General features: G+C 45.1%; 3 protein-coding genes and 1 long non-coding RNA gene across 13 annotated transcripts in view; 3 read left to right on the forward strand and 1 right to left on the reverse strand.

Annotated features, from left to right (window-relative positions):
* The window catches only part of BCL11A (BCL11 transcription factor A), a 261,059-nt gene extending 155,745 nt beyond the window's left edge, over positions 1–105,314 (reverse strand). Inside the window, exon 1 of one of the 3 annotated variants that reach the window (XM_081188533.1) lies at positions 105,276–105,314. Coding sequence is in view for 1 of the 3 variants with exons in the window: in XM_081188532.1 (XP_081044658.1) it covers positions 6,202–6,256 (55 nt within the window). In the remaining 2 variants the exon portion in view is untranslated. Of the gene's footprint in view, positions 1–6,201; positions 6,849–105,275 lie in introns of those variants that run through there. The other 2 variants (XM_081188531.1, XM_081188532.1) reach the window with 2 other exon arrangements.
* On the forward strand, positions 4,857–19,613 carry LOC308584244. Its single transcript, XR_014006695.1, has 2 exons — positions 4,857–6,040; positions 17,242–19,613. It is a non-coding gene; the product is annotated as an uncharacterized lncRNA (long non-coding RNA).
* Positions 105,315–109,892: 4,578 nt separating the features above from the next.
* PAPOLG (poly(A) polymerase gamma) lies at positions 109,893–153,772 on the forward strand. 6 transcript variants are annotated; one of them, XM_081188560.1, is made up of 22 exons: positions 109,893–110,359; positions 120,536–120,691; positions 122,876–122,942; positions 125,272–125,353; positions 125,443–125,552; positions 126,479–126,532; positions 129,288–129,399; positions 130,606–130,695; positions 131,749–131,887; positions 134,493–134,565; positions 135,903–136,023; positions 137,845–137,929; positions 139,383–139,436; positions 140,104–140,223; positions 140,849–140,958; positions 146,962–147,083; positions 147,179–147,351; positions 148,095–148,177; positions 148,587–148,807; positions 150,691–150,744; positions 151,166–151,284; positions 152,532–153,772. In XM_081188560.1, the coding sequence occupies exons 1-21, from the start codon at positions 110,340–110,342 to the stop codon at positions 151,262–151,264; spliced, it is 2,145 nt and encodes a 714-aa protein (XP_081044686.1). In that variant the 5' UTR covers positions 109,893–110,339; the 3' UTR covers positions 151,265–151,284; positions 152,532–153,772. The 6 variants fall into 6 exon arrangements, with proteins under 6 accessions (XP_081044686.1, XP_081044685.1, XP_081044688.1 ...); XM_081188559.1 differs by lacking the exon at positions 152,532–153,772 and having other exon boundaries at positions 151,166–152,201; XM_081188562.1 differs by lacking the exon at positions 152,532–153,772 and having other exon boundaries at positions 148,587–148,798; positions 151,166–152,201.
* A 21,971-nt stretch (positions 153,773–175,743) lies between these two features.
* Positions 175,744–240,635, forward strand: REL (REL proto-oncogene, NF-kB subunit). Of its 3 annotated transcripts, XR_014006501.1 has the most exons (11): positions 175,745–175,948; positions 189,251–189,393; positions 192,179–192,327; positions 204,378–204,469; positions 224,932–225,072; positions 228,194–228,298; positions 230,973–231,185; positions 232,379–232,447; positions 233,856–233,924; positions 235,537–238,334; positions 238,366–240,635. XR_014006501.1 is itself a non-coding variant. In XM_081188618.1 (10 exons), exons 1-10 carry the CDS (start codon positions 175,942–175,944, stop codon positions 236,343–236,345), a joined length of 1,773 nt encoding a protein of 590 aa, XP_081044744.1. In that variant the 5' UTR covers positions 175,744–175,941; the 3' UTR covers positions 236,346–240,635. The 3 variants fall into 3 exon arrangements, 2 of the variants coding, with proteins under 2 accessions (XP_081044744.1, XP_081044743.1); XM_081188618.1 differs by having other exon boundaries at positions 175,744–175,948; positions 235,561–240,635; XM_081188617.1 differs by having other exon boundaries at positions 235,537–240,635.
* The last annotated feature ends 3,331 nt before the right edge of the window (positions 240,636–243,966 follow it).

The raw sequence follows: 243,966 nt of genomic DNA on the forward strand, positions 1-243,966 counted from the left end.
ATGCATGTACATGTATATTATAAGAAGGTATCATCACAAGATGATGAAAAAGGCTTGCTTGAGCGTCTGACAGGTGGCACACAGCACCCAAAGAGCCCTACATTTTCCGTAGGGACATTTCTGTGCCACATATATACAGGTACATGCAGGAATGCAGAGGATGGCCAAGAACAACCCTCTAAAATAATCCAACAAACAGAAAAATCAAAGGTAATCTGTAATGATTCTATAAATCGACCTACTGTATTATTATTGTCGTGTTTTCTAAAAGTGATTTTCAACCACACCACCCGTATTTTTATATCCAAATATATATCTATGAACAATTGCTCCTTACAATTTTGAGAAATAAGGCACTCTTGAAGATCTAAGAAAATAAGCCAATTAGCCTGAGGTAGGATTTACACACACACACAAACACACACCCCCCCAAGAAAGGAATGCCCCAATCCTTCAGAATGTATTAACACTGCTGGAGTTGATAAGGTAAAAATCTGTATAAAGACAACTAAATTCCAGCTTTCATAACCAGAGTGGTTAAGTCCTTTCTTTAGATTTGAACAACCTTTCCTAATGTTGTCAAGAGTTGATTAATTTCCTGAACGAGCTCCAGAAAGCTCCATTAAGAGCTTGTTTCTGCACACACTATTGCCAGTGGATAGTTTAACAAGGCAGATTCATATTAGTAAGCTCTCAATCTCAACTCCTTTTTCTTTCTTTTTTATTTTTGTTACTTTCTGCTGGCAAAAAGAGTCTTTCAGAGAGAAAGAGAAAAATCTAGTCCAGAGTGTATTTCTCTGGATCTACGAGGCAGGACTTACAACTACAAACATGAAATTGTGTCCTTACAAAATATCAAACGCAGCTAGTTAAGGAAAGTGTGGCAGGATGCAACACCTCAACAGTTAATCAGCCTGACCTTCTTTAGCATGCGGCCAATTTCACGTTTAATGAACTTAAAGCCACAGAGAATCAAAAAATAGATTTTTAATTTGATTGCACCATATTGGAACAGATTTTGATAAAGTGCATGAAAAAATTACAGCACACTCAGGTTAAATTTATTTCAGTCCTATCTAGGTAGAGTATTTGGAAGAAGGGGGAATCAAGAGTAATTCCCAACCATGCAGAATAGCGTAATATTTTAAGAGACTGCAGCCCTCGTATCTGGACTCCAAATAGTACCCTACAGATACAGTCTCTCTCTATATACATATTTTGCCTCAAGCTTTGCTCCTAATTTAAGATAAGGTCAATTACAGAAATATAGAGGTTAGGTTTTTACTTATACTGTAAATTCTCCTGTACAGAGGTTTCATATCAGATCCTTTGACCATAAATAGTACAGTGACATAAAAAGTACACTGACAGAATCATGTGTGTTAGTATTTAATAGTCCAAATGAGAGAAAATGGAGAATATGGGCGTTTCTACATCTGCGATTTTTATTTTATTTCAGGAGAAATATTATCAGGCTGCATTTTTACAAAGTGGCAAGCAACACAAGGCCATGTTCTCCCTTTGAAAGACACTTAAAACTTGAAATAATCACCATCACTACCAACCCAGTTGCAAACTTCAGAGCATAGTCTAAGCAGCAAAAATGTCAGAACAATTAAATATTTCTCAGCGACAGCAACTTCTCCCTAGCAATGAGAAAAAACTGCAATATTTTAGGCCTGAAGTGCTTGTGAAATTAGTAATATGGTTTAGCAAGGTGAGACAGAACCTTTTTTTTCCAGGCAGTTGAAAATCATGCTAAATAATGGGCATCAAAAGAGATTTCTTGTGAAGCCCATGAAACCGGTTGAATTCTCATCAAAACCAGTAAATGAAGAGGCAGCTGAAAAACGTTGTTGATTACACCTCCGCATTCAGCCAATTAATTTTATAGGAGGCAAAGTTCTTGAAAATAACAAGATATTCAAATGTACAGATATAAAACCCATACCCTGCACATATTTTCGGTGCTCTTAACATAAATGATTGCTAATTAAGAAGAATGATAGCGTAGTGTTTGAAACAGGATTGGCACAGAGCTTGCTCCAAAAGCTTTCCTAAAGCAGAGAAAGCATGGTATTGCTGTTATTTGAAACCAGGTGCAAAACACAAGCACCTAATTATTTATTATTAATTCTTATTATTATTATTACTGCTAATCCTGGTTTGCATGCTAGTTTTTTTTCCCCAGTGACCACCAGTTCCACTATATTTTGTGCATTTGATTTTTCTGCTCAAATCAATGGATCCTCAAGAAAAATAGGTATCTTAGCTGCTGTTTATAAGGAGTTATTATTATTATTATTATTATTATTATTATTATTATTATTATTATTATTATTATACCTCAGTATTTCACGGGGCCATGCTCTCCAAAGAGCAGAAGGGAGGATAAAAAAGAGGAAAGAAAAACAAGAAGGCATGTTCCTGATTTATTAATTTTTTTAAAATGTGCCTTTCATTTTCAAAAAATAGATCTACAAGGAACAAGCAATGAAACCTCAACCAGAAACAACAGAGAGAAACTGAACACATAGCACCCTCCAAAAAGATTTTTTTAACAAATATATATATAAAAAATAAAAATAGAATTCGGTCACCCAGATTCAAGTTTGCTTCCAAGGGAATGCTAGGATTAGTTTAGTGGTTTGAAGAAGCACATGAAAGCGGAGCTGGAGAAGTGGAAGGAGGATGAATTAAAACATGCACGAAAAAAGAAAAGGAGTGACCGTGTAGTATTGAGGTGAACAGAGATCTGGAAGCGAACTTGGGAAAGAGCGGAAAACACAATGGGGAGGGGGGAGAAGTGCTAGGCAGGGAAGCCTCATCTGCAAACACGTGCAAGACAAGCCAAGGTATTTCCTGGCCTCCTTGACTGGGGCCAGCCGTTCTCTTTTGGATCTACTTTAAAAACAAAAATCCAGCTCTATTTATTTTCAAAAGCAGCGATCAGCTTTCAAATAGGGTCCGGGGAAAGGGAGGGGGCGGATAACAGATCCCCACCAAGCCACCCAAACAAAAGCAGATGCTCTTGCAAGTCAGGCCAAAGAATCAAAAAGTCGCCGGGAAGAAAACATCCTGGCATCTTTGCAGAGTTTGCCTTCTTTAACAATCTAAGGTGCATCTGTGGGAAAGATTTTAACATATGTCTTGGGTAGGGTGGTCTCACACTGCTTGCTCTGTACTTAAGTGTTTTATATAGGACATGTTTAATAAGAGGGTATGAGAGGGCAAATCCAAGTGTCAAAGGATCAACTATTTCCCTCTTTTTAATTTCGCCTTTTTTGTTTTTTCTTAACGTGGGCAGGCGGCGGGAGGATTTCTCTGGAGTGGGAGTGGGTCTCAAAGGAAGAATGAAAGCTTTTAACTGATATATTCTGGAAGGAGGACTGCTTGTAAAGGTGCAATTTGGAAGCTTAAGCATTACCCTAAGATAAAAACTAAAGACAAAGAAGGAGGAGTGGAATTATTGGGTGCAGGAGGGAGAGAAGGGGGGGTCTCTACACACTCACACGCGCACCCCACCCACACCTTCTTCCTTTGCCAAACGAGAAATGTAGAAAATTAAAAGATGGGAGCAAAACGGATCAGGTTCAAGTTCGCTGGGGTTTCTTGATCTGACTCTGCCTCCTAGTGGCCAAAACTTGCATTTTTAAAATTAAAAAAGGCAAAGAATTGTTTTAACTCCACTCCCACACAGATCGCCCCCCCAACATCTCCTCCCTTTCCACCCTGTGCCCCAAGGCTCAGAATTGGGGGTGGGGACAGGAAAAGCAAAACTTGCATAGCAACTGTACTTAGTGCCCCTAAAACACTCTCACTCCCCTATATCATTTAAACAAACAAACAAACAGGTTGCATTTTTGTGTATGTGTCTATTCGTTTTTTTAAACTGTTAAGATCTCTAGGAATTTGGTGTGGGTGGGAAGCCAGGGGATTTAAGGTTGGGGGTTTAGTTTGCAAATCTTGAAGTGGGGGTGGCTCCACGGGGGGAAGACTTCCCCCCCCAAAAAGAACCGTTTTGCTCTTTCTTTCCAAACCCCCCCACTCCCACCATGGTATGTTGGAGATAAAGAGTCAAATTAGGTTATCAGTTTGGCTGAAGGAAGGGAGAATCTCGCAACGTGTTTGGGTGGCGATAGGACGTCCTAAAGTGTGACAGTTATGTTGCAACACACAACGCACCGTTCTGCATCTTAAAAAAATGTAAGAAATCAGCAGAAGAGGGGGTGTGAGATAGAAAAATAATCTGCAGAGAAGCTCTTAAAATACATCTTCTTTAACCCATGCAATTTGAGAGGGGGTGTTGCTTTTAAAATATATCGCTGGGTCACTTCAACTAAGCGTATGTGTTGCAAAAGCGATATTACTTTGCATTGCAATTCAGACAGAGGTTATGGATGGGGGGGGGGGAGGATACAATACAAACTTTTGCAAAAGCCCGGGAGGGGGCTTTAATCTTGCAAATTAGAAGAGGAAAGGGCAACAAAACATCTCCCCTGCCTTCAAAAAAAAAAAAACATGCAAATTTTTCTCTTTTGCAAACACTACTTGTACATTTCATCTCTTCCTCTCTTCGCTCCCCACCCCCCACACCTCGCCAGCCCGCCTTCAACCAACCATCTCAAGTCCAGACCAGACTTCCCTTTTGTGTTTGCTAGCAAGCACGGCTCAAGCTTTTGTGCACCGCTTGGCTGGGAGAAAGGAAGCCTGTGCGTTGCAAAAAAAACAACAACACACCATTAAATAAATATCAGCATTTAAATAAAAAATAGGAGGGCGGAAAAACCCTTTTGGTACTGAGTTGTCTAAGACTGGGTTGGTTGGTTGTTAATTATTATTATTACTATTTGGTAATCATTTTCCCATTGTGATCAGAGACAACAGGATCTAGCCTTCTGGGTTTTTTAAACAGAAAATCTATATAGCTTGCATTTGTGCGCCTCTCTCTCTCTCTCTGCGTATACGTTGTATTCATTTCCCCCCTTTTCCAAAGCCGTTTCTTCTCCTGCTCTGTTTTCCTGGCAGCGACTCCGCAGCACACGAGGCGCTTGTAAACATTCAGACACGAGATTTTTCCCAATCAAAATCCACTTCCACTTTTTTTTTCTTTTTTTCTTGAAAATCTTCCAAAAAATAGTACGAGGAAGGGAGAGGAAGGGAATTCCTCTCTCTCACACACACGCACACGCTGCGATCTTTCTCGCCTTCTTCGCTCCATGCATGCAGAAACCCAAGTTTCTGCAAAGCAGGAGTTTGGGTGCTGAGGAGGGAAGGGGGAGGGAGGGGTGAAAAAAGACTGTTGGTAAGAGCTTGGGGGGGCGGTGTTGTGGAGCAAGGAGAGCTTAATCGTGGCGGTAGAAGCAGAGAAAAGCAGCCGATCTCCGGCCCAAAACAGACACCACGTCTGCCCTCTTCGTTGCCCTTTCGCTGTGCGGAGCTTGGCGGTGGGGGGAGAGAGAAAGAGAGAGAAAGGAGCGGGACACGCAGCGAAGGGTGGGGGTGGGCGATCTCCCACCACCCCAGATCTCGCCAGTGGAGACAAAAGAAGCAGCGAGAAGGTCCCCCCTTTTGCACCTTTTAGTGTCTACAAAAAAGGGCTCCACCGAGGGAGCAAAGCGGATTTGAAAAAAGGGGAATGTCTCCTTCTATGACAAGGCGCCCCAAGAGTTCCTAATCTCGATCTCTTTGCCCGTGTGAAATGAGAGCATCGAGTCCCGATTCAAACCGTACACATCTCTTTTTCTCACTTTTTCCTCCTCCTTTTTCAAAAGCTCGCCTCCCCCCACCCCACCTCGCAAGCACACAAAAATGTGTCTTTGCTCGCTTGCTTTAAGTTGCAATTCATTTGTAAGCTGCAGGCGCGCGCGCACACACACACACACACTCGCGCTCTCTTCCGGCAAAATATAGCCGAATCAACTGGAGAAAGAAAGAAGAAAATAAACGGAACTTTGAGAGACAGCGTGCTTGCCAACATGAGCTTATTTGAAAAGTAATCTAGGTGGTAGCGATAAAAAGAGGGGGGCTGAGTTTTAAGGTGAGTTGCTTTTTGTGTTCCTTGCAAACTAAAAAAAAATATGCATGCACAAAAGGTTGGAATTTGCAAAATGCAAACCAAATGTAATTATTTTATATATATTCTATATCTTGCAAGGGAGAGGGAGGTAGAAAGGAAGGAGGCGAGAAGGTTTTACTTACGTGAAAATTCCCGTTTGCTTAAGTGCTGGGGTTTCCCTTGCTTGCGGCGAGACATCGTGGTGTTGGTGGCTCGGGCGGGCGCGCGCGGAGCTCTCTCGCTCGGATCACATCGGGAAGCGCCGGGTGAGCAAGGAAAGAGACTCCAGAGAAAATATCTTCATCAATGTCTTTTGACATCCAAAATAAATTAGAAATAATACAAAGATGGCGCGGGGAAGATGAATTGTGGGATAGCAGTCATGGCTTTGCTTTTTTCTTTTGCTTTTTTTTCCTTTCTGTGCAAGAGGGAGAGAGGGAGAAAAAAAAGGAGAGAGAGAAAGGAGAGAGAGAGAGAGAAAGAGAGATGAAAAAAATGGCAAAAAGCCCCCCTGAGCTGCAAGTTCAAGTGCGGACGTGACGTCCCTACGAACTTGAACGTCAAGCGACTGGATGGACACAGACATAGAAAACATGGGCAGGGCGAAACTGGAGGGAAGGGGAGGAGGGAAGGACTGCGCCACGCCAATGGACAGTCATCGGGGGCTGGACATGATCAAGCAAAAGAGTGAGGGGGGGAGCCCGGCGCAGGGCAAGCCAATGGCCAGGGAGGGGGGGGTTACCCTCCGAGGCATCAGGCACACGCGGCGGCGGCGGCTGCTCCTCCGGAGGGAGGAGTGGTAGAAGACGGGGGGGGGGGGTGGAGAGGCAGAGGGAAGGCGAGAGAGGCGTGCGTAAAGGCGCGCACCAGCCCAGGAGCAAGAGAGTGAGTGACCAAGAAGAAAAGGAGGCACGTTGGTTTCGGAAGAAAGGGAGGGGGGCCTCTTTCCTTTCTTTCTTTTTTAAATTAAGCCAGGAGGGAAATTTAAAAGCTAGAAAGGGAGAGGGGCGGGGAAAGCGCGTAAAGAGAACAAACATCTCTTAAGTCAAAAGCCACGGCAAGCCGGTCTCCCCTTTTTAAAATATTTTTCGCAGCGAGTTGCTGCTCGCAATTGACCGCGCAATTAAAAAGAAGGGGGTTTTTGGGGAAGTGGTGGCAATCGGGCGAAGTGCGTGCCTAGAATGTCAGGGTTGTCGCGCGGGTTGTCCCTGGGGAGTTCACACGGCAGAGCCGGTGTTTGTGGGCGCGCGCCTGCCTCGCTCCAGCGGGCAGGTACACTGCTCCTAACCAGGGAGGCTCCTCCTGGCTTGTCAGGATTCGCATCCATGGGCAGCGCTTCCTCCCTCGAATTGGTCTAAATCTAAGCAAGTGGCCGTGGCGTGAATTAATGCGAAATGAAGTGCCCCACGGGAGAGAGAAAAACTCCCTGGTCAGCAAGGGGTTCGAATCCTCGCCCTGCAACAGACAAAAGCGCGCACAGTTTAAAATGTCCACTTGGGAGGGAGAGGCCGTGTGATAGTACATACTTTCCTGAGAGCTAGTTCTACTGAATTCAGTGGTGTTTATGTCTGAGTAGACACTGTAACCCAGTGAATACTTAAAAGCCTGAGAAGAAGCCTTACTGACAACAGCCGACTTTGCTTCGATGAAAAGATGCATAGGATCGTAATATCTTCCAGCCTTCTTGACTCCTCCATCCTAACTCATATCTGCCCCACTCCGCAGGCCAGTGACAGCCATCTTTTGCCCGGGTTTATGCATTGAAATCTTACTGAGAAAAACAGCAGCAGCAGCAGCAATATCAGACAGGTTAGAACAGGTTGCAGAGTTAGAAGTTGACCTGTTGCAGCAGCAGCAGCAGCATTGAGGGTTCATTCTTTTGGGAAGACAATAGGATTACTCTGAAGTAAGTGGGTTGCAGATCCTGATTGTAAATGAGGAAGCAACCCTGGGGCTGGTCTTTCAGTCCCTGACAATGCACTGTACAAATATATACTGTATAAGGAAGAGAAAATGTTTTAAGTGTTGTTGTTTTTTAAAAAGCAAGGTGTCTACTATACGTATATATTTAAAAGAGGCAAAAGATTAGGAAAAAATGGAGAAGGAAATCACATTTGTGATTCTCCACCCACATTGCACTGAAGGGGGGAGACCTAATAAGTGAAGAAAAAGGGTGTAACGTTTTAAAGGTAAGAGGCAGACTAGATGAACCAGACAAGGGGGAGTGCATCTGTCTCCCAGCGATTAAGCCCGTATTCAAAATGTAGAACGGTGAAAGGGAAGCACTGCTGAAGGTCAGCAAAGGACCCCCACTCCATCAAAATATATTTTTTTTAAAAAAGCCTTTATTTGGTGGGGAAAGGGAAGAACGAGATCCACAAGTATAGGAAAGGATAAAGTTTAGGGAAAGTTTTCTTCATGAAAAGTATATAAATTATAGAAGGAGAGGGGTTGGGTGAGAAGGAGGAAGAGAAAGAAAAGGTGAACTCTGGGAAGTGGACTTTGGAAGAAGGCGTTGGTGATCCCCCCCCCCAATTATATTGTTTCAGGTTCAAAATGGGGCAGAGGGGGAGAACAGCAAGCAACCTTATTGAAGAACAGATAGGAAGCAGAAGATTTGGGGGGGGGGGAGCAGAAGGTGTTGCAGCTTTATGCGTTGCACGCACACCCAAAATGCATGGAAATTGCAAGGCTAAGGAATGGTCTTGCCGAAGTATGGGCTTGGTGGGTCGGATCTAAGTAATGGATGCCCAAAAAGAAAAAAAGCTGCAGGTCTGCAAGAATCAAAGGGCGAGAAGACTCCGCTCAGGGCTTGGACAAGTCTTGCTGAGCTAAGAAGAGGCATAAAACAGCGGCGGCGGCGGCGACGCGTGTTACTGGCCAGGCAAAGCGCGTTTCGCAAGCGCCACCCAAAGCGCTACGTACCGACTGGCCACGATCCAGCCAAAGTTAAGCAGTTGAAAGCCTCCTTGGGAAAAACGTGTAGGCTGTGCCTGTTTGTGGAGAAAGAAACCCACTTGATTCAAGGGGATTTACTCACTAGTAAAGGCATTTGGGAGCTGCAGTCTTCGGCACGTGCTGCTGCCAGGCCCATCAACGGGATTCAAAACTGCTTCAGGCTGCACGCTGACTTAGGAACGTGCCCTGAGAATTCAGTTCCGTGGATGCTTGTCTTTCGGGACTTTGGCTGGATCGTGCCCATCATGCAGCCCCCTGCATGTGGAGGCCTAATCGTACTGAAGACCCATAGAGTTCAAGGGAGACTGGGAGCAGTTCCCGCTACCGCCCCAGGCACCGACTAACTTTCTTAACACGAGGTCACCCAGGAGCTGCTGCCTCATTCACACGTTAGGCTCTCGCTCATAGGCAAGCTCATTGCTCTGCCCGCACAAACACGCACGCATCCAGTTTCACACACTTTGCAGCACGATGGGTTCAAAGGCACAGCAAAAATGGCTCCTTCTCCGTCCTCCCCTCCGGTAACTTAATGCAAACTCTCTGTATCCCTGGCTCAGACTCACACGCAAAGGACTTGCACAAGCTCCCGTTCGAGGATGGCAGCTCGCTGACACGCGGGCAGACTGAACTGACACACGCTGTCTCTGCTTACTCGAGAGAAGCCCCTTTGTACTCTGCATCTGAGACACCCGAGCTGTTACATCCAGAAGTGTTTTGTTTTCTCGCACAGCTTAATACTCAAGTGGCAAATTTTGCTCATTTAAATCGAGCTTAACTTCCAAGTAGTTTACAGTGCGATCCTAAGCGTGTCTACTCAGACCACTGAGTGGGACTTACACCCAGGCAAGGAGGTATAGGATTGCAGCTGTGGTTAGGATCAGAGTAATCACACACACACACACTTCTCTCCTTTGCAAAAGGCTTTTTTAAATTCCCTCTCACACACACTTGCGCCTCCCAGAACCAGAATCTGATCGGGTTAATACGAAGAGATGCAGCGAAGGGGGAAGAAATGGTTTGCCTTCCAAAGCGGGCAGGACTCGAAGTCAGAGGAAGGAAAAATCGACGCTCTTTTAGAGAACGCTCTAAAAGAAGACAGAAAAGCATCGGAAAGGACGTGGCTTCCAAGGAATCGATGTATCCCAGGGAAGGAAACAGAGCGGCTTGCCGGGGCTGTAAGCGGAGGTTTTATCACGCCAAATTGTCAATAATGACGTTAAGCTGTAGTCGAGGGGGGGTGCGGGCGGGGAGATGAAGGGGGCTGGAACCGTCTGGGACACCGAGTTGCGGATCCAATGTTCTGTATAAACTTCTAGTAATTTAGGGAACGAGATGGAGAGGGCTGTGGAATTTATATGTTGCAACTAGCACGCATGTGTTATATGTGAGATTTGATGATGACAGTCCGGTCCTATGCATCTGTACTCTGAAGGATGCCTCAGTGGGCTTACTCCCATGTAAGTGTGCATATGATGGCGGCTTCAGGCAACCTGAGTCTCTGCATGTTTACTCGGAAGCAAGTCCCATTGAGTTAAATGGGCCTCACAAAGTGCGCAGAGAGAGGAATGGATGCTGTAGTTCTGACCCAATGTTACTTGAGGTTATTATTATTATTGTTATTGTTATTATTATTATTGTCATCGTCATCATCACCGGCGTTCCCACTTACATCAGTGGGGCATTCTTTGCATGAACAAGGCGAATAAGACTACGCTCCTAACCCGACCTACCCAGGAGTGAGCCCCATGAGATTCAATAGGTCTTACTTCTGAGGAGGCACGGTTAGGATTGCAACCTAGGGGGATCATCTGCGTCCGTTTAAAAATCAGACAAACACCGATTTGTGGGGCGAGAAGAAACTCCCGGTGTAGCTCTCTCTTGGACTGGAAGCAGACCGGCCGATGGTCACTTTCAACCGCGGCTGCTTCCTTCCTTCCTTCCTTGCAGCGCGTCTGGCGGCAGCACAGCAACGGCTCCCCCCATAGAATCGACAGGCTGGATTCTCCCGGCGGCTGAGCTTGGGACGCAGGGGAGGGGGCCTTCCTTGATTTACCTTCTCCAGCCCTGCAGCCCTTCTTGAGAACAGGAAGACCAGGGGGCTCACTTAAGCAACAAACTGCTTTTTTAAAATAATAATAAAACATAACTATATTTTCAAAGGGCACACAGCAAAGAGAAGCTGGTCAGCATCCCCAGAGGAGCCTTTCCCACCCCCTCCCCGCTTCTCCCGTCTCTTCCTCCTCACTCTTCTGCGCTTCTCAGGCGAGAAGTGTTGGGAGTGAAAAATGACATCCGCTTGGAATGGCTCCGTGTGCGCGCGCGCCCAGGAACGCGCATAGATAAATTGATAGATGGATGGATGGATCGATGGATAGATAAGATGACAGGAAGAAAAAGAAGCTGCAAAGCAGGCCATGAGAGGCAGTGATACAAGATGAAGAGATGCTGGGATAGAACATCAGCGTCAGAACCAACACACACACACACACACACACACACAGAGAGAGAGAGAGAGAGAGAGAGAGAGAGAGAGAGAGAGAGAGAGAATTACACAGTATAAGGTGAAAAGGGAGGGATGTCTCGACCAAATGGGCAGGAAAGGTGTTGGGAACATGAGAGGACCCTGAAATTACAAATATATTATAGGACAGCGAAAGTGGTAAAGCACAGAGCGGAACCCCAATTGCTCACTTCATCGAGTTGTCAGTGGGATTTGCTTCCAAGTAAAACAGTGTCGCCTTAAGCATATTGCTCATTCGGACAGTTCACTGACATTTTCAGGTGCGACTTCCTTCCAAAGTACCCTGCATTCTTGGCAAGGAAAATCTGTTGGATTCTATAGGGCTTTACTCCGAAGAAAGTGTGCTCGGGATCTCCAGCAGAGAGCGAGCCACAAATCGAGGGGTTATGTACCAAGCTCTAAAAAATAAGCAGTGCACAAATAATGCACAAGCCAATAGCATAGGAAATTTAAAGTGCTCCTTCGCACTTGTCGCTCTGAAGGATGGAAGTAAATGCTGAAAAATATCTGAAGCAACATCGTCTCTGGTTTTGTGGGTGGGTCAGATTTCCTTCTGGACAGTTAGTGAGTAAAGCGCGCGCGCGCTTTGTCTGCCCAAAGGAAGAGGGTTCTTGGCGCTTCTCCAGCTGCTAAATCCGTTAGAAAAGAGACTTGCAAGCCCGAGACTACTGACGTTTATTCGGAAGTAAGCCTCGCGTTGTTCAGGAGGTTTGCCCTCGGGTAAGGATGCCATGGAGCGTAAACCGGGAGAGTCACCAGCCCTCCAAAAGCAGCGGAGATTGCGCGTCATACCCCCCTCCACTACCAGCCCCTTCCACGTGTAATCCACGCACCTAAACCCTGCTACAAGAAACGTGTCACACACACACACACACACACACACACACAGAGAGAGAGAGAGAGAGAGAGAGAGAGAGAGAGAGAGAGAGAGAGAGAGAGAGAGGATCCATGAATCTTGCCCTCAGCCTAACACCATGCTTGCTTTCACGCAGAACTACAGGTTAGCACAACTTCCATATTCCTCCCTCCTCTGTTTTCCAGTGTTTTGCTTCGGGTTTTAAATCCAGGAAGAAACAGCAAAACACGTTATTTTCCTGTTGTCGGAAGGAAAGGAGGAATTGGAACCCAAGGATTAAATGGCAAGCAAATGTTCTTTGCTAAACAGCTGGGTTCCCTGGGAAGCAAAATTCAAGAGGTGATGGAGGGTGATCGCAGTCCAACGGAAAGAAAAGCGCTCGGGGTATGGAAGTTGGGATCCTCTGAAGAGAGTGAGGCGCGCCCAGGAGACTGTTTCTAGTTTGGGACAGGAGACCCCCCCCCAAAAAAAAAAGTTATACGGAGCCACGCCCTGGGGACATGTGCGCAAGCGCAAGGAAACTTCCTCGGAAATTAACACCCAAAAGAATCCATTCGTAGGAACCCTTTGCAGTCAGAAGGGTCTATCGATAGATAAAACTGCTTGTGAATGAACCGAGAGCGAGGCGTATACATTGTATGTGGGCACATAACAGGTTATTTGTAAGCATGTGTGTGTGTACACACTGTATATACGCGTAAACAGTTATGTGGTCAGTGATGCGCGTGTGGGTATCATGGGAATTCCCTGAATTCTGTGGCTGTTACTTCTGAGTAAACATGCATCGGATCTGACTGTTTGAAGGTTTAAAAGTTCTGCTGTTTACAATATCTGCACACAACAGACGTGCTGTGGGTAGATGGGTGCGCGTAGTTTTTTAAAAAGCATGCACAGCGTGTGTTCAAGATGGCAGGAGGGAGGGAAACGGAAAGTTAAAGAGGGACCAGTCTGAATTCCAGAGCTCGTCGCACACCTTTCCTTCCAGGGCGTGTACAAAGCAGTGTGTGATGTATATTACACAGTGTCCAGTGTGCAGCCAAAGCTAAGCACTCTTAAATCCCACTGTTTTCATTGGGAAGCCTTGAAAAATTGTGCTTAACTCGCCCACTGAAGCTAATGGGCCTCATACCCCATCCTATGCTTGTTGCTTACCAGAAGCAAGCCCCACTGAGGCTCTGTGGGGTAAGTTGCCTAGGACTACAACATCTGTCTTCCTGTCTAACTATCCTGCCTGCCTTGACTAAGAGAGGTGGAAATTACACTTCCCTGGTATTCTAGATTTGTACAGAATACATATCCTCAAGGAAAGCATTTAGATGATTCTGTCTCTCTCAAGAGGTGGCTGGGCCGGTGTCTTCCTCGCCCGTGTGAACCTGGTGCCCAATTCTCCCGAGTTAGAATACACGGCCGGTTGAACCTTCCCTTTAAATGCCAGTCTTCACCAGCAACCCCCTGCATGTGTGGCTACATTTCAAGGGCTGCCTTGATGTTCTTTGCGTCTCCCCCCAAAAGGGCAGGCGCGTGGGTGAAAAAAGCCTGGACAATGATCACTTGCAAGCAGATAGGTCTGCCTATTCCTCTATACTGTACATTTTCTTTAAAAGAAAGGGGAGGGGAACAATTTTTCTCTGGAGCTTTCGGTGCTGGGGCGGGGCGGGGCAAAGGAAGGATAAGGATGCTGCACTATTAAAAGACATATGCCAAGCCTCCTCTAAAAGGCACCATTTGTTGCCGGGCCTGGCCGGCTCCGATCCGCCTCCCACAGCTGGCTCCAGGGCCCGGATCTCTTACTCACGCTTACCCCGGAGTAAGCCCCCTGGAACTCAAAGGGACTTACTTCCGAGTAAACAAAGTGAGGGAGTGAGCTGCATAGATTCTAGTTTCCTGGAGCGGCGGCGCTGTTGCTGGATGGTGGCGAAGACAAAAGAGCCGGTGATTTTTACACGGTGTGCCTCTATATATAGCACCACAGAGAAATCAGGGGTCGTCAATGTGGTGCCCTCCGGGTTCGGGGGAGGGGGTCCACTTCCACCATCCCTGAGCACTGGCTTTGCTTTCTGGGGCTTAAAGGAGTAGCAGCCCACCACGCACAGGGGCCAACTCTGGGTGCCCGAGCCGAGCACACACAACAAGGGGTCGGGCACCCACAGATGTCGGTGCCAGGGCCATGCACGCTACATGGCACCCACCGCCCCGGGCATCCACGGTCGCGGGGCCAAGCTGGCACTCCTGACATCACGTTAGCTCCCCCTGGTGTGGTTGTTTAGCTTCGCACAACTGCAAAGTTGTTGTTCAGCTTCGCACAACTCCCTTCTGCACCAAGGCTTCTGTAGCCCTCCAGATCTTGCTGTACTCCCGCTCCCATCAGCCCCAGACAGCAGGTCAATCGCCAGAGATGATGGGAGCTGGAGAACATCTGGAGGGCCACAGGTTCCCCACCTCTGGGCCTGCGCGGATTCTGTTACAGACCCTTTACTTCCGTCCCTCCCCACAACTGTCTCCTGGACACCCTGGGGCTTTCGTCCTGCTTAGATCTGGGGTGTGGCTATACCCTTAGAAAAAACCAAAACACCTTTCTTCTCCCACCTACTTTTTTAAAAAATAGAGGTTCTTTTTCTGAAACCGGCTAACCTGACGGGGGTGGGGATTGAATCAAAACTACACACACACCCCTCTGTCTAGAAAAACAGAAGACGTGTTCACACGCTGCACTGAACACAGATGGGTTTGGTGTTTGTGCGACGGAGTGTACACTTGATTTGAACAGTTCAGCTGCAGATTCCTGGAAAGTTAACATGTGAATACCGTCTGTACTGTTCACTCCACGAAGGTGGCATATGAATAACCGTGCACATGTGCACCTCGACCATTCGTGTACAGAGATTGTGTTCCTTCAATGTAACGTACAAACACCCTTGGTCAGACAGACAGGGGTGTGCGTGCAAGTTGTTCCTATTCGTTTTTAATGGCACAAGGTTATATACACAAACACACCAGGTACTCCCAGCTAGGACCTCGACTTTAAAGCGGACAAACTCTGGTTGAGTCTTCTTGCCACGATCCAGCCGAAGTGTAGCACGTTAAGGCTGCAATCCTAACCCTACCTTGCACGAGAGTAAGCGCCATTGGAACACAACAGGCCTCCGTTTGAGGTATTCGGACAGCAATCCCGTGCGCACTTATATATGGGGCTTAAGCACTCTTGGTCACCGCAGGGCTTACTTTCAAGTCATTACTGTACAGACAGTCTTGGTCTGCGCGTCTGGTGGATCGAGCTCACTAAATTCTGTGGGATCTTATTTCATCTTTATCCCAGGGAAGGTCTGCGCTTTCCAAAATGTCTAAGGCTGGAATCTTTTGTGGGCTTCCTTTGGTGAGTTCAGCGGGACTTAATCTCAACATAGCAACGTAAGCGCGTGGCAAGAAGCTGTCGTATTTATCCATATCAGACTATTGGTCAGTATTGTCTCCACTGACATGGCAGCGGTTTATCCAAAGTTTCAGCATGAACTCTCCGCCTTACCTGGAGATGCCGGGGGTTGGCCCTGGGACCACCTGCGTCCAATGCAAATTCTCTGCCGCTGAGCTACGACCCTTCCCGGCATCTCTTAAGCGGGCCCGGGCTGCAAATGTGCTCCCTATAATGATCCCTTTGCATATAATGGATTCTACGTCCATCATTGCTATTATTTTATTTATTTATTTTGAACACACGTTTCTCCATTCACGCGGCGCCTTATACATCAGTATTTAGAAAGTGGAAATAAATATATATATGGCAGATGCATAGAGTTTAAAAAACAAAAACAAAAAAACCGGCACAGGGCTGAGAGCGAACCTGTATCATGCAGGATTTCCCAATCTTTTCACTAAGAAGCACTTCCAGCGTGGCCTCCGGACCTAACCTTTCGGAGGCGGGTTGCAGAGTTTGGAGAGAGAGAGAATTGCTTTGTTTGATGGTGAGAAGTGCTTTCAGCTCCGGGTCTTAGGACGAGAAAACAAGCAGCTTCCAACTCGCCTCCCGAGCTGGGGGTTGCACGGTCGTTTCGGGGGGGCTCCCGCAGCAAACGGCGTCGAAGTGCTGCGGTGGGGCGAGGCTTGGATGCACTTCAAATAATTCAGGACTGGTCCATGGAGACATGCGTGGCCAATGTCACTTGGACGCTCTTCGCTAAGCCTTTGGGAGTGGTTCACACGTGCCAGTTTTGTCACTCGATCATCAAGCCAGTGCCTTGCACGTGTGAAGGAGACATTAAATCAAACATGATGGCAAAACATGCACATCACGCACACTCCAAAATTTCAATGGGCTCTGTTTACAATTCCCAAATTATAATTTTGTATTTCTGTGGTTTTTTACTCTTGTTGGTTTTTATGTCTTACTAGTGCGTAATAGTGCTTTTATGTTCTGTATTAGGTTTTATATTGTTTCTGCACTCCATTTTTAAGCTGGTTTATTGTTCAGCTGTGTCCTACTCTGTGTTTTCATATTTTATTGTTAAGTGGACTTGGGTTTTTGGTTTGTTTGTTTTTTGGAGATTGCAAACTGCTTTGAGAGAAAAAAGAGATATATAAATGTTTAAATAAATAAAATATAGGATGCTGCCTGAAATCACAATGACTATTTGTTCATCTAATCCAGCTGTTCTCAAACTTTTTTGTATGTAGGTGGGCCACTTGAAAATTACGGGGAGGGGGGTGTTGCAACATACCACTTAATAAACCTTTTTCCTACAAATCAAAGCACATACATTACTCATAATTTAATAACTGCAGTTTTCCCTTCCTAATTCAATGGATGTTTTTGAGATTCAGCATTCAACTTGTTTCTATATTTGGACTTGACAGGTGGCAAGTAATGAACATACCACATTACAGATAAAGGCTCTGGTCCAAACAGCCTTGATCTCCAACAGAAAAGAATATAATTGATTGCAAGGTAAAGTATGGATAGATATTCTGAACTGTCAAAAAACTTTTCTACAGCTGAATGGAGCTTGCAGACCACCAGCGGGCCATGGATTGCAGTTTGAGAACATCTAACTGGTAGCATCACTCTGGGGCAGAAAGAGGCATTATCAGCATCTGCTACCCAATTCCTTTTAACCAGAGATGCCAGGAGTTGAACCTCAGACATTCAGCATGCAAAGATGAACTTTGGTCCCTCTTTATTCAACAGTGAAGAGTCAGATCCCAGTGTATCCATCCATCACATTATTAATGTGAGCATCGATACTGTAAGCACAGTGGAAGGTAGAACACATCTTATGTCACTTTCCACATCCAGACTGTTGTATTGCTTGGTTTTAGCCAAAAGAGCAGATCCACCAGACAAACTGAAGGACAGTGAGATACAAATCTTCACTGAACCTATTCCAATGTTCTCAAGTCTACTAAAAATCCCAATTGATCTACTGAAGTAAATGCTGGTGAGATTGTCTTAAAATACCATCAAATGAGACAAATCTACTTATATTTGCCCTTACATAGAACCATAGAATTGTAGAGTGGAAGTGATTCTGAGGAACATCTACTCTACCCCCCCCCCTGCAATGCACAAATCTCAACAAGGGCACACATGGCAGGTGGCCATCCAACCTCTGCTTAAAAACCTCCAGGGAAGGAGAAGCACCTGCCAAACAGCTCTTACTGTCAGAAAGGTTTCCCTGGTGTTTAGTCAGAATCTCCTTTCTTGTAACTGGAATCTGTGGGTACAGGGTAAAGGTCCTAACCTCTTGAGCAGGAGAAAACAAGCTTGCTCCATCCTCCATGTGAAAGCTGTTTAGATATTTGAAGATGGCTATCATATCTCCTCCCAGTCTCCTCTTTACCAGGCTAAACATACCCAACTCCCTCAACCGTTCCTCATAAGGCTTGCTTTCCAAACCCTTGATAATCTTGGTTGTCCTCCTCTGTACATGTTCCAGCTTGTCAATATCCTTCTTAAATTGTGGTACCCAGAACTGGACACTCCAGGTGTACTCCAGGTCTGGTCTGATCAAAGAAGAGTAGAGTGGGACTATTACTTCCCTACATCAGGACACTATGCGTCTTTTAGTGCAGCACTCCTCCCATAAAGCAAAAATATAAACATCTGCTTTCATTGATGAAATACTGGACAATACTGAGTGTTGAGAGTATACACTCAATGGCTTTGAGGGACAAGGTCAAATTCTCTGAAGGGTTTCCAAATTACAATAATGTTGCTACAATCCACACACACCTACTAGCTGCCAAACCCCATAGTGCTGATGCCAAGAGGTTCATAAGTGCAAATGTTGTGCTTAAAAGTAAAAGCTAGGCCCAACTATCTGTGCTAGGGTTGCCATATTTCAAAAGTTTTTAAACCTATATTTTAGGAAAATCGCCAAAATAAAATCAACACTTCTGATATGGGCTGCTATATGCCTGGGTTTTCCTGGACATTTTAGCCGCTTTTTGAAAATTCCGCCCGGATGGCATTTTTGACAGACGAGTCTCGACTATGTCTGGGAAATTCTGGACATACGGCAGCCCTAACCTGTGCACATAGAAAACTTCTATCTTTACATCCATTATAATAAGCCAACATTGGCTGAGTGGGACCACAGACTGTTTGCAGAAGGAACACAAGATGCAAAACAGGCCTTAGGTGAAAAAAATAGATTAGTACTTTAAGGGTATTTACAAGGATGTGATGAAGCAAAGATGAAATAGATGAGGTTCTGGCTAAAAAAGATACGTATGAGCATATCTGATATGTAATAGCAACAGTGTATGGTATGTTCAAAGTTCTCAGAATTAATGACAATGTACAGTACTGTACAACTAAGCATGTGACTTATTAACCACACCACGCACAACCAACTGCTGTGTATATAGAACACTGCACTGCTTGTGAAATAATGCTGCACCTGTGCACCTGTGATAACGTGCAGTTCATGTAATCATCTGTGTATGATCTTCTCGCTTTTTGAACATAACACTGCATATTTTTTATTCTCAATTTTGTACATATCTTCTACATATTTATGCGAAATCCACACCCACCTAACATATTCATATGCTCCCTCTCGGGGGTGGGGTGGGGTATCCCCTGATTGAGAAACACTGAGCCTAGAAGCTTGATGTGCAAAGAAACTCTTTGCAGCATAACAGCATCAGCTTTGGGGTGAAACCTGATGTTTCAGAATAGCATGGCATGATAGTAAAGTTTATTAAACATTTTTAGATCCTCTTAATGGGTTGTATTTAACTTTCTCTGGCCACGTCTGATATACTCTCTACTATACCAGGGATAATGAACGTTTTTTAGGTTGAGGGCTTTCCTGGCACTGCCAAAAAATAAAAACCTATTGAAATTAATGAATATAAGTTAGCTGTGACCATTAATTTCAAAGTAAGAGTTAGTTAATAAAATCTAATGTGTGAAGCAGGACCAGTGAGGTGTGTGGCCGGGAAATAGTCCTGAGGGCCAGGTGCAGAGGTTTGGAGGGCCACATTTGGCCCACAGGCTAATCTTGTGCCCTCCCCCACACGGCTGATCGAACCACTGCTGGTGCTCAACTGTGTGCCAAACAGTTTTGTGCCTCATTGCTACTGCAGGATCTGGAGGGGCAGGCTTTCCTTACCCCCTCAGCATTGTGAAATAACAAGCCATACATGCCAAAATCCCCTGTTCTATCCTAAGGTTAAAGGGACAGGTGTCTCCTCCTCTGTGGCTGCTAGTCACCCTAGGCAACAGTGTGCATGCGGCCCCATAAACATGAGCTGTGTGGGCCATGCCCTGAATTTCCAACATAACTGCATTTTCTTGCTATTCATAGCACACATAGGGGGAATGAAGGAGGACGTTGGGAACTTGAGTGTCAGGGTAAATTATGAGATGCAGATAGCGCTCTGCTGAGGAAGCGACCTGCGCCACACAAGGTCTGCCCAAATGAGCTATTCATTCCTAGGCATTCATCAAGAGCCTCTGTACCCAACAATGCAGGCTCAGGACCCTCGCCGGTTCGGTCTTTCACAGAGATATACAGAGCCCTCAACCCAGGAAACAGCAGGTAAGAAAACAGAGAGAAGATAAACTGTGGGCTGCAGTTTCAATAGGCCTCACAGCCTGACACTCCTTACAGAGGGAGGGAGCCTTGGAGGTAATCGGGTTCACCCTCCAATGAGAGTATGCTCCCTGCATCATATGTAATTGGTTCCAGTGTCAAACTGTTCTTAGTGTTAACAAGCTTCTCCTAACGTTCAACCAAAATCTACCAACATTCCTGAAACTTACTTTCATTAGATTAGCCTTTGCTCCTCTGCACAGCAGAGAATAAATCTGAGTGTGATCCACTCAATAGCCCACCAGTGGCTCAAGAAATCTCTTTGAACGACTTGCCTAGAAATGCAGAAGTAGGAGGGTTATTAAGACACCCAATGGGCCACACATTGCTTTGTCAACAAATTAAGAGGGATGAATGACAGTGGGAGGGGGGAGGTGTATGAGTAGCTCCATACACACTTCCAGGTTTTGGAAAACTTGCATATTTCCCCAGTGGAGAGATGATGAGCCTGACTTCATACTACAAGGTGCCCTATTTGGGGGGAAATGTCTAAGTTCCTCCTTCAGAGAATATCTGGAATTCAGCAGGGGTGGGGAATCTCAGGCCAAAGGGCGAAATGTGGCTCTCCTGTCCTCTCTGAGTTTCTGAACTCTCCCTAGACCACACCACATCTCCCCATTTCACTGCCCCTTGCTTCACACCCCAAGTTTTTTTACCCAATTGGAAGGTGTCATTGAACTTGATTCTGCCTCTTGCTTATCAGGATGGAGAATGGTATGTGCGGAAACTAGCCAACTATACAATGGTAAAAATTAAATTTTGTTGCATCACCCATTCTTGCCTCTGGTCCCATCAACCACTGGCAGGTGATCCTCAAAATGTTGCCAAGGCTCTTGAGTAAGACTATAGAGGTTGCCTTTACACTTCTCCACACTCATTCTACCTTTCTGTAATGTTCAGAACAGTCTAGGGATCATGCCTAAAGGTAACAAGAAAATACACTACAGTAGTATTGCCATATTTCAAAAAGTAAAAAACCAGACAGATTTCTGCCCAGTCACTGATTGCCTGCAACGTCCGGGAAATTCCAGACATATGGCAACCCTTCCAGTGACACCTTCTTCTGCTCATCTGCCACCCCACCCCACCCCAATTCTCTCATGGCCCCCATGCTCTTAAAGCAATAGGAAGTATATGTGAGCAACATGCCTGCCTCACAAATAAGAGGTTGGCAGTAAAAGATCCTCAGTTCAAGTCAAGGGTACAACTTCCTGGCAGTCTCAAACACTAGCACCCTGCAGTTTGAAATGAGGGCCAGACTAAAAGTATGGTGGCAAACACAAAGCTAGCTTGCAGCTCTCTTGTGGCAAATGATTCCCCCTAGATCATGCTTAACCCTTACACCATTCCATTTTCTCCAGTTGGCCTGGCAAACACTTGTACATGAGCCAGAGCTGGGAGGAAATGGCTCAGTGGGAGAATTTGAAGGGGGAAAGAAGAGAAGCTTCAAACATCCTTCCATCTGCCACTCCCCCCACCCCTGCCAATCACATACTTCTATGGGGTGTTTGCTGTGGAAATGTTCAGGGAGGCAGGAGAGGATATATTGTTTAACTATATCCTTTCCAACTTGTGTTAACAAGTTCTACAATTTAGCAGAGTCACATTCCCCTTTTAAACTTGTACTGCGTATAACGTTTGCCAGGCTTGTATAAGCCTCTAAAATAAGTTTCCTGGTAATTTCCCCTTTAGTCCCTCATAAAAAGAATAGACACGACACAGTCTTGTATAAAGGTATATAAAATAGTTTACTCACATTGTGTTCACAAATGGATCCCAGAAGGCAGACTTAAGTTACAAAATATGTACACCTGGAATCTATCCCATAAGGAGATAGTCCCTTTGTCCTCTCTTGGCTGCCAAGAGAGCATCTTAGGCTAAGAAGATGTTGCTTCTTCGATGAATGGAGTGAGTGAGTGAGTGAGTGAGTGAGTGAGTGAGAGATGGCGGCCTCCGCTTAGGTATTTTGTTACCTGCACAGGTGAGGCCATGCCCACCTCTAGTCACATGCAGAGGAAATCTATCCCAGCCCAGGAGAAAACAGGAAGTTCCGACTGGCTGGTCCAGACCTCCCCTTTTATGTCCACTCTAGGAATGTTGTACTTGCCTGCTCTGTATTTCACATCCCACATTTGCAGCCCCATGTTCACGACCCAGCCCAGCCTGATACACTACTCAACGGTGAGGGAAGTATGCTGTGCAAATGCCCAGAGGCATTCTTCCCTCCTGCTTCATTCTTAATTTCACATGTCACAACTTACTAAGGTCTGAGCAGAATTTGGGGCTGATCTTTCCCTGCTCTATGCAATGCTCTGATAATTGCACATTGTGCCCACAAAGCTTGCTGACTGCTTTTCTTTTGAGGCATACTCTTTCCATCTGCATTTGTGAATGCAGGCTTGTGTATGTATTGCTGTAATGCTGGTGGCCAACAAAACAGGTTTAAAGACTGTCTCAAGGCAAATCTTTAAAAATGTAGTATAAACACTGACAACTGGGAAACTCTGGCCTGCAAGCACTCCAGTTGGAGAACAGCCTTTACCAAAGGTGTCATGGGCTTTGAAGACACTCAAACTCAGGACGCAAGGGAGAAATGTGCTAAGACTAAGAGGAAGGCATGCTTGGCAAATCCACACCGTGATCAACTCCCGCCCGGAAACCAATGTCCCCACTGTGGAAGGATGTGTGGATCCAGAATTGGCCTCCACAGTCTCTTACAGACTCATTGTTAAAACCATGTTTATGGAAGACAATCTTACTCGGTTACGAGTGATCGCCAAAGAGAAGAAAAGAAAGAGATGTATTGCTGCAAGATGGGAGAAACTGAGCAGCTGAAGGTTTATGGATCCAGAAGTACTGCTGGGGACTCCCTAATTCAGGTGGGGAAAACTTCAGAGCCACATTCCCTTCTGGGCCATATGCTACTTGTGGGCAGAGCAATCAATGTTTCTACACATACTCATACACCTCTCTCTATCCTCCAACCAGGACATGTTCCAGCCAGGAAAACACACTCAGAAGAAGATAAAAAGAGCCTGCTGTATCAAGCTAATGGCCCATCTAGTCCAGCATCCAGTTCTCACAGTGGCTGAACAGTTGCCTGTAGGAAACCACCAAGCTGGATTTGAGCACAAGACTGTAAAACAGAGCCAGCAAGGGATGTGGCCCGGGAAAAGTTCTAGTTAGACTTGGTGGGCATCATATGGTTCCTGGGTCTGAGGTTCCCGGCCCCCTAAATAATGCTGGCAAAATTGCTAGGTAATCTTTTGTTAGGCAGATTTCTGGCTGGTTTGCTCTTGATAAGCTGAAGCTTCCCTAAATCTTCTGGAGGAGGGCATATCCTTCCCTCCTGCCCCTTCTCCCATCTATCTGGGAAACTGAACAAAGGACAGGCAGTTTCAGAGAAAGACACAAAAGAGCTGAGTTTGGGTCTCAGCTGTGTCTCTGTGGCAGTGGCGTAGCGTGGGTTGTCAGCACCCGGGGCAAGGCAAGTAATTTGCGCCCCCTAACCAGTGGATTTGCGCCCCCTAACCCGTGGATTTGCGCCCCCTAACCCTAACCCCCAGGTGTTGCACCCCCCCTGCACCCCCCACGCTACGCCACTGCTCTGTGGAGATCTCATACAAGGGGGTGGGCTTGTTTGTCCATTGGGAGTGTGATCGGTCCAGTGCAAATCCACTCCAAACGCAGTTTGATTGTGTCAATGACATTTTGCAAACAAACAGCAGTCTGGAAGGACCAAGACAGACAGAGAGGGAGCTCATCACACCACTACAAATAAAATGACCAGATACTGTATAAAGAAGGTTGGTTTTCCTGTCACTTTAACAGTTGTGCATTTTCCACTTCTGTGTGCTACACTGAACTTCCCTCTTCTGTGCAGGTATTAAAGGAAACAGGAACCCTGTGGTTTCCCAGGACATCTTGTCACCTTATTGCCAGCAAGCCAGCAACCAGTTTTCCTTGAGGGCTACTTTGAAAATGCACTCCCAATTTCCATCCTAAAGAGATGGAAAACCTATCACTCTCCAGATTTTGTTGGACTATAACTTCCATCATTCCTGACTATAAATCATGCTGGGTGGTCCTGATCCCTTGATTTAAAAAAGTTCCCCCACCCATGTCTTTGGGACACACAGCTCTGCAAGGAATTGTAATCAAAAAGTGGAAGGCAGCAGAAGTTTAGGCACCTACCCTCCCACTTCCTGCTCACACAATTTAGAACCAGCAGCTATCCAGTAAGGGAGTCTAACTCAGTGGTAGAGCACATATTCTGAATGCCAAAGGTCGCAGGTTCAATCAATAAAAAAGGAACAGGTAGGAGATGATCTGAAAAACCTCTACCAGGTACCTTTAAGGTTATCTGCTAGACAGAAAAAATAACTATAAGCTAGACAAAACAGTATTGAAGTAGCACAGGGCAGCTTCCTAATTACTAAACCTTTTAATCTGCTGTTTAAGTAAGAGTGGCCCCAGGAGTAGGCAGCTCCGGAATATCAGCAAAAGAAACCAAAAGCCCTCTCAAAATACAAAATACAAAGGCTTAATCTGTGCATGCCAGAAAATCAAACTCTTCTTGATGTAGAATTCTAACTATGTTCATTTTATTTATGTCCTGCCTTTGGGGCAGGATTCTTTATGTACTAGTATTTATTATTATTGTAGTTATTTTTATTTTTTACCTGCCTTTCACTATAAGGTCCCAGGGCAGGTTACAACAATGTAAAAACACAATAGTAATAACATAACTAAAATACCATTTTAATGCACACACTCTGTAACACAATATACCAAACAGTGAAAGGATGTAACTCAAACCATAGCCTTAGTTTAAAAATGGCCATGTGGAACAAGAATGGTTTTTGCCCATCTCAAAATGGGAGACAAGTGTTAAGGCTAAGCAAGTCTTCAAAACACCAGGGCAACTTCTGAGAGGGACTTGCTCCTGGCTAAAACTATTCTTGGATCCACAAATAATGGTAGCCTGAGAATTGGCAGGTCTTAAAAGATGGTGGTGGGTGGGGTTCATACAGGAGAAAATGCATCCTAAAATGCTTTAGGTCCAGACTACAACATCTAATGGTTGCATAGAAGGGTTTCAGCTGATACAGCTGCTCATCTTTGCATGACATTTTGCATCTATCAAAGTGCCTTCTTCTACACAGCTGTTAAAAAAGGTGCAAAGGGCGTTGACACGAGAACAGGCCTTATCACTGGTGTCTCCCCACTTACGGATCACTCTCTGCAGAGGCACGCCAGGCACCTTCACTATTTTTAGGCATCAGGCGAAAATGCTTCCCTTCTGCCAGGCTTTTGGTCTTTAATTGTTTGTGGCCTCCTTCAGTGAGTCGGATATTAGTCCAACAATCAGTGTTTTTATCTTTTGCTCTGTTTTAGTTTTATGTTGGTTTAATGTATATGCTATTAATGTATTTGATTTATTTTGAGTTGCCTTTTGTTAAAAAAAGTGACTAATAGTACTACTACTAAAAATAATAATTTAAGGCAGCAAAGCCCTCTCCATCAGCCTGGTTAGTACCAACTGCCTTTGGTTCTACTCTCTCTCTTTCTACTTACCCTTTTGTATGGTGCCTGTTGAATCCTAAACCACAGTTCTAACTATGAATGATCTTGTGTGCCTTACCAAAATGCAGTAAGTAAACTTAAGTACATACAACTACTGAGGTTCTGTCATGCTTGCAGCTGGTCCTCCTTGACACAAAAGCATGAAGATGTAGGGTTAAAAAGTTGAATTTGAGTAATAGGCTATAATGAAAGCTGGGTCCTGGATTTCCAAAGTGTGAAAAGACGGATGGCCTAAGATATACTAAGAACAAGTAACATAGAAATTGTTCCCTCCTGAAGATGAATAATCCTCCTCACACATACTGCATGCCAGACTTTTGTACCATGCTTAAGGAATATCTGCCACGGTTCTGTCGGTTTAACGCCCATCAGACGCCATTTCTTTTCTTCTCAGACTGTGCCCTTTTTTAACAGCTACATGTTCAAGGGATGTAGCTTAGTGAATTATCTTCCTTCAGACACTCAGTATTTGTTGTGGTACACTTTTTTCTGGGGGGAAATCCTAAGATTTTGGTTGCTCAGGTCTTTCTATTGCAACTTTCAAAACAATGAAACACAAGATGTAACAGGGGGAGCAAAGCCATGATGTTTGGTAAATAAATTTCATGCCAGGGTTTTACAAAGATTAGCAATGTATTGGAGCAACTGTTCTTGTGTGATCCTCTTTCTTTCTTTCTTTCTTTCTTTCTTTCTTTCTTTCTTTCTTTCTTTTTAAAGAAAGGGATCTATATTTTTCTGTTACCTTTCCTGACTGTAAAGCAATCACAGGAAACGGCAGGAGGCCCCATAAATATGCAAATCGCAGAGAGATAACTGGTTTCAATGGTTCCGCCTTCAAGTAGAAGGGAAAAGAGTCTGGGCACCTCCAATTCTGAGTAATTTATATGTCAGGGGTGCCCCCTGCTGCAATTCACAAGCTGTCCATGGAAGAGACAGCAAAGCATCTACCCCCTGATAAACAGAGGCACCCTATGAAAATTCCCACTTGTATATTAAGGTCCATCAGTATTTCTGTTACAAGATGCTATTTTCAGAAGGTACAGAACATAAGTATTAAAAAAAAATTGCTCAGAGCTAAGCTCTGACTGAATGAAATGTAAGCACAAGGGAAATAATGGAAAGTTGTCTATATATATATAGATGAAGAAGGGTGAATGTGTATTAATTTTCAACCAAAACTCCACATTCAATCTGTCCTTATTGCATATATGATATAGACAATTTCTCATAACAAATCCTCATTTGTTTATTTTCTTTTTAAAAAGCCTCTTTTAGCATGATCCTTTTTATTTCATTGCCCAGAAAAGGCCAGCAGTGTGATATGGTATGATCGCTTTTAAATTACAGATCCAGCCACTATATTCACATCTTAACCTAATCACCTTTAAGGTTGTCCTAGCCATCCGTTCATACAAGAAATAGATCTCTCTCTCTCTCTGTCTCCCCCCCCCCCGCCGCCCCATTCCATCTCTCTCTCTCTCTCTCTCTCTCTCTCTCTCTCTCTCTCTCTCTCTCTTGATAATGTACCTGCTCGTAAAAATCTAGCTGTATTTGCCCATGGCACCATAATCTCATTACTGCTAAAACAAATTAAAGGCTATATCTTTTTATTTTTATAGCCCAGTGTTTGATTGGTTGATTTTGGTCATTTGCTCTTGTATTAGCGAGAAATTTAAATAATGCTTCTGTTTGTTGTCCTAATGAAGCACACATCAGAAAGTTAAAATATAAAACTGAGAGAAAAGGGGGGAATCTAAGCCATTTCCCTTCCTTGCTTTCCCCTGGCGTGCCATTAAAGAGAGGGTTTGTTTGTCAAAGTAAAATTTTTGCAGGTCATTAGTCCAAAAGATTTAAAGTGTGTGTTTGGAAGAGGGGGGGGGGGGGACAACATCACATAGCTGTATTATCTAAGAGTAAGGGCCATGCACATACGTGCAATAACTTTATTACTGGTGTTCCTCTGGATACTGCGGTGGTGCCTGCATATAACGGAATAGCATGATACAATTCCAACCCGTGACGGTCTATTGAAGACATAATATGCATTTTAAAAATTGCTTGGAAATGTATTCACATGATGGCATCTAATGGATCAGGAGTTGCTCCCCCTCTTTATCAAATAATAAAAATTGTTATAGGCCAGTCTATCATGTCATCTTACACTCTCATCTAGGGGAACTGTTTTATGGCTTTAAAAAATCAAAACACTACAGCAAAGAGCAAGGCTGGGGGGTGTTACAAGACAAAGACACTAAACTGCCTAAGTTATGTTTAAAACCAGTTATTTAATTTCCAAGCCATACATACACAAAGGGAGAAAATATTAGAAGGCTGGGTGTTTACTTTGTTCTCGTTGATTTTACCCTCTGAATGAATGAATCAACGCTTGCATTTGGGGGCGCTTTGTAGGTGTAGGTGTGTAGCGCAGGGAGAGACAATGACACCCCAGGATTCTGACCACAGCCCTAAATTCCCTGGACTCTCCTTGACATCTGGCTATTTACTTTTGTGCTTCTACCTAAAGAGATTTCTGTGTTGAAAATATGGTGGTATTGAAGGTGGAGTCCGCATCCAAATGGTAAGTAAGTCCACTGATAGAGATCATCATAGCTATTAAAATATGGACCTCTTGATTAGTCCAAACTTTAAGCATGTTTCCTGCACTTTGAAATATCTAGTTGGATATCAGTTAATGAAACTGCTAAGGATTTTTTAAAAACCTATTAATTAAATCTGCAGGAACATGCGTTAGAATAGAATAATAGTTCTGGGAGTGGGAAGTACTGTTGTTCAGAATAAAGAAGTCCCATTAAATTAGAATACCAAATAATAGGCAGCTATTCTATAGCAGCATATGTATATCTAGCATTTATTTGGAATTGCAGGCGAACCATTTTGTTGCTATGCCACTTTAGAAGGGGGGGGGGGTGTCTATGTGTGTAGGGTTATGCTCTTCTAAAGATGTCACCTGCCACCTGTAGTTTATGTAAATACACGCATTAAAAATAGTTGGCTTTGAAAAGATGATCCCATTAAGATTTGTCAATCAATTAATATAGCCAATGAATCAACTAAACACTGTAGCCCTCAGATAACACACAAGAGGAGAATCTCACCCTCATCCTTACGTGCTGACTCCAAATTAGATTGCTGGCAAAGGTTGATTGTTAGAGGAAGAGAAAAGGACATGAGAAGCCTAGATTCTCAAACTGTCTCTATCAGAACTCTATATCCTGTCACCTTCCAGACGTTCAGTCCAACCATTCAATCTACTGAATCAAGAGACTGTTTGATCTTATCTGCATCTGTGAGCTGACTGTCAGCCTCCGAATGCTGCATATTAAATCATCTATACTGGCTCTATCAAGCTGAGAAGATCGTTTAATTCCAAATTTATTAACCCTTGGAGTGCAGGCCTCATGCCTAGCCTAGTGTGGCCTGTGTTTGATTTCACAAGACTTTCAATCCCTACTGGTTTTAAATGTGTGCCTGGAATGGGTGTTAAAATGTCAGTGTTGTGAATTACATTCTTATTATAATTAGGAGGTCTCTCTTTTATATACAAAAGGTTTGTTCAGTGTATATTTGTGCTTATTTTGGATTTGATCCTATCTTTGAAACCTCGCTTTCATATGCTGTGGTTGGGGGCGCAGGCAGAAATGGGTTTCCTTGCAGAAAAATTAGAAGAGGCAGAGAAAGACATCATTACTTCCAAGTAAACATGAATAGGATCACACAGGGAAATCTGCATAAATTTGCATGAGTAAAGATCTATGACTTTTAACATGTTCCACAAATGCCTGCACACATACCAGTGGAAGAGTTTGCACAGTGATGTAATAAAGAGAGGTCCTATAGTAATTCTCATGCTGGCACCAAATTTTGTGCAAGCAGAACATCATTTCTGAATGTAGTTCCACTTTTACATTTTGTGTTAGACCAGGGTGTGAATGAACACAACTCTTCCATGAGCCAAAGGAGACATCTTTATGTAAAGCTGCCTCTTTGCGTGCAAAAGCTTTGTTTTTAGACAATAAAGGTAGACATCATAGCAGCAATCTTCCCAGAAGAGGTGCTCTCTCATGTGCAACAAGAATCAGGGGAATCCAAGGTATATAAAGCCCCCAGTAGCTTGGGATCAGTTGCCATGAATGATGGACTCACTCCATACGTGCCCACTTAACAGTTTCAATCTGCAGAATTGGCACTTTTACAAGTCCAGATAATGTTCATTTCACCAAGAAAGCAATCCTTCAGTCTGGCAGCACCTACACTTTGGAACTCCCTGCCCATTTATATAGTACCTTTGCTATATTGGTTTTGATGTCTGCTAAGGACTTTTCTATCTAGGCAAGCCTACACAAACATTTAATTTTAGCATGCATATTTACTTTTAAAATCCTGATTTTGTTTATATCTTTATAAATGTTATGTCAACTGATTTTTAACTTTTGCTTTTATCATTGTTTTAATGAATATTTTATATTGTATGTAAACCACTTAGATGGAGTTATTAAGTGCTCTCTCTCTCTATATATATATATCCTTTGTTACAGTGACTGTCACCATCAGTTCTGTTGTATTAAATACACTTGCATTAAAAACACAGTAGACAGCATTTAAAGAGAACAACTGCTGCCTAGTTAATTTAGGGTGTGTTTTAAATCAATCAAAAGGGCTGATCCAATTAATCAGCTAAACTTCGCAACCCAAAGCCTTAAGAAGGCCCACTGGGGGTTGGTATGGTAGTCCATGTACATGAATGTAGAGATTGTACCAGTGCAAAATCAGAACTATGAATTGTGTAGTCCCTTTCTAAATGTGCATTTCCTAGAGCAACTTAAATCTGATCCACATACACACTACATGCTCCTCTTTATCATTCTTGCAAGTTGCTGATGCTATCAACATATTCAGTGTGTGTGTGTATGTGTGTGTGTGCACGCACAAATGCATCCATATTTTTTCCCCTTTCCCAGATGCAAACTGTTAGAAATGTGACTGGTCTCTCCCTTTCTCTCTCCCCCACCCCTCCCTGGCTGTCTTTAATGTAGCCAAATAACAATTTTAGCATTCAGATGAAGCGATTTCATTCTGTGACTGCCTTTTCTATTAGATTTGATTTTGAGAAGCCCCAGTGGGTGCCTCCAAGGCAGAGAGCTATCTTTGAGCCTGCAACCGATTCAATAGCAGCCTGAGCTAACCTTGACCTTTGCATAGACCCTGTTCCATCTGGTGAAAGCATAGGGTTTCCTTCCCCCAGTCCCCCCTCCCCCTGGCTTCACAGTCAACATTGATCAAGGCAGAATCCAGTGTCTCTTCCCCCCACCAGCCCCCATCCCTTGCCTTACTCCTTCTCTCCTCCCTCCCTTTTTTTTTTCCAAGGGCTTGGGCGATGCGTGCAAAGGACACCACATTTCAATATATGGAAATGATCAAGCCTCTTATGGAACCATAAATCTAGACGGGGCTTCTGTGATATGTATGATCCCCCCCCCCCCACCATTCACCTCCAAGGAGTCCCTCATTCGCCACTGTCCCTGTCTCTCCTCCCCTCTCGCCCCCACCCCTAGTTTCTCAGCAGGGGTTTGATGCAAGCTGTACAGGAAACACTTCCTATCCACACCTCCTCCTTCTCCAACACCTGGGGGGGGGGCATAGCAGAAACCTCTTTGCAAACTGAACAATTCATGACTGCTCAGCAATAGAATTGCATTGCATTTTTATCAGCCCCTGCCCTCGTTGGAATCTTTGGTGTACTCCCCCACTCCAACCATTATTTATAAATGACCTACCTATTATTTACATACCAGCTTTATGGAGAGGAAAAAAGAAATAGTGGCACAGAAAACATTAGAAAAAACAGAGAAGATGAATATTTTTAAAGTTTTTTGCTTGGTTTTTAAAAGATATATGTGGCCCAAGCTGATGCATGCTTACTCAGAAGTAAAGCTGCAATCCTACACCCACTTACCTGGGAGCAAGCCCCATTGAATTCAGCAGGATTTATTTCCAAGTAAACACAGCTAGTCTTGCCACCTAAGTCTTTCTGAACACAATGAGGTTTACTCTAATTTAAGTGACATTTTTTGGGAAAGCTGTTTTATTTCAGCAGACATTTTAAATAAGTCTTTTCTGATTTTATGGTTCATTTTATCTCTAGTGCATCTCTTTTGTAACCTTATTGTACACCACTTAGAAACGATACAGTGTTAAGTGGCATCCAAATTGTCAAAATAAATAAATAAATGTGGGTGCACAGGACTGCAGCTGTTTACTCAAGAAGACTCATTAAGTTTAATGGGGCTAGTAAGTTCAATGGGGCTTGCTGTAAAGTAAGTGTGCAAAGGCCTGGGACCTTACAGTCAAGCGCTGGGCATGCTTACACTGAAGTAAGTCCCATTATGTCCAATGGGGCTTACTTACTCCTTAGTGCTTAGGCTTGCATCCCCATGAATGTCAACTCAGAAGCCTTTGGCTACAATCCAATACACACTTACTTGGGGTTAAGACCTACTGACCTTTGGTTCCAAGTAGACCTACATAGGATTATATTGTCAGGAGCTAAACTATGTTATTTTGTATTATTTATTGTTATTGTATATTGAGCCTCAGTGGCATAGCGTGGGTTGTCAGCACCCGGGGCAAGGCAAGTAATTTGCGCCCCCTAACCCGTGGATTTGCGCCCCCTAACCCTAACCCCCAGATGTTGCACCCGGTGCGGCCGGCCCCCCCTGCACCCCCCCACGCTACGCCACTGTTGAGCCTAAAACAAAAACTGTTATTTAAGTGAAAGGAAGGTGGCTTTTTAGGGACATGAAGAGTTGTACTTTCCACTGTCAGAATAATTCACAATAAATTTATATCACATCCACTCATTCATAAAGGCCCACAACATCCAACTATCAGGGAAGTGCGAGAGTGTAGATGTGTGTAGATGTGTTTAAGACCCAACCATGGAATGCGGTGGGGCTTCTCTAAGTAAAGGTGTAGAAGTTTGGGATTCAACTGATAAATTTCGCAAAGAAACGGCTCTCGATCCGTTTACACGCGGCTACGCCATAGCTGTCAACGTTTCCCTTTTTTTAAGGGAAATTCCCTTATTCCGAATAGGATTCCTTGCAAGAAAAGGGAAAAGTTGACAGCTATGGGCTACACCCCTGCGACTCAGCTTAGAACAGCCTGCAGCAGCCTTGGCATGTTTAAAGGTAAAGGTAAAGGGACCCCTGACCAGTCGTGGTCCAGTCGTGACCGACTCTGGGGTTGTGGCGCTCATTTCGCTTTATTGGCCGAGGGAGCCGGGGGACAGCTTCCGGGTCATGTGGCCAGCATGATTCAGCCGCTTCTGGCGAACCAGAGCAGTGCACGGAAACGCCGTTTACCTTCCCGCTGGAGCGGTACCTATTTATCTACTTGCACTTTGATGTGCTTTCGAACTGCTAGGTGGGCAGGAGCAGGGACTGAGCAACGGGAGCTCACCCCGTTGTGGGGATTCGAACCGTTTACTCGGGAGTAACTCCCAACGAGGCCAGTGAGGTTCTCCTCTCAACTAACCTCACGCTGGGTTGCAGCGCAGGCCGATTCTCAGCACATTTAACGAAGGGGAACCTTACTCAGCTAGCAGGGTAGGAAGCCCCACTGACCTCCTAGAAAAGCTGTATGCGCCCACTCACTCGGGGAGCAAATCCCCGGGACGTCGGTGGGGCTTCCTCCGGAAGAAACCAGCCTCGCCTGGAAAACACACCAGTCAATCGCTTGACTTGTTTGCGCAGCCCAGTGAAAGGCACAAAGACACCCGAGCAGGGGTAGATGGAGAAAAAAGGTGGAACAAGAAGACGGGTGGGTGGGTGAGCTGTTATTCACGAGCCCACCTGTCCCCGCCGCTCAGTCCTCTTCCTCCCAAAAGCCCAGAGCCTGCCTTTACAATACTGCTTCAATCACATATATAAGATGCGACTCGTCTTCCTCTGCCCACAAGTGCAAAGATGCTGGAAGAAAGGAGAAGGGGGGAGGTGTCACGTGGGAACAGCCTAGGCCAGGCACGGAGGCGGTTGTAGCGGCAGCGGCTCTTCAAAGGAAATTGCCTCGCTGGCCGCTTGGGCGCATTTCAATATATGGAAATGACCAGCGGCTTTCTGCAATAAATCAACACTCAACATTTTTGTCATTCCCTCCGCCTTCTCCTTCAGTTTCCTTATTTCTTTTTTATTCTCGCCTCCCCCCCCCCCCGCACGCTTTATACCTCCATTCTTTTGCACACGCGAACACACCGGCTAGCTTTTCCTTTTGCTCTGCACCAACTACTCCGCCCCCTCTTCTAAAATTCCCCTTTAATTCGTTGTTATTCCTTGCAATCACTAGCGACTCTGCAACGTCTCCTAAGCACACGTAGCTTATTCTTCTTAAGCAATCAGTAATTATTTCAGGAGGTAACAGATATTGCAATGTTAGATTTAAGCTCCCCGCCATTCCCCTTTTACTATTACTGCAAAACTTGTACTGGAAGGTAGCCCGGGCCAGGGAGGCAAGGGCAATTTTCTGGCAAACAAGGAACCATCAGCTGACTTCGGATACCACACGTCTACGTTTGCTTAGATGTACCTCCGGTATTCAGTGAGTTTTACTCCCAGGCCGGCGTGCATAGGATCGAGGCACCAGGTTTCTGGTTTGTTCGCAAAGTGCTGCATTCCTGTGCAGAGCAGGGACTTTTATTTACTGCACTTTGAGAGCTGTGTGTATCACAGTCTCCGACGAGGATGTGGGAGTCTCTATTCCTTATTGTTTTGCAGATCCTACAACGCAAATCGCCGCACTCTCAATAGAGCGACGACGGACACAGTCACGCTCGGTAACTTTTCCAAACGCAACAAACGCACCCGCCTCCTCGGCTTGGCTGCCTTTTGGCGTAAATGCGTTTCTTCCAAGCCCCGGCTGCCTTTGATTGGGGTGTCGGAGGAACGCCCCCACTCCTCCCCAGCATCACACCCATAATTTTAAATCGTTTTGCCTTTCCTCCCACCCCCACCCCCACTTTTTCTTTTTCTTTTACATTGCCGACATGCTTAGAATCATAGAATCATAGAATCATAAAGTTGGAAGAGACCACAAGGGCCATCGAGTCCAACCCCCTGCCAAGCAGGAAACACCATCAGAGCACTCCTGACATATGGTTGTCAAGCCTCTGCTTAAAGACCTCCAAAGTAGGAGACTCCACCACACTCCCTGGCAGCAAATTCCACTGTCAAACAGCTCTTACTGTCAGGAAGTTCTTCCTAATGTTTAGGTGGAAGCTTCTTTCTTGTAGTTTGGATCCATTGCTCCGTGTCCGCTTCTCTGGAGCAGCAGAAAATAACCTTTCTCCCTCCTCTATATGACATCCTTTTATATATTTGAACATGGCTATCATATCACCCCTTAACCTCCTCTTCTCCAGGCTAAACATGCCCAGCTCCCTTAGCCGTTCCTCATAAGGCATCGTTTCCAGGCCTTTGACCATTTTGGTTGCCCTCCTCTGGACACGTTCCAGTTTGTCAGTGTCCTTCTTGAATTGTGGTGCCCAGAACTGGACACAGTACTCTAGGTGAGGTCTGACCAGAGCAGAATACAGTGGCACTATTACTTCCCTTGATCTAGATGCTATACTCCTATTGATGCAGCCCAGAATTGCATTGGCTTTTTTAGCTGCCGCGTCACACTGTTGGCTCATGTCAAGTTTGTGGTCAACCAAGACTCCTAGATCCTCTTAAAGGGAAGACAGCTGTTGCCCGGCACAGGATGAGGGATGCTTACTTGGGAGTAAACCCAAAGTAGACGCAAGGTCATTTACTGCTGAGGAGATGGGGAACCTCAGGCACAGGGGCCGCAGGTGTCTCCCCACGCCAGACCTTGGTGTCTGGCCATTGGGCCTCTCTCCAGCCAACATCAGCTCACTGGTCCCACTTTGAAACAAAATTAAAAAAAATCCTTCCAGTAACACCTTAGAGACCAACTAAGTTTGTTATTGGTTTGAGCTTTCGTGTGCATTCACATTCTTCAGATACACTTCGCATGCACACAAAAGCTCATACCGATAACAAACTTAGTTGATCTCTAAGGTGCTGTTTGAAGACTAAGGACTTAGCTACACTACCTTTGCTCTGCTCTTTCCAGGCATTTTTCAAAGCTCTGTGTCCAAGCACCCTCATTTTTTGCTCCAGAGCTTTCCCCATGAAAACCCGTCCTTTAAAGCTCCATCGGAGAAAACAGCAATCTGCAGAAAATTTGAACTGATGTTTGCTCTGATTGAGCACTAAAGAGCTGGTTTTGGGGGACAAAGCTTGGGCAAAAAACAAAAATGCTTGGACACGGAGCTTGTAAGTGCAGACCTGTGCCTGGAAAGAGTGGGGCAAAAAGTGTGCATAAGTCCATAATTGTACTTTCTATAAGACCTACTCTATTCTTTTATGGGCATAGCCAGGATTTATTTATTTTATCGGGGGGGGGGGCGCAAAACTGTGTTATCTGCGATGCAATTGGTTAGATAGTTAAGTATTTTTATTTATTTACTTGATTTAGGAGGGGAAACTGCCCCCAATGCACCCCCTAGCTACTCCCATGACTTTTTCTATACTTCTAAGCTGGCCTCATGTGTAGTTGAGGATGCTGTCTTGTCATCAGCATTGAGGTAAAGATTAAATTGCCATCCAGGTTCAAAAGGCAGTTGTCCCTGTTCTTGTCCTTGCATTTCAGGCAGCAAATTCTGTTGGGCTAGCCCTGGCTGCATTCTCCCTGGGGCTAGGGTGGGAATCTATTTTCAGACCAAGGGCCACATTCCCTTGTGGACAACCTGGGGTGGGTGGGTGGGTGCTGCATGCCAAAGATGGGTCAAACAATATATTTGACTCTCATCTTTGTACAGTAGACTACATTTCTGTGCACACAAATGTATCTTCATCCAGGCAAGCAAGAAGTGTTATCTCAGTTCATAGACACATCCCAGACAGACAAAGAAGACATGGAATAGTGCCAGGAGGGCTTTGTGACCTAGGCACAGGGAGTCTCACCTGGAGAAGGGCCAAATAGATAAGCCTGGAGGGCCACATTTCCTGCCGTCCTTGAGTGTCTGGCTGGAATGTCTCCTTGGGCTGTAATAAGGCCTCTTACTTGTCTCTATTGGAGAGATGTGTGCATGCTGAAAGGTTCACCGAAACATTTGGGCTGTACATGGCTGGAATGAAGCCTACTGTGCAAAAGGTAAGAGTCACATCCATTGCTCCACCCACTTTTGCCTCTGGCCCTGCCCACCATTGGCATGCACTTTACCTACTAGTTTTCAAGCACAGAGAGATAAAGCAATGCATGCACCATGGTACATGAAATGGCTCCACCAAGAAGCATTGCATCTCAGGCAATGCGTAAGTTCTATCCTTAGATTTGAGATAGTTCATGTATGTGTACTGGAGTGTCAAATGTGGGATCCCTCCGTCACCGCTACAGCCACATGTAGAGGATCCTCTGTTCATGGCTGTAGCGGCGACAGAAGGATCCCGGCACCATCTGTACGGCGCTGGAGCACAGCTGCTGGCAAACCACTATGTACAGTGCATGTGCGGTGTCACTACGTACAGCGCATGCATTGTACATAGCGACGCCCAATCCCGGGTGTCACGACGCCTTCATTCGCCCCTGCTTGGCTGGAATTCTGATCATGTCCATTGCTTGTCTGCATTGGAGAACAGAGAGGGGTATGCATAGATAAGGCTGCCATACATTCTGATTTTCCCAGACATTACCGGGATTTCAAAGGCGGAAAAACATCCGGGGAGATTTCCGAAAGGCGGCACTTTGTCCTGGATCTTAGGCAAGTCAATTAAAAAATCATGGTTTCTGGTGTTTTTGTAATGGTAGCATAGAAACTAGTCTGCTGTACAAAGGTAACATTTACATTAATTGCACCATTCATTTTTGCCTCTGGCCCCACCTACCAGTGGCATGTGGCTCTCAGAAGGTTGCCCTTGGGGTGATAAAGTTCCCCTGCCCTTGATCTGGATGTCAGGGAACTGAACCTGGAACTTTTTGCCTGCAAAGCAGATGCTCTACCACAGAGCTGTAGCCCTTTCGCTTAAGCTGTGGCACTAGGGCTCCATCCAGAGGGCAGCTGTTGCCATGTCTGATGTAGCCCTCTAGGACTCAACCAGAAGCAAGAGGGAGAGGACTGAGTCAAGGAAGAATGACCAGCAAGCACAGGAACTGTGGGTTACAGCCGCTGTTAAGGGTAGTGTGTCATTTCCACTGGCTTTGCTAGCCCCTGGGCTAACAGTCCTCAGCAGGCTTCCTGTGTGGTTTGTGGGTGTAAAGCATCTGGTAAATAGAAAAATAAACCGCCTGGGAATAACCCCAAAGGGAAAGGGGAGGGGCCATCATTCTGTGGTAGAGCTTATTGCTCAGGAATGTCAACTTGTTCACAAAGTTTGCAGAACATACCAGATTCATTCAGGTATCAGTGCAGGTCAATTGCACATGAGAGGTGGATTTCTACAGTTAACGGCAGCTTGTCTAAGGAAAACCCTTTCCTCCTACAACTGTAATGGAAGCCTTGATCCTAGAGTTGAATTGAATAACATAATATTTTTTTGACACCTGTGGAAGAGTCTACACAATACAAGTAAAAAAAGGAACAAAGATAAGAAATAAAGCAAAAGTTGCTTTTCTGTTCTCTTCTCCTCCCACCCTTGCAAACAACCAGCAATGTACAGTGGTACCTTGGGTTAAGTACTTAGTTCGTTCCAGAGGTTCGTTCTTAACCTGAAACTGTTCTTAACCTGAAGCACCACTTTAGCTAATGGGGCCTCCTGCTGCTGCCGCGCCGCTGGAGCACGATTTCTGTTCTCATCCTAAAGCAAAGTTCTTAACCCGAGGTACTATTTCTGGGTTAGCAGAGTCTGTAACCTGAAGCGTATGTAACCTGAAGCGTATGTAACCTGAGGTACCACTGTACATTGCAAGTGGGGCTGTGGAATGTATGAGAAGCACCTGGACACACCCCCCCCCAAAGAATTACATGAGAGGATACAATGGGGAAGAGGACTTTGCCGCCTGCAGATTTGGCCCCCAATTTTCTGCAAGGAAGTGGAATCCTCCCCGGGTTTTGTGCTTTGATGTTCAACATACAAAGGAGCTGAAACATTTCCACTATCAATACTTATTAAAGTTTAAAAGGTAGGGCAATGAAAACAGAAAAAGAAACCTGTGACATATAAACTGAAAACAGATGAGTATAAAATTCAAAAGAAATATATGTGTTTTGCACATGTACCATAGAATCAAAAATTCTACATGAGTGCTAAACAGATTCCCCACCCCCGTAAGCACGCAGAACGTCAATGCAGATGCTCAGAAACAAGAGAGACAACTGAAAAATGATGCTTGAGGGGTAGACGGGGAAAGAAGAAGAGTGGGAGCAGACTACCCCAAACACCACTCCCCAGAAAGAACAAGGAAACCTGTTCAGGAGCTATTTTGGGAGCAATTTAGGAAGAGGAACAAAACTCCCTTTGGGTTTTCCATGGATTTCATAAGATTTGATTCAGCAGTAAACATTGGGTTTTCCTACCTGGGAAAAGCAGCAGAGCAAAAGAAGAAGAAACCTCTCAGACCTGTCATAATAGATGGAAACAAATACTAGAACACACAGGGAAAATAAAAGTGTGGATGGGCTCTGACATTCTTAGCTTGCATCCTCTCCAACTTCTACCTCTCTCACACACTGGACCTCAAGCCACAAGGTCAACTTGGAGCTATTCTCCTGAGAACAAAGGGTCAAGCATGGCTGCCTTTGTTTTCTCTAGCTTAAGTAAAGTAGCTTAGAACTAGAACCTCTATCCTATTCAAGTTATGTACTTCCTATAATAAACATCTTTGTATTTTTTCATCAACAATAATCTCTCTTTGTGTGAGAGAGATTGGTCTCTCACAAGCCACTAGTCTCCACATGTCACATATCAATTGCAAGCTTATGCATTAGGTGGGCCTGCAAGAAAACATTTTCTATACTTGCAATGTAGCTTTTATAACCAAATGTTTTATTCTTCAGCCTATTCTTCTGCACCCCCCCCCATTTTTCCAGCTCTGAATCTGAGCTGGAAAATTGTCCTGCCCCCTGCCCCCAAGGAAAGTAGCAGTGGAACACTTGGATGAAAACGTCAAAGGGTCCTTGCAGATTTTGTCTCACTCCAGCAATAATGAATATGGCTGAAATCTACAGCAAATGTAAGACTCTAGTGCAGATAATTCCAGTAATCAGTGCCTGGAATTCTGTGCACACCAAATTTTACCTTTCTAGGTGGTCTGGAAGATCCATAATATTTTTGATTTTCACTCAAGTGAGCAACTCAGTCAGTCCCAAACATCTTTATAAGTGAGTAAGTAAACCTATTACCATTTAAAGCCACAGATTATAATTATTAATGTCAAACAATTGAAGCAATCTTTGTCTATCGTATAAGACTTGATTACTGTAACATGCTTTATGTGGAGTTACTTTCCGCTTTGGAAGTTGTAGCTAGTGCAGAACACAGTGGCCAGACTGCTCACAGGACGAGGATCCTGGCAACACATTACTCCATTGCTGAGATAGACCTGCTAATTTGGTATCAGGCCAGGTTCAAGGTTCTTATGTAAATTCACAAAGCTGAAAACTACTTGGGCCCAAAGTGCCTTGAGGACCATCTGATCACCTAAGATCACTACTTGTTGTTCCTCATGACCCTGAGATTCAGTTGGTCTTTACAAAGGCCCAAGCCTTTCATATGGCAATCTCTGACCAGTGACCAGTAAAATTGGTCAGGAATCATTCCTTCTTTTAGATACCACCTAAAAACTTTGCAATGCGAATTTTCTTTGAACCAACCAGCATTTATGGATGTTCCTACAGTACTGGTGTTTTTACTACAATTGGAACTTATGGTGCTGGAGGAGACTCTTGAGAGTCCCATGGACCGCAAGAAGATCAAACCTATCCATTCTAAAGGAAATCAGCCCTGAGTACTCACTGGAAGGACAGATCGTGAAGCTGAGGCTCCAGTACTTTGGCCACCTCATGAGAAGAGAAGACTCCCTGGAAAAGACCTTGATGTTGGGAAAGATGGAGGGCACAAGGAGAAGGGGACAACAGAGGACGAGATGGTTGGACAGTGTTCTTGAAGCTATGAACATGAGTTTGACCAAACTGCAGGAGGCAGTGGAAGACAGGAGTGCCTGGCGTGCTCTGGTCCATGGGGTCACGAAGAGTCAGACACGACTAAACGACTAAACAACAACAATTTGTTGTTGATGTTGTTAGGAAAGTGCAGTTTATAAATATTTTTTAAAAATAAGTTTTGAACTGGTGAATGGATTAAGTGTGCGAAAGTTGCATATGACCTTGGAAAAGGGTCATGGCTCAGTGGCAGAGCATATGTTTTGCACACAGAAGGTTCCAGGTTCAATCCCCAGCCAGATAAGTTTGGGAGATAACCCTGTGTGAAATCATAGAGCTGCTGCCAGTCAGTGTAGGCAATACAGAGCAAGATGGACCAATAATCAGCTAGATCTGACTCAGTATAAGGCAGCTTTTTGTGTTCTTATGAAGAAAAAGGATAACATAAAAAGTGTTTTGTTTTTAGATTATGCACCTAACTGTGTGTGTATATGTTTGTTAAGCTGGTCAAAAAGTTTTTAATTGATTAATATAACTAATTAGTGACAGCCCTAAGCTGTCACTGAGAAAAAAACAACCAACAGTGTGGCAAATGTAAGCATTCAGAATATGTAATCCATTTTTTATTATTATCTCTCTCTGTCTATTGACTGTGAGACGTGGAAGACCCGCCCCCTGCCTTGCAGGCCTTTCGCCATCTGGCCTGAGAGGGCAGGACCCTAACTGACTCCAGCTACAAAAGCTGATGCTGCTGAAGAGGCCAGAGATCATCTTGGTTGTGAGTCCCAGAAGACCGGCTCCCTGCCTCGCAGGTCTTTTTCCATCTCGCTTGGGAGTGCAGGGCCCTGACTCCAGCTACAAAAGCTGAGACTGAACAGACTTTTGGGTTGGGGTGTTATTTAGGGTTTTTTGTTGGCACAGGGATTGTTGTTGCTGTTGCTGGTTTTGATATTAATTTTTGTATCTTTATTATGATATAATAATAATAATAATAATAATAATAATAATAATAATAATAAGCAATATTTGTAGCCCGCCCATCTAACTGGGTTGCCCCAGCCACTCTGGGCGGCTTCCAGCATATATATAAACATAACAGAAATTGTTTAATTTGGTTGTGTCCTTTTGGATGTTTTATTGTTTATGACTGCTTGTGTTACGTTTGTAATTATGTATTTTTTTCATGTTGTAAGCCACCTTGAGCATGGTTTTAACTATGGAAAGGTGGCATACAAATAACTTTATGTATGTATTTATGTATGTTTCTCTCTTTCTCTCTCATATGGTATTGTAAGTAAGCAGTAATGTGAGCATACCCTATCAGCCGTTGCAGAGCCACAGATAAGTGCACAAGCGCAAATGACAGTTTGGGGTGAGGGTATTTTGTTTGTTTGTTACTATGTTATGTATTTTTGTGTTTTTAGTGTAAGCTGCCCTGTAACCCTAGGATAATGCGCAGTATTAATAATAATAATAATAATAATAATAATAATAATAATAATAATAATATAACAAATAAGAGGTCCAGTGGGGTTCCAGGAGTGGAGAAAACCGAAAGCTCATGTATGTCAGGTGAAAAAAACCCTAACCCCTCTCTGAGGTGAACAAATGTGGCTTGAAATGCAGCAAGAGGTGGGTGGGTGACCTCACAGTGTTTCAAGCACCTAATTTGAACCAGTGGCGTAGCGTGGGTTGTCAGCACCCGGGGCAAGGCAAGTAATTTGCGCCCCCTAACCCGTGGATTTGCGCCCCCTAACCCGTGGATTTGCGCCCCCTAACCCTAACCCCCAGATGTTGTGCCCGGTGCGGCCGGCCCCCCCTGCACCCCCCACGCTACGCCACTGATTTGAACATATCCCCAGTCAGTCTTTCTAATGATTGTGCTTCCCTGGATCTCTGACCTGAGTCTAGTCCTGGCTAGTTCTTATAGGCAAAAAAAACAACACCCCAAAGCCATATTGCCCAGTGTGTCAGCACCAAATTCTACCGGCGAACAGCTTTTACAAGCAGTTTTAAGCAAGGTGTCTATGCAGGTGGGTAGCCATTCTGCTTGCCTGACATGACCCTTGCCACACTTTTCTTCATTTGCTGTATGTTGCACCAAGCACAGCCGTTAGTTGTGCATTAGCTAAATCATCCAAGTTCAGTTCCCTATTTCCAAAGGTGTTTCCTGCAAAGAGGCCTCAAGAGAATGGACGTTATGCTCTTGACCAGGTTAACCACAAATTAGCAAATTTATTCTTAACTTCAGTCCAGCATATAGACTATCTTACCACATAGACTGTTAAAAGTATTTCATTGCCAGGTTTCCTCTGACATGGCTTTTCCTGCTTAGATCCCTTTTATCAGATCCCGGGGGCTTGTTCCAAATCTAAACTTTGGGGGATTCCAGCATTTTTATAGATTTGATTCACCTTCTGTAACTCTAAAATACATATTATTTGAGAATTGTTAAGGTAGATGAAAGGGAGAGGATAAATTAATGGGGGTATGTCTGTCTATAGGGAAGGGCCATAGCTCAATGGTAGATTGTCTGCCTTGCAAGCAGAAGGTTACAGGTTCAATCCCTGGCATCTCCAGGTAAGGTTGGGAGATACACTTTCTTGAAACCCTGGAGACCTACAGAAGAAGTTAACTGAGGCCTTTTGAGCCCACCTCTTTATTTAATTTACTTTTTATCTCACTTTACCTTAATGTAGCTAACAACAAAACAGCAAAATAACCCTAGAATTGCAATTAAAGACCTGGAATACCAGGGTTCAAATCCCCACCCAGCTATGAAGCTCATTGTTTGACCTTAGGCCAGTCATTGTCTCTCAGCCTAACCTACATCACAAGCTTGTTGTGAGGATAAAATGCAATATGTGAGAGCCATGTATCCCACCTTGAGCTCTATGGAGAAAATGTGGGATATGATTTTTTAAAAATAAAACCCCCTCAGAGTTTAATCAGCCAAACTTTGTAGTTGTGCTTCAGTTCAGGAGTGGGAAACATGCAGACCTCAGTTTAATTTTATATGAGTCTCTGCAAGTGATCATTGTAGACTTCTGAGCAAGAGGGATCTGTCCCTATCCACTCACCGCCCTCCCATGACAGCACACCAAGTAAGGAGGGAGAGAAGAGGAATGTCAGATTGACTTGTTGAATTGGTGCATTGTCAAACCAAAGAAATAGCAGCCAACATTCTGACCAAGCCACTACCAAGAGACAGTTCTGAGAACTTTTGAGTCAAGATGGGACTCTGGGTGGTTCATTAATTGTGCGTGCAATTGTTATATTTGCCTGAGAAGGGGTTTGTGGTATAACCAGCCTCATATAACCAACATGCCTGGGATAGCACAGTTGGGAGAGCGTGAGGCTCTTAATCTCAGGGTCATGGGTTTGAGCCCCATGTTGGATGAAAGTTTCCTGCACTGCAGGGGGTTGGACTAGATGACCCTCATTGTTCCTTCCAACTCTACAATTCTATGATTCCATGAACATGCTTAAGTCTAATTATGCATGAAGGGGTTAAGACCATAAAGTAAGCTGTCCTGCCAGGCTTAACTCAGCCTTGGGCAGGACTAGGTAATCAAGACTTTGTTCCCCTCAGTCTACCTGAGAAGCTCAACGTGATGTGATGGTGGCTCAAAGAAGACACCGCCTGGCTTCTACAAGCCATTATTTAGTTCCCATACCAATAATTCAGGAACTTTCACCACGGTAACTAAGCCATGTTTTACTGCCTGTGCTTTTTGGCTGACATATGGAAAAGCACATGTACCTGCCCATTAGAGAGTTTGTAAGTAAACCATTTAAAACTTAGTAAACATGTGGTTTCTTCCTATGCTGGCGGAAGAGGGGACTATTTTGGAACTCACTTAGAAAGACATATTTTAAAGGTCTAACAGCCTCTATTTCTACACTTTACTTCACTGCATGTTTTGTGGTTTTAAATCTCTGCTGGCGTTCTCTCACCATAGAGTACTTGCCCCATACCTGGATCTTAGCAGCCAGAGAATTCTCTTTTTACACCTATTTTTTCCTTGCCACCATCACTTTGGACAACTCAAATGGCACTATAAGCATAATGATGGTGATGATGAAGTGACAGCTACATACATACCTCTCATATTTATTGATTGGGTTGCATTACTTTACACAGTGCTTTTTTCTGGGGGGATGCAGGGGTACGCATACCCCTAAACATTTTGTAAATCTTTGTACTTTTGTCCATTTACTGTATTTATTTTCCCCAATTTGAACTATAAAATGGTGGTTTTATTGAGTCAAAATGAAAGTACCCCTAAACATTTTTTAGGAAAAAAGCACTGATTTTACACGGTTAGCACCCCACCAATAAAAATGCATCCAGAAAGAGGTAGAGTAGGTAGAAGATTACATCACACACAAAAAAAATTCTGGAGGAATTTGCTTTGAATTAGACTTCAGGCGGGTTTGTTGCTTTATTCTCTTATTTAAAGGAAGAAGTGTGGAATATATGTACACACATACTTGAATACTACAATAGCTTTCTGTAGAAATAGAAAAATATATAGTAGTTCCCAAACTTTCAGATGCAAACAAGGATTTGCACAGCATAAGGCTTGTTTGGAAATCATGTCAGCACTTGCTAGCAAAAAATGTGAGTGACAATTAATCATAAAATAAAGCTTTCTAACTTCTTTTTCTTATTTTACACTCATGTAACATAACAGGTTTTTGAGAAAATCGCTGAGGCAGATGTGAGAGTTTCCTTTCTAGTATCTGCAGAGCTAACCATTTTCAGTGTAAGACAACAACGCTCCTTTAAATAGAACTGTTGATTTTCTCTATTTCTTGCAAATGCCAAAGCACATTCTACACTTTAAAATAATTATTTTTAAAAAATAAAATACAAGGAATATTCATTTCTTACATAAAGCCTTTTGTTGGGCTGATCCAAGCAGCTGCAACACATTCTCTTAAATCTACGTATTTGCAGTTGCTATACAGTATAATGCGGGGGGTGGGGGGTGGGCCCTCCAAACACAGAAGTATTTCAAGAAAAGAAACCAAAAGTAAAAATAAAATTGTTATACTTTCAGGCAGAGACAAACATTGCAGAAATCTGCTTATCCAGACTATGTAATTTACTATATGATACTGATTTCAGAGATGAAGAAATATAAATTTCTTTTATTTTTTCTTTATTTATATAGATTGACAACTATCAATTGGCCAAGTTTGTGAGGACTCTGTAGATTCTAATCAGTTTAGGTGCAATGTAACTCAAAAGGTTGCATGATCCTCCTGAACTACTAAAAGTTAATCTGTTTCCTGAGTTGGAAATTCTGCATGACTTCTGTAGAAACTTCAGCCAGCAACCATGTCAAGAACTGATCAGTTTAGAACCAGATTCTGTGTCTGACTGCCCCATGTAGTAAATTATTAGAACTACAGCTTGAAGCATCTTCCTAACAGTGAAATATTGTCAGTATCCAGACCCTGCCCATTCAGGTTGACCCCTGGGCTATATGGGGGGGGGGACCCTTTGGGGTGGCCTGATATTTTGCTGGAGCAATAAAGTATTCAAGACTGTGGCGTGCTTCTTGACTCTTACCTCCCTGACTGATTTCTGAAAGCTGCCTACAACTAATAGGGGGACTGTAGCTCAGTGATAGAGCAACTGCTATGCATGTAGTAGTTCCCGGGTTCCATTCCCATAATCTCTAGACATTCCCTGTCTGAAACCCTGGAGAGCTGCTGCTTGGCAGTGCAGATAGTACTGAGAAAGATGGACCAATGGTCTGATTTGGCATGCATTGGTTTCCTATTTCCTATTTGTTTGCCCTAAATCTTCCACCATTCAGCTTCACTGCATTATCCCTGGTTTCTAGTATTATGAGAGAGGGAAGAAAAAACCAACCCTATTCACATGTTCTGCATCTTACATAATTTTATACGCTTCTATTGTGTGTCTGCAACTTACTCATTTTTTTTTCTAAGTGAAAAAACCCCACATGTAATCTTTCCTCATAAAGGAGTTGCTCCAGCATTGTAATGGGATGATTAGCTGCTTGTGCGTAAAATCATGCTCCCTCAGAGTTTGTGCGACTCCACAAACCTCTGTGTGTGACAGAGCTCCACAAACATGTCTGCTCTTAGTCACTCGTAGAGTCTGACAGTGGCTGTCTGCGGAAGCGTTTCCAGCAAAGAAGCTCCTTAACGGAAACGCGTCTCCTGGACTCACGGCGTGACAGTTTCCGGCGAGGTGTGGGTCTCCCTATGGGAGACTCAGATACCTCCCCACTGTTCTCGCTGGAAGCGTCTCTGAGCCCTCCCTCCTGCTCGCATTCCCTCAGAGATTCACTCCTCCCCCTGCTGGTTCCTGCCTCAGCTGTTGAGTCTCTTTCTTCCTCCCTGAGACCCTCCACCGCCTGATGCTCCGATGGCAGTTCCCTGACATCCACCTCCCCTCCAGGGCCCCCCTCACCCCCTCCCATTTCCTCTTCCCTGGGAGGTGAAGGGTTAAAACCCCGAAAAGAATCTTCTTCATCTTCAGACGTCTCGAACAATTCCCTCCATCGATCGCCGTCCTGGCTCGCTGAATCCTCCTCCTCTTCGGAATCTGTGAACCCCTCCAACTCCTCTTCCTCGTCGGTGGTGGCAAAGTATTTCCTTCGGAACCTCGCTACAGGCTGAGGTTTGCGTGGGAACCTCTGATGAAAAGTTTCTATTAAAAATTCGTCATTGACATCCTCTGCCCTAACCCAGGTGTTTTCCGACTCCGGTTCCCCTTCCCACATTACCAAATACTCAACTTGATCTCCCTTCCACCTGGAATCGAGGATCTCCGCTACATGGTAGCTGTGTTCCTTCTCCTCCATTGCTGGTCCCCTAGTGACCCTCCCTTCACTGTCCCCTTTATACGGTGACAGCAATGACCTGTGGAAAACTGGGTGCAGCTTCATGTGGTTCGGTAACCGGAGTCTGAAAGCCACTGGGTTGACCTGCTGCATGACTTCAAATGGTCCCAGCCTTTTGGGTCTTAACTTCTTACAACCCCCTTTGAATGGCAACCCTTGGGTTGACAGCCACACCTGGTCCCCCACCCTGATGCTTTCACCTTCCCTTCTGTTCTTGTCTGCCTGCCTCTTATATTCCTCCTTAGCCCTGTTTAAGTTGAGTTGGAGCTGGCGATGGATCGCTTCCATTTCTTCAACGAACTGTTCTGCAGCTGGAACGCTCCAGTTCTCCCCTTCCCCCCCTGGGAAGGCTCTGGGATGGCACCCGTGATTAGCCAAAAAGGGGCTCATCCCCGTGGACACGTTCTCTGCATTGTTGTAGGCAAATTCTGCCAACGCCAGCTTCTCCACCCAATCATTCTCTCTGTCATTCACATAACACCTCAAATATTGCTGGAGAACACCATTAGCTCTTTCCGCCTGCCCGTTGGTTTCTGGATGACGGGCCGTTGAGAAATTAACCTCAACATGCAGTAAGCTCATGAGCTTCCTCCAGAACCTGGAAGTAAATTGTTTCCCTCGGTCTGAAACCACCCTCAAGGGGGCGCCATGCAACCTAAACACATTTTCTACAAACAATTTGGCTGTTTCTTCTGCTGTGACCGCATGTGAGCAGGCTATAAAGTGGGCCATTTTGGTTAACAGGTCTACCACAACCATGATGGCTGTTTTCCCTCTAGACCTTGGCAGATCAGTCATAAAATCTATGGCCACTGCTTCCCACGGTCTTTCAGGTGTGGGTAGTGGTTCTAATAAACCTGCTGGTGCCCGCCTCTCCCCCTTGGCTCGTTGGCATTGTTCACACCCTCTCACATACTCCCGCACATCTTCCCTGACCTTGGGCCACCAAAATTCCCTGGTAACCAGCCACATGGTTTTGTGTTGCCCAAAATGCCCTGCTGTGGGGCTATCGTGCAGTTGCTTGAGTACCTTCTCCCTCAATTCCCCTTCGGGTATATATAACGCTCCCTTGTAGTACAATGCCCCGTTTCTCTCCTCAAAACCCCCGGGTTTGTCTCCCTCCCTCCTGAGACCCCTGAGTTTGTCCTGGGCGTAATCATCATGCCCCGTACCCTCTACCAACTCCCTTTGCCCCACCAATGCCGCCCCACACACCCAGCGGTCCTCTGGAATGACATGGGTCTCTTCGGGTGCTCCCTCCCCCTCCAAATATTCAGGTTTGCGTGAGAGAGCGTCCGCCCTAACGTTCTCTGGGCCTGGCACGTAACAAATCTCAAAGTTAAATTTGGAGAACTCCTGGGCCCATCTCAACTGCCGTTGGTTGAGCACTCGCGCAGTTCTCCAATACTCTAGATTCTTATGGTCCGTGCACACTTGCACCTTATGTTGTGCACCAATTAGCAGGTGCCTCCATTTCCGGAAAGCCTCATGAATAGCAAGAAGTTCCCGGTCGTACACCGTGTAGTTCCTCTCGGATTTGTTCAGCTTTCGCGAAAAGAAGGCACACGGTCGCCACTCTGACTCCTCCTTCCCCGACTGCAGAAGAAGCACCGCCCCTATGGCTCTGTCAGATGCGTCTGTTTCGACCCTCAGCTTCTTTTGTAAGTCCACATGCAGAAGTTGTTCTTCCGAGGCGAAGGCCCTCTTCAGTTCCTCAAACGCTCGCTCCGCCTCCGCCGTCCATACAAACTTCTTTTTACTGCTGAGACAGTCCGTAATGGGCGCCGTCAGGTGGGCGAAGTTTCGGATGAACTTACGATAAAAGTTTCCAAACCCTAGGAACCTCTGCACATCCTTCTTGGTTTTGGGTGTTTTCCAGTCCAGCACTGCCTGCACCTTACCGGGATCCATGGCCAATCCCTTGTCTGACAGGCGGTACCCCAGGAATTCCACCTCCTTGGTATGAAACTGACACTTCTCCAGTTTCACCCACAGCCTGTTGGCTTGCAGCCTGCTCAACACTTCTCTGACGTCTCTCACATGTTGCTCCTCATTCTCCGAATACACCAACACATCATCTAGGAAGGCAACGCAATTCTTGTAGAGCAAAGGACCCAGTACGTGGTTCATAAAAGATTGAAAGCACGCTGAGCCGGCTTGTAATCCAAAAGGCATAACGAGATATTCAAATGCCCCCAAAGGGGTAAACATGGTGGTTTTCCATTCATCCCCTTTCCTTATACGTATCAGGTTGTACGCCCCCCTTAGATCCAGCTTTGTAAAAATCTTTCCCTTCCTCACCCTGGTCAAAATATCATCAATCCTGGGCATAGGGAAAGTCACTGGTTCAGTCACTGCATTTAACCTCCTAAAATCACATACAAGTCTCGGCTTGTCCGTGTGCTTTTTATCCACAAAAAACACTGGGCTACCCCCCGCTGCTTTGGACTCTCTGATGAAGCCCCTCTTCAGGTTCTTGTCAATAAATTCTCGCAACTCCTGCATTTCTCTGTCTGACATGGCATACAACTTGCCCACAGGAAGCTGTGCTCCAGGGAGTAGATTGATCTGGCAATCAAAGGGCCTATGAGGGGGTAGTTGGTCAGCTTCCTTCTCGCTGAACACATCGCTGAGATCTGCATACTGTGGTGGTACCTTCACCTTCTCCAATACTTCTGTCCCTGCTAGGGTGGCTTGGGCCCCTGCTGAACCCTTTTCCCCTTTGCAGTGTTCTAAGCAATGTGCTGAACCAAAGGAAACCACTCTTTGATGCCAGCCCACCAGCGGATCATGTAGCGCTAGCCAGCTCATTCCCAAAATAATGGGAGCGCCTCCCAAGGTGGCCACATTAAACGCTATCAGTTCTGTGTGCCTTGCCACCCTCATTATCATTGGGACGGTCTGCAAGCTGACTCCTCCTCCCAACAACTCCCTGCCATCGATCGTGGTCACCTGCAGGGGGTTGCTTAAAGGGATCGTCTGTATCTGGTGTTCAGCAGCAAACTCCTTGCTCATAAAATTGCAGGAGCTGCCTGAGTCCAACAGCGCCTTTATTTTTAGGGGGTGTCCATTTTGCAGCTCTAGCGACACATCAATAACTAGAGCAGGTTGAGGAGCTTCTGGCACGGGCACTTTCACTGCTCTTTGGCCTGGCTGCAGTGCCCCGACTGTGGCAACCAGGCGTTGGCTTTTACCTGCTCCGTTTCTCCCTGCTCTCCTCCCTCAACAGCTCCCACCATCCCTTGCCATTCCTTCCTCTGGGGGCAGACTCTGGCAAAGTGGCCTGGCTGTTGGCAGAGATAGCATTTCCGGGCGCCTTTTCCCTCCTTCTTAACCCCCTCACTGGGTTTTGAAAATGCGCGCGCGCGCGCTGTTCCGATTTCCATCGGCTCTGCCGGCGGGAAAGCTGGCTCAGGAATGTCTGGAATGCGGAACTCCTTCCAACGTTCCCCTCTCCCTTCCCGCCTCTCCAAGGCTCTTGCCTCCTGACGCGCTCCTATGGTCAGCGCAGATTTGGTCAGCTGATCCATAGACACCGCCCTGGGGCTCCGGGACAGCTCGTCTTTCACAGCCGAAGAAAGACCTTCTTCAAATAGCATCTGAATAGGTGCCGCCGATAAATCCCAACCCAGTCTGTGAATCAGCATGGTAAACTCAGTCCAGTACTCACGGACAGATCGGCTTCCCTGCTTGCAAGCCATTAGCTGTCTGCGCACCACCCCTTCCTCAATATCGCTGGAAAACATGATATCCATTGCTCTAAAGAACTTCATCGTGTCCTTTAGGACGTCATTGTGCGTTGCCATTAGGGGTCGAACCCAGTCCCGCGCCCCTTTCTCAAGATGCCCAATTACGAAAGCAACTCGCGATTCCTCATCAGGGAACTCATCGAACTGCACATTAATGGCATATTGCATCTCTGTCCTAAAGGCATGGTAATCCTTGGGGTCCCCCCCAAACTTCTGCACCAATCCTGGTACCTTTCTGGGGAACTGAGTGGCTCTCCCCTTCTTGTCTGCATCCTGAGCCCTTCTCTCCTCAAGCCTCGCCGTCTGCAGCGCAAGTTGGACTTCCAACGCTCGGTACCTTTCTTCCAAGCTTGGACCAGCGCCAACTCCTGCTCCTCCGGTTCCGGCTGGTTCGCTCATGATGCTTTCTCCTGCACAGGCAGCGTACAGAGACTGTCAGACTGCTGTAATGGGATGATTAGCTGCTTGTGCGTAAAATCATGCTCCCTCAGAGTTTGTGCGACTCCACAAACCTCTGTGTGTGACAGAGCTCCACAAACATGTCTGCTCTTAGTCACTCGTAGAGTCTGACAGTGGCTGTCTGCGGAAGCGTTTCCAGCAAAGAAGCTCCTTAACGGAAACGCGTCTCCTGGACTCACGGCGTGACAGTTTCCGGCGAGGTGTGGGTCTCCCTATGGGAGACTCAGATACCTCCCCACTGTTCTCGCTGGAAGCGTCTCTGAGCCCTCCCTCCTGCTCGCATTCCCTCAGAGATTCACTCCTCCCCCTGCTGGTTCCTGCCTCAGCTGTTGAGTCTCTTTCTTCCTCCCTGAGACCCTCCACCGCCTGATGCTCCGATGGCAGTTCCCTGACAAGCATCATGGATACTTTTTCTTGGCCTTTTCTGGATTTTTTGCAGCTCTACAATATTCTTTTTGAGATGAGGCAACCAAACCTTGAAACAGTATTCCAAGTGTGGTCACACCAGAGATATGTATAAAGGTATTTCCATACTACGAATTCCACATGAAATTTGCTTTTTTCACAGCTGCTGCAGAGTATTCTGGGTTGAAGTCTGCATTGAGCTGTTGACTATGAGCCCAAAATTCCTCTCTTAGTCAAAATCGTATAACCACTCCTCCTCTACAGTGAATGCAGTAACTATATATCTGGTAAACTATACATTAGCAAAATTCTTTAAATCTGAAAATGTGAGTGAATGATCAAAAGGCAACTGCATGATTTCACAAAAGAAAATCTCACTACTTACACACACACACACACACACACACACACACACACACACACTGTTATTCCTTTGGAAATACAGAGGTGAGGTCAACGGCTCAGAACTGCAATGCCTAAAGACCGCCTCTCCCCATATGACCCGACCTTGACCCTGCAATCATCACCTAAGGCCCTTCTTTCTGTGCCCCCTCCATGCCATCTGGAGGGTGGCAACACAAGAATGGGCCTTTTCTGCGGTGGCTCCCAGTTTGTGACATTCTTTCCTCCAATAAATAATTTATTACATACGGCCCCTATATTACATAGCTTTAGGTGCCAGGCAAAAATGTTCCTCTTCAACCTGACCTTTGCTAATTAAACAATCCATGTCCTTTTAAATGTGTCGGGGTGGGAGAGGCTAACAATAACAACATGCTTCTGTGGGGAGGCAGGCAATAAGAAAATTATTCCTATATTGTCATTATGTTATGTTTTGAGTTTTTATTTTGTGTTTTGTGTTGTAAGCCACCCTGTGATTTTCGGATGAAGGGTGGAAAATAAATTTAATAAATACTTTTTTTAAAAAAATGATATTTATTGAAAAAAAAATTTTTAAGTTACAAAGAAAAGACAAAAACAGAAAAAGAAAAAATAAAACCATCATTTTCAAATTCTCCACTTTCATTACCTTCTTTCCACGACCTCCTCCTCCTCCCATCTCTTGTATCTTGATTAATAATTGTTGCAGCAAATCCTTTCCATAATTCATAATATTCTGTCATTACATTACCTTACTCTATTTTCATCTTATCTTATAAAATACCTTAAAACTTAAGACTTAAATCTTAATTTTTACCAACTTCTCATAACCATTACCTTTTTACCTAATTCTTAAAACATTTTTACAAGAGCCAAGTAGTTTCATTTCAACATTTTTCCAATGTTCATCAATTTTATAAAACATTTCTAATGATAAAAAACGAAAATAAAAACAATCCAATCTTCTTCCAGCGTCCCCTCCCCCCGGTCCCGGGATTGTCAGTCCTTTTTATCCCATTAGTCTGGCACATTAACCTGGTGATCTTATATCCGAGGCCTTCAAATCTCTTCCATGTCCCTTCCGCAGCTCTTCTTCATATTTTCCTTTCACTCATGGGAACTCCAGCTTGGTAGTGTTTTTGACCCTTTTCAACAAATCAGCCCCTTTCCCATAGTCCAGGCTAGACTCCATGTGGTATTTTAAGACATGTTTCAAATTCCCTCCAAATTTGGAAGTCCCAACAGCTCCAAACCTCTGACGGCCCATTGCCAGACTCGGAAAGTCCAAACATCCCTACATAGGGGGGTCAATCCAACCCCCCATTTCCAAATCAGTCCAAACTTTGTCTTTCCAAATCTGGTTTTTTCCAAGTTCATTTGTCAAATCCAAAGGCTCATTTTCCTGCTGGGCCAAAAGTCCCTCCATCTCAGGCGCCCCAGATTCTGCAACATCCTCTCCTCTCATCTGCTCTGTCAGAACATACTCCTGTTTAAGTTCCAGGGTGGGCTCCATATAGTTTCCCACTACCTGTTCAAATGTTCTGGCCGCATTAGTCATCAAATCCGTCTTCTGACTTAACTGATCCAATAGGGCATTTATTTTACAGAAAGCACCCAACAGTGCTTCTGAAAACATTGTCCTGCAAGGTCACAAGTCCTTTCCCACGGTTGTAATCTGTAGCAGCTGCAAGCTCCCTAGAATTGGTTACAGTTTCACGGTCCCCCTCTAGGGGGAAAACTTCTGGTTGTTCTTTCTTTTAAGGACAATAGCAACAAAGTTTCTTTTTTAAGATATTTTGTCAATATTTGTTCCTTTAAGATGCGAAAGGAAACAATGGAATCACAATGTTACTCTTCTTTTAACTATCTGTCAAAAACCTTTGTCTCTGGTCAATGAGCTTCAAAACGTCAATTCTGACACCCCGCTCCAGGGTCAGGACGGTGGAAAGTTACTTTACTTTAAACTCACTCCTGCAGGTTTAAACAGTCCAAGAAAGATCCCCCTTCTTCTCCTGCTACCGAAGGGGGGTTCAACGATTTTAAATGGTGAAAACCGATCCTTTGAAAGTGATTTTCTAAGCTCTAGTGTATGTTATCTTTGCTTTCTTCTAACTACAAGGAAACGGAAGGCTGACTCTTCAACCTGACCTTTGCTAATTAAACAATCCACATCCTTTTAAATGTGTCGGGGTGGGAGAGGCTAACAATAACAACATGCTTCTGTGGGGAGGCAGACAATAAGAAAATTATTCCTATATTGTCATTATGTTATGTTTTGAGTTTTTATTTTGTGTTTTGTGTTGTAAGCCACCCTGTGATTTTCGGATGAAGGGTGGAAAATAAATTTAATAAATACAATTTTAAAAAATAAGGGAAGAGTAACAGAATTGAGAGGGAAGAACAGATGTTATAATAATAATAATAATAATAATAATAATAATAATAATAATAATAATAATAATAATACATCCAGTTCCCTTCCCTTTCATTTAAAGTTTTATGCTTGGTTTTTGAGAACTTTGCAGTCTGGGAAATGGGGGAGGGGGAGAGCAAGAAACAGAGAATGCAAGCTCCCCCCCCCCTAAATCTTGTCATAATTAAGAAATTGTCTCATTTGTCCTGTGCCTGAAGAAGGAGTATGGGCATTGCTATAATAAGAGCATGTCAGGTTGTGTTTTGTGTTCTCCCCCTGCTTTCTTTTCCAGGCTCGCACTTCTAATTTAAGAATGCTACCACTTGGTTATTAAAATATTCCAAGGGTGCCTCTTCTTACACAGACGAAAGAGGAGTTTTGTTTAAAAAGAAAAGAAAAAGAAAATGCATCTAAAGCCTCTTCTGAGGCAGCTTATTTAAATACAACAGGTGAGTAGCAATTTGAGGACAAGGTGTTGTACTTTTCCTTCAAATCAGATGGCAAGGGAGGGGGAACTTATGACCCTCCACAACATAGGAAGCTGCCTTAAACTGTGGGATAACCAACCTCATATAACCCACATGCTTAAGTCTAATTAATGCATGAAGGGATTAATACCATACAGAAAGCTGTCCTGCCAGGCTTAGTTCACCTTGGGAGAAACTAAGTAGTCAAGCCTTTGTTCCCTTTCAGTCTACCTGAACCCCTTTAGTCTACCTGATGAACTCAGCATGTGAAGAGGCTAAGCTGTTTGTGTCACCTTAGCCGCATGGCCCTGTCAAGCTGATCTCTTGAGTTCCTATCTCAATAATTTAGGAACTTTCACCACTTTGCAACTAAGCCAAGGTTTACTGTGTGCGCAACTTTTCTGACTGATGTGTGGAAAAGCACATGACCCGGAGCTTTGAAGCGTTTGTAAGCAAAGCAATTATTAACTTACCAAACATGTGGTTTTCCCCCTATGCTTGGGGAAGAAGAAACTTTGGAACTCACTTTAAACGGCCTATTTTAAAGATGTAGCAGCTTATATTTCCATGCTTTGCTTTGCTTCATATTTTGTGACTTTAGCAAACAAATTCACAGTTTGTTCAAGTGGACCAGGTCCTCTTAGCAAGTCCTGTGTGATGTTTGAAGTCCTGATTTGGGGACTTCAAAGCGGTCAATCACCTGACATCATTATGACATCAGGTGACTGACTTGTGGATGGCCAGGCTCACATGTCAAATTTGGCTCACGAGGCTATGATCAGATAAAGATCTGGCCTGTGGAGACAAAGAGATGCATCACTCCTGCAATTAATTGACTAAACAATACAGGTCTAGTTAGTATGCTGCCGAATTGATCAGGAAAAAATACCTGCCCATTTTCTCTAGTACCTCTGGAAGTGCAAGTGCTATTGACTTAGTTCTTTGTTTTTTTAAGGAAAATTCAGGAGAGGAGCCTGGAATATTTATGGAAAATCCTGGTGTATATCTTAGCCCAAACAAATAAGGCCAGTAATTTAACTCTAACAACCTCTGTCAATATGAAATGATAATGGTAGTCTTTCTTTAGGCAGAACAGAAACAAATCGCTTCCACTAAACATAGAATCTTCTCTTTAAAGGTATGTGGGGTGTGTGTGGAATGAATGCATCTCTTGCAATGGCTTTTATCAATAAAATAAATATTGTGCAGGGGAGGGGGAGAGCTCTGGGCTTGTTTTCCTAAACTTGTTTGCTGAGTTTCTAATAGTGCAGGTTCATATTTAAAATGAAAAGAAGCATGTTGCCATTTTGTATGAGATGAAAATTGTTCTCTCTCTCTCACACACACACACACACACACACACACCGGTATGCTACATATCTGTCCTACCCTGACAATTATTTTTAAAGAATTCTCTACTTTACATACCAAAAAAGTACTACACACACACACACACACACACACAAATTGTTCAATAAAATGCTGCATCAGCTTCTGTTTTATCATTTGTTCTCATTTTGGAGGAAGCAAATTGGTGCGAAAGCTCCTTCCAGCAATATGCTCTTATGCATTTTGTTTCATTACACCTGTTACAAAATATTCTGCACACCTAAGGGCTGTTTCACACATTACATTTTCAGGAGGGCAAACTTTTTTAAAAAAATAAAGTATACTGTAATGTAAACATGACAAACGTGTTTACAAACATACATCTTGCACAGGTATACCTGAGAAGCTGAGATTGGCTTCAGCTTCCTATTGTGTGTACATTCCAAACTACAAAAGTGTCACAGGGCCACTGCTAGCACCTGGAATTCTCAGGCAGCTGCTGGTGCTCCAGTGGCCTAGCAAGGCCCACCCCATCAGCTATATTGGGATCCCTTTTTCAGGTGCTTCAATGAGTGCTAGGTGACTTTGAGCTGCCGTTTGATTTTTCTACATAGTGTCCCCAGCTTTTAATTTTCCACAGTGCCCCAGATATAGCAATGTTATATCCGGGGGGAGTGGCAAGGAAATTTATATATTAGCTCCAAGCTCCATGGTGCCCATGATAATGCTTCCCCCTGCCACAGCCATTTGGAAGTTCATGCTGGCCCCACAGACACAGGAGGGACCCCCTCTGGAATCAGAATTGCAGTGGTGGCAGGCATGGGTCTTCCAGCTCAGCTCTGCCCCTAAATGCATCAAAACTGATTTAGGCTGTGTGTAATTTAAAGCACGGGTGGGGAACCTCAGGCTCAGAGGGCTGTGTGACCCTTCAGGCCTTTCTATCTGGCTGTGAGAACTCTCCCCACCCTTCATTGGTCCTGTGTCATGCCCTCTCCTGGCTGAAATAGGTCTTCAGTCCCAACTTTTTGCTGGCCTGGATGGCAGAATGAAAGTTGGGTGTGTAGAACTATCTGCCTTTTGTGTGGTTAGAATGTAGCAGGCTGTACAAAGAGAAGAGTCACATCCATTACTGCTCCAACTTTTCCCTCTGGAGAGACCCACTACTGGCACACAGCCCCTGGAAGGTTCCCCATAAGGACATATGATTAAATGTCCCCTACTCCTGTGCTAAAGAAGCTCAAGAACAGGGACGTTGTTGTTGTTGTTGTTTGATTTGTTCATAAGGATATTCTGCTCTTCAGTTTCTCTAAACAGTGTCTGTGAACTTGATACTCAACCAACTCTATGTACTCTTTATTGTTGATATTGTGCCATTAGAGTGCATGGGGCTTAGTACAAGAGGAGAGGTCCCTGCCCTGAAGAGTTTGCAGTCTAAAATTCAACAAAGAAAGGGAAGAACTGGAGTATGTGGCTGAAAAGATGACTTGCTGAGTACCTGCATTTGAAGACTGGAGTTGGTGGCTTTACCAGTGAATTTGGAAAGTTCAGTGAACCTTGGCATGTTAAGAAACCACTGCATTTTTATGTTTCTAGCATCGGGGGTGGGAAGTGAAGGAGGTTTTGACTGTGACTTCCAGAAGCAGTGGGAGAATGTTAGCAAACACTTTGAGAAGGCCCCTAGACCTGGTGATTACTTCAATTTGTTTGCAGCCAGCCAAGAACACACAATCCCCTATTGAAAGTGTCTGGCTTCAGGAGCAGACAGATGGAGAGCACAGAGGTTAGGTCTGCCAGGCCTTTCCTTGACCTTTCCAGGGGGGATTAAATCAGTTTGACCTTGTTGCGAGGGCTAAATTATATCCATAGAGTTTTCCCCCTGCCCTTCATTCCTCCTCTGCCCCCGACTCTCAAATAATGCATCTTTAACATGTCACAGCCTGCTTATTTTAAAGGTCCTTTTAGTAACCCCGGGCGTATTTTGTCCACCACTTGCCATTGTTCAGCTGGAGCCATTTAGTCCAGCATTTACCAGGCTCTCCTTTTTTGTATCTTCTGCAAAGAGTGCTTGGAAACAGCAAAACAAATCAACAGAATCATGGCTTTAGTGAAATAAATGAATAAATGAGATAATGGAATAAAACCAGTAAAGAAGAAAGCAATTGTTCATATAAGATTCAGAGAACAGACCCACTCATGTGTCTAGTAGTAGGGAACAGTGCATTTTAAATATACATTTTATATACAACCCTACATCTGAAGATCACAGGGCAGTTCATAAGATAAACATACAAAACAGGAAGACAAAAGACTGTTGCACACCTCCCCCAATCTCTGACAAGCGGTGACAAAATTCCAGGGAGTTCCAGGGTTTGTGTGTCCACTGGAAATTAGGTACAGCGGAGTATACCATGACTGACAAGCAAGGCATATATTATATGCTGGAGTACTGCCAATCCAAGGTACTATCAGGGGAAAGGGAACACCCTGTGCAGCATGCTCTGAGATATACAATTGTGTAGCTTGTGGCAATTTGAAGGTAGGCCTTTGGTCAGCAGGTGAAGGACCCCAAATGCAGAGATATTTAAGGCCAGGATTTGCAAGTGGCAGAGAATGACAGAAATGCGATGAGTGTTGTTTAACATTCCACATATGTGAGACTTGGGATGAAAGAATGGGAATTATTGTAAAATCCCTACTAAACCGTGCCCCGCTTTCACAAGGCAATCTCAAGCTATAGTAGTTCAGAAAGATTCTCTGGCTGACAATTAATATTAATGGGTAGATTTTGCAATGTGCCATTATCACACTGTGAGATGGGTGGGCATACCATCTGGGTTTTGGCAGGTATTAGATGTAATCAAAGGGATTACTTGGCTCAGGGGAAAAACAGAGGGGGGGGGAGCTTGTTTGGTATCTCCCCCCCACTCCTTTGTGTTTAGATGCAGCTCTAGGTGTGTTTAAGCATTTTTGTTTGTCCTTTGGTTTGCTATCTGAGGGAGGGAGAGCTACAAACCAAGACCTATCATGTTTTATTGGTGTGGGGCTATCCTATGGCAGGGGGTTGGACTCGATGGCCCTTGTGGTCTCTTCCAACTCTATGATTCTGTGATTCTATTTAATTGTACAATTCTGTCTAAGGTAGCAATGTTTAAAGACCCAACTAGATGTTCTGGAGGTTGGGGGAAAGGGACCCTCTAGAGGTCATTGGACTAGAGTTCCCATCATCTGTGACAACTGGCTATGCTTGCTGAGGCTGATGGGAGCTGGAGTCCATCAAAGCCACATGTTCCCCATCTCTTGTCTACTCAAAGGGTCAAACTTTACACTATGTTTAACACCACAACTTTATTTTTGAAGCAAAAGCAGCCCTGTGGATTGAATCAGGATTGTGTCATATCGCTGCCAGTTTCTGTGGAAAACCCACTGGATGCTATATGGCTATGGACAACAATGTTGGGGGGGGGGCAGATTCTCAGTAGGAAACAGACAGCTATAGACTGTTCTCAGTCTGGACTTTTCAAAAAAAATAAAATGCTTGTCCCAAGGAATCATGTGACAAGATGTCATCATGGCACTGTGTGACACATTTGATTGGATAGACCAAGAGTATGTAAACTTTTTCAATCTGAGGAACACATTCTCTTATGGGTAAACTGCCTGTGGTGAGTGGTGCCAGAGCCAAAGTGGGCCAGATTAACAGATTTCACTCTTAAAATTCTATAGTAGGCTACCTTCCAGCTATGTAGAAGTCCTTATCTCTATATCTTCCTTTGAGGGAAGGAAGAGACATTAGCCCAGCTAAAGACAGAGAAAGCCTTTGAAGGCCTGGTGAGAGAGAGTGGCCTGGTGAGAGTCATGAGGGATGTGTGTCATGAAGGATGTGATCAAGCATACTGGAGGGCCACATTCAGCCAGTAGGCCAGATCCCCTACAATCTTCTCTTAATGGTAGTTTACAAATGAGGCTCAGAACTTATTTCAGCTGCAAAGGCAATACTTTAAAATGAATGTCTTTAATCACCAACATCTCTCTCTCCTCTCTCTCTCTCTCTCTCTCTCTCTCTCTCTCACACACACACACACACACACCAGTTGTCAAACTGGTTTAAAGCTTATCCTCAAAATGGCATGGTTAACTCAGTCCTAGAGTATCTACCTTGCATGCAAAAAGCCCCAGGTTCAGTCCCTGGCATCTTCAGGTATGGTTGGTTGAGGGGTGCAGAATTCTCCCCTGCACTATGCCCCAAATACCTACAGATTTTCTCCAAACATATTTTTCTCCTTAGCCATGCTGAAATGCTAGAGGCATACCCAGCTTGGACAGAAGTGGGCTATGGGCAAAGGTGATGTGTTTGAAATTCTCACCCCCACCTTCTTTTAAATCAGACCTCCAACTCTTTGCTACACCTTTGGGGCACTGAAAGAGCTGCCAATGTCATGGGGTTTGGGGGGGGGCCTCTGAGATGCTCTGGCTGTGAGCTATCACTGAGCTACATATTTTCCATGGCACACACTAGCCATGAGATACCCAAGGTGGCACCCATGTGCACCATAGGAACCTCAGGCACACTATCAACGCTCTCTGCCCCTCCTAATTTTACAATTTTTATATTAAAAATTAGGTTTGTTGGGATTTTTTTTAAAAAAAAAAACACCAAAGTCTGTTTTGAAGCATTTGAGGGGTTTGGGGCTCTTTTGTAGGTAGGGTGGCTCATTTTGAGAGTTAGCCAGATTTTTCTCTATTTTGAGAGTTAGCCAGATTTTTGTGGAGGGTGGAGTTCTTCTTCTTCTTCTTCTTCTTCTTCTTCTTCTTCTTCTTCTTCTTCTTCGGTGTTTCTAAGCACTGCAATGTTTTTTAATGTGAAATTAGTATTTGGTACCCATGACAGTTTCTTAGACTTCCAAAAGTGCCCTTGGGCCCAAAGAAAGGCTGGGGATCCATGTCTAGGCACTTCTGCAAGATGCAGAGGGAATGCCTGTGGAAAGGGATCCCTGAGGGTAAAAGTTTGCAAACCACTCAGATATAAATCATCCTTTAAACATGTTTAACCTTTTGAAAAGCCCAAAATGTAGCCATACTTTGTTTGTTCTTCTTTCTGTCTGCATTCTGACTGCAACTAAGTAATCCTCATCCATCTGCAGTAATGCAGGCCCCTGTTTATAGCCATAGCAGTTAAGCTGTTAATTTTACACTAAACGGTTGTTATGATGATGAATAAGTACCCCAGGCCATCACTGAGGGACTTTAGCTGATATAGGCAACTAAAGATGTGTGTGGGTAAAAGGAAAAAGTCCTGAGAAGCACTATGAAATCCAGTAATATAAATACAGAAATCACCTAGGAAAGAAGAGCTGTTTCTGGATTATAAAAATGTGTTATGCAGCACCACTGATATCAGCTAGTGGAGTTTTGTGTTTTGGTGTTGTTGTTGTTTTTAAAGATTCCTAACGGCTTATGTTCCCACATCTCATTTGACCCAGACAATTATGGGTTAAAATAATTTCCTGTTACAAATAGGTAGCCGTGTTGGTCTGCCATAGTCAAAATAAAAAAATTCCTTCCAGTAGCACCTTAAAGACCAACTAAGTTAGTTCTTGGTATGAGCTTTCGTGTGCATGCACACTTCCTGATCGAGGACTGGAATCAGCTTTATGCTACATGCCATTTCTAAAAGCTAGAGCAGTGTTTCCCAACCTTTTTTGGGCAAAGGCACACTTGTTTCATGAAAAAAATCTCGAGGCACACCACCATTACAGCCCCGTGACGTCAGCGCGCAGCGTCACTCCGGGAGGGACATGAATTGCTAGCAAATTACATAATCACCTCCTTGAGGGCTGGCTCATCTTCTCCGAAGGCAGAACCCCATTAATTAACAGCACAGACTCACACCATAGCCAAGACGAGGGGGGAAAGCCTCAGTCATGCACAGTCATGCACATGTGGGGGCTAAATGAGGACGAAGACCGGGCAGAGAGCAGGGTTCAAATCACCCCACCTGGCCAGGACAATCCCTGGGTGCTCCCTTGGGCCACTCGCCTAACCCACCTCGCAGGGCTGTTGTTGCGAGGATAACACGGGGAGAACCACGCGCGCCCCCGGGAGCTCCTTGGAGGAGAAAGCGGGCGATGAATGCAATGCACGAAATATATGAGAGGTGACCAGGTTTTGCAGGTGAGGGGCCCCCGCCAGCCTCCGCTTCCAACACCCGGCGCAACGACGCCGAAGTTTCCCCCCGGGCTCGGCTCGGGGAGCAGCACTGCTCCCCCCCGGCTCCCCTTCGCCCTCCCGGCTCTCTCTGCCGCCCACTGGGGACCCCCCTCACCTGCCAAGTCCGGAGCGCCGGTGGAAGTTGCATGCATGCATGCAGGGCGCCGCGTTGCCATTGCATTGCACTGCACTCCATGCAACGCCTGCACGCATGCATTGCCTTGCACGCCCGCCAAGGGGTCTCCCCGCGGTCCTATGCGTCCCCTCCGGCGCGGATGCAGCATTGCAAAAATAAAAAACCCCCGACGCAGCCCTACCTGGGGGGCAGCCTCCGCCGCTCCGCCTCTGCGGGGATCCCCGGGCTCCATCCTGCCGCCTGATCTCCGCGGGGGCGCAGGCAGGCTGCGCGGGGTCTGCGCGGAAGAGCCCCTGCCCGCCCGGCCGCCGCCGCTGCGCTCATTCCATGGCCGGGAGAAGAGCGCTTCAAACAAAACGCCCGGCCCGCCAGGCCACGCTGGGAAACGTAGTTCGCGCACCCCGCGCGGGCGCGGAGCCCAAGAGCGAGGGGACTGCGGATCCCGGCAGCCCCCGCGCCGGGGACGGAGGGGGAGAGGCCGGGTGCAGGGATGGAGGGACGGGTGGGCGAGCGAGTGAGTGAGTGAGTGGCAGCCGCCAAGCCTTGGCCGAGAGCCAGGAAGGGCCTCCCCGGAGGAGGAGGAGGAGGGGGGAGGCGCAGAGCGGGAGGGAGGGAACTCCAGGGGTCATCTAGTGATGGCGCCCCAATCGAAAATTTGACTTTTAAAAAAAAATCTTTCGAATTTTTAAATTTTTCCCGCGGCACACCAGGCAACATCTCGCGGCACACTAGTGTGCCGCGGAACAGTGGTTGGGAAACACTGAGCTAGAGGCTGTTAAAGTGTAGATATCAATTCCATGCCCACTACTTTGTTGCAGAAATCAGTCATAGAGCCAGTATAGCATAGTAGATCAGAGCATTGCGTTTAGATGCGGGGTGGGGGAAAGAGTTCAAATTCCCACAAACCTACTGGTTGGCTGATCTTGAGCCAATTGCTCCTGTCAAACTACTTCGTCAGAGGGTTGTTGTGAGGATAACAGGGGTACATGTACTATATATCACCTTGAACTACCTAGAGGAAGTTGTGAGATAAAGATAACCCTTGTAAATGTGTGAAACTACCCAGAGAAATTGTGGCTGTCTTACTAAAACACACACACACACACACACCCTGAATTCCCCTTGAACAGGAACACTACAAATTTGCTTTAAAGTTTGATCTGGGTGACATCATTCAAGGGCAACTCTAGATTAAGGTAAAGGTAAAGGTACCCCTGCCCGTACGGGCCAGTCTTGCCAGACTCTAGGGTTGTGCACTCATCTCACTCTATAGGCCGGGAGCCAGCGCTGTCCGCAGACACTTCCAGGTCACGTGGCCAGCGTGACAAGCTGCATCTGGCGAGCCAGCGCAGCACACGGAACGCCGTTTACCTTCCCGCTGGTAAGCGGTCCCTATTTATCTACTTGCACCTGGGGGTGCTTTCGAACTGCTAGGTTGGCAGGCGCTGGGACCGAATGACGGGAGCGCACCCCGCCGCGGGGATTCGAACCTCCGACCTTCTGATCGGCAATTCCTAGGCACTGAGGTTTTACCCACAGCGCCACCCGCGTCCCTAACTCTAGATTAGTATCCTATAATTTCATTTTCTTGACTCTTGGCTTGTGATTCAACCCCTGGACATGAAAATATTCAAATGCTGCACAGTTTTATGCTTATTTACACACACGTATGCCCTGCTGATGACGCGGGTGGTGCTGTGGGTTAAACCACAGAGCCTAGGACTTGCCGATCAGAAGTCGGCGGTTCGAATCCCCGCAATGGGGTGAGCTCCCGTTGCTTGGTCCCTGCTCCTGCCCACCTAGCAGTTCGAAAGCACATCAAAGTGCAAGTAGATAAATAGGTATCGCTCCAGCGGGAAGGTAAACGGCGTTTCCGTGCGCTGCTCTGGTAAACGGCATTTCCGTGCGCTGCTCTGGTTCACCAGAAGCGGCTTAGTCATGCTGGCCACATGACCCAGAAGCTGTACACCAGCTCCCTCGGCCAGTAAAGTGAGATGAGCACTGCAACCCCAGAGTCAGCCACGACTAGACCTAATGGTCAGGGGTCCCTTTACCTTTATCTTTATGCCCTGCTGTGTGTCCAGTGGAACTTAATCTTTAGTACGGGTGCTTAGGACTGTATTATTATTATTATTATTATTATTATTATTATTATTATTATTATTATTATTCTGCCCTTCATCCAAAGATCACAGGGCCATTTACAGCATAAAGACACAAAATACATAACATAATAATAAACTTCCCCAACACAAGTTCCCAATCCCTTTATTCCCGAAGCTCTGCTGAAGCCACAGGTAAGTACATGAAACTGCATTGGCACATTTCCCTCTGTTAGCTGCTCTGCCTTCTCTTTCTGTTGCCTCCACTGATGTCAAAACTTAGAGTATAACTTTCCTGGAAAGGAGCTTGTATTTTCTGCCTAGGTTGCTTTGCAAAGCACCATTTAAAATGATGGTGCTATATAAAGAAATAAGGAGAATACACCATCAAACTTCAGCTACCAAGATTATTCCCATTCCTTTTTGCCATTGCTTTGGTGTTGATCTTAAAAAAATCTGCAATCATTTTGCTGTTGTTGTTCAATAAAGGAATTTTTTTGAGCAAAAATGAGGATCACTCTTTTTAGATAACATGTTAAACACCATTTTATGTGACTTTCAATTTGTTAAAAAGATGCCTTATGCTCTACCTCCACAGTCAGAGGTAGTATGCCTCTGAATGCGAACTATCACAAGTGGGGAAGGGTATGTGTGCTCAGGATCTGCTTGAGGGCTTCCTAGGAGGCATTTGGTGGGTCACTGAAAACAGGATGCTTGAGGAGATGTGACATTGGCTTGATCTAGCAGGGCTCTTCTTCTGCTACAAAGGAATTTATAGGAAAGCCTTTCCAGTTAAGTGAAGACTTCTTAATTTTTTGTGTAGCTTTGTCTATGTACATCTAGATTATTCTCCTGCTCTGCATGGACAGCAAGCCACACAACTATGGCAAACAACATCTCAATAGACACAAAAGTCTCTCACCACATGAAAGCAGCAAACTGTGAAAACCTTTTGTTTAATATGTATAACTGCTGCCAAGCCTAATTTCAGCAGGCAGCTGGTGCCATCTTGAGATCTAAATTCTGTACTGCAGGTACCATCAAACTTGTCAAGAGGTACTGCTGAGGCAAAATCTCCCCCCTCCCCCACAAGTCAACACTCCATTGCTGGGGAGGGGGAACCCCAAATAAATTTCCCCAAATGTTGGGCCTTGCCTTTCCCTACAGCAGCAGCAGCAGCGGTTCATTGATTTGCATAAAAATGCAAAATGAGCCCTAAATCAGGCTGTAGGCCCATCTAGTTTGGTATCCTGTTTTCTCACAGTGGCCAACAGCATCCTCCACACTTGCAATTTCCAGTGAATGGTAATCATAGGCATATTGCCTCAGACAATAGAGAACATAGCCGTTGTGACTAGCCATCTTTCTAGAAGTCTTGTTAGCCACTATTGGCTAACAGTATGGACCTTTGGTCTGATTCACAAGGGCTATTGTTATGTTCCTGTAAGGCAGCTATCATAGCTAAGTAGAATCTTTAGGTTCAGAGGCAGTATACCTCTGAATACCCATTATAGACATAAGAGCCCTGCTGGATCAGGCCAAAGGCCCAGCTAGTCCATGATCTTGTTCTCATAGTGTCCAAGCAGTTGCCTCCTGAGAAGTCCTCAAACAGGATCTGAGCATGACTGCTTTCTCCGCACTTGTGATTGCCAGCAATTGCTATTCAGCGGCATACTGTAGAGTACTAGCACCAGTGAAACACATTGTGATGGCTGCTGTGTGCTGTTTTCTCCCCACAGAATGCCTTTGGAATGATGCTGCATCATGACATGACATGGGGGGCATTGAGACCATTTTCACCCATAAGCCCCTTCAGAATGACACCCCAGGGCTAAGATTAATCACACTTTCCCTTTCCCTACAGAGCACTGAGAACTGAAGTTCTAGGTTGCCGTATTTCAAAAAGTAAAATTCCTGACACCCGCAATTCAGCAAGATTCCCCCCGACACGATTTTTACACCCCAAAACCAGGACATGTCAGGAATTTTCCTAATGTATGGCAAGCCTATGAAGTTCCGCTGTGTGGGCTCTAGTGGAGAAGTCTGAGCATCTTCTTCAGAAATATTATTCCCAGAGTTCTGTTGATTGAGTTGCGAAAGTAAATCGGTGTCATGACCCTCTGAGCAGCAGCCAGAGAATGATGGGACAACAGTGTCAGTCAGATCAGCAGCACAGAAAACAGCTTGTGGCTTAGATTCAAAACAGAGATCTCCACAGGCAATAGCTTGCAACACCCAAAAAACTGTCACTTTCCATGCTAGGGATCCTATGCATCCCAATAAGGGCTCATCAATGCAGGCAACAAGCCTGGGGGAATTAACCAAGAAATGGAGTGCTAGGCTCCAGACCAAAGAATTTTCCTTTAAGGCCTTTCACTCCTCAAAGAGGGAGTGGTGTGTGTGTGTGTGTGTGTGTGTGTGTGTGTGTGTGTGTGTATTTGATCTAACCCTCCAGAGGCTGCTGGCCACTCCCATCAGCCTCAGCCAATGTTGCCAATGGCCAGGGATGATAGTAGCTACAGCCCAAGAACTCCCAGTGGCAGTGCACAGGTTTTCAGTCCCTAACTTAAAAAATATGTGATTGGTTAGCCCTGTCCACTGCTGGTGGGCCAACCTGTGTGAGATGGCACTCTATACATGTGAGAATGTGTGCATGTGCTGCTCATCTATGTGATGGGGGAATTCTGAGCCTGTAACTCCTTTATGAGTTGCCCCTCTAAGGGCAAGTCCTATTTGGATACATGAAGGGAACTGCAGGAAACAAGTAATCTAAACCCTCCAGTAGAGACTTGCCCTCTGAGGACCCACACAAATTTTTGCAGCCACTGTGTTTCCTATGGGTACACAGACAACATAAGGATACATATCTATTGTTCACCTTTTACATGTTTGGTCCTCTAAATTCTATGATTCTATTAACCCAAGAACGCAAGAAGAGCCTGCTGGATCAGGTTGATGACCTATCTGGTCCAGCGTCCTGTTGTCATTGGCCAACCAAATGTCAGTGGGAAACCCACTGAGGTTTCAAGCAACTGGTATTCAGAAGCATTATTGCCTCTGATGGTTCTGAAGTTTTCTTTGGGAAGCACCCAGCATGCTCACAGCCAGCATGAATGCCCTGTAAAGCATGGAGCCTCTCTTTGCCAATACCAGAAGGAACAAAAATTGCCTACAAGTCTAGCCATGAGTTACTTTAAACACCAGAAAATCCCTACACAGCAAGTCACTTGTGCATCATAATTAGCATGCAGCCTGGTAGATGAGTGATGGCGTGCAATGACCTTGCATGCACATATTTCACTGCATAAACACAAGGGTCACAATATCATACAAGACTGAGTAAACTAAAGTTCATTTGAATTCACATTTTGATTGAAGTCCCCAGTAGGACGCATAGGAAAATCACTGTGGACCCACTAAAGCCTGTACCAAGATCCTTCTTCATTTACCTTGGGCATGTACAGGGAGGAGAAGGCATGGATAACCTAATCAAAGGAAGGGTTTTCCAACACTTATCAAATAAGCACACCCACCCTTGTGGATGGCAGCATCTAGAATCAATCTAGACTGAAAGAAGGATATTTGAATGATTTCAGAGGGGGGGACCTACTTTTTTTTTTACTTCAAAGAGATTTGCGTGTAATTTCTAATGTTGTAGTAAAGTGCATTTTTTGTGGTGGGGGCACCAATACAGCTCCTTGCCAAAGGTGCAAGGGTCTCTGCTAACATCTCTCTCTTTTTAAGAACCTAAGTACTGGGAATGATTAGACAAATTCATGGAGGTTATTTTTAACAACCCCTGTTCATCATTATAGCAAAATAGAGTCTGTATGTACATGATCTCAAAGTCTGAATATGAGATGTTGGACACAGGGCATAATTATAAATTTCATACCCTGTTTATGAACTTCCAGCCTAGGACTAGATGGACATTGGTTTCATCTGATAATACAGCTTCTATGATCTTAAATTAAACCCTGTTTAATCTTTCATATCTCACTTTTAATTTGCAAAATCAATTCTGCAAAAGCCTAGCCCTGAGCTTGTAGTCACTGTCTTTCAACCCTATCTCACAGGGTTGTTATGAGGATGCAGTGGGTGGGGAAACAGAAACCACGTCGACTGCCCTGAGCAACTTGGAAACAGGGCAGGATGCAAAGAATGTAACAATATCTAGTTTGGAAAAGAGGGGCCTGACCAGATACCTAGACCACACAATAAATAGCTATCACACTGTGAGCCTGTTCTGGATTGTACCATTTCAGAATGCAAGCAATGGATTCTAAAGCTAACATTCACAAATGGTTTTGCTATATAGGGAGCTTGCGGAATAATCTAGCCTTCCACCACGTACCACAACAGATCCATCTCATACTTTCTGACAGAGCGTAGGCACAGACATATAAACAAGGAAAGGTCAGCAGTGTGCAACCTTTGAGGTTACGAACCAAGGTCCTAAAATACTTGGGTGCAATTTCCTTCTCACTTCACTGTTCTTCCCCATGCCTGAAATGGCAGGTAACCTGAGTGGAGAATGCAGTGTGCAAATTGATTTGGAGCCGATCGATGGCATGGAGTTTGGCTCTGGCCAGCCGCCGTGTCACTGATTGCCTGCCGATCGATTCGCATGCCACTCCTGTTCAGCATGCCTGCCGTGTCAGACAGAGAGGGGACAAAACCAGTAAGAAAGAGAAAGACACATTCCTCAGATAGCTTGTGGAGCCCCCCACCTGCTGTTCCCTCCACCGCCCCCGTGTAAACTTCAACAGACACAAAGAAACTTGAAATATATTCCCTGCCATTTTTAGACTCATCAAGGGAACAAAAACATTACACCAGAAAGCGTACAGGTTACTTCATTAGACATAAAAAATTATTCATTAAGTCATACTGGGTCTTGGAAGTCAGGTGTTCACTCTGACATTCATTTTTACAGCCACAGTTCAAACCTGAGAAATGTTAATAAAACTGCTTTCACGCAACTGTAAGCAAACAGCATAGGTTTCATTGGTAGAAGGTTATAAACATATAATTTGCATTAAAACATTAAGAATTCCCCCCCCCTTCTCTTATAATACCAGCTTTCAGAGTCACCCAAAATAGTAGATTGAGGAAGGACTATAGCTCATTGGCAGAGCATATGCTTTGCATGGAGAAGGTACCAGATTCAAACCCCAGAATCCACAGGTACAGCCAGAAGTGACTCCTGTCAAAAATCCTGGAGAACTGCTGACAGTCAGTGTAGACAATACTGAGCTAGATGGACAATGGTCAGAGTCAGTATAAAGTAGCTTCCTATGTTCCTGCCATTTAAATTTCCAGCAAAGCCCCCCCCCCAATACCATCATTCTGCAGGGTTGCCATATCCCAAACAGTGAAAATTTGGACACAAAAGTTGTTGTTGCCGATTTCTGCCTGGACACTGCTGCTGACTGCAGTATTCTGCATATGTCTGAGAAATTCCAGACGTATGGCAACAGTACATTCTGGGTCATGGGTAGCCAACGTGGTGCCCTCAGGAAATTGCTGAACTACAGCTCACTGACAATTTGCTACACTGGTGGCTGGTGGCATTCACAACCTGGAGAATTGGGGAAAAGGAGGCTTAAAGAGGGTTCTAGGTGGGCCCTATCAGAGATGGATTTAGGGCAGTGCAAGCTACTCCGCTGCACTAGGTACCAAGTCTAGGAGGTGCTCCAGGGTGCCACAACTATGACGCAGTGAAATGAGCAGATTTGAAGGTGAGAAGCAGGGGGGTGCACAGCTCACTGCTGAAATCTGAAAAATCAAAATCTGCCCCTGGCCCTGGCCCTGGCCCTGGCCCTATCAGGGTGTTGGAGCTTCAACAGCTTCCCATGAATGCCACACAGTGCTGCCAGACCTGCTGTTGTAAAGTAAATTAATGTACTGTGAAAACAGTGGTGAAGAGCCTTTAGCAACAGCTCTGTGAAGGAGTTCAAATAAACATATATTTGTGTGGCATGATTAGGATTCCATCCTCTGCACCACGCCCACCCCCTGGCTTCCATGCATTTAGGAATGGAATTTGCACAGAACCTTTGTATATGCCTGAATGCACAGTCCTTTGTCCTAGAAAATGGAGGGCCCTAGATCAACTGTACATGAGCCCAAATATAGACTGCATACACATGGTTCCCTTGTATGTATATAGAGACCAGTGGTTTGATCAAAATGCAAATAAGTCCCTGAGCAGGACTACTTTGTTAAAGTGCTGGGTTTGTTGGACTTTGTCTCTGACAAATAAAACATTTCAAATCAGCTCAACATTCTCAATTTCAGCAGCACTAGAAGATTACGAGAGAAGGCAACCCCAAACAGGTAGGTTTTTAAAGCCTGTTTAAAAGGTTGCCGTGTTGGGATCACTATGCAGCTCAGTGGGAGTTCCACAACCAGGGGGGTCACCACTGAGAAAGCCCTGTCTTTCATGCCCACCAACCAAACATATTTTACAGGCAGGCCTGCAAAAAGAACCTATGAGGCAGATTTTAATACCCAAGGAGGTTTGTATGGATGTAGTCCTGTGGCCCTCAATTTAATTTCAAAAGCCCTGTGCAAGTGATCTGAGCAGACCTCTGGCAAGCCCACTGGGCAGACAGAAGAGAGAATGGATTGCCAGATAAAAGGAAGGAAAATGGTAATGGGGTGGCAGAAAGAAAGAGAGTGGGAGAGAAAAGAGGTGGCAAAAAGAAGAGGGAAAATGGGTTCACTTCCATACCTGCCACAGCCAGCATCTGACCTGAAACAGATTACCCCAAAGGAAACATGGCCTTCAAGAGAAAATTGGTTGCCCACCCCAGGTTTAGGGCTGTAAAAACCAAAACTTTCCAGCACGTGCTGCTTTGATATTAGACAGATTTCAAAAAGCAAGATAAAATAGATAAATCAATTTCATTCTATGTGATGGAAAGAAGCCCTATTTCAGGCATAGAATTCTGCATGGCCTTTTGGCTTGCAGATGAGCCAAGTGCCTGGCTTGCTCACTTTCCTGCCACCATTAACACTCCCAAGAAAACATTGCTCCTTAAAACACATACATTTACTGTTTGTTTGGCTTCCAGGGCTCTCTTTTTTGCTGTTGACAAACAGGGCATGCCTCCAAGAGCATTAGTGTCACAACTGTAGCTACTAGGCTGACAAATGAGCGGAAGAGAGAGAGAGAGAGTAGAATCCCTCCAGGCTGTTTCTGTGGTCAGAACATGAAACTGCTAAAAAGAAAGACAGCTGATGACTTATTTTAACTTAAAGCAGAGAGCTGGTAGCCTGTGTTTATCTCCCATAAAGCAGGGAGCGCAAAAAAAATAGAGGAAGAAGGTGGGAATGATAATCTTCTAGAGGACAGAGGAGTTTAAAAAGGCCTCTAATGTTTTAAAAACTCTAATCAGGCACAGGAGTTCTGAGCAAAAATAATTTTAGAGACCTATAGCCTAGGGGTTGAGAAACTGGCCCTCCAAATGTTGCTTAACTACAACTCACATCATCCCTGCCCATTGGCCATGCTGGCTGGGATTGATGGGAGATGGGAGATGGAGGTGAAACATGGGTGGATTGTCATTAGGTTCTTTGTGAAGATTTCCCCACCTGTCTTTTGCATCCTTGACCCTTCCCTTCATTTTGGTTTGCAGGCTGTCTAATTCTGGCAGCTCAAGAATTTGGGTGGGGAGATATCACTGGGCAAGGTAACCTCAGAAGGTAGACTATAAACAAACGTTCTATAACATCACAAAGTAGCCCATGGATTTGATGAAGTTCTTAGATCGGCTACTGCTCTACAACCAACCTCCAGTGTTGTTTCCTTGAGCATCAGTGATCAATAGGGAAGGTGCTTGGGGCTCCCATAGAAATCAACAAAGCTAATGTTCTGTGCCCGCTCAAAAGCTCTCCAAAAGGGGTTATTTGGAGGCCAGTTATGATGAAATTTGTTTCATTTTAGAGATCATCTACCTAAATTTGGGGCAAACTAGATGTCACATTATTCATGTTATTACATACTATTGTATGGTTGTTTGTTTTTAGCAAATGGCTGGCCTGGTAGGGGGAGAGTCAGATTGGGGCTGCATCTACACAGCTATAAAAAACACTCTGGAAATGCTCTGGGGGAAAACTGTTTTAAAGCTCACAATGGAAATTTTCATAGAGTTCCAATTTCAGCTCTACAGCTCCATCTGGTGTCACAGTGTTATAATGCTTTTATACTGGTGGATAAAGAAAGCTCAAGAGATCCAGCACTTAGCTGACACTCATGATGCACAAAGTTTCTTTAAAGCCACAAAGACCATCGATGGACCAATAAATCATGGCATATGCCCCCTACGCTCAGCAGATGGTATCACACTTCTAAAAGATAAAGAAGCTATTGCACTGGAAAGAACATTACCAACATCTCCTTAACCGCAACTCCCCCATAGTTGCTGAGGTCCTCTCACTAATTCCGCAAAAACAAGTTAGAGATGAGCCTGCTGTATCTCCAAATCTGGGAGAGTTGTGTACAGCTATTAACCAAATGAAAAACAACAAAGCCAGTGGACCTTATGGGATACCTGCCAAAGTCTTCAAAGTGGGCGGAATTTAACTTACACAACTTCACAAGCTCATCAAAAAAATCTGGGAAAGAGAAGAGATCCCAGCAGACTTTAGGGATGCCAAAATTATCAATCTCTTTAAAAAAGGTGACAGAACTGATTGTGGAAACTATTGAGGCATCTCTCTATATTAGTTGCGGCCAGCAAAATTCTTGCAAGGATCTCAGCAAACCATCTCTTAACAATATCTGAGGTGGACCTTCCTGAATCCCAAAATGGTTTTCAGCCTTCTAGGGGGATAGTGGACATGATTTTCACCGCTTGACAGCTTAAAGAAAAATGCAGAGAGCAAAACCAACCCTTGTATATGGCATTTATTGACCTGACTAAGGCTTTTGACACTGTAAATCGTAATGCCCTGTGGACTGTCCTTCTGAAAATTGGCTGCCCAGATAAATTTGTAAACATCATTCTGCTCCTCCATGATAATATGGCAGCAACAATCACAGATAACAATGGCTCTCAAAGTGAACCATTCATAGTGGGATCAGGTGTTAAACAAGGTTGTGCTATTGCCCCAACTCTATTCATTATTTTCATTGCCATGATCCTACACTTTGTTGAAGGGAAACTCCCCACCGAAGTAGAAATCATATATCGAACAGATGGAAAGCTCTTCAATCTGTGCAGGCTGAAAGCAAAGAGTAAGGTTACTGTAACTTCCGTCATAGAGCTTCAGTATGCTGATGACAACGTAGTGTGCGCACACTTAGAAGATGACCTCCAAACCATCCTAAATATCTTTGCAGAAGCTTATGAAAAGCTTGGCCTATCACTCAACATCCAAAAGACCAAGTGCTGCACCATTAAGTACAAAATAACCCCTCTGCAGCACCACAAATCCAACTCAATGACGTAACGTTGGAAAATGTTGATCACTTCTCCTACCTAGGCAGTTATCTTTCCACAAGGGCCAACACTGATGCCAAATCCAGCATCGTCTGAGCTCTGCGAGTGCAGCTTTCTCCTGATTGAAGTGCAGAGTGTTTGAGGACCGGGAAATTCGCAGGGAAATAAAAATGCTTGTTTACAAAGCTATTGTACTACCAGCTTTACTGTATGCTTGTGAAACATGGACCACTTATAAACGCCATCTCCAACTCCTCGAAAGATTCCATCAACGGTGTCTCCAAAAAATTTTACACATCACTTGGGAAGACAGACGAACTAATATCAGTGTACTGGAAGAAGCAAAGATCACCAGTGTTGAAGCAATGATTCTTCAACATCAACTTTGTTGGACTGGTCATGTTGTGCGGATGCCTGATGATCATCTTCCAAAGCAACTACTCTATTCTGAACTTAAAAATGGAAAGCGTAATGCTGGTGGTCAACAAAAGACTGTCTCAATGCAAATTTTAAAAAATGTAGTATAAACACTGACAACTGGGAAACACTGGCCTGCAATCACTCCAGTTGGAGAACTGCCTTTACCAAAGGTGTCATGGACTTTGAAGACACTCGAACTCAGGACACAAGGGAGAAATGTGCTAAGAGGAAGGCACACTGGGCAAATCCACACTGTGATAAACTCCTGCCAGGAAACCAATGTCCCCACTATGGAAGGACGTGTGGATCCAGAATTGGCCTCCACAGTCTCTTGCGGACTCATTGTTAAAACTGTGTTTATGGAAGACAATCTTACTCGGCTACGAGTGATCACCAAAGAAGAAGGATGCTTTTATAATGTGTTTTGTTTATTTGTTTGTTTACTAATGTAGCTCAGTCCTGGGACTATGGCATGGAGAGAGAGGGCTTTAACCCTTTCCCCCACTATGGTTCCAATCTGATTTGGGGGATACATGTACTATTTTCAATAGGAGGAAAGCTAGTATGTATTTACTAATAGTTTTAAGCTGGAGAAATGCTACTTCATATTCTTGACTAGTTGTATTTTAAATATTGGATCTGAGAATTTTTTTAAGCCTGTAAATCTCCCAGAGAGCTATTCTATTGAAGAGTCTGTAAACTGAATGAATGAAAAAAATACATTAATGATTGATTGCGTTCCTATTATATCGCTAAAGCACCCAGCTCTAGGGAAACTAAAATAAAAAAGAGTAAAATATTAATGGAGAATTATTTGCACCAATATACATTTAAGTTTTGAAACTGCTAAGGTAAAATAGATAACAATTCTTAAATTGATCCTATTGGGATATACAAATTAATCTATTATATCCAGCTGGAATTGTAATGCAGAAACAATTTGTATAATACGAAAGCCTACAGCCATCTGTCTAGAATTCTACCATTTTATGATGTATGGATTATGAAGGTTGTACATTTATTGTTAATTATGAATGGTATTCAACTAAGGTTTACTCTGCGTAAACCCACTGAAATTAATGAACATGAGTAAGCCAGCATCATGAATTTCAGTGTTGCCATTTGCCGTGTACTTGCAATGTACTCAAAGAGGTTTTCTTTTCTTTTAAAGAACAGCTACATTTTTGGAATGCAATGTTATTTTCCTCCTCCCCATCTACTCACCTCCATCCTGATTTCAGGACAGGTGTATCTGTCACTTAAAGAGCCTTAATTAAGATGGATCCGTTGTGATTTCAGTGTAGTTTTCATGCAAGCTTGATAAATTTATCACAGACAACCTTAACAATACATAACGAATTATATCTGCTCTGGCTGCAAGAGTATGCAATTAATTTCCTATTTGTGAAAAGAAAATGAAATATTGTGGTATTTTGTTTAAAAAGTCAGCAGCAGTTGTAATGAATGCCTTTGGACAGTTATCTAAGTATGTTAAGCTGCCTGTGGATGGATGCCCACTGTCATTTCCTCAAACAGTGAGATGTGTTTTGCAAGTTTGGTTTTCCAGACTTATGGCATGTATGAAATGTACAAGCAGAGAAGCCATAGAGGTGAAGAACAGACACTCTTGCAAGGCAGAAGATCAGCTATCCCAAATTAGAAACCTAGGGAAAGGTGGGGTAGCCTTGTGCCCTACTCTGTACGGATGTGTGGCTGGGGTACTTCAGGAAATGATGATATAGAAAAAGTTCCTGGGATGCGCCATAGCTCAGTGGTAGAACATAAGCTTTGTATGCAGAAAGTTGCAGATTTCATCCCAGGCATCTTTGGCTAAGGCCCTGGAGAGAGGCTTAGCTAGATGAACTGAGATAGATGAACAAATACTGAAGTTTGACCTGTTATGAAACAGCTTCCTATGACACTACAATGGAAAACCAGGCATCCACTGTGCTAGAGCGAATTAACATAAATTGTCTGCATCCAAGGTGAATATTATTTTGATTCATTGTGTATGTACAGGGCAGGAGAAATACAGAAAACATTTGTAGACTTTTCCAGCTTGGATTTCGAGGTGTGCCTATAGAAATAGTCAATGCCTTTTTTCTTTTCCAAATGAAGTTGTAAGAACACATTTGCAAATGCAAAATTAATCTGAACCTGGCCAGGGGTGGGGGGGGAGTGAGAAAGAAAAGTGTGAGAAATGTTTCACTAAGACTCTTACAAATTTTAGTGCAGTATTTCACATCCCTGCCATAATATCTTTTTGCTGCTTAGCAAGCATCAGGATGCCATCTGTTTGCATGTATGAAATTATTTTTCCAACTGTGGGGGGGCTGCAGCTATAAAGCTGGTTTGCTCATATAATTCTGTTGAACTTTCCCCCAGTGTTGTTAAATCTACTGAGTTCACTGCAATGACACTAGCAGCAGATTTGGCCCTTGAAGTGTGTGTGCATGTGTGGGAAGGAAACACCTTCAGTTCTGCAACACAAGATGGCAGCCTGCAGAGATCAAGCTTTCTGATGGTCTAAGCTCTGGTATGAAAAGCCTCTTATTAAATTTTTCAGATTTAATAAAAAGCTCCTCATATCATGAGACCTTGGTCTGAACTAAATATTCCAATCGCTTCCCACCCTCACCCACCCTCTGACATTAACATGGGCACAGACCAACAAATTTCACTAATAATGAGCTAATTTCACCACTACAGGAATGAAGGGGGGGAAAGAATAGTTGTGAGAGGGGGAATGCATGTTTTAAAATATTTTTCACATCTGGAAGTTAGTTTCCTTTCTTAAACAGCCACACCCTGCTTAACAGTGGAACAGAGTAACTCACAAGGTGGTGGACTCTCCTACATTAGAAGTTTTTAAGCAAAGGCTAGACAACCACCAATCAGGAATGTTGTAGTTGTGGGTGGTGAGTTGTGTTAGATGACCTTTGAAGTCCTTTCAATGTTATGATCCAGTAGAAGAGACTTGTCGACAGAAGCTGGTGGCACAGTAGTGTGGATAATGACTAATGACTGGTAAATATAGATGCTTTCAAACTGTGGTCTGCCAACCACTGTTGGTTCATAAGAAACATTCAAATGGTCCACAGAAAGCTTGAGGAACCATGAAAAATATGAGGACATAACCCTGTGTTTGATTGTGTTTTGGTTTTTTTGTCACCAGAGATCAAGGGTATTTTGACCAGGACTGCAATATTTTATAAACTAGTGAGGCATCAGGCATAAGCCTGCATTTTATTAATGTTTGATCAGGACTTGTATATTAAAGAGGGCTTAGATTTTCAAAAGTAGATTTTCAAATGTTTCATGCCAGGCAGAGAAAACCTTGGCCATTCTCCTAAGACAAGGGGCCCCCCCTTTGATTGATAGCAGAAAACAATTCTCAAAGTCGTAAAAGCTGAAAATACAGACTGAGTAATGACACTGACCCTACATGTTACAGAAGATAACAAAGGCAGAGATAAATATAATTAGGAATGGGCAAATAGTAAAATGATACCATGGGCCTCTCTTAAACCTTGAGCTGTATTTTCTAAGGCCAGAGGCAAATGGGGAGAAGCATCTAGCTGACAGAGAAAGAGAGGCTTTTTTTTTTGGGAAGTCTTTTTAAAACTGTTTCTTTCTTAAACTGAGAGAAAAGGCAACTGGCTTGGCTGGGGAAAAAGAAGCTTCTTCCTATTTTATTTTGAGGCTGGAAAGGAGGCTGAAGGGGGGGGGAATGTAAACTGAAGAGCCTTCTTTAAAAACTGTTTTTTTACTGAGTTCCTTCCTTTCTACTTTGAGAAGCTTTTACTCTTTTAAAAGGTTACCTATGATAATGTATGAAATATATTAGCTTAAATATATTGGCTTAAATGTAATTATGCAAAGGATTTAACAAATGCTAGAAGAGTTGTATTTATCCTGGAATTAAGTCAGCCAGCAGTTTAGCCCCCCTGCCAGACAGGAAGACGCCATCAAATGCTGTCCGGATATATTAGCTGTCAGACATTTGTTTAGAAACCTTCAAATGAAGGATATCTTTCAATGTTGATGTGAAACTCAAGATCCTTGACATATGTTTAAGATAAAAATTTAAGATTAACCATTTGTTTTAGAAGGCAATAGGGCAGGGAGGGCAAGAGGTGAGCTGGTAATTAAGATTCCTTGTTGAGACACATGTAAGATATATTACTACTTATTTGTCATTTATAGATGTAACAATATATAGCTGTTTGTGTTCCATATAAGGACAGGAGGATGTGGGTGTATCTTTTAGGATTGGATATAGCAATCAGCCAATAGGAAATCCAACTAGGCTGATTGGACAGAGGCAGCCACAGGAGGAGCAAAGGGGGCTGGATTAAGGGAATATAAGGGCTGGCCATAATGGCAGGAGCCAGGCCAGAGCTTGGTAACCATATACCACTGTGCCTCTCATTTATTTGTCTGACAAATAAATAATTATTTTAATTTCTCTATTGCTGCGTTGAATATTTCATTCCAGCTAAGCGTTAACCACAAGCAGGGTGCTACATTTTATGGTGCTCCTGTGACTCGGATAAGTGGTCTGCTGGAACGCAGCCCCTTCGCTCTACTGAGCAGGGTACAAGAGAGAGGATCTCTAAACTGCTTACCCAAGCGCGCACTGGTAAATTTTTCCAGGGGGAACGCAGAAGTCTCGTCTGTCTGATACCCTGCTCACTGGCGGCGACGGACCGGGGGGGAAACGGAACCAACCAGGGGTAAGTGCACAAAGGGATTTTTGGCCCTCCAATTAATTGGGAGGAAGAGAAGTCTTGATCAAACTTCTGCGTCTCAGTAAGTGGGAACTGAGTACGCTAGGTGGCTGGGTACATCAGATGGTGATCTGGTGGGGGAAAAGGGAAGAATGGGAGGTAGTGTGTGGTGAAGTATCTAACGCATTGTATGTGTGAGAAAGTACAGAGCAATCTGTAGCTGACCTGAGTGTGGAGTGGGTAGTACTTCGGTTCCCAGTGAGGCGACTCCATCTGGGCAAGGAAACCCACGAAGCGTGTGTGTGAGTGACTGAGTGGATACTTCACAGGGCCATACAATGGGAGTTGGGGGTTCAAAAGGGGAAAATACACCTCTTGAATGTATGTTAAATAATTTTAAGAAAGCCTTCTCAGGGGCGTATGGAGTCAAAATGACGCCAGAGCGCCTGAGAACGTTATGTGAATTAGAGTGGCCGAAGCAAAATACTGAATGGCCATCTCAAGGAACCTTTGATATAAATTTAGTAAGCAAACTTTGGTCTAACATCGCCAAAGAAATTGGAGGGTGCCCAGAACAATTTTCATATATAGATTCCTGGCTGAGCACATTAAATAAAAATCCTCCATGGATAAGGGAATGCAAAGTCCAACGATGCAAATTATTGGCTGTAAAAGCCGAAGCTAGGAAAGGAATCTTGCCAAATAAACTCAAACCCATTTTTGAGGGACCAGAGGAAGAGCTGCTTCCACCTCCACCTTATGCTCCACATCGAAGGGAGCCAAATCCAAACACTCCACCAGTTGTAACCCCAAGGCAAGAAAGTGGAATGAATAATGGGGCTGGAGTCACAGAACTTGATTCCTTGATAGATTATGATAAATATCTTCAGGAGGCATTGGAGGCCTATAATAAAGCCCAAGCAGAAGTGGTTATTCCATCTGTGAGTCCCAGTAGAACTCCATCTACAGTCTCTTTTAGTGAAACAACTGATTGCCTACCCCAAACCCCTGTACATCCAAGTCCTAGAGAATTATTACAGAAGTTACAGGGAGACCTTAATCGGTCAGCAAGCAATACAGCCAGGCGTATAAAGCTGCTAGAAGAACGCCTTGGGACAAATACCATCCCCTATGATTTGAGGCCCCTAGAGCAAGGCGAAGAGAAAGATCACGTAGTAGCCCCTCTCAGAAGAGTATTTGATGCACTTGAGGAGCCTGTGCTGGTTAACGGGCAACTCGGACCACGGCCACCTCGAACTTCGACCCTGCAATATATTCCATTCACGACTACAGATCTGATGAATTGGAAAACACACACCCCATCTTTTGCAGAAAAACCTCAGGCTATGATGGACTTGGTGACTTCAATAATAAATACTCATAGTCCTACTTGGACAGATTGCCGCCAGCTCCTGAATACTCTGTTCACCACTGAGGAAAGGAGAGACATAATTGAAAAGGCACAGATATATTTGCGTGAGCAGGCCAGAGTGGGAAATATTTATAATATTGACCGTCATCTCCAAGACAACTTTCCCTTGGAAGATCCTAATTGGGATCCAAACAATGTAATTCACCTGGCCAGACTTACCACCTACCGCCAGACGCTTGTGCAAGGTATCCGCAGGGCATGCCAGAAGCCCACTAATATGTCTAAAGTCTCAGAAGTAGAACAGAAACCAAATGAGAGTCCAGGAGACTTTTTAGAGAGGCTGCAAGAAGCCTATCGTATATGGACTCCTTTTGACCCTGAAGCCCCTGAAAACAGCAGAATGATTACTGCTACATTTGTGGCCCAGTGCGCTTCTGACATTCGTAAGAAAATTCAGAAATCCGAAGGATGGGAAGGGATGCTGATGAGCCAAATTATGGCCATTGCACGCAGAGTTTATCGGAATAGGGATGAGGCTGAGAAACAAGAGAAGAAGAAGTGGCAGAAGGAAAAGATGGTAATGCTAGCCACAGCAGTGAAGCAAGACTACCGCCCCTTAAATGGAGGAAGAGGGCGGGGAAGGAATCCACCACTGGGAAGGAATCAATGTGCAAATTGCAAGAAGGAGGGTCATTGGAAGCGGGAGTGTCCTGAACCCCTGAGGTTGGAAGAAGTACGCCCAGGCCCAGGCCCAGGCTCCGGCCCAAGAAACCAGGGACGGGGACGGGGAATGATCCGAGATGGAAGATATCAGAGACCTGGACAAGGACGGAGTAGGGACAATGTCATTGGACTGGCAGAGGAGGATTTTACCCAAGACTAGGAAAGACCGGACTCCATAAAGTTAGGCTTCCAGGAGCCCACGGTCACGATCCAATTAGGAAGCCATTTAATAGACTTTATGATTGATACTGTGGCTGAATACTCAGTACTCCCAGAACTATTGCAGAAAAAGGCATCCAAAAGTGTAGTCATTAAAAGTGCCACTGGTCAGTCAGCTAAGAGGTCTTTCCTCCAACCTTTGGAATGCCAGATTGGGGGACATCGTTTAACCCATCAGTTTTTGTATATACCTGAGTGTCCAATACCTCTCTTAGGTAGAGATATGCTGTCCAAATTGCAGGCCCAAATCACCTTCACTCCTCGAGGTCCAGAAATGAAACTGCCATCAAAGGCAGCAGGAATAATTTCCCTCTCAGTACCTAAGGAACAATCATGGCGCCTAATGTCAGCCCTGCAAGTCCAACCCACATTGGATACAGAGTTAAACAAGCTCCTCCGAACTCTACAGGTGCCACCAGGAGTATGGGCCGAAAATAGCCCACCAGGAATGGCCAAGAATATAGCTCCAATTGTAGTAACCTTAAAACCTATGGCTACCCCTGTATCTGTAAAGCAATATCCTTTACCCCGGCGAGCAGCAGAGGGCATCCAGAAACATTTGGACCGCCTATTAAAATATGGTCTGCTTAAGCCCTGCCAATCAGAATGGAACACACCCCTTTTGCCTGTTCGAAAACCTGGAACAGATGAATACAGGCCAGTGCAGGACTTGAGGCTCGTAAACCAGGCTATCGAGACCTTGCACCCAAATGTACCAAACCCATACACCCTGCTGAGTTTGATCCCACCAGAAGCAACATTTTTTACTGTATTGGACTTGAAAGATGCATTCTTCTGTTGCCGGCTGGCACCACAGAGCCAACCTATATTTGCCTTCCAGTGGGAAGACCCTTTGACAGGAACAAAAGGCCAGCTAACCTGGACGAGATTGCCCCAGGGATTCAAAAATTCCCCAACTTTATTTGGCACTGCCTTGGCGAAGGATCTAACAAGTTACCCCTCAATACCTGGAGAAAAGGTGGTTCTGCAATATGTAGATGACCTTATACTAGCAGCAAAGGATTTTGATACCTGTAAAGAAGGTACAGAGGAACTGCTCCACTTGCTCTGGGAAGCTGGCTACCGAGTTTCCCAGAAAAAGGCACAGTTATGTTTAGAAAAGGTCAAATATTTGGGCTTTGACATCTCACACCAACAACGAGCATTGAGGCCAGAGAGGAAAGAAGCTATTTGCCTTATCAAGGAACCTACCACAAGGAAACAACTCAGAGGATTCCTGGGAACAGCAGGGTTTTGTAGACTATGGATACCTGATTTCAGCAGTCTGGCCAAACCCTTACATGAAAGCACTCGAGGTGCAGAAAAGGACCCATTCGTATGGGGACCTGAGCAGCAACAAGCCTTTTTAGTTATCAAACAACGACTTATGGAGGCCCCAGCCCTTGGACTGCCTAATTCGGAAAAACCCTTTCAGCTGTATGTACATGAACAGAATGGGATTGCAGCGGCAGTCCTGACCCAGAGATTAGGAAGTTGGAACCGTCCAGTAGCTTATTTGTCAAAACAATTGGACTCAGTAGCAAAAGGATGGCCTCCATGCCTAAGGGCAGTAGCGGCCACTGCCAGCCTTGTCAAAGAAGCTGATAAATTTACCTTCGGCCAGACGATGTATGTGAATGTACCTCATGCTGTTCTGACACTCATGGAATATAAGGGTAGTTATTGGCTAACGAACCCAAGGATGGCTAGGTACCAAGGCCTATTGTGTGAAAATCCCAGGATTCATCTACGAGTAGTGAATATGCTCAATCCAGCGACTTTGCTGCCCCTACCAGAGGTAGATGATGAAGAATCACATGATTGTCTCCAAATAATGGATGAAGTTTATTCCAGTAGACCCGATCTGAAAGATGAACCATTGAAAAATCCAGATGTTGTATATTATACTGATGGTAGCAGTTACCTGCATGAAGGTGCCAGACGAGCAGGATATGCTGTGGTCACCAATGAGGAAGTTGTGGAAGCTGAAGCTTTGCCTGCTGGCACCTCGGCACAAAAAGCTGAACTTATAGGTTTAACTAGAGCTCTGCAATTGGCAGCCGGATGTAAGGCAAACATCTATACTGATTCTAAATATGCCTTCTTAACCCTGCATGCACATGGTGCTCTATGGAAAGAAAGAGGTCTAATAGGAGCCCACGGGAAAGCCTTGAAATATGGACCTGAAGTAGAAATCCTGTTAGAAGCAGTATGGGCTCCAGAACAGATTGCTGTAATGCACTGCAAAGGTCATGGACGAGGAAGGGATCCAATAACCAGAGGAAATCATGCTGCTGACAAAGCAGCTCGAGAGGCAGCCCAAAAGCCTGTGGGAGGATTTATAGCAGCCCTCATACCAGAGGTAGTTCCAGAAGAAGTTAAACCTCACTATACCCCAGAAGAGAGGAAGTGGGCTGAAAAGGAAGGAGCAGTTGTGAAGGACGGTTGGATGATCCTGCCAGACAATAGGATTTATGTACCTCATCATCTAGCAGGCACAATTGTAAGAAATTATCATGAATCTACTCACCTTGGCGGTACTGCAACCAGAGAGAGTCTCAGTCGGAAGTTGTATATTATTAACCTATCACAATTAGCAACTTGCATTTCACAGAAATGTGTTCTTTGTGCTAAAAACAATCCCAGGCAGGGACCGGTACAACCTCCTGGAATCCAACATGTGGGATATGTCCCCATGGAAAGCCTAATTGTGGACTTCACAGAGCTGGTCCCTTCTAAGGGATTCAAGTATCTCCTTGTGTTTGTAGATACTCTTACCGGATGGGTTGAAGCTTTTCCCACCCGAACTGAAAAGGCACGAGAGGTAACTAAGAGACTCCTCACTGAATTGATCCCGAGGTTTGGATTACCTAGATGCATTGGAAGTGACAATGGGCCAGCGTTCATTGATCAAGTAGTACAAGAAGTATGTCGAGTCCTACAAGTGAAATGGAGACTGCATGCAGCCTATAGGCCTCAGAGTTCAGGGAAAACTGAAAGAATGAATCGGACTCTGAAAACCCAATTGGCAAAATTAACCCAGGAAACGGGATTGGGATGGGTAGATGTGTTACCCATAACACTGTTTCGTGTTCGGTGTGCACCCACAAAAAGACTTAAGTTGTCACCTTTTGAGCTCCTGTATGGGAGACCACCCTCCTTTGTTCAGGATATTTCAGCTGATCTTAAACAAATAGGAGACCATGTGACACAGGGACAAGTGCAATCTCTCTCCCGTGTTTTTGTTTCTCTTAACAGGTGGGCCCTCGAGCGCACGCCGTGCAGCATTGCCGAGCCGATTCATCAGTTCCAGGCTGGCGATAGCGTATGGGTGAAAGAGTGGAAACGTGATCCACTTGCACCTAAGTGGCGTGGACCTTACACCGTCTTGCTCTCTACTCCAACAGCGGTGAAGGTAGCTGAGGTGACCCCCTGGATTCATCACTCCCGTTTGAAGAAGTCCGAAGGCAGTTGGACGTGCAAAGGTGACCCCTCTAATCCTCTTAAACTGACTCTCTCCAAAAACCCCTGTATCTAGCCCTACCGGGAACGGGCTAGGTCACGGGCAACATTTGACGACCGGCCTGCTGCAGCCACAACCTGGAAGCTGGCTGACCTGCGCACGCCTGAAGCTTGAGGAGCATCTGAACCAGCGATTGTGAAAGGAAAGATTCTCTTATACAATTAATTGACTGCCCACCCCCTTGTGGAACAATTATCAGATATTACTCATTGGGGATCCTCGGGATATATGTTTTGGTCTTGGTGGTTCCCCATTCCTGTCACTGGGGGAATTATATTGGGACTAATATTTATTTGCTATCACAATAAGGTAATCTTTTGTGGAAGGAATGCATATGCTAGACATCAACATGATTCTATTAATCCTGATCCCTTGGGAAGGGGAAGGGTCCTTGAATCTGGCCAAATTGACTAAATATGGATTCCACCATGACCACAATATGTGGGTAGGTTTAGCTGAAATGGTAGCCAATGTTGCAAATAGGACCAATTGCCTTGTTTGCTCTCTCGGGCCAGATGATTCAGAGGGAGGTATGCCCTTATTACCGATACCATTAGATGCCATTGGTATGGTAAGCGAAATACCACACCAAACAGAAGTACAGAATTTCCCCGGATGGAACTCAACTAAACCATTACGAGTTATACCTGTACAAGGGGAATTCTGTGTACATAGATCATCAAATGCAGCTGATTCTACCATGATAGGCTCTTCTCATTGTCACTATACTTGGGATAATATTAAGAATACCTGGGCACACGATACTACCTATCGAACTCGGGATGCCTTGCCCTGTGCACCTCCTTTTATTCATGCATGGAAAGTGGTATGGAACATAACTGTGACAGAAAAAGGCAATCTAACATACTGCACTGTGAACTCTCTACCTCTTTTGCTATTTCGCCTTCTGTACTCCACGTACCAAAGACCTCAGACACGATGGTTGTGGTGGATATGTGGAGAATGGGCATACAAGAAACTCCCCTCCAAATGGAGTGGGACTTGTTTCCTGGGATGGGTATTACCACCAATGTGGATTATGCCCACTAATTTGGCCAAGCGTACACGAAGAAACGCTGATATTTCTCATATAGCAGGAGGAAGTACCCAAAGTTGGAGCGGTACTGATGATTGGCCACCAGAGCGCATTATAGCCTATTATGATCCTGCCTCCTGGAATCCTGGTGAGCTCATACAAGGGGCACGGGATCCTATTTATAATCTAAACAGAATAATTCGATTGCAAGCAGTAGTGGAACTTGTAACCAATGCAACGGCCAAGAGTTTGAGACTTATTGCACAACAGTTGGATGAAAGTAGAGCCGCCATTTTGCAGCTGAAAATGGGAATGGATTATGTACTTGCCAAGCAGGGAGGCCTATGTGGAGTCTTGAATTTGACAGGGAATGCCTGTTGCTTTAACATTTCAGATAATGGTGAGGCAATCCGTGTGTTGGCCACAAAGATGGAGAATATAGCACATGTCCCAGTACAAACATGGGAAGGATGGGATATGGGATGGCTCACCAATTGGTTACCTAATGTCACAGGACTCAAAGGGATACTATTGTCTTGCTTGTTTTTCTTGACAGTAGTGGTAATGGTTTTATGTATGATGCCATGTATCATTTCATGTTTTAGAAGTACAATTAGCAAGATGGTTTCAAATGAAACTCTACCTCATATCATGGCCCTATACAGAGCTTTACCTCAGGAATATGATGAAGGTCAAGCTATCAAGGACACTTGGGATGAAGGTCCTTGAGCTTGAAAGGGGGGAATGAGGCATCAGGCATAAGCCTGCATTTTATTAATGTTTGATCAGGACTTGTATATTAAAGAGGGCTTAGATTTTCAAAAGTAGATTTTCAAATGTTTCATGCCAGGCAGAGAAAACCTTGGCCATTCTCCTAAGACAAGGGGCCCCCCCTTTGATTGATAGCAGAAAACAATTCTCAAAGTCGTAAAAGCTGAAAATACAGACTGAGTAATGACACTGACCCTACATGTTACAGAAGATAACAAAGGCAGAGATAAATATAATTAGGAATGGGCAAATAGTAAAATGATACCATGGGCCTCTCTTAAACCTTGAGCTGTATTTTCTAAGGCCAGAGGCAAATGGGGAGAAGCATCTAGCTGACAGAGAAAGAGAGGCTTTTTTTTTTGGGAAGTCTTTTTAAAACTGTTTCTTTCTTAAACTGAGAGAAAAGGCAACTGGCTTGGCTGGGGAAAAAGAAGCTTCTTCCTATTTTATTTTGAGGCTGGAAAGGAGGCTGAAGGGGGGGGGAATGTAAACTGAAGAGCCTTCTTTAAAAACTGTTTTTTTACTGAGTTCCTTCCTTTCTACTTTGAGAAGCTTTTACTCTTTTAAAAGGTTACCTATGATAATGTATGAAATATATTAGCTTAAATATATTGGCTTAAATGTAATTATGCAAAGGATTTAACAAATGCTAGAAGAGTTGTATTTATCCTGGAATTAAGTCAGCCAGCAGTTTAGCCCCCCTGCCAGACAGGAAGACGCCATCAAATGCTGTCCGGATATATTAGCTGTCAGACATTTGTTTAGAAACCTTCAAATGAAGGATATCTTTCAATGTTGATGTGAAACTCAAGATCCTTGACATATGTTTAAGATAAAAATTTAAGATTAACCATTTGTTTTAGAAGGCAATAGGGCAGGGAGGGCAAGAGGTGAGCTGGTAATTAAGATTCCTTGTTGAGACACATGTAAGATATATTACTACTTATTTGTCATTTATAGATGTAACAATATATAGCTGTTTGTGTTCCATATAAGGACAGGAGGATGTGGGTGTATCTTTTAGGATTGGATATAGCAATCAGCCAATAGGAAATCCAACCAGGCTGATTGGACAGAGGCAGCCACAGGAGGAGCAAAGGGGGCTGGATTAAGGGAATATAAGGGCTGGCCATAATGGCAGGAGCCAGGCCAGAGCTTGGTAACCATATACCACTGTGCCTCTCATTTATTTGTCTGACAAATAAATAATTATTTTAATTTCTCTATTGCTGCGTTGAATATTTCATTCCAGCTAAGCGTTAACCACAAGCAGGGTGCTACACTAGCAATGCTCTAGTCTAGGCCCTATTGTGGTTTTCATAATATGCAATTTTAGCTTTATGTACTATCCTCGGAACGTAACCCCTTTGTAAGCTGTAGGTCTACTTTACAGAACTGATACAGTCTACTAATGGGTTATGAATACGTTTTGAGATTCCTGCATCACAGGGGGTTGGACTATATGATGCTCAGGGTCCCTTTCAACTCCACAATTTTATTGTATGATTCTAACAAAGATGTATTGTGTGGTTTGGTGAGACCCCCCCAGCAATTTTCAAGTCTTCTGCATGGGAAAAAAATATTTCCCAGATGATTTGCTAACTTCTATATACATCTACTAGCTAGGAGTGCACAATTTTCACACCACACTCTTGTGGCACCTTGAAAACTAAAACTTTATTATTGTGGCATAAGCATTTGTGAGCCAAAGCCAATGCACTCATTAGAGTGCATCATATGGGGATCAAAGTGGATAAGCTAGAGAGAAGAGGTGAGCAATGGGTATGTGCAAGGACACTTGCCATTTTCATCAGGCAATGGGGAGGCCCTCAAAACTTGGTCACTAAAAACTGAGAGCATGGGAAGCATATGAACATACGAAGCTGTCTTAAACCAGGTCAGGTAATTTGTCCACCTCACAAAATATCCTCTACATGGACTGGTGGTGACTATTTGGGTGCCACACAGAGGTTTTTTCCTTATCTGAAACCAGCTCCTTTTATTTGGAAATGTTCTGAGTAAGCTGACCATGTGCTCAAATACTTGTGCCAGAATTGCCAGCAGTGTACACAGTTTCTACAGCAGGTAAGTCAGTGCTGAAAGGGATCGCTGTAAACTGAAAGTTAGGGGGGTGACCTAAAGCAGTGGTGGCCAAACTCGGCCCTCCAGATGTTTTGGGACTACAATTCCCATCATCCCTGACCACTAGGGATGATGGGAGTTGTAGTCTCAAAACATATGGAAGGCCGAGTTTGGCCACCACTGACCTAAAGGATATAGTAGCTGGTAGTGCAAGTGCTTAACTAAAATGAGAAAGGGAAGGAAAGCAAGCAAGTGCCAAAATGTTGTAAAATGATACAGTCTGCAAAATGTAAATGCGATCGTGCCTCCATTTTAAATCAGCACTATAACAATAGACTATAATGTTTTCCTTACCTATTCCCTCACTCCCCGCCCCAACACTTACAAAATTAATTTGGCAGAATCGGGATATACCTTACATAGATTAGTGATAAATCATGTATTTTTAATGAATATCAATAGGAGAAACCCCATGACATAGGCCTGCTATCTAATTTGATTAAACTGTGCTTAAGGCAAACCTACCTCTCTGGCTAGGGAATACTACTATAATGACTTTGTGAGGATTATTGCAGGCAGTTTTAATGATTTAATGAACTGTCTCTATATTTAGTTCAATAGCCTTAAAATGATTAGTATTTCAGAAAAATTAGCTCACTTTGATTCTGATTCTGTTTGATGGTAAGTTTAAATAACCCAACCCTTAACACAGTGGAAAAGAAAGAAAATGATGCTGGAATCATAGCTGCATAGCTGCGTAGCTGCAAGAAAATAGTTACAGCAATCATGAACAATTTGTACAATAGAGGTACACATTAATTCTTCAATGAGATGGGCAATTTCTTTTCTGTGTTTGCTTGCTTCCCCCTTTGGGGCTAGCTGCCCCAAAAGCAAAGTACAAGGATGGGGAGGGGGGCATTGGGGGAAGCTAGCCCTAAACCTTAGAGCAGGGTTGGGAATCCATGATGTTATTGGACTACAACTCCCTTCATCCTGACCATTAGCCATTCTGCCTGGGGTAGATGGGAGCTGGAGTCCCATGACATATGGAGGGCCACAGGTTCCCCATCTGTGCCTAAGATGAACAGAGAGCTGAGCTTCATTTCTAACCTGGCAAAACCTCTAGACATTATATATTTATTTATCCCCTCTCTTTTTCCCTGACAGGCTTACAGGCTTGCCTAAAATCCCCAGGCTCCACCTGCAAACTGCTTCTAGGCTCTGCCTGCCTCATATTTGCTAGACACCATATTGATCCAAATATAAGCTCCCCCCGCATATTGGCTGCACCCCTAATATGAGATCTCTCTCTTAAATCATTGCTTCTCAACCTATAAGTGTGATTATAGATTAAAGACAGACAGGTTTTGCACAAGCCAGATTAGAGGGTAGGGATCGGAACAACTCTGCAGGAAGCATTTTTTTTTTTTAATTGTCCAAGCAGTGTTCACACAAAAATGGATTCACCTGTGGATGAACTGTAGCACTGTCTCTTGCAGCCAAGATGATAGTGGCAACACTCCAGTCCACTGGTGCAGTGTGACTTTCATTGGCTACCAAACAGCAACAGAGCAGCAACTGGAAGCATAATAAACTCCTTACTCCTGATACAAATAAGTCCAGGACCACAAAATGTTATAATGAAACTATCTACCCAAAGACCATTTGTATGTCTAACTCAAAACATCTCTAGGGTTTCAGTTAGGAATATTCCCAGCCCTTCCTGGAGATGCCAGGGATTGAACCTGCATGACAAAGCAGATGCTCTATCACTGGGGGCAAATTGTGGGGTTTACCCATGAGAAACCAAACATTCCTCATCAGGTTTGCTTGGTTGTGGTATAAAACTCCAGAAGAGAGTGTTATCAGTCACCAGACATCATTTTTACAAGACAGAAGATGCAATCTTTGGTTTATTTTAGTGTATGTGTAAGTTTGTGAGAGGGCTCTCACAGAACATCTGTAAATGTAGGAAACTGTGAACATTAATAATACAGGCATGGTAATTCATTTTTTTTAATGGTCTTTTGAGAGAGAGAGAAAAACATTCAAGGTTTTTCTGTAAGATTTTCAAGGATCATCATGAAATAGTTTCACATATGAAAGGAAATAACTTGGGAGTAAAAGAAAAGGGGAACAAATAGAGAAAACTTTATTCTCTCAGCGTTGACCTATTTTGTTCAGGTCTAACAGCTCAGATGCTCCCAATTCCTTGGAACAAGGATTGTAAAGCTATAACACTCCTCAATTACTTCTTGTTGGCCAGACAAGCTAAACCTGTTATTTGACAATGCATCATGATCTAAGGCAGTAAACTTTATCTCACAGGGGTCATGAGAAAATGGCCACAGGTACCGCTTGGTAACCTTCGTGAGATAATTTTTCACAGTTATCATCCAAGCACTTTAAAGCACAAAAAGATATGTTATCTGCACGCTCGGTTTATTATAAGGTGTGGGTGAAAATCCCCTATAAAGCCACTCAGAAGTAACTGTTGCGTGGTGTTCCTGCAGAAAGAGGCAATTCAGCAAAATACCTTCTTGACAGTGTAACTACTTGGAATAAAAGGGCAAGATCCAGTCAAGGAGTTGACATATTTTCAGTCCACCCCACTCTGCTCTCTTCCCTCCACTCTATATTACTCTCAGAGAAACAGAAACTCAGTATATTTCTTTTCTTTTCCCCCCCTAGGGCTGCAACCTTTAATCAATCAGTTAATTCTGGGGTACCCAGAATAGTACCTATGGGCACAACAACACTCAGACACACTCCCAGTGGCTGACAAGACCCTATCCCAACTTATTTTTTAAAGAATTAGGGGGGTGGCTTTATTGTTAGGGGTGACTGCCTGTTTTCAGAGTGTGTTGCTTGCTTTGTTGTCTGTTTTTATTTATTTTTGTAAGGGATTTATGAGTATCAGCAATTTTCCCTCTGTAAAATGGATATTTTGTGGTGCCCACAATAGTCTATTAGATTTTGAAATGTATCTCTGGCGCTTAGGAAATTAGGAACCCCCAAATTAACCAATTCAATTCATCAAGAAAACATCTTTAAAATCAATGTTAAAAACGTATCCTTGCTTAATTTGGAAACTTTTTTTTTTAACGTTAATTATTTTTAATATAAGAAGTTATCAAAACTGCAGATGGTGGACAATAGGTTACAAGATACCTCTGGACCATGGGCCAAGTTTGGCCCAGCATGGGTCCCAATTTGTCCTACAAGGAGACTGTTTTCCTCAAACCCACCGGTTACATATGATGTCAACTATACAGCAGATACCTAGGCAACTGGATTAGTTGTGTGACCAAGTTCCCTAAAGGGTTGCTGCAGAAAGACTGTTCAATTAGCTGTGCAACTGAGTTCCCCCATGGAGAACTCAATTGCACAAACCCTGCAGAAACCAGTGCTGAAGTCACTTCTTATCAGCTGATCGGTAGTGACTTGAAGTCTCCTGGACTGACTGTGTGGTCACACAGACAGAACTGCAGAAAGCAGCTTGTTGGCCCTATGCTCAGCACTGGTGTGCACAGGGCTAGCAAAGTGCCTTACACTTGGTAGTTCTCAAACACCTGACAACCAGGTGGCTGTCAGGCACTTGCGAAGCATTGCACAAGGGGCTTTGACAGGTAGATATTATCTACATTGAGTGGCAGCAGTTCTACAGGGTTTCAGACAACAGTCTTTCCCAGCCCTTCTTGGAGATCCAAGGGATAGAACCTGCAGCCTCCTGCATGCAAAGAAAATGCTCTACTACTGAGCTACAGTCCTTACCCCAGAGAGGGTAGTTATTGGGAAAGTGTGGAAATAACGGGATTCATGTTAGCTTTTTGCAGACCTTCAAATGAACAAGTGGAGATTGGAAACAGAATCTGGCTTCCTTCTGACACATATTCATTGCATGTCTGAAAGGGGCTGTTAATCTTCTGTGTACAGATGAGTTTTCCTCCCTTTCCCATGTAGGAGTGTTCAGACATGCAACCCTACCACTTGCAGTCTGAAGTTATATGGTCCAGATTTTCCATTTAATGTGCTGTTTGTGTAGACTGGTCCAGTATTCAACAAACAAGTTTTCTTGAGCAGCAAGTATTTTACAGTCAGATCCTTGGCTGATGCAATACCGAAAAGCGTCCAAGAACTGGCCTTTAATCCACTGTTTTATTAGTTGCCCTCTCGTTACACCTTCCAACTTCCACTGCTTCTTATGCTAACCCCTTCTCCAGTGCACCTAATCAAATTCTGAAATGTAAATAACAAGAGCCTGGACGAAGGGCCTCAGTTGGATATGCCCATTATAGAAATTAAAAAGAGACTTCTACAGGAAGCACCTCATTTTCATCTGTTCATGGTGACGGTGACGGTGACTCTGACTTAGTGAGCTTTTTGCATTCCCCAGCAAGAAATTCTGTTTTAGCATTGCCATGATAGACACTGCACCTCTCATTGTCCTTAATGTATGGCACCATAATTTATCTGACCAAACATTTTCAAAAGTAGGTGTTTAAATGTAAGTATTTGTTTGGGGGGCGACTTTCAAAATTGCTGCTTATAAAATGTCACTATTTTGTGGTAATGATTCAGTCACATACCAACTAATTTAGGTTGTGCGATTAAAGTGGATTTAGCGGTGTTGCAAATCTAAATTGTGTGATGAGGAAGGTGATGGAGAAATGTACTGGGAAGTGTGGAATAATGGCAAGATCAGAAAATATCATACAACATCTGTGCAAACAAATCAGAATGAATATGCAACAAAACAGCGGCATCATATAGTGCAAATGTTGTACCAGTAAATCAGGTGGCCTCAATGTTTCTTGGTTTTTGCAAGTGGCAAGGTAAAGTAGCTTCCTTTAAGTAAGGACCAGGACTAGGCAAAATTCTTCATACTCCAACTCCTATTCTCCAACCGCTCTATTCTGCCTTCAACAGTCCACACCTGAAGTACTGTGTCCATTTCTGGGTGCCACCATTTAAGAAGGATATTGACAAGCAGGAATGTGTGCAGAGGACGGTGACCAAGATAATCAAGGGTCTGGAAACCAAGCCTTATGAGGAACGGTTGAGGGAGCTGGATATGTTTAGCCTGGAAAAGAGGAGACTGAGACAAGATATGATAGAAAGAGCAAGCTTGTTTTCTCCTGTTCCTGTTCTAAATCAGCTGGCAGAGCCTCCAGGGTAACAAGAAGAGAAAGGTATTTTATGCTACCTGATCCTTCAAACAGGAGAGGCCAGAGACTGAACCTGGGACCTTTTGTATCCAAAGCACATGCTCTACCACTGAGCTACCATCCCTTTGTTAGCTACATTTCAGCACTGATTAATGTTTATGTCAAGTGGCCACCAGCTACAACCCAACTGCAGGAGAAGGAGCTGGAAAGAAATGGTTTGGGTCAGTTGAAATATAACCAGCAAAGAGGCAACAGCCTGAGCTCTGCAACTAGATGAGAGAAAAAGGCAGCAATATGATAAAGTAGTGGCAGAATCATAGAGTTGGAAGGTACCCCAAGGGTCATCGAGTCCAACCCCTGCAATGCAGGAATCTCAACTAAAGTATCCATGACAGATGGCCATTCAAGCTCTGCTTAAAAGCCTCCAATGATGACCATAACACTGTTGAACAGCTCTTATTATCAGAAGGTTCTTCCTGATGTTTAGTCAGAACCTTGTTTCTTCAGTTAAGGCTGTTGGTTTGATTCTGACCCTCCAAAGCAGGAGAAAAGCTTGCTCCATCCTCCATATGACAGCCCTTGAGATATTTGAAGCTGGCTATCATTATAACCTCTCAGTCTCCTGAGCATGGGGGAACCACCACCAACCAGAGTAGATACTTCACTAGATGGATAAATTGTCTGGTCTGGTACAAGGTAGTTTTCCATGCCAGAAGGTTGCTCAGGGAGGTGAGAAATAGAAACATTTGTAGGCATGAAGCTGAGCTCATCTGCCTTCTTCTCCCACCCTGCAAATATTCAATTTATTCTGGAGCTGCTTGCCCCTGGGATGAAAGCAAATGATCTGCAATGTCGACTCAAAAGTTCTGGGGACACTTTAGGCCATGGGTAGGCAAACTAAGGCCTGGGGGCCGGATCTGGCCCAATCGCCTTCTAAATCCAGCCCACGTACAGTCCGGGAATCAGCATGTTTTTACATGCGTAGAATGTGTCCTTTTATTTAAAATGCATCTCTGGGTTATTTGTGGTGCCTGCCTGGCATTTTTACATGAGTAGAATGTGTGCTTTCATTTAAAATGCATCTCTGGGTTATTTGTGGGGCATAGGAATTCGTTCATTTATTTTTTTCATAATATAGTCCAGCCCCCCACAAGGTCTGAGGGATAGTGGACCAGCCCCCTGCTGAAAAAGTTTGCTGACCCCTGCTTTAGGCTCACGGGGGAAGCAGGAAGTGTCCATGTTAGGAGTCAAGCAGAGCACATACAGGACCTTGGACAGCTCCAATGTGTCCTGCTAAGCCAGCCACCAAAAGGCAGTCTCTGCAGAGGGCTAGTCAACAGAAGCATTTATATAGCTGACCAGATCTGGAGTGTAGAGGAGTTGACCAGCTGCTTAAAGGGTGCTCTCCTTACTTTGTAGTCTTTGATTTCTGCAGGACTTAAGAGAGAGCAGTACTGCACCAGTGTCATAGGATAGTGCCAGGGGCTGTATTCTCTAGCCAGGAGAGTCCTGAATAAGCACTGGTGGTTCTTCCTGGAGGAAATAGCCTAAACTTCATCTTCAGAATCCTCTACTGCACAGGGCAAGGTCCTTGGGTGGTAGGTCATGGCAAGAGGCATGAATGCCCAACTGTGGGTGGACAGTGTTCCACAGGACAGGGAAGGAAAGCTTTAACCCAGCCGCTCACTTATTCTTTCTTCATGATCTGTGGCATTTCATCTATTATATTTTTGCAGATATTGTTTGGTCACTTTTTAATTATTGATTTGTAACTGATGGAGGTGATTTTGTTTGATTATGTGCTGACATTTTATTATCTTGCACAATAATTGCAATATCTTAGGTGATATGGATTCTTGTTTTGTTTTTGTTATAGGGTGGCAGTGTGATTTTTGTCCTATATTTTGCCATTTCTATGGGTTTGTAAACCACCTTGAATACAGTAATGCAGAAAAGTGGTATTAAAGTGGGGGATGAAAGAGCCCTGGTCTGATAAGAGTCTCCATATGCCCACCCTATCACCCTAAGTTCTCCTTAGCAGATTTTCCTCCCTTTTTGCTTCACTTTTTGCTGCACAGGAGTTGTGCTGTGGCAAAGGGAGGAAACACCAATACAAGTTCAAGGTAAGGGAAAATATAAGGGTAGTAGTTTCCTTCATAACTGTAATGCTGGGGAGGGGACAGCTGTTATTTGACTTGGCCATTTCCTCTTATTATGGTCAGAAGAGGGAGCAGCTGTATTTTTACTATGGTTTCTTTTTCCTGGTTAAGGCATAAATTAAGAAAAGATGGGTTTGGATTACTCATATCAGCAATCAAGGGTCACCTGCTGGGTAAAAAGCAGACTCCAGTGCAATGATAGAATAGGAGTAAGTGAAAACAAGATGTATCGTGAAGCAATGTTTGTAGCAGACCTAGCCAACATGGTCCCCGCCAGATGTCGTTGGACTACAATGCCCATCATCACTGACAATACTGGCTGTGGCTTATGGCAGCTGAAGTCCAGTAGCTTCCCCCTTTTTAATAGTGTAATTAAGGAACTGAATGTAAAAACAAACCTGATGGACCAGACCAAAGGCCCATCTAGGCCAGCATACTGTTTCCCACAGTGGCCGATCACATACCTCTGGGAAGCTGTCAAGCAGGACATGAGCACAATAGCCCTCTCCTGCTGTTCTTCCCTGGATGTAGTATACAGCCATTGTCACTAACAGCCATTGATAGCCATTCAAGTTGCCAGCCTTAATCACATCTTGTGGCAATTAATTCCATGAGTTAACTATGCACTGTATGAAGAATTTCTGCCATGAATCTCCCAACTAAATGATCCAAGTTTCAAGTATTAAAAGAGGAAAATAAAACGTCACTCCGTCCATTTTCTCCAGACTATGAATCATTTTATACACTATTACATCCTCCTATATTTGCATTTAAAAGAAAGCTTTAATGAACCCAGTGTTATATTTCATCGATCATTTTGGTTGCCCTTTTCTGCACCTTGTCCAGCTCTACAATATTCTTTCTGAAATACACCAAGCTAGAATATGCTCTGGCAGAATAACAGATTTTTATAACTGGCTAGACTGGAACCACAGTTCCCAATGAAAGGCTCAAAGGGTGTGGATTAATTGTTCAGTTCTTTACTGGCATCCAAAATCTGAATGAAAGTTTATTGTGGGGAAAATAAACTATATAATACCAATCTCAGTATAATAATGTAAGAGCCCTGTTATATCAGACCAAAAGTCCCTGTTGTCCAGTATTCTGTTTCCAACAGTGTATAGTCAATGCCTCTTGGAAGTTCACAAGCAGGGCATGAAAACAACAGCCTTCTCCTGGCAAATATGGTACAATGTTTCCAGCTGAATTTATTACCTTTTCCATATACAATATGTGCATTCTGTCAGCACATATATTTTCAAAGTTGCCACTGGGTCCCAGCCCCTCTAAGGCAAAGGATTGTTAAAGGATGTAGAGCGGGGAAATCCTACTTTTCTGCTCCCACAGGCTGAGGCTGGTTCACAGAGTTCCACTGTCGAACAGCTCTTACTGTCAGGAAGTTCTTCCTAATGTTTAGGTGGAATCTTCTTTCTTGTAGTTTGGATCCATTGCTCCGTGTCCGCTTCTCTGGAGCAGCAGAAAACAACCTTTCTCCCTCCTCTATGTGACATCCTTTTATATATTTGAACATGGCTATCATATCACCCCTTAACCTCCTCTTCTCCAGGCTAAACATGCCCAGCTCCCTTAGCCGTTCCTCATAAGGCATCGTTTCCAGGCCTTTGACCATTTGGGTTGCCCTCCTCTGGACACGTTCCAGTTTGTCAGTGTCCTTCTTGAACTGTGGTGCCCAGAACTGGACACAGTACTCCAGGTGAGGTCTGACCAGAGCAGAATACAGTGGCACTATTACTTCCCTTGATCTAGATGCTATACTCCTATTGATGCAGCCCAGAATTGCATTGGCTTTTTTAGCTGCCGCGTCACACTGTTGGCTCATGTCAAGTTTGTGGTCAACCAAGACTCCTAGATCCTTTTCACATGTACTGCTCTCAAGCCAAGTGTACTTAATTCGTTAATTCGGTTAATTGGCTTTACTCATTGGTTTAATTTAATTTAATTTAATTGGTTCAAACATGTGGATATGGATGTCCCACACCCGTACATTCCATTATGAGAGCCAGTGTGGTATAGCTACATTAGGACCTGGGAGACCAGGGTTCCAATCCCCACTCAGCCATGAAGCACACTGTGTTACCTTGGGCCAGTCACTGTCTCTCAGCCATATCTACCTTACAGGTTTGTTGCAGGGATTAAATGAGGAGGAGGAGAACCATGTATGCCGCCTGGAGCTCCTTAGATAAAAGGATTAGATAAAAATGCAACAAATAAAAAAAGTGTGTGAGCCTTGGCTTGCACGCTACTTTAAGTGCTGGCTACTGTAACAAGGGAAATTTTGCATAACACATTATGATAAGGTTACCAGACGTCCCCGTTTCCCGGGGACAGTCCCTGGATTTACAAATCAGTCCCCATACAAAATCCATTGAAGTTGAAAAGTGTCCCCAGATTCATCAGGGGAAAAACTGGTAACCTTACATTATGACCACTAGTCAGAAAATGTCCATTTTTTACCTTTTAGAATTGTCTTAGAAAGGTGCTCAACAGATCTCATGGAAGTAACCTTTGCTGCTTCTAAGCATTTAAAATGGAGATCATGAATGTGTCAGGGAAATGAGGGCATATCAGCTGTAGATTCCACACCTTCCCTACATGCATTCATGTCCTCATGCAGTTATGATACTTGTGTGAATCCATCAGTGGAACCCCACTGGAATCTCTTTATAAATGGAGTCCCTTTATAAGTATGATATTGAATGAGGATTTTTTTGGGGGGTGCTGCCTCAATGGTGGCTCATTTGTGGAATGCTCTCCCCAAAGAGGTACACCTGGCACCATCATTCGTTGTTTTAGGCACCAGACAAAAACATTTTAAAGCCCCAGTCTTGGTCCTAATTTGGAGGGTACCTAGGTATGTTTAAGGCATGCGGGTGGCGCTGTGGGTTAAACCACAGAGCCTAGGGCTTGCGAATCAGAAGGTCGGTGGTTCAAATCCCCGTGACGTGAGCTACGGGGTGAGCTACCGTTGCTCGGTCCCTGCTCCTGCCAACCTAGCAGTTCGAAAGCACAAAGTGCAAGTAGATAAATAGGTACCGCTCCAGCGGGAAGGTAAACAGTGTTTCTGTGTACTGTTCTGGTTTGCCAGAAGCAGCTTAGTCATGCTGGCCACATGACCCAGAAGCTGTACGCCGGCTCCCTTGGCCAATAAAGCGAGATGAGCGCTGCAACTCCAGAGTCGTCCGTGACTGGACCTAACAATCAGGGGTCCCTTTACTTAGGTATGTTTGCAGACTCTTCTTCTGCTCGTCATTTTTAGTAGGATGGGTTCAATTGAATCAGCTCTTTTATACATATTTTGGATGAGCATTTTAAGTTCTTACTTTATTCTTGTTCTTATACATGGTTTTAAAGTTTGTTTTCACATTGTAAGTTGGAGTCATTTTTAGAATAAGTGACAAATAAATATACTAAACAATAAATAAGTAGCTTTTTGCACTGGGGTAATTGTTTTCTTCTACTTTTCCTTAAAGAGGGCCTTTCTTTCCACAAATTTTTGTTAGCATTAAATCATAAAATAGAGCTTCATTCAACAATGTCAATCAAGATAAGCTTTTTAAAAAAACCACACTAATTTAATTTAAATCCTTTCAACATATTCCTTACTCTAGCACTAGGCATCCAGTGTTATGCTTATCGGACAACTATTTTCATTATTAAGACACTTAGGGATAGATTACTCTTTGGCTCTAAGATTATTGTACTGGCAGCAAGTTCAGAAGTGTGTGTGTGTGTGTGTGTGTGTGTGTGTGTGTGTGTAAGTAATATTCTCAATGTGTATTCTATCAGCTCTGGGATTTATGATGGACTCAGAAATGTCTGCTCTCATTCTTCATCAAAGATTATAATTTTAGGGGTCTGGTTTTTTTCTTACAGAAACAAAGAATTGGTTTCTAGAAATACTTTTATCATGAATGAACACCACGTAGCTGAAATTAGACTTGGCTTATCATTATTTTTCTCAGTCTCATCCAGCCACTATCAAAAAGATTCCTTTATCAATGAGTGTTAACTTTTTTCTCTCACCAAGAAAATATAATACTTATCTACAAGGACAGATAGGAAATAAGCACAAAAACTAATCATTTACTGGACAGCTGTTAAATTACCAATGTTGAATCCAAATAATTTCCATCTTTTGCATATTATATCAATTATCCTGCAGAACAATCCAATATCAATATCCACCAGAATTACTAGAATTGCTTGTAATTTCATATATCCACAAAAATTGGGTTTGGGTGATCTCACAAAATCCACACCTTGAAATAAACATATGGCCAAGGACTTCTTCATTTTTAAATAAAATAAAATCATGCCATACTGGGTGGCGGGAGGAATCAGTATCCTGCAGTATATCTTCTTGCCACTTTCAGCTTGTGGGAAATCTTTTCTAGAACAGCAATTTGCTAGACTTTTGAATATAAGTAATCAAAGCTGTCAAAATCAAATGTCTTCCACAGAATTTTGCCACAGTTGCTCTTGCCACCATTAATAGGTATGAAATGAGTTATTTATTTTTTATACCTCTATCCACATCTATATACAAGTATCCTCTCCAACACATGGGTCAATTGCCTGGTTGTATGAAACAGAGCTTCCTCGGGATAAGTTCCCAGCCATGGGCCACTTTTAGCAAAAGCTCCTTCATCTGAGCTGACAGTGACTTGTAAAGAGCCTTAAGCCCACAACCCATTGCACAGTTCTTCTTCAAACAGGGCATTCCAGTTAAGTTTCCAACAAAGCCTTTGGTTGGAACCAAAAGAGACATTTATTAACTTTTTGTATAACAGGGAGGTCATTGCCTCATTGACATCAATGGGAGGGAAAGCCACCCTGTATCAGCAACCACTCTGCTATTATCACTGTGACAAAACATAGGATATGGTGTAACTCAGTGCCCCATCAAGTCACAGCACATCACCACCTTAATATAAACCCCACATAGCAAGACTGCAACTCAGAAAATAGTGTATAACATGGGGTTGTATCTCCCTGGTCAATTCTGTGCACACTTAAGAACTCAAAAGAGACAACTCTGGGGAAGTGAAGCTATTGAGGGGGAAGGGGATGTTATTGGTTTTTGTTTTTATTATGTGTTTTGTGTTTTTTTATCTTGTATTTTTATGTTGTGAACTGCCATGAGATCATTATCATAACAATATGGGGAAAGAACATTTTGCACATAAAGGCAGAGGTTTGCACAAAGCAGCCTGTCTCCACAACACTCTTAAGAACTTGAGAACATTGCTGACTTTTAAATGACTAGGACGAAGAAATTGAGGGAATGCCCATCCAATTTGCAGATGACACCAAACTGGGAGGGGTAGGTAATGCCGCAGAAGACAGAATCAGGATTCAAGATTACCGTAACAGAATGGAGAACTGGACCCAAATGAACAAAATGAAATTCAATAGGGACAAATGTAAGGTTCTACACTTAGACAGAGCGAACCAGTTGCACAAATATAAGATGGGGGGGGGGACACCTGGCTTGCCAGTAGTACATGTGAAAAGGATCTAGGAGTCTTAGTAGACCACAGGCTTAATATGAGTCAACAGTCTGATGCAGCAGTCAAAAAAACTAATTCTATTCTAGGCTGCATCAACAGAAATACAGTGTCCACATCAAAGGAAGTAATAGTACCACTCTATTCTGCCTTGGTCAGACCACACCTGGAATATTGTGTCCAGTTTTGGGTGCTCGCATTTAAGAAGAATATTGAAAAGCTGGAATGTGTGCAGAGGAGGGAGACCAAGATGATCAAAGGGTCTGGAAACCAAGCCTTATGATGAACAGTTGAGGGCACTGGATATGTTTAACCTGATATAAAGGAGACTGAGAGGAGATATGGAAGCCATCTTCAAATATCTCAAGGGCTGTAACATGGAAGATGGAGCAAGTTTGTTTTCTCCTGCTCCAAAGGGTAGGACCCAAAGCAATGGCTTCAAGTGAAGAAAGGAGATTCTGACTAAACATCAGGAAATTTCAGACAGTAAGACCTGTTTGACAGTGTAACAGACTCCCTCAGAAAGTGGTGAACTCTTCCTCCTTGGGGGTTTTTAAGCACAGGTTGGATGGCCATTTGTAATTGATGCTGTAGTTGAGATTCCTGCATTGCAGGGGGTTGGATTGATGACCCTCAGGATCTCTTCCAACTATACAATTCTATGATTTTATTATTCTTTCCTTCCTTGAACCATAACAGGTAAGAGAATGGCACAATTAAGACACAATTAGACACAAACACCCAGTACTACACTCCATTCCAACAACTGGGGATGCCAAAATTCCCAAGTGAGCAAAGGAAGAGGAAAACACTTGCTTCAAAATGGAGTTGTTGTGACTGTGTTTGTATTGACAGGTGGTATCCAGATAGTCCTATGCATACTGCCCCATTGAAATGCCTCTGGCTACACAAATATCTCTCAACAACTGTCATGGATACTTTCGTTGAGATTCCTGCATTGTAGGGGGTTGGGCTAGATGACTCTCGGGGTCCCTTCCAACTCTACAGTTCTATGACATTTCCTTTGCTGAATGTGTGGATTCAGTCTAGGAACTGTTTTTATTTCTGTGAAGAAGAAAAAAGCTTGGTAATTTTCTCAGGGTATTTGATGAATCCAGAAGAATGTAGAAAAGCAAAATGCTAAACACAGACTTTTTGAACCCCTACCCATCCCAAGCCTCACTGCCAACAATAAACAGATCCCCAAAGCTTACTAAGAGCAGGGCATAATTAAAAGCAACTCAACACCAATTAATTAGTGCTGTTCTCTAAATAAATGGCTAAGAATGAAATATGGCTTCATAAAATAGTTCAGTGCTGAGTTGTTAGCAACTTGTCTTTGAAGAGTGAATGGAGCCACCCCAAGGGGCTATAGTCTATCTAATTCTCATCGATTAAACAAAACCTCCTCCAGGAAAACAGAACACTTCAAAAGCAGAAAACCTTATCTACAGACACATTCCAACCAATTTTTTTAAAGGCTTATTAGAAAGAAGAGCAATTGACTGTTTGAAAGCAAGGTGCATGTTCTCAAATTATTAAGTGAACACTTCCTCTTTGATTGTACTATCACAGGCAGAGATTGTACCAAGGGGGTACTTTAGTTTTTTGTTTAAGATTGGATATCTGAAATCCAGGACTCAGGAAATCTGCAAGGTTGAAACTGTGGGGAGGAGAAGTACAAAGTCTTTCCTCCAGTATCTCTTGCAGGGAAGCCCAAACATATGCTTACACTACTGGCTGTAAATGATGTAGGAGAAGAAAAAGAAAATAACATTTACAGTTTATTCAAGTATCCATCAGCCTTTCCAAGCATGCCTGGGTAAAACTAACTGACATAGTTTGGCAAATTTTAAAGGTATGTCACCAGTTAAGCGTCCAAGGAAACACTTCCATTCATATAGGAGAGGTTAAAATGCTTTAAAAGATATTTACCAATGTGCTTAACCCTATGATGGAAAACAGAGTGAGGAAATAAAAATGTGTTTCAAATAGAACACATTATTTTATTTGAAATACATTTAGGCCACCCTTCAGCCAAACTATCGGGGTGGTTTATAATAAAATAGTTTAAAAAACCAGAAATATTGATATAAAACCCCAATAAAATAAACACAAAGCATAACCTTAAAATTTAAGAAGAGCAGGAGGGGAAACCTTCATGAAACACATATTCCAGACTACAAAACCTGTGTAAATAAAAGTGTGTTTGCATGGCACTGAAAAGGCAACACAGTTGGCCCTAAGCAAACTTCCCTGGATAAAGCATTCCCTAAGCAGAAAAGGCCCTCTTTCTGGTCATTGTCCACCTACCTTCAAATGCTAGAGGGATGCGGAGGAAAGCTTCAGATGAGTGTTTGAGTATATTCATGTTGTAGAAGATGGTCCTTTAGGTTTTGTAATAATGATTGGGGTTACTCGTGCGTAAGTTGCCGCCACTCCTGGCTAGGTTGGCTGGTTAAACATTTTCTGTCTGGACAGCCCTCCACTTCATGGCTGTTTCAGTCACTAGCAGAATCCGTCAGTGGGCGTTTCTTAAACCTCTTCCAGCATAAAAGCTGTTTGATGCCAAGTCTCCTCCTACTCTCCCTGCGCGGAAGTCTTCTGCGCAGGGAGGGTGTGGGTAGCGGAGGACCCATGCTCTCCTCGCTGGTCTCCGGCGAGGAGTCCTGGAGCCCTCTCGCCAATTCCCCCATCTGCCCCCCTTTATCCCTGGTGTTGCGCTGATTTCCTTCCCCAGCTGATGAGCTGCCTCTCTCCCTGCTGGGCCCTTCTCCAGCATCACTTGGGAGCCTTGCCTCCGCCTCTGGCTCCGATGTCAGTTCCCTGACAGGTTTCAAGGCCTAGGCCCTTTTTAACAGGTGACACTAAAACTGCAGGAAAGAAGAGGTACAATTATTACAACCACTTACTAACTTGCATAGTCAGTTCAAAAATCTGATACAAGTACATTTAAAACCACATTTTGCTTCTTCACACTAACAGTAAGAGAGACTGTGAAGTCCTTTGAAGGGCATCTGTGAAATCAGTCTTGGCTTTTTGCATTTTGTGCTCTGCCCTAGACTAACCCTCTAGCAAAACTAACTACCAACTGTAAAATGATGTTAATGACATAGGGTTTGTATTTTTAAAATTGCTGATTAGCTGCAGCTCAATTCCCCAGGGTGAGTCCCACCTGGGGCAGGGAGGGCAAAACTACTGTATCTTTGGTCACAATGTTGAAGAGGGGATTTTGGTAGATACATCTGGTCCCACAAGAGTGAAGAAATACGCACTTACTGAAATTCTCTCTTGGATCAGAAGGTGGTCAGAATCTACTAGTGGCCCTCTGGGTGATTTACAGCAGACTGACAAGGTTTCTGACTCCCAATTGGTTAACAATTGGAACAATATAATTTTCCCAATCTAAATTAGACGGCTGACATGGAAAGCTATCCAGAAGTGAACTTTTGTGTCAAAGAACTGTTAGCTCAGTTCAGTTCTGGTAATGAAAATAAAGTCCGACCCTCAGAATTTCATTCTATTGTTCATTCTAACTGTCTGTCTTTTGCACCTGACTGGTTGTTAGATCTCTAGTCAAAAACAAAGGAGTAATGACAAGCCTAAAGTCTGCCCATCTCTGTTCTATATGTTGCTTATGAGAGTCCCATCCTCCTTTGCATGTGGTCCCCCAACTCTCAGTGAGACAAAACAAGTTGGCCATTCCGTTGACTAAGTTCCCCCAGTTCACTTTACTCACACAGTTCAGGGTGCTCCGATAATTATCAGCCACCCCTGCCTTTAAAGTTTCTCTGCAAGCAGCAATCAGAATTGCATGCAATCTCTGCATGAAGCTAATGAATTCATGACCAAGGCTACTCCTAGGCACGTTAACAATATCCTTTATCAGAGTATTACTGTCCAACTTTAATGCTGAGCACCAGGCCCTTGGCCATGCCTGAACTAATAATGAAACCAACAAGCTAGGACAGCATTTCATGGTAAGTAATGCTGTCACATAAGGCTCTCCTTGTTAAACATTTCCCTAAAAAACACACAAAAAACCTTGACTGTTCCTTATTTCTAAAATAAAAAGGTACTTCTATATTTCTCTGCCACTAAGCCAAGTATGCATTTTTTTTCTTTTTTGACAGCTTGATGGGGGCAGCTGCTGAATTGGTACTACAGTATACTGCTTTGACAGGGATTTAGGGAGGTCTGTGATATGGTGAATAGGTCTTATGTTATGACTGAGGGCCATCATGAGGATAGAATCTTGCTTTATATGAGAAAATGGAGATTCTCACCTTAGCTGATTGAGTGAACTGTGTCAATTACAGCATCAGTTCACAAGCAGAATACATGTGGTCTAAAGATCCATGGAATCTCACAATTTCAGTAGATAAGTGTGGGGTTCCTCGGGGTTCAATTTTATCCCTCATGCTGGTTAATATATACAGGGTGAGTCTTTTAAAAGAGGCCCCGTGGAACATGTGTACTCTGTATCCATGGGGGCTTTTCTAAGGACTCACCCTATACATGAAACCACTGAGTGGGGTCATATGGAGTTTTTAGTACATTTTTAGCAGTGCACTGATGACACACAGCTCTACTTCTCTTTTACATCTGCAGGTGTGGCAGTGAATGTGCTGAACCAGTGTCTTGCCTTAGTAATGGAGTGGAGGAGAGCCAATGAACTGAAGCTCAATCCAGATAAGACTGAGGCCCTGTTAGTGGGTAGTTCACTTCTCTTGGAAGGTTGCCTGCTCTTGATGAACTTACACTCCCTTTGAAGGAGCAGGTACACAGCTTGGGGGTACTTCTGGAACCCTTGCTGTCGCTTTGAAGTTCAGGTGGCTTCCATTAGCCTTCCATTAGCTTCGAATGGTGGCCCAGCTCAACCACTTTCTGAACAGGGATAGCCTAATTCCTGTCATCTATCCTCTGGTGAGAATCTGAAGGGGCAAAATAAACCAGAATTAAGGGTGCTGGGTTCAGACATAATGCCAAGCCATAGTGAAAAATATCCATGATTCATAAGCCAATAAAAACCATGACTCCAGATCATGACCTGTTGGCAGTGTTATGTGCAAACGTACCAGGCCAAACTATAGTTCTGGGTTCAGACACTAAGCCCCTCCGTGGTTTGTTTACCTGCTCATACAAAAGGAGGAGAAAAGGGGAGCACGCAGGCTGCATCCACTAACGTGCAGCTTGTGCATAGTACAGTATGGCTTAATAAACTAAGCTTCGTAGCTTAGTGTAACATGTGAATGCAGCAGCGTTCTGTTGTTTGTCATAACTATTCTAAAAACTGAAATTGGGCAGGAAAAAAGGGGCTCCAATGCAGCATTAGTAACCACTTTTCAAACTCTACAGTTAATAATTAAAATGGTTCAATTAAATATCCATGATTAGCTTTGCTTGCAGTAAGCATTCTGCTGTCCTACTTGTTTTGCTCCACTAATGTGATGAATGGAAAAGCTGCCCATTGTTTGTCAATATATATTTAATCTAGAAGACAAACGACTGTAAATAGGTTACTTTATAATACAGTTAGCAGAAATGTAGGACACTAAGACATCTCAAGAGATCGGCATTGCCTATCTTTTCACCCCTCGCACCTCTATACTTCTGGCATCCCATCAGGTTTGTGTGTTGTCTTGCTCTAGATAGAAAAGACATTTCTTTCCTTTTTTGTAGATGACTGGCTTAGATAATCAAAGTTGAAAAACCAGGGGCGATGATACCACTGAGCTATCAGAACAAGCCTGGTTGTAAATTTAAACACCACTTTTATTCATTAATCTCCAACAGCTAAAGACAAACTAAAAGCAAAATTAACATGATTGCAATGGAAGCACTCTTGTACCCTGGGGCTATTTTGGGGCCTGCTGAGAGAGAGTGAGCTGATCAAAGAAAGAGACCGCATCAAGGCTAGTGTGATTAGTGTGGCTTCACTGTGTTAATGGTTAGTTTCTCGTTCCTAAACTGTTTTGAGAGCTCGCCAGTACCACAATTAATCGGGGCTTCAATTTGGAGTGAAATGGCGCGGATGGACTGTCCAGTCTAATGACAGTATTTCACTGGGGACTCAATGCAAGCAATCAGAGCCAGAATATAATTGGTGAGTGCTCTGGGGTTGTAATCATTTGGAGGGGGGCTCTCAGGCTACAATTCCTCCCGTTTTATGTTATATAAATGCAGAGATACTAAAGAGAATAACTTTGTATTTTACATATTATTAAGTAATTGTTTCCCAACCTATGCCTTAGGGAAGGGGCATGTTGAATAAAACAAAAGGATAGGGAACCAACATGGCTCCAATGGTAAAGGGCCATTGAACATTTTAAATGACTGTGACACTTACATATTTGCATTCATGCAAAGAATTCATAAAGTGTAAACAACAGATGGGCACCCTTACATACCTATGCATATGTGTCTGGGAGCCCCAGATGAACAAAGATGTTTAAGGGCATATATACAATTATCATTCTCTCTTTACATGTTGAAATGCCGGTGTACCTCCTGCAGCAAGCATGACTGCCATGTAAAGTGTGGAGCCATTCCAAGGTGTTGGGTATTGAATGGAAATGTAGGGAAACCAGATTCAAATCCCCACTCAGCTATGAAGCCCAGTGGGTGGCCTTGGACAAATCACTGTCTGGGGCTAATGTACCTTACATAGAGCTGTTGTGAGGGTAAAACACGCCACTGTTTATTCCTCAGAGTAGTGGGATGCAAACATTACAATGTAGCAATTAAAAAGTGTGCTGCTTGGATTATACTGTATATCCATCTGCCTCTGTCTCTGCTGGAGGGATCAATTAACCTCCCTCCAACCCCACCACTTGCCCAACTACATGTGGTAAAAACTCATTCAGGGCATATATACAGAAGCCATAGCAAGAAGTACAGCTTACTTATTAATCAAACTTATACCCTGCCCTTCCTCCCAAATGAGCCTATGGTGAGGTCACTTTTATCTTGCAAGGTAAAAACTGTGTATGTCCTCCATGGCACATCCTGAGCCCGCTAATACAGCCTGCTATCCTCAGAAGCACTGAAGGACTGTCCCATTCCTTGTCTTGAAGTGAGCTTCGGCAGCCAATCTGCTCAGCTTCTATATGGGAGGACACCATCCTGGTCCTTCACCTCAGGCAACAAAATGTCTCAGGGCAGCCCTGTGCCCCCTCCATCCTATTTTTATGACTTGGGACCTTCTAGGGTGTTCTAGCCCTTCTAATGCTTCTATCACAGGATCAAGTTGCATTTATGAGTAAATAAAACCATATCTCACAAAGAAACCACAGTCTCTGCTGTCCGTCATTTCAAAGAAACTGGAAAGTGCCTGAGACCCCTGGAATCTCGCACCCACTCAGAGACTGGGGTGGCATGCAACAATACATTTTAAGGTTTGTGGCAGTCAAACCATGTTATCCTGTCTGCCAGCTACTGGTATAATTGACCCTCAACCAGAACCAAACACGGACCCGGAGAATCTCTAGACAAAGTATGTGAACATGGAGGAAAACTCCAGGTCTTCTGTGGAGTTAAGACATATAGCCACTGTACTAGCTACTCTCTTCCAGCCTAGCCTACCTTGCAGGATTGTTGTAAGGATAAAAATGGAAGGGGTGTGAACCATGCAGCAGACAAATACATACCAGTATAACCTTATGGTACGTGGGTGGTGTTGTGGTCTAAACTACTGAGCCTCTGGGGATTGCCAGTCAGAAGGTCGGTGGTTCGAATCCCCATGACAGGGTGAGCTCCCGTTGCTCTGTCCCAGCTTCTGCCAACCTAGCAGTTTGAAAGCACACCAGTGCAAGTAGATAAATAGGTACCGCTGCAGCAGGAAGGTAAACGGCATTTTCCTGAGCTCTGGTTTCCGTCACGGTGTTCCGTTGCGCCAGAAGCAGTTTATTCATGCTGGCCACCCGGAAAGATGTCTGTGGACAAATGCTGACTCCCTCGAGCGCTGCAACCTCATAGTCACCTTTGACTGGCCTTAACCGTCCTTTACCTTTTACCTTTATAACCTTATATTGTAAACCGCCCTGTGATCCTCAAATGAAGGACTGTGAATAAATTAATAATAATAATAATAATAATAATAATAATAATAATAATAATAATAATCCTTGCACACATTTGAGAAAGCCAACTCTTGCGCACAATGGCTTACGCCATGAAAATGTGTTTTGAGTCTTTGAAGATGCCTCTTTATTGTTTTTTGCTGCAATAAACTAGTTCTTGCAAGTCTTTCTAGGTTTTTTTGCAACAAACTAATAATGTAGCTGCCTCCTCTGGAAGTTGCATTTGCCCAGTGAGCTTAAAAAGGGAGTTGTTAGCCATTTTCCCCAAAATGGCAAAATCATTTTGGTGTCCTTTTTAAGATTGTAAACCTGAGGCTTTCTTCTCTTCTTTTTTTCGTGATCTGTAAGCTGCTCTGGGAGCCTTTTTTTTTTTTAGTGTGGGGTTTGAAAAATAGGAAAGAGGAGTTTTAAATAAATACAAATGAAGCAAATCTGGCACAGGGTTTTTCTTGTGTAAGCTGGAAGCCACTTGGTCGCACAGCACCATTTCTAAGCACCATTCCCCCTTTCCTGGGAAGAGTCCAAAATAGTCCCAAGACAGCTTTCTGTTCATGCTCAGAGGACTCCTGAGGGAGGAGAAAGGAGGAGGGTACTGGAAAGGGGTATATATACTTGTGCACATGATTGTGAACTCGTGCATGCTTTTTGTGACTTATCACACTTGCTCCTTCTACCAGTTCATGGATGGTAGAAATAAAACCTTTTTCTCCGAAACTATTCCTTGAGTGTCTGTTGACTCCCACTTCCCTTTCCCAGGGGCAATATTTTTCCCACCCGAGGGCAAAGCCTCATAAGGCTACAAGCTAAAACATTTATTTGTAATTAATTTGCCTTATTTCTATCATGGCACACCGACCTTCCAAAGGATCCCAGTGCTGTTCTCAACAGCCATATTTAAACAGCAGCAAAACACAGCAAGGTACCAAGGATTTAAGATGGTGATGATGCTAATAGTAAACGGACTGTAGGAACAGGGGCGATATTTCTGAGGGCTGGAACACATTTTCAAGCGTCCGATTTCTGTTTTCAACACCAGCTCTGTTAATTTAAAAAAAACAAAAACTTTTCTCTTGCAACGATAAGCAATAGCACCGCCAAAAAAAAAAAAACCCCACACGTCACCACAACACTTTTCCTAATGTCTCCACCTAAAAATCAATCGTTTCCCGGCTCTTCTTTGCTTAACAAAAGCGAGAAAAACGGACTCCGCTTCCCATGGTGGCGTGAGGGGAATCTGGTTAGTTTCACACGCAGCGATTTTGTTACTTTGACCTTCTTTTATTGTTACCGGTATATGTATTCCTATTGTACCCTCACGCTGCGCTTCGTGAGGGGAGAAGACGAGAGAGAGAGAAAAAGGCGGGAAAAGTCGTTATAGACTCTCCCGCCGCCGCGCAAAGGCTCATGGGAAAGCACCCTCGCTTCCCGCGCTCCGGCCCGGGTCGCGAGAGCGGGGGTGGGGGGACGGCTTTGGCGTAGAAGCGAGGTGGTTGTCATGCCACGTAGCCGACGGCAGGGGGCGCGGCAGCGGCGGCGGCTGCGCTCCTTATATAAGAGGGCGGAGGGAGTGGGCGTGGCTTGGCTGCAGGTGGCTGCGTCGCGCGCTGGCAGCAGGAGGTGCGCCCGGAGCTCGCGCTGGCGGTGGCTATGAAGGAGACTTGCGGGTAAGGGGTGGGCGTGGTCCTGCTGCTGCTGCTACAGCTGCATTATTCATTCATTCATTGATTCATTCAATTCATTCATTGTCCAGGGACCAGCAGCTTCTCTAGGCATGGGATGGGTTTAGGGGCGAATGCTTCTCGCTCTCCTAGCCCAGTTTGTTTTTAATAATAATAATAATAATTCTTTAGCTGTTTGAAACTTGGCGTCCTTGGGGGAAATTGCTTTTACTGCACCCGTTTTTAGCTCTCTCTGGGCCGATGCAGCTTCCATAGAGAAAGAAGAGGAGCTGTAATTAGTTAATTGCAGCCAAACAGCCTTAACTGCGCTTAGAAAAGGCTGGAAGCACGTCTTGCTGCTGCTCCTAGTTCCGATGGTAGTTACCTGCTTTTGTGTTTCTGTTTTGTAAGCCGCCCTGTGACCCTCGGGTGAAGGGCGGCGTGGATATTTAATAAATCGTAACAATAATGAATACTGTGGCATGTGGTTTTGCGTGCCAGAATTGGTATTGCCACATGCAAAGTTGGCAAGAGGGTGTTGTGGGTGGGTTTTTTGTGTTAATTATTATTACTATTATATATTAAGTTGCACCCCGCCCTTTTCCCTGACTGGGCTCAAGGCGGCTTACAGGTAAAAACAAGAACCCCATCTCCCCTGTTCCCCCTAGGCTCTTCTTCAGGGCAGACAAGATGAAGTATAACAACTCCACAAAGTAAAAAAATTCCTTCCACAAAGCACATAGTTAAAACGCCTGAATTTCACACAGCGTTGTGTTTGTTGACCACCAGGCTAAAAGGGGTTAAGACAAATTCATGCCTCTGACTACCATTTACTGGGAATTGCAGACATCTGAAGGCAGCCCTCTTTAGGGAAGCTTTTAATGTTTGATGCATTACTGTATTTTAATATTTTGTTTGAAGGTGCCCAGAGTGGCTGGGGAAGCCCACCCAGATGGGCGGGGTATAAATAATAAATTATTTATTTATTTATTTATTATCAGTTACATGGTAGTAACAGAGGTTTAATAATAATCTGCCATGAGGAACTTGAACTAATTATTCACCTCACCCTTTTTTTTACCCTGTCACCAAATAATGTCTTAAATGTTGCATACATACTACATTTCCAAATAATAATAATTTTATTATTTGTATCTTGCCCATCTGGCTGGGTTGCCCCAGATGGGGCAATCATAAATTGTATTACCGGTAGTTTTAAATTGGCAATATCAATATAACATTATGATGTACTAATAAAATGAAGAATCTTCTTCATGCTTTCCTACCTATCCCGATAAAATGTGCCCTCCAAAAAGGGGTCAGAAGAGATCAGAAAAGGAAAAGGAGTTTGGTTATGCCAGGATTGGGCTGTGGTGCCGTCTTTTAAAATAAAAAGTAAGGTACTTGTTGGTTTTATTGGGGTTAACTTTAGTTGGAAGCCTAACTTAGCAAGTGCTGTATCTGAATGCAAATGCTATGGTACTGTTCGTTTATTTGCTTTAAAATATTTTTAACCTGTCCATCGCAAAAGCAATCCCAGGACAAGGGTGTACAAAAACAGGAATAACCATTTATAAAAACAGGAGCAGATAAAAACCACGGTAAAAGCAATAGCAGTGGCAGCAATACCACCACAGCACAAATCCTTGTGTATCAAGGAGGGAGAAAGGTTGTTTTCTGCTGCTCCAGAGAAGCGGACATGGAGCAATGGATCCAAACTATAAGAAAGAAGATTCCACCTAAACATTAGGAAGAACTTCCTGACAGTAAGAGCTGTTTGACAGTGGAATTTGCTGCCAAGGAGTGTGGTGGAGTCTCCTTCTTTGGAAGTCTTTAAGCAGAGGCTTGACAACCATATGTCAGGAGTGCTCTGATGGTGTTTCCTGCTTGGCAGGGGGTTGGACTCGATGGCCCTTGTGGTCTCTTCCAACTCTATGATTCTAAGGATGACCTGTGGCTCTCTCTATCTGGTGTAGGACTACAAATTCCATCATCCCTGACGGTTGCCCATGCCTGTGGGGACTGATGGGAGTTGTAGTTCAACAACATCTGATCACCAGTTCCCTATCGCTGATATACACAGTCCATTAGAGAGTGGCTTTGGAGAAAAGGCAGTGAGCTGGATTACCCAAGCATGTTGGTAGTCCATGAAATCGGAAAGCAATATTGATAGAGCCTTCAAGATAGTACTGTTGTTTTTCTGCCAGTGTGGCTCTGGATTATGAATGCACGCTGGTAGATTTTGGGCTGATACGGTGGTACCTCGAAAGATGAACAGAATCTGTTCCAGAAGTCGGTTCGACTTCCAAAACGTTTGGGAACTACAGCGCGGCTTCCGATTGGCCGCAGGAAACATCGAGTGTTTGGGTTCTAAAGAACGTTCACAAACCAGAACACTCACTTCTGGATTCGTGGCGTTTGGGAACCAAAATGTTAGACTTGCAAGGCATTCGGGATCCAAGGCACGACTGTATTTAGAATAAAGGTTTTTTTATGTTAAACTGCCTACTTCTGATAGAGCACACCTGCCGTGGTTGGTTATAGACCTGCCCTATGCCAAATCTTTCTCTGCAGTCTTATAACATTGATAGTAAAAGAAACAATGAAATGAAACTTTAGCTAATGGTTTACATGGGTGAAATGGTATTTAGTACCAGTGAGTCTTGGGGAGGACCGCTCCCCCTGCAAGCCCATTCTCCACCTTGGGCCTGGGGGCGGCCCCCATACTCACCACCGCCACAACTCTAAGGACACTGCTGCGGCGGCAGCAAATGTTTAAACGTTTTATATATTTTAAAGTGTTTTAAAAGTGTTTTTATTTTTACTTTGTTGTATCACCAGAAACGGTGGTTTTTTATCCATGTATTTTTATTTTGTTTTGTTTTATTTTGGGTTGGGGTGGGATGGTTGCTGAGTGGGGTGGGGATTGGTTTTGTTTTGGTGTTATTGTTTCTTTGTTTGTTTGTTTGCTTTTATATTTTGTAAATGGAGGCGAGTATGAGGCTTGGGATTCCTTCTATGGAGGGGCGAGGGAGGTATGGCGGTGGGGGCAGATGTCATAGGCGAAGGGGATCGAGATACGGATATGCTCGTACCCCTTCCAATCTGCGCCCCATCCCGAGAGACGAGGGTAGGGTAAGCAAGGATTACTCACCTCCGTCACTGGTGTTGTGCAATGCCAGGTCTATAGGCAACAAAACCGCCACCCTGCGAGATTTCATCATCTCGCAGGGGGTCGACCTGGCTTGTGTGACGGAGACCTGGGTGCGCGAAGGGGTAACTGTTACCTTACGAGAGATGGCGCCCCCGGGTTTCTCTGTCCTCCACCAGTCACGGACTGTGGGCCGGGGGGGAGGGGTGGCACTATTAATCCGGGAAGATTGTTCTTTCAGGGCTCTACCACCGCCATCGATCCCCGGCATTGAATGTGTCGGCCTAGTGTGGGGCTCTGAGGTGAGCTTGGCTGTCTGGCTGGTGTACCGGCCACCTAGCGCACCAGCAGCCACCCTGTCAGGCCTGCTGGAGGCGGTGGCCGGCTGGGCCTTGGAGTTCCCTAACCTATTGGTATTGGGGGACTTCAACATCCATGCCGATGCCACTCCCTCCTCACAGGCTCTGGACCTGGTGTCTTCCATGGCGACACTAGGGCTCTCCCAGTTTGTTTCGGGCCCCACACATCAAGCAGGCCACACGCTGGATCTGATCTTTGGCGTCGGTATAGATGTGATCATGTTTCCTTCGATGAAGGTGCCATGGTCTGATCACTACGCTCTGAAAGCCAGGATTGATGTTCCACCCCCACCCTGCTTAGGTGGTGAGCCGATTTGGGCTCGCCCGCGGAGGCTGATGGACCCTGATAGATTCCGTCAAGCCTTGCGGGACCTTTCTCCCCCTGGCGACTCATTGACTGAGCTTGTTGAGGGCTGGAATACCCAGCTCCTGGCAGCCATCAATGAGATCGCACCTAAGCGCCCTCTGCGACCCCGCAGAAACCGGGCTCCCTGGTTTACTGAGGAGCTCCGGAAAATGAAGCGGGACCTCAGACGGCTAGAGCGAGTATGGCGAGGTGCCCGTGACGGAGCCTCAAGAACATCTTATAGGGTTTTTATGAAAACCTACGAGATGGCAGTGAAGGCCGCTAAGAAGTCCTACTTCTCGGCCTCCATTGCATCCGCTAGCTCTCGCCCGGCACAATTATTTAGTATAATTCGGTCTTTAACGTCCCTCGAAGGACAGCCAAATTTAAATAACAATTCGACACACAGCTGTGAGGCATTTGCGAGCTTTTTTGCGGAGAAGGTCCTGTCGCTCCGCCATGACCTCCCTGCCAATTTGGATACAATAAAGGAACTGGAGGCCCCTCGACTGTCCTCGGGTCCAGTATTGGACCACTTTGACCGGATATCCCCAGCCGATGTGGACAGATTCCTCCAAGCTGGAAAACCCACCACTTGTCCTCTCGACCCGTGCCCGTCTTGGCTGATTAGAGCGTGTCCAGACGAGGTGCGGGCCCCCCTGGGGGATATCATCAATTTGTCCCTTGGCACCGGGACATTCCCAGGGGAACTGAAGGAGGCAGTGGTGCGTCCGCTCTTAAAGAAAACATCATTAGATCCCTTAGATCTATCCAATTACCGCCCAGTTTCGAATCTTCCATTCCTGGGTAAGGTGATTGAGAGAGCGGTTGCTGAACAGCTTGGTAGGTTTCTGGATGAAACATCGGCTCTGGATCCATTCCAGTCCGGCTTCCGCGCTGGTCATGGGACCGAGACGGCTCTGGTCGCCCTAACAGATGATCTTCGTAGACAGCTGGATCGAGGCGGGTCGGGGCTGCTGATTCTTCTAGATCTGTCAGCAGCTTTCGACATGGTCGATCACGAACTTCTGGACCACCGCCTCGCCGACGTGGGGATCCAGGGCACAGTCCTTCAATGGCTGCGCTCGTTTCTCTCTGGTCGGGGACAGAGGGTGGCGCTTGGGGGGGAACTGTCACCCCGCCACTCCTTGGTGTGTGGAGTGCCTCAGGGTGCGATTCTCTCCCCGATGCTTTTTAACATCTTTATGCGCCCCCTCGCCCAGCTTGTCCGGAGTTTTGGGCTGGGCTGCCATCAGTATGCTGATGACACCCAACTCTATCTGTTGATGGATGGCCATCCTGACTCGGCCCCAGACACACTGATCAGATGCTTGGAAGCTGTGGCTGGATGGTTACGTGGGAGCCGGTTGAAGTTAAATCCTTCGAAGACGGAGGTCCTCTGGCTGGGACGGGACGATATGGGATTGAGGGGGCAACTCCCATCTCTTGCGGGGGTGCAATTAGTGCCAGCACCGTCCGTTAAGAGTTTGGGTGTAATCTTCAATACCTCCCTCTCCATGGAGGCGCAGATTGCAGCTATAACAAAGGCGGCATTTTTTCATCTCCGCCAAGCTAAGCAGTTGGCTCCTTACCTCTCTCGCCCTGACCTAGCCACTGTGATCCATGCGACGGTCACCTCCAGACTGGATTATTGTAACTCGCTCTACGTGGGGCTGCCCTTGAGACTGACCCAGAAACTCCAGCGGGTGCAGAATGCCGCAGCGAGACTCCTTACGGGGTCTTCGCTGCGGGATCACATTCATCCGGTGCTATACCAGCTGCACTGGCTCCCGGTGGAGTACAGGATCAGGTTTAAGGTGCTGGTTTTAACCTTCAAAGCCCTACACGGCCTAGGACCCTCGTATCTACGGGACCGCCTCTCCTGGTATGCCCCACAGAGGAACTTACGGTCCTCAAATAAAAACATCTTGAAGGTCCCAGGCCACAGAGAGGTTAGGCTGGCCTCAACTAGAGCCAGGGCTTTTTCGGCTGCGGCTCCAACCTGGTGGAACGCTCTGTCACAAGAGACAAGGGCCCTGCGGGACTTGACATCTTTCCGCAGGGCCTGCAAGACAGAGCTGTTCCACCAGGCCTTTGGTTAGGGCACAGCCTGACTCCCTCCTTTGGCAATCTTTAAAATACTTTAGTTTATGGTTGCCATCAATTTTGATTTTAATTAATCAAAATCAATCAAACCGCCCAGTCAGTCTGACATCAATACCAGGGAAGATTCTGGAGCAGATCATTAAGCAAACAGTCTGTGCGCACCTAGAAAGGAATGCTGTGATCACCAATAGTCAGCATGGATTTCTGAAAAATAAGTCATGTCAGACTAACCTGATCTCGTTTTTTGACAGAATTACAAGCCTGGTAGATGAAGGGAATGCAGTGGATGTAGCCTACCTTGATTTCAGCAAGGCATTTGACAAGGTGCCCCATGATATTCTTGTAAAGAAACTGGTAAAATGCGGTCTTGACTATGCTACCACTCAGTGGATTTGTAACTGGCTGACTGACCGATCCCAAAGAGTGCTCATCAATGGTTCCTCTTCATCATGGAGAAGAGTGACTAGTGGGGTGCCACAGGGTTCTGTCTTGGGCCCGGTCTTATTCAACATCTTTATCAACGACTTGGATGATGGACTCAAGGGCATCCTGATCAAATTTGCAGATGACACCAAACTGGGAGGGGTGGCTAACACCCCAGAGGACAGGATCACACTTCAAAACGACCTTGACAGATTAGAGAACTGGGCCAAAACAAACAAGATGAATTTTAACAGGGAGAAATGTAAAGTATTGCACTTGGGCAAAAAAAATGAGAGGCACAAATACAAGATGGGGGACACCTGGCTTGAGAGCAGTACATGTGAAAAGGATCTAGGAGTCTTGGTTGACCACAAACTTGACATGAGCCAACAGTGTGACGCGGCAGCTAAAAAAGCCAATGCAATTCTGGGCTGCATCAATAGGAGTATAGCATCTAGATCAAGGGAAGTAATAGTGCCACTGTATTCTGCTCTGGTCAGACCTCACCTGGAGTACTGTGTCCAGTTCTGGGCACCACAGTTCAAGAAGGACACTGACAAACTGGAACGTGTCCAGAGGAGGGCAACCAAAATGGTCAAAGGCCTGGAAACGATGCCTTATGAGGAACGGCTAAGGGAGCTGGGCATGTTTAGCCTGGAGAAGAGGAGGTTAAGGGGTGATATGATAGCCATGTTCAAATATATAAAAGGATGTCACATAGAGGAGGGAGAAAGGTTGTTTTCTGCTGCTCAAGAGAAGCGGACACGGAGCAATGGATTCAAACTACAAGAAAGAAGATTCCACCTAAACATTCGGAAGAACTTCCTGACAGTAAGAGCTGTTCGACAGTGGAATTTGCTGCCAAGGAGTGTGGTGGAGTCTCCTTCTTTGGAGGTCTTTAAGCAGAGGCTTGACAACCATATGTCAGGAGTGCTCTGATGGTGTTTCCTGCTTGGCAAGGGGTTGGACTCGATGGCCCTTGTGGTCTCTTCCAACTCTATGATTCTATGATTCTAATTCTTATGATGTTTTTATAATGTTGCACTATTTTAGTGTTGTTAGCCGCCCTGAGCCCGGCTTCGGCTGGGGAGGGCGGGATATAAATAAAATTTATTATTATTATTATTATTATTATTATTATTATTATTATTATTATTATTATTCCCTGCTGTAAGAAACTGCGCTACTTCCTTTTAAACCACATGATGTGTCAGGGAATTGTAGACTTCCTAGAAGCCTGCACTGATACTGCTAGAAAGTTGTGACATTTACTAAAATAGAAAAGTGCATGATAAGTTCGTTTTCCAGTGTGCAACATCACACTCACCGACGTTAATCATTTCTACTGAATACCTGCAGTTTAGTGTATGCGGTTTTTAAAAGTGTGTGTGTTTCTGTGTGAGATAACTTATTTCCCTTATCGTGTTTAATGTGACTTTTCCTGTACAGAAATTATTTGGAGAACCAGCCGCAAAGGCACTACGGGGTCACTGCTCCAATTAGCTTGGCTCCTCCGAGGGAAATAGATTACATCCACACACAGAAGCTGATTGAAGCCATGAAGCCTTTTGGTGTATTTGAAGATGAGGAAGAGCTTGGTCGCAGGTAAGAGTAAACAGGTATAGTGTAACAGCTAATATAATATGGGAGGGGACGCGGGTGGCACTGTGGGTTAAACCACCAGAGCCTAGGACTTGCCGATCAGAAGGTCAGCAGTTCGAATCCCCGCAACGGAGTGAGCTCCCGTTGCTCAGACCCTGCTCCTGCCAACCTAGCAGTTCGAAAGCACGTCAAAGTGCAAGTAGATAAATAGGTACCGCTCCGGCAGGAAGGTAAACGGCGTTTCCATGCGCTGCTCTGGTTTGCCAGAAGCGGCTTAGTCATGCTGGCCACATGACCCGGAAGCTGTTCACCGGCTCCCTTGGCCAATAAAGCGAGATGAGCGTCGCAACCCCAGAGTCGGTCACAACTGGACCTAATGGTCAGGGGTCCCTTTACCTTTACCTTTTTAGTACCTCTGGTGGGGGACACATCATGCTCCTTCTGGGGTAGTTTGTTCACCTTTGGTCCACACCCTGTACTCAGCTCTCGCCTGTGGCTTCTAGAAGCTGTCAACATGCAATGGCAGCCACATGCCAGGAACACCTTCAACTGGCCGGCTAAACCAGGTGAGGGTAGCCGATAGGTCTCAAACCCTTGGGGAGTTAGGGACATCCTTTACATGCAAAGACAGACTCCAGCAGATTGAGCAGACAAGACCTATAGTGGGTCAAGAAACCCATTTTTCAGCATGGACTGTAGAGGAAAGTGGGGGGCAGATGGGGCTGGTCAACCAGGGAAGGTCACCCATTGAGGAGAAGGAAAACCGATCCTAAAACTCTGCTGCCTTGTAGGACATCCTCAGGAGAAGAAAGGGCTAAGGAGCAAACCCTACACAAAGTTAGAGTGGAGTCCCTAAGACTGTTAGGTGGCGCCTTATACACCTCCTTCCAGCAACTCCTGCAGCCAAGCTGGTGCCCAACGTATTGCTCTGTTTTCCTTTGGACCAGGGCCTTTTCAGTGATGGCTCCGACCTGGTGGAATGCTCTGTCCCATGAGACTAGGGCCCTTCAGGATTGAACCTCCTTCCATCAGCCTATAAGACAGAGCTATTCTGCCTGGCCTTTAATTTGAATTCAGATTTGAATCTTTTATTTCCCTTCTCTTCCTTCCCCCATCCCTTTTATGAAGATTACCCGCTCTGGGACCCCACAGCTAATTCTCCCCTGGCCTCCTCACTGGCTCAAGTAGGACTAATTCAGCCAGCTAGCCCTGGTGATTATCTAATGCTTATTAGATGGATTTCCCCCCAACTGATTTCTGAATTTTGAATTATATTGTTATTCATGTTTTTATACTGTATTTTATTCTGCTTTTATGATTAAGTGTTTTAAATTTATTGTTAGCTGCCCTGAGCCAGGTTTTCTGAACCGGGAAGAGCGGGGTATAAATAAAAAAAAATTATTATTATTATCAGCGAGGCCGAGGGGGGGGGTGTCTTGTTGTCTAGGCAGCCCAGGACCTCCAGACTTTGCAGCACGGGGAGGTCATTTTGGTGCTGCTAGTGCAGTGGTTTGACCCTTGGAGGCGCACTCCATTGTCTCTCGAGAGATGCCTACTATATGATAACCTCCACCACCCCCCATGAGTGTGAGACAGTACATTAACACACAAATGATTCTTATCAGTCCATACAAATTATCCACATATCCAGAATGTCTTGGGGACAGCACAAAAGTTGTATTCCCCGTCGCAGACAGTTGTTCCCAGAGAAGCAGATAGTTCAGGCTGTTCTGTTCAGGATAACCATATCTGCAAAGATGCTTCGGAAAGTTTGCCTTTAAGACTAGTTTCCTTCGTATATTGAACAAAGGACCACCATATTGCATAATATTTGTTCAAATTACTAAGCGTATAGTAATTACCGGAAGGCTATCCGCGTTAATCTGCTGCAGCAAAAACAGTGAAGAGTGACCAAATTATTGCGTTGTAGCTTTTGTTAATCTCAGCCCACTTCAACAGATACCCGAACTGACAGGTGTCGTAGGTGGGATGAGGAAAGGAGTGAATTGAGGAGATGAATGCAGCAAGAAGGAGGCAGTGACTGCTACCTGAAAGCAAAATAGTTACCGTGACACATTAACAAGGCAGTAATAGTGATTTATTTTTTAAAAACATTAACACTGAAGCTACCACACTTTCTACTACTACTTTTAAATCTTCCCTTTTTAACATTTTCCCCCATTGCAGGATAGTTGTTCTCAGTAAACTAAATAATTTGGTGAAAGAGTGGATTGTGGAGGTTGCGGAGAAGAAGGTAAGAAGTTTGTCAGAGACGTAAGTTTTATATTGGCCTACTCCTTCTTGCCTTTTGTAGCTAGGATTCTGTAGTTCTTGCTGTAAGATTCTGGCTCTGCAAAGGGCGAGAGAACAGACCTCCAGAATGAATTAAGTACTTAACCCAAGGTACCACTGTATTTCTGGGTTAGCGGAGTCTGTAACCTGAAGCGTATGTAACCTGAAGCGCCTGTAACCCGAGGTACCACTGTAGTCCGCTAAATTCTTGCACTACTGCATTGAGATTCCCCCCTTCCTCTCCTCCCCCTGTGCGCACCCAGCACCCTAGGTTTTTCCGTAGAAGGGGTTTCCTGTCTCTATCTTTTTTGAGGGTGGGGGACAAAAGTCAGAGTGTATACTTCATTTCTGCTGATGTGCTTGAAGCAGTTCATGCCGTAAGATATTTTAATAGACCTGCTTTAAACGGACCAAAGGACAGGGAGAAAGGAGGAAATAGGCAGATTGAAAGTACAGTGGTACCTCTAGCTACGAACTTAATTCGTTCCAGAGGTCCATTCTGGTTGTGTTTTTTTACAATTTAATTTATTTAACATAATTATTACAAAATATAAGCAAAATATTGCAAATACATACATACATATATATTTCAGATAAGCACACATATATAAAAAAGAACAAAAGAAAAAAGGAAGAAAATAAGAAAGGTAAAGAAAAAATAAAGAGAAGAAGAAAAGTTGGAAGAATTTCTTCCAAATTTATTCTACAAATATCTCAATAATAAAATTTCATTGATTGACTTCTATTGCTTACGCCGCACTTCCTATATACATTTTAAGCAATATTGTATCTGTTATTCTGTATTTTTCCCATACAACCTCACACAAATATTCTAATCAATAAGTTTTCTAAATCTATTCTAAACACAACCAGTACCTTCCATTTAATCTTTGTCTACATAAACTGTTCTTAACCTGAGGCGTGCTTTCGCTAATGGGGCCTCTTGCTACCGCTGCGCTGCCAGCACACGATTTCTGTTCTCATCCTGGGGCAAAGTTCTCAACTCGAGGTAACTCTTCCAGGTTAGCGGAGTTTGTAACCTGAAGCATTTGTAACTCGAGGTACCACTGTACCATGGCCATTGTGTAGGAGAATTTTGGAAGAGGAGGCTCCAGAGGTCAGTTGGTCCTAGCCAGGCTGATGGACAGAAGAGGGTGAAGCGGGTGTGTTGCTGCTTGCTCAGGCACAGGAAGGTTTTGTGGTCACCGATGGTCCTTGGATGGGGAGAGAACACTAATACTGTCTCTTTCACTCTCTGTCCCCTTGTCCCCTGGTTTGCCCACTGGCTCCAGCAATGAAGTTATTGCGCTCACAGCACAAAAGCTTGGGTGCTGTGCACTGTCCATGCAGGTGTGAGAATTCTGTTGTGCCTTTCTGTGTGCAATAAGCAAGCACACTTGATGCGGCTGCAGTCTTCTCGGGGGGAACCTAGCAGGGGCGTAGCAGGGGGGCGGTCCACCCCGGATGCCATCGTGGAGGGTGGTGACAAATTATCAAGGAACAATTTGTGGGTGGCGCTGTGGGTTAGACTACAGATCCTAGGACATGCCGATCAGAAGGTCGGCGGTTTGAATCCCCGCGACGGGGTGAGCTCCCGTTGCTCAGTCCCTGCTCCTGCTAACCTAGCAGTTCGAAAGCATGTCAAAGTGCAAGTAGATAAATAGGTACCGCTCCGGCAGGAAGGTAAATGGTGTTTCCGTGTGCTGCTCTGGTTCGCCAGAAGCGGCTTAGTCATGCTGGCCACATGACTCGGAAGCTGTACGCTGGCTCCCTTGGCCAATAAAGCGAGATGAGCACCGCAACCCCAGAGTCGGTCATGACTGGACCTAATGGTCAGGGGTCACTTTACCTAGGGCGGTTCATAAAAACTTTTTTTTGAAAATGTTGCTCCAAAGGTTTCATCTTACTACACTAGGGATTATATAGCTATATCTGAAATTCCATGCATATCAGTTAATATCTTGACCCTCCTCCATGAAAATAACTCTTTACTTGGCTGTTTTCATATGTTGTGAAGGCTGAAATTTCAATTCAGCGGAGCCAAAACACAATCCATCCTGTAGATTTAAGTATCTGTCTACAGTCGCCTCCTTGTTATCAGAGGCCCATAATCCACATTCCTTTGTAAGAAAATATGAAATAACGTAAAACTATTTTTGCAGGGGGGGGAATAATATTGGGGGGGGGGGTGACAAGAAATTTTCCGCACTAGGTACCACCTAACCTTCCTACGCCTCTGGAACCCAGTAGCTTAGATTTTCAAGGTGTAAATGTTTCCAACTTTCCTGCAGAACCTCCCATCTTCAGTCTCATCACGGTGTGGTGGCAAGATTTTTACGTTTGGTTCCTATCGGCTTGGAGTCCACACAAAAGGTATGATTCTCGTAAGATGCCTCAACCTGGGAAGTAGTTTGCCTTAAGCTACTGAAAGCTGCTAATTTGAGGGCCTTTTCTTCTTGCAGGTGCTGATATAGATGCTCTCTGTGTTGCCCCTAGACATGTGGAAAGGTCCGACTTCTTCCAGTTGTTCTTTGAGAAGCTAAAGCTCAATGATGGCATCAGGAACTTAAGAGTAAGTAAGTCTCTTATCTTGATTGGACGAGCCGGTGTGTGTAATATTTACTCGTTTGCATGCTGACTCCATTGAAAAGCATTGTAGCCTTTTTAGACTTTACCGATTGGTGGGGTCTGCGTTGCCCCCAGATGGGAGGAAGGAAGTCAAATGACACCAAGGTTTGGTTCAGAGAAAGAGTTTATTCTGCTCTCTGGATAGCAGAAGGCACTTGCGTGGTCAGTTCACAGCAAGTCCGCAGAAAGAGAAATTTCACACAGTATATATATCCTCCAGGTACCCTCTCCCCCCTTCCCCAGGAATCCAGCCTCGTACATTCATACACATAAGTTGACACCCACAAACATACACATATGTTCCTGTACATAAGTTGACATCCATGACCATAAACAGATGTTCCTGTTCCTGTATTGTTATCTTGGGGTTAAGAGGGTCACCCAGCTATAGGAGTTTCCCTTGACGCCATCTCTATCTCCGGCCGTGGGGACTGACCGACCCTGTCTTGCAGAGTCTGTGCATCAGTGTGTCAGGATATTTACATCCTACAGGATAAGATAAGCGCCAGCTCTGCCGTCCCGTCTCCACTTCGGAACTGACAAGGCCATTCATTAAGTGTCACATACTGATAAAGGAGAGGGCTTTGTTTATACAGCTGGGTTCTTGTTATACATTGGCTCAAGTGCTCAAGTTAATGGATTTTAGCTAATGGAGAAGGGCCCATTTTTAGACCGACTGCACAGTCAGGTTTTAGATTTGGGAAACCCATTCCTTCAGCGTTGTGCTTGACATGATTATTGGGTGGTATGAGGCCGCCTTGTAGAGAATTGGAACATTGGTCCATCTCTGCATCATACTGTTAATGCATCTCATTCCAAATGCAGTCACTTGGATTACGTAAAAGCTGTCTTAATCTCTCCTTCCTACAGGCAGTAGAAGATGCATATGTACCAGTCATCAAGTTTGAATTTGATGGTATTGAGGTAAATAATCATTACTTCCTCTTTCCTTCATAGAAATTAGTATTTATGGTGGTTTTGGGGGCGAAACTAGATGATCCATGAACCTATGTGATTGCATTTCATGAGTGCTTTAGTTGGTTAAATGGATTGCAACTGATGGGAGGATCGATGGCAAGTTAAATAATTTAACATCGATGGGACTCACATTGGTCCAACAAGGACTAAGCATGCTCAGTGGAAGCATGAGGCTGACTTTAGAAGGTTGGGAGCAAGGAACCCAGAGAATGGGGGGATGGAATGTAAAGACTCGGAGATGGAACAAAGCACTTTAATCATTAGTAAGGTAAAGGGACCCCTTAGTAAGGTAAAGGGAATTCCGAATAGGATTCCTCGCAAGAAAAGGGAAAAGTTGACAGCTATGGGCTACACCCCTGCGACTCAGATTAAAACAGCCTGCAGCAGCCTTGGCATGTTTAAAGGTAAAGGGACCCCTGACCAGTCGTGGTCCAGTCGTGACCGACTCTGGGATTGCGGCGCTCATCTCGCTTTATTGGACAAGGGAGCCGGCGTACAGCTTCCGGGTCATGTGGCCAGCATGAATAAGCCACTTCTAGCGAACCAGAGCAGCACAGGGAAACGGCGTTTACCTTCCCGCCAGAGCGGTACCTATTTATCTACTTGCACTTTGATGTGCTTTTGAACTGCTAGGTTGGCAGGAGCAGGGACCGAACAGCAGCTCAGCCCATTGCGGGGATTCGAACCGCCGACCTTCTGATTGGCAAGCCCTAGGCTCTGTGGTTTAACCCACAGTGCCAAATTATACCTAATACAAAAGACTGATCTTTAAAAATGTAATGGAGAGATAAAATATGGGAGTGTGCAGCTATGGTTAAATTAATTGATTTCATTTTAAAGATATCTAGAATAAGGGCAGAGACAGTGGTAAAAGAGGCAAAAATATATTGATTACAGTAAAAAAATAATAATGAGGCTTTCCCCCAAATAGAAACCTTGGATTTACAGTGCATTGATGTCTCAGTAGATGGGCTAAGTGTTACTGATGATGTAACAGTCACTAAAACCCTCGCTTTGGCGTCAGTATAGAAAACTGGAAACCAATTTATAAATATATCTCCAAAATTATGGAATTTCATTAACTGAAATAGAGAAGGCCACTTCACATTGTCGAAGGCCTTCTCCACATCAAGAACAAAAGTATTAATCCATGTTTATTACTTATCACATAATTCATAATAGCTATAATTTTACAAATACTGTCTCATTTTCCTTGCCCATATAAGTCTTGTCTGATCTGGACTGTTAGTTTTGCTTATAATGCTGTTCAGACTTTATGCCAATATTCCAATGAAAATTTTATAATCTGTGGATTATATAAGGATATTGGGAAATATGCAGTCACTGATGATTGGTGCTTGCCTTCCTTTAGAATCACCACTATATTGGCTTCTTTCCAGGTCCCCAGAATATATTTTCCCACCATTTCATTCATTGTATTTTGCAATGGATTCAAAAGTACCAGAGAACTTTTTTTTATAAAACATCCATGTCAGCCCATCTGGGACCAGAGCCTTGTTTTCTTTCAACCTTTCCAATATTTCTTAATCTGTCTTAATTATTGCCCATTTTCCATTAGATGGACTCGTTAATTTTGTTTTGGGTAAGAATTGTCCTATTTTATCTCTGTATGGCATTTTCGTTTTGTACAGGTTTGAATAGTAGCAAATTCTCCCACTGTTTCCTTATCAGATATAGTCCAACTTGAAAGGACAAGTGTTATAGTCTGGTACAATTCTGGAAAAGACTATGAATTGAAAGTGGAGACAATAGAAGCACCTTTCCCTGCTTATCTGCTTGCTTTATAACATGAAAAACCTTAATAAAAACTATTTTTTTAAGTGCCTTTCACCAGCCTTACCACAGAAATCCGTGTGCTGATAACCTCACAGTCTTCTTCTTCTTTGGCGATCCCTCCTAGCCGAGTAAGATTGTCTTCCATAGACACGGTTTTAACAATGAGTCTGTAAGTGACTGTGGAGGCCAACTCTGGATCCACCCATCCTTCCACAGTGGGGACATTGGTTTCCAGGCAGGAGTTGATCACGGTGTGGATTTGCCTTCCTCCTAGCACATTTCTCCCTTGCGTCCTGAGTTTGAGTGTCTTCAGAGCCCATGACACCTTTGGTAAAGGCTGTTCTCCAATTGGAGCGCTCGCAGGCCAGTGTTTCCCAGTTGTCAGTGTTTATACTACATTTTTTTAGATTTGCCTTGAAACAGTCTTTAAACCTTTTTTGTTGACCACCAGCATTAGGCTGGCTATGGGGCTCCATGTGGAACAATTCAGTTATTAATCCACCAGCTTATTAGGACTACATAACACTCACCTGGGGGAATTGCATTGGTTTCCAATTCAACACTCTGGTGCCAAATCTAAGATGCTTGTATGCTGTTTACCTATAAAGCCCTAAACAACCTGTGGCCTAAACACTTCAAGGAGCGCCTCACCAGGAAGGTCCCTTTTGATTGTTCTGCAGTTAAATTCGATACCTTGTGGCAAGCTGCTTTATTGTGTCCGCCTTGCCAACAGAGGGCGGCCTAAAAATATTACTGAATGAATAAAATAAAAAAAATACTTGGAGCAGTGTCTGTAGAATATGCTTGAAGGCATTTCTACTGCTCTAGCAGTTCTTGATGTTTGGTGGCAAGCTGTTAAAGAGGTCACTTGCTGAAAGGCTACTTTCGTTTCTTGCCTCCATAGATCGATCTTGTATTTGCGAGGCTGGCTGTGCCAATCTTGTCTGATAACCTGGATCTTCGGGACAACTCGCATCTGGGAAGCCTTGATATAAGGTGTATTCGGAGCTTAAATGGTAATGTGTACCTTTCCAGTTTTTCTTAACAGTGGCCGCTAAACACAGCTACTCAAGTAACTGGGTATTAAATGGCTGTGATCTGCCCTACTTGAAAAGGGATTTTTGACTATGAGTAGCTGATTCATGTTGCACCCTATATTTTTTGTTCTGCGTTTTCCTCCAAGAAGTTCAGGGAAGGATGCACAGGCTGTCTCGCTGCCCAGTAGGTATGGAATAGACAGACTTTCTCAGTGACACAGTGAAGCTTAATAGCTGTGATGCTTTGAACCTGCGAATGGTTGCAATTCCAAAAGCAGCCTGCCATGCAACAGTGTATGTTTGTAATGCCCTCGGCAGGCAGATGTAGCTATGTGGTTCTTTGAATCCTGTCCGTAGCATGAGCCTGATAAGTCTGTAGCCTTATTGGAGTTCACCGATTGGGTCTGCGTTGCTCCGGGACAGGAGGAAGGAAGTCAAATGACACCGAGGTTGGTTCAAAGAAAGAGTTTATTCTGCTCTCCGGATAGCAGAAGGCACTTGCGTGGTGAGTCCACAGCAAGTCCAAAGAAATGAGAAGTTTCATGCAGTATATATATCCTCCAGGCACCCTCTCCCTCCTTCCCTAGGAACCCAACCACGTCAGCCTATGTACGCAGGTTGACATCACATATGTTCCTGCTCTGGTATTCTCAACCATAAAAGGATCTTCCTTCCTGTACTTCTGACCATAAAAGGATCTTCCTCTTCCTACTCTTATCTTGGAGGAAGAGGTCATCATCTCTGAGAACACACTCTGACTTTGTTCCCAGACTTAGGTCTGTGCAGTCAGGGTTGTGGTAAGATAAGACCTAGAGTGTCATCTCTGTTCCACTTTAGAGTGGACAAGGCCAGCCTTATCGTCACAGACTGAAAAAAGGAGAGAGCCTTGTTTATGCAGCTGTGTTCTTGTTATGCATTTGCTCAACAGCTCAAGTTAAAGCATTTTGAGAAATGCTAAGAAGAAAGGGGGGTTGAGTCAGTTTTAAACTGACTGCACAGAAGAAACCCCATTCCTTCAAGTCTAGTATTTCCACTTAGCTTTATCAGTTCAAGCCATGTTGTGTGGGAGGACTGGACAGGTAAAATTAGAAGCCTACTTTGCACCGTGTATGTTCAGTCTTACTGCCTCTCAGTAGCCTGGTGCCTTTGCCCGATTTAACGCAAAGGCTTAACGTTTGCCGGCAGGTTGCAGAGTCACTGATGAAATACTTCATTTAGTACCAGACAAGGAGAACTTCAGGCTGACGCTCAGAGCAATTAAACTGTGGGCAAAACGTAAGTACTTAATACATCAAATTTTGTGGTATCAGCCCCTAAGCTTAATAGTCCTTGAAATGGCTCTTTAGGCTAAGCCAAGTGAGCTTGTCGCCTCTGCACGTTGCCTTCAAAATCTGCATTATGGCGATTACGTCTCAAATCCTGAGGACGAGCTTGAATGCTGGTCTAATGGTGGCAGAGAAACACCTGAAAATGTGCTAGATGCTCCTGATGAATACTTAAAACCAGTTTGGAATCTAGTGGCCAGGGAAGGAATCTTGCTTCCTTCCTTCCCCCCTCCTTCGAAGTCATATCAGAGCCTCAAGAATTGCAGGTGTTCAGGGGCTGTCACCAAGGCAGGGGCCAGGTGTTTCTACTCCAACACAGCTTCTAGGTAACCTTTCTAGCTCCTAAATCTGGCCTAGGAATGTAGGAATGGAATCTTGGTTCCATGAAACTTTATCTTCAGGTCTCCTGCTAACTTGGGAGATTTCCAAGTTATAAAGGGATCAGGCGAATTTGCGGAGGATGCACCTGTGTCATGGGTGAGAAACTCACCTTCCACCTGTTGTTGAACTCTCCATCATCCCCAGACTGCGTGGCCAATGGTGAAAAATCATGGGCGTTGTAGCCCAAGCACAACAGTGGTTTAACCCACAGCACCACCCGCGTCCCATAACATAGATGTAGCACGCTCAAATTTTGATGGAAGGGCAATAGGCACCACAAGAGGGAGCTGTTTCGAAAGCAAAGCATGCATTTGAATCCAAATCAGAACTAAAATTAAATACAAATTGCTGTGACTGCTTTTTCTAAGGCTCCTGGCTCCCTTTTTTGAGGGGGGGTGTCTTTTTTTCGACCTTGGCAGGAGAAGTGACTAGCTAAGCCCCGCCTTCCTGAGTGCTGTCTTCACAGTGAGAATTGGGCTTTCCCTCCCCTGTAATTGGTTAAGGAAAAACGAGATTATATAGTTGCTCTGCTGCGTATTTAAGCTCTAGTTTTGGCCCTCTAATAACCTGAAACTAACTGAAATGCTCGGGAAATCTGAAGTGACAAATGTCTGCCTTTTAGGGCGTGGGATTTATTCAAATATGCTGGGATTTCTTGGTGGTGTTTCTTGGGCCATGTTGGTGGCGAGGACGTGTCAGCTGTATCCGAATGCCTTGGCCTCCACGCTGGTTCATAAATTCTTCCTGGTTTTCTCCAGGTGGTAAGTATCTGGCCAGCCGTCACAATTCACAGATCGTACATGTACTAGATTATAACGTAGGAAGAACACAGATCCGATCTCGGGCCAGCAAGATGTTGCCACTCAGTTACCACTGGCAAGTAAAGTACAGTGGTATCTCGGGTTAAGTACTTAATTCGTTCCGGAGGCCTGTTCTTAACCTGAAATTGTTCTTAACTTGAAGCACCACTTTAGCTAATGGGGCCTCCTGCTGCTGCCGCGCCGCCGGAGCACGATTTCTGTTCTCATCCTGAAGCAAAGTTCTTTACCTGAAGCACTATTTCTGGGTTAGCGGAGTCTGTAACCTGAAGCATATGTAACTTGAGGTACCACTGTAACCATGAAATTGTGCGTTTCGGAATGGGATGCCCTTGGAATCCACCCCAGAGACTTTTAAGTAACTTGCCTTCAGTAAATGCACCTTTCTGCTGCCATCAAAATGTTTTCCTGGCCAGGAACGCCCCCTGAGTGTCTCCCCTGCTGTTTGTTTAGATGTGTGTTTTCAGATTCCAAGTTGTTGATATTGTGCATTGTCTTGTATGTCCTCAGGCACACAAACAGTATAAATAAAGTGTACTCCTGAGAGTGCTATGTGCATGTCTCCCTAAAATAAGCTCCCATTTGGCTTTTCCTTTACCCTAGTACAGTGATGGCCAAACCTGGCCCTCCAGCTGTTTTGAGACTACAACTCCCATCACCCCTAGCTAACAGGACCGGTGGTCAGGGATGATGGGAATTGTAGTCCCAAAACAGTTGGAGGGCCACGTTTGGCCATCACTGCACCAGTAGGACAAGGGTGGCTTTTTATTGCCACAAAATTTATCTGTTGCTTCCTATATAAAGTGTCTTGAAGTAAAACAATGGTCACTTGCAATAGGATAAATTTTAAAAACCCTCACTTGATAAGAGCAAGAAATAGTTTTAAACGTCATCGGCCCCGTATTGTGGAATACTCTGCCAATAAAGATTTAGCAGGTACATTTTGCTTTTAACTTTTAAACACCTGCTAGAAAGTTTCCTATTGCAGGCGATTAAAACTACATATTTCCACAATGGTTAATTGATGTCTGTTTTCAACTTTTAAATGATTTTACTGTATGGTTTTCTGGTTTTTGTTAATATTTAATATGACCCCTTCATTAATATTTTTTAAATGAAATGGTGGTCTGTACATATTTTTTATAAATAAGACTATTCCTATGCCGCCGTACTAAAAGACTTTAACACTACAGCAGGCTGCCTGAGAAAACAAGAATATGTTCACCTGGTTGCCTAAATGTCGACAGATAAAAGAGAGTGCTTCTTCTCACAACATATACTGTATTTTTCGCCCTATAGGGCGCACCGGCCCATAGTTTTTTTGGGAGGGAATAAAGAAAAAAAACCGACCCCTCTCTCCAGGCTTCAGTGAAAGCCTGCATTCGCCCCATAGGACGCGCACACATTTCCCCTTCATTTTTGGAGGGGAAAAAGTATGTCCTATAGGGCAAAAAATACGGTAGTTAAAACTATGGAATTTGCTCCCAGGGGAGGTCTTGATAGCCACAAACATGGCTTGCTTTAAAAGTGGATATGAGAAATTCACAGAGGACAAGGCTATCACTGGGTACCACTTGCCGTGATAGCTATTTTCCATCTTCACTGACTGAGGAATCCTGCTTCTGAAAACCAGTTGCTGGGAATTGCAGGTGGGACAGAGTACTACTGCAGTCCTGTTCCACTTGCAGGATTCCCACAAGCATCTGGTTGGCTACTGTGAGACGAGGGGGCTAGACTGGATGAACCATTGGCCTGATTCAGCAGGCTTGTCTTACGATAATGATAGCGCCAGGCACACCCACCCTTCAGAGAGCGTTTCCCAGCCAGGGAGCCACCACTGAAAAGGCCCTTTGTGTTGCTGCCCTTTGTACCTCCCTTGGAAGGAACATGCAACAGCGGCCTGAGGAGCAATTGGGAGCAGGTCTTATGGCTGTACAGCCGTACCTCATGTTACGTTTGCTTCAGGTTGCGCATTTTCACTTTGCGTCCCACAGCGATCCGGAAGTACCGGAAAGGGTTACTTCTGGGTTCTGCCACTTGTGCATGTGCAGACGTGGAAAACGATGCCACGCACATGCACAGAAGCGGCAAATTGCGACCCGCGCGTGCACAGACGCGGGTTGCATTCTTTTCAGGTTGTGAACAGGCCTCCGGAACGGATCCCGTTCGCAACCAGAGGTACCACTGTACTCAACACGAACCATTTCGTCTTCCCTGCCCTCCACCCCAGCCAACAGGGAAATGTGAATGCTTGAATTAAAGGGTCTCACAGTTCTTTAGACTTCATTTGAACAGTATAACTCTTGGCCTGATTGGTGTAGAATAATGTCACTCTTACAAATGTATTTGCACTTTATACTTAAGATTTTCTGCATGTAATAAACAGACAAGCAAATTGTGCCCTGCCCATCTGACTGGGTTGCCTCAGCCACCCCTGGGCAGCTTCCAACGAATACAAAAGCGCATGTCTTCACCGATATGGATAACTGACATGCAGATTTCTAGACGGCAGTATGCACTTGGTTTCGCTCACCTGCTCTCTTTTCAGGGAATGGCCCAATCCAGTCTTGTTGAAAGAGCCCGAAGAGAGCAACCTCAACTTGCCGGCCTGGGACCCCAGGGTTCGTAGAACACATTGCCTTGAAAACCATCCTGTATCCCCCGGCGTCAGTTGTAGCAGCCTTGTGAGAGTGTTGCTGCTCTTTTAGTCAGGAGGAAGGGGAGCAGAACTGACCCATGCTGAGCCCTCTTGATTCTCCAGGACACCAGCAGCAGCTTTGACAAGCCTGCCACCTGACAAAGGTGTCCTTACTGAGAGGCATTGCCTTCTATGGGACAACATAAATCTCTCCTTTGGTAATCCTCACAGAACTCTGGCCCAATGGTTGCCATTAATTTGATTTTGAATTGATTTTAGAATGAATTGATTTTAGAATGCTGTATTTACTGATGTTAGCTGCTCTGAGCCCGGCTTCGGCTGGGGAGGGTGGGATATAAATAAATTATTATTATTATTATTATTATTATTATTATTATTATTATTATTATCTGCTTCACCCAGAGGCACAGTTGCTGGGGTCGCGGGAGAGACATTCCCTTGCCTCTACGAAACAGGGAGCAGAGTGGAGTGGAGTGCAGAGTTCAGGAATAATATGCCCCGCTTGGTTATAAATTCTGAGACTATACACCTGCCTACCTTTTATAGGGTATCCAGCTAAACAGTTCCACTAGTGCAGTGTTTTTAAGCAGCACAACAGAACTTCTCCACACACCTCCAAAATCGTTCCAGAGGGTTGGGGGAACCTTGAAATGGATTGGGGGGGCATGTGGGGAGAAGAGAAGATGGGGCAGTTCCATTGTGTAGCTTAAACTGTTTTAAACATTGTGTAATTCTGTACTTTCATATTAATGTGTCTTCATTGTTGTGACCTGCCCTGGGACCAAAGGGTTGAAGTGCACATAATAAATGCATATAGTAGTAATAAGAATAATAATAAACCAATAGACCTGAAGTGTTGAGTTGGAGGCCATCTGTATTGTGTTATTAACTAATTAAGTCATTGAATCTGTACACCGACCTTCATCAGAAGATCACTGGGCGGTTCACAACATAAAAATACAAAGTGAGAATCCAAAATACACAATATAAACTGCAACTTGTTTTAGCAAATTCTATAGTTTAACTCTGATGGCATAACAGGGAATCAGATACACACATGGGAGGTTAGGCTTTCAGTGACTACTAGTCATTATGGCAGTGAAAAAATGCTGGTATGCTTCTGAATGCCTGCTGCTGGAGATCATGGCTGGGGAAAGCGCTGTTGCCCTTGTGTCCTGCTTAGAGGCTCCGCATGGGCCTCTGTTCAGCCATCGTAAGAACAAGATGCTGGACTAGATGGGGCCTTGGTCTGACCCAGCAAGGGTTCTTAACGTTCTTATAATCCTTCACCTGCCACAGGTAAATCCATCAGACAGGTATCACCTGATGCCCATCATCACCCCAGCGTATCCACAACAGAACTCCACGTATAATGTGTCGACTTCAACCAGAGCGGTAATGGTAGAAGAATTCAAATACGGTAAGCCACCTTGATATATATTCCCAAATGGTGGGGTATAAACACTTTTGAGCTAGCAGTGTGTGGTTCTCCCAAAGACAATAGATGCAGGCTGACGAGGGTCAAACTCCCTCGGGAGGTGGTGGACTCTCCTTCCTTTGAGGTAAAGGTGAGTGGCCATCTGCCATGGATGCTTTTGCTGAGGTTCCTGCACTGCAGGGGGTTGGACTAGATGACCCCTGAAGTCCCTTCCAACTCTACAATTCTATGATTCTATGATAGTGGAAACAGAAGGAGAAGTGGGAAGTGGGAAGGGCACTTTCTAGATGAGGATACGATGGCCAAGAGAGACGTACAGTGGTGCCTCGCAAGACGAAAAGAATCCGTTCTGTGATTCTCTTCGTCTAGCGGTTTTTTCGTCTTGAGAAGCAAGCCCATTGACGGATTAGCGGATTAGCGCTATTAGCGGCTTTTAGCGGCTTATCTGCTGATCGGATCAGCTGATAAGCGGCTTAGCGGCTTAGAAAAAGGGGGGGGAACCAGCAGGAACTCGCAAGACATTGTCGTCTTGCGAAGCAAGCCCATAGGAGATTTGTTTTGCGAAGCACCTCCAAAACGGAAAACTCTTTCGTCTAGCGAGTTTTCCATCTTGCGAGGCATTTGTCTTGCGGGGCACCACTGTATCTGGTTCTTGATTGCACGAGACTTGATAGAAGAAGAAGAAGAAGAAGAAATAATTTATTATTTATACCCCGCCCATCTGGCTGAGTTTCCCCAGCCACTCTGGGCGGCTCCCAGTCGAGTGTTAAAAACAATACAGCATTAAATATTAAAAACTTCCCTGAACAGGGCTGCCTTCAGATGTCTTTTAAAAATGAGATAGCTGCTTATTTCCTTGACATCTGATGGGAGGGCATTCCACAGGGCGGGTGCCACTACTGAGAAGGCCCTCTGTCTGGTTCCCTGTAACCTCACTTCTCGCAATGAGGGAACCGCCAGAAGGCCCTCAGTGCTGGATCTCAGTGTCCGGGCTGAATGATGGGGTTGGAGATGCTCTTTCAGGTATACAGGATTGAGGCCATTTAGGACTTTAAAGTTCAGCACCAACACTTTGAATTGTGCTCGGAAACGTACTGGGAGCCAATGCAGATCTCTCAGGACCGTTGTTATGTGGTCTCAGTGGCCACTCCCAGTCACCAGTCTAGCTGCTGCATTCTGGATTAGTTGCACTTTCCGGTTAACCTTCAAAGGTTAGATAGAGCACATTGCGGTAGTCCAAGCGAGAGATAACTAGAGCATGCACCACTCTGGCGAGACAGTCTGCGGGCAGGTAGGGTCTCAGCCTGCGTACCAGGTGGAGCTGGTAAACAGCTGGCCTGGACACAGAATTGACCTGCACCTCCATGGACAGCTGTGAGTCCAAAATGACTCCCAAGCTGCGCACCTGGTCCTTCAGGGGCACAGTTACCCCATTCAGGACCAGGGAGTCCCCCACCCACCCCCCAAAACAGTACTTCTGTCTTGTCAGAATTCAACCTCAATCTGTTAGCCGCCATCCACCCTCCAACTGCCTCCAGACACTCACACAGGACCTTCACCGCCTTCACTGGTTCTGATTTGAAAGAGAAGTAGAGCTGGGTGTCATCTGGGTGTCTCTATGGTTTGCAATTTCCCCCCTTAGTCTCAGTGCTGTGAGTTGAGCCAAGTAGCCTTTGAGTTCCCTTTCCTGACTTGTGCTCCCCCAGTTCCAGTTCTGTGAAGGCACTCCAAGGCTACCCAACTCAGAAGATCTGCAAAAGTTTATAACAAAAGCACTCGCATTGCGGTTTTGTGTCTCTACAGGTCTTGTGGTTACAGACGAGATTCTTCAAGGGAAATCAGACTGGTCAAAGCTGCTTGAGCCGTCCAACTTCTTTCAAAAGTACAAGTATGTGAGAGTACCCGGGCTTTCAAAGCCCCTATTGAAGCAGGTGTAGCTGGCAGTGCTTACACAAGTTTAAAAACAACGTAAGATCAGAATAACAATAACTTCCCAGCAGAGCAGGTAAAAATTCTTCTGTGAAAAAAAGAACAAGCTTGTTACCGAGGAGCCCTCCCTAGGGAAAGGTGTTGCAGAGGCAAGGAACCACAACAAAGATTCCTTGTTTCTGGTAGTCACCCACCTTCCTCTGATGGTGGAGGGCCTTAGAGCATGGGTAGGCAAACTAAGGCCCAGGGGCCGGATCCGGCCCAATTGCCTTCTAAATCCAGCCCACGGACAGTCCGGGAATCAGCGTGTTTTTACATGAGTAGAATGTGTCCTTTTATTTAAAATGCATCTCTGTGTTATTCGTGGGGCCTGCCTGGTGTTTTTACATGAATAGAATGTGTCTTTATTTAAAATGCATCTCTGGGTTATTTGTGGGGCATAGCAATTCATTCATTTTGAGGGGGGGGAATTTGTCCAGCGCCCCACAAGGTCTGAGGGACAGTCGACCGCCCCCCTGCTGAAAAACTTTGCTGACCCCTGCCTTAGAGGAAGGCCTTAATATGTACTCTGGCAGGTTCATGTTGGAGGATGTGATCTTTTAGGTACCCAGGTCCTAAGCCGCTTAAAGGTAAAGGGATGCCTGACCATTAGGTCCAGTCGTGACCGACTCTGGGGTTGTGGCGCTCATCTCGCTTTATTGGCCGAGGGAGCCGGCGTTTGTCCACAGACAGCTTCCAGGTCATGTGGCCATCATGACTAAGCCGCTTCTGGCAAACCAGAGCAGCACACGGAAATGCCGTTTACCTTCCCACAGGAGCGGTACCTATTTATCTACTTGCACTTTGACGTGCTTTCGAACTGCTAGGTTGGCAGGAGCAGGGACCGAGCAACAGGAGCTCACCACATCGCGGGGATTCGAACCGCCAACCTTCTGATCGGCAAGTCCTAGGCTCTGTGGTTTAACCCACAGCGCCACCCACAGCGTCCTGGTTCCCCAAGCTGCTTAGGGCCCTTCAAAGATATAAACTGGCACTTAAAATTGTGCTCAAATGGACTGGGAGCCAATGAAGTCATTCCAGAACTGAGATATGTATGCCCAGCCCTAATTACCAATCTTACTTTGCTGAAATACAAGAAACTCCTTAATCCCACAGCCATTCTTCTTACGGAGCTTCCCCTTGGTAGAAGCTTTAAACTCTTCTTAAGCATTAAATTGATCCAAGCAGCTAGGCCAGAAATGGGAAGAGATGTTGACCTGTAAGCCATTGGAAATATGTGGAGGATAGGCTTCTCCTTACAGAACAAATGGGAGAAAGGCTGAAGAGGATGTGAAAGTTGTCTAGCGCTTTGGAAAGGCCTTTTATTAAAATGGTTGAAAAGTGATCACATTAGCATTGCTTTACGTTTCCAGGCATTACATTGTGTTGACTGCCAGTTCCTCAACTGAAGAACACCATTTGGAATGGTAAGCTTCTGACATTAGATTTTCAATGTGATGATAATATGATTTGGGGAGGGGGTGAGCAGGGGGAATAGGCTGGAGTCCTGCCCTCACAGTCAGAGCTTCTTACCCTGGAATGGCAGAACATTTGATGACCGTGCCAATAACTTGCATTCAAGTGCTCAGCTCAGGGTAAAATGCACAGAGGTCTCAGACCTGCAGCTTTTATGGTGCTTTCAAACAAAGCAAAAACCTCACTGCTGTTTGGTTTATTATTGGGGTTGCTTTGAACATGCTTTGATTTTTTATTTCTAAGTTGCCTTGAGTATGAGAGTTGGGGCACGCCAGCTTAAATAAATAAAACAGTGCAGGCACGGCCACACATGCATCAAGCTGAACCCAGAAGTGGTCCAAAAACATTACAAAAAGGGGCAGGCTTTTTCAGATACACGTGACGTCACTTAAATAATGCAGTGCCTTGGAACGTAACCCCTGCATCAATTGGAATTGCCTGTAAACCAAAACGTGTGCCTCCTGGTTCTGTCTTAAAACTTTGGTTTGTTGCAGTACACCCGTTGGGCCACATGGTGTCACCCTTCAGTTGGTGGTTAGAAGTAAATCAGGCAGCCTTCAGCAAAACTATTAACTGAAACTTCATTTTGCATTTTTTTCTCGTGTTTTTTGTTTATAGGGTCGGCCTGGTAGAATCGAAAATCCGCGTGCTTGTTGGAAACATGGAACGGAATGAATGTATTGCAATCGCCCAAGTGAATCCGCAGTCCTTCCCAGGGAGTAAGGAAAAATTCAAAGAGTGAGTTGATGCTTCGTTGACTACTTGAGCCCGTGAAAATGTGACAGCATTGGGGTGTAAACTTCTTGTTGTGATGGCAAGAGGAGTCCTTGGAAGGGAATTTTTCAGGGAAAGATTAGCCGATATCATAGCTGTCAACTTTTCCCTTTTCTTGTGAGGAATCCTATTCGGAATAAGGGAATTTCCCTTTTAAAAAAAGGAAAACATTGACAGCTATGGCCGATATGAAGGTGGGTGCCAACAAATCCCTGATTACCGGCTATTCCTTCCCTGCAGCCTGCCTTTTCCTGAGCCAGAAAGGAGGCAGGGGACAGTAAACCACTGCCTGGGGAATGCATTTTGCAGAGCTGCTTGGTAGGTAGAGGAAGAATTGAGTATCTGCCAGCTGATTCTCACGTCTGTTAGTGCCCTGTCCCTGCAATAGGGTAACAAGAGAACCATAGCGGTTCAGAGCCTTGCAGTGTAGCCCGGCCCTTTCCTGTGTGACACCTGGAGCTCTCTACCCTGCCTCAATATTACTGAAGCATCATGCCGGTTTTCCTTGTCAATCCCTGCACTGCTGCAACTTTGCTGACATCTCACCAGTCCTTTCAGTTCATATGCTGTCCTGGAACTTTCCCTTCAGGAGCGACTTTGTGTCCGTATGGTTTCTGGGGATAATTTTTAAGAAAGCGGAGAATGCAGAGAGTGTCTGCGTTGACTTAACCTACGATATCCAGTCGTTCACGGACACAGGTAAACCCCTTCTCTTCTTAGTGAAAGTTCTGCCTCTGAACGTGATAAGGTTGCTTGCCTGTTTCCCAAAGGGTTGCCTCACTTCAGTATAAATTAGTGCCTATACTAACTGAAGAATCAAGTTCTGCTGGGAGTTGGAAGCTTTTCTCCCACTGTCCCCGTGTGTGTGTGTGTGTGTGTGTGTGTGTTGACATCGACAAGCCTTCTGATGAGGTTATGTGCTTAGTCTTGTGAAATATGAGAAAGAAGCATTGCTTGCTAACCATCCAGCGACTCTGTTTGCAACATAACAGTATAATCCACTGTGCTCAGAAAAACTTTGCTTAGAATCATAGAATCATAGAATCATAGAGTTGGAAGAGACCACAAGGGCCATCGAGTCCAACCCCCTGCCAAGCAGGAAACACCATCAGAGCACTCCTGACATATGGTTGTCAAGCCTCTGCTTAAAGACCTCCAAAGTAGGAGACTCCACCATACTCCTTGGCAGCAAATTCCACTGTCGAACAGCTCTTACTGTCAGGAAGTTCTTCCTAATGTTTAGGTGGAATCTTCTTTCTTGTAGTTTGGATCCATTGCTCCGTGTCCGCTTCTCTGGAGCAGCAGAAAACAACCTTTCTCCCTCCTCTATGTGACATCCTTTTATATATTTGAACATGGCTATCATATCACCCCTTAACCTCCTCTTCTCCAGGCTAAACATGCCCAGCTCCCTTAGCCGTTCCTCATAAGGCATCGTTTCCAGGCCTTTGACCATTTTGGTTGCCCTCCTCTGGACACGTTCCAGTTTGTCAGTGTCCTTCTTAAATTGTGGTGCCCAGAACTGGACACAGTACTCCAGGTGAGGTCTGACCAGAGCAGAATACAGTGGCACTATTACTTCCCTTGATCTAGATGCTATACTCCTATTGATGCAGCCCAGAATTGCATTGGCTTTTTTAGCTGCCGCGTCACACTGTTGGCTCATGTCAAGTTTGTGGTCAACCAAGACTCCTAGATCCTTTTCACATGTACTGCTCTCAAGCCAGGTGTCACCCATCTTGTATTTGTGCATCTCATTTTTTTTGCCCAAGTGCAATACTTTACATTTCTCCCTGTTAAAATTCATTTTGTTTGTTTTTGCCCAGTTCTCTAATCTGTCAAGGTCGTTTTGAAGTGTGATCCTGTCCTCTGGGGTGTTAGCCACCCCTCCCAGTTTGGTGTCATCTGCAAATTTGATCAGGATGCCCTTGAGTCCATCATCCAAGTCGTTGATAAAGATGTTAAATAAGACCGGGCCCAAGACAGAACCCTGTGGCACCCCACTAGTCACTCTTCTCCAGGATGAAGAGGAACCATTGATGAGCACCCTTTGGGTTCGGTCAGTCAGCCAGTTACAAATCCACTGAGTGGTAGCAGAGTCAAGACCGCATTTTACCAGCTTCTTTACAAGAATATCATGGGGCACCTTGTCAAATGCCTTACTGAAATCAAGGTAGGCTATATCCACTGAGTTCCCTTCATCTACCAGGCTTGTAATTCTGTCAAAAAATGAGATCAGGTTAGTCTGACATGACTTATTTTTCAGAAATCCATGCTGACTATTGGTGATCACAGCATTCCTTTCTAGGTGCTCACAGACTGTTTGCTTAATGATCTGCTCCAGAATCTTCCCTGCTATTGATGTCAGACTGACTGGGCGGTAATTATTTGGGTCCTCTCTTTTCCCCTTTTTGAAAATAGGGACAACATTTGTCCTCCTCCAGTCTGCCGGGACTTCGCCTGTTCTCCAGGATTTCTCGAAGATGACTGCCAGTGGTTCTGAGATCACATCTGCCAGTTCTTTTAATACTCTTGGATGCAGTTCATCTGGCCCTGGAGACTTGAATACATCTAAACTAGCCAAATATTCTTGTACTGTCTCCTTAGTTATTCTGGGCTGTGTTTCCTTTGCTGAATCATTTGCTCCAAATTCTTCAGGTCGGGCATTGTTTTCTTTATCGGAGAAGACTGAGGCAAAGAAGGCATTGAGGAGTTCAGCCCTTTCTGTGTCCCCTGTTTGCATTTCACCATCTTCTCCTCTGAGTGACCCTACTGTTTCTTTGTTCTTCCTTTTGCTACGAACATACCCATAAAAGCCTTTTTTGTTGCTTTTAACCTCTCTAGCAAGCCTGAGTTCATTCTGTGCTTTAGCTTTTCTGACTTTGTGTCTACACGTGCTGGCTATTTGTTTGAATTCCTCTTTGGTGGTTTCCCCCCTTTTCCATTTTTTGTACACATCCTTTTTTAATCTTAATTCAGTTAAAAGTTCTTTAGATAGCCACCCTGGCTTCTTTAGGCACCTTCCATGTTTCCATCTCATTGGTATTGCCTGACGTTGTGCTTTTACTATCTCCCTCTTAACAAACTCCCAGCCATCATGAACTCCCTTTCCTTTTAGTATTGCTGTCCATGGGATCTCACCCAGCACTTCCCTAAGTTTTATGAAGTCGGCTTTCTTAAAGTCAAGAAATTGAGTCCTAGTATGCTTGGCTGCTCCTTTCCGCTGTATAGTAAACTTCAGAAGAGCATGATCACTCGCGCCTAATGATCCTTCCACTTCTACCCCACTAACCAGGTCATCAACATTGGTTAGGACCAGATCTAAAATGGCTGTTCCTCTTGTTGCTTCTCCCACTTTCTGGACAATGAAGTTGTCTGCAAGGCCAGTGAGGAATCTGTTTGACATTATGCTCTTGGCTGAGTTTGACGTCCAACAAATATCCGGGTAATTGAAGTCCCCCATTACTACTATCTCCCTTCCTTTTGCATGCTTGGCCATCTGTTCCAGGAAGGCATCATCTATGTCCTCCGTTTGGCTTGGGGATCTATAGTAAACTCCCACAATGAGGTCTCTGTTATTCTTCTCTCCCTTAATTTTGACCCAAATGCTCTCACATTGGCTTTGAGGTTCTAAATCTTGGATCTCTTCACAGGTATACACATCCCTGACATATAACGCCACTCCTCCTCCTTTCTTGTCTGGTCTGTTTCTCTGAAATAGATTGTATCCCCCCATTATTACATTCCAATCGTGGGACTTATCCCACCAGGTTTCAGTGATGCCTATTATGTCATATTTAGTTTGCTGTACCAAGAGCTCAAGCTCATCTTGTTTATTTCCCATGCTTTGCGCATTAGTGTACAGACATTGAAGTCCATTAATCATTCCCCCGTGTCTCTTATTTAAGGATTTTTTCCTCCCACCACTAGGTCCGCGTGCTGTTTGCTCCATTTGGTCTATGACATTTGGATGATCATCTTCATTAATTGATAGACTCCTACCTTCAGGAGCACTGTCTCCCTCCCCCACATTAGTCAGTTTAAAGCCCTCCTGATGAGGTTTCTGAGATTTTTGGCAAAAACATTCCTCCCAACCGTTGTGAGGTGCAGCCCATCACTTGCCAGAAGTCCATCTTCAAGAAACTGCAGTCCGTGATCTAAGAATCCAAACCGTTCCTGTTTACACCATTTGCGAAGCCAGCTGTTCACTTCCACTATTTTCCCCTCTCTCCCTGGGCCACGTCGTTCAACTGGGAGGACAGACGAGATGACAATTTGTGCATTTAGTTGCTTCAATTTCCTGCCGAGAGCCTCGTAGTCTCTTTTGATCTTCTGGAGGCTATTGCTTGCAGTGTCATTGGTTCCCACATGAACCAAGAGGAAGGGGTATTTGTCAGTGGGTTTTATGATTCCTTGCAGTCGTTCAGTTACATCTTGGATCTTAGCCCCGGGGAGACAGCACACTTCCCGAGACATCTTGTCAGGCCCACAGATCACTGCTTCTGTTCCCCTCAGTAGGGAATCCCCTATCACCACTACACGCCTCCTCTTGGGTTTGGTCGGGGTTCTTCTGTGAGCTGTCCGTTCCAAGGTCGCCTGCACATTCCCTGAGGACTGACTTTGCTGCTCGTCTTCATATACCTGATCGACTGTAATGAGGGAGAGATCCTCAAATGGAGTCTGCTCTTCGTCTTCCATGCTAGGGGAGAGGACCTCAAAGCGATTGTGTATTTCTAAACAATCAGAGTGAACCCTGGGCCTCCTACTTCTTTGAGTCACGTTTCTCCATATATCTGGCTCCTGTGTTGATGAACTAGCCTCCTTCTCAGGGGAGTCCCCTGTCTCCTCCTTGGTGGGGACGGTGTGCTCTGTTGCTTCCAAGAAGAGCTCCAGCTCTCTAATTCTTTGGAGCGTAGCTACACGTTCCTCCAGTTGCTGGACTTTGTCTTTTAAAAGGGCAATCAACATGCAATTGCTGCAGGTGAAGCTGCCTGCAACCTTTGGCAAGATGGCAAACATTGCGCAGGAATCGCAGGCGACTGCAGCTGTTCCCTCCCCTTCCATCTTGAGATCGTGTCGTTGGGGGTGGCTACAGAGGTCCTCCATCATAAAAAGCTTGAAGACAGGACAAATAACTTCGCCCACAAAAAAAAACCTAGGTCTCCCCCAACAAACGTTTGAGACTAGCTCCCCTAAATCTAAAAGATGGATATAACTGCGCGCGCCGCTAGGCGCGCGCCGCTGCCCTACAAACTCTGATAAGCTCCTCCCACAGCTAATCCCCTGCCTCAACAGAAACCCTGCCCCCTCTGACCTTTACACAGGGAAAAGAGCTAATCAGCCACAAGAAACACACACACACAAGAAAACCCTTTTTGCTCCTTCTTCAACTGCTGCCCTACAAACTCTGATAAGCTCCTCCCACAGCTAATCCCCTGCCTCAACAGAAACCCTGCCCCCTCTGACCTTTACACAGGGAAAAGAGCTAATCAGCCACAAGAAACACACACACACAAGAAAACCCTTTTTGCTCCTTCTTCAACTGCTGCCCTACAAACTCTGATAAGCTCCTCCCACAGCTAATCCCCTGCCTCAACAGAAACCCTGCCCCCTCTGACCTTTACACAGGGAAAAGAGCTAATCAGCCACAAGAAACACACACACACACACACACACACACAAGAAAACCCTTTTTGCTTCTTCGTCTCCTTTTGAAAGAAAAGGCCCTAGAGCAGGGTTAGCCAACATGGTGCCTCCAGATGTTGTGGTATCTGAAGACACGAAAGCTCATACCAATAACAAACTTAGTTGGTCTCTAAGGTGCTACTGGAAGGATTTTTTTTTAATTTTGTTTCGACTACGGCAGACCAACACGGCTAACTACCTGTAACTATTACAACACCAGTTGTCCCAGATCAAAGGGAATACTGGCTGGGGCTGATGGGAATTGGAATCCAGAGGGCACCATCTTGGCTAATCTAGTGCTGGAAACTCGCTCATTCCTTAATGCCACCCAACTATTTGTGCCTCTGCAACCTCCTGGTTTTATTCCTTGATTGGGGGTATTCCCCCTTAGCCCATTAAATAACATCAAATCAGTTCTGTTTACACCGAACATGACAAATCTGCTCTTGGAAGCACTGGAATACTCAAGGGTGGCGGGAGGGTCAGTGTGTTCTCAAAATATACTGTGCTAAGCTTAAAGCTTTCACTCCCAGCTTCCAGTGCTGCTACTTCTGGAACTTGCTGGGATTCTGTGTGATGCCTTCACATTCTAATTAGCTACCCAAGCTGTGCTTCAATGGAGAACTGAACAGTTCTTCCCCACCCTTTGCAGTTTCCCGGGCCACACTGGGCTCTCTTATTTTGACTTCTGATATACCCTAGTGACCAGTCACAGTCCCCACCCTACCAATAAAGCGCCGTCTGTGCTGCTTCTGCCCCTTAGCCCTCAGCTCCTGTTGTTGGGTTTAAAAGGCAGTGGTGCTCCCTAAGAGCTATTCGAACACCTTGGTAGCCAAACTACCAGGGCATACATTCATCTGTGCACCTGTTCTGTAAGCCCCACAGTGTACTTCTCTGTGGGGCAGAGCTTGCATGGGCTGTGAATGGAGGAGGCTGTCGCTACAACAGAATAAGCAGCAGCTCACTTTGCTGTGCAGGCTTCCTAGATCTGCTTGACTTGCTTTCTTCTGCCTTAAGTTTATCGGCAGGCGAATAATATCAGCCTGTTGAAAGAAGGCATGAAGATCGAAGCTGCTCACGTGAGGAAGAAACAGCTCCACAATTACTTGCCTGCAGACGTCTTGCAGAAGAGAAAAAAGGTGAGCCCAAATTCTGGACTTTCCGTTTTATTTTTATTAAAAAAACAAACCCTTTAGTTGTAGGTCTGCGAACTTAAGCCGGTTTTTCTCAACAGAGTATGCCAGACATAAGCCAAAACATTGGTGGACCTGTGTTGAGAAGCACATCTGCGGACAACGGCTGCTTGGGCAGGTACAGGGACGTAGGCGTTGGGACACAATCCAGGGCTCTTCCCCCTTTCAGCAGCGTGGCAAAAACCAGCAGCAGTTCTTCAAAAGAAGCTGAAAGGTGGGCATTGTCTTAATACATTCTGTGTTGCTGCGTCAATGTTCCGTTGCTCCAGAAGTGGCTTAGTCCTGCTGGCCACATGACCCGGAAAGCTATCTGTGGACAAATGCCGGCTCTCAGCCTGAAGTGAGATGAGCGCTGCAACTGTTGGGATATTCTGTTCCGCCTTAAGGAACAGGCATGATTGTTGTGTGTCACGTGCCTGTTCACACTCCAGCACAGCTTGCTGGGAACTTCCGTTTGTGTATAGCTTTTGCTTTATCTGTCTTGCTTTGGACACAAAGGAGATCAGACATGTTTCCTTTTGTCCTGATGTACGCTGAATAAACTGCTTGTAAATATGCTCACACAGCCTCTCCTGCCACTTCTGTTTGTGCAGCTTTTACTCTGCTGAGTAGCGTGCCCTAGCTTCTGAAGCTCAGGCCACAGATTCATGCTGCACCAAGGACTGGAGTTCGCATGGCACACTGGCCGGTGGGCTGGAGCCAGCTAGGGGGCCTGCAAATTGCCCCTGCTTCCAACAGCAACCCTATAGTCGCCTTGACTGGATTTAACCATTACGTTCTTAAATCTGCTTAATGTTAACTGACTGAACTGACTTACAGCAAAATCTTTTGTCTCTATTTATTTGAACAGAAGTGGTTTTTATGGTGACGTTGTGCCAGACCTATAGAGCCTAACACATGTCAAGACATGTTCCTTACCCAGGGAATTATCCTTACCCTTATTCCTGCTTTACACAGGAATGCTGTCTTTCAAAATACCACCATCTATACTAACAGAGAGAAGCCACCGAACGTCCTTCAGCCTTCGATGTCTTCTCAAGGTTTGTCCATTCCGGTAGTTGGTCTGCGTATGTCTAAAATCTGAAAAATCATCTATTCTTTTTGGCACCCGTCTGTCTCAAGAGACAATGGAGTGTGCTTCCAGGGGTGAAATCAAACCTCTGGAGAATCACAGCACCCGCTGTGGCTGCGGAGCCCAGTAACTCGTAACTGCAGCCTCCCGTGTCGTTTCCGCTATTATCCTTCATCCATTAAGGTCCCAGGGTGGTTTGCAAAATATAGTTTAAACAATACATTCATTTTATATATATATATAAAATTAAAACATTCAATTGTTTAAAAAACATATATTCGAACCATAACTGCACTGTGGCAGAAGAAGGCATTGGCGAGAGTTCTCTGTTGGAAGTCTATAAGTTAAAAACTTTAAAAGATTCTTCTTTTTTGCAGAGCCGGATTCCACAGTTGCAGATAACATGGCTGCATCTTCTCCAAGCACCTACAGTATCTCCAAGGCTGCCGAGCCAGATGTGGCTCCCACAACTGCCCATAACCATCAGCAGCATCTGGATGGAGTGGCTTCTGCAAGCGTGAAAAACGTTTCCGTGAACAAGAGAGGCCACGCACCTGCCTTGCAAGACGGGTTCAAACGGCTGAAAGATGTAGGAACGGCAAGTACCTGGTCAGAGTGGCCTGATGTTACATGACAGATGTTGAAACAATGCCTAGGACTGCAGCCTCATACTGACGGAAGCATGCATAGGGGGAGGGAGGAAAGGATCCTGACTTCTGAATACAGTGGTGCCTCGCAAGACGAAATTAATTCGTTCTGCGAGTTTTTTCGTCTTGCGAATTTTTCGTCTTGCGAAGCACCACTGTACACTGTTCAAGCAATGCACCCTGCGTATTAACGGTTTTAAGAAAAAGGAAACAAACTTGCAAGACGTTTTCGTCTTGCGAAGCAAGCCCATGGGGAAATTCGTCTTGCGAAGCAACTCAAAGAACGAAAAACTCTTTCGTCTTGCGAGTTTTTCGTCTTGCGAGGCGTTCATCTTGCGAGGTACCACTGTACTCAACTCCGTTCAGACTTCGCAGAGACCGTTAACAGGTTTTTACAGCATAAGTAACACAACTTACCCGAAGGGCTGCAGAAGCAGATTTTAACACGACTTGTGTTTGCTGCCTTGAAGGAACCTCCAACCTTTTCCACTTTTGTGTAGAGGCGAAAGGACCGGATCAAATGTCAGCTGAGCAGCACTGGATGGATATAGGGAGAAACACTTTCTATTTTCTCTTGGGAGAAAAGCAGTGACAAACCTAGACAGCATCTTAAAAAGCAGAGACATCACCTTGCCAACAAAGGTCCGTATAGTTAAAGCCATGGTTTTCCCAGTAGTGATGTATGGAAGTGAGAGCTGGCCCATCAAGAAGGCTGATCGCTGAAGAATTGATGCTTTTGAATTATGGTGCTGGAGGAGACTCTTGAGAGTCCCATGGACTGCAAGAAGATCAAACCTATCCATTCTGAAGGAAATCAGCCCTGAGTTCTCACTGGAAGGACAGATCGTGAAGCTGAGGCTCCCATACTTTGGCCGCCTCATGAGAAGAGAAAACTCCCTGGAAAAGACCCTGATGTTGGGGAAGATGGAGGGCACAAGGAGAAGGGGACGACAGAGGACGAGATGGTGGGACAGTGTTCTTGAAGCTATGAACATGAGTTTGACCAAACTGCGGGAGGCAGTGGAAGACAGGAGGGCCTGGCGTGCTCTGGTCCATGGGGTCACGAAGAGTCGGACACGACTAAACGACTAACCAACAACAACACTTTCTATTGTAGTTGTGATAAGTCTTAGGAATGCTGTAAAAGGCTATTTCACATGGCTTCCAGACAAATTTCACCTTAATGGTGTCTCCAAATCCTTCATGGTTGCTGTGATGGGATGATGAGCTGCTTGTGCGTAAAATCCAAGTCCCTCAGAGTTTGTTCAAGTCCGCAAACCTCTGTCTGTAACGGAGCCCCTTAAGCATGGCTCCGTCAGTCACTGGCAGATTCCGACAGTGGTTGCTTTCAGAATCGTTTCCAACATAAAAGCTCCTTAACGGAAACACGTCTTCTGGACTCACGGCGTGACAGTTTCCGGCGAGGAGTGGGTGTCCCTATGGGAGGTCCAGAAACCTCCCCACTGTTCTCGCTGGAAGTGTCTCTGAGCCATCCCACCTGCTCACTTTCCCTCAGAGACCCTCCTCTCCCCCTGCTGGTTCCCTCTTCAGCTGCAGAGTCTCTCCCAACCTCCGTGAGCCCTTCCACCACCTGTCCTTCCGATGGCAGTTCCCTGACAGTTGCTATGAGGCTGCAGTCTTAAAACCCATTTAATCCAAAGTCCACTCTTATTCCTTTGGAGTGGGCATGCCTTGTTTTGTGCTTCAAGATTTTGAAGTTGCATGTGGGGGGATAGTAATTGCACAACATTACAGACTTATCTGCTTCTGGCTGTAATTCACTGTTCATTGTCTTTAAATACTGACTAGGTTCTTCTTCTTCTGGTCCCTTTAGCGCAGCCTGGGAGACACCACGCTGGTTCCAACTTCTGGCACATTAAGATCACAGGTACTGTATGGAGCCCCCTTAGTTTTAAAATAAGAACCAGAAATGGAGCTATAGTTCCTGTGACCTAAAGGCCTTAAGTATTTACTTGACATCCACGTATTTTCTCTGCCCCTAAAAATTAGTCCCAAACATTTGCTTTTGGTGATACGCATGTTCAAATCCCAAATTTCAGCCTCTTGAGAGTTTCGCTTCCTAGACTAGGGGTTAAATTCAGGGGGTTAAATTAGTGTTAAAAGACCCTGATAATAAAATATAAAAACCGTAACACTCAGCTATGTTACTTAAGTAGAAGAATAAAAGCTGAGCATTGGAAGGTGAAAGACACAGCCGCGCAGGATCAGTGCCAGAGTCCACGGATGTGTCTTTTTGTACCTGAACTCAGCTCAGCTTCACACATCTGATTTCTGTTTTCCTTTCGCAGCGGCTTTCCAGTAAAGAGTTGCCAGATTCATCCTCTCCAATTCCAGCAAGCGGAGTTCGTGTTGTCAAAAACTCCATCAGGCTGACGCTCAACCGATAGCAGGCGCCTCTTCGGGCAATGTTAAGTGCAATGTGTTTTTAATGGCTGCTGCAATATTATTTCGTTTCACATGTCATTCTAAGAGCATATTACTTGGGCTGTAACAGCTGGTCTTACTTGGAAAAAATATGCTAAGCAACTGAAAAGTTGCCCAGATTCAGTAACATCCATATGAATGTTTGTGTATGTCACTATTGCACGTGTTTATAGTTGCCCTGGGTGTTGCAGATCCCAAATCTCTTAAATCTCTCTTCTCAAGAGGTCTTCTCTTTAAAATGCCCTAATAGGATGCGTGTCTTGGACTATAACAAAGCCTGATTCGTGCTTCAGAAATACAGTGGTACCTCAGGTTAAGTACTTAATTCGTTCCGGAGGTCCGTTCTTAACCTGAAACTGTTCTTAACCTGAAGCACCACTTTAGCTAATGGGGCCTCCTGCTGCTGCCGCGCCGCCGGAGCACGATTTCTGTTCTCATCCTGAAGCAAAGTTCTTAACCCGAGGTACTATTTCTGGGTTAGTGGAGTCTGTAACCTGAAGTGTATCTAACCTGAGGTACCACTGTATTCTTTACCTTATATGCAGACTTAACTGATAGATTAAGCTACTAAAACGTGTAAAACACACACACACACACACACACACACACACACACACACACACACACACACTTGTTTGACCAGGTTGCAGGCTGCTATTGTTTCTTAAGAGAAAATGCCCAAAGCAGCTTACACACTTAAAATACACAGTACAATCCTGAAATCGACACACACAAAACTTAACCAGTTGCCAATCAGCAGCACCATAAAACAGCAATGTATTTAAAAGGTGCCTTACTTATTCCATCCATCCATCCATCCCACCTAAAGCAGGGATGGGGAGCTGTGGGGCGAGTGCAGCCACGAGGTCCTCCCCATCTGGGTTACAGCCTCGTCTCCTTGGCTTTCCCAAGCTTTTCTGCAGGGAGCAGAAGTGTGTGTGTTTGGTGGCTTTCCTGGGGGGATTTCACCCCAGGGAATGTGGCCCTTGAGATGGGAGGGAGGGGAAAAGGTGTCCTATCCCTGATTTAAAGTAGGGAAATAGGAGCCACAGCTAAATGGTGGTGCACCTCCAACTTAAGATCTCAGTTGGGAAAGTCCTATGCATGACATCATGGATAGCTGGTAAGTGGAGTGGTCCCAAGTTCTGAGCTCAGTGGATTGCGCAATGCAATGCAATGCACCTTATCTTTGTTTAAACTGATTTAATCTTATGTAAATTTCACTCTGCAGGTGCTGCACCATCTGAACTGTTGCCAAAAATATATTCCAAGATGCTATTGCCCAAAATCCATGGCCCCGTGTGCCTGCGATTTGGATATTTGTTCCCTTGGACTGTGTCTACTTCACGTTCACTGTGCGGATGCATAGCTTCATTTTAAGTCTCGTGTTGTTGTCTTGAGTGGAAAACGTCTTTTGTTATAAAAATCCAAAAAAAATGTCTTGTGCCTATTTTTCCCGAAAGGGGTGTCATGCAGACAGCTTGGCTATGGTGGATTCCCCAGTAGCACAGGCCGTCTGGATCTCCCCCCTTAAAACATATTCTTTACACAGTTGGCAGCTCTAATCAGGAAACCCACGAGCAATTTTAGCGGCGTGGAAAGGTGGATACTGCTCCACTTAAACTGTTAAATTTCATGAATTAGGTGATTCTTGTGAAATTGATTGGAATAATTTTACGCACAGGCGATTCTGTGTGTGTCAAGGGTGCTTCTCCTTTTGAAAGGCAAATTTGTAGAATTAGGCACCTATACCTATGCACTGTGTTCATTTTCCCATAAAAACTGCTTCCCATGGAGGCCCACAAAACGAAAACCTAGGACACAATCCACCCATAGTTTAAGAACATAAATGCTCCATGGATCGTAATGAGAGGTGAGCATGGCTTTCTCTCACTACTCCTCTTCCCTGTCCTATTTGACATCCATGAGAGTTAAATGTGATTCAGTTTTAATTGGATTGCACTCTGGGTTTTTTTTATTAAAAAAATTAAAATTCAAGAAAAAACTTAAATCTGCCACAATACTGAATTGTCTGGAATAATTTCTGACACTTGAACTTTGGAACTGTCTGAAGGCTTTGCTGTATGGCCTTAGCACAAGTAATTTGGATTGTGAGTTTTATTGGCTGAAATCTCAAAACTGTTGCTCATACCTTGTCCAGATTATATAAAAATTCCTGACCTGCCTTTTTTAGTTTACCTATTTTCTGTCAGCTGTGACTATAAATGCAGGCAGGGCTGGAATATTGAGTTTTACTGGAGTCTGGACAACGTACTATTATGAATAACCTGCCTAGAATCAACACTGCCCAATTTAACACCACTGCACTCATGTTGCCAAAATATCTCCCAAAATTTGCTCTCCACCTTCAAATCAATCTCCAGAAGTGTTAGGAACAATTACTGTTTACAAATCTTAAATTATGTGTTGTCTTGTGTTTTTGTAATGAGGGGGGAAAAAAGATAATGTATATTCAGAGTATTTTTGTATGTATTGTAAAATATCATCTTTTCAAAGAAAAATTTAAAAAACTCTAGTCTCTCATCTGCTTTGTTTGTGTGTGGTCTGAGACCCAATTACATTTCGACCTAGTTAAAATGTCGACCAACTTCCCCCTAAGCTGTCATTCTGATGGGATTCCTTTTTCTCATTGCAATCAGGAGTATAGAAGGTGCCTCCTACTTAGAATGCCAGTAAATGCAGCTTCTGCAAAGCATTAGTGGTAGAAGTTGCATCTCTCAGTCAGTATCCAAGCTGTGGAGTTGCTGTTTCACAAGACTGATTCCCAGCATGGATAAATGCATGCATGCGTTATGTGCTAAGAGCTGGTGTAAGAGAGTTTCTAAGGCAGCGGTTCTCAACTTGTGGGTCCCCAGATGTTGTTGGGCTACAACTCCCATCACCCCTGAGCTCTGGCCTTGCTAGCTAGGGGTGATGGGAGTTGTAGTTCAACAACATCTGGGAACCCACAGGTTGAGAAAGGCTGGTCTGCGGGATGCAGAAGCCTTTGAATAAAATTCCACCTTTCAAAAGCTGTTAGAATATGGGGCTTATCATAGCTGTCAACTTACAGATTTGAAAATAAGGGGCCAGCAGCCTCGAAAATAAGGGTCCAGCAGCCAAAATAAGGGATTTTAGTCAACCGGCAGCCAAACAAAGCCTCAAGCGGTGGTTCCCACAGCGCAGCAACCCGGCAAAGGGGATACAGCAAGGAAAATCACTGTCACCTCTCCGCTGGGAAGCCCTGAGCAAAGGCGAGTCCCCAGGCAACGCGGCTGATTTGATTGGCACAAGGCATGCAAGCTCCACCCCCCAGTCGTTCTTAGACTCCTTATTGGGTGAGCAACGCAGCCAAGCAACACAGTTGGAGCCTCCTTCCTCCCTGGCCGGCAGGGAGGGAGGGAGAGGAGCTGCTTCCTTTGAAACCCGGGAAATTTAAGGGACATCATCAATAAGGGACATAGCGCTGGGTTAAGGGAGTTTCCCGCCAAATAAGGGACGGTTGACAGCTATGGGGCTAATGCCAATCTTCACAGATAGGCTGTTGGGATGATACAGAAGCAATGGGGGGTTAGGATTGGGTCAACTGAAAAGGCCCTTAAGTCACACTGTTGAGTACATCCACTGAATTAATTGGGTATGGCCAACTTGAACACATTGACTTTGGACTCATGCACACTTTTGCTTGTCTCATTCCTAGAAAGCACGGATCCAACCGGTTTTCTGTTTGCCCCACCACTTTCTCCAGGAAAACCTGCTCTTTACCATTGAATGGGAGCAAGCGCCAATCTACAGAAAACCCAGCTGACATTTGTTCCCATTCAGCAGGTGTGTGTGGACAAGACTTTAATTGGATCTTCAGCGAGTATGACATAGCTGGATGCAGCCCCGTGACTTCTTGAAAGTAGGGCAATTGGGAGCGTGGTGTTAGTTGGCGACTATGGCACACTTGGAAGTTTAACATTTTGGTAGTCCATGCGTTTACAGCAATGATGGCCAAACTTGGCCCTCCAGCTGTTTTGGGACTACAGTTCCCATTATCCCTGACCACTGGTCCTGTTAGCTAGGGATGATGGGAGTTGTAGTCCCAAAACAGCTGGAGGGCCAAGTTTGGCCATCACTGGTTTGCAGCATAGAGTTGTTTCTGCAGCATACCCCAGTTAGCAACAGCGAAAACTTTCAAAACTAACTCTAGACATGTGAAAGCAGTCCAAGCCGGATGTAACTGTTGGTGTCCAGGATGTTGCATCTAGGTGTCCAGACGTAGCAGTGGGCATATTGGACCCAACAGAACACCCAAAACAGCAAACCTGGCTTTTGAAGAGGGGAGCAACCCATCCCAAAACGAGCTGGCTATGCACCTATTCTTGGATCACCAGTTCAACACTACCTGTGTCTTGCCTAGATTAAGTTTGGAAGTGGATTGGATAAGAAGGAATGAACAACCTTGGGGTCTCTGTTCACAATCATACTCCAGTTTAAAACAAAGCAAACTAACTCGGTTCTTTAGCCATACCAGTCGTACCTGGGTCCAAATCTCTTACTCCTTCCATGTAAAGTGGCACAGGAGACAACAGAAGTACCTTACAGGGCGCTGGGCATAGCAGACTCCTACTAGCACGTTCTGCAACCAGGAATAACTTGATGCGTTTCAGCACTGTTCTCCCCATTTGTCAATGTGCAATGGTGTTGAAAGCTGCTGAATGTCTAGGTAGGACATGGGTAAGCAAACTAAGGCCCAGGGGCTGGATCTGGCCCAATTGCCTTCTAAATCTGGCCTGTGGGCGGTCCAGGAGTCCGCGTGTTTTTACATGAGTAGAATGTGTCCTTTTATTTAAAATGCATCTCTGGGTTATTTGTGGGGCATAGGAAAATTTGTTCATTATTATTTTTCCAAAATATAGTCCGGCCCCCCACAAGGTCTGAGGGACAGTGGACCGGCCCCCTGCTGAAAAAGTTTGCTGACCCCTGGTCTAGGAGAACCTAACAGGGTTGCATGTGCCCCTTCTAAGCCTTGTTCTATACTAAAGCAACTTTACTGAGCATGCCCAATGGTCAGGGGTGATAGGACCACCATAAGTCCCCTACCCCCTTCACCAAGGTGACCAGAGCATGATGCTTTGGGACTGAAACTCCACCTGAGCAACTTGCCCAAGTGTGGAATATTTGCGACTCAATAGTAATTATTGAGCTCCGAGGGAATCTCATGAGAACTTTGAAAATAAACAATACAAGCCTCCAGTAGTCTCATTTTAATGTGGCTGGTCTATCATCCTCGTCCAGGCACCCATTAGCAATTTCCATAATCCCAATCAGCTAGCTCCACCCGGAAAGATTTTGCAAGCCAGGAAGGATAAGTTGAGCGTGCAGCTAATAGGCCTCCAGCAGGAATCTGGTAAACATCCTCAGGTTGCATAAACTGATAATATCCGTGTTGGTATAATGAGGTGGTGATCTGGACACAACTTGGTACCATTGGAATTGTAACTTAAACAAATACTCATAAAGTCCTTCATGCATGAATAATTTTTTTTAATAATATTTATTAACTTTTCCAAATTTATACAAAAAAGACAAAAAACAAAAATAAAAACACAAAATACAAAAATACAAAAATTAAAAAGACATATAATTTCATTCACCCATTTTCTTAGACTTATTTCTCGGACCTCCTCATACCTCCCCTTTTTGTATTCCAATTCTAATTATTCATTCAGCAAATCCTCATCCTCAATTTTCACTTAATTTTACACCTTTCTTTCTTCTTTTTTCCCCAATTATCTTAATCATTACAGCTAGTAACCACCTTCATGCATGAAATTACTAAGTGGTCACAACAGGTGTCTTGAGAGTTCCTCCCCTCCCAACAACCAAGGTCCAGATTGTAAACCCCTTACTACCTGGAAAAGATTTGCTGGCTGGCTCAACAGCATCAGGGAGAAAAGATAAATAGACCCAAAGAAACCATTTATGTATAACCAGGAGACACTGATGGAGGAGTGTCTCCCTTTGGTCCTCTATATGCTGGTGGACTGCAGCTCCCATATCCTTTATTGTCTCCACCCCCATCGTTCTGCCTGGACACTGAGGTCCAGTGCTGAGGGCCTTCTGACAGCTCCCTCACTGTGAGAAGCCAAGTTACAGGGAACCAGGCAGAGGGCCTTCTCGGTAGTGGCACCTGCCCTGTGGAACACCCTCCCACCAGATATGAAAGAGTACAAGGCAGCCCTGTTTAGGGAAGCTTTTAATGTTTGAGGCATTACTGTATTTCAATATTGTGTTGGAAGCCGCCCAGAGTGGCTGGGGAAACCCAGCCAGATGGGCGGGGTATAAATAATAATATATTATTATTATTATTATTATTATTATTATTATTATTATTATTATTATTATTATTTATTACGCTTTATTTTAGAGCATCACAGAACCGCGAACAAAGTGGAATAATGTGTGGACTGTCCAGTATGAATCCACCACTATTGCACTATTATTGTGTCAATGACATTTTGCAAAATATATCTGTGAAAATTCCCTGCTCCTCCACATGCAGCTGCTGGGTGACCTTGGGCCAGTCACACTTCTCTGAAGTATCTCAGCCCCACTCACCTCAGAGTGTTTGTTGTGAGGGAAGAAGGGAAAGGAGAATGTTAGCCGCTTTGAGACTCCTGAAGGGGAGTGAAAGGCGGGATATCAAATCCCAAAACTCTTCTTAAAATGCAGCTTCTTGCACTGGGGAACAAACACAAAACTTAACAGCTCTAAGCTGAAGAGGTAGGACAGAAATCCTTTTTGTGGTTGCCTTGATTCCCATGTTAGCCCTGGGAAAAGACTGCCAGGCCAGATGTTTTCCTTCAACGCTTACAGGTGAGGCTCACCTCACCTGCCCAAGGTTGTCACACAAACTCCTCCCTTTTTTATGGCACCAAGAGTGCTGATGAAACCCAGGGAACAGGTGCTATGAAGAAACTTGCTGATGAGGTTGATTTCTCCTCTGTCAACACCAGCTTTTCTCATTTAGAACGCTTACATCCATTGCGTTACAGAAGAAAGTTCTCGCAGCAGTTTATATAGCATAAAATGGGGGGGGGGGGACAGACAGGCGACAGCAGCAGCTCTTGAAAGTATATGTGGAGGTGGAGGAAACCATCGGATGTGCTGGAGGGACATGGGGAGGGAGAGCGATGTGGAAGCTATTATTGCATTGGCAGAGGTGTCTCACAGAAAACTACTTTATACTGAGTCGGACCATCTACTTTTATATTGTCTACATTGATAGGCAGTGGCTCTCCAGGGTTTGGGGAAGGAGTCTGTCAGCCTTGTGGTCTAAACCACTGAGCCTCTTGGGCTTGCTGATCGGAAGGTCGGCGGTTCGAATCCCTGCAATGGGGTGAGCTCCCGTTGCTCTGACCCAGCTCCTGTCAACCTAGCAGTTCGAAAGCACACCAGTTCAAGTAGATAAGTAGGTACCACTGCGGCGGGAAGGTAAACGGCATTTCCATGCGCTCTGGTTTCCGTCACGGTGTCCCGTTGCACCAGAAGCGGTTTAGTCCCAGAAAATTGTCTGTGGATAAACGGCGGCTCCCTCAGCCTGAAAGCAAGATGAGCGCCGCAACCCCATAGTCGTCTTTGACTGGACTTAACCATCCAGGGGTCCTTTACCTTTTACCTTTTTACCCTGTCAGCCTTAACTGGAGACACCAGAGATTGCACCTGGGACCTTCTGTATACAAGACCAGGTGTTCTACCACTGAGCATATGTTCCACTACAGTGGTACCTCGGGTTACATACACTTCAGGTTACAGACTCCACTAACCCAGAAATAGTACCTCGGGTTAAGAACTTTGCTTCAGGATGAGAACAGAAATCGTGCAGCGGCAGCAGTGGGAGGCCCCATTAGCTAAAGTGGTGCTTCAGGTTAAGAACAGTTTCAGGTTAAGAACGGATCTCCGGAACGAATTAAGTACTTAACCCAAGGTACCACTGTATTCTCTTTGGGTCAAAGACTGATGACTTTGTGAATGTACCCACAAGGAGATTATAAGCCCCCAGTTAAGGGGTTGGGAAGAGAGAATGAGTAACAGCAGTGAAGTTTGGTAGCTGCAGTAGGAGAAACCAACTTCAATATTGGCACCTACCCACAGAGCACAAACATGACAGCCGGTGCTAGGAGCGGTAGGAGGCAAAGGGGTTATTATTTATTTCCATATTTATCATCAGCACTTTCCTACTAACACATCAAAGCGGCATACAGCATGCAGTCACAAAATCGGCAAAAAGCATCTATTAGGAACAGAATTAAATACCAGTTGGGCTTTGAAAAAGAGAACATTCATATTGCAGGGGCCTGCATAAACAAAATAGTTTTCAAAAGATGCCTGCAAGATGAGAGGAATGGTTATTTGCTAATATGGATCAGGAGGAAACAGAAGCTCAGCCAAACCTGAAATCCCTTAATTCTCTTCTCAGAATTTGAATGTATTCAAAGTGAAAGCTCTTTGGGAATATTGGCTGTGTTTCAGCAAGCTACAGCTCGCTTTTGTAGTCACGCCACAGGAACTATTATCGGGGTTACCTACTTTTACTTATCTAAATATTGGGATGGGGGAAAGGGAAGAGCTCCAACACTTCCAGACCGTAGCTGTTTTGCAGATGGGATTCAAGTGGCAAATTTAGGTTGCCCAGCTGAAATGGATTTTCTGCTCTTGCACAACGGAATCCACTTCCAAAATAAATCAGGTTTCTCCCGCGCCCCAGTCAAAGTGATTGGAAAGTGTGGGGCAAACAACTGCTTGATGTGACATCATATAGCAGCAGTGGGGAATCTCCCCATTTGGCCCTCAAGGCCATTTTGGTCAGGCCAGGCCACACCCACCTGCCTGGAGTGCCATACATATATGATGTCAGGTGTGAATGAACTTTATTACGGTCTCAGACCAGAATTTTAAAAAAGCATATAGATAAAATAGCAGTTAGGATTTTTTTAACCGATAATTGTTAGAGCAAATGAGGACAAGGAAACAGGCATATGATAAAACTCCTGGATAAAATACAAGATTAAACACGGATAATGGATGGATAAAAAACTGATAATTAAAACAGATAAGAACTAAAAACAAAGACACGCAGTTAAAACAACTGTAAGAGCATAAGAACTAAAAGACTCGCAGTTAAAACAACTATAAGGGGCTGCAGAGTAGAAGCCTCTTAAATGGAGGACACTCACAACATTAGAAACTGCTGTGCAAATATGGTTAAAACAGACGATTAAAACAATGTACAACACTAAATTTAGCAACTATGTACAACAATAAATTGTCCCAAGGAGTTGACTCAGAATCACCCATGGAACCGTGTTTGGGGCTTTTCATGCCGGACTATTTTGAGTTGGGGGGTGGTCTGCGCCTACAGATCCAGTACACAGAATCTGGCGACCATCCAGGTCATCTTCTGATCTTTGCCTTTGTCAGGTGTGGGGCAGGTCAAGATGTAGCTGGGCCACAAGAGTTTGCAAGCACTGCAGTTCAGCTGAACCTGCACATCCTGTCTGTAGTGCCCTGAATGTCTGTTTGCAAGGCCCGACAATCAGCTAAACATTGCAAACAATCAGCTAGTCATTGTAGAGGGCTCTGCCCAGCATTTTGAAGCTCCGAGAGTCAGCTGATCAAAGCACTATGCACCACACTGGGCTTTGCAACCTCAGGTGATTGACAGGTGGACCCACCCCCCTGTCAAACCTGTCCCACAACGGTTGGCTCCAGCTTGCAAGACCCATTGTACAACCCTCCCCACAGACAAATCAGGATGAGCATGAAATCTCACAAGCTTTGTGCAAATGAATCAGGACGATTGCTCAATAACCAGGTAGTCTGAAAGTGACCACCAGGGATGTTTAACTTGTGTATTTCCAGCAGGGCCCATGGGTGAGTTGTTTTGCTACAAACAGCTGTTTTTATAGCCTTTACAGTGGTTGTTGAGAAGACAGCACTGCTTGGTTTGGAGTCCATGTTGTTCATTACCATGGTTTCCTGGCGGTTCTCATGCCACACTCATCTCATGCTGAGAAAATGTACAAATCAAGCCCTCGAGGCATCAGTCCCACCAACTTTTGACTAAATAGGTCAGGGTGGCCTCCTTTGTCAGCATGTCTTCTAAGGCTGCCATTTCAGAATCCTCACTCCATGAACACTGCAAGCTAAACTGGAGTAAAGGTAAAGGTAAAGGGACCCCTGACCATTAGGTCCAGTCTCGACTGACTCTGGTGTTGCAGTGCTCATCTCGCTTTATTGGCCGAAGGAGCTGGCGTACAACTTCCGGGTCATGTGGCCAGCATGACTAAGCCACTTCTGGCGAACCAGAGCAGTACATGGAAACGCCGTTTACCATCCTGCCAGAGTGGTACCTATTTATCTACTTGCACTTTGACGTGCTTTCGAACTGCTAGGTTGGAAGGAGCAGGGACCAAGCAATGGGAGCTCACCCAGTCGCGGGGATTCGAACCGCCGACCTTCTGATCGGCAAGTCCTAGGCTCTGTGGTTTAACCCACAGCGCCACCCGCGTCTCTTCTAAACTGGAGTGCTTTCCCCAATTGGTAGTTTATAGTTTCTTTGCCTCTTCTGTGTGTGCTTTGGAAGACTGGTACAAGATATAATCTATCCTTCCCCATTACGTGGTACTGGCTTAATGCTGCAATAAAAGGCGCATCACTGATGCCATGGAAGTGCTATAGCTAAAGAATGGAGGAAGAACAAATGGGAAGCTGGACGGCTGTAGCTTTGTCTGCAGACGGTTCCAGGTTCAGTCCCTAATCTCCAGGTAAGACTTTGAGGAACTCCCTTCCTGAAACGCCGTAGTAGACAATATTGAGCTAATAGTCTGACCCATTGCTAAAATAGATGGAAAGGCATGAGAGACGAAATAGCCCCATTATTATTAATTTATTTTTTATAACACCCTGTACTCACAGGTCACAGGGCGGGCCGTTCACAGTAGGATAATATCTTCATACAATAGGATTGTTTTATTAGAGGAGGTAGATTATTGGAAGTGAGTGCCCCAAATATAGGTTTCAACAAGCAACGCTTGGATTGAGCCCAGACTGATTTCTCCTTGCCAGCAATGGCGTTGAGAACTTCAAGAGATAACCAAATGAAAAGAAATGTAGGCTGGGGAAAATGAAAGTTGTGTCATGCGTGGCTTTAAGTACTCTTCATACCGTGTGCCACAACTGTAATTATAATACTGCCAATCCTACTGAACGAGTAGGGCATTTCCACAGCTAGTGCGCTGAAGCCAAGATTCGGTGTTGATTTGTTTTGACGGGAAACGTACAAATAAGCATACCAACTTGCATATTTCCTCACAAGTTACATAGCAACCTGCGTGGCAAGAAATGTTTAAAAACGAGGTCCTGCGCAGCTCATTGTGTGATCTTTGGGGCTCAGAAAATGGATGGAAAGCACTTTGCAGGAGAGGGCATAACCCTTCACTTGTAATTGTAATTGTGGTTTTCGTTTAATCTGTATCCTGCCATTTTCAGCAGGGAAGAATCAAAGTGCCCAACACTATTTATATGTTTTGGCATTCCTTTATGACATATACAGTGGTAACTCAGGTTACATATGCTTCAGGTTACATATGCTTCAAGTTACAGACTCCGCTAACCCAGAAATATTACCTCAGGTTAAGAACTTTGCTTCAGGATAAGAACAGAAATTGTGCTCCGGCGGCACGGCAGCAGCAGGGGGCCCCATTAGCTAAAGTGGTGCTTCAGGTTAAGAACAGTTTCAGGTTAAGAACGGATCTCCGGAACGAATTAAGTACTTAACCTGAGGTACTACTGTACAGCAAACTTTGCTATTTTTAACTCATGCACTGCTACCAACTCTATATGCCTATTATATAGTTTTGTTTACCATCTTTTAATTCTGGCCGGCTGTTAGAATTGTTCTCTCTATTTTATATACCTTATAAAATGAAATAATAATAATAAACTTTACTGAAGAGGAGGAGGAGGAGGAGGAGCTCCTATCTCTACAGGGCTCGCATTTTCCCAGCAGTAGTTGTGTACTGAATCTGATTTATTGCTGGAAGAATAAAAACTGAACTTTGTGGCTGCAGTTTGAGAGCAAGGTGTGGCTTGAAATATGTTCTGGTTTATTTACCCACTCACCCAGCAGCTCCATGGAAATCAATCACTCCTTTTGAATTGAGGATAGTATTATGGGATTGCTTTACTGCAGAGGCAGAGAAACTGGTGGGGGAGAGGGCGTGGAATCAATTTGCAGTTGCATTCTGTACTCCCGGCGGCTACTCAGAGGTCCATAGGAAGCCTGGAAGCAGAGCCTACGTAAGTGCAAAAGCAGCTGCCTCCACCTGTGATTCTCAGCAAATTCAGAGGCATTTGCCTCTTCCAACATTACAATTCCCAGCACCTTTAATAAGCTGGGTGATGGTTTTCCCATTAGTGATGTATGGAAGTGAGAGCTGGACCATAAAGCAGGCTGATCGCCGAAGAATTGATGCTTTTGAATTATGGTGCTGGAGGAGACTCTTGAGAGTCCCATGGACTGCAAGAAGATCCAACCTCTCCATTCTGAAGGAAATCAGCCCTGAGTGGAGTGCTCACTGGAAGGGCAGATCGTGAAGCTGAGGCTCCAATACTTTGGTCACCTCATGAGAAGAGAAAACTCCCTGGAAAAGACCCTGATGTTGGGAAAGATGGAGGGCACAAGGAGAAGGGGACGACAGAGGACGAGATGGCTGGACAGTGTTCTCAAAGCTACCAGCATGAGTTTGACCAAACTGCGGGAGGCAGTGGAAGACAGGAGTGCCTGGCATGCTCTGGTCCAGGGGGTCACAAAGAGTCGGACACGACTAAACAACTAAACAACAACAACAACAAGCAGCATGTGTGTACTTTAAATCTACGGTGTGTACACAGCCAAAGTTTCCTTTCACCATCCTCATCCCACCGCCACCCCTGCCCAAATCACAGCTCGTAACTAAAAACATTTATCCAGTCCTTCCTCATCCAAGAGTCTTCCTCAAGTGGATTGGCAACCTGTCTCTCTCATTTGGAAAGCAAAACTGGTGAGAAGCTATGAAAAGAATTGCAAACCTTTAAAAAAACCATTTCAGGTGTTCATTAACTAGGATGGCCATGTGCCCTGCTTTTCAGAGGACAGGTCTCCTATTTCAAGGCCTGCCTGGTCCAAGTCTGGTTTAACTCCAGAAAAGGAGAGCGGATGAGACCTTGAAGTAGCCAATTAGCTCCTGGGCAGCGATTAGCTCCTGATTACAGCCTTCCCCATTATGGTGAAATGTAGGGAAGCTTTTAATGTTTAACAGAGCATTGTATTTTAATATTTTGTTGAAGCCGCCCAGAGTGGCTGGGGAAACCCAGCCAGATGGGCGGGGTGAAGGTGGTGAGGACAAGGGGTATAAATACCTTATTTTTTGCCCTATAGGACACACTTTTTCTCCTCCAAAAATGAAGGGGAAATGTGTGTGCGTCCTATAGGGAGAATGCAGGCTTTCGCTGAAGCCTGGAGAGCGAGAGGGGTCGGTGCGCACCGACCCCTCTCGCTCTCCAGGCTTCAGGAAGCTCTCTGCAAGCCTTGGGAGCCCAGCGGGAGTTCCCGTCGGGCTCCCTAGGCTTGCAGATAGCAGCCTGTATCTCGAAGCTTGGGGCGCGCCCCGGGCTTCGGTTCCCCGACCTGGTTTGGAGGCTGGCGGCGGGGAGAAGTGCGCTTCTCCCCGCCGCCAGCCCCACAAGCTCAGGGGACAGCGGGGAGGGGGAATGCCGCCATCCCGCTGTTCCCCGACCTGGTTTGGGCTTCAGGCAGATATCCGCAAGGCGTGGGAGTCCGGCAGGAAGTTGCACCGGTCTCCCAAGGCTTGCGGAGAGCTGCCTGTTCTGGGGGCTGGGGGGGGAAATAATTTTTTTTCTTTATTCCCCCCCCCCCCAAATAACTAGGTGCGTCCTATGGGCCAGTGCGCCCTATGTGGCGGAAAATACGGTAATTTATTATTATTATTATTATTATTATTATTATTATTATTATTATTTTATTTACATGCAGGTCTCGCTTTATGAAGGTTTGCTCTGTAAAAATCCCCTCATCCTCCATTTTAATTTCCCACAATGCCCCAGCACAATGCTATGCCAGGGGCATTGTGGGAAATTATAATGAATACCCGCCTCTGCTGCTAGTGCCGATGGTGGGCCCCACCATGTCAATGGGTCTCTGTCAGTTGCCCTGGAATGCAGGTGCTAGGTCAAGTTTAGGGCTAGTGTTTGTTGCCCCTCGCGGCAGAAATACCACGGCCATCCCAGAGCCTCCCTTTCCGACTCCTTTTCATGCCCCTTGCCTCTTTGCTTTTTGAGGTTGCTTGCGATGCAAGCCTCTTGAAGTGAGGCTGAAGACATCCACCCACCTGCCCACATCAAAGCTAGTACAGCAACAGTGATCTTTTGGCAGTGTGGGGGTGGACAGTCTACATAACATGAAACGTCACTGGCAGAAATCTGAAAATGTCAAAGTATGGCCACGGTTAAGATTTCAGTCCCGGTGGCACCCGCCAGTCAGACTGGGAAGGGGCATTTCTCTCACAGCTGCTGTTTTATTTATTTTTGTCATCGCAATCAGCTTTGTGTGTATGCGTGTGCTGTCATCACTCAAGGCAGCAAGCAACGATAAGGTAAATGCAATAAAACACCAACTATAAAGTGGGGGAAATGGGTATCTTCCAGGAATAAAAACAGCAGGCCCTGCCTCGTTTCCCCTCGTGAAAGTGGACCCACAGAGAAACAGGGCTTTGTAACCATCTTGGTCGTTGCCTGGCCTGCTCCTCCAGTCAGCAAGTGTGTGTCATCAGTCCAACACACAGCAACAAGGGCAGGAGGAGACAAGCATCACCTCCTATTTCTTAACACTTGCTGAATCCAGGGGTTCAAAGGGTCTCGGCGTTCGGCCTACTCCCCCCCCCCCGTCCACCCTACTCAAGCTCACAAAGCTATGTAATACTATTTTATAATATAGGGTTTTTAATTTTAAAAATACAAAAATAAAAAAATAAATATTTTATTTTTAAAATGCTGCTTTTATTTTCATTTTGATTTTCTTTTAGGTTAACTTGCTTTTAATATATGATCTTATCAGTATGTTCCATATGCTAGGTAAACTGCTCAGAGGTTCTGATGATTAAGTTACAAATTCCATTAAATAAAATATATTACACAGTGTTTTTTTCCTCTGGGGGGACACAGGGGTACCCTAAACATTTTGTGAATCTAATTTTGGCCTCATTGAAGGACAGTATTTCAATATGAGTAGGAAAATGAGAGTACGCCTTAACATATTTTTTTAAGAAACACTGTATATACATTAACAGGGTCGCACACACAGTGATTCTTATCTGAAAGGCCCCTGCAAGGTCTCCACCCTGCTGTTTGTCTGGGGTTGGAAACAGTGGGCAGACCCTCACTATAAAGCACATGTAACATACTTTCCAATCTCATGAGTTATCCCCCCCCCAAAGAATCCTGAGAAGGCAAGCTTGTTAATAGTGTTGTACGGCATAGCTTGCTGGGAATTGTAGCTCTGTGAGGTGTAAATGATGGCTCCTGGGGTTTTTCTGGGTAAAGGACTTGAAGGACCAACTCCATCCCTATCGTCCAGCCCGGACACTGAGGTCCAGCTCCAAGGGCCTTCTGGCGGTTCCCTCCCTGTAAGAAGTGAGCTTACAGGGAACCAGGCAGAGGGCCTTCTCGGTAGTGGCACCCGCCCTGTGGAACGCCCTCCCATCAGATGTCAAGGAAATAAACAACTATCTGACTTTTAGAAGACATCTGAAGGCAGCCCTGTTTAGGGAAGTTTTTAATGTTTGATGTGTTATTGTGCTTTTAATTCTGTTGGGAGCCGCCCAGAGTGGCTGGGAAAACCCAGCCAGATGGGCGGTGTATATATATATTTAATAATAATAATAATAATAAAGTCATGTGCTTTAAATATGCATTGAATGTGCTTTAAATGCTTGCTGTGGGTTTGCCCAGAAGTTTGTCGGGATTTGCAGAATGCTGTGTGAGATAGTAAGTCTGCAGGCTTGAGGTTGCTAGCGGATGCAACTGGCTGACCCACTTTCTATGGAAGTGCTGGGTCAGGAAGACTCAGCAGCAATGTGCTGTCAGTTGATTGGCTGTCATCGGTTTAAAAGGGAAGCCTGTCCAGCAGTAATTGGGTGCTGTAGAAGAGTGTGGTCAGAGAGAGAGAGAGATAGAAAGGTCTTCCTATTTGCCTTAAGGTGCAGCAAGGTACTCTGTATGAACTGCTCGTGTATTATAGCCTGGAGATTATTGTATATATTTGTATATATATGTAACTCACAATAAATATACTGCACTGCACTGAAGAACCTGGAACTCTGAGCATTTCTGCCAAAGCGCAGCCGGGAATTCGCAAAAAGGTTTCCCTTATAATGGGGTAACCCATAGCTTACTGGGAGAACACATGTTCGCCTTCCGACCTGAAGGGCTCATCTTCCAGCGTCATAACTTTTATATGCCTGTTGTCTTTGTCCATGGGATTTTCTTGGCAGGGATACTGAAGTGGGTTGCCAGTTCCTGCTCCAGGTGGATCACGTTTGGTCAAAACTATCCACTATGACCTGTCCATCTTGGGTGGCCTTGCACGGCATAGCTCATAGCTTCTCTGAGTTATTCAAGCCCCTTTGCCACGGCAAGGCAGTGATCCATGAAGGGGACATGTTTCATAGCATCATCATCATCATCATCATCATCATCATCATCATCATAATAAATTATTTATACCCCGCCCATCTGGCTGGGCTTCCCCAGCCACTCTGGGTGGCTTCCAACAAAATATTAAAATACCGTAATACATCAAACATTAAAAACTTCTCTAAACAGGGCTGCCTTCAGATGTCTTCTAAAAGTCTGGTAGTTGTTGTTCTCTTTGACATTTGGTAAGAGGGCGTTCTACAGGGAGGGCGCCACTACCGAGAAGGCCCTCTGCCCGGTTCCCTGTAACTTGGCTTCTCACAGTGAGGGAACTGCCAGAAGGCCCTCGGCACTGGACCTAAGTGTCCTGGTAGAACAATGGGGGTGGAGACGCTCCTTCAGGTATACAGGACCGAGGCCGTTTAGGGCTTTAAAGGTCAGCACCAACACTTTGAATTGTGCTCGGGAACATACTGGGAGCCAATGTAGGTCTTTCAAGACCGGTGTTATATGGTCTCGGCGGCCGCTCCCAGTCACCAGTCTAGCTGCCGCATTCTGGATTAGTTGTAGCTTCCGGGTCACCTTCAAAGATACCCCCACATAGAGCACATTGCAGTAGTCCAAGCGGGAGATAACCAGAGCATGCACCACTCTGGCGAGACAGTCCGCAGGCAGATAGGGTCTCAGCTTGCTGGTAAACAGCTGCCCTGGACACAGAATTGACCTGTGCCTCCATGGACAGCTGTGAGTCCAAAATGACTCCCAGGCTGCACACCTGGTCCTTCAGGGGCACAGTTACCCCACTGAGGACCAGGGAGTCCTCCAAACCAGCCCGCCTCCTGTCCCCCAAAATCAATACTTCTGTCTTGTCAGGATTCAACCTCAATCTGTTAGCCGCCATCCATCCTATCCTATCCAGTTAAAAGGCTCTTAGGCAGCAAAGCTGGCCTGGGAAAGATTTCTGTACATTAGACATTGGACAGTCACTGCCATGCAGTAGAGGGCAGATGATGAAATAGCCTGCTATAAGCCTGCTTTCTCTGTTTCTAGGTAACAGCCGTGTTTTGAGCTATAAACTCACGGGTTGATCTCGTTTAAGGCTCTGCTGCTTTGGGGCTATGAGGAACAAGGAACCTGATTGGGACTCTCCCATTTTATCAAACGTGTTTGCTGTTATAAATATCCCTCTGCTCATCACTTCCTGTGCTTCGTGGGCATTAATAACGGGTTGTTTTCCCATCCATTCTGTCAGGTGTCCTTATGAGAGATCGTATCATATATGACATGGACATGTATTGACATGCCAAGCTTCTGTTCAAGGCCCATCTGCTCGTGTTTAGGAAAAATAATTGGGTACACTGTTCCCAGGACTTAAAACCAAGCACACAGACACACACACAATTGAGTGATTTCATGGTTTTTCAATAATACAGTGGTGCCCCGCAAGACGAAATTAATTCGTTCCGCAATTTTTGTCGTCTAGCGAATTTTTCGTCTTGCGAATCACGAAATCCCATAGGAATGCATTGAAAATCAATTAATGCGTTCCTACGGTCAAAAAAAGTCCAAACAAAGCCAAATTTGGTACAACAACAGTTTATTAACTGCTCTTTAAAGTCACACATACTGTAAAGAGCAGTTCAAAAATTGAAGGGAAAATAAATTAACTTTATAAACAAAACATGTCTTTGTTTTTAGACAAAGGAAACAAAGCCACGAGACGTTTTCGTCTTGCGAAGCAAGCCCATAGGGAAATTTCGTCTTGCAAGGCAAATCGAAAATGGAAAAACCTTTCGTCTAGCAAGTTTTTTGTCTTGCGAGGTATTCGTCTTGCGAGGTACCACTGTACTGATTTTATATAAGTTACTTGCCTCAGAATCTTGGAGTGCACCATCAGTCAAGTCTGAGGGAAAGCTATTGGTCACGTGATTGCAGAAGATGGGTGGAATTTGATATGGTCCAAGTCTCCCCTCAGGAGCACTTCCTCTAGGAACAGAGGAATAGCTTTGAAGTTAATATACAGGCAGTTTTATACCCCTGCCAAACGGCATCGGTATAACAGTGAACTACTGGCCACTTGGTGCCAAGGTTGCAAGGAATGGGAAGATAGATACTATCTATCACTTGTGGTGGCCCTGCATGACTTCTGGGTCAAGATTCCCAAAGAAATTTCATCTATTGACCAGCAAATTATCCCTCCTGACCCAGGTTCAGCCTTGCTTTCATCCTTTTTGGAAAATACGCAAAACACTTTGTACAAAGATTGGATGGTGCTATTGGTAACAGCAGCCAGACTGGAAGTTGCAGTAAAAAATTTTTTAAAAAATTTCCTCCACCTTTCAAAATCAATATTATGTCCCAAATCCTGGGCCCATTCAATCATAACACTCTTTACCTCTTCATCCTTTGTGTGCCTTACACATTTTCGACAGTGTATTCCTTTTACTGCTCAGCAATTCTGTCTCTATTTTTGATTTTATGCTTCCAAACCCATTTCTTTTATTGTCTTCTCTAAACACATCTTGCAGTTGGTGATATTGCAACCAATCAGTTAACTTTCCTCTCAACTCTTCAAATGACTTTAACTTTAATTTATCGTCCACTTCCATCAACAAGTATATATATGTCGCCCAATCACTTCCCATGTTTTTCTTTTTCACTGCAAAGGCCTCCAATAGTGAAAGCCACCACGGGGTTTTGCGTTCTAGCAATGTTTTATATCTATTCCAAACCTTGTATATTGATTTCCTGAAGCTGCACATCACTGGGAGCTATCAGACCCATTTTTCCTTCCTTCCTTCCTTCCTTCCTTCCTTCCTTCCTTCCTTCCTTCCTTCCTTCCTTCCTTCCTTCCTTCCTTTCCTTCTTCTTTTACCTCAGGATTATTACCAGCAACAGTGTGTTTGCTTTGGACTACATTTTCACCTCAGATCACCTCAGAGAGGATAAGGCACATGGGATGCTCTCAGCCTTATCTCCCCTCATCAAGCAACTCCTCCTTACTGCCAATACTCCCAATACTACCAAACAGCAGTACTGAGGAATATTAAGAATATGCTAAGAGTAGTGCTAGTGAATTAATTAATGGTTAGTAATTGGAAGAGGGATCATTTGCCTCCTAACACCAGCTGTGCCTGTTTCTTACAATGTCTGATTTGGCCACAGTGTCACACGCCTCCTTGGTTTCATCCCGTTTGGATTATTGTAAAGCGCTCCATGTAATGCGTTTTTGTATGCTATTCTCACCATTATATTACGTTCTGAATTCTGCAGCATTCTGCTTCTGGTGTTATGAGAGAGAGAGAGGAAAAAAACTTCTCTCCATCCACTTTCTCCATGCAATGCATAAAAACAAATACCTGCTTGCATGTTCACAACAGACCTCAAGTTTCCAGAAGTACTAAACCAGGCATCCCCAAACTCGACCCTCCAGCTGTTTTGGGACTACAACTCCCATCATTCCTAGCTAACAGGACCAGTGGTCAGGGATGATGGGAATTGTAGTTCCAAAACAGCTGGAGGGCTGAGTTTGTGGGTGCCTGTACTAAACTGAGCGGAGGGAGCAACCACACATAAAATCACCACATCCCATCTCCCCACGAATGTGGATAGGAAACCTCAAGACAGATTTGGGAGGTACAAATTTGTAAGTGCTTATGTGTGGGCGGAGAAACACAAACAAGCACACAGAAATAGTGATCTAGATACACACTAAACATCTTCTTGTGGGCACAGCCTTTGAGAGAAGCTACGGCAGTTAAATTGGCCTTGTGTATATTTTGGCAAGCCTCTACCTTTTCAGTTCCTCATCTGTAAACTGGGAACACTAAGTGATGGTAGCTGATAAGAGGCAGAGCTATAAATGTGGAATTCCCGGACTGAATCTGGCCTTTGTAGGTGGTTTCTGGAAAACAATTATCTCTTCGCTTCAGCTCTCGATTTACAGTATGAGGACAATGAAACTGATCTGACTTGAAAGGTTGTTATAAGGATTAAATGAAGACAAGGCTCTGAAATCTCTAAAAGCTTCATCCTCATTATTTATAAAGTTTATAAAGCATATTTGAAAATCAGTCATCAAAAGTCCCAGTAATTTATGTGATGTTGTTATGTTATGTTATGTTATGTTATGTTATGTTATGTTATGTTATGTTATGTTATGTTATGTTATGTTATGTTATGTTATGGTTTAGTCGTTTAGTCATTTAGTCGTGTCCGACTCTTCGTGACCCCATGGACCAGAGCACACCAGGCATTTCTGTCTTCCACTGCCTCCCGCAGTTTGGTCAGGCTCATGCTGGTAGCTTCGAGAACACTGTCCAACCATTTCGTCTTCTGTCGTCCCCTTCTCCTTGTGCCCTCCATCTTTCCCAACATCAGGGTCTTTCCCAGGGAGTCTTCTCTTCTCATGAGGTGACCAAAGTATTGGAGTCTCAGCTTTAGGATCTGTCCTTCCAGTGAGCACTCGGGGCTGATTTCCTTCAGAATGGAGAGGTTTGATCTTCTTGCAGTCCATGGGACTCTCAAGAGTCTCCTCCAGCACCATAATTCAAAAGCATCAATTCTTCGGTGATCAGCCTTCTTTATGGTCCAGCTACTCAATCCCATGATGGAAGCCAAGAGGACCACTGTGACATGGGCTTCTTTGGCACTGCATCTTGTGCAATGCCAAATCTTTTCTTGCTCTTGCCTTTCAGCTGCATATCTCTAAAGAGCAAAGCCACAGGCTGTGGTTTCTTGTTACTTGCGGGATTAAAACAAGCAAAAAGAAAGAAAGAAAGGGGTGTGTGTGTGTGATAATGTCAACCCAAGAATGGACTTGCATGTCCCTCTTCTAACTATTATCTCACTGAGTCACCTTTGACAGCTTCTTCTTCTTTTAAAAAAGGTCACTGTCACACTTCAAAGAACTGAGGGTTTTGAGGCAAAGTGAGAGCTAGAGGCTGCTAGCTCTTTCATTGGCTCCCTGCTCCTGGGCCTTTTAACAGCATCTTGATCCTCAGACAATAGCAGGAGATGTTGCATCACCTCCAGATTTCTGCAGATCAAGCTGCAATTCTCAAAGGCATATAAGCACAATGCCAGGATTAGTTTCTTGCCAGAATCAGTTCCCCCACCCCTCAGTTGCTAGCTGTCTCAAGATAATAACCATTCAGTCATGGATTAACCAGGAGCAAGGTTCCACTCCCCCCAATGTCTACAGAGGTCATTCACCAGGGCAACCAGGGGCGACTCAGTTCCATGGCCAGGCTTGGACCCAGACTGGAATTGTTATAAGAAGAAAACTGCTCCTTTTCCCTTATGGGGTACTCAAGAGCCCATATAGAGTCCTTTTGTAGGTTCTCTGTCGGTAGGAGAAAATAACAGAGACCAACCCCAACCAGAGAATATTGAGAAGCAAAGCAGCTAGTAAGCCTGATCTTTATTAACTGTTGCAACAGGGTGTTCCCCCACACGCAGGAGAGACAAGGTGGACCCAAAGTCATGCGCACATGCCCTTATATAGACATTTTAAATTGCCCATCCTGGAGTACAAGACCACCCCCCAGAAACATCATACATGCATCACAGAAGGGGTGTAGCCCAAGACACCCCCCCAGATACAGCATATCTACGTCACAGAAAGGGTGGTCTACAACAGAAATCTGAGTGCGTTGTTTATCTCCTGTCTGGCAAGTTACCCGATTGCATTATCTGGGTTGTTTGGCCACTCTTTGGTTATTATAACTACTTAATTCCGGAATCCAGGTCACAGGCTCACACCCTGTTCATATCTTGAATGTGCCCTTAAGACAGGGTTTGTGAGGACAGGATTTGTGAGGAAAGAGACAATGGGGAGATTTCCCACTTTACCTTCGAGAGAAATATTGGAGGTCCATTTGTTCTGTGGGGTTTCAGACATGTGGTTTATATATACAGTTATGAAAATTTATTTTATATATATATGACCTTAAAATTCTTGTAACAGAATGAATGTAAATAATCTGTGTCTTCCTAGAATGCCTACAGCTGCCCCACCATGGTCTTTTCCACCACCTTCCTTTAAAATGGAGGTAAGGTAAGATAAAAGTAAAGGACCCCTGGACGGTTAAGTCCACTCAAAGGTGACTATGGGGTTGTGGCACTCATCTTGCTTTCAGGCCAAGGGAGCTGGCGTTTGTCCACAGAGAGCTTTCTGGCTCATGTGGCCAGCATGACTAAACCACTTCTGGCGCAACAGAAACCAGAGTGCACGAAAACGCTGTTTACCTTCCCGCCGCAGTGGTACCTATTTATCTACTTGAGCTGGCATGCTTTTGAACTGCTAGGTTGGCAGGAGCTGGGACCGAGCAACGGGAGCTCACCCCGTCACGGGGATTCGAACCGCCAACCTTCTGATCGGCAAGCCCAAGAGGCTGAGTGGTTTAGACAACAGCACCACTTGCGTCCCACTAAATGGGGGTATTGGCAACTGGCTGTTGTATTCTAAAGGGTCCAGAACCAACCAGTTGGCTCCCTGTCTGCAAGATTTGATAAGCCGGAAGGGACGGGCTTGTCCTCTGATTGCATAAGGTGAAAATGATCCCACAAACCACCTTGGTAACTGCGCTGGGTTGCCTCCAACTGGAGCTGCAACAAGGGTAGAGGCAAGATCACTCCAAAATGTCTCCCTCTGGGAATCAGTAACCTCCCGGCCATCCAAAATAACTCTGCCGTCCAGCTACTGAAGGATGCAATGCAAGCTGCAAAATGTGCTCTTCTGCTGCTGTTGCGATTTATTGGTGCTACTATTTTAATTGGTATTTTTTAATCATTTGAATGTGGTCAAATGCAATATGCGAGCTGCCCTGGGAGGAGAAATTCTGGAGGGTGGGATAAATGAATATAAATTCTCAGTCAGTTTTATTTCACATAGCCAAAGGCTGCCGCAATGTATACAGAATCATTCAACAATTAAAAGAAAATATACAGGATTGATACAAAAAAACTTAAAACATTTATAAAAGCTACAAAAGTACCTTAATATACAAGTTAAGGCATTAAACAATAAAATTTACAAGCTAAAATTATCACATGGCCACTAATATATTTAAAAAATAATGTTAATTAATACAATGTACAATTATATTTGGAGTTTGGTGATAAGTATATAGCTTGATGTAGATAGGGTCAAATAAATTCATCTCCTTTACAGTTGGTGAATAATTAATGAATAAAACCACAATTAAATAAAATAGCTACCCCTGTCTTTTTCCTGGCTCAACTGCCCCCCCCCCCCATAAGCACAAATGGATTTCTGTCCCGACTGGGTGGGGGGGAAAAGGTTGCTCTTGTCAGAATATTTGGACTATATGATATGTATTTGTATAATTTGGAATACTTAATGTGATTTGATTGGATTGTTAAAATGGAAAATTTAATAAAAATTATTTTTTAAAAAAGGGGGGGAAAGGGTTGCTCTCATATTAAGCATTCATGATGACACCAGAGTTTTAGCATATTTGCTTAAAAGCTGATTTGGGGGGGGGGAGGATCACAAAGGGGGCGCTCCCCTAACTTGACATTCAGAAAAGAAAGGTTATGGGCTGGGCTGTGGGGTTCTGACCTCACCGGCACGCCAAGTGAGAAGGCAGCAAGGAGGTGTTGAGGTTTCTGGGCTGTCTAAAGCGCTTTTGGAGAAGGAGGCGGGCAAGTACGTCACCTCGGGGCCAGCCTCTGCTCGTCATCACTCGGGGGAAATTCCCAGCCCTGCGCGGGGTAGGGGGGTGGAGGGATAGTAGTAGCAGCTGGAGTCCGGCGAGAGCAGCCCAGACCAGAAACAGAAAGATCGGAAGGCACTAGCTGCAGCCTGCGAGACGGACAGCTTTGCAAAAAGCAATCCCCGGTCGGGCAGACAGCGCCAGCGGGAGGAAGCAGCGCCATGGCTGGTAAGTGATCTGAAGGAAATCAGCCCTGGAAGTGATCTTTTTGGCGCATCTCCGCGGGGCAGGAGCCCAAATTTTGCGCGCAGAATGTCCCGGCTGGGAAAGACCTCCCTCCCTCCCTCTCTCTCTCTCTCTCTCTCTCTCTCTCTCTCTCTCTCTCTCTCTCTCTCTTTCTTTCTCGCTCTCTCTCTCTGCCAGAGACCTGAGCTGGAGTAATAATGAAAATAAATTCTAAGAAGGTGGTATGACTCAGAACTTTTTTTTTTTTTTTGCATGTTAGCAGACACACGCGCAAACACACTTTCCCCACCTCAGTCTAAGAGAGAGAGAGAGAAAGAAAGAAGCACAGCTCTTTGGAGGGCGATAATCCAGTCTGTGAGATGCAGCGGTTCATGTTGCCACATCACAGAACTGCACAGCTGGAAGGGGCCACAAGGCTCACCTTGTGCAAGCTCCTGCCCTGCAGGAATCTTTGGCCTGATGGTGGGACTCGAACCCACGACCGTGAGGTTAGGAGTCTCCTGCCCTATTGACTGAGATGTTTGGCTTGCTCTGTGGAAGAACACAAGAGCCAGAGGCAAAGCTATAATAATAATAATAATAATAATAATAATAATAATAATAATAATAATAATAATTCATCTGTAGATTTCAGGGTGGTTCACAGCATTAAGCACCTGTAGCTTCTCTTGATCTGGAGATGAAGTGGTTGGAGACGAAATTTGGCTTGTGGCATCTTCTCACAGCCTTAAAAATGGTGCCACCGTCTCTTGTGGCTGTTTGCCGTGGCGGTTGGGCTCTACCTCAAAAGTCGAGGCAGTATTTATCTGAATACCAGTAGCTGAGAACTGCAAGTGCTGTTGGGCCCTAGAGTATTCTTTCAGGCTTCCCACAGGAATCTGTCTGGCTACTGTGAGAAGAACAGGAGGCTGAATGGACCAGTGGCCTGATCCAGGAGGCTGTTGTGAAGGTTTTCCTTAAGGCAGGGATGTGTCAACTCCAGCCCTCCAGGCTCCTTGCTGTTGCAGCATTTAGGCAACGCTTTAGATACCTGGAAGTGGTTTGCATGCATTATTTTCGTAATCCTTACCTGTAAGGCGGGTCAGACTCAGCACATCACAGCCTCATTGCAGGTAAGGGGTTTGTGCGGACAGGCCACCTCCTGAACTGAAGCAGGGATTTTAAGTGTAGAATAAGTTCTTTTTGCCGCTGTGCTGTAACAGCCAGCTCTGAGACGTGTGTGGCCACCAGCTCCCTCAAGTGCAACCCCCACTGAATGACAACTATAACTATAACAATGAAAAGGTAAAGGGACCCCTGACCATTAGGTTCAGTCGTGACCGACTCTGGGGTTGTGGCGCTCTTCTCGCTTTACTGGCCGAGGGAGCCGGTGTACAGCTTCCAGGTCATATGGCCAACATGACTAAGCCGCTTCTGGCGAACCAGAGCAGCGCATGGAAACACCGTTTACCTTCCCGCCGGAGTGGTACCTATTTATCTACTTGCACTTTGACGTCCTTTTGAACTGCTAGGTTGGCAGGAGCAGGGACTGAGCAACAGGAGCTCATCCCATTGTGGGGATTCGAACCGCCGACCTTCTGATCGGCAAGTCCTAGGCTCTGTGGTTTAACCCACAGTACCACCTGCATCCCTAACAATGAATTAATGGGGCATACATTATTTTAAAAGGGATGGACGCTGATAACCCCATGAGAGATGCTTTGCTGGTAGTTTTGTTGCTGTAGTTTTTGCTGCTTGTCAACTCGTACAACAAATGTTCTTTAGAACCTTGTCCGTGTGCAACAGCAAGCCTTCGGAGCATGTTGTATTCCACCCACTTTAAAATATATTTTCTCCCTCCTATGTTGAGACAGTCTCCCCAGGCAGTGCTGGCTTTCTGTGGTTACTGCCTGACTTCAGCTATTGCTGTGCTAAATCTCTTCTTCCCATCACTTGGCTTTTACTTAATGACATGTATTTACACACCACAGGGGAAAAAGGGATCAACTAGGATTTCCCCTCACTGTGGTGTGTGGAGAGGCACATTTACTTACATTCAATTGCCACTAACTTCAAGGGAATTTACTTCCGTATATACATACTTGGAAAGGCAGCCTTTACGTGTCCGTGTGGTTGATTTAAACAACAACAACAACACAGTTTGAAATAATTCAGTCCAAGCCACAACTTTGCCCGTGTAATGTATTCATTCCTAATTTTTATTATTTTGAATGCAAAAGAGAAAATATGAAGAGAGTGAGGTTAGAAAATATAAAGCCATAATTGGCCAAGCAGGCTGAGGTTCATAGCAGGATAAGTCAGTAATTGTCAAGCCAACAACAGATCAATCAGCACTGAAACCTTAATACTTCCTCAACTGCATTCCAAGTAAAGCTCTCCTCTTGACCTTCTGCCTAAATACCATTCCTAAGATTGAGGACATACATTTCCTAGAAACAAAGCTGCGGTTCCCCCGGAGCCATTTGGGAAAGTTGTGGACTTTAAATGTCTTATACTACCATACATAGTAAGGACACCAAATGAAAAGTATTGATAAGCCAACAATTGATGAGCTGGGAGGGCTTCCCTTCTCTGTAACTGGCACAATAACAACAACAACAACAACAACTCATCTCAAGTCTTTGGGAATGAGGATACAAACAGCCTGCTTATGAACCTTTGGGAAAATATGCTTTCTGACTTTTAGAGAAACTCATGAAGTTATGAGGCATCACAGTTCACGTCACCAGACTCTGTCTGGGTAGGATTCACTCATTTGACTTGGTATTCGTCACACAGACCAGATGTCTTGTGGCAAATGCTAGATGATAACGATCAAGAGGGGGGGAAACCCCCATAATTTTTAATTTAATTTCGCAAGAAATTTGTGCACATCTGATGTTCTACAGTGTGTGCAGGAGATAAACGCTGTCTCTCCCTTCCTCCGGTTTTTAAATTATAAATCTTTATTATATACCTTTAGGTGCCAAGCGACAGCGTCCCTTGTTGGCTGATTGGCATCTGATGCCATTTTAAATGTGTTGGGGACAGGAGATTATTGGGTTTTCCTTGTTTTCGTATCTCTCCCATACTCTCATTAGTGATTTCCTGATTATATGGTTGTAAAAACTTCTATGAACCTTTCCTTTCGCGTACCATAAGTATGCGTGACCCCCAAATCCGTTATCATGTCCTTCTAGTTCTAATGCCTCTTGCTTATCCAATCTCATCCAGTCCCTGATCCATACCAAACAAGCAGATTCATAATACAATTTAAGGTCTGGGAGGGCAAACCTGCCTCTATCTTTTACATCTGTAAGTATTTTATGTTTTATCCTTGGCCTTTTGCCCCATGTTTTTTGTTTTTATTATGTATTTAATTTTTTTAATGGTAGTTTTGTGTTGTGAACTGCAGAGCAGTATACAAATTTAGTAAATAAATAAACCCCGTGAATGGCTTCCAGCTTGGATAGAAGCAAAACAACTTGATGACTGCCACCAATTCATGAAAACCAAGTCAGAACATAACAGGGTGTCCTTTCTCTGCTAACACTGTCCAGTCCAGTTGCCTTATGTGGGAGATTTGCCTCCTGCCAGTCCACTTGCCTGCTGTGAGAGAAATAAGGAAGGCAGTGGTTTAATGCAGTAGGAGAGGATTTGGAGAGGGTGTCGTCCCCGCCAGCCTCACCCTGCCTGCCACTTGATGCAACAGCTCTGAACAAAAAAAGGTGAGGGAACCAGTGTCACAGAGGAAGAGGCGAAACACCTTGGAGGAAGTAACTGAGCCTCATGAAGGAAGTAGCTGAGTCTCAGAGCGGCGGAGGACGGCTGCTTTAACTTTATGGTTTTGTTTTGGTTATGCATCAGTGTATTATTCCCCCCGCCTTACAGGAAGGGTGTGGCTCTGCTCTCAAGCCCTGCGGAATGACTGAGGTAAAAAGTGAGTTCAGGATTTAGTTTGAAGCAAGGCTTTTGTTTTTTGGGTCCCGTCCCCCCCCCCAAAAAATTTGGAGACTCAGCCCTTGGTAGATGTGAGCAGAGGGCTTGGCCCCCGCCGTTGAGCAATCCCAGCCGTCTCTTCCACTTTGGGGAATATAAGAAAGGTTTAGCGTTTAGGCGTCAGAGTTGATTACTTCCAAGTAGTTTTAAGCCCTGTCCAGGTTTCCTGGAGTTTCAGACCTTGAGAATCTAAGGGGAAGAAGTTTGAGAGATGACGGGTGATGCCTAGCAAATTAGGAGAGGAGCTTAGTGAAGGGTGTTTTTAAAAAAATATATTATTATTATTATCTGTTATTTATTTCCAGTATTTATAGACCATTTTCACCACAGACAGTCACTAAGCAGTTTACAAAACAATCAACGAAACAATTTATCAGTCAAATAATATGGTGTTTAAAACAAGGAAAAACAACAACACACAGGTAAAAACATAAGTTCCAGAAATATATTTAGCTATATTCATAAGGATGAAACCTAGTTGTGGAGGCATTAGGATGGCAACTGGTGGGCCAGGGAGTTTAGCATAAGGCAATCTTATGAAGCCAATATCTTACCCACAGTATTAGGATCAATATGCCTACGAATTCCAGTTCCTGGGGACGATAAACAGAAGGGTGGTGTGCTTTATGTCCTGTTTGTGGGTGTTGCCATCTGGTTGGGGAAGAAAATAATAGAATTATGGAGTTGGAAGGGACCCTGAGGAACATCTAGTCCAACTCCCAGCAGTGCAGGAGACTGTGGCTGTCCCATACTGGGATCGAACCTGCAACCTTGGCGCTAACAGCTCTGTGACCAACTGAGCTGTGTTGGACTAGGTGGGCCTTTGGTTCAATCCAGCAGGGTGCTTCTTATGCTCTTATGCTTTTAAGATAATCCTCAGTCTTAGCCCCTCATCCTGATATTTTGCTCCATCCTTAAAAGCAGCCTGCAAGGCTAACATGTGGTCTAACCCCTGAGACCTGGGACACCCTTCCTGAGCCACAGCGCCTCTCATTTTTCAATGATGAAAACGATTTAAAAGTGCTTTTGTCTTGCCTCTTCTGTCCGTAAGATGCAGCAGGTTATCGCACACAGGCTCACAACGAGCAAAGCGCATTAAATGCATCGTGCAAACTGCAACACCAAAGGGCCATGCACTCTTATATCCACAGCCTTCATTAGCAGCATGTCAGCTGTTTGCCCTGAGAATTACAGTGGTACCTCGGGTTACATACGCTTCAGGTTACAGACTCTGCTAACCCAGAAATTGTGCTTCAGGTTAAGAACTTTGCTTCAGGATAAGAACAGAAATCGGGCTCCGGCGGTGCAGCGGCAGCAGGAGGCCCCATTAGCTAAAGTGGTGCTTCAGGTTAAGAACAGTTTCAGGTTAAGTACAGACCTCCAGAAAGAATTAAGTACTTAACCTGAGGTACCACTGTAGTGCTTGAATGAGTGTATTAATAGCACTGCTTCCTTCTTTCAGACAGGAATAAGGTTACTGCACTTCGTAGCTGTGTTTTGTTCTGTTTCTAAAGGGTTGTCCCCAGCTTCTGGGGGAAAAACGACACTCCATATTCACCAGGATTGTATCCACCCCTCTTTCTAAAGTTCGCTAGGAAAAACAAGGACAGTTTTCTGAAACAGAGATGCACTGCTTTTACCTCTTGGCATTAAAAAATATCTAGCCTTTCAGCCTAACCCTTGTCACAAACTACAATGCTAACTTCCTCACATGTTGTGGGTGGGGGTTAGAACTCAAGCCTGCTGCGCATCACCGCCGTCACTCCGATGAGCAAAACGCCTCGAATTATGACAGGGCCAGGTTGTTAGTTGTGGTGGGAGTACTTTTAAATCGCCCTAACCTCTGGGTAGGAGGTGTGGAATTGCTCAGAGAGACACGTTGCCTCATATCTTGTAAGAGTTGTTGTAAACATGCAAAGTTCTTTGCACATCAGATATACCGCATGCAAATGAATGTCACATGCTGCACACGTTTTGGGGGCGGGAAGGAGATCCTCATTCCACTGTTATTTTCTTCACTGCTCCATTTAGAAATTTCACACAGTAACACTAGACTTGCAGTTCAGGTTGCTGGCTGCCACCAAGTACCGTTGTGGGAGTGGGATATGTGGGAGTGGTGGAAATATACAATAGTGGACTATTGCTTTCAAGGCGCTTCTGTTCAGATTTGTTATTGATGAAATTTTGCTAGGGGGCCTGTGCAAAATGCCACCAAATCTATCTATCTATCTATCTATCTATCTATCTATCTATCTATCTATCTACCTATCTATCTACCTATCTATCTACCTATCTATCTACCTATCATCTATCTATATCATCTATCTATCATCTATCTATCTATCCCCCCCCCCCTCTCTCTCTCTCTCTCTCTCTCTCTCTCTCTCTCTCGTATCATACTGATTCACTGAGGAACTTGGGTCCCTTTGACTATGACTATGTGCAGTATTTGCCCCCAATTATGTCTATTATTATTGAGAGCCAGTGTGGTGTAGTGGTTAAAAGCGGTGGACTCGTAATCTGGGGAGCCGGGTTTGCGTCTCCGCTCCTCCACATGCAGCTGCTGGGTGACCTTGGGCCAGTCACACTTCTCTGAAGTCTCTCAGCCCCACTCACCTCACAGAGTGCTTGTTGTGGGAGAGGAAGGGAAAGGAGAATGTTAGCCGCTTTGAGACTCCTTAGGGTAGTGATAAAGCGGGATATCAAATCCAAAACTCTTCAAACTCTTATTCTTCTCTGCCAGCAATACAAAATCTCAGCCTCCAGTTGGGAGAGACTCCCTGTCTGAACCCCTGGAGAGCTGTTGCTAACCAGTGTAGACAATACTGGCCTAGAAGGATCAGTGATCTCTCTGAGCTTCTTATGAGTTTCTTTTGATACCTCCACCTGGATCTTTGGAACCTAGTTATCATCACTCAGTTCCTGAGCTCCCCATGTACAACAGTTTCCCCAGAAACTCCAGGACTGATATGCAGATGTGACTACTAGAGAATAAGCCACATTTCAACTATGCTATGCTACATGGGGGGACGCGGGTGGTGCTGTGGTCTAAACCACAGAGCCTAGGACTTGCCGATCAGAAGGTCAGCAGTTCAAATCCCCGCTCTGGCGGGGAAGCTAAACGGCGTTTCTGTGTGCTGCTCTGGTGCGGACAAACGCCATCTCCCTCGGTCTATAGAGCGAGATGAGCGAGCAACCCCAGAGTCGTCCGTGACTGGACCTAACGGGTACCTTTACCTTTTATTCTACATGGACACTGAGAGGGTTAAAAAGGGTCTGTTAATATTGCTCACCAACAGATGCAATAGGAAAGGAGGAATGGGGAGAGGAGAGCACAGCAAGCCTTAGAGCAGTTGCACCATCTCTTCCCAACAGGTGTTGCCAGGCTGGTCTCCCCTTTGGCTTGATGGTCTTCCTAGGAGCTGGAGGGTGCAGCCTCTCAGCAGCCCTTGGTCTCCTGGCCAGAGGCGGAGGCCAGAGTATTCTTCCCATAATCTCTGCAGACAATCTCCAGAGCAACTAGCAGCTAGAGCAGAGGGTGCTTCATGGCCATAGCTGTCAACTTTTCCCTTTCTTCCGAGGAATCCTATTCGGAATAAGGGAATTTCCCTTAGAAAAAGGGGAATGTTGACAGCTATGTTCATGGCAGGGAGGAAGGGAATCAAGCTCCCTGCAGTTGCTCCTGCTCTGGCCAAAAATGGGACTAGTCTGGGCTCCATCATGTTTTGCCATCATGTCCTTCCTAGGAGGCAAAAGGGTGGGGACTCCATTAAATAAGATATTGTAAAATTGAGAGGGGGGGTTGGCCATTGGCCTCTTCCTTCTCTTTTCGGAAGCTCTCCCTTCTTGCCTGTCCTGCCTCTTAAGAAGGTAAGAAGCGATCGGGCCAAAGACCTTGTTCTTGTGGTAGGCAACCAGACATGCACGAGAAGCCTGAGTGCAACACTGATCTCCCCACAGCTGGTATTCAGAGGCCTACTGCCTTCCAACAATCCTCTTCTGTAGGACCTAAGTGTGGAGATGCATTGACAGCAAGGCTAGCTTGCAACACTCCCCGTTTTACACCTGCCACTCTCTGTTCAACCTCGTTCCTAGAGCAGGGTTTCCCAAACTTGGGTCTCCAGCTGTTTTAGGACTACAGCTTCCACCATTCTGCTAGCCAGGGATAAAGGAACTCCAGCAGGCAGCCCAGGGGCAGACAGAGGTCAAAAAGCAGAGCCAGATCTTAAGAACCAAATCAGTTCAGTCTAGCCAATGGCAGCCTGTGTTGCCTGTCCAGCCCCCAGCTTCCTCAACAGTAGGTTGGTTTAGCCAGTCACAGCCAGAAGCTGTGTCGTCGCCACCACACCGTTAAACCCCTTGCTGCATTACAGGATAGATTGTAAATGACTCCACTCAAGTGTAAACATTGCTGCCTCAGGGGCACTGCTGTCCTTTTCTGCATCTCTTCATTGTGCTGAGCACCACCACTCTCTCCATAGCATAGCTGTCAACCGTCCCTTATTTGGCGGGAAAGTCCCTTATGCCAGCGCTGTGTCCCGCTGCTGTCCCTTATTGATGATGTCCCTTAAATTTCCAGGTTTCAAAGGAAGCAGCCCCTCTCCCTCCCTCCCTGCCGGCCAGGGAGGAGGGAGGCTCCAACTGTGTTGCTTGGCTGCGTTGCTCACCCAATAAGGGGTCTAAGAACAACTGGGGGGTGGAGCTTGTTTGCCTTGTGCCGATCAAATTGGCCGTGTTGCCTGGGAACTCGCCTTTGCTCAGCGCTTTCCAGCGGAGAGGTGACGGTGGTTTTCCTTGCTGCATCCCCTTTGCAGGAACCACTGCTTGAGGCTTTGTTTGGCTGCTGGCTGGGCTTTCTGCCTTTGGCTCAGAGGGGCTCAGAAGTTGAACATACCTGTGCTTGGAAAATCCCTTATTTTGGCTGCTGATCCCTTATTTTCGAGGCTGCTGGTCCCTTATTTTCAAATCTGTAAGTTGACAGCTATGCTCCATAGCTGAATGGTAGAACACCTGCTTTGCATGCAGAAGGTCTCAGGTTCAATCCCCAGCATCTCCAGGTAGGACTCCATGGTAGGCCCACCATCAGACATCCTGGAGAACTGCTGCCAGTCAGTGTAGACAATACTGAGCGATTCAGTTGTCTAGATACCATGGGAGGCTGCCTTAAATGTCAGACTGTTGTCTTTCTAGCTCAATGTTGTCTATTCAGCATCTCTCCAGGATCTCAGGCATCACCTTTCCCATCACCTTTGCGCCTGGTCCTTTGAGCTGGAAATGCCAGGGATCAAACCTGTGACCTTCTGAGTACAGATACATGAGCTCTGCCGCTGAGCTACAGCCTTTGCCGTACAAATTTGTTTGCCTGAAGCTGCTCATTGTTTCTGCTGATGTTTTGGTACTTTGAGCTGTTGCTTTGACCTTGTTTTTCCATTTCCTCATCATGGTCTGGAAAGCCAGTAACAGTTGGAGGTACAATTCAGCGCCTTAGGACATTTTTATTTTTTGAAGATTGATGTATTTATATACATGATTTCTATCCTGTCCTTCACAGGACGCGGGTGGCGCTGTGGGTTAAACCACAGAGCCTAGGACTTGCCGATCAGAAGGTTGGCAGTTCGAATCCCCGCGACGGGGTGAGCTCCCGTTGCTCCGTCTCTGCTCCTGCCAACCTACCAGTTCGAAAGCACCTCAAAGTGCAAGTAGATAAATAGGTACCACTCCAGCGGGAAGGTAAACGGCGTTTCCGTGCGCTGCTCTGGTTCGCCAGAAGCGGCTTAGTCATGCTGGCCACATGACCCGGAAGCTGTACGCCGGCTCCCTCCCTCAATAAAGTGAGATGAGCGCCGCAACCCCAGAGTCTGCCATGACTGGACCTAATGGTCAGGGGTTTCTTTACCTTTTTATCCTGTCCTTCATCTCTAAGAAGGATACTAATTCCCCGCCCCTCTTAAACCCCTTCCCAAATATCCAATCCAATCGAAATCTTTATTACGGTCATAGACCAGCATAGTTCCCAAATATCTACACATTAAATAAGTATCTCAGTTTAAGCGCCTTACAATAAAACCTCTAAAAAACAAAAAAATGCTAATGAACACATTTTGGGGAAAATGTCACATTTATTTATTCAAAGGTTGATTTTTGCATGTAGAAACTTTAGCATCAAAATGCGTATCTTCAAGTAACTTTGGTTTAGAATCTGTGCCTCAGAGGACTTGCATAAAGGTTGATTGCATAAAGGTTCATTTCGGTATTCCTGGCACTAATTAGCAGTCAGTTACAAAGGAACTCCAAAAATGTAACCAAACCTGTATTGAACTAGTTCCGGGTGCATGTATAATCTGCTTATTCAAGTAAAGAGCTACCAGATTTCAAGATTTGTGGAAGAGTGACAATTGAATGTGTGATTTAGAGCGCTATTAAGATGTGTATCTCCAACTGCAGACAATATATTTTAAGCTGGTTAGCGGCCTGTTATGGGAGGGTGTCCCCCCCCCCCTTTTCAAACAATAGGGGAAGTTTCTAACTTCCTAGTAAAGCCATATGTTTCTAGCTAATTGCCCCTTTGTAATGGTTACATTGATAAAGAAGGGGAAGTTTCCAAAATACTCTGAAGTAAAGCTGTCTTTGCTTCAGACATGTGAATTCCAAGCGTTCAGCACTAGGGTTGTGCAATAGAAAAAAGCCATGTTAAAAAGCTTCTCCATTTTTCATTGATCCAGTATTAAGTTCTGTTCTCCACATAGTTTGTGATTTTCTTTTTTCCTCTGAAACTTGGTGGGAAGTTCTCCCAATTTACATATACAGTATGTGTGAGGTTTCGCCTGATTTTCACGTTTCTGCAAATCAACTTCCCCAGATAGAATGTGTTTCTGTATGCTATTTTCACCAATATATGCCTGTCGGTTGATGATCACCTTGCCCTACCATGGTGCATTTTGTGTACACCTTCCTTGGTTGGGGGATTGCAGTGCCAAACACGAAAAAATGCAAATGTTGTTCATTTTGCAGAGCAGTTTGAAAGCACATCAAAGTGCAAGTAGATAAATAGGTACCACTCCGGCGGGAAGGTAAAGGGCGTTTCCGTGCGCTGCTCTGGTTTCTCCAGAAGTGGCTTAGTCATGCTGGCCACATGACCCGGAAGCTGTACGCCGGCTCCCTCAGCCAATAAAGCGAGATGAGCACCACAACCCCAGAGTCGGCCACGACTGGACCTAATGGTCAGGGGTCCCTTACTGTTTCAGAAAATGTGAATTAGATAGGTTTGCCTATTCAAATAGAATCTACTCCAGCCCTTAAAACTTCTGCCCCTCCCTGATGGGTTGCTTTCCTAGATCTGCAGCTTAAGTGGTGTAGTACAGTACCTTATCACTGGATTCTGCTGAAATGTATAAATTTGGCACTAACAGGCTGCATGCGTGGGGATCTGCTAGTTGTTCTGTTGGTGACCGTGTCCTGAAGAACCTGGGGAAAGCACAGATTTCTTTTTTCAAAGTAAATATGAATTTGAACATAGAATTATAGAGTAGGAAGGGGTCAAACCCTTGCGATGCAGGAATCTTTTGCCCAGCGTGAGACTCAAACCCACAACCCTGAAATTAAGAGTCTCAATCTTTACCAACTGAGCTATTCCTTTGGACTGTGTCTTTGAACACTGAGTTATGCTTTCGCACATAATACACACTGTTGATGATATTAATTTCCAACCACAGATCAAGTGGTTGGAAAGAAGCTGCTTCTTGACTTAGTGAAGTGCAGGTGATGTCATCATCAGGATAAGAAACCAAATAACTTTCTCTCCCACCTTCTCTCTCTCTCTCTCTCTCTCTCTCTCTCTCTCTCTCTCTCTCTCTCTCCCTGCCTCTTGATTTTAGGCCAAAAAGACAGAGTTTTTAAGCAGCAATGCAGCAGCTGGATGAGACAATTTTATTAACGATTTTGATTTGCTTGTATCAGGTCTGTGGCTGTGTAATAAAAGCTGATTTTTGAATTTCATTAATCCAGCTAGCCTCAATCAAGCCACTCCTTCCTAATGATGGGACTGGTTTTTGGTTTTAGCATATATATTTTTAAAGAAGACTGGTTTTCCCTCAAGCAGAACCACATAAAATTAATCCATGATATGATAAACGCACATGATAATAATAATCTGACAAATAAAGTTGCATATTCAAAAGATGAGCAGAAATATGTGTGTGACACACTGTGGTTTAAAGCATTAAACACACACACACACACAACCCAATATTTAGATGAAAAGGCTTCCAGTGGCTTACATAAGATCAGTAAAAACAAGGCAATCCCTGTCTTCAAGTTTACAATTTAAAAGACACAGCATAAAATGAAAAAGGGATGAGGAGAGAAGAGGAAAACAAGCAAACTTAGCTACCGATTGTTAATTTTTCATAGCTGCTCTGATATTGAATAGCTAGCACAATAAACAGCTCAGAAAGAGAAGGAGCTGGTTTCTCAGTAGGGCCAATGGACACAGAGTGTTTCCCATCGTTTCTGCTTCAGAAGAGACAAGGCACACTTTCCCATAAATATTTCTGACATGCGCTTGTACTTTGCTTCACAAATCCACTTTCAGGCTACACATCGATATGACACGTGAGGCTGCTGGAAACAGCAATCCGTTCGGAGAACAATGACTCGCAGATACTCTTAACTAGCATAGCTGCCCTTAGCAAAAACAACAACACAGAGAAATATTTATCAGGTGCTCCCAAATCATCCTTATTTAAACCATAGTTCCAAAGTTGAGAGAAGCACCTGTTCAGTCTTAATTAATCCTATCAGTCCCGATTTCTAAGATCAGAGGAGTTTTGTGGCTTATCCGCAACTAAGCGAAGGGCTGTGATAATTGTGGCAGAGTACTGAAGTTTCCAGGTTCAACACCTTGGCATCTCCAAGTAGGACTGTGAGAGGACCCCTTCCTGAAGCCCTGGGGTGCTTCTGCAAGTCAGTGTGAACAACACTGCGCTATAGGGACCAGTGGCTTTACCCAGTATAAAGCAAAAGGACACGTTTTTCTCTGTATTGGGTCCCTGGCTATTGTTGGACTACAACTCCCATCATCCCTAGCTAGTGGGACCAATGGTCAGGGATGGTGGGAATTGTAGTCTGAGGACCCAAGTTTGAGAAACAGGTATAAATTGGTGTATGAAAATGCATATTGCAGAATTTGCAACGGGAGAGAGACCCGATTCCTACATCCCCTGTTGGTAAACTTTTCTGCCTGCTGTAAGGGAATACTTTACCTTTTGTAAAAAATAAAACATTGCACTGTTTTCTTTCTTTCCAAAGATGGTCATGAACCATACATTGAAATATGTGAGCAGCCTAGACAGAGAGGGATGCGTTTCCGGTACAAATGTGAGGGGAGATCAGCAGGAAGCATTCCGGGAGAACACAGCAGCGATATGAATCGGACTTTCCCGGCAATACAGGTATTCCTCTTTGTTATTGTGTTTTTGTCTTTCCCTTCTTTTAAAAAGGAACCAGAGTTGTTTTGCCCAAGAGGCAAATGCTTATTGTTTCATTTACTTACTTATTTACTTATTACATATTTTGCTTAATTGTAAAACAAACAAAGAAAGAAACAACCCTCAAATTGTTTTACAAAAGAGATAACACAATAAAATTGGGGGGGGCCTGCAACAACACTTTAAAACATAAAAAAGTTAAACTACTAAAACAGATTAAAATTACCTCAACTTCCTAAGCATCTGAGTAGGCTTGTCTAAACAAGAATATTTTAGCAGGAGCTGAAAATATTGCAACGAAGGGGCTTTCCTGATATCAACAGACGAAGATCCCAAAGTGTAGGAATCGGTGATGCCACACTATATGATCGAATGCTTACAAATGCAGAATGGATATTACGTGGCACCTGCCAGTTCTGCCAATCAAAGTGGTCGAGTGAGCACATGGGAGTAAGGCAATCCCACAGGCTCTAAAGGCCATGAACAGCCAAATTATATGCATGTCTACTTGGAAGTAAGGGCCATTGAATTCAGTAAGTAAATAGAACAGACATAGGCAAACTTGGCCCTCCAGATATTTTGGGACTACAACTCCCATCATCCCTGACTACTGGTCCTGATAGCTAGGGATGATGGGAGTTGTAGTCCCAAAACAGGGCCGAGTTTGCCTGTGCCTGAAGTAGAATAATAGAATCATGGAATTATTGAGTTGGATGGAACTCCGAGGGTCCAACACCCTACAATGCAGGAATTTTAACTAGATCATACATGACAGGTGACCATCCAACCTCTGCTTAAAAAACCTCCAGGGGAGTCCACAGCCTCCTGAAGAAGTCTGCTCCACTGTCAAACAGCTGTTAGGTATAGCACTGCAGGAGAAAGACCCTTCCAGACCACCTGCTTATTGAACCTTCATTCTGATTTGTTTCTGGGGAGGTTAGATGATGCTGTCTCAAAGCAAGTGCTATCTCAACTTCCCAGCGCATTTTTCTGTCACTTTCGTTATCTTAAGATCTTTAGGGGGGAAGCCGGCTTCTTGACACAGCGCCTCCTAATCAACTATACTCGGGCACTCTGAAGTCACCGGTATGTGATTGGTAGTGCTCCAAGTTGATCTCTAGGACACAGGTGGACAAGCTCAGGCCAGGGGGCCGAAGGCAGCCCTCCATGCTGCTCCATCTGGCCCCCAGGACTCTCACTTGGCCATTCCTCCTCCCTGGACAAATGCTCTCTCCCCAGGCCACATCCTTCATGCTCCATTAGTGTTTTTGCCTGGCTGGAATGTGTCCTTGAACTCTGGTCTTGCTTGCCTAAATAGAAGCTCGAAAAAGGTTCTGAAGATGTTTGTGGAAGATACTCTACTGTACAAATACAAAATTCACATTCATTTCTCCACTCACTGTTGCCTCTGGCTTTTAGCCAGAAGGCTGGTGGTTCGAGCCCATCCAGAGATGGCTGTGGGCAGGATTTCTACACTGCAAAGGGGGGGGGGGACTAGATGACCCTTGGGGTCCCTTCCAACTCTGCTTCTATTTGTCCTGCATTTAAGATGGCCAAACTGCAGGACTGCAGCAGGCAGGAAAGCGAGAGCTTAAAAGCGGACCTAGCAGAAATGGCAGCTCTCCTGTTTGTTGGAAGAAAATACATGTAATATTTAACCACATATTCAGTGACACCTGTAGCTTGGCCTCTTCAATTGCTTGTGTACTGCTGTTCATTTGTTCATATGTTTTAGCTGTTTATAAGATGCTTGCCCCAAGCAGTGATGATAATAATAATAATAATAATAATAATAATAATAATAATAATAATAATACCCCGCCCAGAGCCCGGCTGAGGGTGGCTAACACCTGTAAAATTACAGTAAAAACATAATAGGGGTGGGAACCAATTTAAAATACAGGTTAAAATGCAGCCTCATTTTAAAAGTAGCCCATAGATCAAAACCATAAGGGGAGGGAAACATAAGGGTCAGACTGAGTCCAAACCAAAGGCCAGGCGGAACAGCTCTGTCTTGCAGGCCCTGCAAAAAGATGCCAAGTCCCGCAGGGCCCTAGTCTCTTGTGACAGAGCATTCCACCAAGTCGGGGCCAGTCCTGAAAAGGCCCTGGCCCTAGTTGAGACCAATCTAACCACCTTGCGACTTTGGACCTCCAGAATGTTGTCATTTGTGGACCTTAAGGTCCTCCGCGGGGCATACCAGGAGAGGCGGTCCAGTAGGTATGTGGGTCCTAGGCCACATAGGGCTTTAAAGGTCAAAACCAGATGAAACAATAAATACAAATGACTAATTAGAATTTTTTAAAAAAGTCATAGCAAGAAGACTAGCTACCAGGTTTGACAATCCCTTTTGAATCCCATAAGAGTGTGGTGATGATAACACCAAGGTTGCAGGTTCGATCCCTGTATGGGGCAGCTGCATATTCCTGCATTCAAGGGGGTTGGACTAGATGATTCTCAGGATCCCTTCCGACTCTGCAGTTTTATGGTTCTATTATAGTTCCTTGGGAAGAAAATATTTCAGGGGCCACAGTTGTGAAGGCCCCGCTTCCAGGGTTTACTTGTTGCCGTGTCAGCGTTTCCTTGCTGCCTGAGATTGTGAAGGTTAAAACCAGCATATTGAAATAGAAACTGGAGACGGTTCTTTTAATCAGGGCAGCTGGTTACGCCTTGAACGTGACAATTCCTCTCCACGTCTGACAAAAGGCACAAGGGTGATGGGCTCTCCCTCTCTCTCTTTCCTTTGCAGGTGTTCAACTACTTCGGGAAAATAAAAATCAGAATAACGTTGGTGACCAAGAACGAGCCATACAGACCTCACCCCCATCGGCTGGTTGGAAAAGACTGCGAAAATGGTTTCTATGAAGCTGAATTTGGGCCGGAGCGCAGAGTTCTGATGTAAGTAGTGGCTGTTGTTAGGTGTGGCCAAAGGCAGAACTAATGTATGAAGGTCCTTGCGGGATCAAAGACCCATCGGGTCCAACATCCTCTTCTTGGAGAGGTTACCAGACAGAATGGTTAATATAGAAAGGGGGTTCTTTGTGAGCTCTCCAGACATGCTTCAAGAGCTCCTTCTCAACTTGAACCATCAGAAGAACATGGCAGCAAGATAAATGCTGGCTCCGACCTTATAGTCCTATCCAGAGCCATAGCTCAGTGGTAGAGTGTTTGCCTTGCAAGCAGGAAGGTCCCCGGTTCAAACCCCGGTATCTCCAGGTAGGAAAGCGGGTGACCTTTGAAGTTTAAAGATTGTTGCAGAATAAGCTCTTGTGAACAGAAGCCTGCTCCCATCAGTCTGCTGCTTCCCTGAAAGTTCATACACATTCTTCAAAGGGGGATTCCAGTGCAACGTTCCCAACCTAAAACTTATTAGCATCTTTGATTTGATACCTTTAGAGCAAGGGTAGGCAAACTAAGGCCTGGGGGATGGATCCGGCCCAATCGCCTTCTAAATCTGGCCCGTGGACGATCCGGGAATCAGCGTGTTTTTCATGAGTAGAATGTGTGCTTTTATTTAAAATGCATCTCTGGGTTATTTGTGGGGCATAGGAATTCGTTCATATATAGTCTGGCCCCCCACAAGGTCTGAGGGAGAGTGGACCAGCCCCCTGCTGAAAAAGTTTGCTGACCCCTGCTTTAGAGCTTAATCGAGACTGGGGACTTCTTACTCACTGCAGGGGCTAAAGTTACCCAGCAGAGTCTTGTCAGTGCTACTTACTGCTGTTGTAAATGGCCACAGTATGTATCTTGTATACATAAGAAGAGCTCTGCAGGATTAGACCAATGACCCATCTAGTCCACCATCCTGTTCTCTTTGTCAGGAGTTCAGCCTACACTCGAGTAGGACCCTGGTAGAGACACATGCCCAACTGGCATGTTCTCTCCCTCCTGGTCGATCGTTCAGGAGCTTCAAAAGCTTTCTTCAGCCCGAACATCACAGTGACCGATGCTAACAGACACCGGCACACTTAGGGATCTGCAGAGTCTGCGCAGTTGCGTAACAGAACTCAGCATTTTGGCTAATCTACTTTATTTACATATAAACACACATGGAGCACTGCAACATGGCTCCCTCTCTCTCTAGCATCAGACAGCAAAGAGGAAAAAAACAAAGGACAATAGTCCCACTTCATGGAACACAGTAACAAAAACATCCTGTCTCCATCACTTCCCACTCTGTGGAGTCAAAACATATACCGTCATGTGATAGACAACAATCCCATGACTGCAATCATGGAGCAGGAATTCTAACACTCTCAGCGGCTGCGGGGAACCCACAAGCCAGACCCCTGAGCAGCTCCTTCCTTGTGATTTTGGAGGCATGCTGCCCCATCAGAGGTACAACATAGCCATCATGACTAGTAGCCATGGATAACTCCATTCTCTATGAATTTGGCTAGTCATCTTTTATAGCCATCCAAGTTGGTGGCCATTCCCTGCCTCTTGGGATAGCATTTTTCCATACTATAGCTATGCACTGTGCAGTGGCGTAGCGTAGGGGGTGCAGGGGGGGCCGGCCGCACCGGGCGCAACATCTGGGGGTTAGGGGGCACAAATCCACGGGTTAGGGGGCGCAAATTACTTGCCTTGCCCCGGGTGCTGACAACCCACGCTACGCCACTGGCACTGTGTGAAGGAAGCACTCAGCGTCCTGTTTCATCTAACATTTAGCCCTTGGGTTCTAATGTTTTGAGAGAGCCCCATCCACTTTCTCTACACTGTGCATAATTCCATATACCTCAAGGTCTTGTTTGTGGTCATCACCACCATTACTGTATTTTCCCTCTCCGCCTCCCTTTATGTTTGCCGGTGTTGAATTGCATTTTTGCCATTTTACTGCCTATTCAGCCAGTTTGGAGAGATGATAGAATCGTAGAGTTGGAAGGGTCCCTGGGGATAATCTAGTCCAACCCCCTGCAATGCAGCTGTTCCGTGTGGGGATCGAACCTGCAACCTTGGTATTATCAGCACCACGCTCAAAACAACTGAGCGAGCCAGAAGATGCATTTGAGCTTTGCTTAGCAGTGACAGCAACTTGTACTGGTTGCCTTTCATAGTTTCTAGCTCTCTGGATCACATACACACTCAGGGCTTGTGTCTGAACACCCTTTCTTTTTTCCTCCGGAGCTCTCCCCACAAAGACCTGCTCTTTAAAGCTCAATCGGAGCAAAGTTCCATCAGTGGAAATCCCGAACTGACATTTGCTCTGATTCAGCTTTAAAGAGCCAGGGGAAAGCTCAAAGCAAAACAACAACAACACTCAGACACAGAGCGTTAAAGCGCAAGTTCTCTCACATACAGTACCTGTGCATGGATATATCAGCAAGGTAGAAATGCTTCACGCATCTGATGAAATGGGCCCCCATCTAGGTAGGTAAAGGACCCCTGGATGGTTAAGTCCAGTCAAAGGTGACTATGGGGTTGTGGCGCTCATAACGCTTTCAGGCCGAGGGAGCCGGCGTTTGTCCACAGACAGCCTTCTAGGTCATGTGGCCAGCATAACTAAATTGCTTCTGGTGCAACGGGACACCGTGAGGGAAGCCAGAGCACACAGAAACGCCGTTTACCTTCCCGCCACAGTGGTACCTATTTATCTACTTGCACTGGCATGCTTTCAAACTGCTAGGTTGGCAGGAGCTGGGACAGAGCAACAGGAGCTCATTCCGTCATGGGGATTCGAACCGCTGACCTTCATGGGGATTTGAACCGCTGATTGGCAAGCCCAAGAGGCTCTGTGGTTTAGACCACAGTGCCACCTGTGTCCCTTGTGCCTCGATAAGGCAGCAAATGATAAACACACTTACTAAAGAGAAATCCCCATTGAGCACAGCATTGCAAGTAAACAGGCATAGGCTCATTCTGCATATCAGTTAGGATTTAAAGTGCTACAAGAGCCCCTCTGTTGTTTTCATTCTCCTGCTAGAGCAGTCATTCCGAAAAGCATAAGCCACGCTACATTCAAGTTTTTGTTTAGTGTTCATCTCACCAGGCATATAATGGGGTCAGGAAGACCCAGGGATAGGGAGATACTGGCTGGTTAGCATGAGATGCCTCTTTTGCAATTTGCTCTGATTTCTGATATTGCACAGTATTATCTGGCTTTCAACTTCCTATTTTGCGTCCTCCCAGGGGTGGGGTGATGTCATGGGTTTTCCATGTGGGAAAGAATCAGGTTTCTGGAGGTAGGTGGGGAGAGTCCCTTAATGCTGTCCTGTGACCTGATACCATCACATGCAAATTAGGAAGCTGCATTCAAATGAGATCAGAAAACTGGCTCTGTTTCTCTCTGTCTCTCTCTGTGTGTATCTATTTATTTGCCATCTATCTGTGTATAGGCAATATATTACCATTTTTTCCTTGATCACATGGTTTGACATTACCCTGTTTTTTGTGGAAACTCTAATGCCAACCTGACCAATTTGCTATTTCCCTTTTTAAACACAAAACCACAATACCTACTGCTAAATGGACGCTCACGTCCTCTGCTGACAGTTTAAAGGGGGGGGGGGTCTTTCTCTGCGTGGGAGTGTAGGCCCCTTTCAGAGCTATTCCATTTAACCTGCTCACGTTCATAAAAGAGAAGTCTGAAGGCATCGAGTAAACTTCAGAGTAAATTCCATTCCATGTGCATTTGCGGCGCAAGCCGTAATCTACTATCCAACTGAATTAAATGGGATTTACTCCCGTGTAAGTAGGCTTAGAATTCCAGCCTCACAGTGTGATCCCAACCATGTCTACTTGCAAACAAGTCCTTCTGGCATCAGTGGAGCTTACTCCCAGGTAAGCGGGGTTATGACTGCAGTAATCCAAACCTGCTTTCCAGGTAGTAAGACCCACTGAATTCAATAGGACTTACTTCTCAGTAGACATTACTTCTCAGGGGGTTGGACTAAGTCAGACATAGGCAAACTCTGGCCCTCCAGATGTTTGGGACTACAATTCCCACCACCCCTGACCACTGGTCCTGTTAGCTAGTGATGATGGGAATTGTAGTCCTTCCAACTCTACAGTTCTAGGATTACAAATTATACTGTAAGGCTACAATCCTATACCTGCTTCCTTGAGAGCAGCACCCCTGAACTCAATTACTTCTGAGTTAGATGACTTGTACCGTAAATGTACACATTGGTACATTTCAAGGGAATGTGCTATTTTGAAGGTCCTGGTTATGGCATAGATTTCCTTGATAAAGCTGTATTTAAAAATAGCCACACTACCTCTAGGCCAGGCATAGGCAAACTCGGCCCTCCAGATGTTTTGGGACTACAACTCCCATCATCCCTAGCTAACAGGACAAATGGTCAGGGATGGTGGGAACTGTAGTCCCAAAACATCTGGAGGGCCAAAATTGCCTATGCCTGCGCTATGCCAATCTGTCTCAAATGAACTTGAAAGCCTCATTATCACTGCATTCACTAGCCAGAGCTGAGGAGACCCTGGGCATTCCGGCAGGTCGTATCATTGTTCCCGCTCTGGACCTTGTGCATCTCCTCTACTACACCACAGATCCCTGCCACTTGGACTTTCTGCCAAAGAGGTGTTGTTTAGTCGTTTAGTCGTGTCCAACTCTTCGCGACCCCATGGACCAGAGCACGCCAGGCACTCCTGTCTTCCACTGCCTCCCGCAGTTTGGTCAGACTCATGTTTGTAGCTTCGAGAACACTGTCCAACCATCTTGTCCTCTGTCGTCCCCTTCTCCTTGTGCCCTCCATCTTTCTCAACATCAGTGTCTTTTCCAGGGAGTCTTCTCTTCTCATGAGGTGGCCAAAGTATTGGAGCCTCAGCTTCATGATCTGTCCTTCCAGTGAGTGCTCAGGGCTAATTTCCTTAAGAATGGATGTGTTTGATCGTCTTGCAGTCCATGGGACTCTCAAGAGTCTCCTCCAGCACCATAATTCAAAAGCATCAATTCTTCAGCGATCAGCCTTCTTTATGGTCCAGCTCTCACTTCCATACATCACTACTGGGCCAAAGAGGTAGTGGAAGAGAAACACACGCTTTCATCTCCCTGTGAAAGAGGCAAAAACAGAGCGGCAGCGGTTTTGCTTTTTGAACTGCAGCGCTTCATATCAGAGCAGAACATCCAGTTCTGAAAGGAAGTCGCCGTCCTTCCTGTGACTCACGGAGGAGATGGGTGCGCACCGCTGGGTCTTGCAAAGCACCTGAATGTTGACAAAACATCCTAGTCATCGAAGCAGCCGTAGCCGTTAGGCCATTGGTTTGGCAGCTGAGGGAATGGCAGACCCACAAATGATTGTGCCGGGAGGGTAGACCCAGGAGGTCTCTCCACACAGGGGGCATCCTGGCCCGTTTTACCACCTGCTTTATCGTCCCTGCTGAAGTTTTGATTTCTGGGGTTGTGTGCCTGAGGTTATAGCTACATCGGCTTCTGGCGAGATCTCATGAGAATTCTACGAGCTCTCGCTGGAAGCAGCTGCATGATCCACATGGGACACCACCATCCCATGGGATTCCCCCGCCTGAGGTATCTGCTTCAGTCTGTCTCATGGGCAGGCCGGCCCTGTCTCCAGAGGTGGAGTACAGTTACCCTTGTCCCAAGAAAGGACACCTGCCCCAATTCTACACTCTACCCTTGCCTCCAAGTGATGATATCTGATAGGTGCAGGGACTCCCATTGTCTTAGATCACACCTGGATTTGCCAGTGGCAGCAGGATTTTCTTGGCCTGGGTAATAATAATAATAATAATAATAATAATAATAATAATAATATATTTATACTCCGCGCATCTGGCTGGGTTTCCCCAGCCACTCTGGGCGGCTTTCATCAGAATATTAAAATACAATAGTCTATTAAACATTAAAAGCTTCCCTAAACAGGATGTCTTCTAAAAGTCTGTGGGAGGTGTTTAACACTGCCATTTCCTTGCTCCAAATTCCTGTGTGCCACCATATCAAGAATGCATATTCAGGGTTGTTTTTTTTATGGTTAAGGATCACACCTACATCGTACATTTAAATTACCCTGGCTCCTTCCCCACAAGAATCCTGGGAACTGTAGTTTGTTAAGGGTGCTGGGAATTGTAGCTATGTGAGGGTTAAACTGTATTGTCTTATACTGTAAGGCTGTTTGTCTATACCAAGGGTCAGCAAACTTTTTCGGCAGGGGGCCGGACCACTGTCCCTCAGACCTTGTGGGGGGTGGACTATATTTTTTGGGGCGGGGACGAATTCCTAAGCCCCACAAATACCCCAGAAATGCATTTTAAATAAAAGGATACATTCTACTCATGTAAAAACACACTGATTCCCAGACCGTCGGCGGGCCAGATTTAGAAGGCGATTGGCCTGGATCCGGCCCCCGGGCCTTAGTTTGCCTACCCGTGGTCTATACCAGTGTTTCCCAAACTTGGGTCTCTGTCTGCTTTTGGACTACAACTCCCATAATCCCTAGCTAGCAGGACCAGTGTCAGGGATTATGGGAACTGTAGTCGAAAAACAGCTGGCTTGGTAAATACTGGTATGGACTCGCTGATTTTTGCCATAAAAAGAAAGAAGGCTGATCAGATGTTCAACCCAGTCCACCTAGGCCTGCCATTTTGTAAGAAATCCCAATGCCGATTGAGGCACAGTCACCGCAGGGTTGTCTGAATGGCTGGGGGCTGTGCCTAACTCTTCCGTATCAGGTCAAACCTCATTGTAGGGATGGTGGGAGGAACTGGTTTCAGTTTGCATTTAAAGGCTTTCCGAGGCAACACACTAACCAAAGCACAGCTATCCTTTGAAATTTGCACTTCTCAAAATTTTCCAAGTGGCTTATCAGTTAATTTGGAGTAACACTGATGATGATGATGATGATGATGATGATGATGATTATTATTATTATTATTATTAAATTTTGTACCGCCCTGCATCTGTAAACTCAGGGTGGTTCACACCATAAAATCACAGTGTGTGTGTGTGTGTGTGTGTGTGTGTGTGTGTGTGTGTAACAAAATACAGAACTGAAAGCAAGATAAACAAAGCCTAGTTCACACAAAGCTCAGTGCCTATTTGACAAATCGAAGGAATTTTAGAGTTTAGTCAACAAAGTAAAGTAGTCATTCTTAAAAGTAAAGGTTATGCTTCAGTATTTCATCGTTTGCTATGATAACACACTAATGCAGAAAAACAGCCCAAGAAATAATAGGCTCTAAACTCTCTCGCCCCCTTGGATTTGCCCTCTAATCCAACTGAAGCTCTAATAATTTCTGGCGGTTCCCCCGCTGCGAGAAGCAAAGCTACAGGGAACCAGGCAGAGGGCCTTCTCGGTAGTGGCGCCCGCCCTGTGGAACACCCTCCCACCAGATGTCAAAGAGAAAAACAACTACCAGACTTTTAGAAGACATCTGAAGGCAGCCCTGTTTAGGGAAGCTTTTAATGTTTAATAGGTTACTGCATTTTAATATCTTGTTGGAAGCCGCCCAGAGTGCCTGGGGAAACCCAGCCAGGTGGGCGGGGTATAAATAAATTATTATTATTACCATATTTTTCGCCCTATAGGACTCACTTTTTCCCCTCCAAAAATGAAGGGGAAATGTGGGTGCGTCCTATGGGGCGAATACAGGCTTCAAGAAGCTCTGCGCAACCCTCCGGAGCCCGGCACGAAGCTGCGCCGGCCTCCGGAAGGTCGCGCAGAGCTGCCTGCCCTCCCGGGGTCCGCACAGCTCTGCATTCCAAAGCCTCGGGCACGCTGAAGAGCGTGCCTGGGCTTCGCACAGCTGTCCGCAAGCCTGGGGAGACCGGCGCGGCTCCCTAGGCTTGCGGATAGCAGGCTGTTCTGGGGCCTGGGGTCGGTGGAAGCTCGGGCTTCCCCCGCGCCAGCCCTGTGCCTGGGGGGGAAATAATTTTTTTTCTTTATTCCCCCCCCCCCAAAAAAAACCTAGGTGCGTCCTATGGGGCGAAAAATACCGTAATCACCCACTTTGGGAAACACTGTTCAAATGAAATTATATCACTCCCCATATATGTACGCATTGCATTGGAAGCACATTTCCCCGCATCCCACCAGCTCCCTGGGAATTGTGATTCATCCAACACAGAGCTACAATTCCCCGCACTCTTAATGAACTACAGGTCCCAGGATTCTTGGGGGGGGGGAGCTTTGTAGACTATAGTATTTTAATATTCTGTTGGAAGCCACTCAGAGTGGCTGGGAAAACCCAGCCAGATGGGCGGGGTATAAATAATATTTTTTAAAAAAAATGTTGTTGTTGTTGTTGTTGTTGTTGTTGTTGTTGTTGTTGTTGTTGTGAGAGAGGGAGAAACAGCTTATCTCTCCCCACTTTCTCTATGCCTCACACAATTCTATAAACTTCTCTTGTGACATCTCTTATTCACCTTTCCTCCAAAACTGAAAAGTCCCAAGTGTTGCTCCATCCCCTTCATCGTGTTGCTTTCCTTTTTCTAACTCTACAGTTTCCTTTGGAGATGACACAGTATTCCACCGTCGATTTGCATAGCGACTTTACGATATCAACAGTTTCAATTTCAATTCCTTTCCTAATGATCCATGGAATTTGTCTTTCTCACAGCTGCCGCACACTGAGTGCTCGTCCACACATCTCCTTGACTCACCACTTCTCCCTGGGGAAACCCTCTATTTACCCCTGAACCGGAGCAAATGCTGATCGGGTTTTCCGTGGCTTGACGTTTGCTCCAGTTCAGCAGTAAAGAGCAGGTTTTCCTGGGGGAAGAAGTGGCGCACACAGAAAACCACTAGGGATCGTGCCTAGAAAGCACAAGATGAGCAGAAAACCTAACCAGACCCATGGTTTCTGGGCAAGGGACAAGCGATAGCTCAATGAGCCCAATGTCTTGTTCCTGATCAAGCTCAGACCCCATGGGAATATATGTGAAATTAAAAATTGTTTGTTGTTGTTTAGTCGTGTCCAACTCTTCGTGACCCCATGGACCAGAGCATGCCAGGCACTCCTGTCTTCCACTGCCTCCCGCAGTTTGGTCAAACTCATGCTGGTAGCTTCGAGAACACTGTCCAACCATTTCGTCCTCTGTTGTCCCCTTCTCCTTGTGCCCTCCATCTTTCCCAACATCAGGGTCTTTTCCAGGGAATCTTCTCTTTTCATGAGGTGGCCAAAGTATTGGAGCCTCAGCTTCAGGATCTGTCCTTCCAGTGAGCACTCAGGGCTGATTTCCTTCAGAATGGAGAGGTTTGATCTTCTTGCAGTCCATGGGACTCTCAAGAGTCTCCTCCAACACCATAATTCAAAAGCATCAATTCTTCGGCGATCAGCCTTCTTCATGGTCCAGCTCTCACTTCCATACATCACTGCTGGGAAAACCATAGCTTTAGCTTGACGGACCTTAAAATTGTTTGCCCCAGCATAAAATCATTGGGTCACATTTGCCGTTTTACTGCCTATTCACTCAGTTTGGAGAGGTCCTTTTGGAGTTCTTCGCAATCCTTTTGTGTTTTAACAACCTTGAACTATTCAATGCCATCAGCAAACTTGGCCACCTCGCTGCTCACACCTAGCTCTAGTTTGTTCATGAACAAATTAAAAGGCACAGGTTTCAGTATCGATCTTTGGGGGACTTTCAACATTTCCATTCAATGAGCAGTCCATTTATTCCCACTCTCCGCTTCCTGATACTTAACCAATTTCAGATCCGCAAGAGGACCTCTCCTCTTGTTCCATGACTGCTAAGCTTATTCAGGAGCTTTTGGTGAAGTACCTTGTGGAAAGTTTTTGGGAGGTCCAAGTACACTTTGTCAACTGCATCATCTCTAGCTATAAGCTTGTTGACACTCTCAAAGAACTCTTTAAAAGGCAGGACTTATCCTTGCAGAAGCCATGCTGATTCTCCTTCAGTAGGGCTTGTTCTTCTAGCTGCTTGGCTATTTTATTTTTAACAATACTTTCCACCAGTTTTCCTGGGACAGAAGTTAAACTAACCAGCCTGTAATTTCCAGGATATCCCTGAATCCTTTTTTAAAAAAATAAATAAAAAATTGGCATTGCCTCGGCTGTTTTCCAGTCCTCAAGTATGGAGGCTGAAATGAGGGACAAGCTACACATTTTTGTTGCCAGTTTGGTAATTTCACATTTGAGTTCTTTAAGAACTCTCAGGTGGGTGTAATTTGAACTCGCCAATTTGCCAGTTTTAATTTTGTCTGTTAGGCCTAGAACTTCATCCCTTGCTACCACTATCTGTCTCAGTTTCTTAATCCCCTCCCCTCTTCCTTTTTTCCTTTTTCCTTCTGTGATGGCACTTCTACTAGGGGACTTCCCTGGATTTTTTCTGACCCACGTAGGACCAGTCTGGATAGTTAGCCTTGGTGAAGACTTGATGTTTTCATCCCCCATTTTTTTTTTCTCTCCTGAAATGAGGCTGCATTTTAATGTTGTATTTTAATCTTGTTTTTTAAGTTGTATTTTAATCAATTGTTTTATATCTGGTGTTAGCCGCCCTGAGCCCGGTCTTGGCTGGGGAGGGCGGGGTATAAATAATAATAATAATAATAATAATTATTATTATTATTATTATTATTATTATTATTATTATTATTATTATTTCTCAGACTCCCTTCCTGAAAAACTTAGTTCATTCACTGGGATTTGTCTTCTGTTGTGAAGACAGATGTAAAAAATTCATTTAGCTTCTTTATAGTCTTCTTATCCTTCTTTATCAAATCTTTGACTCCCTTGCCATCTAAGGGCCCAGTTGCCTCCTTAGAACAGGGGTTGGCAAAGTTTTTGTAGCTTGGGCTGGTTCACGGTCCTGCAGACGCCGCGGTGGGCCGGAGTATGTGTGCGTGCATGGATGCATGTGTTAGTTTCTGTTTGTCACTGAGCAGTGGCTTAGAGTCACAGGACTCTGTTTACATTCCAGACACATTCCATACTGTTGGAAGTCTCACGGGAGACGAGAGACGGATGTGACGTTACTGGTTTCCTGTTCCTTTGTTTCAGTTGCTCTCTGCTTTCATAGAGAGAGGATGTATTTTTCTTTGCTGTCTGTGTAGCGAGAAATAAAACTCTTTAGCCATGTAGCCATAAATCTCATCACTTCCCTGTGCTGGAAACTCTGCTGGATGGGAATGTGCCTGAGGCCTTATCAGAGGCTCAGGTCATTAATTATTGTCAGAGGCGATTCTGAAGGCTCGGCCGGAGGAAAATGAGTTTTAACAGCTTGGCTGAGCGGAGATCCTGACAGCATGCGCAAACACTATTTCTGGCGCTAAAAGCAATGGACTCGTAATCTGGTGAACCGGGTTCACGTCTCCGCTCCTCCACATGCAGCTGCTGGGTGACCTTGGGTTAGTCACATTTCTCTGAAGTCTCTCAGCCTCACTCACCTCACAGAGTGTTTGTTGTGGGGGAGGAAGGGAAAGGAGATTGTTAGCCGCTTTGAGACTCCTTCGGGTAGTGATAAAGCGGGATATCAAATCCAAACTCTTCTTCTTCTTCTTCCAACGTGGAGGAGGCATGTGAAGAGCTTCCCATTGGCTGCAGGAGCTTCCTGCAACCAATGGGAATCCGGCCAGCATAGCTGAAGTCAGTCCCCGCTCTGCTCTGCACTGGTTTAGCGCGGCGCACAGGAAACAACTGAGCAGGTGGCAGGGGTCCCTGAGTGGGCAGTGGGGGTTCATGGGCCAGTTAAATTACCCCCATGGGCCGCTTGTGGCCCATGGGCCCTAGGTTGCCAGCCCTTGTCTTAGAAGGTCTCCTGCTACAAATGTCCTTAAGGAACTTGTTTTTAGCAACACACTCCTCAGATTCTCTTTTAGCATACCTTACAGGTTGCTTCCCCCCCTTTTTTGCTTTTTGCCAAAGTTTATGTTCCTTTTTGTTCCCTTCATTGAGTTGCAGTGGAATTTGTCAGAATCAGAATTTCCACAATAAGTCATTTCAAGCCAATATTGTGTTGCTGTTGCTTCTTCTTCGTTTTTTTAAAATCTGCTAATGGTTGACTGTGCGTGTTCCAGTTTTCAGAATTTGGGCATACAGTGCGTGAAGAAGAGAGAGCTCAAGGAATCTATCGTCTCCCGGATCACAAAGCAAATCAACCCCTTCAGTGGTAAGTAACCGTGGCAATTTACTTTGCCAACATTTTATTCAATGGATTCATTTATGGGATGCTCATTTTCTCGGAATGTGCCAAGCCATGTCAAGGGGCAGGCTGGAGTAGCTATGTGTCTGTGGAACTCCCATCCCATGAGATGCTTAGCTCAAGTAATTCATGCATTTGCTGCTGAAGATGTTGCTTGAAATAATGCAACAAATAGTATGCCAGGGCTAGGGAATATCAGGCCTGTTTTGCACACACACACACCCCGCAGCCACACCCTCTTTCCTGAGTCCATATCGCCCACTGGCCTTGCTTCAGCGGAGAGCCAGCTTGGTGTAGTGGTTAAGAGCGGAGGACTCGTAATCTGGTGAACCGGGTTCGCGTCTCTGCTCCTCCACATGCAACTGCTGGGTAACCCTGGGCTAGTCACACTTCTCTGAAGTCTCTCAGCCTCACTTACCTCACAGAGTGTTTGTTGTGGGGGATAAAGCGGGATATAAAATCCAAACTCTTCTTCTTCACGCCCTTGTTTAGTGGTTTTTGCCAAGCTGGAATTTGTCCTTTGCTCTGATAGAATGCATCTTGTTTGCCAGCGGAGGCTATTCCCAACAGGGTGAACGGGGCACAGTTTCGCCTTCACAGAGCTTGGCAGGGAGGGGGATGGGGCACAAAACTATAAATAGTGGACTCCACCGGTAATTCGCTCTGGCTCCACCTTCTGTTGCCCTCCCAGCCCTTCCACCTTCCTAGACCCAATAGGCACCAGCCACACCTGTCATCTGAATGAGCTTAGACCAGTAGCTCGATGAAGGCTAGGGAAGGGTGTTTGAGTGAGTCGAAACTAGCCTGCTTTACAAAGGTAACATTTGCATTAATTGCTCCTCCCACCTTTGCCTCTGGCCCCACCCACCATGGGCGTGCGAACCTCAGAAAGTTGCCCAGAAGGAAACCAGGTCCTCATGCTGAAAAACACTCCCTACCCCTGGTCTCATGGGAATGAAGTATTAGGGAGGACAACCTGAACTTGGAGGTCAGAGCCAGGGTTACTCCAACACTTCATAGTATAGGCATTCTCTGAAGTTAGTTTAAGGGAACATCTAAAAATGTAAACTTTACTGTGTACCTGGAATTCCCCCCCCCCTTTTTAAGGAGTTCTTTTCTGAACATCATTAATTTTCCTTGCTGTGAAACGGGCATTTTGTGCTTCCCACAACACTCTCTCCATTTTCTAAAAGTGTCCCTGGGCTGAGAAAGATTGGGGACCCCTGGATTCCACAAGCACAATCAGAAAAAGAGAGCTCTGAACAGGCAAATTGAAGTCAAAGAACTTGGAGTGACAGGGTTCTGTCTCGCTTATGTGACACATTATTGCCTAACTGTGAATTGTACAACATGCCGTTGAAGAAAATAGATGGTTGCAGCGAGGAACAGTGAAGCATAGGAAGTTGCCTTGTACCAGGTCAAACTATGTGTCCATCTAGTTCAGTATCTTCTTACTCTGAAGGGATGCGGGTGGCACTGTGGTCTAAACCACTGAACCTCTGGGGGTAGCCAATCAGAAGGTCAGAGGTTCGAATCCCCGCAACGGGGTGAGCTCCTGTTGCTCTGTCCCAGCTCCTGCCAACCTAGCAGTTCGAAAGCACGCCAGTGCAAGAAGATAAATAGGTACCACTGCGGCGGGAAGGTAAACTGGCTCTTCCATGTGCTTTGGCACTTGTCATGGTCCTCCGTGCACCAGTAGCAGTTTAGTCATGCTGGCCACATGACCCGGGAAAATGTTTGTGGACAAACGCTGGCTCCCTCGGCCTGAAAGTGAGATGAGCGCCTCAACCCTATAGTCACCTTTGACTGGACTTAACCTGTTCAGTTTCGGTTTCAGTTTCTGTTAATTGGTTCTCGTGGGAAACTTGCAGATTCTAGCTTCACCAATTAACTCAAGCTGGTGTCAATTTACTCTTGGCAGAAAGCCCAGGTCTGCTTGACCTAGAAACTACTCACTCTGATTGGTTAACGAGCAGCACTCAACTCTGTTATCAAGGGATTGTTAGCTCAGTTTGGTGTGAGGTGTGTTAGGAGTTAGAAGTGCTGTGTATGGTTATGAGAGAGAGAGAGAAAGAAAGAAAGAGGATTTATTTTGCTTTTATTTGTATGCAGAAACTCTGCTGGTTTTATTTTTCCTTTTAATAAATCCTGTAAATAGTTATTCTGAGTCTAGCTGACTAGTCATTACTGCCGCAACTAGCTTCCTCGCTGTGCAGGAAAACTCTGCTACGTTTGGGCTAAAGCCAGTAGGGCTATGCCTGACACTCCAAAGTTCCATGAGGTTATGGGCATTGTGCTGCCAGCCTGAGTTGCGGTGGTGTCAGCATCAACGGCGTTGGTTCCAGTAGTTCCAGAAGTTGTTGTTCTCTGGCTGGTTCCTGACCGTGGTGAGCTGGTGACGCAGCGGACACAAGGACAACAGCTGCAGCGTGTGAGTGCTGGGTGCTGTGGTTCCTGTTTTCTCTCTCGGTGGTCGTGAGTAGCTGGTTCCGGGTTCCAGGGACATCGCTCTCAAGATGGCCTCACAACCAGTTCAGATGGCTTTTGAGCGTCTGAATGACTCCAATTACTTGCTGTGGTCGGAACGCATGCAGGCAGTGCTGCAGAGGGATCGTCTCTGGCAAGTGGTGAGTAAGTTTCCTACGAAGCCTGATGATGAAGACCTCGATAAAGACCAAAGAGCAAGGGCCACAATTGTCTTGGGGCTGGAAGATTCCCAGTTGCCGTATGTGAGGGGAATCAAGACAGCTAGAGGTGTGTGGCAAGCACTTAAAGAACTCCATGTGCGTGAGACAGCGGTTTCCAAGCTGTTCATTCGCAAGGCATTGTACAAGGCAATGTTACAGCCTGGGGTTACAATGCAGGAACACCTACACAGTTTACAGTTAAAGTTTGTTGCGCTACAGGAAAGAGACTGTGCGTTAGACCAGCAGGAGAAGGTGGCTATTATTTTGAGTTCTCTCCCGGAAAGCTGGGATAATTTAGTTTTGTCTCTAGAAGGCATGCAGGAGCGTGATTTATCAGTCAGTTACGTTACTGGGCGTTTGATTGAAGAATGGCAGATGAGGCAAGAAAGGTCGGTGGCTGCAGAGGCTTCTACAGGTGGACGGTTTGGAAGGAGTTCTCATGCCGTGCCAGAGGTGAAGCAAAAGCAGCGTACTGGTGAGGAGTCAGCGTTTGCTGTTAGGCGTTGTTTCCGATGTGGGTCTTCAGCGCATCTAAAACGACAATGTCCGGAGTTGGTCAAGTCTCAGTTGCCGGTGCAGGAGCAGAGACGAGATCAGCAGCAGCAGCAGCGTAAAAGGAAATTCTTCAAACGAAAACAGTCGGCTCAGCTGGTGACCGGCGAGGTCAAGATTGCTGATGAGAAACAAGCGGTCTGGGTGGTCGATTCGGGAGCGTCTCGCCACATCGTGAATTCAGATGACTTGTTTGTTTCCAAGAACTCAGCACAGCGCAGCCAGGTGGCTCTAGCAGACGGAAGTACTTCCGAAGTGATTTCGGGGGGTGCAGTTTTTGTTCCTTGTCTTCGTGAATGCCTGCAAAATGTACTTTGTGTGCCGTCATTAAGGAGCAATCTGATGTCTGTAGATTGTTTGCTAAAAGCTGGGTTTAAAGTGTATTTTGAAGGAGACAGTTGCATTATTAAGAAGGCTGGTGAGATTTTAGGCACTGCTAAGTCAGAGGGAGGCTTGTTTTGGCTTAAAGCAGGATCTCAAGTTGCAGCAGTAGTCAGTAAATCTCAGCCTGCAGTGAGTAACAAAGCTATACATGACAACTGTGTGCACTTATTGCATAGGAAAATGGGGCATGCTTGCTGGAAAAGTGTACTAAAAATGTCTGAATTGGCTGATGGGGGTAATTTAAAGAGTTGTAACAAGTACCTTGATTGTAATGTTTGTAAAAAGGTTAAAACCCACAGAGTCTCTTACCCCAGAAGTGACAGAGTTAGTGAGTCACCGCTACAGCTGGTTCACATGGACGTAATTGGTCCATTTGCTGTAAGCAGGGGTGGATCGCGCTTTTCACTAACAATTGTGGATGACGCCACGCGTTATTCTTGGGTTTTTCCCATGAAAAATAAGGGTGACGTGTTCACTAAGTTTAAAGGCTGGGTGGCATCTGTGGAAAGATTTCTGTCCATTAAACTCAAAAGGATTCAGACGGACAGAGGTGGCGAATTTATGTCAAATGCCTTTAGAGATTGGTTACAAAAGCGTGGCATTGGGCATAGGAAAACGAACGTTTTTTCCCCAGAGGAGAATGGCGTTGCAGAGCGAAAAAACAGATCTTTACAAGATATGATGTTTGCCATGCTTGATGATGCTGATTTACCCATGTCTTATTGGGGGGAGAGCATGCTCACCGCGTGTTATCTCCAAAATAGGCTCTTTCATCAAACAATAGGTACAACCCCGTACTTTAAATTGTTTCAGAAAAAACCTAAAATTGACCATTTGCATGTGTTTGGATCAAAAGCCTGGGTATTAATTCCGAAACAAATGAGAAAGAAGGGAGATCCTAAGACCAAACAGCTAGTGTTTGTGGGTTACCAGGAGCTGGGAAAAGGTTTCCGCTTTGCTGAAGGGACAAATGGCATTGTGATCTCCAGGAATGCCAGTTTTTGTGAACATAGTGGCTGGGAGAGACTACATGCCAATACTGAGGTTTGGTTTGAACCTTCCCAGGAGCTTCATGACTCTGAAGGTAGACACAGAGAGTCAGAGTCTGAGGGGGAGGAAAGTTCAGATAAGAGCTCTCAAGAAAGTGGGATTAGCCAGAGACCAGTTGCTAAGCAACAAAAGAGAGGTCGTAGTTCTGAGGAGGAAAGTGGGTCAGAAGAAAAATTTTCTCCCAGAAGATCTAAAAGACAAAACAAAGGAGTGCCTCCGGTGCGTTTTTCTCCTGATACTGCAAATGTGTTTAGTGTAAGTGCAGAACCCAAGAGTTTTCAGGAGGTGTTAAAGTTACCAAAAGAGGAGGCAGAGCTCTGGAAACAGGCAATGGAGGAAGAGATGTCCTCTCTGAATGAGCACAAGGTTTTTACACCAGTAGCAGCGCCTGAGGGGGCAAAGATTGTAGGCTGCAGGTGGGTGTACAAAAGACTTAGGCCCGGTTAGGACATATCTAGGGTTGGAAGTGTGCTGGGCCCAAGATGGCAGCTGCCTAATTAGTCAGCAGAACAAAATTAAACAACTACTGACTACATACAGGATGCAGGATTGCAAAGGGGCAGCGGTGCCTATGGATCCAGGTTTCATAAAAACACTTCACATAGATGAGAGTCCTGAATTTGAACACCCTGATGTATATCACTCTGTAATTGGAAGTTTATTGTATATAGCACAGTGGTCCAGACCTGATATTAGCTACGCAGTAGGCATATTAAGTAGATTGGTCTCAAAACCCACACTAAATGCCTGGAAAGGGGTAAAACAAGTTCTGAGGTATCTGAAACAGACAATTGGCTATATGTTACAATTAAATTCTTCCGAGGACGAAATGCTGAGTTGCTACTGTGATAGTGACTGGGGAAATTTGCCAGATAGAAAATCTGTCACAGGACTAGTCATAATGGTCGGTGGAGCTTTAATCAGCTGGCGGTCACGCAAACAAGACGTTGTAAGTGTGTCATCAACGGAATCAGAGTACGCCGCATTGAGTGAATTGTGCAACGAGGTGATTTATTTCAAGCATTTGTTGGCAGATTTAAATGTAAATTGTGGAGAACCAGTACAAGTTTACATTGATAATCAGGCTTGTATAACCTTAAGTAAAACAGAGGGTTTCAAATCGCGTTCCAAACATATCTCTGTAAAATACCAAAATGTACGTTGCTGTGTACAAGACAATGTAATCACCTGTACTTATGTGTCAAGTGAAGAAAATGTAGCAGATGTGTTAACTAAACCATTGGCAAAGATAAAGAACAAGCGAATGTGCAAGGGTTTAGGTTTGCTGGAAAAATGATCTCCTACATAGGTGTATTTGGAGTTAATTGTTCAGCAGAATCTGTGAGGGGGTGTTCAGTTTCGGTTTCAGTTTCTGTTAATTGGTTCTCGTGGGAAACTTGCAGATTCTAGCTTCACCAATTAACTCAAGCTGGTGTCAATTTACTCTTGGCAGAAAGCCCAGGTCTGCTTGACCTAGAAACTACTCACTCTGATTGGTTAACGAGCAGCACTCAACTCTGTTATCAAGGGATTGTTAGCTCAGTTTGGTGTGAGGTGTGTTAGGAGTTAGAAGTGCTGTGTATGGTTATGAGAGAGAGAGAGAAAGAAAGAAAGAGGATTTATTTTGCTTTTATTTGTATGCAGAAACTCTGCTGGTTTTATTTTTCCTTTTAATAAATCCTGTAAATAGTTATTCTGAGTCTAGCTGACTAGTCATTACTGCCGCAACTAGCTTCCTCGCTGTGCAGGAAAACTCTGCTACGTTTGGGCTAAAGCCAGTAGGGCTATGCCTGACACTCCAAAGTTCCATGATAACCGTCCAGGGGTCCTTTCTCCTTTTTTTTTAACCTTACTCAAGCAGTGGCTCTCAGACAGAGACCTGTATCATCACCTGCTACCTGAGCCTTTTTAGCAGGAGATGCTGGCAGTTGAGCCTTGGACCTTCTTCACACTAAGTAGTTTCCTCAGACACAGTCGTTACCTAAAGGGGATCATGAAGTACATCACAGAATTGCTTCCCTTACCACATGATGCTGAACTGAAAGGTTGAACTCATCATACGACGGCCACTTTGCCACCCACAAGGCAGAGAGGCTGGTGGGACAACTTCCCACCCACTTGCCGTGTGTCGAGTTGGCAAGGCTTTAGTCATGCCACCAGCCCTCTACCATTGACTCATACTTGCAGAGATATGTTTCCTTTTGGCAATGTCCAGTCTCTTATCTGGTGTGGGTGGGGAAGGAAAAAGGAAAGAGGTCGAAAAGGAAAACCAAAGGCTCTGTAAACTGGGCTTTGCAAATTCTCCTTTATTCCCAATGTGTTGTTATTCCTTTGATTTGGATGGTGCTTTTAAGCGTTCAAGTGCTTTGCATACTTTGTCTTGTTATGTTCCTAACATCCAGCACAGACCGGGGATAGGTGAGGCTTGGCTAAAAGGGGCTTTGAAGGCACCGCCAATCACCAGTGCTTTCAAAGCACCTTCTGCGGCACTTTCCAAATCATTGACGATCAGCTGGTTATTGGGCTGCCCACCTGTCTAAGTTCACCTGCTGGGGTCTTGGAGGTCAAAGATCTGGTCCACTGGGCTGAAAAGGTTCCCTAGTCGTGCCTTCCAGTATTCACTTTAGATAAGGTCAAGGGACCCATGACCATTAGGTCCAGTCGTGGCCAACTCTGGGGTTGCGGCGCTCATCTCGCTTTACTGGCCGAGGGAGCCGGTGTACAGCTTCCGGGTCATGTGGCCAGCATGACTAAGCCGCTTCTGGCAAACCAGAGCAGCGCATGGAAACGCCGTTTACCTTCCCGCCGAAACGGTACCTATTTATCTACTTGCACTTTGACGAGCTTTCGAACTGCTAGGTTGGCAGGAGCTGGGACTGAGCAACGGGAGGTCACCCCGTCACGAGGATTCGAACCTCCAACCTTCTGATCGGCAAGTCCTAAGCTCTGTGGTTTAAACCACAGTGCCACCCGCGTCCCAATTCACTTTAGATAGGTCAGTATTATTAATATTGCAGTAAGGAGGAGAACTTCAGTTCAGTGCTCCAGCCTGCCAGCCAGCCAGCCACACCCCCGTCAAAGGCACTCCATTCCTTCACTTCTCCCTCACCAGTTCCCCATTCCCCTACATCCTGCACTCTGTGACCAGTGAACGTACTTACTGGACTGTGTTGGTTTGTTTGTTTTTTGTAGTACAGTGGTACCTCAGGTTAAGTACTTAATTCGTTCCGGAGGTCTGTTCTTAACCTGAAACTGTTCTTAACCTGAAGTACCACTTTAGCTAATGGGGCCTCCTGCTGCCACCGCACGATTTCTGTTCTCATCCTGAAGCAAAGTTCTTAACCCGAGGTACTATTTCTGGGTTATCGGAGTCTGTAACCTGAAGCGTCTCAAACCTGAAGCGTTGGTAACCCGAGGTAACACTGTACTGAGCATAATTCTCCCTGGCCACGCTCCCATTTGCAGGACCATCGGTGTCCCGTGAACAGTGTGTGAGTGGAAGAGGAGAATATTGGGGGGCGCTGAGGAGGAGGGAGCAAAATATACTATAGTGGGAGACTTACTTATTTTTCGGCAAGGTGGTTCAAGGCTAGCTGTTTGTCTGGTTGGTTGTTTAAGTGCCTAACGCAGGCTTCCTCAACCTCGGCCCTCCAGATGTTTTGAGACTACAGTTCCCATCATCCCTGACCACTGGCCCTGCTAGCTAGGGATCATGGGAGTTGTAGGCCAAAAACATCTGGAGGGCCAAGGTTGAGGAAGCCTGGCCTAACGCTTGACATTGGGATGATTACATATTTTTTGGCAATTTAGACTACACCTCATTCTGTATTTTCTTGCACCTTCTATGCCAGAGATCATTAAAATATAATTTCTGCACATGCGTGGTTTCCCCCCCTCCCCCCCGATTGGTGGTGCAGCCCTTCTTTTCCTTACCTTATGACTGAACCAAGTCATGGTTTGGCTCAAACTTGTGTTTGGGGCAATCCATGGTTTAGCCTGCTGTCTCAGTTGAGCCGCTGATTCCATCCATTTGCTGTGGGAATACAAAAGTGTGTACAGTGGTGCCCCGCAAGACGAATGCCTCGCAAGACGGAAAACCCGCAAGACGAAAGGGTTTTCCGTTTGCGAGTTGCTTCGCAAGACGAATTTCCCTATGGGCTTGCTTCACAAGAAGAAAGCCCATAGGGAAATCTCCGGGGACCTCTTTTAAATGCTGGCGGTGGGGAGCAAAGCCTCCCCCCCCTCCGGCCTTCAGAAGAGGTCCAGGAAGGCCGGCGGGGGCCGAAAGGCTTTGCTCCCCACCGCCAGCATTTTAAAAGCAGTCCGGGATAGCAGGGAAGCGCTTCCCGCTATCCCGGATGGCTTTTGAAGGCAGGCGGGGGGGGGAGCAAAGACTTTCGCCCCCCGCCCGCCTTCAGAAGAGGTCCAGGACCTCTTCTGAAGGCAGGCGGGGCGCAAAAGTCTTTGCTCCCCCCGCCTGCCTTCCCGGGTGAGCGGAGAAACGCGCTGTGTTTCTCCGCTGTCCCGGACGGCTTTTGAAGGCAGGCGGGGGGGGAGCAAAGACTTTCGCCCCCCGCCCGCCTTCAGAAGAGGTCCAGGACCTCTTCTGAAGGCTGGCGGGGGGCGAAAGTCTTTGTCCCCCCCTGCCTGCCTTCCCAGGGGCTTTTAAATCGCCCCGGACAGCGGAGAAGTCCTCCGCTGTCCCGGGGCGATTTTAAAATGCCGCCCGCCAGCATTTTAAGATCGCCCCGGACAGCGGAGAAGTCCTCCGCTGTCCCGGGGTTTTTTAAAATGCTGGGGGTGGGAAGAAAAGCCTTTGTCCCCCCTCCCCCCAGCCTTCAGAAGAGGTCGGGGGACAGACTGTCCCCGGACCTGGTCTGAAGGCGGTTTCCATAGGAACGCATTGATTGATTTTCAATGCATTCCTATGGGAAACCGTGCTGCGCAAGACGAAAAACTCGCAAGAAGAAAAAACTTGCGGAACGAATTAATTTCGTCTTGTGAGGCACCACTGTATTTCATTATCTTGTACACGTCGTTGACTCCCTTTGCATTTTAAAATTTAAGAAATCTTATAAATCAATGAAACGTTACAGTTCATTTAGCAATCTGTGTTTTTGTTTTGGTTTTTTAAAAAACCCAAACCAAAATCTGGTTAGTTAGTTGCAATAAATAGATGAGTAAATGGTTTCTTTCTTTTTTTTCTTTTTTTGAGAATGCTGAAAGTAGTCCATAGTTTCCCTTAAATGTGACATAACCCGCCTATTATTAACTCAGACTCAGAACACACTGGGATTTTAAGGAGTTTCTGTCTCAATTTTTGTTACATTTCAGATTTTACTTTTCCTACAGTTGAGTATGTAGTTTACAAAAATTCATTAACAATAATGTACGGCATTTCAACAACTTCCAGTATACGAAATCTTAGTTAATATATTTAATGCCATTGTCGGAGTTCCGTTGGGATCGCACCAGAACAAGTACAGTCATACCTCGCGTTGAATGCGCTTTGGGTTGAGCGCATTCGAGTTGCGCTCCACGGCAACCCAGAAGTAACGGAGCGCGTTACTTCCGCGTTTCGCCGCTTGTGCATGCGCATGCGCAGACGCTCAAAATTATGTCATGCGCAAAAGCAGCAAAAAGTGGCGTGCGCAGACGTGCTGTTGCTAGTTACGTTTGCTTCTAGATGCGAACAGGGCTCCAGAACAGATCCCGTTTGTATCCAGAGGTACCACTGTACACAGTATAGAGAGTTGCTCTCATGGACGTATTTAAGGAACATGTGGACTGCTTGGCTCTGAGCTATTGAGTTGCGCATGTCATTATTATTTTGGCACTGTATATATTATTTAATGTTTCATGTATTACAAATGGTTGAAATGCTGTACAGTCAAACCTCAGTTCCCAAACCCCTCCGTTTTGGAACGTTTCGGCTTCCGGACGACAAAAACCTGAAAGTAAACCTGCTTCCGTTTTGAGTTTCCCTATTGTATTGAGGCTTCTGCTTTCAGTTTTTAGTTGTCGAACGTTTTGGAAGATGAACGGCCTTCCAGAATGGATTACGTTCGACAAGCGAAGTTGGACTGTGCATTGTTGTCAATGAGTTTTTTTAAACTACATACAGTGGTACCTCGGGTTACATACGCTTCAGGTTACAGACTCCGCCAACCCAGAAATAGTACCTCGGGTTAAGAACTTAGCCTCAGGATGAGAAAGACTCTCCTCCCTGCAAGAGAGGGGAGTGGTTGTGGGCGGGAGCCTGGACTCCACCCTGGCAGGGGCCTTAGCCCCTGCCCCTCCTTACCTTCTCCTCCCCCTCAGTCCTCGTCGTCCCGCAGCGAGTCACCCACCCTCCACTCCCATTTAGCTCAGGGTCTAGGTTTTTGGCCTTGCTATGGACCTTAGGTTGGTTGCCCCGGTTGTCTGGGGGGCCTGGTAGGAATTTTTCCATTTGGCATTAGGCTTTTTGGTTTTTTCGCCTACCTCGTAGCAATCGTCACAACTTTTGTGGTATTGGTGGGTAGGTTAGGCATTGGATTCATGTGTTGTGATGTGTCAAGGGCTAGGTGTGGCCATCGCCTATGCTATCTACCGTGGGTTATTCCGTTAAAGGAATATGGCGGTCGTGTATTCCGTGCGATGCCTGCTTGGCGGGAGGCCATGGCACGACCCTCGGTGACATCAGGGGGTGAGCCTATAGTTGGATGAGCATCAACAGGCTCCACCTACTGTTGAATAAACCCACCACCTATAGTCATCCAATGCCTAAGCCAATACCTTTTCACTGCTGTAATCAATAAAGTTGTGGCCTTTTCTTGCCCATTAACCTTATACCACGTGTCCATGTGTATTTATTTCACTTAGCGGGGTCGGGGCCCTCGATCCACAACAGAAATCGTGCTCCGGCGGCCCGGCGGCAGTGGGAGGCCTCATTAGCTAAAGTGGTGCTTCAGGTTAAGAACAGTTTCAGGTTAAGAACGGACCTCCGGAATGAATTAAGTTCTTAACCCGAGGTACCACTATGCAGAGTTGCAGCTTTGAAAAGCAGCAAGGCCTGAGCAAAGTGTTCGCCGAACAGGTGGGATTGCTTGAAGGTCGGCAGAGGAGGGAAGAGTTGTGGGTTTCACTTTGCTTTGCGCAACTCGCATCAGGGCGTCACACAGGCCTGCGCCAGCTCTCCGCGAAAGCTCCCCTATCTATCACACTCTGCGGCCCTCCTACAGTTCAGTGCAATCGTTCCACCGAAACTGACACGTCACAGGGAGGCTGCGATCATGAGGAAGCAGCTCTCTCCTCTGTGGGATTGGCCGTGGTTAATGAGCTCGCTAGTAAAGCACAAGCTTTCAGTGGGATGCCGGTAGAAACAGAGATTAAGGTGTAGGAGGACAGCTGTCAGCAGAGATATTGGAAGGAGCCTCCCGGTCCGATTCCACTTTGAATGCCACTTGTGGCTGAGGGTGGAAATTGAATAACAGATTAGGGCTACCTGCTTTCATGCTTTGGTTGTGGGCTGGAAACATCTCGCTGGAAGACAGAGAAGCAATCACACTCCCTGTATACACACTATACATTTAAAGCTCCCCCCCCACACACAAGAATCCTGGGAACTGTAGTTCATTAAGGGTGCTGGGAGTTGTAGCTTTGTGTTGGATGAGTTCCCAGGGTCCTGGTGGGATGTGGGGAAATGTGCTTCCAATGCAGTGTGTACATATATGGGGAGTGATATAATTTCATTAGAACAGTGTTTCCCAAAGTGCGTGATATTATAATAATAATAATAATAATAATAATAATAATAATAATAATAATAATAATAATAATAATGATGATGATGATGATGATTTATTATTTATACCCCGCCCATCTGGCTGGGTTTCCCCAGCCACTCTGGGCGGCTTCCAACAAAATATTGAAATACAATAACCTTTTAAACATTAAAAGCTTCCCTAAACAGGGCTGCCTTCAGATGTCTTCTAAAAGTCTGGTAGTTGTTGTTCTCTTTGACATCTGGTGGGAGGGCATTCCACAGGGCAGGTGCCACTACCAAGAAGGCCCTCTGCCTGGTTCCCTGTAACTTGGCTTCTTGTAGCGAGGGAACCGCCAGAAGGCCCTCAGCGCCGGACCTCAGTGTCCGGGCAGAATGATGGGGGTGGAGATGCTCCTTCAGGTATACTGGACGGAGGCCGTTCAGGGCTTTCAAGTTCAGCACCAACACTTTGAATTGTGCTCGGAAATGTACTGGGAGGCAGTGTAAGTCTTTCAAGACCGGTGTTATGTGGTCTTGGCGGCCACTCCCAGTCACCAGTCTAGCTGCCGCATTCTGGATTAGTTGTAGTTTCCGTGTCACCTTCAAAGGTAGCCCCACGTAGAGCGCATTGCAGTAGTCCAAGCGGGAGATAACCAGAGCATGCACCACTCTGGCGAGGCAGTCTGCAGGCAGATAGGGTCTCAGCCTACGTACCAGATGGAGCTGGTAAACAGCTGCCCTGGATACAGATTTGACCTGCGCCTCCATGGACAGCTGTGAGTCCAGAATGACTTCCAGGCTGCGCACCTGGTCCTTCAGGGGCACAGTTACCCCATTCAGGACCAGGGAATCCTCCACACCTGCCCGCCTCCTGTCCCCCCAAAACAGTACTTCTGTCTTGTCAGGATTCAACCTCAATCTCTTAGCCGCCATCTGTCCTCCAACTGCCTCCAAACACATATTGCCCCTTGGGGGGCACTGGAACAATTGAGGGGGGTGGTAGTAGCCTCGGGTGCAATTGGGGGGTGTTGAATAAAAATAAGGGGGCAGTGGAAGCATAAACAAAGAAGAGAAGAGAAATATGAAAAACCGTTCATACGTGTATAGTCTGTTTTGTAATGACGCTTACAGCCAGGTCAGGTGCCATTGTGGGACAGTAACAATGCCCCCCCCCCCCTCAATCTGGCAGCCATGCTGGAGGCGAGGGCTTTCCCTGGACTTGGGTGAACCCTTTTTGACTTCCCCCAGACCCGAGAGGCGGATCGCAGTTTGCCTGCCTATTTGGTCAATGGCAGGCTGCAGCACCTTCAGTGTGTCTTAACTAGGTCTCTCTAGGGCCAGGGCCTTTTCAGGACTGGCCTCGACTTGGTGGAACACTCTGTCACAAGAGACCAGGGCCCTGCGGGACTTGACATCTTTCCTCAGGGCCTGCAAGACAGAGCTGTTCCGCTTGGCCTTTGGTTTAGACTCAGTCTGACCCTTATGTTTCCCTCCCCTTATGGTTTTGATCTATGGACCACTTTTAAAATGAGGCTGCGTTTTAAATTGCATTTTAACCTGTCTTTTAAATTGGGGTCCCCCCCATTATGTTTATATTGTAATTTTACTGGAGTTAGCCTGCCTGAGCCTCGCTCTGGCCAGGGAAAGCGGGGTATAAATAAAAATTATTAGTATTATTATTATGCGGGTGGTGCTGTGGGTTAAACCACAGAGCCTAGGACTTGCTGATCAGAAGGTCGGCGGTTCGGATCCCCGCGACGGGGTGAGCTCCCGTTGCTCAGTCCCTGCTCCTGCCAACCTAACAGTTCAAAAGCACGTCAAAGTGCAAGTAGATAAATAGGTACCACTCTGGTGGGAAGGTAAACGGCGTTTCCGTGCACTGCTCTGGTTTGCCAGAAGCGGCTTAGTCATGCTGGCCACATGACCCGGAAGCTGTATGCCGGCTCTCTCGGCCAATAAAGCGAGATGAGCACTGCAACCCCAGAGTCAGCCACGACTGGACCTAATGGTCAGGGGTCCCTTTACCCTTTAGCCTTATTATTATTATTATTATTTACAACAGCATCTTTCTTTACTATGTTGCAGGACATAATAAGGAATACAGATACATAAAAGAACGGAAATTAGTCGCTGCATCTCTCTCTTTGTCCGCTTAAAGAAGGCAGATTTCCGGGGGGGGGGGTGCTGGGTAATTTATTTGTTTTTTCTGAAAAGGGATTGGTCGGCCAAATAAGTTAGGGAACCTCTGCATTAGAGGAAGCAGTGAGGACTCTGCTGCAGCCAGAGAGGCTGTGGGGAAGGAGCAGTCAGACAGGGCATGCTTAACACAGGACAGTTAATAAGGAGAGTGTTTCTTAGAACTCTTTACGCAGCCTGGCAGCTATCAATGTCTGCAGTGCCCACAAATAAATGTGGGTGGATGGGGGGGGGGAGGTGTGGCAGTCTGGGCCCAAACACGCAAGGGGGAGTTTGCCTGTGGGTGATTGAGTCATGGGCTTGTGTGTTGAGTGGGCGAAAGCTGGTATTTTGTGAACATAGTGTACTAGTAGGTGAAGGTGTCTGGTGTTTGGGGAGGGGGCTTGAGTGGGTGTAGGTGCTGCTGGAAATGTGTGCATTGGATGGTTTGGGGCTAGTGCCTAGGGCTATGGGGGATGAGGGTGTTCACAGGGTCATGAGACTTAGCTATGAGTAGGATCTCGACCTGCCAGCTGTCATGGGACTCAGTGCCTAGTCATTTTCTGACCCCCGCCGCAGATGCCCATGGTCCTTGCCACATCTTTGTTATTTCATCTTTAGCTTCTCGTTTCCTTTATTTTTAGCATCTCTGGCCTTTTATTTTAAGTGCCGGTTTATTTTTGCCAGCTCCCCTTTCCTGAAAAATCACAAAACTCACTGTGAAGTTCTAAATGGCCTTTGCATTTTCAAATAGGTGTGTGTTTGAGCCAGTGTGGGGTAGTTGTTAAGAGCGGCGGACTCGTAATCTGGTGAACTGGGTTCGATTCCCCGCTCCTCCACATGCAGCTGCTGGGTGACCTTGGGCCAGTCACACTTCTCTGAAGTCTCTCAGCCCCACTCACCTCACAGAGTGTTTGTTGTGGGGGACGAAGGGAGAGGAGATTTGAGACTCCTTAGGGTAGTGATAAAGCGGGATATCAAATCCAAACTCTTTTTCTCTTCTTTGTAATCAAGCCCCGGGGAGTCATTCTCTGTCCAAGCATATGATCTCAGTGCATCCCCCCCAAAAAAAAGTTCACAGTTGTTTGCCTCTATGCCTTGCTTCATTATGTAACCTGGTCTGCTCACTCCTGTACCTTTAACAGCTATATCATTTGTTGAAATCAGCAAGGGAAGAAGTTGCTCACCGTGCTGATTTCAGCACAAACAGCAGCTGCAGATTTCCTCCTCTCAAGGCTGCTTTGAAAAGCACACAGGAGCAGGGAAAACATTAGCAGCCCCAGAGCCAAAATGCAATTTTTATAGGGGGAAACGATGTAACAAATAATAAAACATTCTCTCAGATCTCTTGTATGCCTGAATTTTACAATGTTTCCTTCCACCTGTTGCCAGGATATTTGCAGAAAAAGACTAATGGTGTGTGTGCGTGAGAGAGAGAGAGAGAGAGAGAGAGAGAGAGAGCATTGGCCGCAGCAGACAGAAGTTTTTACAGTGGTGCCTCGCAAGACGAAATTAATTCGTTCCGCGAGTTTTGTCGTCTTGCGTTTTTTTTTGTCTTGCGAAGCACGGTGTCGGGAAAGTTTTGGAAAAGCTTCAAAAATCACCAAAGTCTTTAAAAACCTCAAAAAAGGCTACCACACCGCGTTCTATGAGTTGCACATCGAAGTCAAGTCGCAACTGTATTAACGGTGTTAAGAAAAAGGAAACAAACTTGCAAGACGTTTCCGTCTTGCGAAGCAAGCCCATAGGGAAAATCGTCTTGCGAAGCAGCTCAAAAAACAAAAAACCCTTTCGTCTAGCGCGTTTTTTGTCTTGCGAGGCATTCGTCTTGCGAGGTACCACTGTACTAGATTAATGAGAGTGACCTTGTGTTGCATCTCGCTTGCTCGCAGTTGACCTCCTTAGACGCTGGAGTAGTTGGGCCATTGACAAACACAGAGTATGTACAGCCAAGAAACAGAAGGTTGCCCTCTTCTGTGAGCAGTAAAGTAAAGGGACCCCTGACCATTAGGTCCAGTCGTGGCTGACTCTGGGGTTGCAGTGCTCATCTCGCTTTATTGGCTGAGGGAGCCGGCGTACAGCTTCCGGGTCATGTGGCCACCATGACTAATCCGCTTCTGGCGAACCAGAGCAGTGCACGGAAACGCCGTTTACCTTCCCGCCGGAGCGGTACCTATTTATCTACTTGCACTTTGACGTGCTTTTGAACTGCTAGGTTGGCAGGAGCAGGGACTGAGCAACGGGAGCTCACCCCGTCGTGGGGATTAGAACCGCCGACTTTCTGATCAGCAAGTCCTAGGCTCTGTGGTTTAACCCACAGTGCCACCCGTGTCTGTGAGCAGTAGGCAATGTAAATACTTCTCTCCTGCAGAGTATCTCTTGACAGATGAGATGACCTGTCCCTCCTGAGAACCCATAATAGCACAGTGGCTGTGACTCTGGGCCAGACAATTTGCTGTTCAAATGTCACCTCGCTATGGCCAGCCCTACTGTTAATGCTGGCAACCAGCAAATTCCACAAAATATTCACTGAGTGATAGTTGCCGGAAATGGAGAGGTTGTTGTTGTCGAAGGTTAATTCATAACAGTAAGACTGGTTTGTGAAGGTCATTGGTCGTTCTTTGAGAGCGTGCTTTGCCTGCACATCCATGGTGATTCCTTACAGTGCCCACATGCTCAGAATCTGGTCCTCTGCTACTTTCTACTGATGGCCAACTGCTTCACTTGCCCATAGGTTGGGCTGGCTCTTTCATGTTCCAGGGTAGAATTTTCTGGTGGAGGTGGCAGTACAGGAACTGCTGTCGTGTTGAAAAATATGATGTTGCAGTTTAGTGGTTAAGAAGTGTGAGCTGAGGCTCCGGAAACACCTGCTTCAAGTCTCACCTTTGGAGGAAACACCTTTTAAAGGCAGGTGAAAGTGCAACTATCACCCCTGAGGAAGACATTGTGTGGAAACACATTGGGCGGTTAGGAGCAGGCTTCCGTTCCTCTTTACTTCACAGCTCACTGGGGGGCCTTAAGACAGCCACACGCCTTGTCCACACACACAGATATCCCTGTTTGCACCATGGCAGTGATTAGACTGGCCTACATTACTGGTTCTTGTACGGATTACTGAGAGCATGCACATATAGTGCTTCAGCAAAAGTTCTGCATGAACACTAAGTATTGTTATCATAGTACCTATAAGGGGGGGGGGGACACACAAGTGTTTACCATGCTCTCTTACATTCTTGCAGTAGGAAGTGGAATTTAAAAATAGCCCAAGAGAAACCTTCTTCCTCTTTTTCTCAGCTGCAAATTAGAGAAAGGCAAAAGAAAGAGCAATAATCGTAAGGATGTGATGAGTAGCAATCATAGATTTGTGTTGTTGTTGTTTAGTCGTTTAGTCGTGTCCGACTCTTTGTGACCCATGGACCAGAGCACGCCAGGCACTCCTGTCTTCCACTGCCTCCCGCAGTTTGGTCAAACTCATGTTGGTATCTTTGAGAACACTGTCCAATCATCTCGTCCTCTGTCGTCCCCTTCTCCTTGTGCCCCCCATCTTTCCCAACATCAGGGTCTTTTCCAGGGAGTCTTCTCTTCTCATGAGGTGGCCAAAGTACTGGAGCCTCAGCTTCATGATCTCTCCTTCCAGTGAGCACTCATGGCTGATTTCCTTAACAATGGATAGATTTGATCTTCTTGCAGTCCATGGGACTCTCAAGAGTCTCCTCCAGCACCATAATTCAAAAATATCAATTCTTTGGTGATCAGCCTTCTTTATGGTCCAGCTCTTACTTCCATACATCACTACTGGGACAACCACAGCTTTAACTATACGGACCTTTGTTGGCAAGGTGATGTCTCTGTTTTTTGAGATGCTGTCTAGGTTTGTCATTGCTTTTCTCCCAAGAAGCAGGCCTCTTTTAATTTTGACATAGATTTGTAGCTTGCTTCCAAGCTGCCTGCTTGCATTTCTAATGTGGTTCAGGGAGCTCCCACATATGAACACTTCTCCATTTACTCCAGTGGAGGAAGATAGCTCTGCAAGCATGTCACCTGGCATGCAAGATGCTGCCTCTCTGCATTAAAGTGAATGAGCAAAACTTCAAGGCAGAAGGAAGCTGTGCAAGTTTCCTTGTAGCAGGTAGAGCTGCGAGAGGCAGCCGGAATGGACTTCCATGACCAGCTTAGAGCTAGGAATGGGTGAATCTGCTGGTTTTGGCTTCTCTCCAAGCTTTAAGTTTAGTGCTCCACATTTCCACATCATTTTGCAATTTTTTTATTTGCCAAAAAGTAGCTGTGAAAATTCACCGGCGTTCTAGAGCAAATTTCTCCCAATCTATCCGTTTTCCTACACAATAGTGCAATTTTTGCAAATTGGTCTATCCGGGTATAATGTATTTTTGGTATGTTATTTTCGCTAATATAATTATTTTAATACACTCTTTCCCCTATAGGGCATATACATTGTTGTACATGTGTCCTTGCTTGGAGAACCGCCTTGCAAAATTTGTGAAGCAATTCAAGTAATTGCTGTGTTTACATGCTTTTTCTGTCAATGCTGAATGGCAGCAGTTCTCCAAGGTTTCAGACAAGGAGTATTTCCAGCCCTACTTGGAGATGCATTCAAAGCACCTCCTATATTCCATACCACTGAAATACGGTCCTTTCACCAAGATTAATATGCTGCAAATAATGCATTTTTAAAAATTATTTCTGAAATGAGCAAAACTCTTCTTTCCCCAATGGGAAAAAAATTTACAGCCTTGCATTTGTTGTTTAGTCGTGTCCGACTCTTTGTGACCCCATGGACCAGAGCACGCCAGGCACTCCTGTCTTCCACTGCCTCCTGCAGTTTGGTCAAACTCATGCTGGTAGCTTTGAGAACACTGTCCAACCATCTCATCCTCTGTTGTCCCCTTCTCCTTGTGCCCTCAATCTTTCCCAACATCAGGGTCTTTTCCAGGGAGTCTTCTTTTCTCATGAGGTGGCCAAAGTATTGGAGCCTCAGCTTCAGGATCTGTCCTTCCAGGGAGCACTCAGGGCTGATTTCCTTCAGAATAGATAGGTTTGATCTTCTTGCAGTCCATGGGACTCTCATGAGTCTCCTCCAGCACCATAATTCAAAAGCATCAATTCTTCGGCGATCAGACTTCTTTATGGTCCAGCTCTCACTTCCATACATCACTACTGGGAAAACCATAGCTTTAACTATACGGACCTTTGTTGGCAAGGTGATGTCTCTGCTTTTTAAGATGCTGACTAGGTTTGTCATTGCTTTTCTACCAAGAAGCAGGCGTCTTTTAATTTCGTGGCTGCTGTCACCATCTGCAGTGATCATGGAGCCCAAGAAAGTAAAATCTCTTACTGCCTCCATTTCTTCACCTTCTATTTGCCAGGAGGTGATGGGCCCAGTGGCCATGATCTTAGTTCTTTTGATGTTGAGCTTCAGACCATATTTTGCGCTCTCCTCTTTCACCCTCATTAAAGGTTTCTTTAATTCCTCCTCACTTTCTGTCATCAAGGTTGTGTCATCTGCATATCTGAGGTTGTTGATATTTCTTCTGGCAATCTTGATTCCGGCTTGGGATTCATCCAGCCCAGCCTTTTGATGAATTCTGCATATAAGTTAAATACAGCCTTGCATAGAGGACTGTAAAATTGACGTGAAAATAGGTGATGTGAACTTATTAGAATTGAGATCTGCGGATGATAGGCTGGAATGTATGGACTGCGATGTGAAACAGGACGAGCCAGCTCACCTAGACCCCTGGACCTCAGCAGGTGCCACTGTGATGCAATTGTCCTACAGCCCTGTCCTCACTTCTGGGCTGTCTTTCTTTCCACAGTATCTGAAGAGGAGCTGATGGCCATTGAAGAGTACAACCTCAACGTGGTGAGGCTCTGCTTCCAAGCTTTCCTCCCTGACGAACATGGCAACTGCATGCTACCCCTTGCCCCAGTCATCTCCAACCCGATTTATGACAACCGTAAGTACCTGCAAATCAGATTGCGATTCATCTCTCTGTCTCTCTTTTTGCTGCTGGGCTCCCTTCCTGATTGTTGGGATACTGCCAGGGAGACGGGGGCATCAGGCAGGCCCCCAGCTGGGTCTCCCTTGGAAACAGCATCTATCAGCGACACGGGCCTCAGATACGTTTAGAGACCCGTGCACGCTCTGTCAGCAGAGTGTGTAAATCTTCTCACAGCGGAAGAGGCAGGCAGAGAAATGTGTAAGCATAATGTACAGCATTTTATTCAGCATAGTTCAGGAACAGAGGAAAACATGTCTGCTTCCCTTCGTCTCCAGCAAAACAGCAGTAACACAAAAGCTATATACAAACAGAAGTTCCCAGCAGACTGTGCTGGAAGTAAACAGGCATGTGACACACAACAATCATGCCTGTACCCTTTTAAGGTGGAATTGAACTATATCGTAACACTGATGACCCCTTGGCCCAAGCCATTGTCTCTGGGTTAGGGCTGATCCACACGTACATTGCTCAATATCTCTCAGGATTGGGTCACACACTCAACCATGTCCTCATTCCCCATCTCCTCCAGAAGTCCACTTACCACAATATCCTGTAATTATTCACCACAGCCCCAATGGAGAGGGAGGTTGAAAATGAAGGAACACAACCGGGAGGGGGCTGGTGCATTAGGGTGAATTAAGCCCCCTCTCACCAACCTGAGCATGTCTTTGGCCAGTCTCCACCTGTTTGCCTTTCTTCTTTCAACCACCACATTTGCTTAATGTGTCATGTACCAGACAAAAATCAATATTTGCAGATCTTGGTTAAAAATGGAATATGCTTATACGTGACCAAGACATGTTCAAACAATAGACTAGTGACAGGAAGTACTAGGTAAATTTCAGCTGAATAGGTTGATATAAGCAGTTCTGACAAACGCCATGGTCTAATATTGTCAGTGCCATTTTGATAGACTGAAAGAGTGTGAAGATACCCTCTTCTCCCTCAGTACAGTGGTGCCCCGCAAGACGAACGCCTCGCAAGACAAAAAACTCGCTAGACGAAAGGTTTTTCCGTTTTCGATTTGCCTCGCAAGACGAATTTCCCTATGGGTTTGCTTCGCAAGACGAAAACGTCTCGCGACTTTGTTAAACCGTTAAAACCGTGCTTCGCAAGACGAAAAATTCGCTAGACGGCAAAACTCACGGAACGAATTAATTTCGTCTTGCGAGGCACCACTGTATCTGAGAATGAAATCACAGTATTTGGCAATAGACCTTTCTGCTACGACTGGATTGGAAATCATCGTATCATTTTACATACATACACACACACACACACACACACACTATACTATACTATACTTTTTATTCAGTTTTAACATTATCACAGTCCTAACAGTGTAGAACATTTATACAGTCGTACCTCGGAAGTCAAACGGAATCTGTCCCGGAAGTCCATTCGACTTCCAAAAAGTTCAGAAACCAAGGTGCGGCTTCCGATTGGCTGCCGGAAGCTCCTGCAGCCAATTGGAAGCCGCAGAAGCTGCGACAGATGTTCAGGTTCTGCGGAAGCCTCCACGGATGTTCAGTTTCGCAAACCGGAATGCTCATTTCCGGCATTACAGCGTTCAGGAGCCAAAGCGTTCAACTGGCAAGGCGTTTGTCAACCAAGGTACGACTGTACACTCTTGAATCTATGGAATACAAAAACCAGTAATAAACATTTCTGAGACATCTTAATATTATAACTATTAAGAATCAGGTGTTGACTAAAGAAGAAAGCAAAGAGATTGCATGAGATGAAATCTATAAATAGAACATAATACAGTGCATTAAGTGCATTCATCAGCATTATTTGAGTGGCAGTTGTCTAGTAATAGAAAATTAGATATTCCAGTGAGTCTGGAGCAGGATCTGTCATTGTTTTTCATTCTTCTTTTGTCTTCTTTAGAATATCTAATTTAGGTCTGAAATTTCCACCCTTTAGATGTCCATGCATGTGTCACTTGACCTTTAAGATACTTCTGAGGAAACATCTGCAGGGCCATGTTAGCTCACTGGGGCTTCTTCCTGGTTACAAATATGTAGAGTTAGGAACTGCAGACTGTTAAGCTGAGTGGTGGTTTAGTCAGTGATGGCAGCTGTCCAGCAGAATGGGTGGGGCAGATGACTGAGCAGTTCACAGTAGGTGCACCCAGAGTAGCTGGTCAACCCACAAGGTAGGTGTCATGGTTGCCATCCATAGGATTAACACAAAAAGTGCACGCCTTATTGAAGCAGTTGGTTTCCATCCATATTTTCTTGGAATTTGCTGCAAAGATGTCTTTTATTTTGAGGGTTGGATTCAGTTCCATACTTTCAGTCATGTTATGTAATTGAAGTAAGTTTGGCACTTTTGTGCAACAAACTACTACTACTACTACTACTACTACTAATAATAATAATAATAATAATAATAATAATTTATTTCTACCCCACCCAGCTGGCTGGGTTTCCCCAGCCACTCTGGGTGGCTTCCAACAGAACACTAAAATATAATAATAATAATAATAATAATAATAATAATAATAATAATAATAATAATAATAATAATAATAATAATATACAACAACAACAACAACAACAACAACAACAATAATAATAATAATACACTTTTTTGTAGCAAGGAAGATAGGAAAGCACACTGAAAAGTATGGGATGACAATTGCTTCACATAACATCATCTAACTTCCCTACACATCAGTCAGAAAGATTGCTCTGTAAATAGCAAATGTTGTTTAACCTTGGTACAAATATTATTCAAGCAAATCGGGTTGGATGCTCAATAAACAGGTGATCTGGAGGTGACCTGCGACTTTACATGGCTAACAGGGACATTTGGTGAATATGCATTTGGCGTGTTTGCAAACTGCTCTGGAGCTCTATTGCTCCAGAGGAGTGTTAAGTTTTTCCTCCCAATTGTATTTCAGCACAGTACTACGGCAGAGTTTTGTGGCAGATAGTTGCTCACCGAACAACACGCTTGCCTGCAGAGCTTCCTTTTCCACCTCTCTATTTTTAAGCACGAGTTACCATAAACATCCTCACCGACTCTCCTTCTCTCCTCTAAGCATTGTTTCCTTTTTTCTGCTTAGGGGCTCCCAATTCAGCAGAACTGAGAATCTGTCGTGTGAACAAAAATTGCGGAAGTGTGAAAGGAGGGGACGAAATCTTCCTACTGTGCGACAAAGTTCAGAAAGGTAACTGGCTTCCTCCAGACTTCCTCCTGTGTCTGCAGAGAAAGGGAAATGTGCAAGAGTCTTATGGTCCGTAAACTGGGTCTTCTGGAGTCAGGCAGGCTAGGATCCAGAGTCAGGCATGAAACAACAGGCAAACCGCTGGAAAAGATTGTTGGGCAGCCTTAGTGTGATCTCCTGATCAGCATCTGACCTGAGATCCTCTTCTGGAGGCTCAGAAGAAGAAGAAATTTGGCAAGAGCTGAAGTTGTTTTCTTGTTTGGAATCACCTGATCTTCAGGGCAGCTTCCAACATGACAACTTCCCTTTACAGATCAGCAATAACAGTGTTAGGGTTCGGTGTACAAGGTCAGCAGGTGATTCAGGGCTGGCAAAAGAATGCCTTTTCCACACACCATGCGTGTTATTAAATTTGCTGGTTGGCTGCTGTCTTAGATGCCTTTCAAAGAGCAATAGACAAATTCATGGAGGGGAGAGTGAATCATGATTTGGCCATGATTTCATTTCACTTTTAATTAGTATACCGCCTTTCTATATTGCTATGCAGAAGGCGATGGACAAGCTGAAGAAACAACAAAATAGACAACAAAGGCCACACACATAATAGCAATCTGATCCAGTACAGATAAGGCACAATAACTTTAAAATAAACAACATATCAAATAAAGCAATATTCGGCGATCCATTAGAATATAATAGTACAGTAATCAGTAAAATTAAATATTGGCAAATAATAATTAAGCAGCTTACACTTATCAGTTAAAATAAAGAATTACTAAACTACAGCCATACCTCGGGTTACAGACACTTCAGGTTGCGTTTTTTCAGGTTACAGACTGCCGAAACCCAGAAGTACTGGAACGGGTTACGTCTGGGTTTCGGCGGTTGCGCATGCACAGAAGCGCTAAATCGCAACCCGTACGTGTGCAGACGCGCCACTGCAGGTTGCGAACACTGCAGGTTGCGAACATGCATCCCGCATGGATCACGTTCGCAACCCGAGCATCCACTGTATAATCAATAAAAAATAATGGCACAGTACAATGCGTGAAATACCAGAAAACAAGCAAAACCATGTAAAAGGATCAAAGTGAGAAACGAGGACACACAACCTATAAAATCATTTTTTTTAAATATCCCTGATCTCCTCTTCTCTCTTCCCAGCTGCGTCTGCTGTTCTCAGAGAGCCAGTGTGGTGTAGTGATTAAGAGCGGTGGACTCGTAATCTGGGGAACCGGGTTCGCATCTCCGCTCCTCCAGATGCAGCTGCTGGGTGACCTTGGGCCAGTCACACTTCTTTGAAGTCTCTCAGCCCCACTCACCTCACAGAGTGTTTGTTGTGGGGGAGGAAGGGGAAGGAGAATGTTAGCCGCTTTGAGACTCCTTCGGGTCGTGATAAAGCGGGATATCAAATCCAAAATCTTCTCTTCTTCTTCTTCTTCAGAGTCATGGCCTAGGAAAGGCTTCTAGGGCTGGAAGGTGGGGCAAGGCAGGTGGGAAAAGCCATTGCCTGGTGGCCACAAGTTGATGGCTAAGTGTAACCTTGATAATAATAAAAAAATTCCTTCCAGTAGCACCTTAAAGACCAACTAAGTTAGTTCTTGGTATGAGCTTTTGTGTGCTGAAGAAGATGTGTATCTGAAGAAGTGTGCATGCACACGAAAGCTCATACCAAGAACTAACTTAGTTGGTCTTTAAGGTGCTACTGGAAGGAATTTTTTTATTTTGACTATGGCAGACCAACACGGCTACCTATCTACAACTTGATAATAATAATAATTAATAATTATTTTTATTTATATCCCACCCTCCCCAGCCAAGGCCGGGCTCAGGGCAGCTAACAAGCAATAATAACAACAAATTGAATGAATACAACTTTAAAACAAGATTAAAATACAACATTAAAATATTGAAACATTAAAATATTAAAATACAGCCTCATCACAGGAGGAGAAGGAAAAAGAAAGAGGGGGAGGGAATCAAATTGGCTCCAAGCCAAAGGCCAGGCAGAACAACTCTGTCTTACAGGCCCTGCGGAAAGAAATCAGATCCTGCAGGGCCCTGGTCTCACGAGGCAGAGCGTTCCACCAGACCGGAGCCAGAGTTGAAAAGGCCCTGGCTCTGGTTGAAGCTAATCTAACTCCCTTAGGGCACGGGACCACTAGGGTGTTGCTATTTATGGACCTTAAGGTCCTCCATGGGGCATATCAGGAGAGGTGGTCCCGTAGGTATGAGGGTCCTAGGCCAAGGGTGATAGGCAGTACCCCAGATACAAGGGCCATTGCCTTCACTCCTTCCTTGTGGTTGGCATCCTAGAGGCATCTGGTTGGCTACTGCGTGAAGAAGGATGCTGAGCTTAATGGACCTTCTGACCTGAGCCTGCAAAAGGCTCCTCTCCTTTGCTCACCTAATCATTCAAAACTGATAATAGTGTGATGCCACGAATTGAGTTTGGGTTTAGGCATGGCAGGTCCCTGCTCCATCACAGAGTTCGCTGGACAGCCTCGAGCAAAGCCAATTTCGTGTGACCTAAGTTAACCTCATAGGGTTGCCGTAAGATAAACGGCAAGAGCAGAAAGCAGAACTTGGGTGGCGATGCTAAGAAGTGCTTGACTCTCTTCCTCTTCTTCAAATTGTTGCGCTAACTCCAACGCTTTGTTGTTTTTCTGGCAACCAGATGACATCGAGGTCCGATTCGTCATGAATGAATGGGAAGCCAAGGGGATTTTCTCACAAGCCGACGTGCATCGGCAAGTGGCCATTGTCTTTAGGACACCTCCCTTTTACAAAGACATCGCCGAGCCCGTGACTGTGAAGATGCAGTTGCGCAGGCCTTCGGATCAAGAGGTCAGCGACCCCATGGACTTCAGATACCTGCCGGAGGAGAAAGGTACTGCACCGGCTGGAGGAAGCAAGCCCCCTTGGGGTTAATAGCAGAGCTTTCCGAACTTTTCATGCTGGTGAACACACTTTTTAGACATGAATCATTTCACGGCACAGTAATTCAGTTTTACTAGCAAGCCAGAGGTTAAACAAACGCCTTTCTATTCGCTTGAGCGTTCACACGACACACTGACACACTGCAGCCAACACACTAATGTTTCACATCACTCAGTTTGGAAAGCTCTGTGTTAATGAAATACACGGTGGGAGGCAAGTTATGCTCCCCATGTCATCATTCTCACCATCCTATCCTTCATGGGGGGCAACTGGCCAAGGAGCCTTCTGTATTCACGATTGTATCAGCATGTTTCACAACACAAATTTTCCAGGATTTTAAGACATGCAGGGACCCGAAACTCTCCGATTCAGTCACCCTCCATGAGTTGTAGAACGATGAGAAGGTTGATGGGGTGGTGGAAGTAGCAAGCCATTATGTATGTCCTCACCTGACCTTCATGTACTTAGACAGTGTTAAATGTGTAAGTCTGAAGAGGACTCATCTCGCACACATTGGATAACACATTTGCTACTGCTGCTGAATCAAATCTCGGAAGAAATTGCACAGCAACCAGATTGGTCACTGAGCTTACAAGAACCTATTTTCAGAACCACTTCCTCTTCCGTTTCCACTACAGCATTGCTGCCGCCAGTGAGATATTTTAAGACTGAAGTCAAAGACTGCTTAACTTTTAATGCTGGGCTGCTTCCTCTTCTGCCCTAATAAAAAGTTACTCTCTCAAAGGAGGAGGAGCCACAACCTTTAAAACTCAACACATGAAAGTCCTTTCGGAACAGAGCCTTATATTTAGTCTTGCAGGAATGTTCTGACCCCTGCCCTCCCTATTTAAGTGTAAATAGGAAGGAGTGGTAGAACACTTGCTTGGCATGCAGAAGGTCCCAGGTTCAATCCCTGACATCTCCAGCTTATATGGGGGGGGGGGTCAAGCAGCAAATGATGGGAAAGAAATATGCCTAGGACTCTGCTGGTCAAGTTAATGGCCTGCAAGACCAAATAGCCCAATTCTCCCATATATGACAATTTCCGATATTCCACTGAAAATTTGAACAGAACAAAAAACTGGGCTTCTCTTCCTCTGGAAACATCGCTAACTGCAATCCCGTTTTCTCCTCCACTTTTAGATCCTTACGGTCATAAGGCAAAAAAACAGAGATCACCAATTGCTTTGCAGAAGCTAATGCAAGACTGTGGTAAGGATACTCCAGGGATGTGGGTGGTGCTGTGGCCTAAACCATGGAGCCTCTTGGGCTTGCCGATCAGAAGGTTGGCAGTTCGAATCCCGGCAATGGGGTGAGCTCCCGTTGTTCGGTCCCAGCTCCTGCCAACCTAGCAGTCTGAAAGCACGCCAGTGCAAGTAGATAAATAGGTACCACTGTGGCGGGAAGGTAAACAGCGTTTCCATGCACTCTGGCTTCCATCATGGTGTCCCGTTGCACCAGAAGCGGTTTAGTCATGCTGGCCACGTAACCCGGAAAACTGTATATGGACAAACACCGGCTCCCTCGGCCTGAAACCGGAGATGAGTGCCTCACCCCATAGTCTAATTTGACTGGACTTAACTGCCCAGGGGTCCTTTTTACCTTTTCTTTCCCCCCTCCAATTCCCCTTGTTTTGATGTTCTGCAGTAACAGCCAAAATGTTTTGTTAAGCTTCCATCACAAGATGCTTATCATTTTGATGGATGGGCTGTGTTGGGAGGGAGGCCTGTGAAGCTCAAATACCTCTGTGGCATCGCATCCTACCCCCCCCCCATTAGGGTCCCTGCCAGTGAGAGTCAGGCTGCATGGACAATACCATGGGCAAAGGGGGTCAGGTTTTGCCTTCAGCGCAAACAAGTGCCTCTAGGTCGTATTTTTCCTACAGAGGAATAAATACCATGCACTCACTTCTGTAGGGGGATGCAGAAAGGTTCCAGACTCCACTGGGCAGCGCCTGAAGGTTCTTTCAAATGTCCCTGATAATCCCAGTCAACAACAACAACAACAACAACAACAACAACAACAACAACAACAACAACAACAATTGTTGTTGTTGTTGTTGTTGTTGTTGTTGTTGTTTACTTTTGCTACTTGCTTTCTGCAGAAGAAAAGTCTCAAAACGACTAAACGAATGAAATACAAACAGATACATGTTTGGCTTTTACTTTATTTTAACCAAGAATGTTCAGCGGAGAGTTCCTAAAATGATTGTCCAAAACACAATGGGTGGATTAGGTCGACCACCAACTCTGCCAAAAGATTAGCACCACAATGGAGCCTAACTTAATTACCAAAGGCCTGGGTAAATAGAATACCTTGGCCTGGTGTCTAAAAACGGACACAGGTGCTGCCAGGTGTGCTTCCTCGGGGAGATCATTCCACAAATGGGGACCCACCACTGAAAAGGCCTATTATGCATCCAACCTCCATAACTCCCTCAGTATGAGGCACACAGAGAAGGGCCTCTGATGAAGTTTCATTTTGCCCTCAAGACCCCCTTCTTAACTGTCTTCCACCTTGCATCTGTTTTTGGCAGCACTCACCACCTAAGAGGACTGATATACAATTATTATTTTTTAGAAGAAAATGCACAGCCTAACCACCTTTCCCCCCCTGGCAGGTCCATACGAGAGGCCTAAACCTTCTGTGTTCCAGAATACTGCTGGTGAGGCAAAGATAATTAAGAAAGGTTGGTTCTGCTTACCGCATGTTCTTCCTTTGTCTCTCTTCCTTTCCATATTTGCTTTTATTTAATTTGTTTGCTAAATTTGCATGCCGCCCTTCAACCGTAGATCTCAGCGTGGCTCACAACATAATCTCTACCATGACCATGAACATTGTGTGAGGATATAGTAGATCGCAATGAGGGCATCTGCCACACTATGCCTCTCCCAGTGAGGAGGTCCTGAGCAGCATTCATCTCACCCCTTCTCTTCCCATATATGGGCAGTGACCATAGCTGTCAAACGTCCCTTATTTGGCGGGAAAGTCCCGTATCCCAGCACTGTGTCCCGCTGCTGTCCCTTATTGATGATGTCCCTTAAATTTCCTGGGTTTCAAAGGAAGCAGCTCCTCTCCCTCCCTCCTTGCTGGCCAGGGAGGAGGGAGGCTCCAACTGGGTTGCTTGGCTGCGTTGCTCACCCAATAAGGAGTCTAAGAACAACTGGGGGGTGGAGCTTGCATGCCTTGTGCCCATCAAATCGGCCGCGTTGCCTGGGGACTCGCCTTTGCTCAGGGCTTCCCAGCGGAGAGGTGACGGTGGTTTTCCTTGCTGCATCCCCTTTGCTGGGTTGCTGCGCTGTGGAAACCACCGCTTGAGGCTTTGTTTGGCTGCTGGCTGGGCTTTCTGCCTTTGGCTTGGAGGGGCTCAGAAGTTGAACATACCTGTGCTTGGAAAATCCCTTATTTTGGCTGCCGATCCCTTCTTTTTGAGGCTGCTGGTCCCTTATTTTCAAATCTGTAAGTTGACAGCTATGGCAGTGACATCATCTTGAGGCAGGCAGCAAGAATGCATTGAGATTCCATTATGGATTAAGTTCCGCAGCTGAGTTCAGGGGAATCCTGGAGCATCATTGGAATAATGGGACAAACCAAGTTGTTTATGAACTGACATGCCTAAGGGGGCACCGCCTCTCCTGAGCAAAGGGCTGGGGGTTCACAGGACACTGCAGGTGGGCGAGGAGAGGAAAGAGAAGTTGAGTTGAGGAGTGGAAGTCCATTCCACATGCCAACAAACACTATTGAATTCAAGAATCGCTGCCTCTCCTGGTATGCCCCATGGAGGACCTTAAGGTCCACAGATGACAACATTTTGGAGGTCCCAGGTCGCAAAGTGATTAGATTGGTCTCAACTAGGGCCGGGGCCTTTTCAGTACTGGCCCCGACTTGGTGGAACGCTCTGTCACAAGAGACTAGTGCCCTGCGGGATTTGACATCTTTCTTCAGGGCCTGCAAGGCAGAGCTGTTCCGCCTGGCCTTTGGTTTGGACTCAGTCTGACCCTTTTGTTTCCCTCCCCTTATGGGCTACTTATAAAATGAAGCTGCATTTTAAATTGCATTTTAACCTGTATTTTAAATTGGTTTTTTTCCCTATTATGTTTTTACTGTAATTTTACTGGTGTTAGCCGCCTTGAGCCCAGCTCTGGCCAGTGAGGGCAGGGTATAAATAAAAATTATTATTATTATTATTATTATTATTATTATTATTATTATTATTATTACTACTACTACTACTACTACTACTATTATCTATGGTTATACATGACTTGCACCATCTCACCTGTGTTGATTCTTTCTCACAGAACTGAATATGTATCACTCTCCAGGGGATGTCCTCCTCCCGCCGCAGAGAACACCTGCGCAGACCTTTCCAATGCAGTCCTATTATTCCCCTCCGATGAGCAACCACAGTTCCAATGGATGCGCTGACCCATCTCTGCAGATGGCAGGGCCCGTTAAGCAGGACGGAGCTCCTCTGCCATGCTGGCGTTCCTCCAGTTCATCTCTCAGCTCCTTCCTGCAGCAAGGCAACTTTTCAGGAGAAGCGCCGCACACCAGCGCGCAGAACGGCGGCTCTCCGTCGCTGGGACAGGAAGGCAGCCTGCACTGGGCCAACGAAAAGGATGGGAACCTCTACAGAGCGCTCTTTGGAGCCACGAATGGCCAAACGTCATCAGCATCATCCATGTATCAGCAAGACATGTTGAGTGTCTCCAGCGCTTCCAGCAACCAGCCTCTTCGCACTGTAAATGTTGCAACGCCCAATGGCAACGGCATGGAGATGGATGACGCCCGGTGCTCAGGTGTAATGTTGGAGAAGGCATCCTTCACCCAAGTTTTGAATCCGAGCGATCACAGGAGGCAAGTCCAGCCAGCGCCGCATCCTGGCATGTCAGTAGCAGTTTCAGGTAGCGCATCTTCAAGTACCATCTCCAGCACCTTTGAGACGATGCCCTTCGCTTACCTGGATAGCCTCAATGAATCAAGACCGCCCAGCAACCTTGCCGTGCAGAATCCGATGAATTTATCCAATAACCAGTACTTTCCATACAGCACCCAAGACGAAGAGTTCCTTAGCTCTTTTGGGGGCAACTTTGATGCCATTATTTAAAGCTCTGAATAGCGATTAGATCAAGTTGTTGCTCCAGTAGACAGGCAATAGTTTCTTTCAACAGGATAATTAGATTCTACATGTCTTTTGCGGGAAAGTAATATTCCTTTTCAATGCACTAGTGTATGCTGGAATTTACACAATGGCATGGCAATTTTAGGATTAGTGATGGAGGGGCAATCAGGTGAGGTTTGATAGTTTTGTTTTTACTTTGCTTTGTACAAAGCACTCTGTGGTTATATTCTTGTGCTGCTGAAAAAAGTTGATTGAGAGGATTTATTTAATTTTTTTAAATTATATTTTGGTGCATTTGTTGTAGCCAGACTCTTGGTTAAACTATGTTCAGCTGAACCAATGAGTTTTGCAACTCCCAACCCCTTCTTTTGTATTCTGGCCTTGACGGGTCTTATCTAGGGGTGCTTTACAGGGTACAGTCACATTGTTGGTTGACTGGGCACTGATGTATTAAGTTTTCCAGCAATTCTTTTAAAAAAAATTGTTTTTTTTTAAAGCTTTAATGCAACATTGACTATGCCAGTGTTGGTAGCTTTGCAAGTGGAGAAAGAACTGCACTATTTTTGTTTCATTTGATCAGAGAATAGTTGAGTTGAGAGCCTTTGCCCAATGCCTCCCATAGCCAGTGCCCAGCCTGTAGCCTGGCTCTTCTACCCTTGTCCTTCCTTGATGTTGTCTTTTGGAGGGGCAGCGCTTGCACACCATGCCCCCTACTCTGCCTTCAGACTGCAATTGTGCAGGGTCTAGCTCAGTGGAAGATCACCTGCCAAGTTCAGCTCCAGGCATCTCCTGATAGGGCTGGAGAACACTCCCAGGCTGAAACCAGAACTACTGTGCAGGCCATGCAAAGCAAGATGGACCATTGCTCTGAGTTACTATAACGCAGCTTCATGTGATCTTATGGCTCCCAATTCAGCTCTAGTTGCGCACAACTATAGACACCAAAGAGGAATGAACCACACCCCCAAGAAAGATGCATCTAAAACAATCTGCGTGCAGATGCGAGTTTCCACCTGTCTCGGCTTGGTTTGAAGAGGCCTTCTGTGCTCAGATCTCCATTGCAGAATTTGGGCGGCACCCTTTGGCCTACACACAAGCAGCCGAACGATGCTCCTGTGTACTGACATTTGAGGAGGAAACAGCCAAGCTCTGCCTTGCCTCTCGTTCCTGGGATTGGAAATGCAATGCTTTCATTTGTTAAGAAGGAACATTTGATGTTCCTTCCCCCCCCCCCTCTCTTTTTAATACAACTTGGACCTGTGTGTTTTCTGAAAAAAGAGGGGCGTGCGTTTCGTTTTGTGGAAAAACTAGCGCTCTGGAGCGATGCAGAGTTCTTTTTCAGACGAGAAGCATGCCGCGTGAAAATCTTGTTTCCACAACCCTTTTGAACGTTACTGCTGAAATCAACATCTTCTTGACTTGCTGCCCATATGGTCTCTTCATTCAAAAGCCATTGTGTTGGCAAAGGTACTTTGACTAAGCTCTCCAAGGATTCATCTCTGGCCCAATAACAACTAAGCCATTGGAACAGAGAAACCTGGGGCTGTTAGATGTGCTAGCTATGTTACTCTGCCATGTAGCTGGAATCTCATCAACTGCAGCCAGGGCCAGTGACAAATTAGGACCTACATGGAAGCAGCGCAGGAAAGATGGGACTCTTCCTTCCCTTTCACTGAGGCCACCTCCGCACCTGAACAATTTAAACTTTGACCTGTGCACCCATACTTGTGATAGAACACAACTATTTTTTTAATAAGATGGTCCAGTGTCCCATATGACAAAGCCTTCAGTTCCAAAGTTCTTGTGGGATGGGGAGAAACGTATTCTGAGCAGTAGCAAAGGGGAGGAGTGAGGTCAGTTGGGCTGGGTGATATATCGATCGGTATATCATCCCAAATCAGTTTGAAGTCCATATCGTGATATCAGTTTCATAATTTTTGACCTGGCAATATATTGCAAATTGTGTGTGCGTGTGTGTACGCACTATGCAAAAATCATGATACAGTGGTACCTCGGGTTACAGACGCTTCAGGTTACAGACGCTTCAGGTTACAGACTCCGCTAACCCAGAAATAGTACCTCAGTTTAAGAACTTTGCTTCAGGATGAGAACAGAAATCGTGCTCTGGCTGTGCGGCGGCAGCGGGAGGCCTCATTAGCTAAAGTGGTACCTCAAGTTAAGAACAGTTTCAGGTTAAGAATGGACCTCCAGAACAAATTAAGTTCTTAACCTGAGGTACCACTGTATGGGGAAAACCATGAAGCCAGCCAATGGCCTCAATCCTTATTTCAGACATGGTGATATATTGGTATATCGCAATGTTTAGCTGGTGATATACTGCGATGTTGAAAACCAGATATCGCCCAGCTCTACTGTTCGCTTCTACATACTTCCAGCCTTATTTCAGACAGAGTGCTATATCGATATATCACAATGTTTAGCTGGTGATTTATCGTAATGTTGAAAATCAGTTATTTCCAAGTCTTGGAGGTAAGCATTCTGCAAATGCGGCAGCGGGAGCGCTGAATTGGCTCAATGGCAGATTTGCACTGTACTGACCTTACAACGCCTTGCCACTCCCCCTCTCCATCACGATGTGTAGCCCAACTCTGCCAGAGGGCAGCCAGGTAAGCGGTGCAGCCCCAGCATGCCATTTACCACGGATCATGAATAGGTGCCAAGCTAGACTGTGTATTGAAACCCCAGCAACCCATCTGCAATGCAGATATGCTACTTGTGCTACTGGTACTTCTGCCTTATGGGTCCAGCCACTTTATCCCATCTGCACTGGTGTTTCTTCCATTGTCAAATCACCGGATAGGCAGGTTTTACGAAAGGAAGGACTCCCATTTGATAAGAATTGCAGGCAACTGAACTTTTGAATACTCTCAATTCCTAGCCTTTTCCAAGGCAGGGTAATGTGCTTTTACCATGTAAGGGCTGTTAACTGATATTGCAATCTTATTGGGGTTGGACATTTAGGCTGCGCTCGCTCCTCTGCACACTTAGTTTGGAGCAAGGCACTTTTAATTCACTGGGATGTCCTTAAAAATACAGTGGTACCTCGGGTTACAGACACTTCAGGTTACAGACTCCGCTAACCCGGAAGTAGTACCTCAGGTTAAGAACTTTACCTAAGGATGAGAACATAAATTGCATGCTGGCGGCACGGCGGCAGCGGGAGGCCCCATTAGCTAAAGTGGTACCTCAGGTTAAGAACAGTTTCAGGTTAAGAACGGACCTCCAGAACGAATTAAGTTCTTAACCCGAGGTACCACTGTAGGCATGAATAGGATTTCGGAGTTAACTTGGTTAATTAATTGGCCAGGATTTACTTAATTAGCTGACAACCCTACATGTAACCACATGACTATTGAAAGAAATTGGTCACTCTTTTTGTGAACTGTCTCTGACTCAAAATAGCTACCCTTAATTTACTCAATATTAGCTCTTCAGGTTCCTTTTCAGCTCCCTGCTGTTCTTGAGATTGACATTGAGCACTGATATTTTTGTTTGTTTGCATTTAGGCAAATCTACATTTAGATGATAGTAATGACTGTGTCATTGTGAATTCTTTTTTGAAAAATATATATCAAAAGATGCCTTTGAAACGTGTTGGCGTATATATATATATACCTTTAACTGAAACTTCCAGAATTCTCACATTGAGGAGACCACTCTTGCACAGATATGAAGATGCTGTTGTTGTTGCTTTTCCTTGTTCGTTTCTGCTTGGTTTCTAAATGAGTGCAGTCAGTATTCAAAAAATACGGTGACGAAAAGGTTTTAACACTCCCTTTGGGTTTTCCTTGCACTGTGAAAAGGTTTTGTTTTTTCTGTCCTTGTGAATAGATTGTAAGGGTGGAGGGATCTTAGTCTGATCCTCAACTTCTTAGGATGCTATACTCCCCCTCCATTTCTAGTGGTGCTTCCAAAGCAGCTAAAGTGTTAGTAAAACCTCTGAGGGTTGGGGTGTCTTTTTTATGAACAAGTGGTTTATAAATTTTATGATGTCAATATAATAAATTCTATTTTTGTAATACTCAAAAGTATGAAATGGAAGGGGGGGAAGAGTATTCCTTCTAGCCAGTAGCAATATTTGGCGCAAGAATTTCTGGCAGCTCAATGAGCACGTCAACATGAAAAAGTTTTATGTAGTTCGAAACGTAAAAGTTCTCAGGTTCTAACTTGCTGTTACTGTGGTATGACATTTTTATTTTGCATTTTCTTAACTGGTTGTGTGTGCGTAAATAAACCTTTTTTTGACAAAACCTGTTCAAGTGTACATTGTCAGCGTCATCATTACGCGGCAGCTAAAAAAGCCAATGCAATTCTGGGCTGCATCAATAGGAGTATAGCATCTAGATCAAGGGAAGTAATAGTGCCACTGTATTCTGCTCTGGTCAGACCTCACCTGGAGTACTGTGTCCAGTTCTGGGCACCACAGTTCAAGAAGGACACTGACAAACTGGAACGTGTCCAGAGGAGGGCAACCAAAATGGTCAAAGGCCTGGAAACGATGCCTTATGAGGAACGGCTAAGGGAGCTGGGCATGTTTAGCCTGGAGAAGAGGAGGTTAAGGGGTGATATGATAGCCATGTTCAAATATATAAAAGGATGTCACATAGAGGAGGGAGAAAGGTTGTTTTCTGCTGCTCCAGAGAAGCGGACACGGAGCAATGGATCCAAACTACAAGAAAGAAGATTCCACCTAAACATTAGGAAGAACTTCCTGACAGTAAGAGCTGTTTGACAGTGGAATTTGCTGCCAAGGAGTGTGGTGGAGTCTCCTACTTTGGAGGTCTTTAAGCAGAGGCTTGACAACCATATGTCAGGAGTGCTCTGATGGTGTTTCCTGCTTGGCAGGGGGTTGGACTCGATGGCCCTTGTGGTCTCTTCCAACTCTATGATTCTATGATTAACCCTCCTGCACTGTTCTTTCTAAATACACAGTGAGTGTAAGCTAGAAAATCATATAATAAAATTCCCATTAAAAGCGTAAGATAAAAATCAAATAATGTCACAAATACATAAAACAATGGTGGGCTGCCAGGAGCCACCAATGGGGAGAGGTGCCCTGTTGTTCTCGGGTTCTGGTTGGCCACTGTGAGAACAGGAAGTTGGGCTAGATGGGGTTCTGGCTTGATCCAGTAGGGCTCTTCTTGGTCTCAGCCAAAAGCCTCGCAGTGAAATGGTGAGCCCAACCCACACTGCTGGCCAGCTGGAGAAGACAAGGCAAGTAGGGGCTGCTATCCTTTCTTCATGGTCTGATTATTGCTCACTTGCTTAGGTGAGAAGAGGTAAGGTTGTTGTAAACAAAAATTGCTCTTTTCCCTTATGGGGTATCCAAGAGCCCATATAGAGTCCTTACATAGGTTCCCTATTGGTAGGAGAAAATAACAGAGGCCAAGCAGAGAATATTGAGAACAAAGCAGCTAGTAAGCTTGATCTTTATTGATCTGTTGCAACAGGGTGCTCCCCTCACCCCCAGGAGAGGAAGAGGAACCCAGAAAAATGGTGTGCAAGGCCTTATAAAGACTTTTGAAATTGCCACCCTGTAGATCAAGACCACCCCCAGAAAGATCATACATACATCACAGAAGGGGCGTAACCTAAGACCACCCCTCAGATACATCACACTTACATCACAGAAAAGGCGGTCTAAAACAGAAATTTGAATATTGTTTCTCTCCTGTTGTTGTTTATCTCCTGTTTGGCAGGTTACTTGATTGGATTGCCTGGGGAGCCTGGCCATTCTATTGTAGTGATAAATACTTAGTTCCTGGGCCAGGTCACAGGCTCACACCCTATTTATATCTTAAATGTGCCCTTAAGAAAGGATTTGTGAGGAAAGAGACAATGGGGAGGTTTCCCACTTTGACCTTGCAGAGAAAATATTGGGTCAGTTTAGGAATCAAAATGGTTCCAAGTTGGCCTTCCTGTGCTGATCTATGTAAGTGCTTGGTTGGTACACTTATGAACATTTAACATATATCTAAGACCATAAAATTCCTATCACAAGGTACAGGGCCAGGGGACTGGCAAGAGGATCAACTACTGGGAATTGGGCTTCAGCAGATGCTCAGCAGTGCCGATCTGATGTGCGCCAATCCAAAATTCACAATCTGCTTGAGCACCACACACAGAGAAGCTGCAGCAAAACTGTTGTCCAAAGCTAGGCACTTGCATCAGATAACAGCTCATCAGTGACATCTGCAGGCTTCCTGATCAGACGCAATCTACAGCCAATCTACAGCCAACCATGCAACGACTCTGGCATTGCTTTAATAATAAAAAATAATAAAATTTTATTTATATCCCACCCTCCCCAGCCGAAGCCAGGCTCAGAGCAGCTAACAACAGTAAAATAATACAGCATTCTAAAATCAATTCATTATAAAATCAGTTCAAATCAAATTCATGGCAACCATTGGGCTAGAGTTCTATGAGGATTACCAAAGGAGGGGGTCAGACTGTGCCTTGGCCAAAGGCCTGGTGGAACAGCTCTGTCTTGCAGGCCCTGCGGAAAGATGTCAAGTCCCGCAGGGCCCTAGTCTCTTGTGACAGAGCGTTCCACAAGATCGGACCCACAGCCGAAAAACCCCTGGCTCTGGTTGAGGCCAGCCTAACCTCCCTGTGGCCTGGGACCTCCAAGATGTTTTTGTTTGAAGACCGTAAGGCCCTCCGTGGGGCATACCAGGAGAGGCGGTTACGTAGGTATGAGGGTCCTAGGCCATATAGGGCTTTAAAAGTTAAAACCATCACCTTAAACCTGATCCTGTACTCCACTGGGAGCCAGTGCAGCTGGTATAGCACTGGGTGAATGTGATTTACTGGCAAAGATGAGGTGTTGTTCAGAGTTGACCCTACCATTCAGCAAAGCAAGGGGCAGCAGGGGCAGTTCCTCCTGAGCCCCTTGATCACCTTTGTGTGACAGAGCTGGGGATGGGTAAAACTGTCAGTTTTGGTTTCTGTGTTCCTGATTTTTACCCCCATCTTAAATTCAGCTCTCTACATCTCTACATCATAGCACTGTAGAGCTGGGAAGAATCTCAACTAAAACATCCTGGACAGATGGCCATCCAACTTCTGCTTATAAACCTCCAAGGTAGGAAAGTCCACCATCATCCGAGGGAATCAATCACTCTGTTGAACAGCTCTTACTGTTAGAGAGTTCTTCCTGATGTTTAGTCAGAATCTTCTTCCTTGTAAGTTGAAGCCATTGGTTTAGGCCCTACTCTCCAGGGGCGCAGACTTATAAAAAATATGGGGGGGGGAGCGGGAAAGCTCATGAATAATAAATAAGCTCATGAATATGCAGATAAAGTGGCGCCGCCTCCTCGTGAGCGAATAGGGGAGAGCGTGCTGCGCCTATTAATCAGCTCCGAAGGAAATTGGGTGGAGCTTTTGCTCGGGAGGGAGGGCAGGAGGCATGCAGCCCGACCCTGTGCATTTTGGGCTGGGGGAGGGGCGCCCGAGATTATTGGGGGGGCTGAGCCCCCCCAAATGAATTTTTGAGGGGGCTCGGGCCCCCTCAAGCCCCATGGAGTCGGCGCCTATGCTACTCTCTGGAGCAAGAGAAAACAAGTTTGCTCCATCTTCCCTC

The sequence above is a fragment of the Podarcis bocagei genome (genome assembly GCF_964188305.1).
Source record: "Podarcis bocagei genome assembly, chromosome: 3".
Taxonomy (NCBI): Eukaryota; Metazoa; Chordata; class Lepidosauria; order Squamata; family Lacertidae; genus Podarcis; species Podarcis bocagei.

Bases quoted from the DNA above. Each gene is read 5' to 3' on its own strand.
- PAPOLG (XM_081188560.1), top strand. From the start codon at position 110,340: ATGCAACAATACATTTTAAG. The intron at 125,553-126,478 runs GTAAGTAAGTCT...TCCTTCCTACAG, and splicing joins ATGGCATCAGGAACTTAAGA to GCAGTAGAAGATGCATATGT. The intron at 136,024-137,844 runs GTAAGCCACCTT...GTGTCTCTACAG, and splicing joins GGTAGAAGAATTCAAATACG to GTCTTGTGGTTACAGACGAG.
- REL (XM_081188617.1), top strand. The intron at 189,394-192,178 runs GTATTCCTCTTT...TTTCCTTTGCAG, and splicing joins GGACTTTCCCGGCAATACAG to GTGTTCAACTACTTCGGGAA. The intron at 233,925-235,536 runs GTTGGTTCTGCT...TCTTTCTCACAG, and splicing joins GGCAAAGATAATTAAGAAAG to AACTGAATATGTATCACTCT.